Source organism: Podarcis bocagei (genome assembly GCF_964188305.1).
Source record: "Podarcis bocagei genome assembly, chromosome: 8".
Taxonomy (NCBI): Eukaryota; Metazoa; Chordata; class Lepidosauria; order Squamata; family Lacertidae; genus Podarcis; species Podarcis bocagei.
Genome location: NC_138133.1, coordinates 1415075 through 1631881, shown reverse-complemented (window position 1 = coordinate 1631881; position 216807 = coordinate 1415075). Strand labels below are relative to the sequence as shown.

Genomic DNA, 216807 nt, shown 5'->3' with positions numbered 1-216807 from the left:
ACCCAGTCAAATGGTTCAAAGAAGATGAGAAAAACTCAGAACTGTTTTAGTTTTAAAATATATATTGAAAATAAAATCAGTTTGCACTTTCTCACAAACACTGGGCATGTTTCAATCCAATTTCAACACATTTAAGTCCCAACAATTTAAAATAATTATCATCCATATGCTCTAATTTCATCAAAACAATTGGAATTATACTGTTTGCATTTAAAACCATAGCCATGCATTGTATCCAACATTACATGAGTCATGTTCCTATCTTCGCTGCCCCAAAGCCCCAGCTGCCAAGGAGTGTTGTGGAGTCTCCTTCTTTGGAGGTCTTTAAGCAGAGGCTTGACAACCATATGTCAGGAGTGCTCTGATGGTGTTTCCTGCTTGGCAGGGGGTTGGACTCGATGGCCCTTGTGGTCTCTTCCAACTCTATGATTCTATGATTCTAAGTTCTTTCAAAGCCATCTAAATTGGTGGCTATTGCTGCTTTTTGTGGCAGCGATTGCCAGAGTTTACCTATGTACTATGTGAAGAAATACTTTCTTTGATTGTCCTAAACCTTCCAGTGTTCAACCATTAGTGATGTCTCCAAATTCTAGTGTCACTGTGGAATGCTTCACTGCCTCTTTGTTCTACGCACATGGAACAATTTGGTTCTGCTGAGCAAGTGGAACCACCAGCACTGGACATGACCCCAGGGATGCAACTTCAGAGGTGAAAATTAGTGTACTGGAATAATTATTTGCGCCCAAAAGCAAGTCCATTGTTGAACTTGCAGCTTTACTCCAGGATCCTGACAGCCCATCCAGGTGCTATAGTGAAAATAATTTGTGAAAATAATTTTGTAATGATATCTAAATTTAGGACAGATGTCCATTTAGCGCTTGAAACTCAATTCACAACCTTCTGTCAAAGACATTGAAGCAAAGGCTGATTGAAGGTTGCAAGAAAAAAAATATGGGGAGAAATATTTGACTTCTGAAACAAGTGTTAAACAGCTCGTGCATTATTACAAAAATTTTAAATATGACTTAACTAAATGTAAAATTTACTTTTCTTCTCCTTTGCCCAGTAATAGTAATCAATTACTAACCTTGGCTCTGGAATTCCTGGGCATTTGGCCATAACTCATTACAGCTAATAAACTGGACTGTGGACCTCATCGTCAAGTCAATGATCTTGCTGAGGATTCCACCATCTGAACGTCAGGCCAAAAAGCAGCCCATTAACCAATGCTTCCCACTGTCTCAGATCAAATTGTGCAGAGGTATTGGATGATGCTCCTGGGTAATAGGAAGACTGGGCAGGATTCACCTAGCAAGTCCTTTTGCTTGCACAATGGAGCTTCCTCCATTCTCCCCCTGCCCCAAGACAACTGGCTTTGTGGAGGGCGACTGGAAGAACATCCACCTAGCATGCGGGGGGGGGGGGGGAGGAGGAGGAGGGATTAGTCTGCCTGGCAAGCTGCAATGCTTGAGTTCACAGGACATTCCTCGTAAAACAACGTATAACTGTAAACCCTTTAACTGTAAATTGGTCTGTTGTAGCAATCAATCCGTATCCACTCATCAGCTAATTCATTAATTACAAAGCAAGAAACATGATTTAAATTAGTGGTTTAAGTATCTTTTCTCATAGTGATCTAAAACCAGTCTATCTTGTTTCTAACTTCTATGTAGTCATGTGAAGGCTGCAGTCCTATTCTCTTTTCTGTAAGGATATTTCATGATCGTCCTATTAATCATTTGAAATTGATACAAAGTATCAACACTTTAAAAGGCTAATAAATAAACTATAAATAGTTTTCATTACTTAAAAGACTGGGTTCCTGTACAATTTCCACCTCCATCCTAAGGTGCAAAAGTTGGGTGGATGATCTCTGATGAGGCAGTCAATAAGAAAACCCTATTGCCCAAGCAGAAGTGGTGGAGGCTGCACACACTACCTTATTCTTGAATGCATCTCCAGATCAGCAGAAGAGAAAGACCAGCGTATGTAGGATTGCTTTAAATATTTACTTCATCTGGTGCTCCAAGCCAGAAAATAAACGCCATCTGACAACTTTTGCTGAGAAAATACCTACAAATTAAAAGGCACTTACAGATGGCATATTTGAAGAGTTCATTTCCTTGTGCAAAATGTCTCTGAAATGAGTGATTCCAACTGTGCAGGCTAGTAGGATAATATCAATTAGGTATCAGACAAGAGGACTTGTGTCACCACCAACCAGCATATGTATAAAAAGGTTATCCATGGCTGAAAGAGATTGAAAGCTCTTCCCACAGATCATCAATGCCAAATGGACTAAGCAGAGAGTGGCTAGTTCCTAGGCCCAGATGTCTTGCAAATATCTCTTCTCTTCTCTTAACAGAGCAAGCATCTTCAGTGCTTCCAGTTTATCTACTCCTCTCTCAGAAGTTAAGATATCTACTAAAGCATCGTTCACATCTTTAGCCATATTCTTTGCATCTCTGAAAAAATGAGAAAAATCATCATCAGTCAAGCAGACAAACCAGTACCATTGATGGAGGTGGTGTCACTTTCTTTTGTTAAAAAAATAATATTTATTAAGAGTTTAAGAATTACAAAACAAAGTAAAAAAGCAAAAGCAAAAGTAAATAATACAAATCAAAACATTACAGTACGTATAAAAAGAGAAAAAGAAAGAAAAGAAAAAAAGACCAAATAAAAACACAATACATCCGAACAAAAACAAAAGCAAAAACAATTAAAAAACACCTCCAATATTTCCATATCTTTATTTTTCATTAACTTGTTTCATCGACCTCCTCACACCTCCCTCCTTTGTATTCTAGTTATTAATTATTTCAGCAAATCCTTTCCATCTTTCACTATTTTCTGTCATTTAATTGTCTTAATTTATTTTAACCTTATCTTACCATTAAAACCCTAAAACTTATATATACTTAACTCCTTATAACATTTCTACTAAAGCCGTATAATTTCATTCCAACAATTTTTCTAACACTCATTAATTTAACAATATTTCTCTAAATAAATTTTTAAGACTTTTTTCCAATCTTCTTCCACCATCTCTTCTCCCTGGACTCGGATTCTGACAGTCCTTTCTATCAATTCCATATGGTCCATCAACCTGGTGATCTTCTATCCGAGGCTCTTAACTCTTTTCCATGTCCCTTCTGCAGGTCTTCTTCATATCTATACATGTGCTTCACTTTGTCTTCTGCTGATCTTGTTCTTAGTTTCCTTCCTTTGGCAGTAGATCTCGGGGAGACTCCAACCTAACAATGTCATTATTCCTTCTCGACAAGTCAGCCCATTCTCCATAGTCAGAACTAAAGTCCAAACGATATTTCAGAGCGTGTTTCAATGTCCCTCCAAAACTAAAGGCCCCCGCAACTCCAATCTCCCCCTGACCAAAATCCAGGTCCCAAACCTGCATAAGGGGATCTATCCAACTTTCCTTCTCCAATCCAAGTGGGACTCTATCCCTCCAAATCTGGCTTTCTCTGGATTTAATCATAAAGGGCAACAGCTTATGCTCATCAAATTGTCTCTGTAAGGCCGAGGCTCTATCCACTTGAATTACTTGAGGTTCAACAACAACTTTCTCCTTCTTCTTCTCCACAGCTTGAAATGTCAAAACAGGTTCCTGAATCAAATCCTGAGTTATTTCTGTATAGGTATTCACTTCTAGTCCCAACTCAGTCATTTTTTGTCCCATATTGTCAATTTTAGTAATCATCACATCCGTATTCTTATGAAGCTGTTCCAATAAAGCACTTGTCTTGCAAAATGCAATCACTAGGGCTTCTTCTGTCAACATTCTTGTCCAAGGTCAATCTCTGTTTCTCATGGTCTTTAATCTCTACAGCTGGAAAATTCCCCAGCTCCACTCCTGCAACAGTTTCAAAAACTCCCTCTAGAGGAAACAATTTCTATTTGTATCCGCCCTTTTAAACACTGACCCAGCAAAAAGTTAGATCAATTTTCAGTTACATTTGCTCCTTTTCAAGTGCAAAAGGAAACAATGGAAACAATATATTTCTCTTATTTAGCTATCTGTCAACATACGTTATTCACAGTCAATGAACTTTCCCAAAAAGTCGATCTGGCTGACAGCCCGTTCCCAGGTTCAAGACGGTGGTAATTTATCTTCCTTCACTCTCTCTCCTGCAGGCTTAGGCAGTCTAAAATTCCCCCCCTCTTCTCCTGCTTCCAAGAGGGGGTTTAGTAGTTTTAACCGATGGAGATTTAATCCTTTACAAAAGGCTTTCCAGACTTTGGTTTGCAACGTCTTTGCTTCAATCTATTTACAAAAGGGGAAGGCGGACTTCCTGTTTGAAACCTTCCCGTTTCGATGCCAAATTACGATGTTTAAACAACCAATTTTCCGTTCTACTCACGGGTAGTTGTTTAAAATCCAATTGTCCACAGGGAAAAGTCAGTGCTCTCCGGCAACAGCAATGTGGCTTCACTCCGTGAAAGAAGCAGTCGATTCAAAGCACCGCACCACTCACCCCACGTCGCTCCGGAACCCCGAAACCGGGTTTCCCCGCGAGTAGGGGAGGCGCAAAAGGTGCCAGCCGAATCCCACGTCCACAGGCTTCTCCCGCCTGTGGTTTTTAATGGGTCTCCGCCTCACCGTGGTGGTCCAGACCCTGATTTCCACGAAACGGATTCCTCCCGATCAGAGGAAATCCGCCATTGCTGGAGGTGCTAACCCGGAAGTCACTTTCCGACAATTATCAGGAAGAGAAGAGTACAATATGTGTGTGTGCGCACACGTAAAAGAACTGGTCACATTTAAAATCAATTGACTGGTCAACTGGCCATGTATTATCTGACATATTGTATAAAGTCAATCACGCCATTGTAAGTTGACTACCCCTTTCTAACTGCACACCTGAAAAGGCAGAAGTTTTTGCTCTGCAGTCCTGCTAGACTGTGTATGTAGAAATACAAATTCTGTTTCCCCCAGAATTTGGACTATAACAAAGGTTTAGAATTTAACTTGGTAACATTTAAGCTACATGCTAGACTGGGAGGTTCTCCTGCCCCACTGGAATGAATGGGAGTTGTTCAAATGTACTGCTATACTTTTGCACATTTCCAATCCCCCCCCCCAAATACAGCTTGTGCAGGAGAACCACCCAGTGGATTATGCCCATAGGGCTTTAGGATTCAAACAAGTCTCTCAATTAACTACATTTGTACTAAATAAATACTTAGAAGATCTGACCAATGTTTAGGCATTATTTCATCTGCCAAGCATCTAAGCTAAAAGAGGGGGAGTTGGATAGAATAGGGCTCTTGAGATGTCTGAGGTTAAGTTGCTAAATAGCTATTGACCTGCAGGAAGATTAGATGCTGCAAAGCATTTGGCACTTGAAGGAGGTTTTCTCGCCCTTCGCCACAAACTGCTGACTTTGACATTTCTACACTCAAGGATACCAGAGGGGTGGATGCTTTGATGCGATTAGAGGTCATGGCTCAGAACAAACTCTGATAATGCTAACTGAATGCACCTCTTGCAGCCTTGAATTCCACAATCTTGAACCACTGCATTTTCCTTTAGGTTAACAGCCTACCCAACCTTCTCAAAGATCCCTCAAATAAGGTTTATGCATTTTATAGACACAAGGCACAACACTTAAGTTAAAACACTTCTAAATTCTACTGATAGGTGAGTTTATGCACATTCTCAGATTCCTGCTACAGTGGTATCTCGGGTTAAGTACTTAATTCGTTCCAGAGGTCTGTTCTTAACCTGAAACTGTTCTTAACCTGAAGCACCACTTTAGCTAATGGGGCCTCCTGCTGCCACCACATGATTTCTGTTCTCATCCTGAAACAAAGTTCTTAACCCGAGGTACTATTTCTGGGTTAGCAGAGTCTGTAACCTGCAGCATATGTAACCTGAAGCGTATGTAACCTGAGGTACCACTGTACTGAAATTAATGGGACATAACAGGGGCTAACCACCAAGATGGTAATAACCATGAAGTTTAGGTTAGCATATGCAACTTAAGAGCAGCTCCACTGGGTGAGATCATGTCCATGTAAAAATGACACCAATCAGTCCCTCTGTTAGTGCCAGATGAGTGGAGACTATGCTTGTGTCATCAGGGCATTTAGGGTACCAACATGGCCTTCTTATTTCTCTCAAACGCCCTTGTTGCCTTAACTTGCACCCTGGCTTGCTCTATTCTTTTGTCTCCACAAGCCCCATACAAAGCTTGCTGCCCTCCCTTCCAGTTCACTTTTCAGCTTGCTAAGAAGCTCTCTGGGCAGCTCTTTCTGCAATCCTCATCTTCTCACAATCAGCGATGTCATGAAACTGTGCCTAAAGGGAGTATTCTCTTCAGGAAAAGACAAACAAACCCACCACCACACCTGGGCTCCCATTAATTTTGTTTTCTCATCTTTTGCTCCCAGCTCTTGCTAATCTAAAAGCAGTTAACGTTTCTACAAGTTCTTGCAAATCCAAGTTTCATAAAATTCGGCATGACTCACCCACACACGTAAAAATACCCTTTTTCCTGCAGCAGAATCCTGGTAACCTCTTTGCAGTAAAGCCGAAGGTTATCTTGAACGTATTTAGGAGTGGCAGCTTCCACTGCAGCTGGGGCGTCTCTTGAGAAAGAAACCTTCAGGTGAGTTAATGTGCCACTTTCAGCAAAGCACCTGAGCTCCTCTCTGAAAGATAAAAGTTAAGGATCACTGCAAGGGTAAAGACATAATTCCCTTGCTTAGGGGGCAAGGGGATGAGAGGAAAGAGAGCACAAGGCAACAACTTACTGGAACAGGTAATCTTTGACCTGGTGGCGACAGCCAAAAAACAACCATGTCTCTCCAAATGTCCAGTCTTTGTGATCTTCTTGGAGCTTCTGTCTGAAAAAGAATTTTGGAAAAAACTGTAACTTAAGACTGTGCATGCCCTATACTTAAAAGCAGCAGCACAAAACAAACCCACGTTCTGCATCCTGTATTACAGCTCTCTCCAACCAGCTGGGGCTGATGGAAGCTGGAGGCCAAACATCAAGATGGCCCCAGTTGATGGAAGCCTGCACTCGTTAGGCTGGTTGACATTTATTTCGCATCATTCATTCTGGCTCTGCTTGTCATGGGATGGGCCAAGAAGTTTATCTTCAACACTCTTGACTACCTGAAATCCTACAAAGCCCTATTATCAGTTCTGAGATTTCACCAAACACTGTCTGTAACATCTAGCAGGGGTCAGCAAACTTTTCAGCAGGGTGCTGGTCCACTGTCCCTCAGACACTGTTGGACTATATTTTTTTTGGGGGGGGGGGGAGAGAAATGAACAAATTCCTATGCCCCACAAATAACCCAGAGATGCATTTTAAATAACAGGACACATTTACTCATGTAAAAACACGCTGATTCATCCGTGGGCCGGATTGAGAAGGTGATTGGGCCAGATCTGGCCCCCGGGCCTTAGTTTGCCTACCCTTGATCTAGCCAATCTACCTTTCTTGTCATGGGGAGTGTGCACATACAGCCCTGATTTTTTTTTTAATTATCTGCACTAAGGGCACACTTCAAATCTAGTTTCCACTTCCTCTGTTCAAATATCTGTGAGCACTGTTATGAGTAGGTTTGCTCCTGATCACGGCTGTTTGAAAAGATCCTTAATTCAATATTCTGTGCTACAATACTGCAACACAGGGAGATAAACACTAAGGAAGGAGGGAGGAGGGAGAGAGCCTAACAACTCAATTCAGTGGCATCTTATGGGCAGTGGATCCAAGATGCATACAAAATTCCTCACTCACATCACTAGATGAAGTCATTCAGTGTGCAATGGGCTGAGCTGTAGGTATTTAGATGTCACCTCCATTAAAGTAAACATGGAGGCCACATGCAGGGTATAAACATGCATATAGAGCAGCACGAAGGATTCTGGACCAGAGTGTGCCCACTGCTGCAAAATGCGAACATCCTCCCTTGGCCTCGTAAGTTTCTAGGCCTCATGATAACAATGATTCTGCTGCTTGCAGGGATATGGATGAAGCCAGTCAAAGAGGGAGCCATGTGCCTATTCTAACGGCAGTTCACAGCAAAATCTTTTACACATGTTACTTGAGGGCACGTTGCAGTAACATGAAGAATCAGAAAAACCTATTCACAGATCCTCTTGCAGGCTGGAATAAGAGAACTCAGTAATTAGAAATGATGTCCTCATTTCTTTAAATCAATTTAAAGAAAGAAGATTTCTGAAGTAGACATGAGGCCCGAAACACCTTTCTTTTCATCCTTATTATTTAATCTGTTGCATTTATCATTGGGAAAAGGCGGTCTGAGAATATTACACCGATCCTGGCACAATTGCAATGGCTGCCAATTAATTCCCAGGCATCATTCAAAGTGCTGGTTTTGACCTATGAAGCCTTAAATGGCTCAGAACTGCAACATAAAAAACTAAAAAAAAAGTTTAAACAAACAAATGCGAAAAAACCTGAAGCCTTTTATAGGCATTTTGACAGATGATATTCCAAATGATACGAGGGTTTTCCTGTATGCAACAACAGCAGCAAGAATGTTGATTGCCAAAATTTGGAAGGGAGAGAAAATTCCAACCAAGGGAAGAATGGCAAAATAAATTATGTGAATACTTAGAACTAGCAAAGATGACAGAGGCAACCAGGAATCAAGCAAATGAAAAATTTAAAACTGAGTGGAAGTTTTACAGAGTACACTTAGAAAATCACTGTTCCCAAACAAAATCTCTAATATGCTTTGATTAATTTTCGCAAATTAGTTAACAGATAATTTACGTTATGTGAGATCAATGAATTGAATTTGAAAAAGGACACAGTTATTAAGAAAAAGAAGAAGGACCCACAATGAGGTGAAGGGAAGTCATTTTCAAAGATGTTGAATTATTCTGGTTTTTCTTTATGTATCTTATGATGTTTTGAATAATGAATTGAATAACTGTAATGATAAGTAAACTTAATAAAAAAATAAAAAGCCGCATAGCTGTTGCCGGAGAGCACTGACTTTTTCCTGTGGACAATTTGACTCCAAAGTAATTACCCGTGAGTAGAACTGATACGGGAGAATTGGATTTTAAACGTTTAATTTGGCATTGAAACAGGGAGGTTCAAAACAGGAAGTCCGCCTTCCCTATTTGTAAATAGACTGAGGCAAGGAGTCTGTAAGCTGAAGTCTTGGAAAGCCTTTTGTAAAAGATTAAATTTCCATCGGTAAAGAGTATAAAATCCCCCTTGGAGGCAGGAGAAGAGGGGGGGAAGCTGTGGACTGAGTATGCCTGCAGGAGAGAGTAAAGAGAGTTAAAATACTGCCGCTCTGACCCTGGAAACGGGCTGCTAGTAGGACTGACGTTTTGGAATGTCCATTGACAGCACTTAGAACGTTCCTTGACAGCTAACAGAATAAGAGAGATATATTGTTTCTACTGTCTCCAGCTGCTTCTAAAAAGGAGTAATAAAGTAACTGAAAACTGAAACTAACTTTGGATTGTACGAGTTGCGCTTAAAGGTGACATTTTTGACTATTATAAATAGAAACTGTTTTCCCCTAGTGGAAGTTTCTGAAATTGGTTACTTTATAAGAGCTGGGCTAGGGGAGTTTCCAGCTGCAGATAAAAACTGTGTGACTCTGGGATTGACCTTGAATCCCTTAGGTGTTATGGCAAATGGAAAGGAAAGAACAGATGAAATGTCAACAGAAGAGGCCTTAGTGGTTGCATTATTGAAAATAAATGACACGCTGGAACAGCTTCACAAGAAAACAGAAGTGATAAATGTGAAAGCGGACGCTGCAAATAATAAAATTGATTTAATTGTAGAAAGTTTAAATAATCTGGGACAAAAGGTGAACACCAACACAGAAACCACCCAGAAATTGACACAGGAATCTACTTTAATACGGCAAACTGCGGATGAAGTCAGGGAGAAAACCTTTGCTGCTGAATGTAAAACAACACAATTGGAGTGTGAGAGAGCCCCATACATTCAAAAGCAACTTGACGAATATAAGCTGACATTTGCTATGATGGATCTTAAAGAAAAACAGATGAATTTGAGGATCAGAACCCCACCAGAACTGGGAAAGGAAAGTTTGACAGAGCTTCAGGAGGAGACAGGATCAACATCGGCTGAGAAAGAGAGATTTTTGGGGGTCAGTAGGACCGCCAAAAATGTAAATTTACTTAAGGGTAACTGTGAAGGACGTTGGATTGAAGAGAAGGGGGATTGGGAAATATGGACAAATCTGAAGTTGTTATGGTTGGGCCGAGCTGTTGTGGTGGGGATGAGGGTTGCTGTGTTGCCGGGGATGTTGCTTTTGTGTCAAAAAGTGCAAGTTTTGGATGGGAGGGATTGTTTCAGGAGGTGGCAGAGGGATGTTCCTGGATTGGTTTGGCAGGGCAGGAAGCCTCGAGTAAAACTTAAGATATTGACGGATGCTAAAGAAGGAGGTGGACCTGCCCTGCCAGACACCTAAACTTTGTGGTGAATCATCTGCTCTTTGCTGGCTGAGAGAATGGCTGCTTCTTGAAAGCACTGAAGTGTTGGATAATGGCAGATGAAGTTGATGGACTAGACGGAATTGGCGGAAAAGACTGGCAAGATCCGAGACCAGGGAGAAGAGTCGGTGGAAGAAGACTGGGAAAAGTTTAAAGACTATTTATAGACATATTGTAAAATTAATGAATGTTAGAAGAATGTTGGAATGAAATTATATGGCTTCAGTAGAAATGTTATAAGGAATTAAGTATAAATAGATTAATAGAGTATTAAAGGAAAATAAGGTTAAAAGGTGTTAAGATAATTATAGGATAGAAAACAGGGGAAGATGGTAAGGAATTGCTAAAATAATTAATAGAAGTGGAATACAAAAAGGGAGGTGTGAGGAGGCCGTGGAAATATGGGAAAGAAAGATAAGATATTGGAAGTTTTTTCTTTTTTTTCTTCTTCTTTCTTTTGATGTGTTTTTAAAGTGTTTTTGTTTTGTGGGACTTCCGGAGGCGGCGCGAAATAAGTAATGGCGGTCCTCTTTGCGCTGCGAAGAGGGGCTCCGTAGAAAAGGGTCGTTCGCTGCGGCAAAGCGACGACCCATTAAGATAAACCACGAGCAGAACGAGCTCGTGGCCGTGGGATCCGGCGGGCACCTAGAGCGACCCCCAAAACGAAGAAGGGTCCCCGTAAGGGGGTCCGGAAGCGCGGAGGGGAAGCGGTGCTGTGGATTCATCGCTCTTTCTGCGGGAGTGAAGCCGCGCGGCTGTTGCTGATGAGCGCTGACCTTTCTTCCTTAAGAATTGGATTCTAAATCATCTACTCGTGAGTAGGAAGAGTATTAATTTCGGGACTACAAAGTAAAAATTTGGCTGAAAGCGGGAGACGAGAAAAAGGAAGTCCGTCTCCCGGTAGTGCTTAGAGATCAAAGGCAAAGGAACTGACAAGCTGGAAGCAGTGAAAAGGGATTTAAAGACGGGAAGCTTCATGCGTCTGGTGGAGTTGGTAACTGAAGGGAAAGGCAAGCTTTTATTTTTCTATCTGTTACTGTGTTGACTTTACTTGAGGATCCTCTCCCTTATTGGACTCTTAAAACTTTAAAAACCCCAGTCCCGGGCTTGCAGGGGGTAAAAAGCTTCTTTGTGGATACAAATACAAAGTTGAAACGGATACATAGAGGCATTATTGGTGGATACAATTAAATAACTGTATCTTGCATCTTCAGATAAACTACTGGGACAATATTGAAAGGGCTTTGCCAGTGGGAAAAAAAGTTTTCTTTGAGGACTATTGTTAATTTACTTAACTGCAGGAACTTTAATGGCGACTGAACCTTCTTCCTTCTTTCCTGAACTGTAACAACACTCCCTCTAGTGGAGTTTGGGATTTACAAATTCCTGAGAACCAACTTTGTTTTGACTCTCTGTGGTTTGGTTATCTACTTTGAGGCCTGTCTTTCTCATGGAACATTTGACAGTTTGACCTTGAATCCAAAGGCAGGTGTGGGATGAGTGGTCCACCGAAAACAAGAGCTGCGTCGAAAGCAGGAAAAGGCCAATTAGTACAAACAACTCTGATTTCCCAGGCTCGCAGATCTTTAGTCCCTGCTGTTTTACAGGGAGCTGTATCCTCAGCAACAGCTCCATCTAAGGAAGCTGAACAGCCAACAACTGAGGATATGGCAGCAGGGGGATCTGGAACTCTTTTAGAGGAAATGCTACAACAATTTGCAATTTTGAACAAAAAGGTTGACGACCAAACTGCTAAAATTGACCTAGCTACATCCTCAATTACTAAACTTTCTGAACAGGTGGCTAAGCACTCACAAGATATTGGGAGTTTAAAGGACGCTACATCTGAAAATCGGAAATTGGCCGAGGCTGCGAATGAAAAAGCAGGCCAAGCAATTCAGAAAGCGGATGAATTGAAAGGAGAAGTAAGGCCGCTTTACAAACACGTCAGCGACCAGCAGGCCTACCTGTCTATGGTGGAACTGAGAAACAGGGAAAATAATTTGAGATTACGCTCTATCCCAGAGATTGAGAAAGAGGACTTGACTGGCTTTTTGACAGCAGAATTTTCTAAATTCTGGGGTATAGAAGAAGATACAGATTTTAAAATAACAACTGCATTCAGACTGGGAAGAGTTGCCAGGAAGGACAGGCCTAGAGACTGTTTGATTATTTTAAGGACCAAGCAAGAGAGAGACAAACTACTTGACCTACATTTTAAGAAAGCACTTGAGATCCAGGACAGAAGAGCTCAAATTTACAAGGATATTCCTAAACAACTACTGGATCTCAGATCAAACTACACTGACCTAGCTGGGCTTTTGAGAAGCAACGGAATACCCTACAGGTGGGAGTTTCCACAAGGCCTATCATTCAACTACACAGGAAAGAAGATTAAAATCAAAACGAAAGAGGACAGCCAGAAGTTTCTGCACGACCACGGAGAAGACCTGCAGAAGGGAATAGCAGGTCCTTGGCCTCCACCTGAGTCTGGGAAAGTGCCAGCACCCTCGGATTTAGACAAGAAAGAAGACACCCCATAAAGAGCAACAACAGATTAATACAGGATGTCTCTACAGCTGTATAGTTGGAATATTAATGGCGCGAATTCCCCGGAGAAACGCAAAAGGATTTTTCATATTTTGAAGAAGGAACATTTGGATATAATCTGTCTGCAAGAAACCCACGTGACCAGGCTTCACAGGAAAGTGTTAATAAACAAAAGACTAGGCCAAGAATTTATCTCATCAGACAGAGTTAAAAAGAGAGGAGTGGTGATCTATGCAAAAGAGAATTTATTACCAAAATTTTTGTTTAAAGATGAACAAGGAAGAATCCTGGCAATTGAAATACAAATCCAAGGAGAAAAAGTCTTGATATTAGGAATTTACGCACCAAATGAGGGGAAATCAGAATTCTACAAGAAGCTTCATGAGACATTACTGGATTATCTGGACTATTCTAACATCATTATGATGGGAGACATGAATGGGGTGGTCTCTACCTATATGGATAAGTCACAGAACCAGAACCTGACCAAAGATGGAAGACTACCAAAGACTTTTTTCGAACTAACTGACAATATGGATTTGATTGATCTATGGAGGACGAGAAACCCCCTAGGTAAAGAAGGAACTTTCTTTTCTGAGGCCCATCTGTCATGGACAAGAATCGACCAAATCTGGACAACTAGAGGGCTGGCACCTAAGACCACAAGAGTAGAGATCTGCCCAAAGACCTGCTCCGACCATAACGCTATGAAAATAGAAATGAGATTTACTACTGCCGATTCCTTCAGATGGAAAATGAATGACAACCTGCTAAGAGATCAAGAGATTGTAAAGAAGGCCCAAAAAACTTTAAAGGACTACTTTGAAATTAACCTCAACACCTCGGTGGAAAAAAGAATAATCTGGGACGCAAGTAAAGCTGTTATGAGAGGGTTTCTGATACAACAAAATACGATCAAGAAAAAACTTTGGAATGGGAAAAAGGATAAGATATTAGAGAAGATAACAGCCGGAGAGAAAAAATTAAGACTAAATCCAAAATCAAAAGAGACTTTAAGAGAAATTAAATTTCACCAGTCACAATATATGAAACTGATCAACCAAGAAGTGGAATGGAAAATTAAACAAATGAACCAAAGATCTTTTGAATCTGCGAATAAATGTGGGAAGCTGTTAGCTTGGCAGTTGAAAAAGAGACAAAAATTAAACTATGTTACCAATCTAGAAGTGGAAGGCAAAAATATTCAGAAACCAGGAGAAATTAGAAAGTGCTTCCAGAAATATTTCAAAAAACTGTACACCCAAGGGCCTGAGGAAGTGGCTGAGATAGAACAATTTCTGAAAGATAATGGTCTACCAGAATTATCTCAAGAGAAGAGATCAATCTTGAATTGTAAAATAACACAACAGGAAATTGAGGTTGCCATACAGAACATGCAGTTAGGCAAATCCCCAGGCCCTGATGGACTTACCTCCAAGTACTACAGGATGTTAAAGGACTACTTGACACAACCATTACTGGAGGTTTGCAACCAGATTATGGGGGGAGGGAGGGCACCAGATACGTGGAAAGAAGCATTCATCACTTTGATACCTAAAGTGGAAACTGAAAAGACTCAACTCAAGAATTACCGTCCCATCTCACTCCTGAACGTGGATTACAAAATATTTGCAGACATTTTGGCAAATAGATTTAAAAAGGTTTTAAATGAAGTAATTCATAAGGACCAAGCAGGCTTTCTCCCTGGTAGACATTTGTTTGATAACACCAGGAACATTATCGATATTCTGGAACTTTTACAAACAAATATTAACACTAAAGCAGTGTTAATCTTTATTGATGCGGAGAAAGCCTTTGACAATATTTCTTGGAAATTTATGAAGAGAAACTTGGAAGGGATGGGAGTGGGAAGGGGGTTTGAGAACGGAATAGAAGCAATCTATTCCGAACAAAAAGCTAAGTTGATAGTGAACAATGTGGTGACAGAAGAACTTCAGATTGAAAAAGGAACACGCCAGGGGTGCCCCCTGTCCCCTTTATTGTTTATTTCAGTCCTGGAGGTTTTGCTGAACATGATAAGGAAGGATCGGCAGGTACAAGGAATACGGGTCGGAGTGAAACAATATAAACTGAAAGCATTTGCAGATGACTTGGTTTTAACATTACAGGAGCCAGAATCTAGTACAAAAAGAGTTTTAGAACTGATACAGAAATTTGGTCGGGTGGCGGGTTTCAAGTTGAACAAACAAAAAACTAAGGTGTTAGGGAAAAATTTGACAGCTACTGAAACAGAAGAGTTTCAGAAGGAAACAGAACTAAACATTGTTAAAAAAGTGAAATACCTGGGGGTTAATCTCTCTTCCAAGAACCTGAACCTATTTAAAGATAATTACGAGAAATGTTGGTTAGAAGTTAAAAAAGATTTAGAAATTTGGTCAAGACTGAAGTTATCCTTGTTAGGCCGAATTGCAGCCATAAAAATGAACGTTTTGCCAAAGATGTTGTTTTTGTTTCAGGCCTTACAGATTGTGGACAGAGTGGGATGTTTTGGAAAGTGGCAGAAGGATATCTCTAAATTTGTCTGGCAGGGCAAAAAGCCCCGAATAAAGTTTAAAATACTAACTGATGCAAAGAAGAGAGGGGGATTTGCCCTGCCGGACTTAAGGATATATTACGAAGCTGCAGCCTTCTGCTGGTTGAGAGATTGGATTTTGTTGGAAAACACTGATGTCCTGGATCTGGAAGGCTTTAATAACTCGTTAGGTTGGCATGCGTATTTGTGGTATGACAAGGCAAAAATACATGGAATGTTTAAAAACCATATTGTCAGGAGAGCAATATTTATGGTCTGGAAAAAATACAAAGACTTATTAGAAAGCAAAACTCCGAGGTGGGTATCACCAATAGAGGCCAAGGCTCGGAAAAAACCCAATATGGAGGCCGGATGGCCGAAATATTGGGAAATAATAGAGAACGTTGGAGACAATTGGAGGTTGCAGAGCTTTGAAAGGCTAAAGGGTAAGGTGCAAGATTGGTTTCACTATGCCCAAATCAATGAGGTTTTTAAGCTAGATAAAAAAACAGGATTCCAGGTGGAAAAATCGAAACTTGAGACAGAATTGTTAGAACCAAAGACCAAGCTATTATCGAGAATGTATAACTTGCTGCTTAAATGGAACACACAGGATGAGACAGTTAAATCAGCCATGATAAAATGGGCTCAGGACATTGGTTATAACATCATGTCTGAGGACTGGGAAAGGTTATGGACCACCGGTATGAAGTTTACGGCATGTAATGCCTTGAAAGAAAACATTATGAAAATGGTATACAGGTGGTACATGACCCCAGTCAAGCTTGCTAAGATTTACCATTTGTCCGATAATAAATGCTGGAAATGTAAGGAGGCTGAAGGGACATTCTTTCACCTCTGGTGGACCTGCCCAAGAGTGAAGGCCTTCTGGGAAATGATATATAACGAGTTAAAAAAGGTGTTTAAATACACCTTCCCTAAGAAACCGGAGGCATTCCTCCTGGGCATTGTCGGCCAGAAGGTGTCAAAGAAGGATAGAACTCTTTTCATGTACGCTACTACTGCAGCAAGGATTCTTATCGCTAAGCATTGGAAGACTCAAGATTTGCCCACACTGGAGGACTGGCAGACGCAACTGATGAACTACATGGAACTAGCCGAGATGACTGCAAGGATCCGAGATCTGGGAGAAGAAGCTATGGAGGAGGATTGGAAAAAATTTAAGGATTATTTGCAAAAGTATTATAAGTTATATGAACTTTAAGATGCCGTATGATTTGGAATGTTAGCCCCAGCAACAAAAGTGGTTTATATAAGAAATTGGATAATTTTTATGAAAGAATTAAGGTTTAAATGGGTAAAAATGACAATATGCTATATTTTAAGAGTAAATGGAAAACAAGAGATTTAAACTTAAACTGCAATTGAAAGTAAAAAAGAAACATATGAAACAAGGTTATAATTTGCTGATAAATTTTATTGTTAAGAATGCATTATGCGGGAGATGTGGGGAAGTCCGATAGAATTCTGAAATAAGTTGATGAAATGGTTGAGATTCTCTGTCTTTTTCTTTCTTTTTATGTTCTTTCTTTTCTATCTGTAATTTGGAAAAAATGCAATAAAAATTATTATAAAAAAAAATAATAAAGTGTTTTTGTTTTGTTTTGTTAATTTTTATGTAGTGTTTTTGTATTATAATGTATTGTTTTTTTCTTTGTTTTTTCTTTTGTAAGTGTTTAAATTGTTGTAAAAGTAATAAATATTATTATAAAAAAATAAATAAATAAAAATACTGCCAAAAAAGAAAAAGGGGGGAAAAAGGAAGGGCCTTTCTAGACGCTGACCCTGGAGAGCAGCGGCTGCCAGCCAAAGCGGTCAATCCTGGGCCAGCCAGCCAGTCTGAATGAACACAAGGCAGCTTCCAAACTTCCTTGAAAGCAGCTGAACTGTTGCCACGAACAATGAAGCTAGTTCCAACCTTTAGAGAACGCTTATTTATTTAGTTCATAAAATTTATATACTGCTTGTTTGTAAAAAACCACACACCCTCAAAGCAGTTTACAAAATAAATGAAACAATGAAATTATCAGTAGAAAGACAGTTAAAAACAGCTGTTTAAAACATTAAAAAAACATTAAAATCAACAGTACGCTAAAAACCAGATAAAAGCACCTGTCAAACTTTTGCTTATCTGTATAGGCTTGCCTGAACAAAAATGTTTTTAGCAAGTGCAAAAAAAGAGTACAGTGAAGGTGCCTGCCCGGTGTCAATAGGAAGGGAGTTCCAAAGTGTAGGTGCTAGAAGATCGGTTTCTTATGTGGCACCTGGTGCAGTCTGAAGCCCTCGAGGGGGCATCCATGAGGGAAGGAGATCTAGCAGAATGTGGGGCACTAGAATCATAGAATCATAGAATCATAGAATCATAGAGTTGGAAGAGACCACAAGGGCCATCGAGTCCAACCCCCTGCCAAGCAGGAAACACCATCAGAGCACTCCTGACATATGGTTGTCAAGCCTCTGCTTAAAGACCTCCAAAGTAGGAGACTCCACCACACTCCTTGGCAGCAAATTCCACTGTCGAACAGCTCTCACTGTCAGGAAGTTCTTCCTAATGTTTAGGTGGAATCTTCTTTCTTGTAGTTTGGATCCATTGCTCCGTGTCCGCTTCTCTGGAGCAGCAGAAAACAACCTTTCTCCCTCCTCTATGTGACATCCTTTTATATATTTGAACATGGCTATCATATCACCCCTTAACCTCCTCTTCTCCAGGCTAAACATGCCCAGCTCCCTTAGCCGTTCCTCATAAGGCATCGTTTCCAGGCCTTTGACCATTTTGGTTGCCCTCCTCTGGACACGTTCCAGTTTGTCAGTGTCCTTCTTGAATTGTGGTGCCCAGAACTGGACACAGTACTCCAGGTGTGGTCTGACCAGAGCAGAATACAGTGGCACTATTACTTCCCTTGATCTAGATGCTATACTCCTATTGATGCAGCCCAGAATTGCATTGGCTTTTTTAGCTGCCGCGTCACACTGTTGGCTCATGTCAAGTTTGTGGTCAACCAAGACTCCTAGATCCTTTTCACATGTACTGCTCTCAAGCCAGGTGTCACCCATCTTGTATTTGTGCCTCTCATTTTTTTTGCCCAAGTGCAATACTTTACATTTCTCCCTGTTAAAATTCATTTTGTTTGTTTTTGCCCAGTTCTCTAATCTGTCAAGGTCGTTTTGAAGTGTGATCCTGTCCTCTGGGGTGTTAGCCACCCCTCCCAGTTTGGTGTCATCTGCAAATTTGATCAGGATGCCCTTGAGTCCATCATCCAAGTCGTTGATAAAGATGTTAAATAAGACCGGGCCCAAGACAGAACCCTGTGGCACCCCACTAGTCACTCTTCTCCAGGATGAAGAGGAACCATTGATGAGCACCCTTTGGGTTCGGTCAGTCAGCCAGTTACAAATCCACTGAGTGGTAGCAGAGTCAAGACCGCATTTTACCAGCTTCTTTACAAGAATATCATGGGGCACCTTGTCAAATGCCTTACTGAAATCAAGGTAGGCTATATCCACTGAGTTCCCTTCATCTACCAGGGTTGTAATTCTGTCAAAAAACGAGATCAGGTTAGTCTGACATGACTTATTTTTCAGAAATCCATGCTGACTATTGGTGATCACAGCATTCCTTTCTAGGTGCTCACAGACTGTTTGCTTAATGATCTGCTCCAGAATCTTCCCTGCTATTGATGTCAGACTGACTGGGCGGTAATTATTTGGGTCCTCTCTTTTCCCCTTTTTGAAAATAGGGACAACATTTGCCCTCCTCCAGTCTGCCGGGACTTCGCCTGTTTTCCAGGAATTCTCAACGATGACTGCCAGTGGTTCTGAGATCACATCTGCCAGTTCTTTTAATACTCTTGGATGCAGTTCATCTGGCCCTGGAGACTTGAATACATCTAAACTAGCCAAATATTCTTGTACTGTCTCCTTAGTTATTCTGGGCTGTGTTTCCTTTGCTGAATCATTTGCTCCAAATTCTTCAGGTCGGGCATTGTTTTCTTTATCGGAGAAGACTGAGGCAAAGAAGGCATTGAGGAGTTCAGCCCTTTCTGTGTCCCCTGTTTGCATTTCACTAGTATACATCATATATGCAGCTCCTGCTAAATTAAAGTTAAAAATGAATGGGGGGGCGCCTCTCCCCATATGAACCGCACTGGACTCTGCATTCATCCTCCGAGGCCCTTCTTTGTGTGCCGCCTCCTCCTAGAGAGGTCCGGAGGGGGCAACACAAGAACAGGGCCTTCTCTGTAGTGATTCCCCATTTGTGGGCTGCCCTTCCCAGGGAGGCTCGCCAGGCATCTTCATTAGATATTTTTAGGTGCCAGGTGAAAATGTTCCTCTTCAACCAGACCTTGGGCTGATTAATATTCTACAGTCTTTTAAATGTGTCTGTGGGAAGGGGGTTTGTTGTTTTGTTGTTTCATTTTACTTATTTTCATGTTTTTATCCTGTATTTTACTCTCTGAACCACTCTCTGAACTCTCTGAGATCTTATGATGAAGGGCAGTATATAATTCTTTAATAAATGATGAAAATAAATAAAATTAATTTATGCCCTAACTTTTCACTAAAAATTGCCCAAGGTGTCTGTGACTATTTACCGTATTTTTCGTCCCATAGGACGCACCTAGTTGTTGTTTTTTTTTGGGGGGGGGGAAATAAAGGAATTTCCCCCCCCTTTATTTCCCCCCCCCAAAGCAGGTCGGGGAAACCGAACCAGGTCGAGGAACAGCGGGATGGCGGCGCTGCGCCTCCCTGCTGTCCCCCGAGCTTGTGGGGCTGGCCGATGTCTGCCCGGCGCGAGCGGCGCCCTGCTTCAGGGTGCCCTGCCCGCCGGGCGGCAGGCCGCTATCCGCAGCGGGGGGAGCCCTGCGGGGACCTCCCGCAGGGCTGCCTAGGCTGCGGATGTGTTCCCGAAGCACCGGGCGCTCTGCTTTCAGGGCGCCCGACGCTCCGGGAAGCAGGTTGCTATCCGCAGCCTAGACATCCCTGCCAGACCTCCCACAGGGCTGCCTAGGTAGCGGATGTCTTCCTGAAGCCTGGAGAGCGAGAGGGGTCAGTGCGCACCGACCCCTCTCGCTCTCCAAGCTTCAGCAAAAGCCTGCATTCGCCCCATAGGCCGCACACACATTTCCCCTTCATTTTTGGAGGGGAAAAAGTGCGTCCTATAGGGCGGAAAATACGGTAAATGCCTGGTGAATGCAAACTCCCTCCCTTTAGGTTATCATATTCTCCATTTGCACTACGTGATATCCGCTCAGCACCAACAGTGGGCTCACAGTGGCATTATAACTCTCAAATACTTTCTATTGTAACTACATCAAAGTTTCAGCCCACTTTAATTCACAGCTGCTACAAGCTGCCTTTCAATAAAATACTCAAGCCATTGAAATAATATGGAATAAATTAGTCACAGCAGCTTGTTAAACATCACAAGTTCTCATTATTAGCAGTAATGATAGCAAATCTGTTTCCCCTTCATTCTGGCAGACAGCTTCTGGCTGTCCCATGTAACGCTTTCCCAAGAATTTATTACCCAGTTTAAAAAAGAAATCATTTGGCTTTGCAACAATTCAATTTCATGCTCCACATACAGATACGTCTCTAGTATTTTACCTACTTCTCTACCCTAAATTACAAAAACCAAGGCAGCAAGTTGACACTTTAAAATCATGTTAAATCAAATGTTAATTTGGAAAACACAGAACTACAAAGATGGAATCAAATGTTGAAGGCAGGACATTTGGTACATGCACAGCTTAACTTCAACAACAATGATCTTCAAGCCTGGTTGATGTGCGGGGAAAAAAATTAAAATCTACACACTCTACAAGAAAACGTGTTTGGTGTGTGGAAAACAACAATCTGTTAGCCTTAATGCATTGCTCAGAATTACTGAGCTAAATGAAAACACAACAGATAAAATCAAAACAGAGTTGGAATGTGCAATCCTACATTTCAGCCCTTCCATACATCTGTGGTCATAATGTATAGCTTAAAGTGTACAACATTCCCATCAAGCCTTCATTCCGTGACCTGGCATATGTCAGATAAGGTGGCATTGACTACCTTTTTTAAAAAAGAAAGCAATTCATAAAACTAAGAGATATTAATTGAAGGAAAGGCAGCAGAACATTACCAGCGGCCTGCAACATCCCATAGAGAATAACACTGGAGACTGATTCACTTCATGGTCCGATCTAACAGACTCCTCGTTATTTATTTAATTCATTAGATTTATAGATCACCCTTCCTGATAAGATCTCAGGATGCTTCACAGAATAAAATACAGGATGTAAACAAGTAAAACAAAAAAGCAAAACAACAACCCCCTTCTTTTATAGTCACATCCCTTCAGTATGAAAAAAATCCTTAAGTGATTAATGTAATTCAGTGGTAAGTAAAATGTGGAAAATAAATAAATAAATAATGGTTGCCCTTTCTTCTTCTTTTTTGACATTGAATTGGAATGGTCACACTATAAAAAACAAAACACAACCCACCAACTTAACTGTGATCTCCCTTGTGGCAATACAAAGTTATGAGTCCCTTTCCCAAGACAGGGCTCCTTTCTACTCACAAACACAGAGACCATCACATGGGGAGCCCCTTCCCTGGAGGTAGAGGGGTGTGCGTGTGCGTGTGAGAGAGAGAGAGAGAGAGAGAGAGAGAGAGAGAGAGGAGAATCATGCGGTTACAGTATTCATGCACATGTCATAACCATGTGGGATGTTGTCACCAGGAAGTACATGACGAGGGTGTCAGCTGCCCAGCCTCAGCCCACACAATGTACGTGGGTGAAGATCCATTTCTGTACATTATGCAAGACACCAGATAACTTTCCCTGCCTCAGGGGATGAAGGACTGGTGGCTGATATATATTGCTGAATCTGTCTGCTTCCCACTAGTATTTTTCACTCTGTTCCCCCCTGTCCTCTGCCACGGGCATCTCCAGGTGCTGTGAATTACTTGCCTAAACATTACAAGCTGGCAGGGAGGAGAGGTTTTTTAAAAATATAAATCATGGGCTTACCTATGTTGCAGGAAACCAATAAATGGTGCAATTCCAGTTCCTGGACCAACCATAATAAAGGGAATTGATGGATCCTCTGGTAAGTGAAAAATGTTTGCTGGACGAGAAGATATGGAAATCTACAATGCAGTTCAGTATCATTAAAATGTAGATGAGGAGAACTAGCAGATACATTTATAAACTATACCCTTCTTCTAAAGATTTGTATTAAAAAATGCACTGCCACAACACCCACTAAAATAAAGGTCTTCCACATTTTCATAAGAATTAGATACACCATGAGCTAAAATCAGCACAGCTACCCTGTTCCCCCGAAAATAAGACAGTGTCTTATATTAATTTTTGCTCCCAAAGATGCGCTAGGTCTTATTTTCATGGGATGTCTTATTTTTCCACGAAGAAAAATACGGTACCCATTTATTGTTGAACAAAAAAAGAGGAAATTTATTACCTGTATACTGTACAATGCCTTACGGTAGCTTCGGGGCCTTATAGTCCGGGGTGGCCTTATATTTGGGGGAGGCCTTATATTACAGCGAGAGGCAAAACTGGAAGTAGGTCTTATTTTTGGGGGACGTCTTACTTTCAGGGAAACGGTATTTCACACAGTTCCATGTAAAACACTTTCTCCAACTGTAAGGCACATTAAGTCCTGTGTTGTGACACACAACCCAAGGCACTTGCTGTTGCTAGAAGCAAATATTTAGGTGCCATGAAGCAACTAGCTGGAGTAGCTGCCATTTCTCTTTTGGCTACGAACTGCCTCATACTGCCACAAAACAATCCCTCTAACCAAGTTTTTCATTTTTCAAATGAATGCCAAAATCCTTATAACTCCCGGACAGACTTCAACAGAACACTTGCAGAAAACATGCACTCTTTTATTAATTGCCCATTTTTTCTCAATTTAGATGACCCAAATATGCAAGAGTGAGCTGTCTCCCCCAGGAGCAGCTTAGCTGCTCCATCCTGGACCATCCTGTCAACTAAGTCGTAAGGAGCTTTTTGTGTTTTTTAAACCACACGTCAGGTGCAGAGGGGTGGAAAAGCAATCATCGAATCCAGCAGGAAACCTAGAATGTTCATTCCTCCTTGAACCATTCAGTCTGTCTTAGAACAATACTGACTTCAGCAGTTTCAAGTCTGGAACTAAAACTTGCCATGCAAAACCTACTTTTCATTTTTAACCATATACATCCAACTTTCACATGTCCTTTCCTGGTTCTTTCACTTCTTATGTAGCCCTCCTTTACTTCAAAAGTGGGATGCAACTGCAAGCCCCAGGCCCCACAGAGATGCAGGTACTGGAAAATCCTATTAACTGGATTCATCTAAAGAAAAGAAAAACCCACTCCATTTCCTAAAATAGTTGCAACATCAGTTACTGCTGATGTTACTGCTGCCGCTTCCAAGCCCCCAAATCATAACAAAGTGGAAAAGATGGCCTTTATTTTAGGAACACACAAGCTCTGTCTGTACCATAAGAAATGCCCAAGAACTTAGCTTTCTTCTGATACCTTTGGAATTAGGAGCTCCTCCGCTTTTGTACTTGACTGAAGGATTGGGGAAACCAGCTGAAGCAGCCACCCAGTGCACACCCCTCTTCGCAGTTCACCTAGATGGGTGGGAAACTCCAGAACATTAAAGATGAAACTCATCTTTCCAGACTGAAATAAACTGGAGCTGCAATGAAACAATTAAAAGGAAATCAAACACTTGGGACAGTTAAAGGAAACAACTATCTCGGTGTAGGAAAGGTCAGGTGAGAAGATATTACATATCACCCCCCACACCGCAAATGTGTATGAAAAACCCCATCTGGAAAAATAATAAGTAAATCATTTTCTCTCCTGATAATGGTTATACAAGACCTTTAAAATGATTTTTACTGAGGATCTTGTTGTAACATCACATTGTTACTTGCGTGCACCAATGAGCCATCACAGAATAAGCACCACACACAGAATTTCTGTAATGTCTCAGAAACAACAGGTTCCAAAAAGTTCCTTCATGCATTCGGCTGTGAGTCATCTAGTTGTTCAGTAATGAAGCAATGAGAGTTAGTGAAATAGAGGCATACGGGAAATGCCTCCAGATGCCTGGGATCAATGTGTTATTTATTGAAAACATTTTCAGTTTAGCACAGGCTTCCTCAACCTCAGCCCTCTAGATGTTTTTGGCCTACAACTCCCATGATCCCTAGCTAGCAGGACCAGCAGTCAGGGATGATGCGAATTGCAGTCTCAAAACATCTGGAGGGCCAAGGTTGAAGAAGCCCGGTTTAGCACCTTAGGAGCCTTCTCCATCATAGGAGGATGAGGTCCAAAGAAAGAAAGAAAGAAAGAAAGAAAGAAAGAAAGAAAGAAAGACACCCAATTTATAATTAAAATTAAACTTAGATATTGCATTACCTTGCAGCCGAGTAGGGTCTGGCTTGCAATTTAGGAAGATGTTCTGAAAAGAACAGAAGTAAATGAATGCAAGATTTCACCCTTCCTTCTACTCTCACCTACCTACAGCATCAAGACACTTCCAATACTAAATGACAGGCATTTACATAACGCTTTAAAGCATTCCAAAAAGCTCGACATACGTTATCTCGGTAATTTTTATAAACAACTTTGCCAGATAGTCCAGTACTATTATCTCAATAATTTGGAAGGAGTGGGGAGAAGGGAAGCAGAGAAAGATGGTTAGCCAAAGCTGAACTACTGAATATAGGGCCGAGGTAAGATTTCTAGTTTCTAGCTCACAGCTTTCTGGCCACAGGTGTGGGTCAAAGGGCTGGAAGTCAGGAGCACTTGCTCACACATGTGCAATTCTAAACTACAGCAATGCATGGATCTTAAATGTAATGTTTTCAAATGAAATACATCTGGGATAGCTCAGTTGGTAGAGCATGAGACTCTTAATCTCAGGGTTGTGGGCTTGAGCCCCAATTGGGCAAAAGATTCCTGCATTGCAGGGGCTGGCCTAGATGACCCTTGGGGTCCCTTCCACCTCCATGATTCTATTATTCTAATCACACACGTTTCCTTTATGGTCTCAGCAGGAAAATAAGCTTCACTAGTATGTATTTCTACATCTTCCACTGCTCCCAAGAATCGGAGCAACTTCTGAAATTATTTTCCCTTTATTTATCTGTAACATTTTAAAGAAGACACACCCATATGTACAAGTTTCAGAAAACAGGTGTCAACCTTTTGATTTTATTAAAAATGCAATATCACAATTGGTTCCAGTGATTGCAAATGTTATCTTTGACCCTGGCCCTGGGGTTCTACCCTGAATTCTAGACTGTTTTCTCTTAGCTGCTGCCAGGATGGAGATAGCTGCAAGAGAAAATCTTACTTTGCATTTCTGGTAACTCTGCCCAGATTTACAATTTCCGCGCAATCAGTGAACCTTATTTCCAAGACATCCATTTGCTACAATGGTCACAATATCTTGCTTTTCTTGCTGTGTCTATTCCATGCAACTACTCACCAAGGAGAAGACTTAGGGGAGGCTTGCAAGCTGGAAAAGCATGGAGTAAGTCCAACAAGCACACACCCGCATCCCTTATGAAAGCATTGTAGTCAGAGGACCCTTGTTTGCTACACAGCTCTTGCAGTCTCCTTTTTTCTCCCGCATCAGTGGTGTATTCTACCAGAGAGCGCAAAAATGCCTAGCGGAAGAGAAGAGTCTGTTTTTAATTTGGTTTGATTATTCTCAACTTATGTTCCGCATCCTCTGTCACATCTGTGATAAACAGTGTTCCTGGCAGGGACTCTGCAGAACCTCACAAACATCAATAACCTCTTGCTAAAATGTCCTTTCGTTGTTTGGACCTAGTGGTAAAAACCTCTCCCAACTATGGTCATCTCTGCTCCCACTCTTAGCACACCCAGCCTTTAGTCAGGCAGGAAGTGACTTCAGCTGAGAGGAAGGGAGGCTGTCGGGCTGTACCATCCTAGGCATCTCTTTGCTAATAATATGCCTTTGAAGGCAGAACAGGTACAGACAACCCTCTGTGAATCGGCTCCTAGTAAACCAGGTGGTTGAGGATGTTACGGGAACATGCCTGGGGACTGCTGTACCAGGAGAGCCACGCTCCAGGTGGTGGGTGGGGAATACGGAGATACAGGTCCCAATCCTAGTATGAGGAAATTGGTCCACAGGTGGTACCTCACACCCCTCCCATTTATTTGCTCCTTTATTAGGGGCTCCACCACTCCAGAATGTTGGAGGGGGTGCAGCATGGGGGACAAAATTTAACATATGCCGGTCATATTTTACAATGCAAAACATCTGGTGTAGAGTGTTCTTGCAGGTGTCGCCTATAATGAGGCAGACAATAGTAGTTTCAGCTTTATTGGGTGTTTGTAAGGGCAAGATAAAGACCTTGTGGTGTTTCTCCTCTGGATGGCAAGACTTGAGATTGCTAGGTGCTTGAAGGTTTGGAGGGAATGGTTATCCAAAACTTGGTGTGCACAAGTCTGGATGCTTGCTTTGGCTGAAAAGCTGACCTGCCAACTGAAAGCAACCAGAAAACTAACAGGCTTCAGACTCATTTTGTGGCACATGCCATAGCTCTATTTCAGATATCCAGACAGCACGGACTGCAATCCCCAGAGATCTGGATGGTTTTGGATAGGTCTGGATGAATGGCTGATGAAATGTACCACTGTCACTGCCTTACTCTTCTCTCCATTGTGACACGTAGCATATTTTTATGGTTCCAATTTTTGTTTTGTTATCTGAAAAAAGGTATTTTGCATTGTTACAATATTTTTAATAAAACGCTTTAAGAAAAAGATACATGGCTTTCCTCCCAGGAGCTCAGGGTTGCACACATGGCGCTATCTCACAATATCCTTTGTAATAAAACTGTTGAGGCAAGTCTTGAAAATCAGTTTGCAAAGGGTACCCACAGGGCTTCCCATTAGTCTTCTGGCCCAGTGTGTCTGTCATTCTTGGTCTAAAAGGAGAAGGCTCAAGGAGAAGGATCAAGCTGGGTAAAGCTTTCCTGTCTAGTCACCTAGGCAGCTTTTGCTTGACACAGGCAACCAGGAGAGGCCAATTACATATCTTTTAGGCTGACTGAGTGACTTGCCCAAGCAGTTTGCGCACTGAAGCACCACAATAACAGCTGACAGAAGCAAACTGCATAAAGTATGTAAGTCACCATGCTGAGTAACATATACATGGGATGAGTGCTTTGGGTAGCACTCTGACCTAGAACTCTGTAATTTATGAACGCCCAGGGTTGAGTCAAATGTGACTTCTGTGAACGGAAGGTCTCCTGAAATCAGGCAGAGGTTCCTGCTGAAAAGAGGCAGTGACTTTAGACAATTCCCCCCCTGCTCTGCAATCTCCAGAGCAGCTCGGAAGGGGGCAAGGGCAGGGAGACATTCCGCAACACTGTCTCCAGAGCAGCTCAGCAGGAGGACCACGCAACTGAAGTTCTGCTCATGGGATATCAGTCTCCAAGCCTTTAAATGTGTGTTTAGAAGGTACAGCAGTTCATAGAGGCTGCTACATGTGGTTTACTGATGACATCTAGTGGTCTAGTGGGAAAGGCCCACCAAAATTAACACACAAACATGTTTAATCTAGCACCAAGGGAAGATGTACAGTGGACCCTCGGGTTACGTTACCTTCAGGTAACGTAACTTTCGGGTTGTGAACATGGCAAACCTGGAAGTGTATTCTTCCGGGTTTCGCTGTGCACAAATGCGCTCTATCGCGCTGCGTGCTTGCACAGAAACGGCACCTCTTCTTGTGGATTTTTCGGGGTACATACGGACCCCCTGGAACGAATTACATTCGTATCCAGAGGGTCCACTGTATTCAAGTTACAAAGCCTTTCATCTGGCTGGCTGCTCATCGTTGCTGGTATCCAGTTACTGATTATTTTAGTTAACGGAAGAGCGTTGATAGCACAGATATCAATATAGCCTGCTTGTTCAAACATGTATTTGTTAACTATTCTTCCAGAACTTTGAGCCCTGCAAAGGCAGCGCCTATCAGCACTTATTTCTTCATTGCCCTCTCACTAGCAGCACTTGACTTCTTCTTGGACTCAGAGCAGCAGAGAGGAACAAGGCAGTTGTCGTGAGCAGCAAATTTCCTAATCCTCTCTGCTGCTCCAGGTCCAGAAAAAGAGGCCTGGTGCAGCAAGCCAAGGGCGAGTGAGCGAGCAAGTGGCAGTGCAGAGAGAGAACCTGAAAGGGATTCTCTGCTGATGGGTCTGGCAGTAGCTGGAAATGGGAGCTGCTCTAAGCATGGGAGGCTCTGGGCCAAGGGAAGCCTCATTCCTTGGCTTCAGTTTAATCGGAATCCGGCCTCCTCCACCCCATGAACATCCCATGGCATCGCAACAGCTCACAAATGGGCTGACGGCTTCAGGGGACAAACTACTTTCTGAGAGCTTATTGCAAAGATTCTGCACTGCTCAGAGACTAACAGTTAAAACCGGAGCAACTGAGAATGTCTTCCTCTTGACCTCAGGCAAAAATAATTTTATATGGGAAGTCCCTGTGTCAGCTACCTGATGCCCATGGTTCCAAGTTCCAAACTCCTCCAACGCAGGCTTGAACCACCCAACCAGTCTAGGCCTTAGAGAGTACCAAGAATGGATATAATAAAGTTATTTGAAAAAGTAAAAAGTCACCTTTTTGAGAACTGCTCTTATTTCCAGACACCACGTCAGAATAAATTTCACAGTACTCTTTTCAGGTATATACAGTGGCACAGCTGCTCCTGTTTAAGAAGAAAAAATAAATTTAAATTGGGAACATATCGAGAAACAGTTCCACTCTTCTTTATGATTACTTGTGAGTTGTAAAAGCTACCTCCTAGAAGACTCACTCATGTAGAGTGGCAGCTTTCAAATTATATTCCAGGGAATCCTAGGTTTCCTTCAAACCTTATCAAGGATTCCTTAACATTTACATCAAGAAGCTGACTGTTACCTAGCAGTCATGGAATGACAGGTCCTTAAGAATCAATAATTTTTTTTAAGTAAGCAAAAGTAGACTGACAGTGTCACAAAGCAGGGAAGTAAACAACAAGCTCTCCACAAATTCTGTAATCATTTAAACCAGGACTATTTAACTTGTACATAAGTTATCAGAATGCAGAGGCAGACAGAGCAGTGGCCAAATTTGCAGTGGGACACCAGATTATTCATTGTGGCGAAATCCCAATGAGACCAATAAAAACTCCAAAAGAATCTCCACAAACTAGGTAAGTGGGCAAACAAAATAGTAGTAAGGTTACATTTTTACATTTATGTAAGTTCCATTGTGATAAATTAGGCTTGTATTTGAAAATATTCAGGACTAAGGAAGGCGTGTACATTGAGACAACGCTCCCCAACTTCACACATATGCTGGTGGCATATGAACTAGAGGTGTGTATTAGTTTTAAAATGAATAAAAAGAACAAAATGCCCCCCAAACATTTCAGTTTAAAAATCTAGTGGAAATGGAAATGCCTTAAAACCCATCTATGTCTATTTTTGTTTCTGTTTTCCCACTGACATCAAATAGGATATCCAGCTAGTACATCTGCTGCCTGTAACTTTGGGGTTTTCAAAATCAAACTGGAGTACATTTTTAGATACTCTGCTACTTGCTCAAAGGATCACATATGCAAAATCTCAGAAAAGAGAAGAGAAGATGATTTAGAAGCTGTAAAAAGATTAAAATTATTTCAGCTTTGGAGTCCAAGTCCTGCTCATACGTCACAAGGCTCTAAGAGACAGGTGGCACAAGTTTGGGGACAAGACTGTCTAACAAGTGCCTCAGGTATTTTAACTTGAAATGCAATTTGCACAGAACTCCTGAGATCCCAAAATGAAGGGGCAGTTACACAAAATGAGTTTTCTCTTCTCTTCTCAGAAGGGCAGTATCACATGCAATATCATGGTAAATGTATAAAACCTACCTCTTTTTTTAGTGCCTGCCTTAACCTTCAAGCAAACAAAGTAATCTTTCTTCTCTGACAGTCCCAAGATATGAAGAAGCTCTTCCACCTCACTGGTATAATTAGGGCAAATGACATTAAAGGCATCCCCAGGCTGGTAGCTAAATGTGGTTTTCTGTATTTAAAATACAAGTTGGTCCATGTGAAACTGGAAAGACACGTGCCACACACCATTTCCTTCCCTCTATTACATTGCACGCAAACATTATCTCAGCAAGACCTATCCAAGGAAACCCATGATTCCAACAGACTTAATCCCAAGATATGGGCTGACGGTGCATGAGCGCACCACCTTGCTAAAGCTAAGCAGGTTTGGATCTGGGTGGAAACTGCCTCAGAACTACATGGACACCATAATGGAAGGTGTGCTATAAATACAAGGAAATAAGTCAGTCAGGAATCTTTAGACTTATTGAAATCAGTGGTCTTCTCCACATATTAGCCAGATACAATCCCCTCTTTTAATGCCACAATTTGTGAAAATAAACACTTGTCAAAGCAATGGATGTGTGCTCCTTCTTGTACCTCCAAGACCTTTGCAGCTCATTGGCAACTATAAACTCCCGTGAAGGAAGTGTTTCATTATACTAACCTGAACATCTACTGCAGCATGTACTGATACATTTCTGTTTACCAAATTGAGGGCCATGTCTGGAACCTTAGGTAGTCCAAATGGCACCACTGACACATCAAAAGGAGGCACTGGCAGGTAACCCCAAGGTTTCACGGAATTTGGGAGGGAGGAACTTAATGCAGGAGCAGCCCAAACCAACTCATTGTGGACTGAGAAGTCTCAGTGGGCATGAAATGATGGACTGGATATAGCTGGTGATACCCAGAAACCTGGGAAGAGGGAATAGAATGTCTTGGAAAAGGGAACAGCTGCCTGGTTGGAACACAAAAGAGGAGCACTTCACATTGCAACATTTATTGCAGATTCCCCTTGTAAAATCATATTTTAAAACTTGTTTAGTGTTAAAATTGGGACAGTGGACTTCAAAAGGGTTGTCTTGTACCGTAGGTTTATCATCATTATCATTTCTGTCAAGTTAATAAAAAAACCCCAAACTAATTCAACTTACAGAAATATCAAGTTCTAGCAGCAAAGTCCTTTTAATTGCATCATCCCTAGTAAGTTGAACAGCCTTGAAGACAGGAACCTGGAAAACGGAGCTCTCTGAAACGCAACACAGGCTGGGATCCTAAAAACAAGCTGACGTAAATTTAGATCGAAGGAATAAGCACATAAATATTTGTACACCATTATATGAAATAACAGTAAAATATATACATGATCCTGCCCCCCCCCAAGCACATCAAGGCCTATCATTTCAATGAAAGAGCTGAGAACATGTTTAACTCTCCAACTTTAGAAGAAAGTCATTGTGGTCTTTCCCAGCAAAAACAATCATCTCTTATCTTCCTCTCCCCACTTGTGAGGATAACATGGGGGGAAGGAGAACCACATGCACCAATGTGCGTTCCTTGAAGGAAAAAAATGGATATAAATGTAATAATAAAATCATTTCCCTTCTTCACAAATAAGTAACTTTAAAATCATGTTGCATCTTTAGTTCCCAAATGCAAACTTACAGAAGATCAGAGTTTTACATCTAGAAATGGTGTCAGTGTGGGAGACCTACCTGCCTAGAGCTTTCTTGAAAGTGCACTTCTAGGTATTCTGGTGGCAAAGCAGGAACATTAAGAGCCAACTGTGAAAGTGGAGGAACCGAGTGGAAAAGTGAAGGCTGAGAGCCTTGAAGGGGAAGTTCTGACTTAGTAACTGCTTTTGCTAGGAGATCATTGTTCACACCCGAAACTTCTAGCTTCAAACGCTCTACTCTGGAGTTTATGCACGAGTTACAAACTGCATCAGCACAAAGAGGTGGAGGTTGTTCAGTGTGGTTTCCTTCTTTCTTTCTGGATGCAAATTCTTGGTGGAGGGCAAGCCAAAGTCCAGCAATCCAAGGGTCAACCACCAATTCCAAACTGAAACCAAGCAAAAAAGTGAATTTTAAAAAGTATGTATGGAAAGATCAGGATAAATGTCAGCACCCAAACAGCACCTGCAGATTATTTAAACACAGTTTACAAGTTATTTCAAAGGTTTATGTTGGTTTTTTTAAAGAGCGGTTTACAAAAGAAAAAGCAAGAACTGGGACATTGCAGACATATCTCACTGGACAGGACTTTAACAGATTTTAGCAGGCTTCATAGTAGTGGGGAAAAGTTACAATGTGTGGTATTATATTTAATTTTCTCATTCTAGAAACTTAGAAGAAGTGCCCATCTTTTAAAAAAAAATGTTTTCTTATTTACTGTTCTGATGCTAGCTCTTATTTGGTATGTTAATCTAAATAATAAGGCTTTCCCCATATTTTCCTTTTATTCTGATACAGGAGGTGGATTTTTGTTTCTCCAGAGATGACTAAGGCGCAGCCTTGCACCTATCAGAAGATATGTGACTAACTGTATGTCCACCTTTTCTATTTCTGTTTGGACTGCGAACAAAAGAATCATTTTGGGTTTTCTTCATACGTTGTTCCAGAATTTTTCTTTATAATGACACGTGGTCAGGAAACGTGTATGAAGTTTCTTGCTCAAATTGCTCTGGAGTTTTGTAAATTTTGCTTATCCTGTAGGGTGTTAAATGCCACTGATACATGAATTTGAAAAGACTATTAAGGTTAAAACTTTATTAATAATGATGTGTTGAATAACCAAGTTCGCTCTTCTGGCTATTGGCTTTCTCCCACTTTAAAAGCCATTATTAAAAGCAGCACACCAGAGCCCTCTATCAGCTGATATAATCACAAGAGCCCCAGTGAGATATTTACTTACTGGGATGTGCTGTGCTGCTCTTTGCACTGCATTTGCAAAAAACGAAAACAATAGCAGTACTTAATGAGGCAAAGAAGGACAAACTCAACCATGTCTATCAATTTCAACTCCTCTTACTTCTTCTGGGAGATCAAGTCACAGGAGGCTCTTTCCAAGAAGAGATATGGAGCAGGAGGGCAAGGCAGCAGTGAAGGCAGCTGGACACAGGAGTTTGGGAATGTTTCTGCCCAGTAGCTCTGCAGAACCAGTGGGCAAAAAGACTCAGTGGGGTCATTTCAGCTGAGGCTAAGCAAGCTATGCTCTTAACTTGAACCGTCACAATTGCCCATGGCTACTGCTGACACACTGCCTGCTTCTGGGAATATTTCCTGGGGGAATGAAGGAAAATTCATTTCCTGGGGGAATGAAGGAAGCATGCATGCATGAGCAATCTTCATCTAGGATAGAGATGAATTTTTTAGGAGCAGTGGAGAGTCATTCCAACCTTGTGCTTAATTTGAATAAAAGTAAATTATGTCACTGGCAGATCTCTCCTATTTCGCTCCTCCTCAGTTTCTAAATTGGTGTCCACATGGGGCTATAAATAGATGGGGTGGGGGTGGGGATTGGAACAAATGCCACACAAGGCGACTTAACCAAAACCTCATCAGAGAAATTTAGGTTTCTTACCCGACAGCATCATCAGCGAGTCCAACCTCATAAAAGCGTTGTGCTCCAAGTTCCTGAAATCGTTTGTCTATTATCTTCCCACCATTGCAGAAAAATGTGTATTCTGAGTCTCCCAGGCCTGCCAATAAAAGTAAGGGAAAAGGCAAACCAAGAAAACCTGCATCAGATCAATTCCCTGGACAAGGTGTTTCAGAATAAATCAAACTCTGCCCTCCAGCTTTAATGCAGCAGTAAGACAAACTACAAAACAATAAGCACAAGTTCCTAGGATTGCCAACACAGGCCTCCTTGTGCAGACATGGATGGTGGACGGTGCCAAGTAGACAATGGTTTCTTCCACACAGAGTTCAACTGTGTCCCCCCCCCCCCAAGCTTTGGTAAGGCAGGGTGGAATTTTCCAAAGCTGACTCTCTCACCCGTCCCAGTCTCTAAACCATTCAGGCGGTTCAGAAGAGGAGAACAAGAATGTAAGTTTCTTCTGAACTGGGAACTGGCACCTCCTTGCTGCTGCTGCTGCTGCCGCCGCCACCATCAGTTCAATCTGGACTGGCCCTAAGATACTAACTCAGAAAGAAGCACTTCTCTTCTACGCAGCTTGAAATGTTTGGCATAAGGACTGGAACAGAGAGAATGGTTCTCATTCTCCCTCTTCACCCCTCCCTGCCTGCCTCAGGTGATGCTGGAAACGGATGACGTGTGGCACAGTTGCTGGGCAGCGGCCCCACATGGTGTCGTAGTGCTCTCAGGCTACTATTTGGAAGTAACTGCGAAGCACACAGACCTGCTCTAGGAACAGCCACTTCCTCAGTGCAGCAGGAGAAGCAGAAAGGAGAAAGAAAGGGGGGGCCATGCGCCATTTTAGCAAACTGGAGGCTTAGGCTGCTGCTCCCACCCATCCCTCCAAGCAGCCATCTAGAGAAAACCATTACCTCCCTGCAATCTGGTCGGGAATCAACCGCTATTACATACATACATACATACATACATACATACATACATAAATATTGCTCATTGATAAAGGTAAGTAGCCAGGCACCAGAATTATCAGTGAAAAAGTCAATGAATTATGGGCAATATTCACGATCTCCAAAGTGCAATAGGCAAAGCCTCTTCCACAATTAAGTTTTGGATGCCTGTATTTAAGTCATCATCCTATTCTTCAGACTTCCAAATTTTAAAAGACAAAATTAATTAATTAGCAGACTAGCTGGCTATATATGGCGGATGGCACCTTAAAAGCAGAAAAGCATCTTCGAATTCAGTAAGTCAAGTTAAGACACCAAGTCATGCTGGTTTTTTTACTGGTTTCCTATTCAACAGCACACATGAAGTAAAAAAATAAATAAATGTATAGTGCTATTTTTTATTTCACTATCATAAATGAAATAATCCCCTTTGGTTATACAATTGAAATTCATACCAATTTGCCATCGACTTTGGAATCACAGTTCTTTCATGGATCATAATTGTAAAATACGGAAAGATATAACAAAAACACAGTCTAAAAATACAAAGGATATTAAATTGTAAAATTTAAGAATATATAGTTCATATTTCCCAATGAAGAAAGTACAGCTAAATCCTTATTTCAGAGAGGCGTGAATTGTACCCTGATTCTGTGTGGTGTCTCATCAATACTCGTAATGAGGGCCCCACAGCTATACTAACTGTGATCATAGTTAAGCAATTTGATCAAAAATATATTGGATCCAGCCTGCAGTTTTTTGCAGCAAGGTTTCTCCCCTGCTTTATACGAATAGCAGCTTACAAGCAAATTACCTAGCAATCCGTATCGTAAATGGGAAAAGTGGTCCGATGGCAGAGATTTATCGTTAATTTCCTTGACAAACTTGACTGCTGTGTCTGGTGGCTCTCCTGTACCCGTAGTAGAAGTAACAATAACCACAGGGTCCTTTTCACTATTCAAGTTATACTGTAAATTGAAAGAAACAAAGACAGAGCATAATGCAGAAACGTTCAAAACTGGGTGGTATTTGGACGCACACAATCAGAGCTGAACATCCAGTAATGTGAGGTTAAGCCATTGTGATGTTTCAATTCATCAGGTTTTTCAATTAGCTTTTTAAAATCTATTTTGATAGCTCTGAGCCTGCTACGGGGAGGAATTTAATATCACACTAAGGTGATGATTCCATCTGTGCAAGCATTTTGGTTTCCAGATAGAATAATCCCCCCCCCCTCTTCCCCACATGGGCTGTCCCAGGAGCTCTCTTGACACAGACCCCTGAGCCAATGTCAGGAGGGGGTGCATGGGGGCAGCAGAAGGGAGGAAGGCCCTATTTCACAGGCAGAAGTCCTTGCACAGGGCTTCTGTGGGTGGGAGTCATTTGTTGAATCCCACACAAATAGCGGAGTTTTACAACCAGTGAAAGAAACAGAATAATGGTTCTAATTCCAAGTCTTGCCTCAGCTTGTACAGTAGGTAGGTCTTTACATGTTGCAAGGATCCAAAGTTAGATGCAATAGTTGAGCTTGGAATCAAAAATCACATACTCTCACAAATTATATATACTCAATCCACAATTTAACCTCTTGCATCCTAATTCTCCACGAACAAATCTATGCAATATATAAGCATAGTGTAGTAGATTTCCTGCAGTACTGAACTTAGATAAGATAGTCCTGTATTCAAATCCTAGCTCAGCCATGAACGTCACTAGGTAACTTTGACCAATCACTCTCTCAACCTAACCCACCTCATAGGGTTGTCCTAAGGATAAAACAGGATAACTTCCACGAGGGGGCATAAGAAGAAATGCAAATGTAATCAAGATGAAACCCAAGTATGCATAAGTGCATTTGCTCACATTTCTGCCTTCTTATACCCTCGGGATCCCTTGAAACTCTACATTTCTATGATTCCATGACCCTCCCTTTCCCCCTCTCCAATTTCTTTTCCCTTGGACAAAATCTGCAGTGTGAGCAACCTGGTAGAAGGTGCAGTCTTTAACACGTCACTACCATCTACGTTGATTACCCTTTTTACCCAAAGACTTCAACAAAAAGAGAACAAAATCAAGATGTACCTTTTGAGGGGAAAGATTTCTAAGGAAAGCTCTGAATGATCCAAAGAAATGTTGTGGAAAGTCATTTGCAAATATGCCACTCCTGTATATTTGAATCGGGTGTTCAAAGAATCTTACCTTGTCTGACTCACTGATGCAGTGAAGATCTGCTTCAAGCCCACTGTCCTTGGCCTGATGGTATATTTCCTCAGCTATAGCTTTTGCCTGACCCTTCTGGCTCGCATAAAGGAGCAAAAACCTACGGTTTGTTTTACAGCACATCTTTCAAAGATCAACTACAGTACATGGGGAAAGAAAAAAGAGAGAAAAGCAAAGGGGTTACTTCATATGCAACAATGAGACTGTAATCCTTTCCAGAAACGGCAGTTCCTGCTTCTCTTCTCCCCGCAGCCGTCCAAATATGCCACCCTTCAGAAAGCAAGTTCAGGGCCAAAATTCTATGCACATTACTGAACAAAGTGGGACTTGCCTCCAAGAATATATGCGCAGGATCAGGTTGGACATACTTTACCCACCCCAAGTGAGGTGGCCCAACCAAAAGAGGCAGTACAGGCTACTGCTTGGGGCAGCAGAAATCCTGGAGCTCAAGGCTAATTGGAAAACCCCTCTAGGAAAAACCTCTCTATCCTTATTTCTGTATACCTGAAGGAGCATCTCCACCCCATTGTTCAGCCCAGACACTGAGGTCCAGTGCTGAGGGCCTTCTGGCATTTCCCTCACTGCAAGAAGCAAAGCCACAGGGAACCAGGCAGAGGGCCTTCTCGGTGGTGGCACCCGCCCTGTGGAACGCCCTCCCATTAGATGTCAAGGAAAGAAACAACTATATGACTTTCAGAAGACATCTGAAGGCAGCCCTGTTCAGGGAAGTTTTAAATGTTTGATCTTTTATTGTGTTTTTAATCCCCTGTTGGAAGATGGCCAGAGTGGCTGGGAAGGCCCAGCCAAATGAGCGGGGTATAAGTAATAAATTATTATTATATTATTATCACCATCATGATCATCATCCTGATTCTTGCTTAGGGAAACATAATCACAGCAGTGGGGGCAGCAACTGAGTAGGTCCTGTTTTCCTGACTGCAGTCAGATCCCCCTCAGTCTGTACAAGTGAACGGAGCAAATGCTTCCATTTTCTTGCCCGCGACAGAAAAGAGAAGCTGCATTAGGAAAGCCTGAAGGAGACACGCGGAAAAGACCACGTGGAGGAGGAGGAGGAGGAGACGACGGCCAGGCAGCCCCGCCGCCCCCGGACCAGGCTTGGCCTCCGGGCCCCCCCCCCCCTGGGCCTCGCCCCCCCCCCCCCGCGCCTCTCCAAGCCCAGACCTGCTGGCCCGCCGCTCGCTCGCCCGGGAAGAAGCCGCGGAAGAGGAGAGCTGCCAGTCGGAGCAACAAGGGGGCGGGACAAGGCGGCCGATTGGGCGCTCGGCACTCGAACCAGGGACTGGAGAAGTAGACTGGGGACGGGAAGGCGGTGCTTCGGGGTCTCTCTCTCTCTCTCTCTCTCTCTCCCCCGTGCGCAGGCGCCGAGGCCAGAGTGTCTCGCGGGGCGACCTCCCCTTGTTGCTGGAGGGCGGAGCCTGGACCCGCCCAAGGGAGCCCAGCATTCCGGCAGAGACAAGGACACTCTTCTGAGCGCGCCGGGCCCTCGCGAGGGGTGATGGGAGTTGTGGTCCGGCTCGAAGGCCCTGCTCCGGCCAAGCCCCGCCCTTTCACTTCCGGGGTCGTGCATTGGAAAACCAGGCCGAGCCCCAACCGGAAGGCGGGCAGTGGAGGGAAGCGCCGCTCTTTCCACATTTCCGCGGAGAAGCGGGTAAGGCTCCCTGGCCGCCCCGGAGAAGAGGGCAAGCGAAGCGCGCGGGATTCCAGGGCTCAGGACGCCGCGCGCCTGAGCATGTGCAGAGCGCTGCCTCCGCCCCAGAAGGCGCGGCTCCGACGCAGGGCAGAGCCGGGAGGCCTCCCCAGGCCCGGCCCCGCGAGGCGGGGATGAAGCGCCTCCCGCCAAGGCCTCCCTTTCCGGGCCCCGCTCCCTTCCCTCAGGCCCGCCCCTCCCGCAGGACAGGGCCTTCTCGGGGGTGGCTCCTCCCTGCAGAGGGAAGCCACATTGGCTCCCTCTTTGCTGCGTTGCTCTTTTTGTTATAATTATCTGTATGTCTTAAGCACACACACATGTTTGTCCTTTAATGACCCCCCATGCTTTTAGCTAAAAGTGACTTGTCTATCTGAAGTTTAGATAGATTTCGCCTGAGCCATAATGTAATGCAACATTTTCTGGTAGAACCCAGCTGGTGGTGTGGGGAGGGGAGGGGTCCTCTGGAGAACATAACTGAAGTCCCTTCCCGCCACAGCTCAGCACAAGAGATCTAGCTTGCAATGTTTGTACCAGAATGTGGTACAGTTTGATCTGATGTTTGTTTGGATGTCTTATGGCTTCTTTTTACTGAGGCTCTTAAGTCTAACAAATGCTTGTGGGGCGGGCAAGGACATTTGCCCTCCTAACCAGCTCTCCCAGTTCTATGCTGTCCTTCAGTAGCAGGCAAACCAATGTGCATCTGTGTGATTAAGGAAGATATGGCAAGCAGTGGTGCATGACCCCCACAGGCCAGCAGTACTCCAAGGACTGAGAAAATGAAAATGTTTATTCGGCTTTACGCCCATCTACCAAGGACTGAGAGTGCACAAGGATTTAACATTCTAATTCTTTAGGACCAGTTGCATGCACTGATTTCCTTGGCTGCCCATACTGGTACCATTTGCTTAGATCACTGTCAGAAGCATTTCAAACAAGCACAGATTTCTAGAGATTGAATTGCAAAATCTCAGCCTTACAGCCCATAAATCTTGCTCTCAATTGGGGTTAGGGATCTTACCTTTCTTTGGCCAGATCACTCCATATTTACATCACCTATACAATCCCCACCAACATAGAGCTTTTCCCGTTGCAAGATGTAAGTTCACTCCATCTTGCTTTTGCAAGGAAGCTTCTTGAAAATCCCATATTTAGAAAGGCATTGTCCTTGTGGTATAAAACAGGTTGAAACCATTGCACATGTTTTATTTTACTGTCCATTTTTATGCTGAAATCGGCAAGAAATATTTAAATCTCATGCTGAAAGAAAGGTTTAATTGCCCTGATTTATCCAAGGTTTCCTTTCTACTGACATGGTGAATGTAGCAAAATTTCTGAGAGATGCCATGAAATGAGAGGCACTTTTTAACCTTATAACGTCTATCTGTTTTATCTTAAAGTATCTACTTTCATGAACAGATGCTAATTTTACACTTTGACTTATACTTGTAACCTGTGTATGCCAGTAAAGGATTAATACTCAGGCCATGGGCCAGTGAATCATCAGTCTGCCTGTAATTTCAGCTCGGTGCATTTATTTATTCACTTCTTGTTCACTGTAAAGAAGTTAGTATTCCATGCTTAATAATGTAAATTCCATGCCACAGAAATCCAGATTCCATACTAAGAAAAGCCAACCCTTACTCTAGGCTCCTGGAATTTCAACAGCCACTGCCCATCACACTTTGAAGCATAGCTTTGCATCTATAATGGCTAGAAATGTGATTCTCCATGAATATGGAAATTTGAGGTTATTAAGACACTTGATTCTGTGGACAGTACCGTGTTATGTACTTAGTCTCCCCTTCTGTAGAGCTATGGGATGGACACAGTCCTCATTGTGCCACCTCTTGACCTTTCTTTTCATGCTGTTTTTTAAAAAATAAATAATAATAATAAAAACTCTCGATGGCTAACCAGGATATCTCTGTAGTGACACTGACTTTTAGTTGTTGTTTTTCTTTCAGGGAGAAATGTTCAAAGCAGACCTGAAATGGCTTCCATGAATTTTAAATGTATCCAGGCATCTATTTCTAGAATGCAAGCATGTAGGCAGCTACTAACTCGAGGCACAGCCTTGAACCATTTTGGCCAGCAAATTAGGCAGTTCAGGTTATGTCCCCATGGTTCTTCAACATTGCGAATAGTGTGTTCAGTCTGTGGTTTTCAGTGCACGGCTTCTAGAAACTACCATATGGAACTGGGAAATCACCCCGGCTATGTTACGGGAATGGTGCAACTCCATGGAGAAGCTGGTAACAGTGTAAAATCTGGCAGCACGTGGACAGATGAACAGGTGTTTTTGAAGAAGCTGAACTGTTTCTGTTCATACAAAGACATTTTCAGATTTGTAAGTGCATTGGAAAGTTTATCTGACACCATGGTGGCAGCTGTCCTTCACCGGTTGTGTGATGTTCAACTGGAGGACAGTATGCTGAATAATCCAGAAGAGGTGATGGAGGATGAAGTCTTCAGGTCACTTTGCTTCCAACTGGAACAAGAATCACGAAGCCTGTCTGAATCTGGTCTTGTAAATTCACTAAATGCTTTGATAAAATTACGTGTGGATCCCTGGAGTACCTTGATGGTTCGTTTGGTGTCAGAGAGCCAAGAACGTCTTGATAAAGGCCAGATGACTATTAGAAATCTGTGTGTTCTTGGAGAATCCTTGTTCAATCTAGAGGGTCCAAGTTGTGCTATTCTGGAACAAATTATGGACCAAGTTCAAAGTACAAACCTGGAGGACTGGAAGGCTGATGAAATGGCTATGGTCTACAAAATGCTGCAGCTGGGTGTCGGGGAAAGAGGAAAGTACCAAGCCCTATTAAACAAAATGAGCAATTTAACTGTAACTCTGGTTCCTCAGTTCAGCCCCGAAATGACAAGTACAGTGTTAAATGCTCTGGTGGTTCTTGATCAAACCCAAGCCATTCCTCTAGTGATAAAGCTTTGCAAGCATTCAGTACGGCACATCCCATATTTCACTGACAATGAGCTAGAAAAGGTGCTGGAGGCATTCATTCATTTTGGACACAACGACCAGTTCTTCACTGAAGCTCTAGAAAGACATGTTGCCAAATACACCTTCACCATGCATCCCTGTGCAGTTTCCAAAGTCATGCAGTTCTGCAGCAGGAAGCGCATCCTTTCTAAAAGCATCTTCAATGCAGTGGCAGAAAGTTTCATCTACAATGCTGACAACTTCACCACTGCTCAGATCGCTGAGCAGATTATTCCATTTGGGAAACTCAACTATTTGCCTCCGTGTGCTCCTTCTCTTTTCCAAAAGCTTGAAAGGATACTCAGCACTCGATCGGCCCAGTTTCAGCCTCATGTATACTTGAGCCTTCTTCATGCATGCACCCTAGTTGAACGCTATCCCCTGAATTTCCTGGCAAAAGTCTTTAGTCCCTATTTTCTGCAGCAGTTGCAAGGTAAGTATATAGCTTGTCTAGGGATGTGGATGTTCAGAAATGTCACCTCATATAAATGACATGGCCCTGGTAACATTGTTAACTCACATTGTAATGGAAGTTGTGAATTCGCATTGGAGAACAGGAGTGGGTCTTGGAGAGACCTTAGGAAATTACATCTGCAGTAGGATTGAAGTGGGGCAGGAGCTCAGGGGCAGCCTCCCAGTATTTTGTTAATTGTACAGCAGAGTTGGTAGCAAATCTTACTTTACACTCCCCTTGGTGACTAGTAGCTTTTGTGTGAAATGAAAGCTTAGGAAATAGCTTTAAGCAGCTGTTTCTTAGCCCCCCCTTTTTTTTAAAAAAAAGGGAAATAAATTGTGTAACCATCTTTCTTGATGCCTCTGATTCTTTTATCCCAGCTGAAGGACCTGGTTTGAAGAAGTCTGTTCTTTCTCAGTTGACCCAGCTATTTCTAACAGTTACACTGGAGTGTCCTTCCTACGAGGTATGAGAATATGCCATTCCTTTTTGTGCATGTTTTGATCCTGCGCATGTTCATTCAGAATAGGCCACAGTGTTGCATAATAAAATGAGCAGCCTTAAGTAATGATGCTAATTAGTAACTGTCAATAGCAGCAGTCATACTGAATTTTGCTGGTAGCTTAGTGTTCCGTGCGTGGCCCGTTGGGCTTTCAGTTCAGCGGAGTACCTACATAAGGACCTTCCAAAAAAAGACTGCAAATAACTTGTTCTGTGCCACCAAGTGTTCCCTTGTAACCCATTCCTGTCCTTGTACCAAACTGCTTGCATATTTATTAGTATTTCTACCTGCAGGAAGAAACTGCTTATTTTCCTCTCCTGTCTTAATAGGGTCCCCAACTCCTTCCCAAGTACATTGTCAAGTCCTTTCTCACGCCAGATCGTTCAACGGAGTCCTTGGTAGACAGTCACCTCTACAGCAAAGTAAAGGCTGGCCTCACTGACCTCTTGGGGGCCCGGATATATTTTGCCTCTCACGTGTTGACACCATACTGCTATACTCTGGGTAGGGAAGCTGTTGCTAATGCGTGTCTTGCTGAATGCAAATGTTAATGGTCATAGTCCCATAATTATGAAAATTTCTGTTTCAGTGTGTAAAGTAATGCTGCATTCATCTTCAACAGACCTGTACTTTGCATGAATGAATGCAGTAACAAACAAACCAACCAACCCTTCACAAAGTTATAGCTGATCCCTGACATGATTGCTTCTCCTAAATAGTAGAGTTACTTGCCAAATGCCTCCTTGCTCAGCATAATATTGCGGGAAATTCCCGTGGTTGTGTGTGTCAGTATCTGGTTGACTGCCAGGTACTATACTATTCTGCAGAAGGAAAAGGGGTCCTTACCATCATAGAAATCCTCTTTTGACCCATCCACCCCCCACCCCGTTTTCCATTCACATGCAGACTAAATGAGTTGGAAATAGGATGTAGATGATACTTTTATCCTCTTGCTACCTTTAATACTTAATGTTTTTCTATTATGAGAGATGGTTTTCTTTTAACAGATCTCATACTTTGCATTCATATCGAGTGTAGATAAGAAGCAGAAAGGCCCACATATGCTTTCCACATTCCAGATGGTAAAGAAGAATAATGCTCAAGTATTTTGGGTGGTTTTGCCCAAACAAAAAGAGGCACAACGTATATAGTATATGCCAGGGGTCTGCAACCCGCGGCTCCGGAGCCGCATGTGGCTCTTTTACACCTTTGCCGCGGCTCCGGGGCAGATACTAGCGAGGGGAGGAGGTGCATTGTGCGCCCCGACACTCCCCACTGTGACGGGCGCTGTACTGGCTGTGACGTCGCATGGGGGCGGTGCGTGCGTTAGTCACGCACCATTCCGACGTCACCTTCCCGCCCGCTGTCAGATCGCGGCTCCGGAGATATATTTGTTTTAAATGTCGCAATGGTTTTGCGGCTCCCAGGTTTTTTTTCCTTCGGAAACGGGTCCAAGTGGCTCTTTCTGTCTTAAAGGTTGCAGACCCCTGGTATATGCTATAGAAGAGGCATGTCCAACTTTCAAGAGACTGAGATCTACTCCCACTATTAAAAAAACTGGCAGTGATCTACCAAAATTGTAGAGCTTTTTTTAGGAAGTCGAAGTTGTTGGGCCTTTTTTCTTTCCTTTTTCTTTTTTTGAGTCGGGGGGGGGGGAGGGCAGCGATCTACCACAGAGCCCTTGCAATCTACCTGTTGACCATCCCTGCTGTAGAAACATAGTAACTTTTTTCTTGCTCCTTCCTCGCACCAGATATTGAGATTAAACTCAATGATGAAGGATTTGTACTACCAGCTAATAGACATGAAGAGGCGTACCAAAGGTAAGCAAGATGCTAAATATAAACAGAGTAGTGCAAGTGGTGTACAATTTTCTGTTCTTTCAATTTGTGTCTTTGCTTGTTGCTTCCCTGGGGCTGCCTCCCACAGGACTCCGGAAACATTTCAGTTAAACAATTGCACTGAGAGACAGACCACTTCAAAGAACTTGTTCTGTGCCACCAGCCCATGGCAAGGTGTGCTCCTCCTGTGGGATCTTCCCCTGGGGTCGAGGTACTTCACAAGATTCTGTGGTTCAAATGCTAAGAGCAATATGACATCCCACCGCAGGGAAATGGCAGCCACATTGCACCATAGAGGTTTTGTCAGGTATTTGTATTACCCAAGACGTGTAATATCCTAAAAAACAACAACTATGCAGGATGTCATAAAAGTTTGATTCAAATGCGATAAATATTTAATCTTATTTTGTGTTTGATTGGCAGAATAGCTCTCTGCATTGATGATCAAAGAAGATTTTGTACCAACAGTCACAATCTTCTTGGAAAAGAGGCCATTAAGCAAAGGCACCTACAGCTAGCTGGTTACGAAGTTGTGCAGGTAAATACTTGAAGTAGTTGGGGTGAACCAAATGGTTGCTGTTCAAAGCAGAATGGAAAATTGCAGGCAAGATAGTGTGAAGAGCAGGTAGCACTGGAAATCCATATTGCTGCCTCAGACTCTCTCTTGAAGCTTGGGCTCTTAAGAGCTGATACCTACCCCCATTGAATGCTTAATCTGGACCTGGAAAATGTCAACAATTGCAGGCCAGTGGCTAATATCCTATTCCTGGGCAAGTTGCTGAAGAGTGGCAGCTGGCAAATGCTAGGATACTTCTGGATGAAGCTGGGTTTTTTTGTTTTTTCTTAACCATTTTGATTTTGCTTCAGAACTGGCTTTGGCATAGGGAAACTGCCTTGGTCATAACGAGATGACCTTTCCCAAGAAAGAGAAGGGCAGGGGAGCGTGGCTCTGCTGGATTCCTCAGACCTCTCAGCGGCTTTCAGTACTGTTGGCCATGGCATCCTTCTTAAGAGTCTGACTGAGTGTTGAAGGCACTGCTTAGGACTGGTCCTGCTTTTATTTGGAGGAGCAGTTCCAGAGGGTGGGGCTGTTGGAGCACCGCTTGACCCTATGGCAGCTTTGCTTGGGGTCCCCACAAGGTTCCACACTCTGCCCCAGGCTGTGGAACATCTACATGAAGCAGATGGAAGAGGTCATCCAGAGATTTGGCGTCAAGTGTCACCCAACTTTATCTCTTTGTCGCTGACTTCAGGCAAGGCTATGGGCATCCTGAAACACTTCATGGTCACAGTAATGGACTAGATTGGGGTTAATAAATGGAAACTCATTCCAGATGAGGCAGAGGTACTGTTATTGGGTGGTTCACTCCCCACAGGTGAATGGGATTGCTAGGAGAATTCTACCCTAGGTGTATATAATGCTTGCCAAAGATGGAATAGATATATAAAAGTAGTTTCCAAACTTCTCCTGCCCCCCATGAACCACTTGAAGATCGCTCAGCAGACCACTCAATGGTTTTTCTGCCTGTTGTATCAGTTGTGATGTGCTATAGTGGCTGTGGATTGATTTTTAATTAAATTTTTATTGCTCTTTTTATTTCTTATATCAAAAACTATAGGATACAATACATAAGAAAAAATAAGCAACAGACCAATTCCTCTAATTTCACAGAAGAAAAATTATCTGAGTTTGCTTCCTGAAAAATGCTTTCAGTAATACATTCTTCCTTCCTTTTAACTTTCAGATTCCATTTTTTGAATTTGAGTCACTGAAGACCAGAAGTGATATAGTGGAATACCTGCACAAGAAAATTTTTTCTAACTCTTATAGGCTCAGCTGGTGATTGAAATAGAATCCAAATGATGCTGACAGATCTATGAAGATTGGATTATTATTATTATTTTAAATTTGGGGCTTGGTAAGCTACTGTGATTTTAAAAAAACTGAATCTTGTTTTCTGGGCCAGTCATTGAGCTATCGAATTGTAGAGCTGGAAGAGACCCCAAGGGTCATCTAGGCCTTCCCCCTGCAATACCGGAATCTCAGCTAAAGCATCCAGGACAGATCCAACCTCTGCTTAAAAACCTTCCAGAAAGGAGAGTCCACCACCTCCTGAGGGAGACCCTTCCACTGTGGAACAGCTCAGTCCTCTAACAATACATAAAGAGAATGTGCCAAAAGGCTGGTAAAATACAACTAAATTTATTTTTTAGTGTGACTGTATTCATCCCAAATAAAACTGGGAAAAAATATTTTGTTACACTCCCCCCCCCCCCCGCTCGGCCCAAAACAAATTGCCACAGGAAATGCCAAGAGATTCATTATTTTCAGGCTATTGACTCTTCACGGATGCCTGAATTTGTGAGCTGAACTAGCAAACTAGCAGTGACATTAAAGTGATGTTTAATGTTACTAGCTAGCAGGAGAGGCTATTTTACTAAGTGATCACAGGGAGGTGTGTTAGTTATTTCTTCCCCACTGCAATTCTGATGAAGACTAACACAAGCTGCTATATTGGTGCTAATGGAAACTCCTCTTCTAGGGCTAATTCCGCCATTTGGACTATACAGGGGGGAAAGGATTATACACATTCACTGAAAAAACACCCACATTTGCAGTGAAAGTGCTCCAACCTTGTAAGTTTCAGCTCTAAGAAGTCCTTCTTATAAGACAGAGCTCCAGAACCATTTTAAAGCAGTTAAATGAAAACCCATCCCAGACACAACATCCAGTCACATGTGCTTGGACTCCAAAGTGTCAGGTCCCTTAGACATTGCCCTTTGGCTTCTGGCCCCTTAAAGTTACAATAATACCTGTGATGGCACTAAAAGAAACATCACTGCCAGTCCAAGTGGCTCGTAAGTTTCTTCCAAATTGCTTCTCACCTGAAGCCATGGTTGTGTCTGCCTGCTTTTTACAGCTACAGGCCAAGAGCTGTAACAATAACAATACTGTATGGAAATAGAGAGTTAAATATATATTTGGGGCTGTAAATCTTGATTTGAATAATTCCCTTCTTCAAGCACTAGGACAGGGATCGCCTGGCACATTTTGAATTCTGAGAAAGTGCCATGGACACCCTTCAAAAAATGGCTGCTATGGAGGAGTGGCATAATAGAAAATTGGGGAGACTTTAGTAATTGCCATCATTCCCACACCTGGATAACCTCTGGCTTACAATGGGAAGTCTGCTATGTCCTGCTGATCCTGAGTGTGGAGTGCACAATATTGATTCTCTCTCAAACAAACACACAGAGGATGTTGCTGCCTAATTGCAACAGGGAGCATTCCCCAATACCAGGAAAGTTACATGGTGCCCACACCACATTCACACTCAGGTCCACATAGAGCCATCGAGTCATCTAGTCCCACCCCCTACAATGTAGGAATCTCAACAAAGCAGACACATACAGACCGCAGGCACACAGCCATTGGTCTGCCAGCCACACAGACCTCTCTCTCACACAGACCACAAATACCTGTGTTCCTTCTCTCAAAGAGCACTTATGCTCCCCCTCCCCTTCTCACTACTCAGGCACCTCTTCCTCTGGGCACCCACAGGATTTTCCCCCTGACCAGAGTGGGGAAGTAAGTGAGAGGGGTTGGAGCAGGCTAGTTTCTCACAAAAAATTGGCAGAATGCTGCTTATATATTTTGCTTCGTATCTCAGATTCTAAAATACTATAAGCTTTTCTTAAAAATGAATCTGGGGATTATGGTTCATCCCAGATGCAGCAAAGAAGGCCTTTGCAGGCGCCATAACACCTCTGAATGTGAGGTTGGTGACCCCTGAACTTGGACACAGCTCCAGCCCAAGTTTGGTGGGCTGCCTTTGGCTCTGTGAATCATGATGTGCATACTGTACTGTCAAATAAATGCATAACTTTTCCTAAGCTTTTTTATTTTGCAGATTTATCATTATCTGAGCATTCTGAATGCATGGATGAAGAATTTTGCTTTATAACTATACTAAGCTGTTAACACTATAAGACATGGTAACGATGAGAAATGCAACAAGGTTTTGTTTCCAAGAATGAGGGAAGAAAAGACACATTAAGCAAAAGCATGTTGTCAGCGCCTTCATTTGTGATCTAACATCCATTGATTTGTGAATCAAAGCTCTAACCTGCATATTATTAGCATGTCATAAGAAATGGTTGAGTCTAGTACTCACAGACAAGCACATGGCTGGTTTAGCAAGCAGGATGCACTGAAAAAAGCGGAAACCCCCTTATCATGGGAGCAACTGCGCCCTCTTCCCCGAATACTGTATTATGAGCTAATGCTCCTTGTAGAATGCTGTTGTGAGCTGCTCGTTGTATAAATGTTGCCATGTTACAGGCACATTCAAGTAAAACATGCCTCACTTAATTTAGCAACCCTGCAAAGAATTCATCAGATGATATGATGCAATATTGGATTTTCCCCAAAATCCCAGTAGCACAGTACAGAAAATAATACAGAAACAAAACCCAGGCACATTAATTCTTCCCTGCTATCAATCACAACAAGTAGCCTTAGGTTGCTTCAATGTTTCTGGATGATTTTTCTATCAAGCAAGCTATTCCGTTTTTCCTGTAGAATTCCGCCTGAACGTGTTTAATGCGCACATGGTCTCGGACCAGCTGCTCCACGGGCTTGTCTATGCGTCGCCCATATTCAGAGGAGGACAAGACTGCCATAGGCCTTGCTTTTTCCTGTTAAGAAATGTTAGATGTTATTTCTGAGTATGGCGAAGGTGAAACTGGTGGTCAGTGCAGGGCTGCTGCCAAAATGTTCTTTCCTCCGCTCCCTGCCCATCTTGTGGTATCATTCTGTCAGGTGCCTTCCCACTTTTGATCCATATCCAGAGCAAAGGTGGAACAGGGTGGAGGGGGACAGGGTGGGGGTGGAGGGACAGGCCTGTGTCCTCCTAGTGGTGCAGCAATGAAATTGCTAGCACATTTGCAAAGCTAAGCAGGGTCTGGTCTGGTTTAAATTTGGATGGGGGAAACTGCCAAGATTTCTGCATTGCAGGGGGCTGAACTAGATGACCCCGGGAGGCCCTTCCAACTCTTTGGCTCAGTAAATGGTGGTGGGTGTTTCATGGGACTGTGCTTTGGGTTTGCATTTGTGTTCTTGGTGCTCCTGGTCACCCTCCTCCAGGTGCACTTCATTCACAGTGTCCTTCACTGTCTATAGTCTTTAGTATCATTACTGTTGCTGGTGGGAGAGAGGAGCATTCATAAAATTGACACAGCTATGGTCCATGAAGTGGGTTCAGAGTGACCACTAGCTCTTCTTGTCGCCTCCTCAAACCTACATTTGTAAAGCACTTTGCAGCAGGTGTGGCAGCCTGTGGCTCCCCGGCTATTGATGAACTGCCATTCCCACCAGCTCCAGCTGGCATGGCCAGTGGCCAAGTAGGAGGGGAGCTGCAGTTCTCATGACTGGGAGAACAGAAAGATGAGCAAATAGTGATTGCTGTCAAACTGCAGCCCAGTCAAGAGATCATCAATTTGGTCACCTCATCATTAATATGAAGTCCTCTGCTTTTGGCGTGTTCTCTGTCACAGCGGTGGAGTTTTTCGTCATAGCCCATGGGTCTTTTAAAGATGCAGTCGTACAGGGAAACAATTCCTGGCTTAAAATAAAGGGGGGAAGAAATGCCATGCCGTTAACTGACAAGATGACACAGGTTACAAAGAATCATACCAATAAAACTGACAGATATAATGAGGTTTGGTTGAGTCTGCTGTGAGCACAATGCCCACGTGCGCTTTTCATGACAGCAGCACCACATAGCTTTAACATTCAGCCCTGATGTTGAAAATCGATCTGGAGCCGAGAACTGCGCATAGATTGGAGCACTGCCTTTGGCATTGCTACAACTGTCCCACACAGGTCGGGGCAACACGCTTCTTCCCAATTAATGTATCATGTAATAGGTTAAAGAGCTTTTGTGAAGATGGAGGCCACTGACCTCCTGAGCTGCCCTTCTGTCCCAAAGAGGCAGGACACAGAACTCTCCTAAGGGACAGAAAAGCTCAGATCCCAGAGGGGGGACTGTAAACAGAAGGATCTAGGAAAGGAGTAAGAGGAAACAAGAGTCTAAGGAAACGAGAACCAGCAGAATGACTCCAAGGACAAATACAGACTATTCCTTGTGAGGGAGAAAAAGCAGTCACAGGACCCTCATTTTACCACTTAGGGCTCATGCAGACTTCCACTTCTCCCACCACTTTTCGCCAGGGAAAGCTGAACTTTACCACTGAACAAACGGCAGTCAGGTTTTCCAGGGATTGAGCAGTAAAGGGTGGGTTTTCCCAGGGAAAGTGGCAGGACAAACAGAAAACCGCTTGGACCCATGCTTTCTCGGCACAGGACAAGTGGAAGTCTGGACAAGTCGTTTTCCAAATGGGCCAGCCAGAGCTGGCACCAATGGAAGGTTGTGTGTGTGCAAATACTGAGAAATTACCTGTAGCACAGATATAAGTGCTAATAGAGAATTTGCTAGAAGAAGAAGAAGAGTTTGGATTTGATATCCTGCTTTATCACTACCCTAAGGAGTCTCAAAGCGGCTCACAATCTCCTTTCCCTTCCTCCCCCACAACAAACACTCTGTGAGGTGAGTGGGGCTGACAGACTTCAGAGCAGTGTGTCTGGCCCAAGATCACCCAGCACTGCATGTGGAGGAGCAGAGACGTGAACCCGGTTCGCCAGATTACAAGTCCACCGCTCTCAACCACTACACCACACTGGCTCCCTATTAGCTGCTTTTAGCTGCTTTAAGTTTTGAGTTGCCTTTCACTCTCTCCCCCTCCTTCCCACTTTGTTCCTTCAGTGAAACAGCAGTTCAAAACTGGATTCCTTCCTCCTCACGACTGCTCATTCCCCTCTGCTCTACGCACCTTGCTCTCTTGGTGAAAATAGCTGAGTTCAGGGGGATCTTTGCGTCGGGGGGGAACATAGCTGAAGGCTGACTGTGCTGAGAGTGGCAGCTGGTGTTTCCTTATTAGTTGTTCATTGATGCCTCCCAGTTCCTCCAACTCTTCCTCTTCTGCTCCCAGTTCTTCCCCATTTTGGGCTTCTTGCATTCCCTACTGAAGCCTAAAAGCTTCGCTGGGAGGCAGGCTGGCTGCCTTCAGGGCTCCAGTGGCTGCTTTTTCTCCAGCCAGCCCCCCCCCCCTGTCTGCTGAGTTCTTTGGTTACTAAGAGACGGTCTGTGTTAACTGTGATGTCAGACAACATATAAAGGAGACTGGAAGGCTGAGAAAAGCTGCTTCTGCGTGAACAAAGGAGCTTAAAACCAATTTGTCTAGAGGAGATTGCAGCAAAAGTCCACAAGTATTCCTGGATCTGACAAGGATCACTAAAGCTGGGCTTGAGAATGAATTCACTGGACAGGGTCTTCCGTATGATGTTGTATAGCTTCCGAAATGTGAGACACCCACATCAATGATGGATAGGCGGCCAGGCTCCAGGAGGTGGGGATGCATCCATCTGGAAGAGGGGCCAAAGGTGCTAAAGCAATGGGGAAGGCATTAAAGATTGAATAAGCGGAGAAACTGGACATTATTGATTTGTGCTTACAAAGAGGCTGCTGGGAGGCTCAGATGTTCCTCAGCAGCAGCTGCTATTGAAGAGCACCCGGAACCATAGAGCATTACAGCAGTTCCATGTGCAGTCTCTCTGCCCCTGATGGTGACACTGTGCCAAGATGGAGTTTTGCTTGCAGCACACATGTCCTTCTAGCCTTTTGGGCTGCCTTGTTTTCTCTTATTTCTTTGCATTGCTCATTTAAGAAGGCTCTTTTGTCTCTTCTTGCTACTTTTTGGAATCTACATTGTGTTTCCTGTATCTTTCACTTATCTCCCTCGCATTTTGCTTGCCTTCTCTCTCCCGCTATTTGTAAGGCCTCATTGGACAGCCACTTTGCTTTCTTGCATTTCCTTTTCATTGGGTAGGTTTCCGTTGCTGCCTCCTGTATAATGTTACGAGCCTCCACCCATAGTTCTTCAGGCACTCTGTCCACCAAATCTAAATCCTTAAACCTGTTCCTCACTTCCATTGTGTATTCATAAGGGATTTAATTTTGATTGTGTCTTACTGGCCCAGTGGTTTTTCCTACTTTCTTCAGTTTAAGCTGGAATTTTGCTATAAGAAGCTGATGATCTGAGCCACAGTCAGCTCCAGGTCTTGTTTTTGCTGACTGTATAGAGCTTCTCCATCTTTGGCTGCAGAGAATATAATCAATCTGATTTCAATGCTGCCCATCTGGTGATGTTCATGTGTAGAGTCGTCTCTTGTGTTGTTGGAAAAGAGTGTTTGTGATGACCAGCTTGTTCTCTTGACAGAACTCTACTAGCCTTTGCCCTGCTTCGTTTTGATACTCGCAAGGCCAAACTTGCCAGTTCCTGTTATCTCCTGACTCCTACTTTAGCATTTCAATCTCCTATAATGAGAAGAACATCCTTCTTTGGTGTCATTTCTGGAAAGTGTTGTAAGTCTTCATAGAACTGGTCAATTTCAGTTTCTTCAGCTGGTGCATAAACTTGGATTACAGTGATGTTAAAAGGTCTGCCTTGGATTCATATCGAGATCATTCTGTCATTTTTGAGATTACATCCCAGTACAGCTTTCACCACTCTTTTGTTGACTATGAGGGCCACTCCATTTCTTTTACAGGATTCTTGCCCACAGTAGTAGGTATGATGGTCATCCAAACTGAATTCGCCCATTCCTGTCCATTTTAGTTCACTGATGCCCAGGATGTCAATATTTATTCTTGCCATCTCATTTTTGACCACATCCAGCTTACCAAGGTTCATGGTTCTTACATTCCAGGTTCCATCTTAAAAAGCAGAGACATCACCTTGCCGACAAAGGTCCGTATAGTTAAAGCTATGGTTTTCCCAGGAGTGATGTATGGAAGTGAGAGCTGGACCATAAAGAAGGCTGATCGCCGAATAATTGATGCTTCTGAATTATTGTGCTGGAGGAGACTCTTGAGAGTCCCATGGACTGCAAGAAGATCAAACCTCTCCATTCTGAAGGAAATCAGCCCTGTGTGCTCACTGGAAGGACAGATCCTGAAGCTGAGGCTCCAAGACTTTGGCCACCTCATGAGAAGAGAAGACTCATTGGAAAAGACCCTGATGCTGGGAAAGATGATGGGAGGGCACAAGGAGAAGGGGACGAGATGGTTTGACAGTGTTCTCAAAGCTACCAGCATGAGTTTCCACTGCGGGAAGCAGTGGAAGACAGAAGTGCCTGGCGTGCGCTGGTCCATGGGGTCACGAAGAGTCAGACACAACTAACGACTAAATAACAACAAACAACAAATTAGTTGCATAACATACCTCAGCTCTCACACCCGGTATTTTCCTGGAGCAGAATTTGCAAGTGTGGATGCTTGCACATAATATCAGCAACTTTGTTACAGAGAGTCAAACTGCAGTTGCTTCCATATTGTTCCTCTCCATGCCCTAGAATTGACACCCTGTATCCACTCCTGTTTTACAGAGTCATTATCAAACTGCTTCAGTCCACTGTTTTCTGTGAGAGCTGATTTATAGTGACTTATAACAACATGTTTGTAACTCAATGCAGCTGCAGCACCAGCCTGTCTAGGGATAAAGTACTACAGTGGTCCCTTGGTTCTCAAACTTAATCCGTTCCGGAAGTCCGTTCCAAAACCAAAGCGTTCCAAAACCAAGGCATACTTTCCCATATAAAGTAATGCAAAACGGATTAATCCGTTCCAGACTTTTAAAAACAACCCCTAAAACAGCAATTTAACATGAACATTTAAGGAGACCATTGATCCATAAAATGAAAGCAAAAAACAATGCACTGTACTATAAAATAAAACAGTATTGCAGATGATAAAAATTTTAAAAAATTCTTACTTGCACTGATGATAATCATTGTTTGGATGGGGGGGCTTTTATTCATTTCTGGAGTCACAATCAATCGGTAGCTGAACTGGGTTCCACACAGTCACAAAAACAAATTAACCGAAAAAGCCTCAAAAACAAAAAATGCAAAATAAATAGCAAAAACAAAGGCACCAAAATATAAGCTCCAAATACCACCTCAGAACACTGCAATCGGAAACGGAAGCCTTGAATTACAATGGGGGGATGGAAATTAGCAGTACAACAGGAAACACAGAAACAGAAGGCTTGAATTACAATAGGGGACGCAAATTAGCAGCGCAACAGTAAAAACAGAAGCTTAGGACTCAAAACATGTTCGGCTTCCGAAAAAAGTTCAAAAACCGGAACACATACTTCCAGTTTTGTAGCATTCAGGTTTCAAGTTGTTCATGAACTAAGCTGTTCGAAAACCAAGGTACCACTGTACTTAAAAGCTTTTCAGGGTTCTTGTACCTTTGAAATTAAACACTTATTTTTCGCAGGTCATCTGTTGTTACTGCTTCCTGTTGAACCCAACTGGGAGATTAGTGAGGAGGAGAGGAACACTGTTAGTTGCTACTTGAATTGCTTCCCCGATTTGCTTGATTCTGTTCCCAGTGTGGAGGAGATTTTAATTACTGATTTCCTTTCATTACTATTTTTTAAAGAGTGAACTGGTTCTAACAAGCACTAGGGAGGCTATAGGGTGAAAGTAACCCACATGAAATAAGTGAAGTTGCTATCCAGTGTGGTGAGAGCCAGTGTGGTGTAGTGGTTAAGAGCGGTAGTCTCGTAATCTGGTGAACCGGGTTCGCGTCTCCGCTCCTCCACATGCAGCTGCTGGGTGACCTTGGGCCAGTCACACTTCTTTGAAGTCTCTCAGCCCCACTCACCTCACAGAGTGTTTGTTGTGGGGGAGGAAGGGAAAGGAGATTGTTAGCCGCTTTGAGACTCCTTAAAGGGAGTGAAAGGCGGGATATCAAATCCAAACTCTTCTTCTTCTTCTTCTTCATCCATCCATAAGAGAGGTAAAGTATAAATTGCTGCCCGGCCTCACATCCACCCCGGCTTGCCTGCCCCGTCTCTCCCCTGCCTCCTCTCCCTTCCTGTCAGAGGTAAATTGTGAACTTATTGGGTCTGCCTTTTTTAGGCTATAAAACATCACATACTTTGATGGTGCTGTATGTATTCATGCAAGAGTCGCAATAACCTCACATTGCAAGACAAAAGTACATATAAAGTTTTAATGAGTTAAACTTACAAAAGACAATGGCATCAAAACATTTGACACATTTTGTACAAAACTGGTCCTGCTCATCTATAGTTCTTTTGAGAAGGTGTTTAGTCAGGGGCTCCATTTCCTGTCCCTGGCATCTAGTGAAGACACCTTAGTTGTAGTAGATGAAGGGACAGAATTAGAGGTTACAAATTCAGGACTAGAAGGTGATATTGGGGAGCTACCATACTTCCCACAACTTTCCATGCAGCTCCAGTTTTATTGCCATAAGATTTTTTTTTGTATTTTTCTTTCTTTCTTAAAACCGTCTTCCCCAAGGTCTCAGAACTTTAATATCTCCAACTCCTGTCCAAATTTTCTCTTTTCCACTGAAGAGTTGACAGTGCAAGTTCAGTCTTCCCAGCCCAGAGCATACCTTGTTTCGGCCATCCTGGAACATTTAGACTATTAAGGTCTCTGGATACAGAATGGTGGGAGGAGACCGTAAATATGACTACAGCAACATTTCTATGTACCAGAAAATTACACACATGTTCATGGTATGGGCTGAAAGAGACTTAAGAGAAAATGGGCAATGCTTCTTTTAAAATGCGGCACTGCCTGCAGCCGAGAGCCTGTTTCAGGACACCACATTCCCTTGTGAGAGGGATTTTGTCATTTCTGTATGTACAAAATAGGTCTGCAACTCCCCTTTTCCTTTGACGTTAATTATGCCTCGGCAGGTGCAAATGTAGCCCAACGTTTGTAAAATGTTACTGGTCTCTTCTGTGACCTGCAATGCAAGAGACAGACAAGCACACCATACTTTAAGAAAAGGAAATCTCAAAGCCTCCCTCCCTCCCTCCCTCCCCCTCTTTGCCCTAAGTGACGTAGCCGTGAGGAAAGCCCTTCATTGGACTGTTTTACTTCACACAGGGCCTCGTTTTTGCTAATCTTAATGGACAGGTGAGTGAATACAATCACAGAAGATCCACCACAAATAATTTACACAACAGGATAAAAACAGCACCTTGAACTGAACAGATTCTAAAAAACTTTGAAATATATAAATAAAAATGTAACCCACCCCCAAGCATATCTACAACTTCTATCAATTCACAGGAAAAAACAACAGCAGGAACAACAACAGACAATGCTGTCATCTCTTGGAATCAGTTCCTCCATCACCACCCTGCAGCCGCCACCACCGTCACAGCCCCAGCTCCAGAGAATTATGGGCCCCTCAAAAGAAGAGATGGGGAGTGGATGGGGTTGGAATTACTGAAAATTGCTTTCCTCCCCATTCTGCCGATGGTAGATTCCTTGTCAGCTGAGCGACCCTGTTGGATACCCACCTAATAAAAAATGTTGAAGTATGATTTTGGATCAGATTTTAACCAATGAACCTTCAACTAACCTACAAGTTGTCCCCCCCCCCCCCAGCTGTGCTGCTGCTGTCTTCACTTGATGAGCTTCCCCCATGTGTGTCATAGCCTGTATCTTTGCCTGCGAGGGACTTTTAGTGGGGAGATTCCCCTGCTGTGCAGGGGCACTTGAGTAAAAATACAAATAGAAGCCAAACCTGAATTTTATCTAAGACACCGGTGCTTTCCATTCTGCTGGCCACATTTACAGTGTTGCCCCAGATATCGTACTGTGGCTTCTGTGCTCCAATGACACCCGCAATTACAGGTCCATGGTTAATTCCTGTAAAGAAGATGGCAAATTAAGGGTGGTCCCCCTCACCAAATATATATTTTTAAATGCTACAAATTGCAGACCTCCCTGGAGGAAACAAAAATGTTTTGAAACACATATGCACATCTGGTGGCTTTGCTGTCAAATTTGGGGTCTGGAGTTATGCAGAATTTATTCCTATGGCTGGGATTCAGATCAAATTAATATTTAATTTATTAATAATAGTATTGTTCATTTAAAAAGTGCAAAATTCCATCAAATAAGCATTGAACAATTATAATGGGAAAATTGAGAAGTATTAATGCATTGACGGAACAACATAGGCAATACTAGGGAATGTGTTAAGATGCCAGCACAGATTTGTATGAGGCTGATGGTTATCTTTCTGTGGCAGAGCTGTAAAGCATTTGCTGTGGAAATGAGTATCGCTTTGTTATTGATTTGCATTACCTACTTTTTGTTTCCTAGGAATATGTCATATAATTGGAACACACTGAACACTGCTCTGCTAATGAATGACTAGGAAGCGCTATATATAAAATCAAAATATTTCATAGAATCATAGAATCCTAGAGTTGGAAGAGACCACAAGGGCCATCGAGTCCAACCCCCTGCCAAGCAGGAAACACCATCAGAGCACTCTTGACATATGGTTGTCAAGCCTCTTCTTAAAGACCTCCAGGGAAGGAGACTCCACCACACTCCTTGGCAGCAAATTCCACTGTCAAACAGCTCTTACATTTGTTAGAAGTGTAACAGCTTTCTTTTACAAGTTGCCCCATCTTTTTTCTGAGGGAAAGTATCCTTTGTGCCTTAAAAAAAAGGTTTTCCTTGATTTTATTTAGACGCTCTACATTACAGGTTTCTGAAGGAAAGTGTTTGCAAGTGTACTCCAAAAGTAGTGGGTGGCTGAGGGCAACTTGGGGCTCGTCCACACTAGAAAGGCTGGGCCCAAGCAGTTTTCCATTTGTCTCCTGCTTTCTATGCATGGCTCATAGTAGTTCTGCCTTTGGCCTGCCACTTTCCCCAGAAAATCCGCTTTTTAGCATTAAATTGGAACAAAAGGCAATCTACAGAAAAGCCAACTGCTTTGTGTCTCTTAGTTTCAAAGCATTCTTCCACAACCTGCTTCTGCCACTAGGTGACACTATAAGCTAAAATGAACAGAATCAGCCAGTGAGCAAAACTAGAATTATACAAACTGGGGTGGGGGTGGTCGGCGAGAACCCCAGAAAGAAAAATACTGTTACATTAAACATGAAATATTTCATATTTATTTATAGGTTGGTTCCATTTTCTTGCATACATTTAAAACTTCTGAAGCCTTCAAAAATAAATGGCATTACTAAAAGGATATTAAAATCCTGGAATGACCCCTCTGTCAGTCAGTCAGGAATTTAATTTTCTGCTGTTGCATTCTACAAACCCTGGATATTTTGGGAAGATGGCAATATTTGAATTTATGTGAATTTGCTGCATAAGTATTTAAATGAAAATAAGAGAATGAAAAAATGCAGTTAAGTAGAACAGACAATTGTGTGGTTTGTTGTTGTTTTTTTTAAAAAAGGTTTAAGATTTCTGAGTGCAAGCAAGCAAGCAGGAGAGAAGAGCTCAAACCTCCATTAGGTGGGATTCTGCCCACACCTCTAAGGTGATATGACACCCTCTTGCTTGGAAATGGATTTATTATCTCATTTTTATGTTCCTTTTAAAAAGGAATTACCAATATAGGAAAAGAGGTAGTAAGGGAACACCAGGCTACTTTAAATGAATTCAAATCTCCAGGGTCTGATGAGCTGCATCCAAGGGTACTAAAGGGAGCTTACGGATGTAATTTCAGAGCCTTTGTCTAGTACCTTTGAGAATTCTTGGAGAACAGGTGAGGTTCCTACAGACTGGAGGCAGGTGTCAGGGGCTGGACTGAGGAGGAATGGGGGGAGCCCCCACTCCTTCTCCTGAACCTTCCCAAGGGCAGGAGGACACTATTGATTTCGAACAGTGGTTTGCAGTAGAGCACAGTCCAGAGGGGAAAAGCTGGGAAATACTGGATGAGGAACAGCTAGAAGAGGAAACACCAGGAGAGAGAGAGAGCTGGCAGATTCATTGTCCTTGGACAGCATTCCTGACTCCCCCTTCACCTAAGACTAGACGGGCTTTGAGAGTGATAGAAAAGAAAGCACAATGGCAACAAGCTCAGATTAACTGACATAGGAGTGACGTAGATTAAGGGGGACGGAGGGGGTGAACCTTAACTGGGAGCAACACCATTTCTAGAGAGAGATGCATTCCTTTGTCTCTCACTGTGATTATTAAAGAAACTAACTGATAAGAACGCTACTTTTGTTTGATCTGCTTATTTACTGCCGCTGGGGAAGGGATCTGATTCCCCAAAGCCTGACAGTGGGCAAATGTTGTCCCCATCTTCAAAAAGGGAGGAAAGGAAGACCCAGGTAACTACTGACTGGTGAGCTTGACATCAATACCAGGAAAGGTCCTAGAACAGATAATTCAACAGTCGGTCTGTGAGCATTTAGAAGAGGATGCTGTGATTAATAAGACCCAGCATGGGTTTCTCAAAAATAAGTCATGCCAGACCAATCTGATTTCTTTTTTTGATGGAATTACAAACTTGGTGGATCAAGGAAATGCTGTGGACATAGTATATCTTGATTTCAGTCAGGCTTTCTTGTGGAGATGAGGTAACTGCGAGATGGATTTGTAGCTGGTTGACTGACCGAACTCAAAGAGTACTCATTAATGGTTCCTTGTCATCCTGGAAAAAAGTGACAAGTGGGGTTCTGTCCTGGGCCCATTGTTGGTCAATGTCTTTATAAATGACTTGGATGAAGGAATTGAGGGGATGCTCATCAAATTTGCAGATGACACCAATTTGGGAGGGGTAGCTAATGCCTCAGAAGAAAGAATCAGAATTCAAAATGACTGTAACAGATTGGAGAACTGGGCCCAGACTAACAAAATGAATTTCAGTGGAGACAAATGTAAGGTTCTGCACTTAGGCAGGAAGAACTAGATGCACATATATAGGATGGGGGACAACTGGCTTACATGTGAAAAGGGTCTTGGTGGACCACAAGCTTAACATGAGTCAACAGTGTGATGCAGCAGCAAAAAAGAGCTAATGCTATTCTTGACTGCATCAACAGAAGTCTAATGTCCAGATCAAGGGAAATAATAGTACCATTCTAGTCTGCCTTGATCAGACCACACTTGGAATACTGTGTCCAATTTTGGGCACCACAATTTAAGAAGGATGTTGACAAGCTGGAAGGTGAGCAGAGGAGGGCAACCAAGATGATCAAGGGTCTGGAAACCAAGCCTTATGAGGAGTGCTTGAAGGAAGCTGGGTATGTTTAGCCTGGAAAAGAGATGACCAAGAGGAGATATGATAGCCATCTTCAAATATCTCAAAAGCCGTCACGTGGAGGGTGGAACAAACTTGTTTTCTCCTGCTCTGAAGGGTAGGACTCAAACCACTGGCTTCAAGTTGCAAGAAAGGAGATTCCAACTAAACATTCAAAAAAACTTTCTGACAGTAAGAGCTGTTCAGCAGTGGAACAGACTCCCACGAGAGGTGATGGATTCTCCTTCCTTGGAGGTTTTTAAGCAGAGTGGCCATCTCTCATGGATGCTTGAGCTGAGATTCCTGCATTGCAGGGGGTGGGACTAAGATTCTATGATTCTAACTTTCAAGAAAAAGTACAATATATTAAAGAAGAGTGTATTACATAGCATGATTCTACATGCTCAAACTTTTAGAGTGTGTCCAAAAAAGAAAAAAATATCGCAATATGTATTGAATTCCTCTTATTTATAACAATATTTATGCTGTCAAAGCAGTCTGGTTAATTTCACACACAAAAAAAGAAGCAACTCAAATCAGTTTTTCCCTTAGATGTTACAATATAGGAACTTGCAGAGCTCTGCTGGATCCCCCCCATCTAGTTCCAGAGTTGTTTCCACAGTTTCCACCGAGATGCCTATGAGCAGCACATGAGCACAGCAGAACTCTACCAGTCACATTTCCCAGATATCAGCATTAAGAGGCATATTCTCTCTGATGCTAAGGCGTTCATCTAACCATCAGGAATACCAGCCATTGCTTTAGCCTTATCCTCCAAGAATCTAACCATCTTTTTAAAAATTGTGTCAAGTTGGCACCTATCTCTATGTCTTGAGGTAGGAAATCTCATCATTTTAACTATGCACTGTGTGAAGAACTGCCTCCTATGGTCTGTCCTGAATTTCAGCTTCATTGGAAGACCCTGTGTCCCAGTATAAGAGAGTGAGAGAAACTGTACAAACAGGTCTTTTAAAAAAAATTCTTCCAGGCAACTTCCCAAAGAAAATAAAACTGACAAGCTGTTTTTGCCTTTCCCTGTCTGCCTTAATTTTCCAGTTTAGGAACTTGAGAACAGTGATAACAGCAGCTTTCTCTATTAATATAATTTTATTTACTTTTAATATTTTTCCACTGCCTTTTTGAAAGCCACGAAGATGGTGTACAACAGATCACGTATGAAAGCAACGTCATGAAACATTAAAAAAAAGGTAAAGGTAAAGGACCCCTGACAGTTAAGTCCAGTCGCGAACACTCTGGGGTTGTGGCGCTCATCTCGCTTTACTGGCCGAGGAAGCCAGCGTTTGTCTGCAAACAGTTTTTCCAGGTCATGTGGCCAGCAGGACTAAGCCGCTTCTGGCGAACCGGAGCAGCACACGGAAATGCCGTTTACCTTCCCAGCGGAGTGGTACCTATTTATCTACTTGCACTTTGACATGCTTTCGAACTGCTAGGTTGGCATTTGACAAAGTGCCCCATGATATTCTTGTAAAGAAGCTGGTAAAATGCGGTCTTGACTATGCTACCACTCAGTGGATTTGTAAATGGCTGACTGACCGAACCCAAAGGGTGCTCATCAATGGTTCCTCTTCATCCTGGAGAAGAGTGACTAGTGGGGTGCCACAGGGTTCTGTCTTGGGCCCGGTCTTATTCAACATCTTTATCAACGACTTGGAGGATGGACTCAAGGGCATCCTGATCAAATTTGCAGATGACACCAAACTGGGAGGGGTGGCTAACACCCCAGAGGACAGGATCACACTTCAAAACGACCTTGGCAGATTAGAGAACTGGGCCAAAACAAACAAGATGAATTTTAACAGGGAGAAATGTAAAGTATTGCACTTGGGCAAAAAAATGAGAGGCACAAATACAAGATGGGTGACACCTGGCTTGAGAGCAGTACATGTGAAAAGGATCTAGGAGTCTTGGTTGACCACAAACTTGACATGAGCCAACAGTGTGACGCGGCAGCTAAAAAAGCCAATGCAATTCTGGGCTGCATCAATAGGAGTATAGCATCTAGATCAGTGTTTCCCAACCACTGTTCCGCGGCACACTAGTGTGCCGCGAGATGTTGCCTGGTGTGCCGCGGGAAAAATTTAAAAAAAAATTTTTTTTAAAGTCGAATTTTTGATTGGGGCGCCGTCACTAGATGACCCCTGGGGTTCCCTCCCTCCCTCCCGCTCTGCGCCTCCCTCCTCCTCCTCCGGGGAGGCCCTTCCTGGCTCTCGGCCAAGGCTTGGCGGCTGCCACTCACTCACTCGCTCGCCCACCCTGCACCCGGCCTCTCCCCCTCCGTCCCCGGCGCGGGGGCTGCCGGGATCCGTAGTCCCCTCGCCCTTGGGCTCCGCGCCCGCGCGGGGTGCGCAAACTACGTTTCCCAGCGTGGCCTGGCGGGCCGGGCGTTTTGTTTGAAGCGCTCTTCTCCCAGCCATGGAATGAGCGCAGCGGCGGCGGCCGGGCGGGCAGGGGCTCTTCCGCGCAGACCCCGCGCAGCCTGCCTGCGCCCCCGCGGAGATCGGGCGGCAGGATGGAGCCCGGGGATCCCCGCGGAGGCGGAGCGGCGGAGGCGGAGGCTGCCCCCCAGGTAGGGCTGCGTCGGGGGTTTTTTATTTTTGCAATGCTGCATCTGCGCCGGAGGGGACGCATCGGACCGCGGGGAGACCCCTTGGCGTGCGTGCAAGGCAATGCATGCGCGCAGGCGTTGCATGGAGTGCAGTGCAATGCAATGGCAACGCGGCGCCCTGCATGCATGCATGCAACTTCCACCGGCGCTCCGGACTTGGCAGGTGAGAAGGGGTCCCCAGTGGGCGGCAGAGAGAGCCGGGAGGGCGAAGGGGAGCCGGGGGGGAGCAGCGCTGCTCCCCGAGCCGAGCCCGGGGGGAAACTTCGGCGTCGTTGCGCCGGGTGTTGGAAGCGGAGGCTGGCGGGGGCCCCTCACCTGCAAAACCTGGTCGCCTCTCATATATTTCGTGCATTGCATTCATCGCCCGCTTTCTCCTCCAAGGAGCTCCCGGGGGCGCGCGTGGTTCTCCCCGTGTTATCCTCGCAACAACAGCCCTGCGAGGTGGGTCAGGCGAGTGGCCCAAGGGAGCACCCAGGGATTGTCCTGGCCAGGTGGGGTGATTTGAACCCTGCTCTCTGCCCGGTCTTCGTCCTCATTTAGCCCCCACATGTGCATGACTGTGCATGACTGAGGTTTTCCCCCCTCGTCTTGGCTATGGTGTGAGTCTGTGCTGTTAATTAATGGGGTTCTGCCTTCGGAGAAGATGAGCCAGCCCTCAAGGAGGTGATTATGTAATTTGCTAGCAATTCATGTCCCTCCCGGCGTGACGCTGCGCGCTGACGTCACGGGGCTGTAATGGTGGTGTGCCTCGAGATTTTTTTCATGAAACAAGTGTGCCTTTGCCCAAAAAAGGTTGGGAAACACTGATCTAGATCAAGGGAAGTAATAGTGCCACTGTATTCTGCTCTGGTCAGACCTCACCTGGAGTACTGTGTCCAGTTCTGGGCACCACAGTTCAAGAAGGACACTGACAAACTGGAATGTGTCCAGAGGAGGGCAACCAAAATGGTCAAAGGCCTGGAAACGATGCCTTATGAGGAACGGCTAAGGGAGCTGGGCATGTTTAGCCTGGAGAAGAGGAGGTTAAGGGGTGATATGATAGCCATGTTCAAATATATAAAAGGATGTCATATAGAGGAGGGAGAAAGGTTGTTTTCTGCTGCTCCAGAGAAGCGGACACGGAGCAATGGATCCAAACTACAAGAAAGAAGATTCCACCTAAACATAGGAATAACTTCCTGACAGTAAGAGCTGTTTGACAGTGGAATTTGCTGCCCAGGAGTGTGGTGGAGTCTCCTCCTTTGGAGGTCTTTAAGCAGAGGCTTGACAACCATATGTCAGGAGTGCTCTGATGGTGTTTCCTGCTTGGCAGGGGGTTGGACTCGATGGCCCTTGTGGTCTCTTCCAACTCTATGATTCTATGATTCTATGATTCTAGGAGCTGGGACTGAACAACGGGAGCTCACCCAGGTTGTGGGGATTCGAACCACCAATCTTCTGATCGGCAAGCCATAAAAAGGAACACTGATGAAAAATATATAAAAGGCCAAATTACAATCATATTTGCTTTCTAGAATCTCTGTTTATAATGTTTAATTGTTCTTTAACAATGTTTAACTTTTTTAGTGACATCCTTCACCCTGTTTTTAGCTGTTTTTATTTTATCTGTAAGCCACTTTGAGTCCCTATCAGGGAAACCGGCAGATATAGATAGATTACAGTGGTACCTCAGTTTACTAACTTAATCCATTCTGGAGGTCCGTTCTTAAACCAAAGTGTTCTTAAACCAAGGCACCCTTTCCCTAATGAGGCCTCCCGCCACCGGCGTTCAGCTTCCGTTCTTCCGGGGCAAAGTTCGCTAACCGGAACACTTCCGGTTTTGCGGAGTTCGTTGTCCGAAGTTTTCATTAACAGGGCTGTTCGTAGACCGAGGTACCACTGTATATCCTTGATTTAATTCATTATGAGCCATTGTTCTTCAGAGACTGGCAGCCGTCACACGTTTTGGTAAGCCATAATGTACAGAAGTGAGTTATTTGTTTGTTCTGTGAGGAAACAAGCCATGACCCCCAACTTGTCTTAAATTTGAAGCAGCAATCGTGGACCGCTTTGCTCCCCAAAAGCACAAGATGTGCTCTTGACCTATTGACGATTGGTTTGTTGGAGTACAACAGGCTAAGCTAGGAACCATTGTTTGTTCCCTCCCAGAGCAAAGAAAGCATAATTTGCTTGTACACAGTATTTGGCTAGTTTAGATGTATTCAAGTCTCCAGGGCCAGATGAACTGCATCCAAGAGTATTAAAAGAACTGGCAGATGTGATCTCAGAACCACTGGCAGTCATCTTTGAGAATTCCTGGAGAACAGGCGAAGTCCCGGCAGACTGGAGGAGGGCAAATGTTGTCCCTATTTTCAAAAAGGGGAAAAGAGAGGACCCAAATAATTACCGCCCAGTCAGTCTGACATCAATACCAGGGAAGATTCTGGAGCAGATCATTAAGCAAACAGTCTGTGAGCACCTAGAAAGGAATGCGGTGATCACCAATAGTCAGCATGGATTTCTGAAAAATAAGTCATGTCAGACTAACCTGATCTCGTTTTTTGACAGAATTACAAGCCTGGTAGATGAAGGGAACGCAGTGGATGTAGCCTACCTTGATTTCAGCAAGGCATTTGACAAGGTGCCCCATGATATTCTTGTAAAGAAGCTGGTAAAATGCGGTCTTGACTATGCTACCACTCAGTGGATTTGTAACTGGCTGACTGACCGAACCCAAAGGGTGCTCATCAATGGTTCCTCTTCAACCTGGAGAAGAGTGACTAGTGGGGTGCCACAGGGTTCTGTCTTGGGCCCGGTCTTATTCAACATCTTTATCAATGACTTGGATGATGGACTCAAGGGCATCCTGATCAAATTTGCAGATGACACCAAACTGGGAGGGGTGGCTAACACCCCAGAGGACAGGATCACACTTCAAAACGACCTTGACAGATTAGAGAACTGGGCAAAAACAAACAAGATGAATTTTAACAGGGAGAAATGTAAAGTATTGCACTTGGGCAAAAAAAATGAGAGGCACAAATACAAGATGGGTGACACTTGGCTTGAGAGCAGTACATGTGAAAAGGATCTAGGAGTCTTGGTTGACCACAAACTTGACATGAGCCAACAGTGTGACGCGGCAGCTAAAAAAGCCAATGCAGTTCTGGGCTGCATCAATAGGAGTATAGCATCTAGATCAAGGGAAGTAATAGTGCCACTGTATTCTGCTCTGGTCAGACCACACCTGGAGTACTGTGTCCAGTTCTGGGCACCACAATTCAAGAAGGACACTGACAAACTGGAACGTGTCCAGAGGAGGGCAACCAAAATGGTCAAAGGCCTGGAAACGATGCCTTATGAGGAACGGCTAAGGGAGCTGGGCATGTTTAGCCTGGAGAAGAGGAGGTTAAGGGGTGATATGATAGCCATGTTTAAATATATAAAAGGATGTCACATAGAGGAGGGAGAAAGGTTGTTTTCTGCTGCTCCAGAGAAGCGGACACGGAGCAATGGATCCAAACTACAAGAAAGAAGATTCCACCTAAACATTAGGAAGAACTTCCTGACAGTAAGAGCTGTTCGACAGTGGAATTTGCTGCCAAGGAGTGTGGTGGAGTCTCCTACTTTGGAGGTCTTTAAGCAGAGGCTTGACAACCATATGTCAGGAGTGCTCTGATGGTGTTTCCTGCTTGGCAGGGGGTTGGACTCGATGGCCCTTGTGGTCTCTTCCAACTCTATGATTCTATGATTCTATGATTCTATGAATTGTTTATGGCTTATTTTGATGTGTGATTAGTAGGGTTATAACTTTTTTATAACCTCATGTGCTGTAGCTTAGTTAGATTAACTTTTGCCTAAAAACAAAGCTAGCGGGAAGGTAAACGGCGTTTCCGTGTGTTGCGCTGGTGCCGGTTCGCCAGATGCAGCTTGTCACGCTGGCCACGTGACCCGGAAGTGTTTCCGGACAGCGCTGGCCCCCGGCCTCTTAAGTGAGATGAGCGCACAACCCTAGAGTCTGTCAAGACTGGCCCGTACAGGCAGGGGTACCTTTACCTTTACTTTAAAAACAAAGCAATGAACTGTCATTTGAAAAAAGCTTACCCCAAAATCAATAAATCGATTTTAGTATATGTAACTGTCTAATGTACTGTGTCATTATTGTGCCATTATATATAATAATAATTATGCATTATAATACAGGAAAATAGCTTGCAAATTTTCCAATACATGTACAATGTTCTGTACATTGTATATCAATTCTTATTGCTTAGAATCATCATCATCATCATTTATACCCCGCCACTCTGGCTGGGTTTCCCCAGCTACTCTGGGCGGCTCCCAACAAAATATTAAAAATAGAATCAAACATTAAAAACGTCCCTAAACAGGGCTGCCTTCAGATGTCTTCTAAAAGTCAGATAGCTGTTTCTTTCCTTGACATCTGATGGGAGGGCGTTCCACTGAGAAGGCCCTCTGCCTGGTTGCAATTTTTCTTTGTTTCTGCTGCAAGTGCCATAAAGTTCCCACATCACTTTGATTGCGTCTTCTGCACACTGCTTGCTTCTTGGTATCTGGAGGATGGATGGCCCCTGCTTCCAGTGAGTCTCCAATACCCACAATGCTTTTTTTCAAAAAAAGGTTTCAATATTTCTGACAAGTTCTTGAAGTCATTTTCAATGAGTGGTAATGTTGCATATATGGTGATTCCCACTTTTCATTTTGGGGTGACCTTTTTTCACAGCTCAGAAGAAATAGTCCCTTTTCAGTGTTTCTAAGCAAATACTGAAAAGGGACTAATTTTTTCTGAAATAAAGTCCATTTTTAAAAACGGGAAAAAATCAATTTTTTGAAAATCAAAAAGTTATAACCCTAGTGATCACGGCCACAGCCTCACAATATTCAATGCAGTGATGTGCTGAAATTAGCAATGAGGGGGGAAGTTCTGCAAACACAATGCTGGAATAACAAAGTGGAGGAACTTGAAATGTTAGCAGTGTATTAAAAAAGGATATTATTGCTGTACTTGGAGACGAGACAAAATATTTATGCTGCTTACCTACGCGCAGCTTGAAGTCATTGAAGGAATGCTTGTTTATGACATCCAGTTTTGCTCCCAGGGCAAATGCAAACTCCACCATAGTCCCAATATGCATGTATTGTCTGTCAGGCTCCTGAATGTAAACACATAGACATATCCCGTAATGCCACTGCAATTATCAAAGAATCCTCAATAGAGATTTGCTCTCTGTAAATGTTGCAATTTACTGAAAACTTACAAGAAGCCAGTGTTTTAATTCTAGAGTTACAACCCTATATACTTTTACTTGTTCCAACAGAATCACAGTACTTTGGATTTATTCCTGATCAAAGTGGGATATAAACTAACAAATATAAAAATTTAATTAATTAAATTGAGCTCAGTGTGATTTATTTCTGAGTAAACATGCATAGGATTGGGCTGTATGTTATTTACGCCTGCGCACAGCTCAGTTTTGTATCAGCTATGTCCTTGTGGAAAATCAATGTGCCTGGTCAAAATGAGTCCTGGAATGGCTCCGAGTGCTTGTTGGCCCCTGGGTAAGAGATCTGCTTTTGGTTCCCAGTAAGTAACAGACTTGCAGCTCCCCTTGCAAGAACAGGTCACTCCCTCCCTCCTATGATCCTTTCCCTCTTTGCTCCCCTGCTGGTCTCCTGAATGATGGGAAGTGCAGGAAAGAGGATAAGGAATTGTGCAGGGTCTAAAGCTGGACGCCATGTTGGCCCTAGACATTTTGGCACCTGAGGCGAACCACAAAATGGTGCCTCCTCCTGCGAGGGAAGAAGGGGTGAGTGAACATCTACACTGGGAACCAGCGGGTGGGGAGGGGAGAGGATAAAGAGCTTCATTGGGAACAAGGGTGGGAGGGCCCAGCAGTGCCTCCTATTTGCTTAGAGGCTGCTGTACAAGTGGCATGGGGGAGGCTGCCAGGGAGGTGGCAGAGCTGCTGCCATCACCATGGGCAACACATTCCTTGGAGACTGGATTTCCTGTCTCTCTGGGTCAGGCCACCCAAGGCGGTGGCCTCGCTTTGCCTCCTGGGTGGGCCAGCCCTAGCTTGATGCAATTGCCCTTCAAGTCTCGGGCCTTAAGACAACGGCCAAATGGGTCACCTGTGCACGCTCTCAGTTCCAGGTGGCACTGCCCATTTCATACCCTACAGATAGAGGGAGCCATCCCACCTGAGAGGCTCATATCCGTTCATTTGTGAGAGGGGAGGGCCCAGCTGTTTTTTGTGTGCCAGGTCTTCACACATACTTAATGTACACCAGTGCACAGGACCCTCTGAGCTGCAACCGTGGACTGTAGGAGAATAGGACTGAGCTGTTTTAATGTTCTGTGAATATGAAGCATGATTCTTCAAAAATATCCTACTTTCTCTATAGGCATAAATCCATTCTCACTCAGAAGCTGCGTGGGAAGAGAAGGAGAAAGAAATAAAGGGTGGGGTTGAAGTGTGGATGGGTGTTTTTTTTGGGGGGGGGAGGGTAAAGTTTAGCACCACTTCACAAAATGTAGATGAGATTCTTCAAATATTGGAACACCAGGGAAATTATGCAGGAATATCATTTTGCCTACCCACCCACCCACATTAGGCATTGCTTTATTGTAACAGCAATAAAGAAATAAAACACTGTTCTGTAATAGCAGGGTGTTTATGCAGGGAATGAAAAGTGCTTGAGTGTTGTGTTTCATTGGAGGGGAACTGTCTTAACTGCATTTCCTGAGATCAGGAGCCAAAAGTTGCACAGGCGCATGCAAATGCTTCTGGGAACACTGGCATAGCTGAAGTTGGCAAGCCCCATTTGGGATGCTCCTAATATTCCTCCCAAGTTTTGGGAGCAGCTTTTCAGAGCCTTGGAACCGGCTTGGTGGGGAAATGACTTAGAAGCTTCACTGCATTCCCAGATGTGGCCTTTTGCACCCCAGACAAAATATGGTCCCTACAAAGTGGACACAGTAACTTTGACGTACCTGACTATGTTCCTGGCTGGGCAGTGCACTTAGCCCTGTGGCTGCCATGTAAGTGCTCCCAATGGTCTTGATCTTTTCAACGCCGCTAAATTTGGGTTTTGACAATAGCTGTGAAGAAATAAGTCACTCAGGTGTCGGATAGCCAAATAATGCATCAGCATTGTTAATACACACACTTCCCAGGGCTGCTTCCGGGCTGCACTTGTTTGGAGCATCTTTCAAGCACATTTAGCAGATCCAGAAGCAGCCAAACTAGTTGAGACAGTAGTAAAGCCTTTTATTTAAGTTTGGCCCAATCTCACATAGGACACGGGTAGGGGATCATATTTTACAGCAAAAGGTGCCTGCAGGTGAGAATAGCTCCCTGAAACCCAACACATTCTGAGCCTTAATGCAACTCTTGGTTTCACTGAGAAACTATTTTAACATTTTGCAAAAGGAGCTCTGGCAATTCATTTTCTGCAGTCAGTGTTACTGCGACATCTGGATTTGCAGTGCTGTTCTCTTCAGTGGTGGCTTATATAAACTGCCTTAGGCATTTTGACAAGGTAGAGTGCTGCTTTTGTGGTGGGGGAGGGGAATCAACTGCACATCTGAGCAGCAGACGCAAGAAGGCAATGACTTCTCTTCTGACCTGTCTTTGTCCAACCTCTGCTGTTTCCTCTCTGCTGCAGTTTGGCCTCCACCAAATTCATCTCCCTGTCCACTAGTCAATGTGATTTACATAGTTATTCATGTAAATTAAGAACTTAAATGTAATTAATGATGCAATTATTTCCACACCATTCATTTCAATAATGCCAAGGACATTCATCTCAATGCAAAAGAATCTAGAATGAATCATAACCTAGAATTCTGGTAAACATCAAAAACCACTACTGGCCATTTAGGAACACAAAAGTCATCCATGTGCACCTTAAATGCTGCATAGAAAATTATGCCATTTTATGCAGAAGTGCCTATAAACACTGCATTGGTGTGTAACTCTACATTTCTACAGCAGCTGGTGCCCTCTCCAATTCAGAGTGCAGCTTCTGCCAGTACAAGCCTCTGCCAGTATTGGCTGTGCTGGCTAGGAATTATTATTATTATTATTATTATTATTATTATTATTATTATTATTATTTCTTTCCTTTATGAATTGCTTCCCACAAAGCATCTCAAAGTGATAGTGATTTACAGTATAAGAAAAATATATTTATTCTATTGTATTTTATTATTTGATTATAGAAAAACCCCTCAAAGTGGTTTACAAAAGATAAAAAGTAAAATCAATGGAAGTTTACAACCCAAAGCTTAAAATATACAAAAGTTAAAATACTAAAACAGATTAAATCACATTTTTACATTCCTTTACCTGTCACAGAATTGCTCTACAAGTCACTATCCTGTGTGTCAAACCATAAACATTGCTGATTCTCCCTTGAGTCTTCCTAGGCACTGGTCAGATTTATAAGCGCTTCCTACATAATCTCACGAGACACCGGAGGGTCTTGTATGGGCTATACTTATAAGAGATGACTCAAAGGTTGGTGCAAAAATATCTGTCACACAATTCCAAGAGACATGGAGGCAACAGCTTCTTCTGCCTTAGAAGGATAAGCAAGTTTTAGGCTTACAAACAAAACATGGAGGCCATAGTCCAGGGTAGAGTTAAATGTGTTTAAGTTAACTGATTTAAATGGAATAAAATGCACTTAAATCTGTTTTGAATTTGCGCCACAATGTGGGAAACTCTTCTGTAACGAAATAATTTCTTGCTTGTCCTTTAGCCAAACACAGACATGATGTACTTACATCATCAAAGTCAGCAATGATCTCATTTAGAAGCCGGAGGCATTCTAAGCCCTCTTTGTTGACATCAGATTCTGTATAAAATTCTTTGAAATCTGGAATGGAGGCAAACATGACGCAAACACAGTCATATGATTGATGGTATAAATCCTGTTCAAGAGAGAATGAGAAACCAGTCACAAAACGTTCTCAGTAGAAGGCGTTCATAAAATGAAGTACAGATTGGAAAGAAAAAGGATGGATGAAAAGTTCGTGTAAGGTGTGCTTGCACCTATTTAGTACAAAGATAATTTGCTGATGTTTACTACTTTTTGCTTTATAATAAGCCATGCCCATCCATGAATAATTTCATCAGGTTACACTACCTAATTAACCTGTTTTATTCAGCTAAAGTACCTCTCTATATAACTGGCTACACATTTTACACCAGTGGGTATTTTGGAAACAGCTCGGTGATATTCAAGGAACAGGTTTACCAAGCAGGTGACAAAAGCCCTGAAGCCTTGCCCCTGACTTGGTCCCATTTCCAGCGCAGTGCAAAAGGTTCAGGACATTGTTTTAGTGAAACTGAGAGATTTCTGTCATTTGGAAGCCTGGCAACCATGACACTGTTTTCTCAATCTTTTAATTAAGTTGGAAGTGCTTGAAAAATGTTACTTATCATCATCATCATCATCATCATCAAAGTTCTTCATCACTTCTAGGCAAGAAAAATGGAAATGAATACTGTTCCAGAGGCCCACTTGCTCCAATGTACAAAAGAAGAGAGCTGCCAGATCAAGCCAAAGACCCTTCCAGCACCCTGTTTTCAAAAGTGCCAGCCAGATGCTGATGCCCACAAGCAGAACACAAGTGCACACTCTTCCATAGTTGTCCCCCAGCAACTGGTAACTCACAGATAAAAACTGCTTGTTCAGAGCAGACATAATGCAAGAAGGTATCATTGAGAAAGCAGCAATCTCCTAACATCGTTAAATATCAACAGACTCTAGAACACAAATAGTGCTATTTGGACTGAGTATGTTTGGTCTCTTTACGCAGTTTGTCACCAAAATCTTCACTGATGTTTCTCTCATATTGGTCATCACTGCAAAGGTCATCATTTGCTATGGCTCACGACATAATAGCTGGGGATGTTTCCTCAATAGGTTTTCTCCTCTCCCTTTTTTTATCAAAGATTTTCTTGTTTTACAAAAGCGTTTGCAATGTCTGCTTTCTTAATGGGCAACCTATGTCCAAGTGGGGCTAGGGAACAGTGTCTTTCCAGTGTGTTTGAGGGACTAGAAAAAAATATTTGGAGTTGGTACATAGACCTCAGGAGAGGCAGAGGTCTGATTTTTGCAGCCGGCTTGCAAAAAGCAACCACAGAATTGGAGGACTCCAAAGACACATTAATCGCTTTGGAAAGGGTGGACCTGTGGCAGCTTCTCAAAGGCTTGCATTGCCTGCCTGTTTTCTCGTGCTTTGAAGTTATTTGCAAGCAAACAGTTATTATAAAAGGCAAAGTAAGGCCTGTGTGATCCACTCTGCAAAAGAAAGCAAAGCCCAGTAGCCTTGCCCTTGAAATTATCACTGGGCAACTGGGGAGTGTGTAAAACCCACAGTGCACACCAGAAATAATCTGTCACAGTCTATCTCTCTCCTGTTTTATTCTTGGAAACAAACTAGAAATGGAGGCAAGCTGGTATGCCAATTCTCACTTTCAGTGAGAGGGCAGTCTATAGTATGCTGTGTGCGCACTGGACCAGATTTGTTCCTGAAGGTTGTCAGTTTTATTTCAGAACAGCGAAGAAGACTAAAGGTGGTGAGGACTGACCTCATTCTTCAGGTTCCTTGCCAAGAAATGTTCGGCCACGTGAGCAGGCAGCACGTTCTCTAGCAGCAGCCGGTTCAAATTCTCCATGGTCTCAATCTCCTCACGCTCTTTTTTGAACTTGTTCTTCCACAGGAAATCTAACCTACAGTAATATTCATTCTGTTACAAAGAGGACACAGAAGTAAAGAAACAATAGGCATCTTGTCCTATCAGATGGTTTTAAGAGAGAGAGAAAAACACACCCCTCCCCCAAAACAATGAAGCAGTAGGTTAAGGTATTCATTCCACTCCAGCTGGGGCCCAAAGACAGAGGTGGTTTTAGGGCAGTGCAACCAAGGCAGCTGCAACAATCCTGTAGAAGCAGGACGGGATGCCAAACTTCAGTGTCACATAGGACGCTGCTGAAATCTGAGAGCCCAAAATCTGCCAATGTTAAACAGGCAGATTCTGCACATGCATATTATTACCCAGCTTGATCCAGCAAATATGACAGTGTGTGTGTGTGTGTGTGTGTGTGTGTGTGTGTGTGTGAGAGAGAGAGAGAGAGAGAGAGAGAGAGAGAGAGAGAGAGAGAGAGAGACCGAGACCCCCTTCAGGTCAGCATCCCCATTATTATTTACGTAATTTATTTGTTAGTTGGATGGTGTCATGCAGCCAAGCTGGTGCCCAAACGCCTTGCTCTGCTTTCCTTTGGACCACATAAGCAAGGTCGAGAGGGGGGGGGGTCTTGTCACCTGGGCAGCCCAGGATCTCCCATACACACTACACAGCCTTGCACCCCAGGGAGATCACTTTGGTGCTCCTAATGCAGAAAACAACAACGCAGGAGGCAGCAGTTACAAGTTACCAGGCTAAGAAGTCACAGCAGGTGCTGCGATACACTAGCACTTTGACTTCACCCCCGGAGGCACACTCCATTGTCTCCTGAGACAGATGGATGACAACAACTATTTGTCACTTTTCACAAGCTTAACTGGTGATCATCTGATGGGGAGTGAGGACAGGCTGAGTTTATAGGGCCAGAGGGACGATGAGAGATGGTCCACTGTGTGAACAGATAACAGATAACAGCTGAACCATCAAGTGGTGCTACTCAGAGGAGGCCCCATAGCCGGCCCACACTCCCACTTGTCCCTTGCCTAGAAAGCTGTCAGAGTGGTTATCCACTTGCCCCATACTTTCTAGATAATAATCATCATCATCATCATCATCATCATCATCATCATCATCATCACCTGCAGGTCTCAGGGCAGTTCAGAGGATAAAATTACAATATAAAAACACAGAATACATAATCAAAATATAAACAGAAGCAGCAGAATAATACCCCCCCAAAAAACCCCCTCTAAAAAGTTAAAAACTGTTAAAATATTTTTAAAAGACAATTGAAAAGCAGTTTAAAAGAATGAAAACAGTCCTCTCTGCTTGGCAGCAGCAGTCCTTTTCTAGTCTGTCAGGCCCCTCCCTCGGCCTGGTGGGAAATGGCAGGAGCCGGACCCTCTCAACAGGGGGCTGAGTGGTTTTGCGTTTGCCCCACAGCTTGCCCCACAGCACCTGCTCCTTACTGATGAATCAGAACAAACGGGAGTCCATGGAAAACTCAACTGCTGTTTCTTTCAATCCAAAGAGAGGGTTTCCCCGAGTGAAAGTGGCAGAGCAAATGGAGGTGTGAATGAGCCCATCCTATTTATTACACAGGAGAAGTTACAAAACAGTTTTTTGAAAGAGGGCTTCCAGCCCAGTGGAATGGGCCCTTTCTATTTGCCCCAGTGGAAACAGTGAGTCATGAAGGACTTGAGGGCGAGCCCATGCCTGGGTCTAATCTAGAGTCTGCAGACGAATCACTCCTGGTGGTTTGGGATAAGAGCCGAGGACGGGAAGTCTCAGAGGCCACAGGTGTCCAAAACCTCCTGTTATGCCTACCGGCGTGGTTGCGAACAGGCAAGACCCCCACTGGTCTTTTCAAAGGCTTTATTATTGGTGCAAAAACATTTACAGTGCAGAACGTCTCAATTCCATGTCTTGCTCAGTCACTAGCAGAATCTGAGAGTGGGTGGTCCTTAAACTTTCCCCAGCAGAGTAGTCTCTTGACCCCCAGCCGACGCCTCCCCTCTCTGCGCCTAAACCTACTGCGCAGAGAGGGCGTGGGCAAAGGGGGACCTGCCTCCCCCCCCCCCCGCTTTGCTCATGCACAGTTATTTGGTTCCCTCTTGCATCCTCCGAGCCCTGCATCTCTTCCCCACTGGAGGCGGGGCTTCCCTCCTCCGCGGAGGAAGTGCTGCTTCTCACGATCTTTGGAGGCTCCCTGTAACCCAGCTGCCCTTCCACCTCTCGCCTCTGAGCTGATGGCAGTTCCCCGACACCTCCAAATCACCTTTTTAGAGCAGTGGAGCTGAGGGAAGCGAATGACAACGGCCAACAATATATTTGGGGATGGATGGGGCAGCCTGCCTTCCAGGCGTACCTTTATACCAGCCTCAATTCTGCAGCGACAGCATGAACAATGTTCAAACAAAACAAGCTCTAGTAAGGCGGGGGTGGGGGGGAAGCAAAGAATTGGAAATTATAACAAAAAGAAGAAAACCTTGGGAATAGTAGCTCTGCTTCATGGCTCCTATTTAACTCACGTCAGAGAAGGGAGATTTTCAAAGCAGGGCAGCTCCAAAATGCAGCAGAAGACAGGGCAAATATGGGGAAAGCCCTACTTAATGTATAGGCTGTTCTAAGATAGTAAAGGAAATGCTAAAGAACCACAAATCTGCAGCTGAATTAATTTACAATGACATTTTCTGTTGGATTTAAAGGATTGGGGAAGAGAGAAGGAAATCTGAATTGGAGAGTTTTGCAAAATGGAAGCCAAGGTTGTGCTTAAAGCACTGTACTGCAAGAAACTAGGAAGTCACAGTATTCAGAAGGCTTTCCTTCCAAAGACAAATTACAATTTTCTTTGAATTCCCCCTGCTTCAAAAGAGGTGTGGAGAGTCATACTGGTCTTCAAACTTGCTGCAGTCTTCAAAAGAAGACTGTATTAAGTCTTACATCTTTCCTGTTTCCCTGGAGAACAGGTGCAGGGACCAAGGAGGAGTTGACACTTGAAAGACACAAAATAAAAGTGCCTGTACCAACTTTCATTCTGATGTCTCAATCTTCAATGCAGAAACCACAACTGTGTTCTTTCTCCCTCCCTCCCTTCCTCTTTGCCATTTCCTTATCCCTCTAAAAGCAGCCGTGGGGGTTGACCTGGTCTTTAAATCTGAAATTCAGAATTGAGCCCTAAATACACGCATCACATTTCACTTCACTATCTTGCAGATCATCAGTTATTACAGTGGTACCTCGGGTTACATACGCTTCAGGTTACAGACTCCGCTAACCCAGAAATAGTACCTCGGGTTAAGAACTTTGCTTCAGGATGAGAACAGAAATCACACGGCGGAAGCAGGAGGCCCCATTAGCTAAAGTGGTGCTTCAGGTTAAGAACAGTTTCAGGTTAAGTACGGACCTCCAGAACGAATTAAGTACTTAACCCGAGGTACCACTGTACTGTGTTATTAAAAAATTAATGGAATGCCAAATGGATGACTTAAACACTGAAGCTGACGCCATTCCTATGCAGAGCCAAAGAATAAAAACCTATTCATCACCAAATAGGAAATATCAGTCTAGCATTATCAATGTCCTCGTGATGCATATTAAATTACTGGATGCTACTCTCTTATCACTTTTATATTTAATCCTTTAAAGACAGCCTCCTGGGAAATATGAAAACACTATTTCTAACACTCGTTCAAACAGCTTTGTCATACTTCCTGTTTAATGAGTGGACAAGTCCTCCTTCACCAGAGGTTTGCTCCACCCTCCCATCACCTCCCACCTCAATGTTCTGCAGGTGAGGAAGGCTTCTCTTGCGCAAAAGTGTGGAGAGGGGAGAGAACCTGAACTGCAGAAACGTCTCAGTGTTTTCTGTGGTGGTCTCCCTTGGGGTGTTAGGGGAAGGGGAGGACCTCTGCTGGAGAACACCTTGTGTTCCTCCTGGGGGAGTCTGTCCACCTTTGGTCCCCACCCGGCACTAGGACTAAACCAGGCTAAACCACCTGGGTAAACCAGGTGGGGGGAACCGATGGGTCTCAAACCCTCAATGAGTCAGAGACTTCCCTGCTTCCAAAGACAGGCTCCAGCAAGTGAGCGGACCAAGAAATTATAATAAAATGAATTTGGGGAAGTGGCAGGATTAAAATTAAATAGAAATAAAACTAAATTATTATTTAAAAATCTAAAAGAAGAGAAAAAAGATTTGGTGCAAAGCATTGAGATAGAAATCCACAAAAAGTAAAATATCTAGGGATATGGTTAACAATAAGGAATATAAATGTGTTCAGCCTGAAAAACACAGATATATTAGATCTGGAGGGGTTTGGAAATAGATACGGGTGGCATGCATACCTTTGGTAGGACAAGGTCGGAGTACACCAAGACTTTTTAAATCATATTGTAAAAAGATCACTATATGAAGTTTGGAGGAGGTATAAAGAGTGGTTTGAAAGGAAAACACCATGGTGGCTGTCACCCCAAGAAGCCTTCTCAGTGAAAAAATTAAATATGAAAGGAGAATGGTTAATGTATAGAGACATGCTGCAGGAAGAAAATAACGTAATTAAGATCAGGCCGTATGAGGAACTAAAAGATAAATTATCAAGTTGGATGGAGTACCACCAAATGAATGATATCGTCTCAAAAGATAAAAAAGCAAGAGGTTTTGAGCAAACAAGATCAATATTAGAAACTGCAGTAAAACAAAATAACACCAAAACACTGTCTTAAGGTTTATGAGTTTTTATTAGAATGGCACACAAAAGATGAAGAAATCAAGAGTGTTATGATTAAGTGGGTAATGGATGTCGGCCATAACACTGAGTATGAGAAGTGGTCAAAATTATGGAACACTGGGCTAAAATTTACAGCATGTACATTGTTGAAAGAAAGCTGTTAAAAAGGTTGTATAGATGGTACCTCACTCCAATTAAACTGACAAGGATGTATAAAACAGGAAACAAGAATTGCTGGAAATGTGGGGTGAAAGAAGGTAGTTTCTTTCACATGCAGTGGTCATGTGATAAGGTGAAAACCTACTGGGAAAACATATACAATGAACTAAAGAAGATCTTTAGATATACGTTTTTGAAAAAGCCAGAGGCATTCTTGTTGGGAATGGTAGAAGATATTGTTAAGAATGATCAGAAACTGTTTTTATACGCAACAACAGCGGCGAGGTGATTATTAGCTCAGGTTTCGAAACAACAGCAATTACCAACAGTAGAACAATGGCGACAGAAGGTAATGGAATACACAGAGCTAGCTAAATTAACAGCAAAAATTAGACAACAGGGCAAGGAAACATTTCAAAAAGAATGGGGAAAAAATATGTTGTATATAGGAAAGATAAGGTGAAATAATGAAACCAGTAGAACTGAAATAATCTTCATAACGTGAAATACAAAGAAATTCATCGGATAATAAAAATAATAAGTAAAATGTATAATGTGACTAATGTAATTAATAGCAATCAAAATGAATATAGATAGACAACAAGAATTGTGTAAATAGAAAGATTTATTCGTGTACAAATACTCTATGGACAAATATGGAAGAAGAACAATATGCAAAATGGATAAAGACAATGTGAAAAAGTTAGATGCGATACAAAAAAGCCAGAAGAAGGAAGGAAGGAAGCCAGCTCTCAGGAGCAAGGATAAATGTAAAATGTAATACAATATGTGTATGTGGAGTATGTAACTGAAAAACCAATAAAGATTATTTTTTTAAAAAGGAATATAAATGTGTATAATGATAACTGCGAAAAAGTATGGTGTGAGATAAAAAAGGAATTGAGAAATTTGGAGCAGAATGAATCTCTCCCTACTAGGAAGAATTGCTGTGATTAAAATGAATGTGTTGCTGAAGATGCTCTTCCTTTTTCAGACAGTCCCAGTAATGGTTAAGGATGACTGGATGATTGTCTCAAAAAATGGCAAAAGGATATTTCTAAGTTTGTCTGGGGGGCCAAAAGGCCAAGGATTAAACATAAGATACTTACAGACTTAGGGACTTAGGTGACGCAGGTGGCGCTGTGGGTTAAACCGCAGAGCCTAGGACTTGCCGATCAAAAGGTCAGCGATTTGAATCCCCGTGACGGGTGAGCACCCGTTGCTCGGTCCCTGCTCCTGCCAGCCTAGCAGTTCAAAAGCACGTCAAAGTGCAAGTAGATAAATAGGCACCGCTCTGGCGGGAAGGTAAACGGTGTTTCTGTGCGCTGCTCTGGTTCGCCAGAAGCAGCTTAGTCATGCTGGCCACATGACCCGGAAGCTGTACGCCGGCTCCGTCGGCCAATAAAGCAAGATGAGCGCCGCAACCCCAGAGCCGGTCATAACTGGCCCTAATGGTCAGGGGTCCCTTTACCTTTACCTTACTTATAGACACAAGAGAAAGAGGAGGCCCTCGCCCTCCCAGACCTTAAACTGTACTATGAGGCTGCATGCTTGGTTTGGATTAGGGACTGGATAAAACTGGAAAAGGAAGAAGCATTAGATTTAGAAGGTCATGATAACAGATATGGATGGCATGCATATTTATGCTATGGAAAAGGGAAAGTACATAAAGGATTTTACAATCATTTCATTAGGAAATCATTAATGAGAGTATGGAAGAGATATAAAGATTTAATAGAACAAAAAACACCTTGGTGGCTATCACCAATTGAAGCTTCATTACTCAAACCGCTCGGTAAAAAGGGGAAATGGCCTGTGTTAAGTGATTCTTCAAACAGCTCTTGTTTATTCACAGGCCAGGACAGAACTGAACTGAAGGGCTCAGTCAGCCTGCTTATATAGAGCTCCAGTACCACGTTACTGTAACAACTTTCTAAAACAATCCAATCACTGAACGTCACTTTCGATCCTTCATTTGCATAACTATCTACAGTATCCCCCTGCTGGCCCAGGGTGAGAACTTCAGTACATAACAGCCTACATACAGAGACTTATTGAGAGATCAAGAAGGAAAATGGAAACTAAAAGATTATGATGAAATTAAAGACCATTTTCAGAGTTGGTTGCATTACAGACAGTTAAATGAAATTTATAAGGAAGATAGCAAAAAAGGGTTTAGTTATACAATCTCTAGATTCCAAAAAGAGGTTATAGAAGAAGACACGAAGTTATTGAAGAAAGAATATAGTATACTGCTAGAATGGGAAACGAAAGACGAGGAGGTCAAATCGGTTATGATTAAATGGGTGCAAGATATAGGACATAATATGCAATTTGAGAACTGGGAAAAATTGTGGAAAGTACCGTATTTTTCGCTCTATAGGACGCACTTTTTCCCCTCCAAAAATGAAGGGGAAATGTGTGTGCGTCCTATGGAGCGAATGCAGGCTTTCGCTGAAGCCTGGAGAGCGAGAGGGGTCGGTGCGCACCAACTCGTCTCGCTCTCCAGGCTTCAGGGATAGCCACCTGAAGCCTCCGGAACACAGCGGGAGGCCCCGCTGTGCTCCGGAGGCTTCGGGTTCCTTTTGCTGAAGCCAGGAGAGCAAGACTCTCCTGGCTTCAGCAGAGAGGAAGAGCGAGAGAGGGGGAGGAGGAGGAGTGCCGTCCAGGTTCCCCGCGCAGCCATCTCGCCCCCTGCCTTGCCCCAGGCGGCAGCGTCCCGGTGCCTCTTTCCTCCGCTGTGGCAGCGGCGGTAGCGGGCTGGGGGGGGAGGAAGAGCGAGAGAGGGGAAGGGGGAGGAGCGCCGTCCAGGTTCCCTGCGCAGCCGTCTCGCCCCCTGCCTTGCCCGGGCGGCAGCATCCCGGTGCCTCTTTCCTCCGCGGCAGCTCTGGCAGCGGCAGCAGCGCGGGCTACGGGGAGAAAGGAAGAGCGAGAGAGGGGGAGGGGAGGAGCGCCATCCAGGTTCCCCGCGCAGCTGTCTCTCCCCCTGCCTTGCCCCGGGCGGTTAGCGTCCCGGTGCCTCTTTCCTCTGCTTTGGCAGCGGCGGTAGCGGGCTCAGGGGGGGAGGAAGAGCGAGAGAGGGGGAGGGGGAGGAGCGCCGTCCAGGTTCCCTGCGCAGCCGTCTCGCCCCCTGCCTTGCCCGGGCGGCAGCATCCCGGTGCCTCTTTCCTCCGCGGCAGCTCTGGCAGCGGCAGCAGCGCGGGCTACGGGGAGAAAGGAAGAGCGAGAGAGGGGGAGGGGAGGAGCGCCATCCAGGTTCCCCGCACAGCTGTCTCTCCCCCTGCCTTGCCCCGGGCGGTTAGCGTCCCGGTGCCTCTTTCCTCTGCTTTGGCAGCGGCGGTAGCGGGCTCAGGGGGGGAGGAAGAGCGAGAGAGGGGGAGGGGGAGGAGCGCCGTCCAGGTTCCCTGCGCAGCCGTCTCGCCCCCTGCCTTGCCCGGGCGGCAGCATCCCGGTGCCTCTTTCCTCCGCGGCAGCTCTGGCAGCGGCAGCAGCGCGGGCTACGGGGAGAAAGGAAGAGCGAGAGAGGGGGAGGGGAGGAGCGCCATCCAGGTTCCCCGCGCAGCTGTCTCTCCCCCTGCCTTGCCCCGGGCGGTTAGCGTCCCGGTGCCTCTTTCCTCTGCTTTGGCAGCGGCGGTAGCGGGCTCAGGGGGGGAGGAAGAGCGAGAGAGGGGGAGGGGGAGGAGCGCCGTCCAGGTTCCCTGCGCAGCCGTCTCGCCCCCTGCCTTGCCCGGGCGGCAGCATCCCGGTGCCTCTTTCCTCCGCGGCAGCTCTGGCAGCGGCAGCAGCGCGGGCTATGGGGAGAAAGGAAGAGCGAGAGAGGGGGAGGGGGAGGAGCGCCGTCCAGGTTCCCCGCGCAGCTGTCTCGTCCCCTGCCTTGCCCCGGGTGGCAGCGTCCCGGTGCCTCTTTCCTCCGCGGCGGCCATAGCAGCGGCGGCGGGGTGGAGCGAGATGCACAGGCAGGACAGGCGGCAGCGGCCCGGGGAGTTCAGCGCGTCAGCCACCTCCCCTTTCTGGCCATTCATCGCTTCCTCCACGCTCCAGTTGAAAAGGTCACTTTTTAAAAAAACAAACAAACCACCTGCCACCGGGAGCCCAGTAGGAAGTTGTTCAAGCTGACATTCTCCGCCCGCCCCCGTCCAGGCTGGGTGAGGCGGGCAAGCGGCGCGTCTCTCCCCCCCTTTTCTGGAGCGCACGGCCAATTTGGGAGGGAAGGGGCGCTCTTCCGGGGTGGGGGATCCGCTCCTGGTTGCACCGCCATTGCATTGGGGGAGGATGCAAACCTGAACGAGGAAGCAGATCCTGTGCAGGGCTGCACCGAGGAAAGGCGCGTTGCGTCGAAGGTTCCTATTGAACTCAATGGCGCTCACGCTTAGTTCGCGGGGCCAGAGGGCAAGCCTCTCTGGTCTACTCAGAAGCAAGTCTCAGCGATGCTGAGGGAATCTCACGCCCAAGATAAGTGTGCCGGCTGTTGCAGCCTCAGGCGCAGCAATCCAACTGTAGCTGCACTTGATGGCACACTTAGCTTACATGGGAACGAAACCAAAATCAGGGATGGCGAAGCTGTGACATTCCAGGTGTTGCTGGGCTACAAATCCCATCACCGCTGGCTGATGGAAGCTGGAGCCCAACAATATATGGAGGGCTACATCATCCCCACAACCTATATGTGTAAAAGAACTACGAAAAAGGGGGAGAGAGAGATACTAGGCTATCAGAGATCGCAAAGCTCTTGCAAACTATTTTTAGCTCAGCTGAGAACTGGTGGTATCAGGAAATCCTTAAACGTGCTCATAAACCATGCAAGCAGCTTTAAATTTCACTTCTGCTTTTTCTTGAAATAAAGAGATGCAGGACAAACTAAAAGGGAACTCTGCACTGGTGGGACATTTAAATGTCTTGCTTTAGCCCTTTTGCAAAGAGGAATTTAAAATGCAGCATAGGTTTTCTGGTGTTTTCTTTTTTTACCATCCTGGCATCTTTCATGTTTAATAAAAGTGTTCTTGGTGAAATATGGAAGAAGAAAAACGCAGAGATGGAGAGCTGCACAGTGCCTCTTCAGCCAAGTGGGAGGAGAAATGGAAGGGGCTCCATTTCCCCTGCCGCTTCGCTGAAGGGGCGCTGCGCAGAGAGGGGGAGATTTTTTTCCCCTTGTTCTCCCCCTCTAAAACAAGGTGCGTCCTGTGGTCCGGAGCGTCCTATAGTGCGAAAAATACGGTATATTTGAAATTTACAGACTGTTCTCTTCTGAAGGAAAACTACAGTGGTGCCTCGCAAGACGAAAATAATTCGTTCCGCGAGTCTTTTCGTCTTGCGATGTTTTTCGTCTTGCGAAGCACGGTCCGTCGCAACTGCGCCTCTTCAAGCGGCTTTACGAAAAAAGCGCAATACGTTCTCGTCTTGCGAAGCAAGCCCATAGGGAAATTCGTCTAGCGAAGCAACGCAAAACCGAAAAACCCTTTCGTCTAGCGAGTTTTTCGTCTTGCGAGGCATTCGTCTTGCGAGGCACCACTGCATATGAAAAAGATGTATAGATGGTATATCACACCAGTAAAAATGGCAAAAATGTATAAACTGTGTCAAATATATGTTGGAAATGTAAGGAAAAAGAAGGTACTTTGTATCATATATGGTGGGAATGTAGAGGTTAAAAAAAATTGGGAGATGAAATATAATGAACTGAAAAAAATGTTCAAAATGACATTTGTAAAAGAACCAGAAGCATTTTTGTTAGGGATTTTAGGACAAATTAACATATAAACTACGAGAGAAGGACAACCGTGACTTCAAGGAAGAATGGGAACTTTTTACAAACTATTTAAAAAGACAACAAAAAGACTTGGCAGGTTTTGAATAAACATCCACAAATTTATTAGTAGAACATAGGATAGATAAGGTAATGATATGTATAACTTTTTAACATGCAGAGAATAATATGTGCAAACAAATCAGAGTGTGGAGCTGAGGGAAGCCTCTGGAGGGTGGGAGAGGAAGGAATGGGAGGGAATAAAAGGGGGGAATGTAATTGGTTATATTGATTGATAATTTGTCTGTTAAAACTATTCAATAAAAATATACTTTTAAAAAATTATAATAAAAGATGGCAAAATATTGTATACAGATTTTAAAAATAATCTAAATAAAACATTTTTTTGAAAGAACAAAGATTGCACTGGAATAGATGTGTGCGTGCGCACCGTGCAATCCAGCAGCTAACTGGGATAGCTCAGTCAGTAGAGCAGGAGACTCTTCATCTCAGGGTCATGGGTTCGAGTTCCATGTTGGGCAAAAGATTCCTGCACTGCAGGGGGTTGGACTAGATGACCCTTGCAGTCCCTTCCAACCCTGCAATTCTATGATTCAAGCACTAGTTGCCTATGAACCATGTTACATGCCAGGAGAGGTTGAGGTTGTGGGGCTGGCGAAAGATTCACAAGATCTGACCTTGTCTGCAACTCAACAGCAAATTAAAATACTCCTCTTGCTCAGCACTAGCCACCAAATAAGAGTTAAAGTCTACTCAAAGCTTAATAAGGTACTTTATCACAGTATTAATATTCCAGAGTGGCAAGGAGAGTTTCAATTAAATTGCATTCCACCAGCACAATATTGACACAGCCCACAGGAGAACAATATCTGGATGGAATTAAACAGCCCCCAGTCTTGGGCTGGTTACTGCTGGCCCAGCTAAGCCCCATTGGCACGGCAGTGCAAAAACACAGAGCAAGGCAAGGCAACAAATCTGCAGTCCTGCTGAGGCAGCACTAAGGAGAGTCAGGCAAAGAGGCAAAGCAAAACAACAGCAATGCTGCTCCTTTTTTGCTCTCGTTTTAGCTGACATAAAACAGATCTGCTTTATGAATCTTTGGGTGACATATTTCTAGAGGGGATGGACTGGCAATAGGTTCAGGACTGGGAAAATCAAAGTGCTTCACCACACAACACTGACACAAAATGTGGTAAGGGACAACATTACTTACTTATTTCATAAACTTTATACTCCGCTTGATTATAAAAAACCTTAGAGCGGTTTACAAAAAGATGAAACAGTAAAATCAAGTAATAGTTCTGCTTTAAAACATACAAAAGTTAAAATACTAAAGCAGATTAGAATTACCTCAACTTTCTAAGCATCTGAGTAGGGCTTGTTTAAACAGGAATGTTATCAGCATGTGCCAAAAAAAGTACAGTGAAGGCGCTTGCTTGATCTCAAGAGGCAGGGAGTTCCAAAGTCTAGGCGCAGCCACACAAAACAACAAATTTCTTACGAAGGCGCCTGTAATAGTGCCAAATCCACCGACCGAGGCAGCTGAGAGGGCACAGACAGGGTCAGAGGACCTCGTAGGTAAACTGGCCCAAGTTGTTAATGGCTTTGTATGACGCACGGAGTAAATTAATAATGCAGAGTTTTAAAGAATAAGAGCTTTACTGAGTTAAAATAAACTTCTTCATAAACAACATGGTTCCAAACAGTTTGCCTGAGATTACATACTGCTCTGCTCACAGCTGAGGCAGACGGACTCTGACTGAAAACTTACAGAGAGCACAAAGAGAAACTGGCTGCCGAGTCCCCGGCCAGAGGGACTCCCCAGTTAGCAGTTAGGCCTGGAGAACTTGACTAGGCTCAAATGACTGTGCAGTCCCAGCACCTCCCAGCCTGCTTGGCTGCTTCTGCTCTCATGTGTCTTTGTCCCATGACATTGTATACTAACAGTGACACCATGAACTCAGCCTGGCAGCAGATCAGCAACCAGTGCAGGTCTCTGAGCACAGGCGCCATAGCTGTCAACCGTCCCTTTTTGGTGGGAAACTCCCTTATCCCAGCGCCATTTCCCGCTGCTGTCCTGGATTGATGATGTCCCTTAAATTTCCCGGGTTTCCTGCTCGCCCGGCTCGGGAGGGAAGCAGCAGCTCGGGGTCCTCCGCCTCGAGAGAGTGAGAGAGAGAGAGCACGCGCACGAGCTGCCGTGTCTCCGCCTCTCCCTTTTCCCCCTCAGGGGCGTGTCGTGAGGAGACGGGTGGCGAGGGGTGGGCAGGCAGCCCCTCTCTTGCGAGACTTCTGCCACGCTGCCAGGGGAAGCCATAGGCGGCAGCGGCAGCTGAGGAGGCAGCCTGAGGGAGGAGGAAGAGGAGGGGATGGGGAGGGACGCAGAAGGGCAGTGCTGCAGCGGCCGCGGCACAACCGCCTCATGCCAGGCTCGCAGGCGCCGTGGGCAAGAGTCTCTCCCTTCCCCCCCTCGGGCGGGGAAGGGCCGATGGAACTCCTGGCACCAGGACGACGGCAGCCCCGACATGCTGCTTAGCATCCCCTCCAACCAGTGCAGCATCTTAATGTAGTGATTTCCCCCTCTGCATCCCTCTCATAACTCTATTTTTATAAATCATTTGTCCATCCATAGTTCAAATTTTTACTACAAGTTTTCTGTCAATCCTACCAATGTATGTAACTCTTTACAATAGCTTTTCAACTAAATTATAAACTTTCCCCATTCTTTATTAAAGAGATCTTTATTAAAGGGTTCTGTCTTGGGCCCGGTCTTATTCAACATCTTTATCAACGACCTGGATGATGGACTCAAGGGCATCCTGATCAAATTTGCAGATGACACCAAACTGGGAGGGGTGGCTAACACCCCAGAGGACAGGATCACACTTCAAAACGACCTTGACAGATTAGAGAACTGGGCCAAAACAAACAAGATGAATTTTAACAGGGAGAAATGTAAAGTATTGCACTTGGGCAAAAGAAATGAGAGGCACAAATACAAGATGGGTGACACCTGGCTTGAGAGCAGTACATGTGAAAAGGATCTAGGAGTCTTGGTTGACCACAAACTTGACATGAGCCAACAGTGTGACGCGGCAGCTAAAAAAGCCAATGCAATTCTGGGCTGCATCAATAGGAGTATAGCATCTAGATCAAGGGAAGTAATAGTGCCACTGTATTCTGCTCTGGTCAGACCTCACCTGGAGTACTGTGTCCAGTTCTGGGCACCACAATTCAAGAAGGACACCGACAAACTGGAACGTGTCCAGAGGAGGGCAACCAAAATGGTCAAAGGCCTGGAAACGATGCCTTATGAGGAACGGCTAAGGGAGCTGGGCATGTTTAGCCTGGAGAAGAGGAGGTTAAGGGGTGATATGATAGCCATGTTCAAATATATAAAAGGATGTCACATAGAGGAGGGAGAAAGGTTGTTTTCTGCTGCTCCAGAGAAGCGGACACGGAGCAATGGATCCAAACTACAAGAAAGAAGATTCCACCTAAACATTAGGAAGAACTTCCTGACAGTAAGAGCTGTTCAACAGTGGAATTTGCTGCCAAGGAGTGTGGTGGAGTCTCCTTCTTTGGAGGTCTTTAAGCAGAGGCTTGACAACCATATGTCAGGAGTGCTCTGATGGTGTTTCCTGCTTGGCAGGGGGTTGGACTCGATGGCCCTTGTGGTCTCTTCCAACTCTATGATTCTATGATTCTTCCTGGTTTCTAATTCTGCCTGTAAGCTTTGCCATCTCTACGTCGTTCATCAGTTTTGTCTGCCCCTCTTCTTTGGTGGGGGTTGTAGACCCTTAGGATCATCTAGTCCAACCCCCTGCAAAACCCAGTCGCAGCCAAAGCAGCATGGCTGCATGAGTGCTGGATGGACTCCTGTATAAACTAAGCCAAAATCCCTTATTTTGGCTGCTGATCCCTTATTTTTGAGGCTGTTGGTCCCTTATTTTCAAATCTGTAAGTTATCAGCTATGACAGGTGCTGTATCCTGAAAGGGCCTCACTCCCGTCAGCAATTGTGCTGCAGCATCCTGCACCAAAAGTAGCCTCTGGGTCAAGTGTGAGGGAAGCCCCACACAGAGTGCCTTGCAGTAATCCAGCCCTGAAGTAACCAGCGCATGAACTTTGGCAATGAGTGCTGTCAAGTAGATCTCTAGTAAAAACAAGGAGGTGGGGAAGTGGCTTGGCAGGGCACGTCCTATTTACACCCTCTTCAATTGGATCCAGGTAGACTTCAGAACAAAGTCACTAAGGCAGGCCCTATATAATTATGTGAGAAGCTCAATGCTATAGAATAATTATATAGATAATTATGTGAGAAGCTCAATGCTATAGAAATTGTCATTTTCAAAAAGTTGACTGTTTAGTTTTACAAGTAACAACATACTCTGTTTTATATTAGAGTTCATCTACAAAAAGCAAGAATGTATTCATGTATTAATTGAAAAGGTTTACGTGCTACTTTTCAGAACAATAATCTCACACAGCAGTTTAACAAGATTTAAAATACAACAATAAACAACTCTGATTCTGATGACAAATAAATGTAGGACTAAAATGAGCCTTGGCCACAAGGCCCAACTAGTCTAGCCCAACAATCAACCTTATATTTTAATCACAGACTCATAGAATTGTAGAGTTGGAAGGGACCCCAAAGTCCAACCCCCTACAATGCAGGGATCTAAAAAGAGCCCAATGCACAGCAAAGCACGAAGACAATCCTAAAGAGGTGTCTATAGAGCTTGTTTAAAGACGTCAGCTTGCCTCATTTAGCCTAGAATTAAGTTCCACCAACTGAGAGGGGGCACCACAGAAAAGGCCCTGCTCTTTGTACCTATAGCTGACTAGCTTTCACCAACAACTGAGAAGCATATCATCACAGCATTTCTTATGGTGCCAATGTGGGGTAGTGGTTAGAGGGATGGACTAGGAAAACCCAGTTTTAAATCTCCACTCCACCATGAAGCTCATTTGGTGACCTTGTGGCTGGGGGTAAAATGTTCACAAAACCTTGAGATCCTTGAAGGGAAGGCAGGCTATAAACGTAATAATAAATAAACAACTTTTCTTGGTCTTGCAACCTACACTAAATACAAAGCAACATGCAAACAAAATTCTTGATACTATGAATAGAGGTTTCCAGAACAAGTTTTTCTGAACAACACTGTATGATCAAGATGCTGTAAACAATAAAACAAATAAACCTGCGTGGCTGCTTACCACTATGGATCTAAATGGGGCGGGGAGGCAAGTTGTACACAAACAAATGGAATCTGAGCAAAAATCTCAAGGCAAGCTTCTAGGGTTTAAAGGTGTAAAAAATGACAATTTCAAAGAAGATTTAATTATTTCACACCTCAGAACCAATACGATGTTCAACTGGGTTCTCTGGTGATTGTTTCATGCCACAACATTTTGTCTAACAGGCATAAGGCGATCCAGCTGTTCAATGCGAGAGGTAACTGTGACAATGCAGTAAGCGAGAAACAGTGGGAGCCTCCTAAACAAACGCAGAGCGAACCTTTCAAGTGGTATGAAAAGGTGGGAAAAGATGGAGGTTCCTACCTGCCTGCTGAGTACCAGCAGAGTGATGAAGAAAATGAAGAGGGACACGGAGCCCATTGTCTTGAGATCTTTCAGTATCCCTGGTCTGTGAAAGCAAATGCGTAAGTAGAATTGGCAGGAAAACAAAAATGCTATTCATATTCTGGCCTGTCCACCTTCCTTTGAGTTGCTGCGATGGAGGACCAGATTATACTATGAAATACAAGCTGTAAAGCATTTCTTGCACTATAACACTTCAGGCTGCTTTCTGATGTGAGCAAATGTATGAGAAGGGTTCAATGAAAGTAAGTCAAGTTTTCTCTCTGACTGACTAGTTTCCAACGTATTTTGGGATCTCCCCCTTGCCATTAGTTTTATTGCAGCAAGATTCCAGACAACACATACATCTGCTGCAAAGAGGAACTATATAGGATACGAGGAACAATTTACGCTCTAGTAGGGTCAGACCAGGCGCACAAAGCTTTCAGACTGTTATTTGTTCCCATGCCCCTTTTCATAAAGAGATCAGATAACTAGAGTTATGATCTTTATTTTTATTTATTTATTTCATTTATGAATCACATTTCCTTTGAAGAAATTTGTATTGAGAGAATGAAATTTTGGTCACGGTAAAGAAAATTAAATACCTCATTTGTGGAACATATTAGTTTCCTATGAATAATGCCACAGTAATTGCACATATAATCACTAATGCTAGAGAACATTATCTCTTGCTAGCCTGACAAATCTGGAGACAGAGTTTCCATATTTAATGGGTCAATTCTGCAATCCTGAAAATTAACGCGTGCCCTGCTTGTTATTGCCCTTGCCTGCTTAGCGATATTTGCATTATTTTTATTTTGTCATGCTACTTATAAAACCTAAACCAAACAGCTGAACTGAACGCAATTGTTTTTTCCTCCCTCCTCCAGGAAGCAGGGGCAAAACTAGGTTTTAAAGGGGGACAGAGCTGCCACTGCTGAGCCCATGTGTGATGTGACATCGCCATACTGTGGATCTCCACACCCCACATAACCAGCAGGCTAACACAGGGCTTGTCCACACTTCTGCTGGTCCCCCTGCTTTCCCATGGGGAAACCTGCTCTTTAGAGTTCCGGTAGCGAAAACATCCATTGGGTTTTCCACGGAGTGATGTCTGATCCAGTTCAGCACTGTTGTTGGCATCCATCTGTCTCATGAAGCAATGGAGTGCATCTCCAGGGGTGAAGTCAAACTGCTGAAGGATCACAGTGCCTGCTGTGGCAGCAGAAACCGGCACCTTGTAACTTCTGCCTCCTGCGTTCTTTTTGCTCCAGTAGCAGTACCGAAGTGACCTCCCCACACTCACTGGACAGTGTATATGGAGGTCATGAGCTGCCAAGAGGACAAGACCCACCTCAGCTTCACTGATGTGGTCCAAAGGAAAGCAGGGCAATGCGTTTGACACCAGCTTGGCTGATGGAATTACCAGAAGGAGGCACACAAGGCACCATCCAACTCCATTCTGGATCTGTGTGGAATTCACTCCTTAGCCTTTTCTTTTCCCAAAGACATCCCACAAGGCAGTGGAGGTATAGAATCAGTTTTCCTTCTCCCAGGTGGGCTCCCTTCCCAGCTTGACAAGCCCCACCTGCCCCATCAGTGCTAAAGAGCAGGTTTCCCCGGGGAAAGCTCCAGGGCAAAAGGGAAACGGCTTGGATCCGTGCATAGAAAGCACAGGAGAAGCAGAAAACCTCTCGGCCCTGTGATTTCTAGGCACAGGACAATCAGGAGTGTGGATGAGCCTACAAAGTATGTTGATGTCATGCCACTTTTGTTCGACTACTACACATTACCAGAGGAGGAGCGCAGTGCAGGCAGCTCTGTGGCTCTAACAAAACCTAGTTTGATCCTAAGCAGCTCCTTCCCTGAGGCTCAGATTCGCTGGCCTACCTTTTCAGAGGGGCCATTGTATAGAGGGATTTGCTGTAGTTGTCCAGCACAGAGCCATGTGTGTGCAGAAGAATGACATTATAGGCCACCAGAGCAAGCAGCATGATTGCCATTTTCAGCTCATGATTTATCCGGAGGAAAACAGAACAGGAAATCAAGCCCAGGATGCAGCTATAGATGAAGTACTGGAAAAGGAAAGCAAATATTTGGATTTAGTTTGCAGCTAAGGCCTAGTTCTCACTAATCTGTGGTTGGGTTGTGCCCTCAAGTAGAAAATAAATAAAAATAAATTCACACATACAGTGTGTGTGTCAGGGTGAAGAATCCAAGTTTTCTCCATGACAAGTGAGTTTTCCATGCACAAGAGCCTATTTTCACATGCGCCATGAGATCGGAGGGTGCATTATCACAATGGTTTCTGTGGTTTCATCCCATGCCACTGTGGTGACATTTAAAACGCTGGAACCACATAATAAATTCCCCAGGTCCATCCTGCATAATTGTTGTACTTGCTTCCCAACCAGGAGACAACTGGATGAGAAGGACCTACACAATAGCCCCTCCCTCTTGGTTCAGGACAGTGGAGGTTCCTCCATTAAGGCCAACAGGGCGGTGCCCCCCCCCACGCTCAACCTGCCCCCACATTTACAACCAACCAAAGGCTGGCACTGCCTGCTGGTTTCCTGCTCCTTAGTCTCCTTAATTGAAGAACCTGAAGGAGCATGGACGTTCATGCAAATGTAGTTAGGACTGGACTAAAAGACTCCAATCCTATGTACACTCACTTGGGAGTTTGTCCCAGTGAACCCAGCAGAACTTCTTTCCCCAAGGCCCTTTGCTAGAATGTCTAACAGCTCCTAGGAAGGTGTGACATTTCCTTTGAATGGAAACCTTTGCATAGCAGTAGCAACTATGGAGGGAACGTTAAGAGGTGCCTCCAAAGTGGACCTTAGTCTTTCTGGCTCTATTGACGGTACTGGAACAAGCTTATACAAATAAGAAATATAATATGAACTTACTGGAAGGAAAAAATAGTTGTCTTGCATATATGAGAGGATATGACTGCTTGCATTCAGAGAACTTGCATTTGATGTATTTAGCATGGAGAGGAATTCAAGCACACCATCATCGTCCAAGAAAAACTAGGACAAACATGAAATCTCTTAGGATCTGGAAAAACGAGACATGAACCTACCACCTTTAGAGGCAAAAGGGACAATAATTCATCTTCAAACAGCCTTTAATGCCCCCATGGGGGTGGGACAACAACTACCTCAGTCTATCTTGCTTTGGCCCAGGACTATGAACCTTCAGGTTCTGGAGACCTGAAATGTGCAACAGTGCTTAGCAAGAAAGATTTGTTGTATCTGACGAGGTGGGTGGTAGTCCATAAAAGCTGATACCATAATAAATTTATTGTCTTTAAGGTGCCGCAGAACTCTTTGTTGGTTTTTATGCAACGAGAGTGACACGGTACCCCTCTGGAAATTGTCAAAGGTACAGCAGACTAGTTGAGGTCAAGATCATTGACCTAGCAACCTAGGTACCGCTTTATAGCGGGAAGGTAAACGGCGTTTCCGTGTGCTGCGTTGGCTCGCCAGAGCAGCTTCGTCACGCTGGCCACGTGACCCGGAAGTGTCTTCGGACAGCGCTGGCTCCTGGCCTCTTAAATGAGATGAGCGCACAACCCCAGAGTCGGACCTTTAAGATTTTTCTCTAGGCCTATTTCTTCCTCGGCGCCTCCTTTCTTCAACTCCTTTGTTTCCTCAGACACTGGCTTTGCCCCATTTCTTTATTTATATTAGCTCTATTCAGGTGATCTGACCCCAAAGTTGCATCAATCCACAAGTGGAGCTCTGTCAACAAGCCAGCCCCAGCACCGGACTCTTTGGTAAGCCCTGGCCCCACTGCAAACATCTGCACAGAGAGGGCTCTGCATGTACAGCTCTTTCCTTGCAGATGTTATCACCGTATGTGGGGACACCAGGGGCAAGGCTAACCAGAGTGCGCAACTTTGGGGGCAGGTTGAGTCAACCCCAAACCCGAGTGAAACTGCTGCATGTAACAAGCATCACAGAAAGATAGAAAAATAGCAATGGAAACAAAATCCCGTTCAACTTACCATATTGAATACAGCCATTGTTAATATTATAGCTGTTGTTATCAAAGTGAGCAGGATACGTGGCCAGGGGTGGTTTGCGATGACTCCGGAGGACTTCAAGATCCACATCAGTGAGGCCGAGACTTTCTTCTTGCACTGCTGTACACGGAATACAGGAAAATGCATCTCTATGAATAATCTGTTTCTTCCACGTTAGCTTCAAACAAGAATTCTCACAATTTTAAACAGCAAGAACATGAGGAGAGGGTCTCAAGCATTGCTCAAACACATTGATGAATTGTTCTTGAGTGGATTAAAATGTGCACTGAATTGCAACTATTTCCATACTGGAGCTGTAAGGTAGGAAATGACTGGCTAACCACAACAGTAGATAAAATGGGAATTAAGTGCAAAGGTCACTGATCAACTGAGTCTTATGTAGGATCAGGGGATCAGAGAGTTCTTATTTCATTTTTTGGCAAATGCAGAGACTCCAGAGTAGCTAGCAAGTGTAGCATAATTTTAAAATTCACAGTATATTAAAGAAAGGATCCAGACATGTTAAAAACCCATTAGCAATACTAAACATTAATAGCAGAATGATAAACGCAGTATTAAAAACCATTCGACTCACAGAGCCCTAAAGCCAAGCAGCATGAAAAGTTATTTCATTTGCCTTGTAAGGACTACAATAAATCTAACCAGGCAGACCTCTCTGGGAAGAGTATGACATCATAAAAAAATTAAACCATAAAAGCTTTCAGTACTACAAAAGTCCCCACTATCAACATCTCAGTCTTGAGCACTTTTATTTCAGATACATGTGAACGGATTCTATAAAAACATTTAAAACTGAAGTTGCCATAACTGCTTTCCACTTTCACATAAGTAAAACTCAGCTACAATTAAATTAAAAAACTGCTAAAATAAACTAAAATTATTATGACATGATCAGCCCAGAAGGAGCATCAGCCATTTATCCATAACCTACTTCATTTCATTCTCTCTCAGTTTCTGCTTAGATTACTTGCCATGAACACACATTGCAAAATTCCCATGGGGGACATTTCTCTCCATCCCTTTAACTTTTATTTAAAAAGCAACGAACTAAAGGCAACTGAACATGTGACAGAGGGCCTATCCACCCTTCGGCTTCTTCCACATTTTCTTCCGTTTGTCACAGGGCACATGAGTAGCACCACAAGTTTTGTCCGGGTCCTTCTGCCACACCTTGTTGTTGTTTAGTCATTTAGTCGTGTCCGACTCTTCGTGACCCCCTGGACCAGAGCATGCCAGGCACTTCTGTCTTCCACTGCCTCCCGCAGTTTGGTCAAACTCATGCTGGTAGCTTCGAGAACACTGTCCCACCATCTCATCCTCTGTCATCCCCTTCTCCTTGTGCCCTCCATCTTTCCCAACACCAGGGTCTTTTCCAGGGAGTCTTCTCTTCTCATGAGGTGGCCAAAGTCTTGGAGCCTCACCTTCAGGATCTGTCCTTCCAGTGAGCACTCAGGGCTGATTTCCTTCAGAATGGAGAGGTTTGATCTTCTTGCAGTCCATGGGACTCTCAAGAGTCTCCTCCAGCACAATAATTCAAAAGCATCAATTCTTCGGCGATCAGCCTTCTTTATGGTCCAGCTCTCACTTCCATACATCACTAATGGGAAAACCATAGCTTTTACTATACGGACCTTTGTTGGCAAGGTGATGTCTCTACTTTTTAAGATGCTGTCTAGGTTTGCCATTGCTTTTCTCCCAAGAAGCAGGCCTCTTTTAATTTTGTGGGTGCTGTCACCATCTGCAGTGATCATGGAGCCCAAGAAAGTAAATCTCTCACTGCCTCCATTTCTTCCCCTTTTATTTGCCAGGAAGTGATGGGCCCAGTGGCCATGATCTTCGTTTTTTTGATGTTGAGCTTCAGACCATATTTTGCACTCTCCTCTTTCACCCTCAATAAAAGGTTCTTTAATTTCTCCTCACTTTCTGCCATCAAGGTTGTGTCATCTGCATATCTGAGGTTGTTGATATTTCTTCCGGCAATCTTAATTCCGGCTTGGGATTCATCCAGCCCAGCCTTTCGCATGATGAATTCTGCATATAAGTTAAATAAGCATGGAGACAATATACAGCCTTGCCGTACTGCTTTCCCAATTTTGAACCAATCAGTTGTTCCATATCCAGTTCTAACTGTAGCTTCTTGTTTCTCAGAAACTGAAAGATTTCTCAGAAGACAGATGAGGTGATCAGGCACTCCCATTTCTTTAAGAACTTGCCATAGTTTGCTGTGGTCAACACAGTCAAAGGCTTTTGCATAGTCAATGAAGCAGAAGTAGATGTCTTTCTGGAACTCTCTAGCTTTCTCCATAACCCAGCACATGTTTGCAATTTGGTCTCTGGTTCCTCTGCCCCTTCGAAATCCAGCTTGCACTTCTGGGAGTTCTCGGTCCACATACTGCTTGAGCCTTCCTTGTAGAATTTTAAGCATAACCTTGCTAGCGTGTGAAATGAGTGCAATTGTGCGGTAGTTGGAGCATTCTTTGGCACTGCCCTTCTTTGGGATTGGGGTGTAGACTGATCTTCTCCAATCCTCTGGCCACTGCTGAGTTTTCCAAATTTGCTGGCATATTGAGTGTAGCACCTTAACAGCATCATCTTTTAAAATTTTAAATAGTTCAGCTGGAATACCATCACTTCCACTGGCCTTGTTATTTGCAATGCTTTCTGAGGCCCATTTGACTTCACTCTCCAGGATGTCTGGCTCTCCAGGATGTCTGGCTCAGGATGTCTGCCACACCTAACACTGAACTATTTCAAGGGTGCATCCCTGAAAATGTTTGCTATTCCACCCAACAATGCTCCACATTGTTAAGACATTGAAAAGCGTATGAAATAAATCTCTGCCTTCGGTAGCATGGCTGCTTTAACAACATACCCTAAATGTCTACATACCAGTTTTATTACACTAACACCACTTACCTAACCACTTTCATGGAACCTTTTATCAGCATTGATAAAAGTTACTTTTAACCAAAAAAGTTTATGTTTGAAGAGAGCTGCACCATTCAATAAAGGTACTGCATTAAGAACGGGGGGGGGGGGGGTTATCTTTGTGCCTTTCACTAGAATGAATGCTTTATTTTTTCCAGGTTCCTCCTGTTCTTTTATTTGGCATTACTTGGAGTAGGAACAGCTCTGACCTGAAAACTATCTGTACATTTCAAGCTCAAGAGATATTTGGCATCCATCTGCTAAGTAACAATCAGGGACACATCAGGTCACATACCCTTTTTGCTTTTTTCCTCCTATACATCAAAAACCAAGTCGCTTTGGAAAAACCGTCCAGCTAGTAAGACAGTTTCATTTAACAGAAAACACAATGGGCGAGAAATAAATTGCCTGCAGTCTTGACAACAGTGAGTGATGTGAACTCTAGAAATCACCACAGGTTGGTAAGTAAAAGTAAATTAACTCCAGGGAAGAAAGTCCTCAGCGATCTGTTTCCTTACCCAAGCTACGAAGAAGGATATTATGCTGAAGGAATTTTTCTTTATAAGGTGGTCTTCAATAATGTTGAGATATTACGGCCTCATTACTGGAATTGAGGTTCTAAGAAAAGCAACATGCTCCCAGCACCTACTGAGCTATTCAGCAAAACAGATAAAAAGTATTACTGAAAGCAAAAGACAGGCAGCTGCAAAGGAGACTGGAATTAATATAAAAAATGCCAGGCCTCCCTTAAAATATCTCCTTTTTGTAATAATATGATGATGACTGTACAGGAAGGAAATGTGAATGTTCCTTAGAGGGAGGAACACAAAACACCTTTGCAGTAATGTAATTACCTCTTCAGAGAAAGAAAACAATCAAAAGCCATCCTTTCATTCTGAGCACAACTTTTGTCTTAAGGCACTTTTTGTCTAGCACAGTTTGAGAGCAGCCTCCGCTGCAGCACCTCCATCATGGCTTCATTTGATCTGATTTTGTCTTTTCTCTTTCTCATTTGTTCCTGGGTACTCTTTACCTACTTGTGGTGCAAGTGCACTCCACAAGGGACAAATCCATCCATTTGCATTTGCAAGTAGATGCACTGACTTGCCAGCTTCAAGCTCCAAACAGATGCACAAAAGTGCAAGTAAAATGCTTGAGAGCAGGCTAGGATATAATGCCACTAACAATGAGGGACGTTGCCCTAGTTGTCCAAAGCCCCAAAGTCTCAAATCCCTACTAAACCCCCAGTCAAGTTCTTCTTCCTAGCTGAGATGCAGGCTTCTTCAGCTGCTCTCTTCTTCTGAAACATTTGGGGAAAACAGGAGACAAAGTATGTTACTGCAATGTAGTCAGCACCCAGTGATACCTATATCTGGTCAGTGTTAGCTGGATTCCCTGCAACTGCAGGACAATCTCATTTTCCTCTTGCTGGGATAAGTAACATTCAGAGCCTGGATCTCCTTAAAGTAGTTTCTTCATTTTGATTCATTGTCCTGAGAACACTGACCCAAAGTTTTGATAAGCCGAGTTACCAGTGGTGGTGGTTGTGCTGCAATGGAACTCCTGGGGTCAGGATCCGGTAGAACAAGTTCTGTGTTCCCATAGAGACTTTAGACTTCTTTTTCTCAGTGCATAACTATATGTGGCCTTAACTGTGTAGTTCTGGCCTTGAGTACAATTTCTACGCACGCTTAGGGCCCAGCCATGTTTCCCCTTAAATCCAGAACTCTTTGTGCCATTTTCAATTTGGTCCAGGGCTGGGTGTTCCCACTTGTGATTTTTGCCTTGGATTTTACTTGGGAAAGACCCCCAAAACCCAGTTTTTTCCCCTTCATTCTTCGTATAACCAATAGTCTGCTTTTCGTTTTGTCTTCACCTTCAGCTCCCCCCACCTGTGGCAGAGAGTCAGAGAATCAGAAAACCAGTGAATCAAACCATCATTTGACATATGCAAAAGGAGCTGCGACCCTTCCAATACCTATTAATTAACACTTATTTTTAAAGACAGAAAATAAAGCTGTGATTGGAATCATCACAACAAATCAAAGAAAATGAGCAGGAACACACATTTTGCACATGTATCATTTGACCACAGTTTTTATCAGCGCTAAACAGGGAAGAGTAATAAAAAATTAAGCACTCAGAGAAAACTGGAAGTGCACTGCAACCAGAGAAATTATCCTGTAGGTGATGGGGGGAAAAGAAGGAAAGGAGGGAAGAGCAGATTGCCCCAAACACAGCTCCCAGGAAAGCGTGCTTATTCCCCTTCAAGATCTATTTTAGGATTAGAAGAGGGACAAATATTTCTTCCAGTTTTCTGTAGACTAATGTTTGTCCCTGATTCAGCAGGAAACAGCGTGTTTTCCTAGGAAAGGCAATGGGACAAGAAAAAACCCTACTGGACCCGTGATAATAGATAGATACAAAAGGCTAGAAATCACAGGACAAACAGCTGTGCGGACGGGCCCTTACTGTCGTGAGTGAAGACTCAAGCTGTATTAGGGGCCTCCTACTTGCAACTTGCCCTGTAAACAAGTCCCCTTACCCTTCCATGCTATAATCCCAAACTGAACTGGAGGCCCTGTGCTGTCCATTTGTGTGGGGGTAGAAACCTGCACTCCAGAGCAAAACTGTGCAGTTTGGTCCTGAAACAGCACCCCCTCCATCCCACACAGTAAACTGTTCAATTTCAAGAGCCACTTGTGACCTGAGATGTGCGGGGTTTAGAACCTTTTATCTCAGGATGTTGTATATTAGTTTAAATTCTTGATTGGTCACACATTTTTTTTTTTTGGGGGGGGGGGGACTTAATTAAAAATTATTCATGCTTGTCAGCAAATGTCATTGGCTATGACAGGTCAGACAAGCTACAATGCAAGTCTCTCAGTTTTTCATCTCCAGTAAAGGTCAGTACATAGCAATGCCTATATGAAAAAGCTTCAGCATTTCACATCATTGAGAAAAGTGTTAAGCAAATTAACTCCAAGAAAGGAAGTTCTCAAAAGGTTTATTTCTCACCCAGAAAACTAACAGGAAGGGAAAGTAACCTTGGCTGTATTGTATGGGCGTTAAGGCCTCATTGTTTATGCAGAACGAATTGTGTTGCTAGGGCATTCTCTTAATACCTACCAAAAGCTGTCCAGCAAAACAGATAAAAAGAATGAAGGAGAGCACAAGGAAGGCAGCTCCAAAGGAGATCCCAAGGGCAGACTTTCTACAAGACAGGAAGAAAGGCCTGTTAGAGAAACCAATGTACAAATAAAAGACACAGAAGGAATTCTAGTTGATGGATTGTTCAAGCACGTTTGCAGTCACTTAATGTGACTGCAACAGCCATGTGGGTCTGCCTCCTTTGAAAATTGCTTAAAAGGAAAAAAGAAAATGCATCATATATTATTGTATCTTAAAGAATAGGCAGAATGAATTCAGTCTTGATTGGTCTACTTTGGCTGTATTGAAATCCCAATGGTACATTCTGGTATGTTTTAAATTTTCAAAACAAGAGTGAATACTAAGGAATGGATCTTTTAACAATTGTAGGTTAGATTAGTTTTAGGTGTAAGTAATCTAAATGAATATTTGCACTTGTTGAGGAAATAAGAAGTGGATTGCTGAATAACACCAACTTTTATATTCCTGCTCTTTTCATCTTTCTTTGTTTTTGATTGCAAGCTGATTTGCATGGGCATTTGCCCAGAAAAGCAAGCTAAAAATTATATCTATCACCGATCTCCATTTGGCCACAGACGGGAGCCAGAATGCTGGAGGCCCACCACTAACCCCTCCTGCAAACTTTCCTATTAGAGTACCCATGTGGATTCTGACATGGACTATGATCTATCCAACATGGAAGCAGCAAGGACGTTTACTCCTTCCAGGCAACACCTCTCATTCCATGTGGCAGCAATCTTTCCTGGAAGCCCTTTTGCCAAAACAAACATGCTTTAAGACTAGATGTGCTTATGTACCGGGTTTGGAGAAACACAATGTACCTTCTGAAGGCTGCTGTCATTTTCTTTTTTACATGGGTAGGAACAAAAAAGATCTGAGGGGCCAATGCTAGTGTATTGCCCAGGGACTCCCAAAATTGGAGCTAGCTAAGCAGTCCAGCATTCTTTGCAAGAATCCCAGAAACAAGGAGGTATTAAGTAGGCTACTACAAACTAGCCTGTCATTAACCAATGGTACCTTCTGTCTATCCCTGTTTTTAAGATTTCAATATATGTATGGGAAAGATGTTCATTGACAGATTCCTGCAGGGAGCTAATTTTTATCTTCAAGAGCTTCGACTTGAGTTTGATAATTTCAGTATCTTTCACTCTGTGGGGTTGGGTTTCTTTTTTTTTTGTACATTCATGAAGCTTTCAACAGATTTCAGTCAGTGCAGAGGCTTGGACTGCATAAGAGCTTCATTGTTAAAACATCTTTTGAATATAAAAATCCATGGCAGCCCTCCCTTTTCTTTTACCAGGTGCAGGAGAAAGAAAGCCCTTATAAACACGAGTGGGTTTTCTGAACTTCTTCTTTCTTTCTTTCTTTCTTTCTTTCTTTCTTTCTTTCTTTCTTTCTTTTTTGTTTTTTGTCAATTGCTTCCTGACAATCGATGGTACAAGTGGTTTGTTTTTTGGGAAATTCAAGTGTACTGTACATACTGTTCTACTGCTCCCATCCCAATATTCTGAAAGTTTCCTATTTATAAATGCATGAAATTCAACAGCGGTTTGAATTGCACAAGGCTTTTGAGCAGTTTTGTATGACTTGAACTGCTCCCACCCAGAGGCTCTTTCCCAGAAACCAGTCATTTCTCTGTGTGTCACAACACAGTGTCCCATCCCAGTCCCATCCAGATACAGTGGTGCCTCGCAAGACGAAAAGAATCCGTTCCGCGATTCTCGTCGTCTAGCGATTTTTTCGTCTTGCGAAGCAAGCCCATTGATTAGCGCTACAGCGGTCTAGTGGCTTTCCGTGATCAGCTGTTAAGCGGGTTTTTCAGCGGAACAGCTGATAGGCGGCTTAGGAAAAGGGGGGGAGCGGAAAAAACCCGCGGGGACGCGCAAGATTTTTTCGTCTTGCGAAGCAACCCCATAGGGCAATTCGTTTTGCGAAGCGCCTCCAAAACGGAAAACCCTTTCGTCTAGCGGGTTTTCCGTCTTGCGAGGCGTTCGTCTTGCGGGGCACCACTGTATGCTGCAGCAATACCAGTGTTGGAAGGCCAGCTCTGTAGCTCTGTCCCAATGGGCACTGATGGGTCAGAAAGATGTAGGAGGGCAAAACCACCCAGAAATAGAAGCAGAATTACATGCCAGGATTTATTTATTTATTTAATCAGCCAGTCCCTTATTGCATTTGGGATTAATGGCACAACCTTCCCAGAACTGAAAAGGGTGACAACAACATGAATGGAGATAAACAAAGAGCTGTGCAAATTTCTTACTTACTTGGGTAGTACTAGGATCTGCACAAGAAAAATGCAGAAGAATATAAGACAAGCACAGGTCACATAGTACTTGAACGCAGGAAGCGTTGTTGCTCTATACTAAAAGAAAATTAGAAAGAGATTACAAAAAAAACCTAATATAATTTTAAAACAGTTGGTAAAATTAACTCAGTTACTAGAACACAGGCTTATGCTTCCTGAGCTGACCATTAACTCAAAGACTTTAAAGAAAAGAACTGGAAAAAATCACGGAGAGCAGGTTTATCAGCTGCTCTTAGCTATAGTAGCTAAACAGACCCTCCATGTACCATGTGCCGTGGCAGAGGGACCAATTATGGGAAATGGGTCTTGCTTTCATGCCCAGCTGATAGGCTTCCTGGAAGCATCTCTTTGGTCAGGGGGCACGAAACTAGATGGACTCTTGGACTGATCCATCACAGATTTTATATTGTTATATTGTACCTCTTCAATGGTTTTCCAGAAAGGAAACAGCAAGAGGAGGCACTGCCACTAACAGTTGTGCCTCTCTTGACCATTTATTCAAAAAATGTTTTACATAAACAAGGGGCTCAAAAGCTGTGACTATTTGGGGTACGTAACTGTCATTATAGGGACGTGGGTGGCACTGTGGGTTAAACCACAGAGCCTAGGGCTTGGCGATCAGAAGGTTGGAGGTTCGAATCCCCGCGACGGGGTGAGCTCCCGTTGCTCGGTCCCTGCTCCTGCCAACCTAGCAGTTTGAAAGCACATCAAAGTGCAAGTAGATAAATAGGGACCGCTCCGGCGGGAAGGTAAACGGTGTTTCCGTGCGCTGCTCTGGTTCGCCAGAAGCGGCTTAGTCATGCTGGCCACATGACCCGGAAGCTGTACGCCGGCTCCCTTGGCCAATAAAGCGAGATGAGCGCCACAACCCCAGAGTCGACCACGACTGGACCTAATGGTCAGGGGTCCTTTAACTATAATTATAGGAAACAAACCACCAATAAGTTCTCTTGCGCAAGTCCTATCGAACTGCCCCTGATGCTCCCTTATGCTGCGTTTTAGTGGGGCGCTTCCCAGTTGATTGTAGCAAGGCCTACGGGGATAACATGTTTATCATGGAATGTTTCCCTTTCTCCCTGCAATGGAAAATGGGCAAAACCAACTTGGCCCAGAAATCCCCAAACAGCCCACTTCTAGCCTTAGAATAAGCTGACATAATTGAACCAGAAATGTTGAAGACAGAGCAGGAGATAACCACTGTGTGTTAGCACTGAAAACATTCAGAGCAAAAAGAGAAAGGAAGGACGACTCTCTCGTTTGGACCAAATGCTCTGATTTGTTAGGCCTGGTGGACAAGCATATATAAAACACAGCAGTGGAAGAACTCAAAACCAACAAAGTTCAAGTTCTCTGGTCAGTCAGACGCCACTTCTATGAAATTTACAGTGCTTTGCAGGAAGAGCCGAAAGGCTGCAATCTGGAGAACAGGCACATCATTTACATTTCCAGAAGGAATCCAATTTTGCTCCATGTCAGGAAGGAGATTAAATAGAAGAACCGGTGAGAAAAACCGTTCTACCTCAACTTAGACACCAACAGGGCCACACATTCAGGTAAGAGGACCCCCATGTAACTAGAAACAACTAGTGCCATGACTTGCTTTTACAAATTGGCCAAGGGAGCTGGTGTACAGCTTCCGGGTCATGTGGCCAGCATGACTAAGCCGCTTCTGGCGAAACCAGAGCAGCGCACGGAAACGCCGTTTACCTTCCTGCCGGAGCGGTACCTATTTATCTACTTGCACTTTGACGTGCTTTCAAACTGCTAGGTTGGCAGGAGCAGGGACCGAGCAACGGGAGCTCACCCCGTCCCGGGGATTCAAACCGCCGACCTTCCAATCGGCAAGTCCTAGGCTCAGTGGTTTAACCCACAGCGCCACCCGCGTCCCTTCTATGCTAAGTGTTACTTACTTCTTTTTCCAGTGCTTTGTTATAGAAGAGCAATGATATCCTTTGAATATCCTCAGACTTAAGCCACTGCCTAGAAGAGGAAGAAAGAACATACAGAATATTATACATAAAGCTGGATAATTATTTGCTTATTATATTTTTCTGAAAAGTTTAAGTAAGAGGCACAGGGAAGCCTGAGAAAAGAAACTATAGCCCTGTGAGGGAATACAACCAATTTCAATTTTTAATATAGGGCGTTTGCGTTTCTTAGTGCAGAAAGTATTGATCTGATGTGTAGAGATCTTTCCTATTGTGATTAATTCAAGAAGGTTCTGGAAGCTACTGGAAGTTTCTCTGTATGAAAGAAGCTTCATGATTGTTTGGGTTATACCTTCTGGGAAACTGCTTTGAACTGGTTCTCTTATCTCTTCCAATTAAGGTCATGCTGACTATAAATATAGACCAGAAGGAGCCTGGGTTTCACTTTCTATCTCTCTTCCTTTTGGTGTGGTATTCTGTACACAGTATGCCTAGTGTTAAGGTTTAGTCTTGCTATAGGTTTATAAGTTTTTGTAAGTGCTGCAACTGGATTTTTATGGACTGTGCCAAGCCTGAATGTACTGGATTAGTGCTCATCTGCCTTCAGTAGCAAGTAAAGCTCTGCTGCATGAAGTACAATTGCCTCTGGTCTATTTTTTGGGAATCTCTGCTACATGTTTAAGTTTTTTCTCTTTCTCTGGCACTGGCGCGTCAAATAGCCACGGTCCATACTAGCAATGAGACCTTCTGATTTCAAACCTTCTGAGTAAACAACACTATATGATCATGTGTTGGTGCTCTTAGTTGATCTAGTCCCAAAAGAATATTTGAGAGAGCAGCTTCTTGACATTCAACTCATTTAAGCAATTATAGGTCAAACCCAGACCTTGAATTATGTCCCCAAATTATAAACAGCCAGTGAGGATTCTGGAGCTCTGCTACACATGCTCTGGGCAGTCCACTGAACCAGAAGGCAAGAGGAACAACTGCAGATCAAATTTCACACTTAAATTCTGTTTAAGTAGCTGAGGCTTAAGCATGCAAAACAATGCACATAAATAAAAAACGTTTGCATATGTATCAGCAACCTTAGCAAACAGAATCCAGCAAGTGATAGTATCTGTTATTAAGAATGACCAGACCAGTTTTATAAAACAAGAGAAGCAGCGGATAATATTAGAGAAGTGATGAATTTGGTAGATTTAAAGAAAAATAAAGACCAATTTCTAATTTTATGACTAGATGCTAAAAAGGCTTTTGACAAAATTTATAAACAGAGGTAAAGGTAAAGGAACTCCTGACTGTTAGGTCCAGTTGCAGACGACTCTGGGGTTGCAGCGCTCATCTCACTTTACTGGCCAAGGGAGCTGGCGTTTGTCCGCAGACAGCTTGACTAAGCTGCTTCTGGCGAACCAGAGCAGCACATGGAAACACTGGCATGCTTTCGAACTGCTTGGTTGGCAGGAGCAGGGACCGAGCAACAGGACCTCACCCCATCGCGGGGATTCAAACCGCCGACCTTCTGATCGGCAAGCCACAGCATGTTTAGACCACAGCGCCACCTGCGTACAGAGGTAGCTCTAACTAAATTTTGTTTTCCTTTGTGTTTTATAAAATGGATTAAAATATTGTATGACTCGCCTACATCTAGAGTTAAAGTGAATGGCAAAAGTCTGCTACTTTTCCACTGTCCCAAAGAATTGGGCAAGAGCGTCTACATTCACCTTAGAAACCCCACCCCCTGGCTTGTGCTATTACAGGGCAGTTCACAATTCAGTTGAATATAAATTGGTTTTATCTGCAGATGATATTCTTTTGTGTATTTTGAAGCCTCATACTAACATTCCTATGTTGAGCCAAACAATAGATACCTTTGGTAAAATATCAGAATATTAACTGGTCCAAGTTGGAACGATTTTTCTTGCATTTTGGATTATTTTCTCTCTCTCTTAATTTTTTTCTTTCATCACTTTGTTTTCAGTAAATGAAATTCTTTTAATAAAGTAAAAACCACCACCACCACCACAACCTATAGCACATTCCCCAACAATGAAGAGGACCAAAGAGCCTCATCTCATATGGTGTTCTAAATAGGTCTCTGAGTCATTTAGCATAGTCTTTGCTCAGTTCTCATTTGCTTCCAATAAACCAGACACCCTAGGTTACTAAAATACTTATTCCTCATCTATAGGAAATTCAGCAGTGGAGTGTTTTGGTCCTTTGAACTCCTGACTTCCAAACACAGTGAATCACAGGACTTACCAGAGAGAGGGGTGGGGGAAGGACAGGGTGAAGGGAGTTCAGTGTGGAGTGGCACAGCCAATGAGGCACTCTTGCCATTATGTTGGCAGAACATGAGACAATTCTTCTCAGGGTCACATTGGGCAAGTTACCGGCATTGCAGGGGGTTGGACTAGGGTTGGACTAGGGTTGTTATCCCTTCTGTGTTTCTGTGTGCTTGCACAGTGCCAAGGTCTTGGTGCCTTGCCCCTCCCCACATTGGTTAGCCCCAGTGACATGCTGTTTTCGGAAGCCAGGAGAGCAGCAGTGCCTCACCTACACCACTGCATAGAGCGCTACTGGTGGTATCAGTATCAGGGCAACCTTGGGTGCAAACATACTTTTGAGCGTTTATTCCATCAATTGCTCGAATCATCCTTTCATTCAGTTCTTCTTCAAACTTCTTCTTCTGAGATTTTGTTCTGTGGAGGACAAAAGGGCAAATAGGAGTTAGTAGCCTTGGGGAAAATACCCAAATAAGGTGTGGCAACGATTAGAGAGAACAAAGAGAACAGAGAACAAAAAGGAAGCCAGCTCTTTGTATTCCTGTTTTCCTGCAGCAGTATATAAAACAGAGTCTACACAACTTGCCATATTTGGACCTGCATTTAACATCAGCCATTCGTTTTGCAATATGAAGTTGACTTGTTGCTGAGATGACTTTAGAACAACATAACCAACAGTTTGACTTCAGGTCGTCCCAAAACTGCAGGAAACTAGAATTTAGGAATTCTCTTAGAATAACTGGGTCTGATATAGTTGCCCTCAAGTGGACTGGTAAAGTTACACATTTTGTTAACTATAAACTTGACCAGTTACCTTATGTGATTCTGTGGTATCATGACATTTAGAAGTTTGCAAGAAATGGCTTATTTTATCTCTTCACTCTTCACGATGAAGCCTCTGAATGAATGAACCAAGTTTATCTGCACCACCTGAAGTCTCTGACTATATGCCTCCATGGGCATATTCTTCCTTTCACAAGCCCAAGGGAGCCTAAAAGCCCTAAGAGGAGAGCCTTCCTTTCTGACCCAACTCAGAGCACCCACCAAGATGAACATAGTTCACAGCTACATGTGGTAGGTAGCTCACTAAGAGAATAACTCTTCTGCTTTTCTGTCTTGCCTGAAACTACAAAAGAGTCACCTGGCAGGTAGGTGTCATGGGACTGCCAGAGAATGCCGGGGAGGAGGAGGAACATTCAGAGGGAGGTGGACAGGAAGTGACGGATGGGGAAGGGGGAGAGAGCCAGGAGGCGGAAAGGCCCTTAGATGCAGAAGCAGAGCCCCAACACGCACAGGAAGTTCTGGGACTGATGGTGAGGCGGTGCCTTTTCCGTCTGCCCAGGAGAGGAGAGAGTTAAAGAGGAGGGGCGAGAGGCGTCACAGGAAACTTCCTCGCCTTTTCTGTTGGAGGAGAAGCCGGCAAAAGCCACTCCCAGAATCTGAACTGGAGGATTCAGGTGCATGATTGTAATGTGCTGCCTGTACATATGTAAAATAAAGAACTGTAAATATCTCTGAATGAGCAGAGGTGCTTATTGCGAAGAGCATACATGAGCTATCACAGTAGGTCACAAACATTTTTATCTATTTATTGAGCTTTGACTGCTCTTCATCCATTCCAGATTTCAAGGTGGTATATGGGGTCCTACCAGACTGATTTTTTTTGCAAGTGTATTCTGCATTGGTACAATAATAGTACATTAGTGGTTGGATTTATAGTGGAGCACCATATATAACTCAGTTTTATTAGTTGTTCCATAAAGCCACATTATTGCCATCTGGAAAAGCAGTATAGTGTGACAAAAGTGGTACCAGCCCATCCCCCAGAGCCCTTGTGGTATGAAGAGTTACAGAATTTCAGCAGGAAGCTAAGGGACATGAAATGATTGGAAACAGAGCAAAATGTCTGCCCCAAAACTTTTGCAGGTGCAAACATTATTGAAAGTAAGATCATGCATAAATGAGCACAAATCTTCAGGAATGGACACTAAACGATGCCTGGAGGGACCCACAAATAATATTTTAAACAATTACCATGTCCAATAAAAAATTAACGAGTTAAATAAGATATTAACAATTGGAACACAGGAAGCTGCCCTACACTGAGTCAGACCATAGGAGTTTGAGCAATCAACAACCACAGTAAGACTTTGAACCATCATGTATCTCCAAATGCCTGGCTAAGCAAGTGAGTTTTTACCTGGAACTGGAAACCCAATAACATAACGGCCATCCATGACTCCAGGAGAAAGGAATTTCACAGTTGGGACATCCCTGCAGAGAAAGCCTTCTCCTGCGTTGCCACCCATCAGGCCACAAGAAAGGCTGGCTGGCACTGGGAGGGACATGTCCTCAAGAAAGTGGGTCCCAAGTCAGTTATGGCTTTATATAATGACATCATGAGAAGTAGCACATAGGATGTCAGAACAGATCCCATGTGGTTGGTTTTATGTGGGTGTACCAGGTAACAGGGACGCGGGTGGCGTTGTGGGTTAAGCCACAGAGCCTAGGACTAGCCAATCAGAAGGTCGGTGGTTTGAATCCCCGTGACGGGGTGAGCTCCCGTTGCTCGGTCCCTGCTCCTGCCAACCTAGCAGTTCGAAAGCACGTTAAAGTGCAAGTAGATCAATTGGTACCGCTCCGGCGGGAAGGTAAACGGCGTTTCCATGCGCTGCTCTGGTTTGCCAAAAGCAGCTTAGTCATGCTGGCCACATGACCCGGAAGCTGTACGCCGGCTCCCTCGGCCAATAGAGCGAGATGAGCGCCGCAACCTCAAAGTCATCCACAACTGGACCTAATGGTCAGGGGTCCCTTTACCAGGTAACACCCAACAGAACTCTTGCATTCTGCACTAGCTGAAGTTCCCAGACCACCTTCAAAGGTTGCCCTATGTAGAGCGCATTACAGAAATCTAACTGTGAGGTTACTAGGGCATGAAGTCCTGTGGCCAGACTATCCCAGCCCAGAAATGGCATTCTTACAATTACTAAGCAGTTGGCTGATTTCAAGTCTCAGGGCTGAATTAGACATGGCATCTGTCGTATGACTTGACATTGTATAGTGGAGTTTCCCCTCAATGGTGGGGCAGATCAAGACCACTGAATAGGAAAGGGGGGCTTTGTCCTCACCAAGGTCCCCAAACTAGACTTCCTTCCACGCTTGTTATTCATAACAAGCCGTGTTCAGAAAGTGGTGGTGGGGGATGAGTGTTCAGACCCTTGGGCCCTCACTTGTGGGGTGCCTCAGGGTTCTGTCCTCTCCCCCATGCTTTTTAACATCTATATGAAGCCGCTGGGAGAGATCATCAGGAGGTTTGGGCTGGGTGTTCATCAGTATGCGGATGACACCCAGCTCTACCTCTCTTTTAAATCAGAACCAGTGAAGGCGGTGAAGGTCCTGTGTGAGTGTCTGGAGGCGGTTGGAGGATGGATGGCGGCTAACAGATTGAGGTTGAATCCTGACAAGACAGAAGTACTGTTTTTGGGGGACAGGAGGCGGGCAGGTGTGGAGGATTCCCTGGTCCTGAATGGGGTAACTGTGCCCCTGAAGGACCAGGTGCGCAGCCTGGGAGTCATTTTGGACTCACAGCTGTCCATGGAGGCACAGGTCAAATCTGTGTCCAGGGCAGCTGTTTACCAGCTCCATCTGGTACGTAGGCTGAGACCCTATCTGCCTGTGGACTGTCTCGCCAGAGTGGTGCATGCTCTGGTTATCTCCCGCTTGGACTACTGCAATGCGCTCTACGTGGGGCTACCTTTGAAGGTGACGCGGAAACTACAACTAATCCAGAATGCGGCAGCTAGACTGGTGACTGGGAGCGGCCGCCGAGACCATATAACACCGGTCTTGAAAGACCTGCATTGGCTCCCAGTACGTTTCCGAGCACAATTCAAAGTGTTGGTGCTGACCTTTAAAGCCCTAAACGGCCTCGGTCCAGTATACCTGAAGGAGCGTCTCCACCCCCATCAGTCTGCCCGGACGCTGAGGTCTAGCGCCGAGGGCCTTCTGGCGGTTCCCTCACTGCGAGAAGCAAAGCTACAGGGAACCAGGCAGAGGGCCTTCTCGGTAGTGGCGCCCGCCCTGTGGAACGCCCTTCCAGCAGATGTCAAAGCGATAAACAACTACCTGATATTCAGGAGACATCTTAAGGCAGCCCTGTTCAGGGAAGTTTTTAACGTGTGACATTTTACTGTATTTTTGGTTTTTATGGAAGCCGCCCAGAGTGGCTGGGGAGGCCCAGCCAGATGGGCGGGGTATAAATAATAAATTATTATTATTATTATTATTATAAAGGAAGGAAAGCTTTTATTGTGAACTCCCCTCCCATTGTGAATAGCCAGCGTTTGCAGGCGTGGGGGTCCAGTTCTAATCAGGACTGCAGCAGCAACAAAATGCTTAAGTCACCCTCCAATACTGTAAGTACTTCAACAAATCCAGGCCAATACAAAAGAGCAAATGTGCTGTCGCATCAGCTTGCCTGAGTCAAATTGTAGCGGAATTATATTATTTCAGCTTAATCCTAACTGCTGTTCAAAATGACCCTAGCTAACAAAGTGAATGCTTATATAGATTAGAATTGCTGGTTAAAGAGAGTACAGTGGTACCTCAGGTTACATACGCTTCAGGTTACATATGCTTCAGGTTACAGACTCCGCTAACCCAGAAATAGTACCTCGGGTTGAGAACTTTGCTTCAGGATGAGAACAGAAATTGTGCGGCGGCAGCAAGGCCCCATTAGCTAAAGTGGTGCTTCAGGTTAAGAACAGTTTCAGGTTAAGAACGGACCTCCAGAACGAATTAAGTACTTAACCCAAGGTACCACTGTAATGCATCTTTCTCATAGAATCAATGTCTGGAAAAATCAACACATACCTTTCTCTACAACGCTGGAAATTATACTGACCCATAGGCATGTCCTAAGAGAAATTGAGAGAAAATGTCCACATAGTATTATAAAAAAAAAATCTTGATTCTAAGTATATAAGGTTGTATTGTAACGCAAATGTTGTGTCAGAGAACATTTTCTCCAGCTCAAAAATCCCAGTGAAGTATATGATAAAATCCTTATTAATTTTAATGGGCCAGGATTGCATCAGTGCAATTCCTTGTATGTCAACTCATAAGTTCTACTGAGCTGCATATGACTTGGTCAATGTGTATAGCCTGAGTGGTGCAAGCCAAACGATGGCAACACACCCAGCTGAATTAAGCATGAGAGACTAATGATTTCAGGATCATATTAATACAGGCCAAGCTCTGACAGAGCAGAAGACAGGCTGATCAGCCTCCTCTTTCTCAGTCAGACACTTGCAGGAAGCCCGCCTGACAGCCATGAAAGCAACACCAGTCCCTAGTTTATTTTCCCAGCTGGTCTTCAGAAGTGTCCCACCCTGGAATTAGGAGATTCCAGGGCTTCAGAGTCTTGTAGCACTCTATGGAGGCTGGTGGAGTTTGTCCATTTCCCTTATCTCCCCTTTCCTATGCAAGGGCTCTGGTTCAGGCCTGGTTGCCAGTCTCAAACCTGAGAACTGAATTGTTGTCTGGGGGTGGGGGAAGGAGAGAAATCTGGAGAGGAGGGAAGGGCATAGTTTTCCCTCTCCTCCACTGTGCTAGCGCTGATATATAACGATTCAGAAAACTCATACCATGGTGCTGATCTTGCCATTTTCTGTAATCATGCTGTCCCGATGGTGCAAGTGAGCAAATGGCTTGGCTGCTCCCCATGACTCCAAGTACCGGGTCATACGAACAGATGCTCTCATTTTAGCTCCATCTAGAGTATTCCGGGGTCGGAAATGATGCTGCGGACTTCGTTTTTCTTCCTGGTTAGGGAATAAATAAACCCAAGAGGTACAGATAACATAAAGCTTGCACGATTTCTATTGTTTCCTATTTTGCCCAATTTATTCTAGTTTTGCTCATCATGGGGTGAAGCCGCGGAGAGCAATAAAACACAAACTACTGAAAATCTTATTTAGCCGCCTCCTGACTTTTGAGATTATAGCTAGTGTTGTGGACAGATAAATAAGGGCAAGGGACTTGTTCCTTAAAATCAAACAAACCAAGATCCTCAGGAAGACGACAATACCACGCAGCCACGTAACATAAAGATCTAGGTAAGTAAATGCTCAGTGTTGCATTTCTTATTATCCTGACAAAGCACAATCCAGAAGTGGCTCACCTGATGGGATGGAGCCACAAGAGCAGCTTCTCAGCAGGGGTGCCACTGCTGCTGCCGGGAGGAGGTGAGCCACTGCAGGGCTCGCACCACTGCACCTGTGCTGTACCTGTCTCCCTGTCTACGCCGGCCCGCCCACCAGGCAGACTGAAGCAGCCACCTCAGGAGGTGAAATCCAGTGGGTGGTGTGTCCCCCCCCCCCATGCACATCCCCCGTCCCCTGAAGTGATGGCTTCCAGCAAGATCGCACAAAATTTCTGCAAGATCTCGCTATATCTCGTCGGAAGCCGCTGCAGCAAAACAACCCTGGTAAGCGAGGCTTTGTGTGTGTGTGGGGGGGGGTTTCACCTCAGATGGGTCACCCCTCCTCCCAGTCATCTTGACCCTCCCTCTTCTGGGAAGCAGGCATGACATACCTACCAAGAGGCGGCCGCTGTGGCTCTGCCCCACTGGGCAAGCCAGGTCTGGACATGGCCCAGATCACACAGCTGTGAAGCAGAGCTGTGAAGGCAAGCAGCAGTAAGCCCCCGCCTGGTGCACTTTTCTCCCCCCCCCCCCGACCCCATCTTATGGCTGTGCCAGAAGAAGAAAGCAAAAGCTTCCACTTTTAGATCAGGCACAGATTAGCCCCAAACCCTAAACTGCGGTTGTACTTAACTATGATTCCCTAAACTCATTTTCATGTTTGAACGAGCCCAATGTAAACCCTAGAAGCCACAGAAGCAAAATCATGGCTCTTGTCTGCTTATAGCAGTTTCAAATACAATGTGGAGAAAACAAATGAAACATTACTAACCTTGGGGTTGATAATGAAGTAGGTTTTCACCTTATGCTCCTTGAGATACGGATCCCTTGTGTCTCCATCCCCCTCCTCCACTTGGTAAGCTCCATTCAAGTGGGCCAAGGTGACTGAAGTAATGTGAACACGGCTGAAATTATGGTTTATTTTAAAATGACCATTATACAACATTAAGAATGTCACACTGCTTTTTTTCTTTTATTTTACTATTGGGAAATATTCCCAACAGCTATACAAAATGAAATACTTGTGAACTAAACAACACATTGTAAATGAATATATATATATTTGCAAGCAACGAAACTGGATTGCTGTGCACAAAAACAAATGCAAACTCTGCCCTCATTCACACTGACGTAATCAGCCTAAACTTGTCTGTATTGTTTCAAACTTCAGCAGGAGCTCACGATTCCTGCATTCAAAAATAGAGAAATACATCTGTACACAGAATACGAGCATGTCCAAGGACTACATTAGAACCTCTTCCACCATCCTTCTCTAGACTTTTTATGTGGAGTGAACCTGCAGAACAGAGCAGTAAAACCCTGATTCCAGGTGGCCACCTCAGTGAGAACTGGGCCCATCATTCAATTGCGCTCCAGAAAAAGAGCCAGTCTTTAACATTCTCATTTGTTCCAATCAAGTTATCCCTTGTGGGTGAAAAGGATCCAAGGAGCACAAGAAGCCCCAAGGCAAGTGGCTTCTCCATTCAACTACGGTAATACATTTGGAAGGCATGGAGCTGTTCCCTATCCACTTAAATGTTTCTCTTCCTCAAGATAGATCAGAGCAGCTTCTATTTGGGGGTCTGCTTTCTCATCAACTTATGGGAGCCAAACCTATATGCTCAGCAGTTGAACAGTATTGTGTGCCTTCCAAGACTATTGCATTTCAGTAAAAGGGAAAAATCTCTGTTTGCTCAGGATCAGAGCAAATAAACAGGGTAAAATGCATGAATTTTAATAGGGGAGTGGGCACAATCTAGCCACACCTGCAGGCCTACTACTTTCAATTGCAGAGTTAAACACATGGCTTAAAAGGACTTAACTTTGGTGGGATCACATCCAATGTTTATAAAAGATAATCAGGCCTATTTAAATCTAGAACATTCCAGTGGGCGAGGCAAGGCCATCCCCTTGGCTGAGGACTACAGGGCCCTCTTAACTGCACAGCAGGCGTTTTGGGTGACCGTGTAGGCACCAATTTATTTGGGGAAATGTATCCACACCCATCTTAAATAGAGACTAGTCTTACCCAGGAACTCCTCCGGCTTCCATGTGATTGGCTAGTGTAACATCATGTGACCATACATCATACTGCCATTTCTGCAGTCCAATCACGCCACAAAGGACATTCCCAGAGTGCACTCCTACTCGCATATTAATATCAACTCCAGTTGCATCTCTGACCTTCCTATTGATGAGAAATTATTATCAATCGCAGCTGTTATTTTCTGGACTTTGAAAAAAGCGCACGGTGCTACCATTACCACACAATGACTTTTTCATGTGCTACTGTTCATGTCTTAATTAAAAAGTGGTATTTATACTTTTATAACTAAGATATTTGCTGGTTAAAGCACAGCCATGTTAACATCAATATAAAAGTAAACAAGCTAAAAAAAATGGCCACAAATTCAATTCAAGCTCACAAGTATTATTTACAAAGAACTGTTTCTAAATAAAATTGGAACTTGCCTTTTATTTTTTGAGACGAACTGGCAGTTGTCATACCTAGCCTGATCTGGAATCAGATGCTGAGTCCTTGGGAGGACAAACCAAACACCCCACAGGCCAAGGACCTTGAGGAGCAGTCAAGGCGAGCTAAATACAGTGTTGAAGATCCTCTTTGAGGGGCCCTTTGCGTTAATACCTGACAAGGAACCCCTGGAATGGTCAGAGGAGCAGGTGGAGCCATGCTCCAGCCTTTGAGTGCTGGCGCCCAAGTCTTTGGGTTCAGGCCAAAGAGTGACAACACAGTAGAGCTGTGGACCCAGAGTCATTGGTCTACTCATGAAAAGGGGGTTTAGCTGTCAGTAAGCAACCCCTGATTCTCCTTCACTGCTGGTAGCTGTGGTTAGGATGTGATTTAGGAGGCTATGGTATATAAGGTTTCTTGTTCCTGCTGCAAGTCATCATCCTATTCCCCTTGCTATTGTCCATGGTCTTCTCCACCATCAAAATTTAGATTCTAAGCTTATTGGATCAGGGCCTTGTTTTGTGTTACTCTGTAAACTAGACCTAGACGACATGGTGCCCTCCAGACACTCAGCCCTCAGCCAATGGTCAAGGATGGTGGGAACTGTAGTTCTCAACATCTAGAGACCACCACCTTGCCATAAAGCACTATTTACATTGATGATGCTAGACAAATTTGTGGCTGCTCAAAATTATTGTATACACTCCAACATTGGGCCCTGTAATTTGCACATCAGCCAGCCTCTGCTCCAAGATGGGGGCAGTTAGCCCACTTTTAGAATATCTTCGGAAAACCTGGGAAAGTCGATGCTGTCATTAAAAAGGTCTTAGCAGATCTAGATCTTCCAACATGGTCAGATAATATAGATCAGTGATGGCCAAACTTGGCCCTCCAGATATTTTGGGACTACAACTCCCATCATCCCTAGCTAACAGGACCAGTGGTCAGGGATGATGGAAATTGTAGTCCTAAAACAGCTGGAGGGCCAAGTTTGGCCATCACTGATCTAGATCCATAACGGGCAGGGAGTGGACACAAAAAAATGGGCAAATCAGTTTCTTGCTTTTGCAATCAAAAGTTTAGTTCTCCACATTTCCACATCAGTTTGCTTTTTTTAAAAAAAGTCCTCCTGCAAACACCCCAGCATTTTAGTGTTAATTTCTCCTAACATACACATTTGCAAAGCATTTCCCTCTAAAATGATGCTTTTTGTATGTTATGTTCACCAGTATGGACATTTTATGGATGCTTTATCTACATGCATTATTGCACACATTACCTAGCTGGACAACTGGGTTGCAAAATTCGGAGAAGTACAAATTCCCAAGGATGGCTGTACTTCATTTCTTGCATTGTTTGGGAAAGTCTTTAAATGCAAACTGAACAGAATTCTTTGCCATCTCTAGTGGGCACTACATCGTGAGGGAAAGATTGCCTTTTACCTCTTCTGTGTATTATCTTACTGCACTGCAATGCTGTTTCATGTGGTATACCCCCAAATCCATACCATCCCTCACTGTTGTAGCTATGGAGAGAAACAACATCATCTCATTTGATATGGAACTGAAAATGTTAAACATACTGAAGCACAAACCAGAGCAAAAGCTTCAGATTTAAGGCAACCATGTGAGGATTACTGGGAAGGTTCAAGGTAAGGACAAGGACAAGTTACAAAACGCCTCTACCTACTTTATGGCTTCACACATATCCAGTCCCATTTTCACACAGTTCTTGGCATGGTTTTGGAGAGATATAGGGAGGCCGGACACACAGTAGTAGCAATCTCCCAAAATTTTAATTCTCATGCACTCATTTTCCTGAGAGGGGAAAAGAAGGTTCAGTTAGGAGATGGTCAGCACAGCAACTACTCTATTCCGAACTTAAAAATGGAAAGCGTAATGCTGGTGGTCAACAAAAGAGGTTTAAAGTCTCAAGGCAAATTTTTAAAAATGTAGTATAAACACCAACAATTGGGAAACAGTTGCCTGCGAGCACTCCCATTGGAGAGCAGCCTTTACCAAAGGTGTCATGGACTTTGAAGACACTCGAACTCAGGACGCAAGGGAGAAATGTGCTAAGAGGAAAGCACACTTGGCAAATCCACACCGTGATCAACTCCCACCCGGGAACCAATGTCCTCACTGTGGAAGGACGTGTGGATCCAAAATTGGGCTCCACAGTCACTTACAGACTAACTGTTAAGACTGTGTTTATGGAGTACATGACCCCAGTCAAGCTTGCAAAAATTTACCATTTGCCCGATAATAAATGTTGGAAATGTAATGAAACTGAAGGTACATTCTTTCACCTATGGTGGACGTGCCCAAGGATTAAGGCTTTCTGGGAGATGATTTATAATGAATTTAAAAAGGTATTTAAATATACCTTCTTGAAGAAAAAAGAGGCCTTTCTTCTGGGCTTAGTTGGCCAATCGGTGTTAAAGAAGGACAGAACTTTCTTTATGTATGCTACAACAGCAGCAAGAATACTTATTGCAAAGTATTGGAAGACACAAGATCTACCCACTCTGGAAGAATGGCAGATGAAACTGATGGATTATATGGAATTGGCGGAAATGACTGGCAGAATCCAGGACCAGGGAGAAGAGTCGGTGGAAGAAGATTGGAAGAAATTTAAAGACTATTTACAGAAATATTGTAAAATTAATGAATGTTAGAATGACGTTGGATTGAAGTTAAGGGGTTTCTAGCTGTAATGGTATAAAAGAATATGGAAAAAATTGGATTCTTAACAGGTAAATTTAGGTTACAATATATCAAGATTAAAGATCAGGATAAAATAAGGAGGGAAAGGAATTGCTGAACTAATAAATTGAACTGGAATACAAAAAGGGGAGGTATGAGGAGGTCCGGGAAACAAGTAAATGAAAGATAAGTGATGAAAAGATTGAATTGTTTTTAACTATTTTTATTTTGTATTTTTTCTTTTCTCTTTTTCATTTTGTAACATAGTAAAAACCTTAATAAATATTTATATAAAAAAAAGAAAGACTGTGTTTATGGAACAGAATCTTACTCAGCTGCGAGTGATCACTAAAGAAAGAAAGACCATGCCTGGAGTACTGCAGAAGCACAATATTCTTGGTGCCATCAAATGTATTTCACATAACGATGGGGAGGAAGATAGCTAGGCTGGACATGCGGGATGAGATGCTCTGCCGAGAGCTATGGGCATCCCATTTCCACTGACCTACTTTTCCTGAAATGTGAAATCAGAAGCACACACAAGCTATGCAGTATCCAGAGACCTAGGAAATTAAATGAAAACTCCTCCTGCCTGGTACAAAAATAGATATCTCTGTTGGGAGCACGGGATATTTGTTGTCATCCCTATTCCAGCACTTGCAGGAAGAGCAACACCACTTCCTAGGCTTAGTCTTCAGATTTATATTGCCACTTTGCCGTGCTCCTTCACGACAGCATGATTAGTCTTTTAAATTATGCCCACCAGCGTTATTTTTAATCCATTCAAAAGCAAATACTGTTCCATTAGATGTTAGTGATTTGCAAACCATTTATCATAAAACTCTAGGGTTCCTCAGAGGTTCCTCAGGGTTTTCTTGGTGAGATCAGTCCTATGGGCAAGCTGCCCCAAAGGCAGCTTCCCCACCAGTGCTGATCTTCCTCAGTAATGCTCACGGACAGGCAAGTCTCAGGTGCAGAGCGACTTTATTTGCAAAAAACTTTGCAAAAGCATTGCAGGAGATCATGTGGCCCATACTGGGTCCCGCTGGAGCAGGTGGTTCCGCTAAATTGCAAACCACCTGAAAGAGTCTCTTGCTGCGGTTTTCTGAAATGGAGGCGGTGAAGAAAGTCTTCTTCACCGTAGCTACCGCCACTTGGTAGGCTCAACATTGAGCTCTAGCCCGTGTCCAGTCAGCTTCAGAATGAGTTATCAGCCACTGGTGCTCTAGCCATCTCAGCGATTGTTTCATTGCCCTCAGATCCATGGAAAATCACGGGGCTGTCCGGGCTCATGAAATCGGAGAGGGCGCTTTGGAGCCAGACAGTCAATAGCCCTGGTTAACTCCACATTCCAGTGGGCCACCAGGGAATCAGCTGAAAGGCCATCAGCATGGGATAAAACATCCCCTACCACTCTCTGGAAACCATTTGGATCCATTAAGTGGCGGGGTGGACTATCCGAATCGGTCCCACTTCCCTGCAGAGGGGAAGGGTCGTGGAAAAGTCAAGTTGACCATGGCACTTCTTTAGTTTCGCTTTTACTTAGTGTCAGATCACCAACATCCATAGAGGTGAACACCAAGTCCAAGGCATGTCAGCGGCTATGAGTTGGGCCAGACTTATTCAGGGACAGCCCCATGGAGGCCATGCTTTCCACGAAGTTCCGAGCAGCCCCTTGTAAGGTCGTGTCGGCATGGATGTTAAAATCCCCTAGGACAACCAAACTAGGTGTCTCCAGAAGAACATCCGCCACGACCTGAAGCAGCTCAGGCAGGGAATCCTTGGTGCAGCGGGGAGGTCAGTACACCAAAAGGAATCCTGTACTGCCCCTATTGCCCACTTCCAGAACATGCACTCAGAGAACTGGGTCTTCCCAATAGGACGCCTGGTGCAAACTAATGACTTCCTAAATATCACTGCAAGCCCCCCCCCCTGCCCACAAGGCCTGGGTTGCTGTGCGTAAGAGAAACCTGGTGGCGGCAAGGACAGGCCCATCTGCTTCATCCAACCAAGTCTCTGTTACACATGCCAGGTCAAGTCCTCCATCCATGATCAAGTCATGGATGGCAGTGGTCTTATGAATCATTGACCTGGCATTGTACATCAGTACCTTAAGGTCATGTGGGTATCCCTTGCTGATTCCAGTATCCGTCTGGTCAAGACCAGACCCCTCAAACAACGACTAAACCTGCCTCCTCAGTAATGACATGGTCTGGTCTTAGTGTAACTCCTCCTCCTACTCGTGATCACTGAAATCGGTTGTCCCAGTGCATCCCCCCTCCCCCCTGTGAAACCTGCCCTAGCCACTTTGTTGCCTGGGACCCATAGCAGATACACACAGAATTGCTGTTTTTATCCTCTTTCTTTGTGCCCCCCCCCCCCACATTTGTATTAGCTTGTGACCAAAGGACAGTGCAAATTATAGATCAGGAACTGAAAGCCCCAGGGTCAACCTGAGAACTACGGGCTGGCTCCCCAATTTCCCATGGCACTCAGCATTGGCCCAGGATGTGAGGGTGGCCTGGTGGTTGTGAAAACTGCATTCGCAGCAGACCCCAGGTCAACAACCTGGCATGCCACTCTCACGCCACAGCTATAAATCTTAACATCAAAGACAATGATAACCTAACAGCCATTACTGAAGTCCTCAGGGGTACTTACTTTTGCAATTTGGTCAAACTTGCCAAAGAGCTCATTCAGCATGTGCACCAGTTCTCCAGGAGAGCAATCACTAGCCAAGCGAGTGAATCCCACAATATCAGCGTATAAAATGCTACAAGTGAAAAAGGGGATTTTACCATTTTGCTTAGCTTAAAACTATCCCTAGAGTTTCTTGGAGAAAACAAACAAGAGAAAAGGGAATGCACTAAATACCTCACCAGGAGCAGATACAACTTGTCCAAAACCATATCTTTGGATGCTGAGCTCATACATGCTTTTTGGATGGCCTGCTGTTGTGGTCTGACTCCCCTTCCATTGTGTCCACTCAGGCTGTGACCCTGCCAGGACCGCTTGCCTATAAAGGATTGTGCCTCACCCCGCAGTTTGCCGCACTGCGGTCGGAAGCTGAACTCCCAGCAGACCTCTTTGAAGAGAAGGGCAGGTTACCAGTCTGCAAAGAGGAGCTGCTAATATCTTCTGGTGCCTAAACTGAGCCACCCACCAGGCAAGATCGTTCTAGAGTTTCCACCGGAAAAGGCAGAGGAGACAGCCAGAGGTCATTCAACTGCTCCACAGTGTGAGACATAAAGCCAGAAGACAACCCTTAAAGCGTACTGCAACTCTCCTTATGTCAGGCACGGGTTGGGGGCTTAACCAATTACAGTATTAATTTCACGCAGGAGGGTGGGCCTACAAGGAGACAAGGAAGGTGAGACAGGAGAAAAGGCAAAACAGGGGAATCTTCTGCAAGGGCCCGGCAAGGGTGCGCTGCCCCTCATGCAGCAGTTCATTGGGGGGTGGGGGAGAAATAGGAAGCCCCATCTTATTTGGGCTCTGCCTCACACATCATTCGCATGCAACCCACAGCCTTTTACCCCTAGCAGAGTGCAGCACCTTGAGGGGGGAAAGATTCCCTATTCCCATAGTGCTTTGTTTATTTTTCATTTTTGCTTGCTATTTTGTTAATGTTGTTAATATTGTTTTATAGATTATATATGTTGTATTGATTTGTTAACCATACAATATGAAATTTGCTTTAATTGTGCTTTGTTAACCATGTTTTATAGATTGCAATATGACTTAGGCTGTATTTGTGACATTCTATTATGTTCTGTAAAGCTACTGTCATTTGTTGTTTGTAAGGTGCTTTGGGATAAAAAAGTATAATAAATCACATCAATTCAAAATCCCTTCTGGAGATGCCACAGTTAAAGCTCAGTAACATCTGCCTTTCCTAGATCATCCACTGGTGACTCTCTCAGGTCCTTCGGAGTCTGAGGCAGCCCTGCCAGGCCAAAACTCGTACTCTGGGCATCAATGTATGGAACCTGCCCCCTACTCTTCTGTGACTTTAGCTGAAGGGCAGTATAGGGCATGAGAGGCTCAAGGGTGCAGGAGGGGACCAGGCCTGAATGAAACAGGCCAACATGACTTCCACCACATTCCTCATCTCCCACTTACCCGTCCTGGAGACTGAAACACATTCCAGCTTTGCCACACTGAAAATTGCCCCCAAATGACTGTGTTAATCAGTGCTGATGGCAGCCATACAACAAGTTAGCTTGTATCAAGTGCAAAGCGTTCTCGCTTTTTTTTTGCTTTCGATATTTACCATGAAAAATTTAAGGCCATTTGTTCAAGCAATAATATTTCAGCCTCTGGATTGCTTTTAAATTTGATATGCCTAATTGAATTCAGCTGCCTTCCCAAAATAAACATGTCACAAGGTCCACAGAGGTTATCTATAGTCACAGTTCTATGGAATCAACCTGCAATATCTGTGTGCCTGAACACCTGCATCCAATGAAAGAAAAGAAAAAGGAAAGAACAAGGCAACCACCTCCCTCTAAACAATGTATAGCTGTGATTAAAGCATTTTGCTAGTAATGGTAACTAATGGACTTCAGCACTGAGAATGGGCAAGTGTCTGTTCCAAACAATACCTTACATTGGTGTGCCTTTTGACATATAAATTATGAAAGTTGTTTGTATTTTCCAGCTGGCCTGCTTTGGGTCCTTGTAACCTCTGGATGATCTCAGCTTTCATCTCCATGGCTATGTGAGCAGGAAGTAAGGAAAGCAGGAGACGCTCCTAGGTTGGAGAGAGGAAAGACAAAATGGCCCAAGCTTCAACTGAGCTTCAAGCAGGAAAATCTGCTAAGTAGTTATTACGAACACATTTTCTATGAGCAACAGTGGGATGGAATTTATTTCAAGGATTGGGAGGAAACTGCACACGATGCACTATCATTTGTGGTCCCCACCTCCACTTCAAGTTTTCTTTTCTTTATGAAATGCAGCTGCAAAAGATGAACTCTTCTGTGGAAAGCTGACCAGAGGTGGGGGTGGGGTTATGTGAAGAGGAGCATGAATGGCTTCAGCGTCCTTTCTCCTCCAGGGCTTTAAAAAAAATTTTAAAAATGGGTAGAAAAGCAGTGAGAAGGAGGGGAGGGGAATGGGAAACACACAAACCTGCATCAATACACACAATCTGTTCAAAGTTAGCTCTTACAAAAGAAAAATTATTTCATGTCCTCATAACTCTACAAGCACTTGCCTCCAGGACTCTGAATGCCTTTGGCAGGGTCTCCTCTTACTTCCTCCTTGGCCCTTATTATCCACCAATTGTCTTTCTTGTTTGTCAGTTGCTCTCTGTGCGCATGAAGAACACGCATGCATAGATCAGGACAGGAAACCAAGAGGATAAAGGGACCAACAGTAGGCTGAGAATCCACCGTACAAGTGCATCAGTTCACAAACTAGAGAGCTGTGGCATCCCTGCACAATGTGCCTGCAGGAGGCAGACTGGGCATTAACGCACAAACAGATCTACTTATAGGCAGATGGACCAGCTTCATATTTCAACTGAAGGAGATTGTGAGGGACATCAAGAATATATTTAATCAGGTAAATTCCCATAACAAAACTCGCGCTTGCTAATGACTCCATGGATAGGTAATCTGGTGGCAGAGCCTGCCCCCAACAAAGTTACTGATCCCAAGGGTGCAGCTTTGATGTCCACACCTTGCCTGCTTTTATCATTCATGTCAAGAAGGAGCCAAAGGGCTCTGTTAGCTTCTTCCACACACAACGTAAAAACCTAAGAGGTTTCGACAGAGTCCTCTTGTCTAACTTCTCTCTTCTTGCAACTTATTTCAGGGACAGAACAGAAGGAAGACGGGTCTACAAGGAGATTGGAAAGGATTTCTGACTTCCAATTGTTTAACAATAGCAACAACAAAATGACTCCCCCCCCCCCCCAAGACAAATCTGCAGCAATGAAGAAAGCTAGAGGTGATGAAGAATGGGTTTGGGTTGGGTGTTGTTTTTTAGCAGGACTGTGAGCCCAGCTCAGTTCTGGCACTCAAAACAGGTCAGCAACTGCTCAAAAGCACCAAGTTACTTAATTCTATGAGGATGTCATAGAATCATAGAATCATAGAGTTGGAAGAGACCACAAGGGCCATCGAGTCCAACCCCCTGCCAAGCAGGAAACACCATTTGCTCCTGGCTCCAACCAGTGGATCACAAGGTTTCCAGCAAAACAGAAACGTAGGTCCTGCAAGCCAGAAGTTTGTGATCTGCTGTGTCAGAAGGGAGCTAGCTGTTCTAACAGCAGATACTCATAGCTGCTGTTGGTCACAAGGAAGAAGATAAGGAAGAGCTCACCTGGGAGGCCTCTGTCAAAGCTATACTTGCTCTGGAGAAAAGCTGGTTTCAGTTGTATAGGAGTCAGTGGAAACAACCAATGGTGCTGGCCTTTCAGCACTCATCAGGTTTTCCCTTGTAAAAAATCATAGAATCATAGAGTTGGAAGAGACCACAAGGGCCATCGAGTCCAACCCCCTGCCAAGCAGGAAGCACCATCAGAGCACTCCTGACATATGGTTGTCAAGCCTCTGCTTAAAGACCTCCAAAGAAGGAGACTCCACCACACTCCATGGCAGCAAATTCCACTGTCGAACAGCTCTTACTGTCAGGAAGTTCTTCCTAATGTTTAGGTGGAATCTTCTTTCTTGTAGTTTGGATCCATTGCTCCGTGTCCGCTTCTCTGGAGCAGCAGAAAACAACCTTTCTCCCTCCTCTATGTGACATCCTTTTATATATTTGAACATGGCTATCATATCACCCCTTAACCTCCTCTTCTCCAGGCTAAACATGCCCAGCTCCCTTAGCCGTTCCTCATAAGGCATCATTTCCAGGCCTTTGACCATTTTGGTTGCCCTCCTCTGGACACGTTCCAGTTTGTCAGTGTCCTTCTTGAACTGTGGTGCCCAGAACTGGACACAGTACTCCAGGTGAGGTCTGACCAGAGCAGAATACAGTGGCACTATTACTTCCCTTGATCTAGTTACAGATGGGTAGCCGTGTTGGTCTGCCATAGTCAAAATAAAAAAATTCCTTCCTGTAGCACCTTAAAGACCAACTAAGTTAGTTCTTGGTATAAGCTTTCGTGTGCATGCACACTTCTTCAGATACACTGAAACAGAAGTTGCCAGATCCTTCTATATATTGAGAAGGTGGGGAGGGGTATTACTCAGAAGGGTGGTGGGAATCAGAGATTGGCAGATAGCTGAGATGAGCCTGTTGACGACTCTTAACGACTGTAATAGGTCTTACAGGAAAAGGCAAGGGGTGAGAAGGTGAGAAATGGCTTAGTCATGTATAATGGGATAAGAATCCAATGTCTCTGTTCAGACCGGGTCTCTCCATTGTTTTAAGTTTGGTAATGAGTTGTAATTCAGCAGCTTCTCTTTCCAGTCTATTTCTGAAATTCCTTTGTAGTAAAACAGCTACTTTGAGATCTTGTATAGAATGTCCTGGGAGATTGAAGTGTTCTCCTACTGGTTTCTCTGTTTTGTGATTCTTGATGTCAGATTTATGTCCGTTTATTCTGTGGTGTAAGGTTTGGCCTGTTTGTCCAATATAGAGAGCTGAAGGACACTGTTGGCATTTGATGGCATACACAATGTTAGACGATGAGCAATTAAATAGTCCTGAGATGGTATGTGTGATGTTGTTGGGGCCAGTAATGGTGTTGTCCGGGTGTATGTGGCAGCAAAGTTGGCATCTGGGTTTATTGCAGGCTCTGGTGCCAGTGTCCGTGTTAAGTCTGGTTGTAGTATTATTGTGGGTTAGGAGTTGTTTAAGATTGGGTGGCTGTCTGTAGGCAATGAAAGGTCTTCCTCCCAGAGCTTGAGAAAGAGAACTGTCATTGTCCAGGAGAGGTTGTAGATCTCTGATGATGCGTTGAACTGTTTTAACTTGGGAGCTGTATGTGATGACTAGTGGTGTTCTGTTATTTTCTTTTTTGGGTCTGTCTTGCAGCAAGTTCTCTCTGGGTATCAGTCTGGCTCTGTTGATCTGTTGTCTAACTTCATCTGCTGGGTATTTTAGTTCTGAAAAGGTTTGCTGTAGATCTCTTAGGTGAGAGTCTCTGTCTGTAGAATTGGAACAGATGCGGCTGTAACGTAGTGCCTGGCTATATACAATGGACTGTTTGGTATGTTTGGGATGGTAGCTAGAGGCATGTAGATATGTTTGTCGGTCAGTTGGTTTACGGTATAAGGTGGTGTCTAGGCGTCCATCCTGTATTTTTATAGTAGTGTCCAAAAAATGTATTTCTTGCATAGATTGATTCATTGTAAGGTTGATTGTGGGGTGAAAATCATTGAATTTCTGGTGAAAGGTGTCCAGGGTCTGTTGACCATGTGTCCAGATGATAAAAATATCGTCAATGTATCGTAGGTACAAGAGAGGTTTGAGTGGGTAGGAGTTTAGGAAACGTTGTTCTAAATCTGCCATGAAGATGTTGGCATACTGTGGGGCCATGCGGGTGCCCATTGCTGTGCCGCTGATCTGAAGGAACAGGTCATCACCGAATTTGAAGTTGTTGTGGGTAAGGACAAATTGGCAGAGTTTGGTGGCAAGGTCCGCTGTGGTTTTATCTGAAATGGTGTTCCTTACGCCAAAGAATAAACGGACATAAATCTGACATCAAGAATCACAAAACAGAGAAACCAGTATGAGAACACTTCAATCTCCCAGGACATTCTATACAAAGTAGCTGTTTTACTACAAAGGAATTTCAGAAATAGACTGGAAAGAGAAGCTGCTGAATTGCAACTCATTACCAAACTCAAAACAATGGAGAGACCTGGTCTGAACAGAGACATTGGATTCTTATCTCATTATACATGACTAAGCCATTTCTCACCTTCCCACCCCTTGCCTTTTCCTGTAAGACTTATTACAGTCGTTAAGAGTCGTCAACAGGCTCATCTCAGCTATCTGCCAATCTCCAATTCCCACCACCCTTCTGAGTAATACCCCTCCCCACCTTCTCACTATATAGAAGGATCTGGCAACTTCTGTTTCAGTGTATCTGAAGAAGTGTGCATGCACACGAAAGCTTATACCAAGAACTAACTTAGTTGGTCTTTAAGGTGCTACAGGAAGGAATTTTTTATTTTGAAGAAGGAAACTTGTTTGACTGTGGTAATATACTGTAGTGGACAGCTTGGTGGGGTGGAGACACTTACCTAACCTCCCAGCAGTGAGGAGGAGGGTCAAGGTGGCAGTGAGGTGAGCACAAGGCAAAGACACTAACAGAGCTCATTTGGCAGTCCTGCCAGTGCTTTTCTGCTGTTTCTGCTGCTTTGCCACTCCCCTTCCCAGTAAACAACAGTGACTTACTGGCGGGAAGGTCAGCCATAAGTGCCTCTGCCCCACCTTGCCATCTGCTACTGGTAGGAGAGATGGAGGATCAAAGCAGGAAGGGATATCTGGGGGCAGAGAGATTATAGTGGGAGTGATTAAAACCTGTGTATAAAGAAATATGTTTCACACTTCCGGAGGCGGCGCGAAACAAGCAATGGCGGTCCTCTTTGCGCTGTGAAGAGGAGCTCCGCAGAAAAGGGTCGTTCGCTGCGGCACAGCGACGACCCATTAAGAAAAACCACGAGCAGAGTGAGCTCGTGGCCGTGGGACTCGGCGGGCACCTGGAGCGACCCCCAAAACGACGAAGGGACCCCGTAAGGGGCTCCGGAAGCGCGGAGGGGAAGCGGTGCTGAGAGTACATCGCTTTTTCTGCGGGAGCGAAGCCGCGCGGCTGCTGCTGATGAGCGCCGACCTTTCTTCCTTAAGCATTGGACTCCAAACTACTTACTCGTGAGTAAGAAACACTTTAATCTGGAATTACAAATTGTAAAATTGGCTGAAAGCGGGAGACGAGAAAAAGGAAGTCCGTCTCCCGGTAGCGCTTAGAGATCAAAGGCAAAGGAAACGACAAGCTGGAAGCATTTGAAAGGGATTTTAAAAACGGGAAGCATCGTGCGATTGGCAGAGCTGGCATCTGAAAGGAAAGGCAAACCTTCTTTTTATGTTATTGTGCAGTTTTAACTTGGGGACCTTCTTCTTTTGTTGACTTTTAAAACTTTAAAACCCAGCCCCGGGCTGACAGGGGAAAAAGGGTTCTTTGCGGATACAATTTATAAAGTCGAAACGGATACATAGAGGCATTATTGAAAGAAACAACTTAGTAATTGTATCTTGCTCCTTTAGATGGGATTACTGTTGCAACATTGAAAGGGCTCTGCAAGTGGAAAAAAGTTTTAAGGACTATTCCTATTTTATGCTGCGCAGGAACTTTAATGGCGACCAAAACCTTCCTTCTTTCTTTCTGAACTTTAACAACACTCCCTCTAGTGGAGCTTGGGATTTACAAATTCCTGGGAACTAACTTTGTTTTGACTTTCTGTTGTTTGGTTATCTACTCTGAGGCCTGTCTTTCTCATGGAACATTTGACAGTCTGACCTTGAATCCAAAGACAGGTGTGGAATGAGTGGCCCTCCGAAAACAAGATCTGCAAAATCGAAAGCAGGGAAAGGCCAACTTGTACAAACAACCCTGATTTCTCAGTCTCGTAGATCTTCAGTCCCGGCCGTTCTACAGGGAGTCGCACCCTCAACAACAGCACTATTAAAGGATCCTGAACAACCAACAACTGAGGATATGGCAGCAGGGGGATCTAATACCCTCCTAGATGAAATGCTACAACAATTTGCAATTTTAAATAAGAAGGTTGATGACCAAACAGCTAAAATCGACTTAGCCACATCCTCAATTACCAAACTATCGGAACAAGTGGCTCAGCATTCACAAGAAATTGGGAATTTAAAGGGCGCTACATCTGAGATTCGGAAATTGGCCGAGGCTGCAAACGAAAAAGCTGATCAAGCTGTTCAGAAAGTGGACGAATTGAAAGGAGAGGTAAGGCCACTACATAAACATATTAGTGACCAACAGGCCTATCTGTCTATGGTGGAATTGAAAAATCGGGAAAATAATTTAAGATTACGCTCTATCCCTGAGATTGAGAAAGAAGATTTGACTGGCTTTTTGACAACAGAATTCTCTAAATTTTGGGGTAAAGGAAGACACAGACTTCAAAATTACAACTGCATTTAGACTGGGAAGAGTTACCAGGAAGGACAGACCCAGAGACTGTTTGATCATCCTAAGGACCAAACAAGAGAGAGACAAACTACTTGACCTTCACTTTAACAAAGCACTCGAGATCCAGGACAGAAGAGCGCAAATCTACAAGGATATTCCTAAACAATTGTTAGATCTCAGAGCTAACTACACTGATCTAGCTGGACTTTTGAGAAGTAACGGGATACCTTATAGGTGGGAGTTCCCGCAAGGTTTATCATTCAACTACAAAGAAAAGAAGGCTAAAATTAGAACGAAAGAGGACAGTCAGAAGTTCCTACACGATCACGGAGAAGACCTGCAGAAGGGTACAGCAGTTCCTTGGCCCCCACCAGAATCTGGGAAAGAACCAGCACCTCTGGGTTCGGATAAAAAAGAAGACACCCCATAAAGAGCAACAACAGATTGATACAGGATGTCTCTGCAGCTGTACAGTTGGAACATTAATGGCGCAAATTCCCCGGAAAAACGCAAAAGGATCTTTCATATTCTGAAAAAAGAACATTTGGATATAATCTGTTTGCAAGAAACTCACGTGACTAGGCTTCACAGGAAAGTGTTAATAAACAAAAGACTAGGCCAAGAATTTATCTCATCAGACAGAGTCAAAAAGAGAGGCGTGGTGATCTATGCAAAAGAGAACTTACTACCAAAATTTTTGTTTAAAGATGAACAAGGAAGAATCCTGGCAATCGAAATACAAACCCAAGGGGAAAAAGTTTTGATATTAGGAATCTACGCACCTAATGAGGGGAAATCAGAATTTTACAAGAAGCTGCATGAGACATTGCTGGACTATCTGGACTATTCTAACATCATTATGATGGGAGACATGAATGGGGTGGTCTCTACTTATATGGATAAGTCACAGAATCAGAATCTGACCAAGGACGGAAGACTACCAAAAACTTTTTTTGAACTAACTGACAATATGGACTTGATTGACTTATGGAGGACGAGAAACCCCTTAGGTAAAGAAGGAACTTTCTTTTCTGAGGCTCACCTGTCCTGGACAAGAATCGACCAAATTTGGACAACCAGAGGGCTGGCACCTAAGATTATAAGAGTGGAAATCTGCCCAAAGACCTGCTCCGACCACAACGCCTTGAAAATGGAAATGAGATTTACTACTGCCGATTCCTTTAGATGGAAAATGAATGACAACCTGTTAAGAGATCAAGAGATTGTAAAGAAGGCCCAAAAAGCTTTAAAGGACTATTTTGAAATCAACTTGAACACCTCGGTGGAAAAAAGAATAGTCTGGGACGCAAGCAAAGCTGTTATGAGAGGGTTTCTGATACAACAGAATACGATTAAGAAAAAACTTTGGAATGGGAAAAAAGATAAGATATTAGAGAGGATAAGAGATGGAGAGAAAAAATTAAGACTGAATCCAAAATCAAAGGAGATTTTAAGAGAAATTAAATTCCACCAGTCACAATATACGAAACTGATAAACCAAGAAGTGGAATGGAAAATTAAACAAATGAAACAAAGATCCTTTGAATCGGCGAACAAATGTGGGAAACTGCTAGCTTGGCAGTTGAAAAAGAGACAAAAATTAAATTATGTTACTAACCTAGAAGTTGAAGGGAAAAACATTCAGAAACCGGGAGAAATTAGAAAGTGTTTCCAGAAATACTTCAAAAAATTATATACCCAAGGGCCTGAGGAAGTGATTGAGATAGATCAATTTTTGAAAGACAATGGCTTACCAGAACTATCTCAGGAGAAGAGATCAATCTTGAATCATAAAATAACACAACAGGAAATTGAGGATGCCATTCAGAACATGCAGCTAGGCAAATCTCCAGGCCCTGATGGGCTTACCTCCAAGTATTATAGGACGTTAAAAGACTACCTGATACAACCATTAATGGAGGTTTGCAACCAGATTATGGGGGGAGGGAGGGCACCAGAAACGTGGAAAGAAGCATTCATCACACTGATACCCAAAGTGGAAACTGAAAAGACTCAACTTAAGAACTACCGTCCCATCTCACTCCTAAATGTGGATTACAAAATATTTGCAGACATTTTGGCAAATAGATTTAAAAAAGTACTAAATGAAGTAATTCATAAGGACCAAGCAGGCTTTCTTCCAGGCAGGCATCTGTTTGACAATACCAGGAACATTATTGATATTCTGGAACTTTTGCAAACAAATATTAACACCAAAGCCGTGTTAATATTCATTGATGCAGAGAAGGCCTTTGATAACATTTCTTGGAAGTTCATGAAGAAAAACTTGGAAGGGATGGGAGTGGGACGGGGGTTTGAAAATGGAATAGAAGCAATCTATTCAGAACAAAAAGCTAAGTTGATAGTGAACAATGTGGTGACAGAAGAGTTCCATATTGAAAAAGGAACACGACAGGGGTGCCCCCTATCCCCTTTATTATTTATCTCAGTCCTGGAGGTGTTGCTGAATATGATTAGGAAGGACCGGCAGGTACAAGGAATACGGGTCGGAGCGAAACAATATAAACTGAAAGCTTTTGCAGATGACTTGGTTTTAACATTACAGGAGCCAGAATCTAGTACCAAAAGAGTTTTAGAATTGATTCAAGTATTTGGTCGGGTGGCGGGATTTAAGTTGAACAAACAAAAAACTAAGGTATTAGGAAAGAATTTGACATCTTCTGAAACAGATGGGTTTCAGAAGGAAACAGACTTAAATGTTGTTAAAAAAGTGAAATACCTGGGGGTTAACTTGTCTTCCAAAAATTTGAACTTATTTAAAGACAACTATGAGAAATGTTGGTCAGAAGTTAAAAAAGACCTAGAAATCTGGTCAAGATTGAAATTATCCTTGTTAGGCCGAATTGCAGCTATAAAGATGAACGTTTTGCCAAAAATGTTGTTTTTGTTCCAGGCCTTGCAGATCGTGGACAGAGTGGAATGTTTTGGAAAGTGGCAGAAGGATATTTCGAAGTTTGTTTGGCAGGGCAAAAAGCCCCGAATAAAGTTTAAAATATTAACTGATGCAAAAGAAAGAGGGGGGTTTGCCCTGCCAGACTTAAGGTTATACTACGAAGCTGCAGCCTTCTGCTGGTTGAAAGATTGGATTTTGCTAGAAAACACTGATGTCCTAGATCTGGAAGGCTTTAACAATTCGTTAGGTTGGCATGCGTATTTGTGGTATGACAAGGCAAAAACACATGGAATGTTCAAAAGCCATATTGTCAGAAAAGCAATATTTATGGTCTGGAAAAAATACAAAGACTTACTTGAAAGTAAGACCCCGAGGTGGCTATCACCAATAGAGGCCAAGGCTCGGAAAAAACCTAATATGGAGGCCGGCTGGCCGAAATATTGGGAAATAATAGAAAACATTGGAGACAATTGGAGGTTGCAGAGCTTTGAAAAATTAAAGGATAAGGTGCAAGATTGGTTTCATTATGCCCAAATTAATGAGGTTTTTAAGTCGGACAAAAAAACAGGATTCCAGGTGGAAAAATCGAAACTTGAGACAGAGCTGTTAGAGCCAAGGACCAAGTTATTATCGAGAATGTATAACTTGCTGCTTAAATGGAATACTCAGGATGAGATAGTCAAATCAGCCATGATAAAATGGGCTCAGGACATTGGTTACAATATCATGTCGGAGGACTGGGAAAGGTTATGGACCACCGGTATGAAGTTTACTGCATGTAATGCTCTGAAAGAAAACATTATGAAAATGGTATACAGGTGGTACATGACCCCAGTCAAGCTTGCTAAGATATACCATTTGTCTGATAATAAATGTTGGAAATGCAAGGAGGCTGAAGGGACATTCTTTCACCTGTGGTGGACTTGTCCAAAAGTGAAGGCCTTCTGGGAAATGATTTACAATGAGTTAAAAAAGGTGTTTAAGTACACCTTTCCTAAGAAACCGGAGGCCTTCCTCTTGGGCATTGTCGGCCAAAAGGTGTCAAAGAAGGACAGAACGTTTTTTATGTATGCTACTACAGCAGCAAGAATCCTTATCGCTAAGTATTGGAAGACTCAAGATTTGCCCACACTGGAAGATTGGCAGACGCAACTGATGAACTACATGGAACTAGCCGAGATGACTGCCAGGATCCGAGATTTGGGAGAAGAGACGATGGAGGAGGACTGGGAAAAATTTAAAGACTATCTACAAAAACATTATAAGTTATATGAACTATAATATGCCGCATGATTTAGAAGGTTAGCCCCAGTAATGAAAGTGGATTTTATATGAAATTGGATAACATCTTTGAAAGAACCAATGTTTAAATAGTTAAAAGTGATAATATGTTATGTTTTTAGAGTAATTGGAAAATAAGGGATTTAAACTCAAACTCTAATTGAAAGTACAAAGAAACACGCGAAACAAGGTTACAACTTGCTGATTAAATTTATTGATAAGAATGCATTATGCGGGAGATGTGGGGAAGTCCGATAGAAGATGAAATAAGTTGTTGGAATGGTTTGATTTTTTTCTTTCTTTTTCTTTTTATCTTTTCTGTTTTTTCTTCTTTCTGTACTATCTGAAACTGGAAAAATGCAATAAAAATTATTATAAAAAATAATAATAAAGAAATATGTTTCACTCCTCCCTGCTGTAATGCTTTGTTAGGAGAGTCAGTACCAAGCCAACCAACCTGTTTCCCCAACTCTGTGATTTATCCAGTGATGTTTAATGAATTAGCATTGATATATGGAAATATATGGAAATTTGTTGGCCTCCATATCATAGCTGTGCTTTGGTTCCAAGAAAGTGGTGTGCGGGTTAAAAGATTGTGGTGGTTTTTTTTTGCCTAGTATGGTATGGAGAATAAATAGGCACATCAAGGTCTTGTCATGTATCTGTCGGAAATGCAGCCTGTTTTGTGTTGCCCACATTAGAGCTGACACAGAACTATTGTGCTGAAAAGAACCTCAAGGGTTGGAAAACAAAGTCAACTGAGACAGAACGACTACAGCTAATTCCCATTTTTGCTGCACCTCTCCCTGTTTTAAAGCATCAGGAACCAGCAGGATGGTTTCTGAGGAAGGAAGATGCGATAGAGTATGGTGGATAGCTCTGAAAGGCTTCAGGGTGGCACATAGACACCAGGTCAATGGAGCAGCCAAGCATACTAGGACTCAATTTCTTGACTTTAAGAAAGCCGACTTCATAAAACTTAGGGAAGTGCTGGGTGAGATCCCATGGACAGTAATACTAAAAGGAAAGGGAGTTCATGATGGCTGGGAGTTTGTTAAGAGGGAGATAGTAAAAGCACAACGTCAGGCAATACCAATGAGACGGAAACATGGAAGGTGCCTAAAGAAGCCAGGGTGGCTATCTAAAGAACTTTTAACTGAATTAAGATTAAAAAAGGATGTGTACAGAAAATGGAAAAGGGGGGAAACCACCAAAGAGGAATTCAAACAAATAGCCAGCACGTGTAGACACAAAGTCAGAAAAGCTAAAGCACAGAATGAACTCAGGCTTGCTAGAGAGGTTAAAAGCAACAAAAAAGGCTTTTATGGGTATGTTCATAGCAAAAGGAAGAACAAAGAAACAGTGGAGTCACTCAGAGAAGAAGATGGTGAAATGCAAACAGGGGACACAGAAAGGGCTGAACTCCTCAATGCCTTCTTTGCCTCAGTCTTCTCCGATAAAGAAAACAATGCCCGACCTGAAGAATTTGGAGCAAATGATTCAGCAAAGGAAACACAGCCCAGAATAACTAAGGAGACAGTACAAGAATATTTGGCTAGTTTAGATGTATTCAAGTCTCCAGGGCCAGATGAACTGCATCCAAGAGTATTAAAAGAACTGGCAGATGTGATCTCAGAACCACTGGCAGTCATCTTTGAGAATTCCTGGAGAACAGGCGAAGTCCCGGCAGACTGGAGGAGGGCAAATGTTGTCCCTATTTTCAAAAAGGGGAAAAGAGAGGACCCAAATAATTACCGCCCAGTCAGTTTGACATCAATACCAGGGAAGATTCTGGAGCAGATCATTAAGCAAACAGTCTGTGAGCACCTAGAAAGGAATGCTGTGATCACCAATAGTCAGCATGGATTTCTGAAAAATAAGTCATGTCAGACTAACCTGATCTTGTTTTTTGACAGAATTACAAGCCTGGTAGATGAAGGGAACGCAGTGGATGTAGCCTACCTTGATTTCAGCAAGGCATTTGACAAGGTGCCCCATGATATTCTTGTAAAGAAGCTGGTAAAATGCGGTCTTGACTATGCTACCACTCAGTGGATTTGTAACTGGCTGACTGACCGAACCCAAAGGGTGCTCATCAATGGTTCCTCTTCATCCTGGAGAAGAGTGACTAGTGGGGTGCCACAGGGTTCTGTCTTGGGCCCGGTCTTATTCAACATCTTTATCAACGACTTGGATGATGGACTCAAGGGCATCCCGATCAAATTTGCAGATGACACCAAACTGGGAGGGGTGGCTAACACCCCAGAGGACAGGATCACACTTCAAAACGACCTTGACAGATTAGAGAACTGGGCCAAAACAAACAGGATGAATTTTAACAGGGAGAAATGTAAAGTATTGCACTTGGGCAAAAAAAATGAGAGGCACAAATACAAGATGGGGGACACCTGGCTTGAGAGCAGTACATGTGAAAAGGATCTAGGAATCTTGGTTGACCACAAACTTGACATGAGCCAACAGTGAGACGCGGCAGCTAAAAAAGCCAATGCAATTCTGGGCTGCATCAATAGGAGTATAGCATCTAGATCAAGGGAAAATAAAAAAATTCCTTCCTGTAGCACCTTAAAGACCAACTAAGTTAGTTCTTGGTATAAGCTTTCGTGTGCATGCACGCTTCTTCAGATACACTGAAACAGAAGTTGCCAGATCCTTCTATATATTGAGAAGGTGGGGAGGGGTATTACTCAGAAGGGTGGTGGGAACCGGAGATTGGCAGATAGCTGAGATGAGCCTGTTGACGACTCTTAACGACTGTAATAGGTCTTACAGGAAAAGGCAAGGGGTGAGAAGGTGAGAAATGGCTTGGTCATGTATAATGAGATAAAAATCCAATGTCTCTGTTCAGACCAGGTCTCTCCATTGTTTTGAGTTTGGTAATGAGTTGCAATTCAGCAGCTTCTCTTTCCAGTCTATTTCTGAAATTCCTTTGTAGTAAAACAGCTACTTTGTATAGAATGTCCTGGGAGATTGAAGTGTTCTCATACTGGTTTCTCTGTTTTGTGATTCTTGATGTCAGATTTATGTCCGTTTATTCTTTGGCGTAAGGAACACCATTTCAGATAAAACCACAGCAGACCTTGCCACCAAACTCTGCCAATTTGTCCTTACCCACAACAACTTCAAATTCGGTGATGACCTGTTCCTTCAGATCAGCGGCACAGCAATGGGCACCCGCATGGCCCCACAGTATGCCAACATCTTCATGGCAGATTTAGAACAACGTTTCCTAAACTCCTACCCACTCAAACCTCTCTTGTACCTACGATACATTGGCGATATTTTTATCATCTGGACACATGGTCAACAGACCCTGGACACCTTTCACCAGAAATTCAATGATTTTCACCCCACAATCAACCTTACAATGAATCAATCTATGCAAGAAATACATTTTTTGGACACTACTATAAAAATACAGGATGGACGCCTAGACACCACCTTATACCGTAAACCAACTGACCGACAAACATATCTACATGCCTCTAGCTACCATCCCAAACATACCAAACAGTCCATTGTATATAGCCAGGCACTACGTTACAGCCGCATCTGTTCCAATTCTACAGACAGAGACTCTCACCTAAGAGATCTACAGCAAACATTTTCAGAACTAAAATACCCAGCAGATGAAGTTAGACAACAGATCAACAGAGCCAGACTGATACCCAGAGAGAACTTGCTGCAAGACAGACCCAAAAAAGAAAATAACAGAACACCACTAGTCATCACATACAGCTCCCAAGTTAAAACAGTTCAACGCATCATCAGAGATCTACAACCTCTCCTGGACAATGACAGTTCTCTTTCTCAAGCTCTGGGAGGAAGACCTTTCATTGCCTACAGACAGCCACCCAATCTTAAACAACTCCTAACCCACAATAATACTACAACCAGACTTAACACGGACACTGGCACCAGAGCCTGCAATAAACCCAGATGCCAACTTTGCTGCCACATACACCCGGACAACACCATTACTGGCCCCAACAACATCACACATACCATCTCAGGACTATTTAATTGCTCATCGTCTAACACTGTGTATGCCATCAAATGCCAACAGTGTCCTTCAGCTCTCTATATTGGACAAACAGGCCAAACCTTACACCACAGAATAAACGGACATAAATCTGACATCAAGAATCACAAAACAGAGAAACCAGTAGGAGAACACTTCAATCTCCCAGGACATTCTATACAAGATCTCAAAGTAGCTGTTTTACTACAAAGGAATTTCAGAAATAGACTGGAAAGAGAAGCTGCTGAATTGCAACTCTATACCAAACTCAAAACAATGGAGAGACCCGGTCTGAACAGAGACATTGGATTCTTATCCCATTATACATGACTAAGCCATTTCTCACCTTCTCACCCCTTGCCTTTTCCTGTAAGACCTATTACAGTTGTTAAGAGTCGTCAACAGGCTCATCTCAGCTATCTGCCAATCTCCCATTCCCACCACCCTCCTGAGTAATACCCCTCCCCACCTTCTCACTATATAGAAGGATCTGGCAACTTCTGTTTCAGTGTATCTGAAGAAGTGTGCATGCACACGAAAGCTCATACCAAGAACTAACTTAGTTGGTCTTTAAGGTGCTACAGGAAGGAATTTTTTTATTTTGACTATGGCAGACCAACACGGCTACCTATCTGTAACAAGTTTCCTTCTTGTTCATCTACTCTGCTCATTCTCCCTCACTGCCCTTCATGCCGGGAATTCCCTCCCAGAACGTTTGCGTGGTGCTACCTCTCTCTTCTCTCAAAACCCATGTTTTCAAGTGCTGTCTTTGGTTTATCTTTTTACTCCTCATGACCACAAAAACGAAGCACCTTAAGTGTTTTTGTGGATTCTGTCCCCACTATCCTTGCCTCCGTCTCCCCCCTCCCCCCTCTTGCTTTCAAAATTGATACTAAGCTCCTCAAGGAGAAAGAACATGCCTTTTCTTGCTTATGCTACTCTGCAAAAATATTGATCAAGTTATATAGAAAAAAGAGTTCTACCACCAGTTTTTTAAACCTAAATATTTCAGTGCAATCCTGAGCATGTTCAGTGAAAGATAAGCTCCTCAGAGTAGTAACTCAGGTTGCACCAGAAATGCAATTAAAAAGAGTGTTTGCTAAACTTATCCCACTGGGAAGACAGAGTCCTTGGCCCTGACACTTTTGGGCAGTAGTGACTCTGCAGGGGCCCGATCCTATTTGTACAAGAAAATGCTCCTTCCTTGCCCTGCCTTGTAAAATGCAGACCAAAACAGTTTGCTGCTGTTTTTCAGGTTGTCTTGAGGGGGTGGCCTTTCCTTTGGCTGTCCATGAGGAACTAGCTGACTAGAAAGACACTTGGCCCGACCCCTCGATCTCCTTGAGGGCACAAGGCAGAAGCAGCAGCTTTAAAAAATCCCAGAGCATGGTCTGTGCAGGCACTAAAGCCTGTATGGATGACTGCACAGGTGTCCGGCTCAGTTACAGGTGAGCCACCTATTTCTGCCTGGGCTTTAATAGGAGCATGGGGGATTCATAAGATCTTAGATGGAAAGGGGGAGGAGCTTGGGAAGACACTTTTACTGAGAAAGTCACACAAAGGTTATGTTAGGCCAGGGGTAAAAAAAGAAAGAGAAAGAGAGACATTCTTGACAGCTTGGTAGCCTTTCATTATGTACACCAGTTCTGAAAGATGCTGCTAAACCTGTGCCATTGGTCTTTTAAAAGATTTGGACTAGCAAAGGACAAGAACTATGCAGACTATGGAGATGATGATGGAGAGATAGATAGAGAGATATTTACACACACACAGTCTTACTTTATTGTTTTGGGGTTTATTTTATTTTCGGATGGGGTGTTGGTGTTTTCTGGCCCAGATTCCATTCATGAGATGCTCCTCCCAGACTCAAGGGCAGGTTCAAAGGGCATGGGAGGACATTGTGGTGCCCATGGGGGGGGTGTCAGCAGGAGCACTGCAGGGCTGGGATCAGCCTGTACAGAACAGGAGGACACCTTGCTGCTTCTGGCCGCAAGAGCCTCTGTGCCAAGCGGTGCCTTCCTTGGCTGGAGACTTTTGCTCCTCTTGTGAAATCTCTCCACAATTAAAACCCTGCTCAAGGCAGCGTACAGCAAGAAGAGATTTGGGCAATTGCAAAAATATAACGAAAGCAGACTTAAGCAAGAAATAAAAACATACCAGAACGTATGTGACAAAATTAAACCACCCCAGCGTAAGCCATGATGAGATCTAAAAATAAAAATACAAAAAGCCAATGGCAATAACAGCAAAATTAATGTCTCCGAAATGAAATCTTCACCCCAAAGACTCCTAAGCAACACCCCAAGACGCAGATCTCGAAGGACGCCTCTCAAGCAGGCCTCCACTCTTGTGGCTGGAGTCTGGGTTGTGGGGCCAGAATGTCCTTGCATGGTGAGTGATGGCACCTTTTTTCTGGATGTTGGAAATATTATCAATACATTTTCAACTTCGTGGTACACAACGACAGCCCAAAAGACCTGTCCAATGTTTCCATATGAACTGAATGTCTTACATCTCAACCCCAGTACTCCCAGCCAAAGAGAGAGAGTTCTGAGACAAACAAGAAAGGTCCCTCAACTGGCAATCTGAAATGAAAAGGACTCTCCTAAGCCAACACGCAACACCCCAAGACGCAGATCTCGAAGGACGCCTCTCAAGCAGGCCTCCACTCTTGTGGCTGGAGTCTGGGTTGTGGGGCCAGAATGTCCTTGCGTGGTGAGTGATGGCACCTTTTTTCTGGATGTTGGAAATATTATCAATACATTTTCAACTTCTTGGTACACAACGACAGCCCAAAAGACCTGTCCAATGTTTCCATATGAACTGAATGTCTTACATCTCAACCCCAGTACTCCCAGCCAAAGAGAGAGAATTCTGAGACAAACAAGAAAGGTCCCTCAACTGGCAATCTGAAATGAAAAGGACTCTCCTAAGCCAACACACTATCAGCCTGGCCAAACCATACCTAGGTCTCCTCCTCCTTCCCCTGCAACCATAGAACTGAAAAGAAAATCTATTTCTGATGTCCTGAGCATTAACCTGACTGAAATAGCTTTTCCTCTCCAGGTATGAGTGAAAAGATAAGTCATTTTAAAAAGAATAAGCCAATGTTCACTAACACTCCAGGGGAGCTATTTTTTCCTGAAATGTGAAATTAGTGCATTGTTTTATGTAGGCATTAATGTTTACAGCATTGCAAGTTTGAGTGACCTACTAACTATGAATGGCTGCTCAGAGCCCATTTAACAACGTTAATGTTTCTTAATGGCTGTGGGGGCTTCTTGAATGCTCAGGTAGGGCAGAGATCAAGGCCTGATAAGCACAGGATACAGTCAAGTTAAAGCTAAATCACATTCAAGTGGAATACACCTCTGACATTTCAGAGGAATACATTTCATTCTAACAGCCGCCATGCTTGCCTTCTTCCTGATGAAAACTCTCTGCCCCATTAGCACAAAACTACAGGCACATAGACTCCCAAAAGGATCTTCTACCTGCACTGGGCATGCCTGTTTTGGCCTCCAGTTCAATATTGCTTCAATATTGGCAAATAAAGTAAATACCTAATAAATCTTCCATTCCAAATCCTATAGCCCTGCCCCTGGACTTCCTGCTGCTCAGAAATGGACAGCATGCCACTTCTACAACTATGAATTAATCGGATGTACAAGTTCAATACAATAATGCTTCACTAGCAATTAACAAGCTTTCTTCCTCCACCCCAGTTTATTTAGAATGAAGATCTTTCCTACTGGATTCATTTTCTCTCGCAAGCTGGAAAATGATTTTCACCATAGTAAAGAAAGGCATTGCTTCAGTTACACATCTAGTGTAACCACTCGGTTACCTTGTTCATTTAAACCTGTCACAGCTCCTGACTCCAGTTTCTAATCCCATTATTATTATCATTATTATTATTATTCGGATCCTGCCTCCTCACTGAGAGTGACATTCAGTTAGCTCTCTCTGAGAGACGTCTGCCGCCTCCTGCTAGAGTCTTTCAAAACATCTTATAAGTCATAAGATGCAAAACACCTGAAATGAACAAGGCTAATTATGCTAACTACTTGTCAATGTCAAAACCAGGCATGAAAGCTTGGAAAGTGCCTTAGTTTATTTTCTGCAACAATTTATCAATGGGGCAAACAATTTTATAGGGTAGCTGAAATATATGTGCTAAAAGAGCTTACATACATATATATTTAGACACACATATATACATACAGAGCATGCATCTATTTTATATTTGTCATAAAAGCAATAAATGAGACAAAAAGATATATAGACACATGCTCATTTTACTTTAATTTTTTTTATTAAATCTGTATACAGGACAGTTCACAGCATAAAAATACAAAATTCTAGCAAAGTGTCAGGAGAAAGCCAGGATGCAGGCAGCATCTGAAGGGTTAGGGAAAAGCGAAGAGCAAGCCACGTTTTGCCCTTGCCGTTTGTTTGTTTGTTTGTTTGTTTGTTTGTTTGTTTGAAAGTCAGGCGGTCCCATTTTGCTTGGATAGCAGGACACTCATGGGGGCAACAATCCCCTGAGATATATGACAAGCTATTCTGTTCTGATTATCACCCTTAATCATTTTAAAACCGATATACTAACTAGACCAAAGGAAGCCCAAGCTGCTCTGGGACAACCACTGAAGAGTCCTGCAAATTCTTCTGCTTGAGGAAGCAACTCTTTCAAATTGCATCTGGATTGATGCAATGCTCACTAGCTCATCTTTCAGGCAAAATTCTTTATCAGTAAGGATTTTAAGAATGCATTATGACATTTTTCATTGCCTTTTTAAAATCTGCCTTTAAATTTATCAGAAAGTTATGAATTCGGGCTTCTACTTTGATTATTAAATTATTAATCTATCACATGCACTAACACTTGACACAAAAGCCAGGGTTGCGCATATGCTAAAAGTCTAAGGAAAAACAGACAGAGTAATGGTATAAGGTACCGTATTTTTCGCTCTATAGGATGCACCTTTTCCCCTCCAAAAATGAAGGGGAAATGTGTGTGTGTCCTATGGAGCGAATGCAGGGGGGGAGGCAGGCAGGAAAAGCCCCCGAAAGCCGCACACAAGCTCCACGTTGCTCTTGCGGGCTTTTCCTCAGGAGGGACAAGGGACTGAAGCGGCCAGTCAGTCCCTTCTCCCTCCTCGTAGAAAAGCCCACAGGAGCCGTGCACTCCTTAAAGGGTGCTTTTGCAGGAGGTGGGAGTATTGCCATAGCCGCGCGCCACCTCACCAGCCGGGAGAGGGTGCGAGGGGCTATAGAAGCCATAGCCCTGGGCTTCCCCGGCAGCCCCAAGAAGCTCGCGGAGCAACGGGAAGGCTGCACGCCTTTCCGCTGCTCCCCGACCTGCTCTTTGGGGCTGGCGGTGGGGGAAAGCAGCGCTTCCCCCCACCGCCAGTCCCACAAGCTCGGGGAGCAGCAGAAGGTTGCGCGCCATTCCACTGCTCCCTGACGTGTTCTTTGGGGCTGGCAGGAGGCTTCCCCCCGCCAGCCCCAAAGAGCAGGTCGAAAGGAACCTGAAGCCTGGAGAGCAAGAGGGGTCGGTGCACACCGACCCCTCTCGCTCTCCAGGCTTCCAAGGTAGCCGCCTGAACACACCTTGAACGGCACCTTGTTTTACAGGGGGGAAACAAGGGGGGGAATTCTCCCCCTCTCTGCGCAGCGCCTCCTGCCGCTCCGCTGAAGGGGCGCTGGGCAGAGAGGGGGAGATTTTTTTTTCTTGTTTTCCCCCCTCTAAAAACAATGTGCGTCCTATGGTCCGGTGCGTCTTATAGGGCGAAAAATATGGTACTTCCTGTGATACTGGGAAGTTTTTAATGTTTGACTGTGGTTTTATGAATTGTTGCAAGTTTCTATAGTTTCTATAGCCCTGAATTTATCTGAATAAGAGCTTCTATTTTCTCTTATTACAAAACAGAATCTTCTTGCATTTCCCCAAGACTTCTGTAAATCACATGATCCCTCCACCTAAAGAGAAGTCTTATCCATTAACAAGCTATGTCCATTAGTCTGGATGATGTTCCTTGAAATTGCTCTTCAGCATAAAGGATGAATGGTCATTGATGTTCCACAGCAAAAGACCATACCAAAACAAGAACTTTGATGATATCAGCCTAATATTCCTTTTATCTCACACTTTCTCTTATTACTGTTTTTTCATCTTCACTTATTTTGGATTACAAGTGAAGGAGGGGAAAAAGCACAAGGGCAGCAGCAGCAATTACATCTCTACGCCTGGGTGGAAATTGCAAGTCGTAAATGGATTTCTGAAGAGCTTCTTGCCTCTCCTGCCTAATCAATAATCATTTCCACACACCCAACAAAGGAAAACAAAGAACTGGACAAAATGGAAGGGTAAATGAAATCCTGAGAAGAGCTTTACCTGCTGCCGCTTCTCAAACTCAAGCTTGATCCGGGACTTGATGCAGTTACAGGTGTCCTGATATGTTTGCTGCAGAGCAAGTTCCATTAATTGTTTGTGATACGCTCCTGCCAGGTTCCCGCAGATAAAGATGATAACATTGGCCAGGATCTAAGCACACAGACACATATACAGACACACAAAGAAAAGAGCAATGAAACAGTCTGATGTCACTGTCAGACAGTACAGACATACTTGGAAGTTGAACAGAATCCGTTTCAGAAGTCTGTTCGACTTCCAAAACATTCGGAAACGAAAGCACGGCTTCTGATTGGCTGTAGGAAGCTCCTGCAGCCAATCAGAAGCCACGGAAGCCCTGTCGGATGTTCGGCTTCCAAAAATAGTTCACAAACCATAACAAACCGGAACCGGGTTGTGGCGTTCGAAAGCCAAAATGTTTGAGCACTAAGCTGTTCAAAAACCAAGGTACAACTGTACAGTTGTGCCTCGCAAGACGAAAAGAATCCATTCTGTGATTCTCTTCGTCTAGCGGTTTTTTTGTCTTGTGAAGCAAGCCCATTGACGGATTAGCGGATTAGCGCTATTAGCGGCTTTTAGCAGCTTATCTGCTGATCAGATCAGCTGATAAGCGGCTTAGCGGCTTAGAAAAAGGGGGGGAGGGAAAAAAACCCGCAGGAACTCGCAAGGCATTGTCATCTTGCGAAGCAAGCCCATAGGAAATTCGTTTTGCGAAGCACCTCCAAAACGGAAAACTCTTTCGTCTAGCGAGTTTTCCATCTTGCGAGGAATTCGTCTTGCGGGGCACCACTGTACTTGGTTTATTTGTGAAGATTTTATAGTTTCCTGCATCCTCACAGTCTGGGCTTTTTTTCAGCTGGAACTTGTTGGAACTCAGTCCCAGCCCCTCTCAGGTGGGGCCGTTGCCATTCTAAGCTGTTCATGAAATAGCACTGCTCACAGTCCTTGTCACAAAAGCTATCAAACAATATTTGGTATTTTGCCATGACCTTCCCTTTTCTAGGCAGACAGGTTTATTTTTCAGCACAGGAGAGTTAAAAAAATATACCCCCCCATCTCACATACAAGTGAGATTTCACCTGAAGTGGCTCAGTCTGAAGCTTCTGACACCGTTAAGTCTGCCATCATGTGCTCCCTCTGACAATGCACTGGATAATGTACACCTGTCATTTATCTGCACAAGAGAGTTGTTTCCCTCGATCTGGCCTTTTGCACTGAGGCCTATTTGGGGTATGGCAGGGGTGCCCAAGCTTTTTTCAAAGAGAGCCAGATTTGATGAAGTGAAGATGCGTGAGGGCCAACCGAAGTTCTTGAGCTTTCTTGAGGATTGAAGATCTTGAGCTCTTTGGGGGATTTTACCATAGGAATTAAACTGCCGCAGGGATCGGATTAAACCAACCGGCGGGCCAGATTGGGCCCCCAAAACGGAACTCGGACATGCCTTGTGTATGGAGTTCTGGGTGGGGATAAAGATAAATAATAGATATATTAATAGGCTTAGAATAGTTTTTATTAAAATAGATTTACAAGATACAGTTCTTTATCTTGGCCTTTGACAGGTATGATGTACATTTTAGGACCCACTATGTTTTGTGATTGCAATTTTTAAAAAATTGTTTTTAATGTCATATTTTAAAACACCAATATATATATATCATTTGAAATTATAATGACAGTCCCTCTCACCCACGAAAGGACAACTGCAGCACACAGAGGGATAAGAAGGTAACAAAAGAAGAAGAAGAAGAAGAAGAGTTTGGATTTGATATCCCGCTTTATCACTACCCTAGGGAGTCTCAAAGCGGCTAACATTCTCCTTTCCCTTCCTCCTCCACAGCAAACACTCTGTGAGGTGAGTGGGGCTGAGAGACTTCAGAGAAGTGTGACTGGCCCAAGGTCACCCAGCAGCTGCAGGTGGAGGAGCAAGAAATCGCTTCTTTGGAAACTGAGGAAAAAATAGTTCCGAGCTAATGAAACAGATCCCTGCTGAGATTAGGGCTGTGTACACACTATCAGTTTAAAATGAATCTAGGTCCTTTTTTCCCTCAATTCAGGTTGAAGCTGGAGTCAGGGGGGACACAGTATTTCAGCCAAATCTGAGCGTCCTGGATGAAATAATATTGTTAATGATGTTTTTAATGCAACTGCTTTTCGAAAGTTTTTAACTGAAATTGTTTTTAGGTATTTTTAATTGTTTTTAAAATGTTTTAACTATTTAGCTGTTTTGTTTTTTGTTTCTGAAATGTCTCTGTGTTTGTCACTCTGGGCAACTTTGGAGGAAGGGTAGGATATATACTCAATAACTGAATATTTCAGTAGGAACAACAATTGCATGTGCACCACTTCCAACACCAGCAGCAGGAGCACCCTGGGTGCAGGGTAAACCGGAGTGTTCATTTTTATTATTTATTGATTGATTGAATTTATATACCACCCTATACCCAGAGGTCTCAGGGAGGTGCACCAAATAAAATCAAAATATAAAACCACAAATGCATAATCGAAATAAAAACAATAACAACCCAATTGCCCCCCTCTAAAAACACACATTTTAAAGGGTATAGGATGTCAAACAGATCAACCAAAGGCCTGGTTAAAAAGGAACACTTTTGCCTGGTGCCTAAAGGTGTATAATGAAGGCGCCAGGTGAATTTCCCTGGAAGAGCATTCCACTGATGGGGAGCCACTGCAGAGAAGGCCTGTTCTCGTGTTGCCACCCTCCAGACCTCTTGAGGAGGAGGCACACGAAGAAGGGCCTCAGAAGATGATCTCAGGGTCTGGGTTGGTTCACATGGAGAGAGGCAGTCCTTGAGGTATTGCGGTCCTGACTCATTTAAGGCTTTGTAAGTCAAAACCTGCACTTTGAATTGGGCCTGGAAACTAACTGGTAGCCCGTGCAGTCGAACCAGGATTGGTGTAATATGCTCAAACCGTCTTGTCCCGGTGAGCAACCTGACCACTGAATTCTGCACCTCTGAACCATCTTCAGAGGCAGCCCTACGTATAACACATTGAAGTAATTTAACCTTAAGGTTACCAGAGAATAGACAACAGTAGTCATGAGCGGAGGAAGGGGGGGTCACAGTGGGGGGGTGTGTGTGCCGCCCCGGGTGTCACCACTGAGGGGGGTGACAAAATGCTGACTGTCACTCACCGCAGGGCCTGTAGTGCTCCTGAGCCACATGTCTCTCCTGGGAGAGACACAGTGGCTTCGGCGCATGCAGGCTCCGTGCTGCCCAAACGGTCCACTCACTGCCTCCCCCCAGATGTAGGGGGGCTGAGTGGGAGGAGGCAGGCAAACTCTGGAGGCCCCTGTGGGTGGCTTGCCCCGCCCTCACCCTGCCCCTAAGCATGCCGCCCCAGGCGCCCAAGCGGCTTCCTCCACCACTGACAGTAGGTAGGCTATTCCTGTCCAGGGAATATAGGGGCATAGCTGGGCCACCAGCCAAAGCTGATGGAAGGCACTCCAAGCCACTGAGGCCACCCGAGCCTCAAGCGACAGCAAAGGATCCAGGAAGACCCCCAAGCTACACTGCCTAAGTTTATGTTGAATCTTCCTCTGTCACCCCCAAATAGCGATGGACAGATCTGTCCATTTCAGTTTCTCTCGGTTTCTTATTTTGCCATTCTTTTGTTAAGGTCACCATGTTTTTCACACCAGTATGCAGATATTTCAGAATCTCAATTCTCTGGTAAATGGTAGCTACGAGTTTCTCTTTCAAATTTCACAGAGTGCTAGATAGCTATTCCAAGACAAGAATAATATGTCACCTAAAAAAAAAAAATTGCAACCTGACACTGGGCAACAATTTTTTACTTTTTGAATGTTGTCTAGATTTTTACAACTGATTTAGGGTACTTTTGCACTGCTGAATCAGGAAATGGCATCCGTTTCTCTCCATAAGGTCAGGTTTTTGTGTTATGTTGATCTGAAAAAAATCAGATCTTGTGACAAAATCGATTACATTTTTGTGGCATTATCAGCTGATTTTTGTCAACACATATCATCCTAAATATGTTTTTAAGAGAAAAAAATGTTTTTCCAACAACATATATTGATTACCTGATAGAAACATCGATTACTGTAAACTGAATGGTGGGCATTGATAAAGGTAAGTCCACGTAAATTGCATGTTGCTTCACCATTTTTCGAACTTCAGGGCTTGAACTTCCGTTTCTTGGAACTCCTGGAATGCTCAGCGGCAGGGAGGTCTCTCTTCAGAGTCCAACAAAAGTCAGCCATCATGACTGTGTCCCAGCGACCCTGATACCTGGTCTCCATCTCTTTCATGTCCTGATGGAATCTCTCCCCCTGCTCGTCACTCATTGAACTCAGGTTCTCAGGAAACCGGTCCATATGTGAAAATAGGTAGTGCATCTTGACGCTCATGTTGCAGCCCAGGTTTCTGAAAGCAGTCAGCATGTTGTTGACAAGTTCTGCGTAGTTTCTGGCCTTATTGTTGCCCAGAAAGTTCTTCACTACCAGAACAAATGCCTTCCACGCTTCCAGTTCCACTTCGTTCACTGAGTTTCCGAACTCTGGATCTCTGATGAGCTGACGGATCTGGGGACCGTCAAAGATGCCAGCTTTCAACTTCTCCATGGTCAATCCTGGAAAAGCCTGGCACAAGTAAGTGAAGCAGTCACCATCCTTGTCCAGAGCCTTGCTGAACTGCTTGATTAAGCCGAGCTTGATGTGCAGCGGTGGGAAGAGTATTCTGTCTCTGTCCACCAGAGGGTCGTTGATGACGTTCCTTTTTCTGCAAGGCACCAAATCCTCCCGCACAGGCCAGTCCTTCTTCGTGTAATGCTGAGCACGGTCCCTACTATCCCACATGCACAGAAAACATGGGTACTTGGTGAAGCCAGACTGTTGTCCCAACAAAAAGTTCACCATCTTCAGTTCAACACAAATAAACCACTTATGCTGATCATAACCAATTTTCTCCAGCACATACTTCACCGCTTCATAGTTCTCCTTCAGTGTAGTCGAGTGAACCAGGGGTATAGAGGCAAAGTAATTTCGTTGTCCCCGAGAGGGGGCAATGACAATAAAGATATTATTATTATTATTATTATTATTATAAACTGGTTGCCGTTGTGTAGCAGAACACATTTCAGTGATCGCTTGCTGCTGTCAATGAACAGTCTTCAATCTTTGGGTTCGTACTGTGGCACTCCAAGCTTGAGCAGAAGCTGCGCAATATCTGCACAGTACACCAAGTCCTTCTCTTCCGAGAAAAAACCGAGGTACTCTTGATGCCTCTTGCGGAAGAAGCTGATGTGAGCACTGTCAGAGAGGAGGTTTTTTCCCTTCAATCTGGATGCCAACAGTTCGGCAGAGTCCTTTGACAAGCTGAGGTTGTGAACTAGATCATTCAACTCCTTTTGGGAAAATGGATGTGGAGCATCATCTTCAAGAACCACTTCTTCTTCTTCATGTCCTTCAACACTGGAGGCATCTTCGTCACTAATGTCAGGAAGTTCTCCGAAGATAGGCACTGGAATTTCATCACAATGAGCTACAGGACAACATGCTGATTAAAGATCAGGATACTTGAGGCTGCTCCGGTTCTTTCTGTTGATCCCAGTCACATCAACAGCGCAGAAGTAGCAGTCAGTGACATGGTTTGTCGGCTCCCTCCAAACCATGGGAATTTCAAAGTTCCATTGGTCCACCCACGTAGAGTCTCGGTGCATGCCTTGCACACCATGTGTGGCGCCCAAGCTTTATCCTGGTCACAAAGTTTAATACCAAAATAACTTTATGCTTTGCCGAACCAATTTATGTAAGATTTCGAGGTTTTATGACTTCAAACTGATCCCTTTTCGACATAATCACCCAGAACTATTGGACCTGAATACTTCTTGTCATTAAAATAATCATTTCCAATCAAAACAATTATTTGACATGGCATTTTACCCTCACCAACTTCTTCTAAAATGCTCCACACAAGCGTACATGTGAACAAAAACGTAAAAAACCGACATGTGGCCATAGCTCAAAAACTTGACCTGATTGAGCAAAACCAATGTGATTTTTGGATTCAGCGCATCAGATTCATCCTAAATCATCTGAAAAAATGCAGACAACAAATTTGTTGTTGACCAGTGATTAAAGCTGTTACAGTGGGAGACCAGTGAACTGAACTTTCCCAGGCCACCCATTAAAGCAACGCTTGGAAAACGATCTCCTGCTTCTCAACTTGCTGGGCCACCCTCAAATCATGCTAACTGATGGACAAGACTGTCTCCGAATGCATCACCAATTTGCTCTTCCCCATTTAACAGCAAGGCAAAAATTAGGCCCAATATCTTTCCTCCATGTAGAACTCTTAAAAGATAAAACATGGCCATTTAGTAAAATTAATTGGTTTTCTATTCGCAAATTATCTTTTTCCACTTTGTTTGTAAAGTAAAGTGCAGAAGGAAAGTAGATTAAATAGTTTAGCATACAGGAGAATTCAGAGCAAATTAGGCATTGAACTTTTAAATAAATGAACTCCCAGATTATTTATGATTCAGAGTATTATTATTCTTTAAAAAAACAACCATTGCCTCTCTTTGGAAAGCAGTGCTATACTGTCATACCAGTATGTACCCATAGATCAAACACCCTAGAGATACAGAAGTCTTTGGAACAAGTCAAAGTAAGGCACAGTCATTGCCATTCTTCTGTATATCTTTGAAATCGATGGTTGGGGCTGCGGCAAAAGTTTAGAGCCAAACATACTTCGTGTGAAAAATATTCATTCAGGACATTCAAAGCAGCCTTGGTCAGCAGTTGCTTCAGGATCATTCTGCAGCTTCAGAAAAACTCTTAACCTCATTCACACCCCCTCAAAACAGCTGGGGGGACACTTTTCAGAGGGGAAGAAAATGTTCACCCAAAGCACCTGTCTCCTTCAGCCTGTGACCATTTGCAGATTCCGAGACTCAGTGGTTCTCCAGTCCAGAAACGGTAAGAGGAGTTAGTCTTCAGTGGTCTTTGCACTAGGTGCAAGGTTAGCATTGTTAAGTGGGCACTCTTGGTCATGCCTGGATGTCATAACTGGACAGAGTGAAAGGTGCTTAAATGTGTTGTGGGATTATTGTTTTTGTTGGTTACTATGTCATGCATTTCTGCGTTTTACATTGTAAACCCCCCTGTGATCCTTGGATGAAAGGTGGCATAGATGAAACAAACAAACAAGGTCCAAGTGCTCTGAGTCATGAGAGAACACAACCTCCTTAACTCACAGAGATACATCTCTGTCCGTGCCACAGAGGCAGGTTTCAGTGCGGCAGTGTATGGAGAGAGCCAGGGCTGCAAGCACATGGTAGAGCAGGAAGAGTCCTGCTGGATTTGGCCAGGCAGGTTTGGGCAACCTGCTCTCAAAGTGACCAACTAGATTCCTCTGGGAAGCTCACAAGCAGAACGAGAGCAGCGCTCGCCCCACTTGCAATTCCCGCTGCCTCCAACAGCGCAGGCAGAACACGGGCATCATGAGCAGGAAAGGGGAGGCTAGAGGAGCTTCAATCCAGCACACGCACCCTGCCTAAACAGCAGCGCAGCAAGATTCCAGCTTTTTGCACAATCTCTCCTTCACTGGAAGCTTTTAAGCAGAGGTTGGGTGGCCATCTGTCATGGATGCTTGAGTGGAGATTCCTGCATTACAGGGGGTTGAACTAGATGACCCCAGGGGTACCTTCCAACTCCACAAATCTATGATTCTATGATATGCAACCCCCAGTCTGCAAGGCAAGTCTGGGAAATCACCACACATGTCAGCATCCATGGCAATATGGCCCCTAGCTGGATTAAGACACTGGAGGGGAGCAGGGCTTCTCCAAAATATCCTAAGCCCTTTCTCATATGGAAATGATACAGAGGAGAGCACAGAGGGGTATTTTACCAAACTGCTCAGTAGTTAGGAAACTGCACAGACCACTTGTGTGTTTGTGTGTGTGCATAAATACACCCTATACAGCCTATACACATATATACACCCTAAAATTGGACTTTATGAACTGCAATGTTATATAACCTCCCTGAAATGAAATGGGAAAAATTAAGGAGAGTCACCAAACTGCAATCTGTAGCAAACAAGACACGCTGGGAAAAACACAAAGCCCTCTAATTACTGAGACATGGAAAACAGAGCAGAGGTTTAAAGACAAATGCTCAAAGTGGCTTAAAGGCTAAATTTTAACCTTTAAAATTAGACACATTGCTTTTAATTAATTCTTTTTGGGGGAGGGTCTTGATTAGATTGAAATTCATTGACAAATACCAATGTGATTTTGTGCAGACTTGTAAAGAGCTGCTTGCCTGGTTGCTGGCAGGGAATAAAACCACAAGGCGGGGAAGTTTTTTAAGCCTTGGGCAAGTGAGGAAAGATGTTGTGAACTCATAGCTTTAGAGGTTCATTTCCGAGGCTGTGCTTTGCCCCGGCTTGGGCCATTCTCTTGTGTGCCCTTTGTAGTGAGAAATTCACAGGAAATGACATCCAGTTCTACACCTGTCCTGAAATAGCTGCACTGGTTCCCAATTACAACCACGAACCTTGTGACACCTTAAAGACTCCAAGATTTATTGTGCTATCAGCATTCATGGACTGGCTGTGAGGAGTGTTATCTTTAGCTGGCGGATTATAAGGCAGAGGAACAGGCATTCAATAGGGCCTGAAAGGCTGTGAAATGCAAGCGGCCCAGCTGCCCCGGGCCATTTCTTTTAAAAGCTCCAATGTATGCAAAGGAAAAGACCTCTTGACCCTGACCTATGCCACCAACCCTATTCTCTTCATTGTAATTTGCTCTAATATTATATTTCTAAATTTTAACCTGCTCTGGGACCTGGGCATAAAAGGCTGCTAAGAAATTCAATTAATCGTTGTCATCATCATTGTCTCATAGTTTCATCACCTTTGTATTGGAGGAAGCTACTGATTCAGCCTTGGCTGTCTGTTTGACATGCAGTAAGCTACTCATGTACTCACTTGTTGGGGGTCATGTGGTTAGTAGCATGTATACATTTCAAAAATTAAATGAAATGAATATGATCCCAGCAATTTAGAAAAGTACTGTGCTTAGTAGGCAGCACAGATTCTTCCCGACAAAGTTTCTCAAGTGGCAGAGATGCCATTTCAGCATGTCCACACAGAGATTGGCACAAGCTCCGTGCTGACTACTGATGGCCCAAGAAGCAAACTTTTGACATGGAATTAAAGAGCAAAAACTCCACACTCTCTGATGATATTGTGGGCAGTCCTTCCTTCCTCACTGTTGCTTTTGTGCTGCAGTTGAAAAAAAAAATGACAAAAAGTCGACTGTGGAAAAAGCTGTCATCTGGGCAAGCCACAGCTCTGCTCACATCTTTCGAGATGTGGCAGCGCTGCAGCAGGTGACACTTCCCCAATGCATGCCAGACAAGGCTGCCTCTGCCAGGGAATCTCTAGCCATTGGACGGCTAGAATGGCTCGCTCGGCTTGAATCTAGTCTGCCTACCAAACTGGCCAATGGCAGGAAGGCTTAGGGGCAGGCATCCCTCAAGCGGTGGAGCTGACTGAACTTGCAGGCTTCACTCAGGTCCGCTCCTCGGGTATATAAACAGCTATCAAACCACTTCTTTAAAAAACCATCTTTGGACCCAGCCACTATGGCCAATTATCGCTCTGTCTCAAATCTTCCATTCCTGGGCAAGGTGATTGAGAAGGTCATGGAACAACACCAGACACACCTGCAGGATGCAAACTATTTGGACCCCTTCCAGTTGGGTTTGAGGCCTCATCATGGGACTGAAACTGCCTTGGTCACACTACTTGATGATCTCTGGCAGGCTAGGGACAGAGGTGAAAGCTGTTTTCTGACTGTGCTGGATCTCTCAGCAGCTTTCAGTACTGTCACCCATTGTATCCTCCTGGACCAACTAGAAGTGCTGGGAGCTGGGGGCACTGTTATACAGTGGTTGAACTCCTTCCTCCAGAAAGTAGTGGTAAGGGATGAGTGGTCAGACCCCTGGGCTCTCACTTGTGGGGTGCCTCAGGGCTCCATCCTCTCCCCCTTGCTTTTAAACATCAATATGAAACCATTGAGAGAGATCATCCCAGTGGGCCAGGTGTTCACCAATATTTGGATGATACCCAGCTCTACCTCTCTTTTAAATCGGAACTAGTGAAGGAGGTGAACATCCTGTGTGGGTGTCTGGAGGTGGTTGTGGGGGTGGATGGTGGTCAACAGACTAAGGTTGAATTCCATACTGTTTCTGGGGACAGGGAATGGGATGGTGTGGGGAATTCCCTGGTCCTGAGTGGGGTAAATATGCCCATAAAGGACCAGGTGCGCAGCCTGAGAGTCACTTTGGACTCACAGCTGTCCGTGGAGGCACAGGTCAATTCTGTGTCCAGGGCAGCTGTCTGGTCCAGGTCAGCTCCATCTGGTATGCCAGCTGAGACCCTCCCTGCCTCCGCCACTGTCTTGTCAGAGTGGTACATGCTCTGGTTATCTCCCACTTGGGCTACTGCAATGCACTCCATGTGGGGCTACCTTTGAAGGTAACTCAGAACCTACAACTAATCCAGAATGCGGCTGCCAGATTGATGACTGGGAGTGGCCACAGGGACCATATAACACCAGTTCTAAAAAGTCAACACCGGCTCCCAGTACGTTTCTGATCCCTGTATACCTGAAGAAGCATCTTCATTGTCGTCCAGCCCAGACACTGAGATCTAGTGCCAAGGGCCTTCTGGCAATTCCCTCACTGAGAGAAGTGAGGCTACAGGAATCAGGCAAAGGGCCTTCTCAGTAGTGGCGCCCACCCTGTGGAATGCCCTCCCGTCAGATGTCAAGAAAATAAACTATGCCTTTTAGAAGACATCTGGAGGTACAGAGAAGTTTTTAATGCTTGATGTTTTACTGTGTTTGATGTTTTAATTTGTTGGAAGCCACCCAGAATGGCTGGAGCAACCCAGTCAACTTAGTGGTATATAAAATTATTATTATTATTATTATTATTATTATTATTATTATTATTATTATTATTATTATTATTATCAGGGGAGAACCTGACTGTCAAAGCAACATCCATATGGTGCTTGATAGTGTGCATTATTTGCCTTTAGAGTAGAAGTCATAAAACTAACTCAGATGAGACTGTGGAAATGCTGAGTCAAAACCTGGATTCAGTAAATGGGCTAGACAAGGACCAATAAACTGAAGCAGACAGCTAACAATGGATGTGCTATGGATGCAGAGTTCCTACATTCGGGGAACTGGTATTCAAGTAGTTCTAAGAAGGACCAGACACTCTCTAAATCAATAGGACCACAGCTTAGGGGTTCTCTTTGATCCAGCTTTGTCACTAGAGGCCCAGTTTGCCTCTGTGCTGTCATCATAAGTAGCAAGCCTTGATCTGTGTGCTTTTTAAAGGACCGTATATTATCCTTGGTAACCATGAGAAGTTTTGCATGATATAAATGCTATGAAATGTGCACAGGCCCATCTATGTAATATTCTTAAGCATTCTGCATCCTTTTAAAGTTGGAAATATTAAACTGCAATTGCCCCAGTGCAGCATCTCCTTGCACGCAAATGGGAATCCCAGGGCATACAAAGAGCTTCTACAGAGTTTAGGAGCTGACTGTCCCAATGAAAAATAGGTGAGTAAGCAATGTACAGTGCAAGGAGACAATTATGCTTCTAATCACAGACCACTTATGCTTGATGGTAAGGATGATCATCAAGTCATTCACAGCACATAATGACCCACATCACTGGAAACATACCTGCCAAACCAAGTGTTCCTTGATTATGTCTGTTGATGACAGGCAGATACTTAGCACAATGGTATGTGATGCAGAGGTGAAAACGCTGGCGATTATAGCATCCTGCATGTTGAAGGGCAACATGGTATAGACCACAAAAATGATGAATAAGAAAAATGACACCTGTGCAGAAAAGACAAAGACAATACTTGTCAAAAGTAATTCTAAAAATATTTCAAGTACATGTTATCTAAAATTACAAAAGCTATTTTAAGTATGCACAGGATTTCTTAAAATGATTTTTTAATGTGATCAACAGATAAACTTACACGGCCTTATCACCACCAGCTTTTTTAAAAAGTCCTGTTTGTTTCAAAAGCAAATTGTTATAGGGTATGGTTCAAGACCCATAAGCCCTCTCAGCCACACAGAACTAGCTGCACTGCTCAGCATCAATAATCTTGTTGTGCATAAATTCAGGAAGAGGTTTTAAAACAGGGGTATGTTTGCCAGGTTTTCTGGCTTACATGTGTTTGGGGATTTGTTTTTACTGCAGTCTGCTGATGTGCTTTAAGTTTACAAATTTATTCAGGATTTCTTTGCAGTTGAGCCATAATAACTAATCTGTGTGAAAAAGAGGCTCTGTGGTAAGTGGTCCTGCTACTTAAGACTATAAGCAATCCCTTGCTGAATCAAACAATGGTCAACAGAGTCCGACTTTCATTGCAAAACTCCCAGCAACCAATCTGCTTGTGGTCCATCACAAATTTTCCAGTGGTTCACCAATAGCTCACATTCTACTTTTAGTTTTAAAGGGATGCACATTGTTGAAGAAGTATGTGGCATTTAGAAACACAGAATGTTGTACGATGCACCTATAATCATATACATATAAATTAAAACGTCAGCAACCAGTTTGCAAAGCTGGAATTAGTCACTGTAAGTTTAGAAGATTTAGCTTTGATGTCTCAAATATTTGACAAGCAAGAAATATGCAGCAAGAAAGACAATATCCTCTTCAAATATTGAATAGCCACCCAAAAATGTGGATATGAGATATGGGGAACATTATACTTTTCAATAAGAAATGCCACTGTGTGCTAGAATTACCGTACTTTTCATCCCCAGCATTCAGCTTCATTTGGGGAGATTCGGAAATGAAAATGGGATTTCATATGTGAACTTTCTCTAATACCACGTCAAGTCTTAAAGAGAATGTAGAATATTTACTCCATCCTTCTGTTCCAGAATGAAAAACAAAACAAAAACACGTTTATTGGAATGCTGCCCCCTTCACACCATTGGGGGAAGGAGTAAGAAAATGACACTTTGCACATCGCCAATGGCCTATAATTATCCAGGTGGCATACTTATTCAGAGTTAACACATTCTGCAGAATTAAAGGTGATTCACAAACAGCACTGGGCAGAAATACATAGGATTTCTATTTCCATCTGTCTCAGACCGTGCTATATTAGAAGGCTGTGCAAATTCTAATGATTAAAATTCTAAATTTAGCCTAGAGTTTCTGGCTATCAGTGTCCAGCTTGTAATAAGGGTATGGAGCAAAGCTCTCACCACAAGCTCAAGTGTTTTACAGTGCAATTTGATATATGTATGATCAGAAAAATCACCCCATTGGGTTCAACAGGACTCCGTTCCAGAGAAGAGTGTACATGTTTGCATTCTACTGGCCTAGGCCCTCTCAAACTAGAAGAGCTGTCTCCCTGCAGCAACACCAGCCCCGTGAAGCAGCCTGATCACTCCCTTTCCTTGGTCGGGATATAGGACAGTTTATTTCCCATGGCAAACCTTGCTCTCTAGAATTCTTTGCTCCAGCATCTCCACTTGCAAATCCGTTTGAGCACATTGAGGCACCATCTGAATCAGCATTATTTTAATTCAGCAGGCATATAGCCTGGCAGGCTGGTGTAGTATCCTATCTCCCTTGACTTACTGGCTTGATGATTAGGCAATGTTAAGGTCTTCTTCTTTTTTTATAAGATATTTATTAAGATTTTCAAAGTATTACAAAGTAAAAATAAAAAAAATAAAAATAAAAAAATGGTTAAAAACAACTCATTCTTTCCATTACTTATTTTTCATTAGCTTATTTCCCGGACCTCCTCACGCATCCCTTTTTGTATTCCAGTTCAGTTTGTTGGTTCAGCAAATCCTTACCCTCTTTATTTATCCTAATCATTAATCTTAAAATATTATAACATTAAATTTTTGCCTATTAATAATCCATTTTTCATATTCCCTTATAGTATTACAGCTGAAAACCACTTAATTTCTATCCAACATCATTCTAACATTCATTAATTTTACAATATTTCTGTAGATAGTCTTTAAATTTCTTCCAATCTTCTTCCACCGATTCTTCTCCCTGGTCTTGGATTCTGCCAGTCATTTCCGCCAGTTCCATGTAGTCCATCACCTTCATCTGCCATTCTTCCAGGGTGGGTAGATCTTGTGTCTTCCAATACTTTGCAATGAGTATTCTTGCTGCTGTTGTGGCATACATAAAAAAAGTTCTGTCCTTCTTTGGCACCAATTGGCCGACTATGCCTAGGAGAAAGGCCTCTGGTTTCTTCAAGAAGGTATATTTAAATACCTTTTTCAGTTCATTATATATCATCTCCCAGAAAGCCTTAATCCTTGGGCACGTCCACCAAAGGTGAAAGAATGTACCTTCATAGAATCATAGAATCATAGAATCATAGAGTTGGAAGAGACCACAAGGGCCATCGAGTCCAACCCCCTGCCAAGCAGGAAACACCATCAGAGCACTCCTGACATATGGTTGTCAAGCCTCTGCTTAAAGACCTCCAAAGTAGGAGACTCCACCACACTCCTTGGCAGCAAATTCCACTGTCGAACAGCTCTTACTGTCAGGAAGTTCTTCCTAATGTTTAGGTGGAATCTTCTTTCTTGTAGTTTGGATCCATTGCTCCGTGTCCGCTTCTCTGGAGCAGCAGAAAACAACCTTTCTCCCTCCTCTATGTGACATCCTTTTATATATTTGAACATGGCTATCATATCACCCCTTAACCTCCTCTTCTCCAGGCTAAACATGCCCAGCTCCCTTAGCCGTTCCTCATAAGGCATCGTTTCCAGGCCTTTGACCATTTTGGTTGCCCTCCTCTGGACACGTTCCAGTTTGTCAGTGTCCTTCTTGAATTGTGGTGCCCAGAACTGGACACAGTACTCCAGGTGTGGTCTGACCAGAGCAGAATACAGTGGCACTATTACTTCCCTTGATCTAGATGCTATACTCCTATTGATGCAGCCCAGAATTGCATTGGCTTTTTTAGCTGCCGCGTCACACTGTTGGCTCATGTCAAGTTTGTGGTCAACCAAGACTCCTAGATCCTTTTCACATGTACTGCTCTCAAGCCAGGTGTCACCCATCTTGTATTTGTGCCTCTCATTTTTTTTGCCCAAGTGCAATACTTTACATTTCTCCCTGTTAAAATTCATTTTGTTTGTTTTTGCCCAGTTCTCTAATCTGTCAAGGTCGTTTTGAAGTGTGATCCTGTCCTCTGGGGTGTTAGCCACCCCTCCCAGTTTGGTGTCATCTGCAAATTTGATCAGGATGCCCTTGAGTCCATCATCCAAGTCGTTGATAAAGATGTTAAATAAGACCGGGCCCAAGACAGAACCCTGTGGCACCCCACTAGTCACTCTTCTCCAGGATGAAGAGGAACCATTGATGAGCACCCTTTGGGTTCGGTCAGTCAGCCAGTTACAAATCCACTGAGTGGTAGCAGAGTCAAGACCGCATTTTACCAGCTTCTTTACAAGAATATCATGGGGCACCTTGTCAAATGCCTTACTGAAATCAAGGTAGGCTATATCCACTGAGTTCCCTTCATCTACCAGGCTTGTAATCCTGTCAAAAAATGAGATCAGGTTAGTCTGACATGACTTATTTTTCAGAAATCCATGCTGACTATTGGTGATCACAGCATTCCTTTCTAGGTGCTCACAGACTGTTTGCTTAATGATCTGCTCCAGAATCTTCCCTGCTATTGATGTCAGACTGACTGGGCGGTAATTATTTGGGTCCTCTCTTTTCCCCTTTTTGAAAATAGGGACAACATTTGCCCTCCTCCAGTCTGCCGGGACTTCGCCTGTTCTCCAGGAATTCTCAAAGATGACTGCCAGTGGTTCTGAGATCACATCTGCCAGTTCTTTTAATACTCTTGGATGCAGTTCATCTGGCCCTGGAGACTTGAATACATCTAAACTAGCCAAATATTCTTGTACTGTCTCCTTAGTTATTCTGGGCTGTGTTTCCTTTGCTGAATCATTTGCTCCAAATTCTTCAGGTCGGGCATTGTTTTCTTTATCGGAGAAGACTGAGGCAAAGAAGGCATTGAGGAGTTCAGCCCTTTCTGTGTCCCCTGTTTGCATTTCACCATCTTCTCCTCTGAGTGACCCCACTGTTTCTTTGTTCTTCCTTTTGCTACGAACATACCCATAAAAGCCTTTTTTGTTGCTTTTAACCTCTCTAGCGAGCCTGAGTTCATTCTGTGCTTTAGCTTTTCTGACTTTGTGTCTACACGTGCTGGCTATTTGTTTGAATTCTTCTTTGGTGGTTTCCCCCCTTTTCCATTTTTTGTACACATCCTTTTTTAATCTTAATTCAGTTAAAAGTTCTTTAGATAGCCACCCTGGCTTCTTTAGGCACCTTCCATGTTTCCGTCTCATTGGTATTGCCTGACGTTGTGCTTTTACTATCTCCCTCTTAACAAACTCCCAGCCATCATGAACTCCCTTTCCTTTTAGTATTACTGTCCATGGGATCTCACCCAGCACTTCCCTAAGTTTTATGAAGTCGGCTTTCTTAAAGTCAAGAAATTGAGTCCTAGTATGCTTGGCTGCTCCTTTCCGCTGTATAGTAAACTTCAGAAGAGCATGATCACTCGCGCCTAATGATCCTTCCACTTCTACCCCACTAACTAGGTCATCAACATTGGTTAGGACCAGATCTAAAATGGCTGTTCCTCTTGTTGCTTCTCCCACTTTCTGGACAATGAAGTTGTCTGCAAGGCCAGTGAGGAATCTGTTTGACCTTATGCTCTTGGCTGAGTTTGACGTCCAACAAATATCCGGGTAATTGAAGTCCCCCATTACTACTATCTCCCTTCCTTTTGCATGCTTGGCCATCTGTTCCAGGAAGGCATCATCTATGTCCTCCGTTTGGCTTGGGGATCTATAGTAAACTCCCACAATGAGGTCTCTGTTATTCTTCTCTCCCTTAATTTTGACCCAAATGCTCTCACATTGGCTTTGAGGTTCTAAATCTTGGATCTCTTCACAGGTATACACATCCCTGACATATAACGCCACTCCTCCTCCTTTCTTGTCTGGTCTGTTTCTCTGAAATAGATTGTATCCCCCCATTATTACATTCCAATCGTGGGACTTATCCCACCAGGTTTCAGTGATGCCTATTATGTCATATTTAGTTTGCTGTACCAAGAGCTCAAGCTCATCTTGTTTATTTCCCATGCTTTGCGCATTAGTGTACAGACATTGAAGTCCATTAATCATTCCCCCGTGTCTCTTATTTAAGGATTTTTTCCTCCCACCACTAGGTCCGCGTGCTGTTTGCTCCATTTGGTCTATGACATTTGGATGATCATCTTCATTAATTGATAGACTCCTACCTTCAGGAGCACTGTCTCCCTCCCCCACATTAGTCAGTTTAAAGCCCTCCTGATGAGGTTTCTGAGATTTTTGGCAAAAACATTCCTCCCAACCGTTGTGAGGTGCAGCCCATCACTTGCCAGAAGTCCATCTTCAAGAAACTGCAGTCCGTGATCTAAGAATCCAAACCGTTCCTGTTTACACCATTTGCGAAGCCAGCTGTTCACTTCCACTATTTTCCCCTCTCTCCCTGGGCCACGTCGTTCAACTGGGAGGACAGACGAGATGACAATTTGTGCATTTAGTTGCTTCAATTTCCTGCCGAGAGCCTCGTAGTCTCTTTTGATCTTCTGGAGGCTATTGCTTGCAGTGTCATTGGTTCCCACATGAACCAAGAGGAAGGGGTATTTGTCAGTGGGTTTTATGATTCCTTGCAGTCGTTCAGTTACATCTTGGATCTTAGCCCCGGGGAGACAGCACACTTCCCGAGACATCTTGTCAGGCCCACAAATCACTGCTTCTGTTCCCCTCAGTAGGGAATCCCCTATCACTGCTTCTGTTCCCCTCAGTAGGGAATCCCCTATCACCACTACACGCCTCCTCTTAGGTTTGGTCGGGGTTCTTCCATGAGCTGTCCGTTCCAAGGTCGCCTGCACATTCCCTGAGGACTGACTTTGCTGCTCGTCTTCATTTACCTGATCGACAGAAATGAGGGAGAGATCCTCAAATGGAGTCTGCTCTTCGTCTTCCATGCTAGGGGAGAGGACCTCAAAGCGATTGTGTATTTCTAAACAATCAGAGTGAACCCTGGGCCTCCTACTTCTTTGAGTCACGTTTCTCCATATATCTGGCTCCTGTGTTGATGAACTAGCCTCCTTCTCAGGGGAGTCCCCTGTCTCCTCCTTGGTGGGGACGGTGTGCTCTGTTGCTTCCAAGAAGAGCTCCAGCTCTCTAATTCTTTGGAGCGTAGCTACACGTTCCTCCAGTTGCTGGACTTTGTCTTTTAAAAGGGCAATCAACATGCAATTGCTGCAGGTGAAGCTGCCTGCAACCTTTGGCAAGATGGCAAACATTGCGCAGGAATCGCAGGCGACTGCAGCTGTTCCCTCCCCTTCCATCTTGAGATCGTGTTGTTGGGGGTGGCTACAGAGGTCCTCCATCATAAAAAGCTTGAAGACAGGACAAATAACTTCGCCCACAAAAAAAAAAAACCTAGGTCTCCCCCAACAAACGTTTGAGACTAGCTCCCCTAAATCTAAAAGACGGATATAACTGTGCGCGCCGCTAGGCGCGCGCCGCTGCGCTACAAACTCTGATAAGCTCCTCCCACAGCTAATCCCCTGCCTCAACAGAAACCCTGCCCCCTCTGACCTTTACACAGGGAAAACAGCTAATCAGCCACAAGAAACACACACACACACACACAAGAAAACCCTTTTTGCTCCTTCTTCAACTGCTGCCCTACAAACTCTGATAAGCTCCTCCCACAGCTAATCCCCTGCCTCAACAGAAACCCTGCCCCCTCTGACCTTTACACAGGGAAAACAGCTAATCAGCCACAAGAAACACACACACACACAAGAAAACCCTTTTTGCTCCTTCTTCAACTGCTGCCCTTCGGTTTCTTTAAATTTCCAACATTTATTATTGGGCAAATGATAGATTTTTGCAAGCTTGACTGGGGTCATGTACCACCTGTATACCATTTTCATAATATTCTCTCTTAAGGCATTACATGCCGTAAACTTCATACCTGTAGTCCATAACTGTTCCCAGTCAGCCACCATTATGTTATGTCCAACATCTTGTGCCCATTTAATCATAGCAGATTTCACCGTTTCATCCTGAGTATTCCATTTCAACAGCAAGTTATACATCTTTGACAAAATCTTAGTTTTGGGTTCTAACAGTTCTGTTTCTAATTTTGATTTTTCCACCTGGAAACCAATTTTCTTGTCCGAATTATATGCCTCCATTATCTGATAATAATGAAGCCAATCTCGCACTTTGTTTTTTAGTTTCTCGAAACTCTGCAATTTCAGTCTATCTCCCTCTTGTTTCAGAATTTCCCAATATTTCGGCCACTTGGCCTCCATATTGAGCTTTTTCTGTGCTTTTGCTTCCATCGGTGACAACCACCTTGGGATTTTGTTTTCCAGTAAATCCTTATATCTTATCCAGACATTAAACAATGCTTTCCTAACAATATGATTCTTGAATGCTTTATGTGCTTTGACCTTATCATACCACAGATATGCATGCCATCCAAATACGTTGTTAAAGCCTTCTAAATCCAAAATGTCTGTATTTTCAAGAAGCAGCCATTCTTTCAACCAGCAAAAAGTTGCTGATTCATAATAAAGTTTAAAGTCCGGCAGGGCAAATCCACCCCTTTCCTTTGCATCAGTTAATATTTTAAATTTTATTCTGGGCTTCTTGCCCTGCCAGACAAATCTAGAAATATCTCTCTGCCACTTCTTGAAGCAATCCATTTTGTCCACAATTTGCAATGTTTGAAACAAAAACAACATTCTAGGCAAAACATTCATTTTTATCGCAGCAATACGACCCAGCAGTGAAAGCTTCAAGTTTGACCAAATTTCTAAATCTTTTTTCACTTCGGCCCAGCATTTTTCATAGTTGTCTTTAAATAAATTCCCATTTTTTGCCGTCATATTAATCCCCAGGTATTTCACTTTCTTAACCACTGTCAATCCTGTCTCATTCTGAAGCCTCTCGCTCTCAATCGGTGTTAAATTTTTCTCTAAAACCTTGGTTTTTAACTTGTTCAGTTTAAATCCTGCAACCTGACCAAATTCTTGAATCAGTTCTAAAACCCTTTTAGTACTAGATTCTGGCTCCTGTAATGTCAATACTAAGTCATCCGCAAATGCTCTCAATTTGTACTGTTTAGCTCTGACTTGTATACCTTTAACCAACTGGTCCCTTCTAATCATATTCAGCAAAAACCCCCAGGACTGATATAAAAAGCAATGGAGAGATTGGGCAACCTTGTTGTGTCCCTTTTTCTATCTTAAATTCTTCCGTCACTACATTATTTACAATTAGTTTAGCCTTTTGTTCTGAATAAATTGCACTTATACCGTTTTCAAAGCCTTGGCCTACCCCCATCCCCTGTAGGTTCTTCTTCATAAAACTCCAAGAGATATTGTCAAAAGCTTTCTCCGCATCCACAAATATCAAAACTGCTTTAGTATTTATTCACTTCTAGTTTTCCCAAAATATCAATTATATTCCTCAAATTGTCAGACAAATGTCTTCCCGGGAGAAAGCCCGCTTGGTCTTTATGAATCTCTTCCATCAACACTTTTTTCAATCTCTTGGCGAAAATGTCTGCAAAGATTTTGTAATCCACATTGAGTAGTGATATGGGGCGGTAGTTCTTAAACTGAGTCTTTTCAGTCTCTGTTTTCAGTATAAGTGTAATGTACGCCTCTTTCCACGACTCTGGTGCCCTTTCCCCTTCCAATATTTCATTGCAGACTTCCTTTAAAGGCTGTATTAACCACTCTTTCAAGGATCTATAATATCTAGAAGTCAGCCCATCCGGTCCTGGAGATTTGCCCAATTGCATGTTTTGGATGGCACCTTCTACTTCCTGTTCAGTTATTTTATAATTCAACATTAATTTACTTTCTTGAGAGATTTTTTGTAATCCATTTGTCTTCAGAAATCGGTCTATGTCCATTTCTTTCTGTAGCCCTTGTGTGTATAGTTGTTTAAAACACCTCTGGAAACAATTTCTGATCTCAATTGGATTGTGTATGTTCTTTCCTTCCACTTCTAAATTTGTGATAGTATTCAATTTTTGTCGTTTTTTCATTTGCCAGGCCAGCAATTTCCCACATTTGTTAGCTGATTCAAATGTTTTTTGTCTCATTTGTTTAATTTTCCATTCTATTTCCTGATTCATCATTTCCATATATTGTACTTGATATAGCTTTATTTCTCTCAAAATCTCCTGCGACTTTGGTTTTGCTCTCAATTTCTTCTCACTTTCTTTTATTTTCCCCAAAATTTTATCTTTCTTCTCATTTTGACTTCTCTTCTTTATTGCATTCTGTTGTATCAGAAACTCTCTCATGTCAGCTTTGCTTGCGTCCCAGATTACTCTTTTTTCCACATTGGTGCTCATATTTATCTCAAAATAATCTCTCAATGTTTTTTGGGCCTTCTTAAGCACTTATTCATCTTTGAATAAGGTGTCATTCATCCTCCATCTAAAGGAGCCAGTTGGTGCTAGTTTCATTTCCATCTTAACAGCATTATGGTCGGAGCAGGTTTTTGGACAGATTTCCACTTTTCTTGTCTTTGGTGCCATTCCTCTAGTTACCCATATTTGGTCAATTCTAGTCCATGTCATCTTGGCTTCAGAAAAGAAAGTTCCCTCTTTTCCCAAGGGATTCTTTGTTCTCCAAATATCGACTAAGTCCAAGTTGTCTGTCATCTCGAAAAATGTTTTCGGTAGTCTACCATCCTTGGTGACTACCTATCTTTGTGCCTTATCCATATTTGTAGATACTACTCCATTCATGTCTCCCATCAAGATCAGATTGTAATCCAAATAATCCAATAAGGTCTCATGCAACTTTTTAAAGAATTCAGCTTTCCTCTCATTCGGTGCGTAAATTCCTACTATCAAAAATTTCTCTCCTTGGACTTGAATTTCAATTGCCAGAAATCTTCCTTGGTCATCTTTAAAAATAAATTTCGGTGATAGTCTCTCCTTTGCATAAATCACAACTCTTTTTTTAACTTTGTCAGATGAAATAAACTCCTGTCCCAATCTCTTGTTAGTCAATAGTTTCCTATGTAACCTTGTTACATGTGTTTCTTGTAGACAAATCAAGTCCAATTGTTCCTTTTTTTAGGGGGCCACTAGGGGGCGCATCGGAAGATGGCTGACAATAACATCTCTCCGACCCACATGAGGTAATTTTAAGGCTATGATGGGGGTAATTAGCCTCCTTAACCCCCCCAGGATTGTGGGGGGGGGCAGCCCTTGTCTGCTGTGCCCTATACCACCCCCGAATTTGTGGGGATGGGGGCACTAGGCACAAAGCCCTCCTGTGGGATTCCGGCACTCCTCGAAGCCGTCTCTGATCCGCGCCACTAGCTGCAAGAATCTTCAAAAGAAACAATTTGGACGAGATAAAATGCACATACTTCAAGGAAAGAGGGGGAGTAAAGACTGCTGACAGAAGAGATCTCTGATAAGACAAGATAAGAATAAAATATGAGAAGATATGTCAAGATACGGTAACGGCAAATGACTGAGGGGGGAGGGGGAAAAACCCCTTCTTTACTTTTCTATGTGATTAAACAAGAATCCCCTCCCCTAATGAGTCAGAAATGTCGTTTTAAGGACTTAAGCTGTGGATTTAAGGCTGTGTGGAGATAAATTTTCGAACCAAAGCAATGTTCCAAGACGAATGACGCAGTTAAAAATGCCGTCGCCATTTTGGGAGGCACTGTCGGAGCTTTTGAGTCTGGGAGGAGAAAGAGAGAAACAGAGTTGTTTACATATTGTGGATTAACTCCTCAGTGGGACTTAAGAGTGACAACTGCCTAATTTATGATGGAAAGAGCGATGTTATCTACGAAGGAGATGATATATGGAAACCATCTGGACTTAGATTGGAAGAACGGGAAATTCACACAGGATTAGTACATTTGCTTATCGGCTTAAGGAGACTAACAGAAGAGATCGTAAAGGAAAAAGAGAAATTATATGAACAAGATATGATGTGGAAACACCAAGATAAGATTGGATAGAACTATGAATTTTGTTTGGACTGATTGGGACTGATTTGGACATTAATGCAGTAATAAGAAGATGATTTGAATCCCCCTTTGGATCTTGAAGTATGGGTTCCCCCAACAAAATTTAAAAATTTGGCTTTGTAATTTGGAATTTATGTGATGTGATTTAATTTGATGTGATTGGCCAGTTAATAAAAATTTTAAAAAAAAATTGTTCCTTTTTTAATAAATGGAAAACGCTTTTTCTTTTCCGAGGAGAATTTAGACCATTACAATTCCAACTTAACAGTTGCAGAGCCATGATGGGGTTACTTCGCTTTACCTCCAACTGCACCAAGTGTCTGTTCTTGTTCTGTCAGTGGTGTCACTTTCTCTGGACCATGCAATCCAAAAGATAAGTTTGCTATATCTAGTATTCCTTTTTCCAGTGGTTTTGGCTCTTCTCCGGATTCTGCTTCTTTCTGTAGATCTTCTCCGTGGTCCTTCAGAAACCTATCTTTATCATTGACTGATCTTATTTTTATCTTTCTTTCTTTATATTTAAAGGACAGGCCTTGAGGGAATTCCCACCTAAAGATGATTCTATTTCTTCTCAACAGGGCAACCAGATCCTTAAATCCAAAAGGTGTTTTGGAATGTCCTTGAATATCTCCACACTTGAGTCGTAAATTTCTAAGGTCTTTTGGTAATGCAGATTCAAGATTTTGTCTCTTTCCTCTTTTGTTCGAAAGGTAATCAAGCAGTCTCTCACCTTGTTCCTCCTTCCTCCTCTTCCAAGTCTAAATGCACTCACTATCTTAAATTCTTCCTTCCCCAAATCCTGTTGCCAAAAATCTGCAAATTCCTGCGTAAGAAAATCAGCCAAATTGTCTTTCTCACGTTCTGGTACAGCCCTGATTCTTAAATTTCTTTGTTTCTCCTTCAGTACAATCATAGACAGCGTCAAGCCGTGGTCCTCAAGTTGCTTATACACCAGTGGTATCTTCTCTTGAGTAGCAGTTGCTATATCTTTTGCTTCTTCAGCTATCTTTCGGGTTGAAGCAGATTCCTGTAGTAATTTTTCAATAGACTCTGTGTTGGTATATTCACCTTCTGTCCCAAATTATTAATGCTTGTGGTATTCTGGTCAATTTTAACTGATGCTTCGGCTACTTGTTTATTTGTTTCAGCTACTTGTTTAGCTAAGTTTTCCAAAGATTCATTCATTTTTCCAAGTGCCTGTGCCAAAACATCTTCGGACGACATAACTTTTGATTTAACTTGTGGAGGTGCAGCCCCTGGTATTCCAGATATTCCAGAAGGACCAGATGTTGAAGCCCTTCGCTGCAACGCAGTATCTGTCCGATAGGGTCTGCCAGACCTAGTAATTTTTTCCTGCGTCAACTCTAACTTTCCTCTTCCATCTGCCATAACACTCTCATGAGAGTCCAAGGTCGATCCCACAGCTGGAATTTATTTTGAAATGGAAAATTCCTCTAGCCCAGTTGTTATTGTAACAATGTCAAGCCTCCTCTAGGGGGACACAGTAACGGCCAAAGCTTGCAACTTTAAGAAAGGAAAATAGTCCTTATAAGTCCCCCAGTTCACATAAAAACAACAGTTTCAGTTGCACTTAATCAGTTACTTTAAAACCAGGAGAGGTTCAGAAACACTGTATCTCTTTTGCAGAGTTAACTGTCAAAAGTCCTCTGCTTACTGATAGGCTTTCCACAGAGCAGCATTTCTTATCTCGGGGCAGTCCGTTCCCAGGTTTTAGGCGGTGGATTTTAGCTTCCTTTCTCCCTTTTTTTTGCAGATAAATACAGGTCAAACCTTTCCCCCCTCCTCTCCTGCAATCCGGAGGGGAGATCACTTTCCTGATGTTGAGATTTAGATCTTTTTTTCACACGTCTTTCAGAGTTTCCGCTTACAGTCTCTTTGCTTTGATCTATTTACAAGAAAGGAAAGCAGACTTCCTGTTTATACCTTCCCGCTTCGGTGCCGAATTTACTTGTTTTTCCCTTTAAATCCAATTTAATCCTACTCATGGGTAGTTGCTTTCAAAGTCAAATTGTCCCAGGAAGAAGTCAACGTTCTCCGATAACGGCTATGCGGCTTCACTCCGCGGAAGAAGCCGTCGACTCTCAGCACCGCGCCGCTCACCCCATCTCGCTCCGGAGCCCTTAAAAGGGTTCCTTTCGCAATTGGGGGGGGCACAAAATGTGCCCGCCGAGTCCCCATGTTCACAGGCTTCACCCGCCTGTGATTTTTAAAGGGCCCCCGCTTCGCTGCAGCGGTCAGACCCGATCCCGCGAAGCTGGTCCCTCAGAGACTCAGAGGGAATCTGCCATTATCGATGGCGCCGACCCGGAAGTCGCAATGTTAAGGTCTTCTTCTCCAAACTGAGAAGGAGCCATCAGAGGAGATGCCAGCATATTCTTTAGCCTGAGTAGAAACCAGTGCATGAACTTGAGGAGGATTAGAGAACTGCCAGCCATTTAATTATTACCACTTTGGACCCACTCTTACTCTCTTTTTAAGTGAAACAGTCCCCCAGAACATGTTGAGTTGAAACCAACAATCACGGTTAGAGGGAGAATGCTGTTCTAAATATTTGGGATGATGTCCACTGGATTTTCCGTTTTAGAATTTCCAGAGCTACTCTCTTCAAGATTGCTAAAATCCCTTGGCCACATCTCCAGGGACAGAAAATGATGATGAGGGAACTAGAATCTGCTGTGAAGCATGCTGCTTTTGCTGTGTGGTGGTTCTCTGTGCTCAAGTGATATGGTTAAGTTGCACTGAAGTTTGGCCTTTGGAAATTCACTGTGGACGAGATAGGCCTTGGCATGTGCTTCACCACAGAGACCTGTCTGCTGCTGCACTCCACTCTGAAGTTAGAGGACTACCGTAAAGTAGTTGCAAATTGAGTTGTATTCGTGCAATCTCTCTCTCTCTCTCTCACACACACACCCCGTGTGTCTTGGTCATACTGATACCCTGAAAAAATGATATTCCATTTCTCCCACCTTCATGGTTTCCCCCTTCACTTTCCCCTTTCTTTTGATAGGTGTTTCAATAAAACTTATTTTATCCACTTTCTTTTGGTTGGTAATTTAGAGGTGCCAGTAGTCTCACCTTGATGGTTAGTAATAAAACTGCACAGCTGATGTCTCCTGGAAAAAAATGTATTTGCTAAGTGCATTCTTCTATTACACAGATCAAGGACAGACCTGCCTAAATGGGGTTCCAGCATACAATACAGATTGTGGGCAGGTGCTACTTCCCTATTATTGCTCCAACTGACAATAATAGGTCACCTCATGAGTGGGGCTGTGTAACATGGGTGAAACTAAGAGCCTAACTAACATTAGCTGATAATGGGATTATTCCTTAGGATGTGGCACTGCCTCCTTATGGCATAGAAGACCAGCCAAATGACAATTCATAAGCCCATGAGGGAAAGTGTACACTTGTCTGACTTTTGTCTGCAAATGTATAGCTTGCTTTCTTGAAGTCTTGTTTGCCTTTTGTTCATTTATTAAAATGCTGACTCCTGTAAATGTGTTTAGAATTTTAAATACATAGTAAATATTTTTATTTTCAAACCTGCTAGAACAATACGTTATGGGAGGAGGAGTGCTCAGCAAAGAGGCTCTGTACGTTCTTTCCGAGTGAAGGTTCAGGGGAGTAAGCAAGAAATTGGGGCTGCCTGTAATTCCAATAGAGGCCCCTGGTGTGTAATAAAGGCATATCTAAGATCCGGACAGGCAGTCTGCTTACAAAAAGGATCTTATTGTAGAACTGAGGAGGTTTGGCAGCTGCTTTTGCTGCTAATGGAAATGGGAACAGCAGAAAGATTTATAGCAAGAACTCCTCTTCGTGTTGCTTCTGTTTTTAGATAGGTTGCAAAGCAGCTGGCCACATTTGGATACAAATGGATGGCTGACCAGGTTTGATCCAAATCCAAAGGTTAAAAGCTAGATGCGTTTCAGGGCTACAGACAAATATGACGGTGATTTTTGTCCCAATAGCAAGCATTATACCGCATTTTACAATTTTTAAAAAGCTATGGGAGACAGTTTGAAAATCAAGCCGCGTGGCCTCCAAATAAGTGTATGGTAGCTGCAACAAAGGGATGATAAGAGAAATCAACCAGAACAGCAATACAAATGACTGCTACTCCTGTGAATTCTATAAACAAACAGGACAAATAGAACTATAAAAGGTATGGCTGGAAGAGCCCATGGAGAAAACAGGAACAGGAAAATGCTATTGGCTGTCCAACTGATTATTCACCAGGGAGTATTCACCAATTCTCCGGATAATATTTTGACACCAATTAATTTCAGCTCTGCAAACAGACATCAGAACAATGCTGTGGCTTTCCAAGAGATTGTGCAGCGTACAAGACTTCACTAAAGGATGTAATTACGTGTCACATATATACATACATATACACCTGCAAACAGATTAAATGAAGGCAGTCTAGGGAAAGGGATTTAGAAGTGGTGCACAGCTATGTGTTTGGCATGTGTGTGTCTTTCCCTATCCACTCCAAACCACCAGCACCCAAGCCATCCCCCACATAGGGTACCAAATGTGCATTTGCCATTCAGTAGACCTATTTGGAGTCTCCAAGTGAAGAACTTTGGGACAAGTATGAGCAGAAATAATGGGCAGAAATGGCAGGAAGCTCCTCATCCCCCCCCCCCGCTCTCTCCGTGCTCCTATCACCAGCCTCACAGTGCTGTCAGGATTGTGCTTGGAGAGGCAGGTTCTCATGCAGGAGGAGGAGGGATCTCCCCCCCCCCCGACTCAATGCCAGCTGCTTCAGAAGGAGGTGCAGGGATGCCGGCACTCCCCCCCCCCAGCAGCCTTCCTGTGGAGTGCAAAGCCTCAGTGTAGCCTAAGGAGGGTTTGTGGAAGCAGAAGTGGGAGGCGGAAAAGGAGGCGGCGGCAACCAAACAGAAGCCAGAACTGGAGAGTGCAGTCCTGTCACCAGAACAGGGCACTGCCTTCGCAGAATGGAGCAGACCCACCTATCCCGACTGAATGTGTGTTTCTGCGTGCATGCACACGCACCATCTCAACATTCCTGCAAGGTGAGCAAGTCTTCTGAGCTAGCGCACTCCACCTCATATATAAAAGCTTGTTGGACAGGATGTGGAAACTTGTTGGGAGATCTATGTCATTTCCGTCCTGTTCTTAACTTCTCGCTCTGCTCTGGAATACCTGAACCATGACTTCTGAGCCCTGTGTCTGCTGCTGAACTTGTACCATTACTTGCTTAAATAACAACTGAATTCATATTTCATATTTTTGCTTGCATCATTTGAGGCAGGTTAGTCCCTGCCCTCAAATGCTGCTTTTCCCTATTCAAGATTTTCAGAGGCTTTAGAAGGGTAAGATAAGGGTGCAGGAGTGTTTGTAAACTACAGGTCTCCCAAAGTGATATCAACTGACAACAAAATATTTTAAGGTGGAAAGAAGTGGATTGCAAAAGAGGATGAGAAGAGATGGAAAATGACCCTGTAATACAGTACATCTCTAATTTATTTATTTTAAAGTGTCTTTCCCTTCTCACTGACAGTTTTGGCCATAAAATATTGTGTTGTCTGTTGCTCAGAGACTGAGATAACTTAATTCTGAAATTTAAACTGTTTTCAATACATCAAGCAGACAGTAAAGAAAAGCAGCCTGGATCAAGATATTTTACAGAAATGTTATTTCACTGGTGCTGCTGCCCAACTGACACACACACTTGCCTGCTCTTTACATCAGCGAGTCAGATTAACCCAAATGATTAGGCAGATGTTAGAGATCTGGGTTTTAAAACAAAAATTATGAGATGTACCCCCGATTTCCTCCTTCAAAAGGGCCAGCTTTCAGCACCAGCAAAACAACAACTGCTTCCCCCCTTCTCCCAGGCAGCAGGGTACTGCCACTGCCAAAAATAGCACATGAAATAGGAATGTATTTGGTTTCATACGCTACACAGAAACAGGTAGAACATCTTGGTGTGGAAAGATTAACTGGTCTGCTTTGAAGCTCTCTGTGAACTACTGGGCCACTGCCTTCTTACGGGAACTCAATGTGGAGTAAACACGAATAGAATCAGAAGTACTAGCTCTCATTGATGTCTGCATGAAATGTAGAGCTACTAAATAAAGCTGCCACCTTTGTTTCTTCATTGCAGCATGCCTAGCTACCACCCAATATATTTTTATCCCATAACCCTCAGCCCTAACCTGGCAAATAGCCAAAGTGGGGGCCTCCCTATGTTTTGAATTGCAGGTCCCCTCACCCCTGGCCACTGGCCCAACTGGCAGGGACTTATATAGGGGTTATAGTCCAAAATATTATTTGTTTATTAAATTTATATGCCACCGTCCGTAGATAGAAACACATTATAAAAACACAAAATACATAAACAACAAAATAAAATTAACTCCCTCCTCCCACAAACACATTTAAAAGGGGTACATTTTATTTATTAAATTTGCAGGGCCCCATGTTTCATAGAATCATAGAATCATAGAATTGGAAGAGACCACAAGGGCCATCGAGTCCAACCCCCTGCCAAGCAGGAAACAGCATCAGAGCACTCCTGACATATGGTTGTCAAGCCTCTGCTTAAAGACCTCCAGGGAAGGAGACTCCACCACACTCCTTGGCAGCAAATTCCACTGTCAAACAGCTCTTACTGTCAGGAAGTTCTTCCTAATGTTTAGGTGGAATCTTCTTTCTTGTAGTTTGGATCCATTGCTCCGTGTCCGCTTCTCTGGAGCAGCAGAAATGTTTGCTACTGCTCATCTAACCTAATTAAGGCTAAAACCCTATGCACACTTAACTGGGAGCAGGTCCTACTGAAATTCCAAGTATAAGTGCATAGGATTGCACTGTCTGAATAATACCTCTTCCATCCCATTTTAAAGACTATTACTTACTGCAGCTTGGCTTTTCTTAGTCCCAAACAATACCCTCTAACCTGCTGTCTTTTTTGTTGTTGTTAAACATCCAGTTAAAGGAGAGTTCTGGGAAATTCATAGCACTAAAAAATAATACCACTAAAAAAAAGGCATTATGTTACTGCTTCTGTTTAAATAATAATTTAAGGAAACCCTCCCAGATCTCATGAAGACTTCAAGCCCTTTGCTCCTCCAAAGGCAGGGAGGCAGTGGGAGTAAGCAAAGGTTGCTTTGCCATCACATAAAAAAGTTGCAGTCACACCCTGCTCAGGGCGAGCCCAAGACATTTTGCTGCCTGAGGCAAAGGACAAGATGGGTAGCTGACTCTTACTCCAAGACTGGCAATGTGACAGCATCCGCCACTGCATTTGAGAACAACAGACAGCTTAGGGGGCACAAGACAGGCCACATGGCACAGATTGCTCTGTTCTCTGCCACCCAGCATTGTCCCACTCTGCAAGGTAACACTACTCCACTTTTTGTAAAAAACCAATATTTTCATCAATGCTGAAATCCAGATATCACAAGTTCATTTTCTTTTTCATGCAAAAAGTCTATAAGGGGTTTCCAATCTTCTGTAAATATCAACAATGATTTTTCACTACTTAAACACATTCACTTTGTCATCTCAGCCAAATCCATTAACTTTAGCCACCATTCCTCCAAGGCAGATAATGTATCTTTCCATCTTTGTGCATATAAAATCCAATGTGATGATATACTGAAATAATGTTCTATGGTTCTTTTCTAACTGTATATCCTTTATTCCTAGAAGGAAAAGTTCTGGCTTCAGTTGAATGTTAACCCATCCCCAGCTCCCCATTCTGTTTCTTCAGTCTCATCCATTTGCTTGAATTTTTCCATAGTCTCTTGTTTTTTTGTACCAAATCAAGTCAAAATCTTTCTAATTAAAGGTAAAATCACTCCGCCCAGTGTGTCCAATCTTTTCTGCTTAATTTTATTTGTTATAAAGGAGGAGTCTTTTGTTTTACGGAGTATCCTCAGTGGAATTTCTTTCAGTATACAGTTGTACCTTGGAGGTTGAATGTAATAATAATAATAATAATAATAATAATTTATTTATACCCCGCCCATCTGGCTGGGCTTCCCCAGCCACTCTGGGTGGCTTTCAACAAAATATTAAAATATAGTAATACATCAAACATTAACAGCTTCCCTAAACAGGGCTGCCTTCAGATGTCTCCTAAAAGTCTGGTAGTTGTTGTTCTTTTTGACATCTGGCAGGCTTTCTTTACGGCGTATTTTTATTGCATGTGGACACTTGATAATTAATTTTCTACTTGTAAAAAACTTATTAGGCATTTTGACGTTATATAAATTAAATAATAATTGTTTTTCTTTTTCCTTCCTTCCTTCCCATTGTTGGAATGTTTTGTTAATCTTGTTACATAAAATAAAGCATTAAATAAATAAATAAATAAATAAGCCATTGTCGCTGTGGTGAAGTGGCCATGAGGAACCAGCCCCCTCTCACTTCCACCACCTCCAGAGCTTGCTGTTGCATAACAATCTGAAGACCAGGTTAAATCAGGATGGAGAGCAATAGGACTGATCCACTGTGCCAGCAAGACCTGTGCCTGCTCCTTGGTTTGTCTCCTTTGCCTTGTCCTAACCCACATTGCTGGTTTTGATATTTCAACCTTCTTATTGGGATACTTGCAGAATTCAGAACCTCCACAATGAACAGACCTGACCCACACACCTCCCAGACTACTGTGCAGACTAGAACACAGATATCCTACAGATTGTGGAGTTTTGCAAAATACTGCAATGTAATTCTCAGCTCAAAGCTTAGAATCATAGAATCATAGAATCATAGAGTTGGAAGAGACCACAAGGGCCATCGAGTCCAACCCCCTGCCAAGCAGGAAACACCATCAGAGCACTCCTGACATATGGTTGTCAAGCCTCTGCTTAAAGACCTCCAAAGTAGGAGACTCCACCACACTCCTTGGCAGCAAATTCCACTGTCGAACAGCTCTTACTGTCAGGAAGTTCTTCCTAATGTTTAGGTGGAATCTTCCTTCTTGTAGTTTGGCTCCATTGCTCCATGTCCGCTTCTCTGGAGCAGCAGAAAACAACCTTTCTCCCTCCTCTATGTGACATCCTTTTATATATTTGAACATGGCTATCATATCACCCCTTAACCTCCTCTTCTCCAGGCTTGCACCAAGCTACACAGGAATGCGTACATTTAGGACAATTTAGGAATTAGAATAAGAAAATATGTAATATTTAAATATTTATTATTTTTGTTTCAATTTTTAAAGCAAAAATCCCATTGATATGAAAACAGGAGGCAAATGGAATTATGAAAGGGACGCATGTGCAAATGACACTGACTGGAATTTGACCTCTCTCGCTGCCTGCCTTCAGATTTGGAAACATTTTCGCTCATCCATTATCAAGGGATCTCTCTTAGCCCTAAAAAGCTTGCCTCATCAGGCTCAGTTGACAACTGGCTCCAGAACTTTCATTCTTGAGCCAATTGCTTCCAACTCTGGACTGTGAGACTCCACTGTTACCCTGTTGCTTCAAGGTTATCCCCGCTGCTCTCACACTGGCCACCTTGTGATCTTTTCCTAAAAAAGATTTATGGAAAATTAATGTTAGCTATGCAAAAGGGTTGACCTGAGCTTCTGGAACCACGATTTCCATACCTGGCGCAGAAGTCACAGCAAAAAGCAGTAATGAAAATTTTGACCTGCCACTTCATTATTTCTTCACTAATTTTTCCAAGCAGCTTAGATTAAAATGGTTCCATGACAAAATGTGCTGGCTATGTGACAAAAGCATAAAGAGGAGCAGTCAATAAATGCCACTTCTCCTTATACTTTTATTGTGGTCTGAAGGCTTAATAGTCTTCTCCTAAGACAGACACAAAAGCTATCAAAAACTGCAATAGCTTTGGCTCCTCAGTTTTCAACTTTATCCGGACTGTTCAGATTAATGAGGATGTGCATTAATCCAACACCTGGAGGAAAATGACACCTAGCCGCAATTTCTGGCACAAAGCAGTATCCTAAGCAAGGTATTATGCTCATATTGAAAACAACTGAAGGCGATTGCTGCAAGCTACAGCCTTCAAGCTATGTTTCATTTTCGAGAACAACTCCGAGCAGATTGACAAGCTATGAGTAGCGTCTCTTAGACACTGAGTCTAGCTGAAGAACAACAAGCAGCTCCAAGGTTGATCAAAACTACCATACTTTTCCGTGTACAACACGGCCCCTATTTTGGGGGACTCAAACTTAACAAAAAGGGGGGGGGGAGATTCCCTGAAGTTGTTGCGCTTTTTGGGAGGAGGATTACCCGCAGTTGTTGAGCTTTTTAGGGGGGATGCCAAGAGTTGCCCACCTGCTCTACCCATTTATAAGATGACCCCTAATTTTGAAAATGATTTTTGAATAAAAAAACATAGTCTTATACACGGAAAAGTGTACGGAAAAGTGTACATAAAGCAATCACAGCTACAAACAGTTCTTTACATCACTAAAAAAAGTGATGACAAAAAGATACAACCTTCAGCACTGTGTTTTGACTCTGGTACTAACATTTTTCATTTGCTACTTACATACATTTTAACAGATTTTTATGGGGATGTGAGTTCACATTTCAGCTTGATATGAATTCGTAAAAGGATGTTATGGAATAATGAAATGTTGTGTGTGTGTGTCTGTGTATCAGTGGTTGCACACATGCCAAACACATGCAAATGGAGAGCTGCCTGTACTCCCAAACAGAAGAAGGTAGAGCGCTGGACAACCCCTAGTATGGGAGGTCTTATGGGCCTTTTAGACACCAAGAATACAGCACAAGACTTTGCCAGCTTTTTTCTGCAACCTAATCCAAGGGATGTGGGTTGGCATGGCATGTCCCCATCACCACACCTATAAAGAGCCACACAGTCAGGTTGGAATGGGCTAAGCAAGCCTTTCTTTCACTTCTGTATTCCAAAGGTGGTCTTTCAATGAAAAATCCCCGGTGACTTATAACAATCTATCTGAAACTTTAAATGAGATTTATTTGAGAGAGATATTTGGATTCTTAGATAACACAAAGCAGATGGAGTAAACCAATAATAGAACTACAGTTTTTAAACTACTCTGCTCTTGTCCCTTCCCCCCACCTTTCCTGCTCTGCTGTTTCCCGTCTCATTAAACACTTCACCAAACGAAGCCTTTACACCATCTAATAAGAGTCCCAAGACAGCAAGCCGCAAATATATCCATCACAGAATCTGCATGGATTTCTTAGCTCACGTCCCCATTGCACAGAAGGCTTGGAAAGGAAGTTTGATTGGGAAGTTGGTAGGTGAGATTCTGAAATAATTAAAGAAGGACTTAGGTTTCAGGGTGGGCAACCTACCAAAGGGGAGATTGGTTAATTGATGGCCTATGCACACAGCTAATGTGGAACAACGAAGATACAGTTCTCTACCTCGAGAATCTACATTTAGATTTGTGGAAGGCTTCAGGGTAGGGAAGACAGAGCAGCAAGAGCAAATGGGAGTGAATAATCCGCACACTCCTTGAGTGATTTCACCTGCTGGGCATGATCCTTGAACTACAGTGAAAAGCAAAAGTGACACAGGCTGCTCTGCTCCCTTTTGCCTCTGGTCTACCGCATCAGTCACATGTGGCCCCCAGAAAATTGCCCTCACGCTAGAAAAGATGAGTCACTCCTGGAGGACAGTAGCCTCAATTGTGTACTCCGTTTAAAAAAAAAAAACAACCACTGGAAAAGTATTGCTACTATTGTTAAATCGCTTGACATAAAGTAATTCAAGAGCTACGCAATAAAAGTTACACTAACAATTGCAAGCAACACAAGGCAGACTTCAGCCATGTGCCCAAGTTGCCTTCTGCTTAAACAGCAATACAAAATGGAAAGCTATAGCTAAACAAGCTGTCTGAGCCCAATATAGTGCAGTTTCTGGCCCTTATTTGCTTGGCATAACAGCAGCAACACCGATGAACATCCTCAGGTGTTCCCCTTCAGTCACTCAGCTGCTATTCCCTTTGCATCCACAGAAAGGGATTCCCATTACATCAGGAGTCAGGTTGGACTAGAAGAGCTGCAGGAAGCTGGCGTTCTACAGTCATACTTCGGGTTGAATACGCTTCAGGTTGAGCACTTTCGGGTCGTGCTCCGTGGCAACCTGGAAGTAACGGAACGCATTACTTCCGGGTTTCGCTGCCCGCGCATGCGCAGATGGACAAAATGACGTCATGTGCATGAGCGGAAGCGGCGAATCTCAACTCGCATACGCACAGATGCGGGTTGCGTTCATTTCAGGATGCGAACAGGGCTCCAGAACGGATCCCGTTCGCATCCTGAGGTACCACTGTACTTACAACTGCTCGTCCCGTTGAATGATGAATCATGACAGCATCAGGCCAGCAGGCATCCTTGTTCACAGAAGAGGACGTGATAAGATTTTTGCCAATTCCCCTTTCTCTTTTAACAACCCTCCCCCCCAATAATCTGCTTTGGATGATTTGGGGAAATAAGGGAAAGTCATCTCCCTTCCTCTTCTGCGAGCAGACACTTCCCACTGGCTCAACAGCTCTTGCAATTATGCAGCAGCGCAATCAGATATCACCCCGAGACTTCCTCCACTCAATAGCATCATCTATAACAAGATGTACAGAGACTGGAGAAAAAGAGATTTGTGGATGTTTATGTCCATAAAGATGTTGTCAGACTGAGCAAAAGTTATGTATGGGTTGTGAACATTTATCTCTGTTGCTGCATTTGTAGAATATCAGTTTGCTACAAATCCTGCAGACTTGAGAGTTATAGCCTTTCGGGTATCTTTTCAAAACATGCTGGGCTAGGAAATGCAATGAAATTCCCATGAGATGCCTTTCAAAGCTAGAATAGTTCCCTTAATATGTCCTTTGAATCTTTGAGTAGCCAGTACAAACTCACTATATTTCATTTCATCTAATCATTTCCAACATGTTTGCAGAAATAGCAGTCTCTAATGCCCCATGAAAACCTCCAGCAGAGTCAAGTTCTTCAAGCTGGAGAAACATTCATTTATATTCCACGTTCAGAACACCTTTGGTTTATGTGAAAAATAAAGACTCTTTAAAAAAACCACTTGTGTACTAAAAAGCATAGGACCAACCTTCAGCTCTAAAATGTGCTAACTGGAAAACAGTCTAGAATCTCACGTATTACAACCCAGCCTCCCATGCAGTCACATTTTACTTACATTAGACACAGGATAGAAATGGCAGGATCAATGTGAGTTTCTCTTACGCACACACACAGATAGAGAAGCAGCCCCAGAAGCAAACAGCACACAACACAAAGGACCCCCCCCCCCCGCCTACAGACTTCTGTGGGTATCTGCCAGCTCAGTTCAGCAGTGACCATTTTTCCCTTGGGAAGGAAACTCAACAAACAGACATGTGCTCATAACTTGCCCTTAATTAAATGGTTGATTAAAATGGGATTTTTGAAACCTCAGAACATTACGAAGACACAACAGATTTTCAACAGATCAGTGGAGCGCATGCCACTGCAATATTTGTGAATGTTTGACAAAGCCCAAAGCAATGGAAGGAGAAATTGAAGGTGGTTACTATAATGGCCACAATCAGAAGATGCCCTGAACCTCAAAGCAAAAATTTAAAACTGCTGCAATCCAGCCATTCTTCACTGGACTGTTCTGAATTTAGGCCAGATTATACCTTTCACCAAGTGGATTCTCTTTGTCAAAGACAAGCCATCCCATTCTTATAACAAATTGAATTTGCAGGCTCTGCAATGGCCAGAGACTGAAAAAGTCAGCTGCCTCATCTATACTGCCCTTCCTTTTAATGTATAAATATAAACGCCTGTTTTCAACAATCCATCCTGATCTCTTAACATTCAGTCAAATTAAATATATACACTATTTGTTCAAACTTCTGCTGTCTTAAAGGGTTTGAATGAAGCAGGCCGGGCACATGCTTCATGACTGAAGGGATAAGGAAGCAATCAACTATGTTAACTAGTGCAAATGCAAAAATGTTATCTTTTATTTCCTACATGATTTATAATACTTATGGATTATGATTCAGACTTAATGCTCGCTGAGGTGGTAAATCTGTGTATGGGCTGCCACATTTCCTACATCAAATGGGGGTTCTTATAACTGAATGCCCCTCCCCTCCAAACAAAAGTGATCCCGCAAGTGCCAGGGGAAAGGGTCCTAACCTAATGTTCTCACTGACATTCTAAACTTCCACACATGAAGAATATCTGCATATCAAGGCTATTTCCAGGTAATTTGGTTTTGTGCTATTCTGCACACCATCGCTGTAGCATGAATCACTGATTTTGAACATGTAAGCATGAACACTTAATTTTGTATATGTATACAGCCTGATGGTTGCCAGGGGGTGATTTACAACAAAACAGAATAAAATCAAAACCGTATGGGGGGGGGATCACACAATCAATTTTTAAATCACAAAGCAATTAATAAGAGCAGCAATTTAGACAGAGGTTTACAGCAAAATTCAGAACTTAAAAGTTCTGGGAGAATAAAAAGGTCTTTGCCTGGCATCCAAAATGCAGCAGGGCATGCCTCTCTAGGGAAGGAACAGCAATAATGGGGTACCATTGCTGAAAGGATTGCTTTCCAGGTCCCCACCCACCCCACCTCAAATGGTGTGGCTTGGGTTTGAACGCGGGAGACCCAGCAGTCTGGGTGGTCTTGGGAAGTCTGCTACATGCTAATCTTTCTCAAAGTTTTTACAGAGGTATAAAGAGCAGAAGATGTGTTGTAATCTTGCCCTTTGGGTAGATGAGAAGGTAATGTAAATTAAAGAAAAATATTGTTAATAATATCACATACAAAACCAGAAAAATATACCCTCGCTGGAAGACAAAAGACATCTCAAGTTCCATAAGGTAATATGTTTGACTTTCCTAATCCCTCTTAATTCAAATGTATAAAGTTTAAGGATAGAGTTAGTACAATCACTGGCTAGTTTCAGCTTTGGGGGTTTTTGCATTAGCCTTTGACAAATGCCAGGTGACCCACCTTACTGGGGGGGGGATTGCCTTCCCTCATTTACGAGCCCCTTTCAGTTTTGACTTCCCTTCTTTAAACCTGGACACATTTCATTTTTAATCCACTAATGTTTGTTCATTTCAGTGAGTCATTGGAAAGCAATGAGGGAGATGGTTCCTGCTGTCCGGCTGGCTGCAACGCGCTCCTGCAGCTGGCAAGAAATTCCTTGATGGTTGCCTAAAAGGCACTTTTAAGACATTCTACTGAATTCCAAAAACGATACTTCAAGCAGAGTTACTTTGCAATGCATTCCATCTTCTTGGCCTGCAAAATCTTCTGACAGTTAAATGAGAATCACAGCTTGATTTCAGCAACCTGATAGGCCTCCATCAGATCTTCGGATACCAAATGTTGACGCACTTGTGCTTCTTTCCATCTCCAACCTGCGCCATTTCCCATATAATCCTGAATCTCCTTAGAAATCTCAACACTAAAGAAAATATTTGCCACCACTGGCACATGATGTCTGTGGCCAGCACTGGGAAGACTAAAGAAATGAACACAGGAGACTGGAACTGAGTTGAATTAGGCCACAACTTTAGTGATTAAAGGTAAGAGTATGTTTGGTTGAGGCACCAGACATGTATCCGACATCCGGCAAGCTGCCTGATAGGAACCCAGCAGGGTTAATCCTGTGCTGACGAGTCACTGCCGACATGGATCAGGTGCCACAACCCCGCACAGGTGCTGTGGTCAACCAGTAGACTCCCAGATAGAGTCACACACACACACTCGGGCCACTTTAACAGGGTACCCGCATTATCCAGCCCAATGCCTTATCTGCCAGAGTTGTGACGGTTCTCATTAGGAGGCAAAAACTTGAAAACCAGCCCATTTGCTTGCAGGACAAAATTCCTCCCTGGCCCCGAATATGGCGACCAAGTAAACCATAGCAAGGTCCTTGCACCAACTTGCCTGCTCCCCCACTGAGCCAGCAAAGAGGGTGCTCTGCCCACCCAAGCCCCTCCTAAATACAGCAGAAGTGGGCCCGACCCATGGCTGGAGGAGGGTGGCATCAAGGGACCAGCCCTCTCCCAGCCTCCTGAAACTGCCACTCTCCCAGAGTCTCATCTGAATGAATTTGCTTAGGCTTTTCATAATGAAAAAACAAACTAACGTAAACAAAATTTAAAAAACAAAAACAAAGAAGGGTTTCTCCAGCTTTGCAAACAGGCTGGGGCAGTTGAACCTCCTTGCTGACATCAGCAAGACCCTCATCTGCACATGGGACACTCTGTCCTCACACCAACTAGACTAGGAGGAACTCAAGGATGTGCTCAGACACCAGGGGAACATGTGATGACAAAGGGATAACATGAAGAAAAGGGCAATGAGATCTACAAATTTAAAAACCAAGCCAGATAAATTACAACTGAAATAAAGATTTCCTAAAACTTTACACATCGTCTTACAAATGTCATTTAAATGCATCCAAAAACACTGCATAACATAGTCATAGAACTGTAGCACTGACCCTGAGGGTTATCCAATCTCTGCAATGCAGGGATCTCAACTAAAACATCCATGGCAGATGACCATCCAGCCTCTGCTTTAAAACTTCCCAGGAAGGCGAGTCCACCATCTTCCAAGGGAGGCTGTTTTGCTGCCAAACAGCTCACACCATCACAAAGTTCTTTCTGGTATTTAGTCAGAATCTCCTTTTTGGTAACTTCAAGCCATGGGTTTGGGTCCTGGCCTCCAGAACAGGAGAAAACAAGCATGTTCCACCCTCCATTTGGCAGTCCTTTTGATATTTGAAGATGACTCTCCTATCTCCTCGCAGCCTCCTCTTCTCCCGGCTACGCATCCCCAACTCCCTCCACCGTGGTCAACGTAATGTAACCGTCTTCTTAATGGCTGGTGTAGCAACAAGGCATGTAAACGGTAAGCATCCGGTTGTGTCCCTGCTTCAAATCTCTGCCTGTGTTAGGGCTGAAGGTGTTTTGCCCAAATCAAGAGAAGGACAGAATCTCCTCCAGTCCAGGGTCCCTCAGGTCACTGACTGAAGCTGCAGAAGCTGAAGCCTGAGCTGCAGCACCCAGAAAGCACTGCTCTGTTTAACAGGCAAAGTCAGAAGGCCAGCTGCCCATTCATTTCAATTGCGCTTGTGCAAGAATACAAGTTACAGTAAATGCCTCTAAACAAAGCCCATTGAAACAAATGGAACACTGTATGTTTGTGAGTGTATTTGCGTACACAATAAAGTAACAGAAAAAGAAACGAATGAAAATCAATGCATTGCTGCAGCTGACCATTAATATTTGTCTTTGTCTTTTACCATACTTCTGCATTCTTTCAGAAATTCATGGAGGAAAAATGCGCAGCGTAATTATATTTGATACCTGCTTAGTTATCAGTGGAAGACTATGACCTACGGCTATTACACCTTTACAGGCTGTGCTTATTCTAGGTAACCATAGAATAAATTAAAGGGATTTATCAATTTATGACAATATTTCCCTGTGAAAAAAATGTCAAATACATCCACTCTACATCTCTTTAGGACTTTCTGCATATTAGCCATTGCCTTGCTTTAAAATACTATTTGAAATTAAAGAGGGATGTAGAAAACAAAGCAGACTATGGTGTGAGCAGCCCCCCTTCCAGATTATTCTATGACTCAGTTAGCTGATCTGCTGACCCAAAAGGAGAATTCTTCTATCACTTGACCAAAATTCTAATAATTAGCTCTTTATAATGTTAGAGACATCACATGGGATGTTTTAAAGGGCAGTCATCAGACTGGCATGCCCTTGTCCAGTACCCATTTGTTTCAATAGGGTTTGTGCATAAGACTTTCCCATATGATTGTGCCCTACTTAAAATACATAATTATTTCTATCTATGTTCTCTAAAAATGTTCTTTGGGAATGTTGGATTTTCAAGTAGAGATCTGCAGCCTTTGCACTGGATGTTTTCCCAACTGGATCAAGGAGTCTTAACTGTCAATTCTTGAAATCTGTGACCTTTTTTTCCCTCCTTCACATTCCTGGCAAAATAATATGGCCCTCTCAAAACCAGCAAGAATCAATTTCATACAAAAACTTACCTGGTCCCATGGACAGATTATTCCACCAAAGCACATGAAGAGATATCCCATGGCAACCAGACACACCCAAACGACCAAAGAGAAAACACGAAGGAACTTCTTGAATAATGGCTCTATACAGGCAAGGATAAATATGGTGAAGAAAATTGCCAGGGCTGTTGGAACAGTTACTAAGAAGGCCACATGGTCCTCCGTTTCCTGAAAACAAGAAGAAAGGAAAGCTTACTACTTAACCCAAGCAACAGGAAACCAACATTTTGCTTTCATTACAGTGGTACCTCTAGTTACGAACTTAATTCGTTCCGGAGGTCCATTCTTAACCTGAAACTGTTCTTAACTAGAGGCATGCTTTCGCTAATGGGGCCTCTTGCTGCCGCTGCGCCACCGGCACACAATTTCCATTCTCATCCTGGAGCAAGTTCTCAACTTGAGGTAACACTTCCAGGTCAGCGGTGTTTTTAACCTGAAGAATTTGTAACCTGAGGCGTTTGTAACTCAAGGTACCACTGTATTATGAATCAAGGAACCACCAGATTTGCCAATTCATATCAATTGCCTAATTAAGTGCGAGGCTTACAAAACCTGGAATTAAGTTTTCAAGAGCAAACCATTCTCTGATTAAATCAAGAGGTGGAGAATGACAAGGTGTACTGATTTGGTGAGAGCAATTTAAGTCACTGAGGAGGGAGGAGCAATTTTGTAATTCATAGAAAAACTTGTAATTATTTCCTGGTTGCTTGAACAATTAAAAACATATCAGTTTGCAACTAATAGTGCATAGCTGTCAACTTTCAGATTTGAAAATAAGGGATCAGCAGCCTCACCTGTCCCAAGGACAGTCTACAGGATATCTAACAATGCGAGATAGCAGCGGGAAGCAGCGGGAAACAGCGCTAGAATAAGGGAATTTCCCGCAAAAAAGGGAAGATTGACAGCTACGTAATAGTGCAATCCTGTATTTGCATGCTCAGAAGCAAGTCCTACTATGTTCAATACATGTTACTCCCAAGCCATTTCTATACAACTTCTTTATTTAACAATCATCCTGATTTTGTTTCCAAAAATTTTTGCAGGAAGGTCGAATTGTGTCAGCTATTTATTAAGCACTCATCCTGGTTTGTTTGCAGAGAGGTTATACAACATCAAGCAATTGTTATCTCACACTTGCCGGCATTTTCTCCCATTATTGCTTGATTTACCACAAAAAGTAGCAGAAGGGGGGATGCGCTTGTTGCACAAGAACACCAAATCAGCGTTAACGGAACAACCTGCTTCTCTGCCCCAAATTCACTCAAATCTCTGCCATTGTTTAAAATTGCCATTTTAAAACCTGCCTTCATTTTTGCTCCCTCCCCCACCCCGACTTCATGCAAATCCAGGATTGTGATGAGGCACTACAAACCTTCCCATGGGGGCTGCGTGATGACAGCCTTAGATTTTTCTGTGTATAGGAAATCACAGAAAAGCAGACTAACTCATCAATGTTTGATAGTTTCATATGGGTTCACTAATTTCCCACTGATCCCTCCTGGAGTCAGTTTTTTGGAAGCTGCTGTGGTGAAAGAGATGCCCTGCTTTTGATCTAAGCCATTTCTTCCATATGTATTACCCGCACTGTTTCTGTCAGAGGTTTTTAAAATACCAGCCCTTAAACCATCTGAACCCAGAACCTTAGTGTTTCAATTGAGTTTGGAAGAAGAAGAAGAAGAGTTTGGATTTGATATCCCGCCTTTCACTCCCTTTAAGGAGTCTCAAAGCGGCTAACATTCTCCTTTCCCTTCCTCCCCCACAACAAACACTCTGTGAGGTGAGTGAGGCTGAGAGACTTCAAAGAAGTGTGACTAGCCCAAGGTCACCCAGCAGCTGCAGGTGGAGGAGCGGAGACACGAACCCGGTTCCCCAGATTACGAGTCTACCGCTCTTAACCACTACACCACACTGGCTAACCACTTCTTCTGATAAACTAATCCATAAATTCATTGACCATCACTTGAATGTGGAATTAATATAATCCATTTAGGAAATTATTAATATTACTGTCTTTTATGAATATATAATGATTCTCAATAATCAAATTCCTCTACAGTTCTTTGTCTAGAATAATCTTTTTACAGTCACATCCAATCTTCCATATTTTTATTTATTTATCTGCTCATTTAGAGGCAAGTACGGTAGTTTTCTTGAGCTCCCTCTGCTTTCAAAAGTACTTTAATTTAATGTACAGTATATTTCTGCAAACTAAGTAGGGATCTTTAACATCCAATATTCACCAAATATTGTTTGCACTAACACCCCCCCCCAAATGCTTATTTCATTGTGCTTAGGGCTGCAATTATATACTCTGGGAATTGACATACATAGGATTGCATTGTAACTGTTTATTTCTATTATCTTACCAGATAGTATAATTTTTGCATACAAAGACTTATAACCTAATAAATGAAGATTCCACATAGGAAGCAAGCGTCCTCAATCTTTCCACTTTCTAGAACAGCCTTTCCTACTCCTGATGTTGTAGACTACAACTCCCATCAACACCAGTCAGCATACGCCAGCATACACACAGCATGGCCGTGCCAGTTTGGGATGATGGGAAGTGTGGGGCACAATAGCAGGAGGGCACTGGATGGGGGGAAACTGTTTGAGAAGTTAGCAGACCCTGCATCCTCTCTTAAATAACAGAATAGGTGAAGCATGGCAGAGCACAAGAGCTACGGGGCAAGTTAAGCAGAGGCAGAGTGGCCCTCTGTCATGGATGCTTTAGTTGAGATGTCTGCATTGCAAGGGGGTTGAACTAGATGACCCTTGGGATCCCTCCCAATGCTACAATTCTAGGACTCTATTACTGTAAGTCTGTGCTGCTTACTTAGAAAGGGCAAGTCCCACTAATGGGGCGTGTTTCAAGGAATGTGTGTCTATGACAGCGGCCTAATTCAGCCAAACTTCATGCAATTCATGTTTCATGGTGAAAACACTGAAGAGAGATCATATACTTTTGCATCATAGTTAATTTATTTGTTTATGAATCTTATACACAGATAGCTTGTGGGACCAGTGAAAGATACCTCAGTTTGCTTTGCAACCTCCTGAGTAAAGGATGTCATGCAAAGCACTGGGGGCAAGAATGGCTCAGTTTTATATTTCCTTGCTCCAATTACAAGCAGACCCTGACTTGGGCAATACTCTTAAGCCAGGGATCTGTGGCAGAATAAGCACGTCCACTGCAACCATTGAAGGGGAAGACTGTCCTGCGCACACCTGTCTATGGGCATCAAAGCATCCGGCCGACCACTCTCAGAAAGACCAGGCTGAATGAGGCAGACCTTCCATCTGATCCAGGAAGGCTTTTATAAATATTAACTTGGCTTGCTTACTCGGCAGCCTCTGCTTGTCCTGCCAGCAGGGGAACGTTCCCACTTTACGGGGCTGAATAAGCGCCACTGCTACGTGGTAAAAAAGAGAACTTAAAACCCCTATGCACTCTCATCTTAACAGTAAGCCTTCTATCCATTCCTTCCAAAAAGTTACTAGGATATCCCCCTGAACGTGAAGCCACTCAGCCTGGGCTGCTTCAAAAAACGAAGCTGGATGTTACTCAACTTGGCAATTGTATTAGAAATATGGCATACAAATGAGTTAGTGAAGCTGTTTAAAGCACCACTGATTTCAGTGGGAGACAGGTATGCTTACTTTAACTTCCCCTCTGAAACAGTGGCCATCACACTGTTCATGCCTCCTCACATCTAAAATAATAACTGTCAGTATTAGGCAAAGTCTAAGTACTGGCACACTTGCACACCTCTGCTTCCAGGAAAAAACAGCCTTTATTTTACTGTTTCATCATGCCAAGAAACCATGCCCTCCAGCTATTAAGCAAGTATTTTAAAAATCCTAATTAGAATTACTGTATATTTGATCAAGTGTTACTAAATCTATGCATTATTCAATAAATTTAATGGGAGCAATAAATAGTACTGATTTCATAGAATATTATAAAAAAGAAGACAAAAATGCATGTTTCATCTTATACCACAGCAAAATAAAACAATATCTATTAAAAATATTTCTCTATAATTCTGTATTTAGGAACCCAAATCCGCAGTGGAGTCCCTAAGATGGTTGGATGGCGCCTTGTATGCCTCCTGCTTTCCTTTCCTTGTGTGTACTCTTGTCATCTGGCCAGCCCAGGACCCCCATACACGCTGCCCAGGCTTGCACCCCAGAGAGGCCACTTTGGTGCTGCTGATGGTTTGACTTAACCCCCAGAGGCGCCTGCCATAGTCTCTCAAGACAGATGGATGCCAACAAAAAAACCTACCCAATGCTACTTCCACCAAGTTGTGATAATGATGAGACATCTAACAAAACTGCAGCTACCCACCCACAGAAAGGCGGAAAACCTTTGAACCCAGGGCCAGTTGCAGTTGGGAGTAAAACTCTTTTCCAGCACTGTTCACTAGTAGCCACTGCAAGCACGTGGGAGCCCCTATTTGCAGTGGGAGCCCCTAAACAGAGAAGGCTGAGGAAGTTTCCCCTACAGGAGGGGAGGAGAGGAAGGAGGAGGCTGGAGAATATGGAGGCCAGTCTTATTAAAGGTGAGGTGCGAGGTGCCCCCCAGGATCCTGCAGGAAGATCCTCCTTCCTCTTTGGACAGGGTGGCAGCTGCATTGCCCCACAGACTGGCTGTTGAGTTTCTGAGGCAAAAGACACCCTCCCTCCTTTGTCTGTCTGTCAGCATCCCCTTTCAGATATGTGTGCTCAGTTTCAACTCCATACCAAGGAGGTGACAAGCAGATACAAATAAATTATTTTTAAATGATGGATGACTATGTGTTTTCATACTATTTTGTTTAATGTCAACATTACAGAGAAACGGAATACGCAAAGCTAATCGCTGCAAAAGTGTCACACTTGGGAGGCTTACAAATTGTGTTTTTCTCTCTCCAGGGAAGCTTCTCCCTGCACCAGTTTCCAACAAGATGAAGAAGAGGCAGAAAAAGAGGAGAGGAAAATGATTGCAAAGTTCTACTTTATTCTCCTAATTCTCTTACTACAGACCAAAATGTATGCAAATCACTTATTGAACCCAAACACATTCGCTAGATGCAACCTAATAAAGGCTTTCAGAAGGATAAGACTGGGAAAGGCATTTGTTGTGGCAGAGCACTTGTTTCACATGCAGAAGCTACCATGTTCTAATCCCAAACACATTCAGGTAGGGCTGGATATTATGGAGAGCTACTTCTGGGCAGCATAGACCATATTGTGCAAGATGGAGCAATGGTCTAACTCAGGATAAGGCAGGTGCTTCTACTCTAGCCAAGTGGACACAAATGGCCACAGCTCAGCATGGAACTGAAGGTGCACCTACAACCTGCCTTGGAATTTTGTGTGCCGCACACAGGTGCCAATACTGAAAGGGGTCCCTGAAGTTGTTGCAAAATCACAGGCCCACATTCCTACATCTTGTCCTGTTCTTAGTGTGAGCAACTGCTTCTGCTCTTCCAAACCCGCCTGAAATAACCCCCATCAAGTGAGCTTTCTCATTTTATTGCAGCTGTATCCCATTCTTTCAAGTTCTCCCACTTCATTCCCACCACAGCCACGCAAAGCAGCTTAGCAGCCCAAGGTCAAAAAGTCAACTTTGTGCTTGAGCAGGGATTTAACCCAAAGGCTTCCCAAACAAAGTCTGCCTACTAAATAATGCTGGGGGCCTTACTTTGCAATGAAGAGAATACAGTGGTATTCTTAATTCAAACTTAATTCATTCCGGAGGTCCGTTCTTAACCCAAAACCATTCTTAACCTGAGGTGAGCTTTCGCTAATGGGGCCTCCTGCTGCCGCCGCACAATTTCTGTTCTCATCCTGAGGTAAAGTTCTCAACCCGAGGTACTACTTCCGGGTTAGCCAAAGTGTTTGTAACCCGAAGGGTTTGTAACCTGAGGTACCACTGTACAGGCTGCCATGCATCTCCTACCAATGGCAGAAAGCTAGGCACTCACACCGGGAAACTCCTTTGGGAAACCCAGCTGACACTTCCCTCTGCATCCTTAGGCAACAGGTAAAAACAGCAGGGTCCCGATGTGCCCTTGTTTCAGTGTGCTCCCACAACATGAAGGAGCCTGGCATCATTTATTTGCTTTCTGCGCTGATGTACCATTACTGTTGCTTTGGTGCTTGTTCCTTTGTTCTCCTGTTGCCTTATTGAGATTTATGTTCTTTACGAACCTTTACGAACCTGTTATGGGAAAGTAAGGTGGGACTGAAATATTTTAATAAAACATGCTGCTGACTCATGTTTAACTGATTGACAACAAGCCCTGTACAGAATATGTCTCACAAGTGCTACTGCCCTAGCCAGGGTATAAACAAACAAACATTATTATTATTATTATTATTATTATTATTATTATTATTATTATTATTATTACCCAGTCCATCCTTTAGAGAATTGGTAAGAACAAGAAATGAAAGATATTGGAGAGCGGAGCGGTAAAATTAATGGGAGGACATTAATGGGAGGACATTATTACATTATATTGTTGATCAAGTTACTTTCTGAAACTCTTGTCTGATTGTTTTGCAACAGGGACACTTCCATTTGAGAAGTCCACATCCAGCATCCTGCTGAGAATATACTAAACTGGCCTCATATTTCTCTTGATCATTGTTATGGAAAGGCAGATTATGCTCTCAGCAACATAAAGCACATATGGAGAAAAGCAACTCTGGTTCTGTTAAACTGCCTTGAAATGTACACTTGAATTTACAGGGGAATTAAGAAAATCAGGAAATCAGTGAATTCTTATTTATTCATAAAAAAATCAAGATTATAAACAAGCTGCCCAGATGGAAAGCAAGACACTTTTATTGCTTATTTATAGTAAGTAGTTAGAATCATAGAATCATAGAGTTGGAAGAGACCACAAGGGCCATCGAGTCCAACCCCCTGCCAAGCAGGAAACACCATCAGAGCACTCCTGACATATGGTTGTCAAGCCTCTGCTTAAAGACCTCCAAAGTAGGAGACTCCACCACACTCCTTGGCAGCAAATTCCACTGTCGAACAGCTCTTACTGTCAGGAAGTTCTTCCTAATGTTTAGGTGGAATCTTCTTTCTTGTAGTTTGGATCCATTGCTCCGTGTCCGCTTCTCTGGAGCAGCAGAAAACAACCTTTCTCCCTCCTCTATGTGACATCCTTTTATATATTTGAACATGGCTATCATATCACCCCTTAACCTCCTCTTCTGCAGGCTAAACATGCCCAGCTCCCTTAGCCGTTCCTCATAAGGCATCGTTTCCAGGCCTTTGACCATTTTGGTTGCCCTCCTCTGGACACGTTCCAGTTTGTCAGTGTCCTTCTTGAACTGTGGTGCCCAGAACTGGACACAGTACTCCAGGTGAGGTCTGACCAGAGCAGAATACAGTGGCACTATTACTTCCCTTAATCTAGATGCTATACTCCTATTGATGCATCCCAGGCTTGTAATTCTGATGTATTTGTGCCTCTCATTTTTTTTGCCCAAGTGCAATACTTTACATTTCTCCCTGTTAAAATTCATCTTGTTTGTTTTTGCCCAGTTCTCTAATCTGTCAAGGTCGTTTTGAAGTGTGATCCTGTCCTCTGGGGTGTTAGCCACCCCTCCCAGTTTGGTGTCATCTGCAAATTTGATCAGGATGCCCTTGAGTCCATCATCCAAGTCGTTGATAAAGATGTTGAATAAGACCGGGCCCAAGACAGAACCCTGTGGCACCCCACTAGTCACTCTTCTCCAGGATGAAGAGGAACCATTGATGAGCACCCTTTGGGTTCGGTCAGTCAGCCAGTTACAAATCCACTGAGTGGTAGCAGAGTCAAGACCGCATTTTACCAGCTTCTTTACAAGAATATCATGGGGCACCTTGTCAAATGCCTTGCTGAAATCAAGGTAGGCTACATCCACTGTGTTCCCTTCATCTACCAGGCTTGTAATTCTGTCAAAAAACGAGATCAGGTTAGTCTGACACGACTTATTTTTCAGAAATCCATGCTGACTATTGGTAATCACAGCATTCCTTTCTAGGTGCTCACAGACTGTTTGCTTAATGATCTGCTCCAGAATCTTCCCTGGTATTGATGTCAGACTGACTGGGCGGTAATTATTTGGGTCTTCTCTTTTCCCCTTTTTGAAAATAGGGACAACATTTGCCCTCCTCCAGTCTGCCGGGACTTCGCCTGTTTTCCAGGAATTCTCAACGATGACTGCCAGTGGTTCTGAGATCACATCTGCCAGTTCTTTTAATACTCTTGGATGCAGTTCATCTGGCTCTGGAGACTTGAATACATCTAGACTAGCCAAATATTCTTGTACTATCTCCTTAGTTATTCTGGGCTGTGTTTCCTTTGCTGAATCATTTGCTCCAAATTCTTCAGGTTGGGCATTGTTTTCTTTATTGGAGAAGACTGAGGCAAAGAAGGCATTGAGGAGTTCAGCCCTTTCTGTGTCCCCTGTTTGCATTTCACCATCTTCTCCTCTGAGTGACCCCACTGTTTCTTTGTTCTTCCTTTTGCTACGAACATACCCATAAAAGCCTTTTTGTTGCTTTTAACCTCTCTAGCAAGCCTGAGTTCATTCTGTGCTTTAGCTTTTCTGACTTTGTGTCTACACGTGCTGGCTATTTGTTTGAATTCCTCTTTGGTGGTTTCCCCCCTTTTCCATTTTTTGTACACATCCTTTTTTAATCTTAACTCAGTTAAAAGTTCTTTAGATAGCCACCCTGGCTTCTTTAAGCACCTTCCATGTTTCCGTCTCATTGGTATTGCCTGATGTTGTGCTTTTACTATCTCCCTCTTAACAAACTCCCAGCCATCATGAACTCCCTTTCCTTTTAGTATTACTGTCCATGGGATCTCACCCAGCACTTCCCTAAGTTTTATGAAGTCGGCTTTGGACCTTGGCGTGCTGGGATTCCAAGATGGCGAACGGCACTTAGTCAGCGTGAGCTCCCTGATTTATCTTTTAACATTGTTTTAATGAGCATAGAAACCTTTTAACCTTTTAACTTTTAACTTTAGTTTTTAGTTTTTAGTTTTTAGTCTTAGTTTTAAATTAGTGAGTAGGAGGACGCCTTTTTCTATCGGGGAGACAACCATTAACCTTGAAACTGGGGTGGTTGCATGAAGAGAGAAATGACTAAGCAACTATACAGCCCTGCTTGTGGGAGAGGAACTGGGAAACGTACCAGAGATTCCAGAGATACAGACGACACAGAGGAACTGAGATGCCTGCCTCTTGCTAAACAATCAAAAATTAGCGAATCTGAAGGTACAAAGGATGTTTTTAATGTCCCGGTTTCAAACTCTTTCGCACTGCTGGCGGAGATGAATGACGGGGAAACCAGTGTGAAGGAACCTTTTGATGACCTGCCTACTAGACCTTCAAGCGGTGGTGATGCTGGCATCCACTCGAGTGTTTGCACTGGAGCCCGTGGGGGCTGCATTGATGAGATACTATTTGAACACTCATCTACTTTAGACCTGGTTGCTAGAACAGTGGACTATATCTTTAAATACATAAAAGACATCCGAGGATCCTTGGAGAAGATTATCTCGCTTGTATCCCTAACAGGTAAAGACAGTTCCCCTGATGTACCACCTGAGATGAAGCCCTTACAAATGCCCAGAGCACCCGTTTTACCTCATACCTCCTGTATAATTCCTCAAGCTGCTGGCAATCAGAAAAGTGAGCAAGGTGAGCAAAATAAGAAGGAACAACACTCTGCACCTCCTCACAAACTGCTGCTGCAAGCTACCAAAATCTGCCTAACGGTTTGCCCCTTTAGAGGCAAGGTAATAAACTGGCATTATAAGAGTGATATAAGGAGACACCTAGCGGAGCTTCTGAGGGTAATCCCTAGCTCTATTGACCTGAGGCATATTGATCATATTAGCAGCAGACCTCAGAGGCAGAGAGTGCTGCTCTCCTTTAAAACCAAAAAGCTCCCTGCACTTATTATGTCCTCAAGAAGCCTTCTAATTAACTATGGAATCCTTGCTACAAGAGTCTTTACCAATACCAAGATCTGCCCCCTCTTACCAAACTGCTTGTTCAAAAAGAAAGCAGATAAGTCTGAGGGTCCGCCAATTGCCACGACCCCAACTCCCCTGGCCGCAGATCTAATCAGCTGGATTGACGCCCCCCTGCCTCCACTGACAAAGGCTATACATCTGGAGAATTCTACGGAGCGTGAGTTACTTCTATCCTTCTCCCAATTGCCAAAACTGGAGCGGACAGAGATAACAGACAGATTGGACGAGTTGCTACTCTGTCTCCGTAACTCAGAAGATCATGCTCATGTAAATAAGATGAATTCCTCACCAATTGTAGATCAGTCTACACAAGCCCAAGTGGTACCTGCTTTAACGACCTTTGATCTGCAACCTGGCTGTACACGGCCTCGGGATGTCAAGCCCGGGCAGGATACAGTGGAAGATTTGACAACCCTCTGGTCAAACTCGGAAGCTGTGGCAAGACTGGATGCTCTTTTGGAGGCAAACCGAAAAGGATGCCTTCCACCTGCCTTACACTGCATGTTCCCTACAGCATCCGCAGATCCAAAAGGCCCACCCCCCTCAATCTTAGAGCATACTTTAAATGTAGAGTCTATGGACCTGTCGTTAAGTGATACTCCTGTGCACCAGAATCCATCCCTGCAGCTACCAATAATTAAGCCTCAAACCATGGCTGCTGCTTCGGTAAGTGGTGCTCGGAAATTGCCTGGTAAGCAAGCTACAATTACTTCCTTCTTCCAGCCTATTGTCCCCCCTCGCCGCGTGCATTCCCAGGTGGTTTCTGCCGTGGTGGTTCCGCAAGGCCCAGCATGACTCGAAGGGGTGACCAGGAGATTACTTACTTTTTTATCCTGGAATGTAGCTGGCATTAAACCTAAGCTGATGGATCCATCCTTTGTCGCCTACATAAAAGGCAGTCATATTCTTTTGCTGCAAGAGACCTGGGCTTGCGAGGGCTTCTCCCTATCAGGGTATAAGGGCTTCTACCTGAATGCACAACAGAATTTACTATCACCTGGCAGACCACAAGGTGGGTTGGCTACCCTAGTTTCCTTGGCCTTAAACCTGCAGGTGGAACAAATCGACATCCAGTCGTCATCCATGCTGGGTGTAAAGCTACAAACAGCGGAGGAAGTGTTTGTGGTGATTAATGTTTATTTGCACCCAATCTATAAGAAAAACCTGGTGGACCAAAGATGGAGGGAAATTCAACAGACTCTTGAAACTCTCCTAGAGAAATATCCTGAAGCCACCTTCCTAGTTGCAGGAGATTTCAATGGCCGATTGTCTCACTCTGATAAATCATTATTTGCTAAGTATAATAAATATCCCTCACTACCCATTTTAACCTCAGACCTTTTACCTAGGAATTTTAAAGACAGTGTTGCTACATATGCAGGTTTTAAATGTAGACAAACCTTGATGGCTCTTAATTTTCACCTTTTAAACGGAGCTCTCAGTTCTGATTACCCTGCCGAATTTACTTTCTGGTCAGGCTCCCGAGCCTCTACCATAGACTTTATTTGGACATCAGTAGACCTAATTCCCAAAATTTCCAACTTTAGGGTGGTAACGAGGCTGGAAAGTGACCATTTTCCATTAGAACTTTCTCTGACCCTGGATGGAGAATTGGCTACCTATTCCTGTGTGCCTATTACAAATAACCAGCTTCAGATGAGGCCCACTGCCCTAAAATGGACCGACAATATGGCTCAACGGATAAATGAACTCCTTTGGTCTGACCAACTGCAAGAGACAAGGGACTCCCTTATCCAGGCAGTTGAGCCACTGCCAATATATGACAATTTAGTAGAACTGCTAAAACCTTCGTTGGCTAAGACCCCGGTAATGAATAGTAACCATTTCTCTCATAAAAAGTGGTTTGACGAGGAATGTAGACTCTTCAAGAACAACCTATATAACGAATTCTTGGCATATAGGGCATCAAATGACCCCGCACCTAGCAGTCACCTTATGAACCTCAAGAGAAGGTATAAAGCACTATTAAAGGAAAAGAAGCTTGCGGCAGAAAGAAATGATTGGAAGAACCTTCTAAAAGCTGCAGAAAATAGAAATCCCTCCTCCTTTTGGCACCAAATTTCCAAATACCTGGGTAGACCGTTGTCAAGGATAGAACCTCAAATTTCAGCTGACACCTGGGAAAGCTTCTTCTCCGATTTATATGCAGCTCACGCACCCAGCGGAGGAAGGTTAGATTTGGCCCCCTTGCCAGAGTGGGATCCTGTTACCTGCTCTGAAGTGGAAACACTTATAGGCCAATTTGAGGCGGGCAAGGCACCCGGAGACGATCTTATTTCCATAGATGTTATTAAAGCCAATAAGGATTGGTGGTGTCCACCTCTAGCAGCTCTTTTTACTTATATAAACAAAACAGCACAATTTCCTCCAAGCTGGAACTCTGCACTGATTGTGTTAATTCACAAGAAAGGGCCGCGCACAGACCCGGCCAATTTTAGACCAATTAGCCTGCTAAATGTTATTGGGAAGATCTATTCAAGATTTCTACTTAACAAATTAACGACCTGGATGGAAAGCAACAATATCATCGCAGAGGAGCAGGCGGGTTTCCGCCCCGGAAGTTCAACAACAGACCAAATCTTAATCCTAAATCACTTGGCCACCAAGTACGCTGGCAATGGCCTAAAAGCCCTCCACGTCGCCTTTATAGACTTTAAGCAGGCCTTTGATCTAATTCCCAGGAACCAGCTATGGACAAAATTGGCAGCGACATCTATCGACCGCCGCCTTCTCTTGCTGATTATTAATTTGCATACAAATACCCTCTTGAGGATTAGGATAGATAGTAAGGGGCTAGTCTCCAATCCGGTTGCCACCACTAGGGGGGTAAGACAGGGCTGTTTGCTTGCCCCTGCTCTGTTTAACTTCTATATTAATTCACTAGTGGTGCATATGGCAAATGCTGATTTCCATCCACCAAAACTGGCAGGACGAGCCTTAAATGTCCTACTGTATGCGGACGATGCCGCCCTATTAGCTACCTCCCCCATCGGATTAAGGAGGATGCTTCGAGCTCTTCATGAATATGAGACCCAACACGAGCTCCAATTAAATTATGCCAAGACCAAAATAATGGTCTTTGCTGCTCGACCGAAACCTAATTTATGGTCAATTAATGGTATTCCTTTAGAGCAGGTCAGTTGCTTCAAATACCTGGGTCAGGTTGTAAGATCAAATAGGTCCTTCCTGGCGCACAGAGAATACATAGCCTCGAACGCATCCAAAGCAGCCCTGGCGATTAGAACCCTGTACTCCAAGAAACAGGCACAGACTGTCAATGTTGCCTTACGTCTCTTTAAAATGAAAGTCCTCCCTCTTCTGCTGGTGGGCATTGCCTTGGGCTCACGTAGGGATTTTGAAAAACTGGAATCTATCCAAACCCAATTCCTCAGGGCCATACTCAGGATCCCCCCCTCCGTGGCAGGCGCGATCATGAGATTGGAAACCGGTTGCCAAGCCTTTAGGTATGTGGCCCTGAAAGCGAAGCTATGGCTATGGCTCAAGCTCTGTTTCAGACCGGTGGGTTTGGCCCCCTTGATTCTGAGGGATAACTTTAAATCTCCATGGGAAGGGGAGATAGTGGAGGAAGTGCAGAAGTGTGGGTTGTCCTCCCTTTATATAGAGTCCATGACGTATAGCCACGCAAAGGCGGTGATCGCGCAAAGATTAAGGGATATTGCCAGACAGGAGGACATAGCCCGTGTGAAACCTGGGTTGTTTCTGGGGGAGCAGTTGTATCGGGCTGCCCCAGCTCGCTACCTGGCGGATATCCACTACGTGGAATACCGCAGACTATTTACTGCGGCTAGGCTGAATGTTCTTGACTCGGCGGTCCTGAAGGGAAGATATGGAGGAGTTCCATATGACCAGAGATTATGCCACTGTGCATTGGGTGAGGTAGAATCCACAGAGCACATTTTATTGAGCTGTCCCTTCTACAACGATTTAAGACAGTATCTTATAACTCCATACTTACCCCAGCTCAGTTCCCGACAAAGAGGAATCCAGACAGCATATCTGCTAAATAAGTCTTCTGGGAAAACAACCTTGTCAGTGGCTAAATTTCTTTTCCTGGCACTCAAGCGTCGGAAACGTATAACTGAATGCTTTGATGTGGGTTATCTGTGAGAGGTCTATTTCTGTGGCCCTACCTTACCTATGTATCTCCTATGATGTTATAGTTTATAATTATTGTGTAATGTTTTAATTCTGACTATCGGTCGAATAAAGAAATTGATTGATTGAAATTGAGTCCTAGTATGCTTGGCTGCTCCTTTCCGCTGTATAGTAAACTTCAGAACAGCATGATCACTCGCGCCTAATGATCCTTCCACTTCTACCCCACTAACCAGGTCATCAATATTGGTTAGGACCAGATCTAAAATGGATGTTCCTCTTGTTGCTTCTCCCACTTTCTGGACAATGAAGTTGTCTGCAAGGCCAGTGAGGAATCTGTTTGACCTTATGCTCTTGGCTGAGTTTGACATCCAACGAATATCCGGGTAATTGAAGTCCCCCATTACTACTATCTCCCTTCCTTTTGCATGCTTGGCCATCTGTTCCAGGAAGGCATCATCTATGTCCTCTGTTTGGCTTGGGGATCTATAGTAAACTCCCACAATGAGATCTCTGTTATTCTTCTCTCCCTTAATTTTGACCCAAATGCTCTCACTTTGGCTTTGAGGTTCTAAATCTTGGATCTCTTCACAGCTATACACATCCCTGACATATAACGCCACTCCTCCTCCTTTCTTGTCTGGTCTGTATCTCTGAAATAGATTGTATCCCCCCATTATTACATTCCAATCGTGGGACTTATCCCACCAGGTTTCAGTGATGCCTATTATGTCATATTTAGTTTGCTGTACCAAGAGCTCAAGCTCATCTTGTTTATTTCCCATGCTTTGCGCATTAGTGTACAGACATTGAAGTCCATTAATCATTCCCCCGTGTCTCTTATTTAAGGATTTTTTCCTCCCACCACTAGGTCTGCGTGCTGTTTGCTCCATTTGGTCTATGACATTTGGATGATCATCTTCATCAATCGATAGACTCCTACCTTCAGGAGCACTGTCTCCCTCCCCCACATTAGTCAGTTTAAAGCCCTCCTGATGAGGTTTCTGAGATTTTTGGCAAAAACATTTCTCCCAACCGTTGTGAGGTGCAGCCCATCGCTTGCCAGAAGTCCATTTTCAAGAAACTGCAGTCCGTGATCTAAGAATCCAAACTGTTCCTGTTTACACCATTTGCGAAGCCAGCTGTTCACTTCCACTATTTTTCCCTCTCTCCCTGGGCCACGTCGTTCAACTGGGAGAACAGATGAGATGACAATTTGTGCATTTAGTTGCTTCAGTTTCCTGCCAAGAGCCTCGTAGTCTCTTTTGATCTTCTGGAGGCTATTGCTTGCAGTGTCATTGGTTCCCACATGAACCAAGAGAAAGGGGTATTTGTCAGTGGGTTTTATGATTCCTTGCAGTCGCTCAGTTACATCTTGGATCTTAGCCCCGGGGAGACAGCACACTTCCCGAGACATCTTGTCAGGCCCACAGATCACTGCTTCTGTTCCCCTCAGTAGGGAATCCCCTATCACCACTACACGCCTCCTCTTAGGTTTGGTCGGGGTTCTTCCGTGAGCTGTCCGTTCCAAGGTCGCCTGCACATTCTCTGAGGACTGACTTTGCTGCTCGTCTTCATATACCTGATCGACTGTAATGAGGGAGAGATCCTCAAATGGAGTCTGCTCTTCGTCTTCCATGCTAGGGGAGAGGACTTCAAAGCGATTGTGTATTTCTAAACAATCAGAGCGAACCCTGGGCCTCCTACTTCTTTGAGTCACGTTTCTCCATATATCTGGCTCCTGTGTTGGTGAACTAGCCTCCTTCTCAGGGGAGTCCCCTGTCTCCTCCTTGGTGGAGACGGTGTGCTCTGTTGCTTCCAAGAAGAGCTCCAGCTCTCTAATTCTTTGGAGCGTAGCTACACGTTCCTCCAGTTGCTGGACTTTGTCTTTTAAGAGGGCAATCAACATGCAATTGCTGCAGGTAAAGCTGCCTGCAACCTTTGGCAAGATGGCAAACATTGCGCAGGAACCACAGGCGACTGCAGCTGTTCCCTCCCCCTCCATCCTGAGAACGTGTCGTTGGGGGTGGCTACAGCGGTCCTCCATCATAAAAAGCGTGAAGACAGGACAAATAACTCCCCCCACAAGAAAAAAACAACCTAGGTCTCCCCCAACAAACATTTCAGACTAGCTCCTCTAAATCTAAAAGATGGATCAAACTGCGTGCGCCGCTAGGCGCGAGCCGCTGCCCTGCTAGGTCTGATAAGCTCCTCCCACAGCTAATCCCCTGCCTCAACAGAAACCCTGCCCCCTCTGACCTTTGCACAGGGAGAACAGCTAATCAGCCACAAAGAAACGCACAAGAAAACCTTTTTTGCTCCTTCTTCAACTGCTGCCCTGCTAGTTCTTTAAATACAGACCTTGCCAACAAAGGTCCGTATAGTTAAAGCTCTGGTTTTCCCAGGAGTGATGTATGGAAGTGAGAGCTGGACCGTAAAGAAGGCTGATTGCCAAAGAATGGATGCTTTTGAATTCTGGTGCTGGAGGAGACTCTGGAGAGTCCCATGGACTGCAAGAAGATCTATCCATTCTTAAGGAAATCAGCCCTGAGTGCTCACTGGGAGGACAGATCCTGAAGCTGAGGCTCAAGACTTTGGCCACCTCATGAGAAGAGAAGACTCCTAGGAAAAGACCCTGATGTTGGGAAAGATGGAGGGCACAAGGAGAAGGGGACGATGGAGGACGAAGTGGTGGGACAGTGTTCTCGAAGCTGTTCTCGCAGTTTGACCAAACTGCGGGAGGCAGTGGAAGACAGAAGTGCCTGGCGTGCTCTGGTCCAGGGGGTCACGAAGAGGCGGACACGACTAAACGACTAAACAACAACAAAGTTCTTTAAAAAAAAAGTCAGGAGGAAATCTTGGGTTATAAACAGAGTAGCCCTTGGCCATACATAAGCAGAAAATAAAAGTACACTTCTTTGTTAGTACTGTACAGTGGTACCTCGAGTTACAAACACTTCAGGTAACCCAGAAATAGTACCTCGGGTTAAGAACTTTGCTTCAGGATGAGAACAGAAATCTCGTGGCGGCAGCACAGTGACAGTGGGAGGCCCCATTAGCCAACGTGGTGCTGCTTCAGGTTAAGAACAGTTTCAGGCTAAGAACGGACCTCCGGAAGAAATTAGGTTCTTAACCCGAGGTACCACTGTAATGAGCTTCTGAAGAGGCTCAGAGGGAAATGCTGCTTGCTTTCACTTAAAAAATATGTAAAAACCTGAAGCCTGATTTCCTTAGTGTGCACTTTATTATTCTACTGTAAATCAGTAATAAAGAGGCAATGCAGGTACTTGGTCACAGAGAAAGTAATATGATGGTTCAAAAGAATGTCATTTGAATGCATGGCACTCCTAACCTTGAATGTTCATTTCCAAAGTTGCCTCAGGAAATGTTATATTTAAGAAACTGTATATAGACAAGTGTTACATTCTTAGAAGCGAAATTAATTAGTAAATTTTCAAACCATTCTGGATTTGCCAAAGCTGCACACTGATATTTTAAAGAGGTAGGCTGAAATCCTATACACACCTACCTACCAGTAAGTCCCACTGAACTCAGTGGCTTACTTCCTCTTTTAAATGCTGTTTCTCTAGAGTTATGATAGACTTTTAAGTATAAACTATTCCGCATAGTTTATACTTAACGCAGTCAGAAGGTCGGTGGTTCGAATCCCCGCGACGGGGTGAGCTCCCGTTGCTCGGTCCCTGCTCCTGCCCACCTAGCAGTTCGAAAGCAAGTAGATAAATAGGTACCAAAAGTGCAAGTAGATAAATAGATACCGCTCCGGTGGGAAGGTAAACAGCGTTTCCGTGTGCTGCTCTGGTTCGCCAGAAGCGGCTTAGTCATGCTGGCCACATGACCCAGAAGCTGTACGCCGGCTCCCGCAGCAAATAAAGCGAGATGAGCGCCATAAGTCGGTCACAAGTGGACCTAATGGTCAGGGGTCCCTTTACCTAGTCTGCATCACCATACCTGGCATTCTAGAAGGACATATTGAATAAATATTTATTTTTAATGGCCTGTTATATATTGTGGAGCATTTTGTGATATTTGTGTTGATATTTATAATCTGCACATTTATTTGAGGCAATCCAACTAAAATTAAAGCCGTTCTGATTTTAATCAGGAGGTTTGAGCTTAAACCCAGGCCTAAATGCCCAAATCCATTGCCAGCTGGAGTGTCCTTGCTATTTGTAAGCTGCATCTTATGTTTTATTTCCTTTGGAACTGCCAGTGTTACATTTCTCAGAAAAATTAATGCACTCACAGACACAAATCAGGAATGATATTATTACAGTAGACCATTTACTGCAAATTTCAAAAGCAACGCAGAAGAATAGTCTCATTATATAGGAATATGAAAATGCTGAATAATATGTTTCAATTTATGCAACAGATGTAATTGCAGGATTTACATTGCAAATAATTTTGCAAATTATGATATGAAAATTAGCATTATTATCATAACTTTTTATCTTTTATTACTATGTAACACCTATGGTCAGTCAGTGAATGAAAATGTAGTTTGCATAGTCTTACAATTTATAGATAATCAGCCGTTCTCTTTCATCTTTCTGATTACCACTTAGTAATTATGAATTCTCAGACACAGCAAAGATGCAGCACAGTACATTGTAAACAATAAAAGGAAAATTATACCTGATAAAATACTTGACCCTTGATAGTATTTAGGGTAAGAGAGACTGGGGGGGAGCTTTGAAGTATAAAACGTCCAGTGACCCAAAGGTTTTGGTTCAGCAGCCAATGGAAGATGAACACAAGGACAAATATTATGTCATAAAGCAAACTTCATGGATAAAACAGTAAGTGGCTAGTTCTTTCTCCCTCTCTAGATCCCATTTTTCACTGCTAGCCATTGGGAAATAAAGCCTCCTAAATACATTATAAATGAGCTTTCTCCCCCTTCCTATGGCATGCCTGGAATGCCAAAGACAAACTAAACTATAACATTCTTTCTGGTGGTGAGAGCAGTTCAGCAGTGGAAAGGACTCCCTTGGAAGGAGGCAGCCCCTGCTTTCTAGGAGGTTTTTAAGCTGAGGTTGGGTGGCCATCTGGCAGGATGCTTTAGCTGCAATTCCTGCATTGCAGAGGGTTGCACTATTCTATTTTTCTGTGATTCACAGCCTCTCTCTCAGCCTGCCCAGCCTCTGCCAATGAAAACCGTGGCTTCCATACCACTCAAGAGCCCCTCAGTTCAGAGCTGCAGCCATGATGACACACTTGCAGCGAGGAAAATGTTTAAACTAGCCTAAGAATGTTTCAGATGCATAACAAAATCAGGATCAAGGGGATTGTGCGTTTTCAACACAGGCTCTTTAAATGCCTTTCAGTTCTATGACGTCCACAATGGAAGCTTTGGATTTTGTAGGCAACACCCTCCCTCTAATTATTTTATGCACTGGACTTGAACATATCACAGAATAATAATAATAATAATAATAATAATAATAATAATAATAATAATAATAATAATAATAATAATAATAATATCTTTATTGTCATTGCCCCCTCTCGGGGACAACGAAATTACTTTGAGAATACTCAAAATGTTTATTCGGCTTTACGCCCATCATAAAGCACAACACACAAAACAAATCAAATAAAACAGCAGTCTCGTACAAGCCACAAGTAATATAACACAATTCACAGCTCACAAGGACAAATATTGGCAAATCAAAACAAAAATTTAAGATTAAAGTTAAAAATTTAGGCACTACGCTAAAATCAATATCTGATGTCAATATCAAAAATTCTTATAACTATCAATAATCAGCTAACATTCCATTCCGTCTCTTGTATGAGAGGACGGCTGTTAGGAATTTAGCAACCTGTAGAGTAATATAAGGATCTACATCTTGAAGAACCCAGGCAAGCTGTAGGTCTACTGGTTTGTCAGCCATAGGCTGGATTATGGAGTTTAGTATACTAGCACGAGCTGAACTGTACATAGGGCAGATAAACATAACATGATGTAGAGATTCAGATGTTTTCATTTCACAAGCACACATTGAAGGGACTTGGCCCTTAGTGAATCTATGTCTCAGCACGTTTGTTGGAAAAACATTGAACCTGGCTCTAATGAAGGCATATCGGTGAGATGCGGCTATAAGCGATGTTAAGTAGGACGGAGCACGATAGATAGGGGTTATGCCGAGATTTAACGGCGAGCAGGCTCCACCCCCAGCTAAGAAATTTTGGTATAGCTCCACATCATCCAACCTTTGATTTATACACCTTTTTGCCGCGTTTAGATCCAGTTTGAGCAATTCCGTGGGCGAGATCTCATAGGACAGCAATTTGGCATGGATTTTTCCTGACCACAAATTTGTGAAGTCATCCCGCCACATGCATTGAATGAGATAGTGGTTCGGGAGTTTATGCCATAGGGATATCCAATAAATCAAAACTCTCCTCCATAAAACTAACTCCACTGAGGGGATCTTCATTTCTAAGCGAATAGCCGCATTACTTACGCATGTTGGTAGTTTTAAAAGTCGGCGTAAGAATTGGCTTTGAAGCGACTCTAAAGGTAAGAGGTTTGCAAAGGCAGCCCATAAAGGTGCAGAATAGGCCATTGTGGCCATCACTTTGATGCTATACACTTTCAAGGCCATAGGGATGAATAAGGCCCCCTCAGAGTAGAAAAAACGGAGGAGGGAGTGTGATAGGGCTTTTGTCTTGTTTTGAAGATATTCAACGTGTGCTTTCCACCCTAAATTATATTGAAAATAAATTCCTAAATATTTAAATTTATGTACTTGTTCGATTTTCATGCCCTCCAATTTCCATGAATATAATTTTCGACTCCTTGAAAATATCAGTACTTTGGACTTGGTGTGGTTGATAGACAGATGATTAGAATGGCAATATGATGCAAAAATCTTTAGTGCCCTCCTTAAACCCACTCTGGAGTAAGAGAGTAGTACCGCATCATCTGCGTAGAGAAGTAAAGGACAACGATAATCTGCTATACGGGGGGTGTGGATAAATTTTTGTGAGTCAATTAATGGGTTCCTCATATCACTGATAAATAAGTTAAAAAGAAGAGGCGCTAAAATACAACCCTGGCGTACACCCTTATTTACTGGCACTGGGTTAGTTAGGTCTCCAGCAGGGGATATTCTTACCCTGGCCACGGACCCGGCATGAAGTTGGGAGATAAGCCACAGGAGCCTTCTATCTATTCCCCAGCAGGCAAGTTTATCCCATAGTAATTGCCTCGGAATACTATCAAACGCAGCTTTCAAATCTATGAAGGCTGCACAAAGTTGGCCCCGTCGAGGTGTCGAGCATTTCCGGGCTAAGTGATAAAGAATAATGGCCTGGTCTGTTGTGGATCGGTTTAATCTAAATCCAGCTTGCTCATGCCCAATCAGGTCAGCCTCAACTGACCACTTCATCAACCTTGCCAGCAAAAAACGGGCATATATTTTCCCAATGGACGATAGCAGACTGATATTCCGGTAATTCCCTGGGTCACCGGGAGGGCCTTTTTTGTAGATAGGAATTATAATGGCCTCCTTCCACGTTCCTGGTATTAAGCCCGTGGCATTTATTGCGTCAAACGTTTTAGCTAGAATCCCTGCCCACCATGCAGAATGTAGCTTTATAGCCTCAACAGGGACCAAATCTGGCCCAGGGGCCTTACCAGTTTTCAGCTCAGCTATCAATTCTAGGATTTCAGCAGGGTCGGTATTGGGCCAGACGGGAAGGGGATTAGAAGGTCTCCAGTGAGTGGCCGGAGCTTCTGCCACTGAGAAATATTTTCTCAGGAACTGCTCCCATGTAGGGGCCGGGATCACCGTTAAGGGGTATTTCGTGTTTCTTCCCTTTATTAAGGACCAAAATTTCCGGGAGTTATGAGATTTTGAGGCAGAAATTATAGTCTGCCAGCGATTTAAATGCCATTCCCGTTTGGCCGATTTCTGGGCCTGTTTGTATGCTTTTTTAGCCAGGGAATAAGATGGAGGTAAGGCCAGAGCGCCGGAAAGTTTATAGTCATTATATATTGTATGTAGATGGAGTCTGGCTAGTTTACAAGCAGAGTTGAACCAAGGGGCGCCAAATTTAAAATAATCGTTTTTAACTCCATAGCTTGGAGAAGTAAAAAAGCGAGTTAAAACTTCTATCAGGCAAGAGAAAAAATTCATACAGGTAATAGGATCACGCGGGACTATTCCTACGTCCGGCTGATCACCAGGAAACTTTTCTCGGATAAAATCTGTATATCTATGGGCGAGGGCAGGGGACCATCTAATCCCCTTTATTTTAGTGGACGGCTCCACAATCACCGGGATTGGGTGGGAGCGCTCGAGCAGGTGCCAGTCAACACATAACTTGGTTGTCAGGGGAAGATGGTCACTAAATTGTGCATTATCAATTTTAAAAGAGGTGACATTCAAAAATAGATCCCGGGAAACCAATATCACAGAATATTTAGAGCAGGGTGATGGGAGAAGACCATCAGTCTAATCTGAACAGAAATACTACTGCTCTAGCTTACCTCTAGCTATTTCACTGGCTTCAGTGTTTTTGTTTTATATCTGCTCTGAAATTGACATAGCTCTGTATACCACAGAAACGTTTATAAACTTTGAAGGTCTATTAAAACTCAGAAAGTAACTTCCAATGGCTCATGGCCATTCCTGACCCAGGTGACCCACTTCTCCAGCAGAAACCTCCTTGACCAGAATGCATCCCCCCCACCTTCCAATTTAACACCTCTGCAAAACCTTCATAAAATGGGAGACGGGTGCAGAGGAAGTTTCTAGGCAGTTCCTCCATAACAGTCTGCTCCAAATGTGAAGCACTCAGATTCCCAACTGACTAACCACTATGGTAAAAATCAAGCACCCTTCCGGTTTACAAATGCATCCTTGTTGCAACAGAAAATACTGCTTTGGAGGTGTGAAGAGTCATCTTAGACTTCATACCAACAGTACAATTCTCACATCACCTCTGAGTGTCATAGAATCACATTTCTATTATCCTCTAGCACCTAGTCTTCTTGTATTTTGTTTTCACTGCCTATTTAATGTTGTTTCAATGGCATTTTATGCCTGACATATTATTGTGGATTTTACGTTTACATGAACATAATTGCCTTTTGTACATTGTCCTGCTATCAAACTGATGTAAAGTGTTTTTTATTTATATTACATATGCCTTCAAATGCAATGTTTTTGAACAGAGTCCGCTCATACATTCAATTTATTATTATTATTATTATTATTATTATTATTATTATTATTATTATTATTTATTACTTATACCCTGCCCACCTGGCCATGCCTCCCCAGCCACTCTGGGCGGCTTCCAACAGGGGATTTAAAACACAATAAAACATCAAACACTAAAAACGTCCCTAAACAGGGCTGTCCAAATCATCAAGTATGCAGTAATCTTATTTTATAAAATGAGGGTGGGATGGGGAAGAATCAGATTTTATTTGCATATTAGTGAGAAACTATTTAACTTGTACTTCTGGAAACAATATGTGAACCAAAACTGAAGGCATCCTTCAGAAATTAGCACTTCTCCAAATTTTGCAATGTGTACAAAAATACATAAATTAGGGAGGAGTGATTGCATGAGAATACATATATGTGAGTGAAAAAAACATAAATGCATGTATTGTATTACAGAAAATTGCTTGCAAAAATGTGTATACTGTATTAGTCAAAACTGCATACCAAAAGGTGTTCATTAGGAAAAAATAACAATAAAATGCAGATAAAATGCGGTGCTCCTTATTCACTGTTCCACTCAGCCAGTCAGACCTTTTCTCTAGAATCCTCCATTCCATCCTGTTCCTGCCCACCCCCACCATCAGTCAGCATTCTGTCCCATGGCGCCCCCCCCCAGTCCTCCCTCCTCCTCCTCTCCCTCCCCCACACCATTTTTTCCTGAATATTTTTCTCACTTCTGCAAACCTTGGGGTTTTCCCCAGCCTGCCCAAACTTCCTCCTGACTGTGGGTGCTCTCCTTTTTGCTATATTAGCAATGGTACTCATGCCCAAACATCAAAAATGGAGGGAGGTGGCTCCTTCAACTCCTGTTTTGAGGTGAAAACATTTAAGTGTTAGTTAAAGCTCTTTTGTAGCTTTAAAACCTTCACCTGAACAACAAATACCAATAAGGTTAATCTGTCAGCAGGAAGGAAAGCAAGCAAATGAATTAGAGGTATTAAATTTGGACTGCAAGCCTAAGCACACTTACTCAGCCAGAAACTCTGCTGAAATCTGCGGGAGGTTTCCAAGTAGCTATATTGAGGACTAGAGGCCTGGCAGTTTTATTGCACTTGTGATCCATGAACAGAATATTTAACTAAAAGGACCCAGCAGCCTTCCCAAGCAGGCGTGTCCTCTGCTATTTACATGAATACATGCAAGTTGCCCAAGAGATTGCACAAAGTAATTTTGTGCTGAAACAGATCCGAAGGCAGTCACAATTCAAACCTGCTTTGAAAACATGAAACTGCTAGAAAGTGCAGGGGTTGGGGAGGCCAAGGAGAGTCTCTGCTTTGCCAGACACACCATGAGGTAACAATTGCAGTGGCTTATCTGAAATTAACTGCATCTCCTGAGCAGAAATGGGTTATGAAGTTATCTGCCAGTATAAAAAATGTAAAAGGAAAAACGCAGCAGAGGCTCTGGAGTACAGAAAAGAAGGGATAAATCCAGACCAGAACATTCCAAATAGCTGCACAACGGGATTACAGCAGAGTAGAACAATCCTTTTTTAAAAGCAACCTGAAAAAGCTGAAATGGAAGTAAGGCTACAATCCCTCACAAACTTTCCTTGGAGTAAAAGCCACTGTATAAAGTGGGACTTCCTTGGGGTGGATCTGAGTGGGATCAGGCTGCCCGGCTAATCAACTGTGGTAGGTCGCAAAATGCAGAAATTAAACATGATCACAATGTCACTTGTGTTTCAAAGCAATACAGGCAGGGCTACGTTTGAATTTCTAATCACATGAAATGCTTTTTTACAAAACATTTCTCCATCGGCCCATAAGCTCTGGATCGTGGTATTCTGGCAAGTTTGAGAGCTGCCAAATCTGTAAGCCACTTACACCAAAATTGTCCAGAATTGAGGCTTCCCATTCATTAGAAACGCAAAGCTACAAAAATGTGTACCGTTATGTGTGAAACTGAATAATCATACATTTTTAAAAAAAGAAAAATCAATAGAGCTCCAAATTAAAATCCAGCCCATTGATGTGAGAATAAAACGAGACGATTTAAAAAAGAAATCATCGATGAAACTATTCACATACATATATAGGCAGAGCTTATTTTCCTTCCGTATATATATATATATGGAAGGGAAATGAGCTCTGCCTATGTTGGAAGCCTTCCTTTCTCTTTTGGAAAGTTGAGCGGGCCGGAGCCCAGCCTGCTCTCGGCTCCCCCGGGCGGCGGCGGCGGCGGCGGGGGAGAAGCCCCTCTGCGCCCCCTCGGACTCACCATCCCGGCGGCGGCGAAGAAGAAGACGGCCAGCAGCGCCAGGCAGGCGCCCAGCACGATGAGCAGCAGGAAGACGAGCAGCGGGTGCTGCTGGCTCAGGCAGTAGTACGACTCGTAGAGCCAGTCGCGGCGGCCAGGGGCGCGCGGGGGGCGGCGGCGGCAGCACAGGCGCAGCCGGCGGGGCCCCTCCGAGCCCTCCGGGGCCCCGCAGCCCTCGCCGCGCTCCGCCGGCTCCCGCTGCCTCCTCATGGCGCGCGGGCGCCGCCGATCTGGCCGGCCAGGCTCCGCTCCTCAGGACGCCGCCGCCCCCCGCCCGCCCCCGACGGCCCAGCGCCCCGTCCGCCTCCACATGCCGCGCCGGGAGCCCGAGGGCGCTCGCCTGCGGCTGCGGCTGCTGCTGCTGGCGGCGGCGTCCCGGCGGAGAGGCGAGCGGCCGAAGGCGCCCCAGCCAGTCCCCGAGTGGCGGCGGCGGCGACGCGCGAGGAGAAGGCGGGCTCCGGCTCCACCGCCCGCCCCCTGCCCGCCCCCCCCCCGCCGGCAGCCGCCTTGGGCGCGGGAGCGCGCGCTCCGCCGGCGGGAAGGCCGCGTGGCAGTGCCGGGGGTGGACTAGATGACCCCGGGGAGCCCTTCCAAGGCCACGGTTCTGTGAGCTGAGCGCTGCACTGGGCGACGGGGGATCTGAGCGTGGGCAGAGGGCAGCTGGGCGGTGGGCGCAAGTGGATCCATTCCGGACGCCGACAGCCAGGACAAGGACTTCGCGGGTTCGAGGTGTTACAGAAACAGGAGAGAGTGGAAAGGGATCCCGGGGGACATCCAGTCCAACCCGCCGGAACGCAAACATCTTTTGCCCAACGTGGGGCTCATGCTTTACTGACTGAGCTCTCCTTCAGCTGCGACGCGTGAAATGGGTCGCCTTGCGCCGAAACCATCAGGGCCGAAGCTTCCTCGGCGGCGCCTCGGAGCGCACGGGTCGGAAGTGGGGCAAGGCGCCGGGCTTCCCGCAACTAGATCCACGCCCCAAGCAGGACAACCCTAGGCAATCGCAAGAAAGTCCCTGGGGCTTACTCCAGAGTAAGTGAGTACAGGCGTGCAGCCCAAGAGCCACTTGCTTGGGCGACAGTTGCATGGGATGGATGGCAACCTCTGCAGGCGCGTGTTGGCTCCGGACCAGGAGGAAGCCTCGCTGGATTCAGGGGCGCTTACTCCCCAATGTCCAGGGGAGCAGCTTTCAAGAGATTTCCTCCGACGGCTGAGAGACGCCTGTCCCCAGGGCTCTGCCGTCCTCTGTCTCGAGCAGCGCTCATGCAAACAGCTAATAGCCGGGTGTGCAAGCGCAGCAAGCGCAGCAAGGCTGCCGAGTTGGCTCCTGGTGAACGCGCAGCAAAGCGGAAAGACAGACTTGGTCCCATCCTGGAGCCCCAGTAGTGGCACCTGAAATGCATAGGTGGGGGTGTTTGTTTGGGAACTCGGCAGCTTACAGATAAAAATAAGAACAGCTAAAAACATTGAAAATAACATTCATAAAAAATAAACACTGATAGAGTTATCATTTTTTTTAAAAGATATTTATTGCAATTTTTAAACAACAAACAAACCACCAAACATACAAAATACCATCACCATAGAACAAACAAGAAAAATCAAAGCAAAATTAAAAAATAAGCAAAGAATGAAACAAGAGTAGAAATAAAATACAGTTATTCATAAGTCATATTTTCATAATCTTTGGACTTCCTCACATCACCCTTCCCTGTGTTCTCAGTCACATAGTTGTAGACAGCAAATTATTACCTTATTTCAGTTCTTATTTTATAAATCTCAGATATTATGTCCCAAATTTTAAATAACTTTATCGTAAATTGAACCGCTCGGCTTGAACATAAAATTGCTTCAGAGTTCATCATTTCCTTAAACATCACTTATTATCATATATCTTACAACAAAGTTACTGCTGCCATGTTACTTTCAATCGTGCATTCTCTTAGCATTCATACAGCTTATAATGTTTTTGTAGATAGTCTTTAAATTTTTTCCAGTCCTCTTCCACCGTCTCTTCTCCCAGGTCCCAAATTCTGCCAGTCATTTCAGCCAGCTCCATGTAATCTATCAGTTGCGTCTGCCATTCTTCCAGTGTGGGTAAATCTTGGGTCTTCCAGTGCTTTACGATGAGTATTCTTGCTGCTGTTGTTGCATACATGAAAAAAGTTCTATCCTTCTTTAGCACCCCTTGGCCGACAATGCCCAAAAGGAAGGCCTCTGGTTTCTTAAGGAAGGTATACTTAAATACCTTTTTCAGTTCATTATAGATCATTTCCCAGAAAGCCTTAACCCTTGGGCACGTCCACCAGAGGTGAAAGAATGTTCCTTCAGTTCCTTTACATTTCCAACATTTATTATCAGGCAAATGATATATTTTTGCTAGCTTGACTGGGGTCATGTACCACCTGTATATCATTTTCATAATGTTTTCTTTCAAGGCATTGCATGCCGTGAACCTCACTCCGGTGGTCCATAACTTTTCCCAGTCAGCAAACATAATATTGTGCCCAATGTCCTGTGCCCATTTTATCATAGCTGATTTAACAGTTTCATCCTGCGTGTTCCATTTCAACAGCAAGTTATACATTTTTGAAAGTACCTTGGTCTTAGGTTCTAACAGTTCTGTTTCCAATTTCGATTTTTCCACCTGGAAACCTGTTTTTTTGTCCAAATTAAAGACCTCCCTAATCTGAGCGTAATGTAACCAATCTCGCACTTTCTCCTTTAATTTCTCACAGGGTTTTGCCACAGGGTTCTGTCTTGGGCCCGGTCTTATTCAACATCTTTATCAACGACTTGGATGATGGACTCAAGGGCATCCTGATCAAATTTGCAGATGACACCAAACTGGGAGGGGTGGCTAACACCCCAGAGGACAGGATCACACTTCAAAACGACCTTGACAGATTAGAGAACTGGGCAAAAACAAACAAGATGAATTTTAACAGGGAGAAATGTAAAGTATTGCACTTGGGCAAAAAAAATAAGAGGCACAAATACAAGATGGGGGACACCTGGCTTGAGAGCGGTACATGTGAAAAGGATCTAGGAGTCTTGGTTGACCATAAACTTGACATGAGCCAACAGTGTGACGCGGCAGCTAAAAAAGCCAATGCAATTCTGGGCTGCATCAATAGGAGTATAGCATCTAGATCAAGGGAAGTAATAGTGCCACTGTATTCTGCTCTGGTCAGACCTCACCTAGAGTACTGTGTCCAGTTCTGGGCACCACAATTCAAGAAGGACACTGACAAACTGGAACGTGTCCAGAGGAGGGCAACCAAAATGGTCAAAGGCCTGGAAACGATGCCTTAGGAGGAACGGCTAAGGGAGCTGGGCATGTTTAGCCTGGAGAAGAGGAGGTTAAGGGGTGATATGATAGCCATGTTCAAATATATAAAAGGATGTCACATAGAGGAGGGAGAAAGGTTGTTTTCTGCTGCTCCAGAGAAGCGGACACGGAGCAATGGATCCAAACTACAAGAAAGAAGATTCCACCTAAACATTAGGAAGAACTTCCTGACAGTAAGAGCTGTTCGACAGTGGAATTTGCTGCCAAGGAGTGTGGTGGAGTCTCCTCCTTTGGAGGTCTTTAAGCAGAGGCTTGACAATCATATGTCAGGAGTGCTCTGATGGTGTTTCCTGCTTGGCAGGGGCTTGGACTCGATGGCCCTTGTGGTCTCTTCCAACTCTATGATTCTATGATTCTATGATTCTCAAAACTCTGCAATCTCCAAGTGTCTCCTTCTTTTTCTAATATTTCCCAATATTTCGGCCATTTGGCCTCCATATTGAGTCTTTTCTGAGCCTTGGCTTCCATTGGTGACAGCCACCTTGGGGTCTTGTTCTCTAATAAGTCTTTATATTTTGTCCAGACATTAAACACTGCCTTTCTGACAATATGGTTCTTAAAAGCCTTATGAATTTTTACCTTGTCGTACCACAGATATGCATGCCATCCAAAAGCATTGTTAAACCCTTCCAGATCTAGGACATCAGTGTTCTCAAGAAGAAGCCAATCTTTCAGCCAGCAGAAAGCTGCAGATTCATAATATAGCCTCAAATCTGGCAGGGCAAACCCCCCTCTCTCCTTAGCATCAGTTAGTATTTTAAATTTTATTCGGGGCTTTTTGCCCTGCCAGACAAATTTGGAAACATCTCTCTGCCACTTTCTAAAGCATTCCACTCTGTCTACAATCTGTAGGGTCTTAAATAAAAACAACATTCTTGGCAATACATTCATCTTTATAGCAGCAATCCGACCCAACAAGGAAAGTTTTAATCTTGACCAACTATCTAGATCCTTTTTGATTTCAGACTAGCACTTTTCATAATTGTCTTTAAATAAGTTCAGATTTTTAGCTGTCACATTTACCCCTAGGTATTTCACCTTTTTGACCACATTTAGTTCTGTCTCTTTCTGAAACCTTTCTGATTCCAAAGATGTCAATTTTTTTTCCAAAACCTTTGTTTTTTGCTTGTTTAATTTAAATCCCGCCACCCGACCAAACTCATGAATCAGTTCTAAAACCCTTTTTGTACTAGATTCTGGCTCCTGTAATGTCAAAACCAGGTCATCTGCAAAAGCTTTAAGTTTGTACTGTTTGGCTCCGACCTGGATCCCTTCAACCAACCGGTCCCCTCTAATCATGTTCAAGAGCACCTCCAGGACTGAAATAAATAACAGAGGGGAGATAGGGCAACCTTGTTGTGTTCCTTTCTCAATTTTAAACTCTTCTGTCACCACATTGTTAACTATCAATTTGGCTTTTTGTTCTGAGTAAATTGCCTCTATGCCATTTTCAAACCCTCGTCCCACTCCCATCCCTTCAAGATTTTTCTTCATAAACTTCCATGAGATATTATCAAAGGCCTTCTCCGCATCTATAAAAATCAACACTGCTTTTGTATTAATATTTGTTTGCAAAAGTTCCAAAATGTCAATAATGTTCCTGGTATTATCAAACAAGTGTCTACCTGGGAGAAAACCTGCCTGATCTTTATGAATTACTTCATTTAGTACTTTTTTAAATCTACTTGCCAAAATATCTGCAAAAATTTTGTAATCCACATTTAGGAGAGAGATGGGACGGTAGTTCTTAAGTTGTGTCTTCTCAGTTTCCGATTTGGGTATCAAGTGATGAAAGCTTCTTTCCACGATTCCGGTGCCTTCTTCCCCTCCATAATCTCATTGCAAACCTCCATTAGTGGTTGTGTCAAATAGTCTTTCAGTATCTTATAATACTTGGAAGTAAGCCCATCTGGCCCTGGAGATTTGCCCAGTTGCATATTCTGAATGGCACCTTCAATTTCTTGTTGTGTAACTTTGTAGTTCAAAATTGTTCTATTTTCTTGAGACAGTTTTGGTAGTCCATTTCTTCTTAAAAATTGATCTATTTCAGTCTCATTTTGCGGCCCTTGCGTGTATAATTGTTTAAAGTACCT

At 43.6% G+C, this 216807-nt stretch overlaps 4 protein-coding genes and 1 long non-coding RNA gene across 7 annotated transcripts; 2 read left to right on the top strand and 3 right to left on the bottom strand.

Moving 5' to 3' along the window:
• Positions 1–2277: 2277 nt before the first annotated feature.
• Positions 2278–38599, bottom strand: MTRR (5-methyltetrahydrofolate-homocysteine methyltransferase reductase). 2 transcript variants are annotated; one of them, XM_081205989.1, is made up of 15 exons: positions 38469–38592; positions 37266–37423; positions 35881–36034; positions 34102–34219; positions 32235–32580; positions 31674–31793; positions 30553–30706; positions 29276–29364; positions 26107–26287; positions 25032–25074; positions 24138–24303; positions 22621–22739; positions 6778–6870; positions 6493–6675; positions 2278–2465 (listed from the first exon to the last, which is right to left on the bottom strand). In XM_081205989.1, the coding sequence occupies exons 2-15, from the start codon at positions 37407–37409 to the stop codon at positions 2321–2323; spliced, it is 2055 nt and encodes a 684-aa protein (XP_081062115.1). In that variant the 5' UTR covers positions 37410–37423; positions 38469–38592; the 3' UTR covers positions 2278–2320. The 2 variants fall into 2 exon arrangements, with proteins under 2 accessions (XP_081062115.1, XP_081062116.1); XM_081205990.1 differs by lacking the exon at positions 2278–2465 and having other exon boundaries at positions 6499–6675; positions 22621–22717; positions 38469–38599.
• Positions 38600–38881: 282 nt separating this feature from the next.
• FASTKD3 (FAST kinase domains 3) lies at positions 38882–48683 on the top strand. Its single transcript, XM_081205995.1, has 7 exons — positions 38882–38955; positions 40959–42425; positions 42827–42912; positions 43278–43452; positions 44702–44771; positions 45213–45327; positions 46535–48683. The coding sequence occupies exons 2-7, from the start codon at positions 40985–40987 to the stop codon at positions 46631–46633; spliced, it is 1986 nt and encodes a 661-aa protein (XP_081062121.1). The 5' UTR covers positions 38882–38955; positions 40959–40984; the 3' UTR covers positions 46634–48683.
• A 173-nt stretch (positions 48684–48856) lies between these two features.
• On the bottom strand, positions 48857–51961 carry CFAP90 (cilia and flagella associated protein 90). The gene is made up of 3 exons (XM_081206033.1): positions 51681–51961; positions 50297–50413; positions 48857–49487 (listed from the first exon to the last, which is right to left on the bottom strand). Exons 1-3 carry the CDS (start codon positions 51864–51866, stop codon positions 49308–49310), a joined length of 483 nt encoding a protein of 160 aa, XP_081062159.1. The 5' UTR covers positions 51867–51961; the 3' UTR covers positions 48857–49307.
• Positions 51962–55919: 3958 nt separating this feature from the next.
• On the bottom strand, positions 55920–211572 carry ADCY2 (adenylate cyclase 2; the record flags this gene model as incomplete). 2 transcript variants are annotated; one of them, XM_081205960.1, is made up of 25 exons in its annotated part: positions 55920–56698; positions 57488–57612; positions 68629–68743; positions 70585–70692; positions 72382–72528; positions 74195–74353; positions 90511–90595; positions 92422–92606; positions 93441–93563; positions 94544–94681; positions 100640–100724; positions 102949–103046; positions 104900–104969; positions 107539–107619; positions 112075–112118; positions 112848–113024; positions 114177–114309; positions 115434–115592; positions 117567–117694; positions 121244–121355; positions 123187–123335; positions 144336–144485; positions 156116–156277; positions 185631–185828; positions 211324–211572. In XM_081205960.1, the coding sequence occupies 25 exons, from the start codon at positions 211570–211572 to the stop codon at positions 56546–56548; spliced, it is 3333 nt and encodes a 1110-aa protein (XP_081062086.1). In that variant the 3' UTR covers positions 55920–56545. The 2 variants fall into 2 exon arrangements, with proteins under 2 accessions (XP_081062086.1, XP_081062087.1); XM_081205961.1 differs by lacking the exon at positions 185631–185828 and having other exon boundaries at positions 211324–211342.
• Positions 74343–75426, top strand: LOC308593570. The gene is made up of 2 exons (XR_014011016.1): positions 74343–74722; positions 74770–75426. It is a non-coding gene; the product is annotated as an uncharacterized lncRNA (long non-coding RNA).
• Positions 211573–216807: the final 5235 nt, after the last annotated feature.

Bases quoted from the DNA above. Each gene is read 5' to 3' on its own strand.
- MTRR (XM_081205989.1), bottom strand. From the start codon at position 37,409: ATGTGCTGTAAAACAAACCGTAGGTTTTTGCTCCTTTATGCGAGCCAG. The intron at 24,304-25,031 runs GTAATGCAATAT...GTTTCATTGCAG, and splicing joins AGACCCTACTCGGCTGCAAG to CTCCAGTTTATTTCAGTCTG. The intron at 2,466-6,492 runs GTGAGTCATGCC...TCATTTTTTCAG, and splicing joins GGGTATTTTTACGTGTGTGG to AGATGCAAAGAATATGGCTA.
- FASTKD3 (XM_081205995.1), top strand. From the start codon at position 40,985: ATGGCTTCCATGAATTTTAAATGTATCCAGGCATCTATTTCTAGAATG. The intron at 42,913-43,277 runs GTATGAGAATAT...CTGTCTTAATAG, and splicing joins TGGAGTGTCCTTCCTACGAG to GGTCCCCAACTCCTTCCCAA. The intron at 44,772-45,212 runs GTAAGCAAGATG...TTTGATTGGCAG, and splicing joins CATGAAGAGGCGTACCAAAG to AATAGCTCTCTGCATTGATG.
- CFAP90 (XM_081206033.1), bottom strand. From the start codon at position 51,866: ATGCAAGAAGCCCAAAATGGGGAAGAACTGGGAGCAGAAGAGGAAGAG. The intron at 50,414-51,680 runs GTGCGTAGAGCA...CTTTATTTTAAG, and splicing joins ATTTTCACCAAGAGAGCAAG to CCAGGAATTGTTTCCCTGTA. The intron at 49,488-50,296 runs GTGACCAAATTG...ATTTCTTAACAG, and splicing joins GACTTCATATTAATGATGAG to GAAAAAGCAAGGCCTATGGC.